This window comes from Globicephala melas, chromosome 4 (genome assembly GCF_963455315.2).
Source record: "Globicephala melas chromosome 4, mGloMel1.2, whole genome shotgun sequence".
Classification (NCBI taxonomy): Eukaryota; Metazoa; Chordata; class Mammalia; order Artiodactyla; family Delphinidae; genus Globicephala; species Globicephala melas.
In genome coordinates, this window is record NC_083317.1 from 58410978 (window position 1) to 58699335 (window position 288358).

A 288358-nucleotide genomic window follows, 5' to 3' on the forward strand; every position below is an offset into this window, starting at 1 on the left:
TTGCTATATGTCTGAGTGCTCTGCTGACATCAACTCTATAAATCGGGCAACAACTCCCTTAGGGGGGTACTAACATTATGTCAGCTTTCCAGATGACGAAACTGGGCACAGAAAGATGAAAGTCCAAGGTCTCGCAGTTAGGAACCCTGTGAGAGGGGATTAATCTGGGCAGCCTGGTTCCTGAGCCTGCTGTTCCCTCCACCACTCACTACGGTGTCTTTGCCTGACTCTGGACTCGTAAGAGGAAGGAGTGTATTCGTATTATGCACCTTCATTGGCTCAGAACCTCGCACGATGCCTGGCACGCAGGAGATAGTTATATGTTCATAGTTATATGTTGATTAAATGAATGAAATTTTGCTAGACAGCGAAAACTGGGGCAAGCCCGTGCAACAGACAGCTCCTCGAGGAGGGTGGAATGTCCATCCATGCCACAGCCCGACGCCCAATCAGGCCCTCGGCTCAGCTTCTGCTTTGTATATGTACAAATAGCAAAAGGCAGAGCAAGCAGCGCCCTGAACAAACCAGAAAAACAGCCCTCTTCCGCTGTGTTCCGGAGCTCACAGCAGCCCAAGGCTGCGGCACCTGGCGGGAGCTAGGGGCGCTTCCCGGGAGTCAAAGCCCGCCTCCAACCCCCCACGCCCCACCAGGCCCCGCCCACCGCCCGAGAGCTCCCCGCCCCGCCCACCGGGGGCGTAGGGCAAGCCACGCTCGAGGCCACTTCGCACCCTCGGGTGTACGCGTCCTGCTTTCTGGCGGGCTGTTTAATCCTCCTCTCCCCGTCCATGGAGGGGGCCGGGCCCCCATCGCCAGGAGATGACCTGGAGCTCTCGGTGATCCAGGGGCAGCCAGACGAGCAGACGCCTCTCAGTGGAGCCGTCCAGGGCATCTTTCCTCTGGAGGAGGAGCCCTGCCCAGTTCAGGTAAGGCCGTCTTCGCTCTGGCAGCGTTATCCGACGGGCTCTGAGCCAGGCTGCCGGCCAGGACCCGGGCCTGGCACCGCAGTTTCCGGTTTCCAGCCAGCTTTCTGGGCGCAGCAGACCCCAAGCGCCGGTGGTGCGCGCTGGAATATTCTGAATGGAGCAGACACAACAATGCCCTCCACCTTGAGCCTGCCCGAGGCCCCTCGGATCCCTCCGGCTCCAAGGAACTTGAGGAATCTTATCCCGGAGGTGTGCGGCTCCTCTCTTCAGAGAGAGAATCCCCAGAGGTAGAGGTGGTTTTAAAAAGTTCATTAACTTTTAACTTGGTTTTTCTGTTTCCAGTAGGGTGAGCCAGCGATAACTGGTGTCTCCTTTTCTTGAGAATTCTTTGTCTTCCTTTCCTATACGACCTTGCGACTTGCCCTCACCCTCCACCCTCCCCCAGCCTTCACCCACCGCCCACCATCCCCCATCCCGGCTCGCCATCCCCCATCCCGGCTCACCATCCCCCATCCCGGCTCGCCATCCCCTGGGTCCACACTTTTTGTCTTCTCTCAGCCTGGCCATTTGATTTCACAGGAAGAGATGTAGGGGAGAAGGGAGAAAAGAGCAAGTACAGAAGGCCTGGGGGGTGAACTTGCCCTGCTCAACTAAGGGGAATAATTTACAAGTTCTTGTCTCAAAGAACTAGACCGCCTCATTCGCTTTGGCCTCATCTCAGTTTCTAAGTAAGTCCCTGGTGATGTTTAGGCTGAACTCTTCTGATTCAGCTCTAACAGGGGCAGGAAAATTATTCATTCTGATCAAATGCTTGTAACACAGCAGAGACTTTGAATTCTACCTTCTGATTAACCCTTCTAACTGGCTTGATGTTTACTTGGTATATGGAACTCCACATATATACACATATGGTTCCAACCTGATTTTTCTAGGGCCCTCTCCTCTACTGCCATCCCTTTGGCAGCTCAACTGCTGATTTCGGGGATACGCAGGAAACTCAGAAGTTGAAAGCATTGCTTTTGCTTCCTCCTTGATTCCTAGTAATACTGTAAAGTCTGCTTTTATAGGTACCCTGGAGAGTAATTTGCTACCTTATATTTGAATGAAAGATGAATACCATAGAAAAATGAAAGTTGGAGGAAGATGATTTGATCTCTGTGCAAGTGGCTGCAACTGTGGACTTGCCGTATGGATCCTCCAAGGCGATGTCTAGGAATGGGAATTGGGAGTACTTGCCTCATGTCAGATAGACCCAGGACACCCCACGGACTCCATGGTTTGGGACTGAATCCAGAGATCTGAATTCTGGTGACAACTTCCCCACTAAAAGGTGTGTCCCAAGGCAAGGCACTAAGGTCTATGTTTTCCCAGCTGTCAACTGATGGTAATGTAATGTGGCCAGCCAGTCTTCTTTGTGAGGCCTGGGAATGCATGTTGAATACAGTGGAGGAGTAGACTGTGCAGGACACATACAGGGTGTCAGTATTTTATTATCATTTAACCTACCTGGTAGAGATTGCTTTTTCATGTTTTAATTACTTCCTTGTTAGCCAGGTGTATACAGATATCTGAGACTTCCTTGTGAACCAGCTTTGTAGGAAATACAAAGCTGTGTAGGAAATAGGAAAGCTGTGTGAGGGACAGAATGGCGTGAAGATGAAGGGTTACATCAGCACTTGGAGAACATTCTAGAAATGCTTGAAGAGGAATAATTTTTAAAAAGAGGAAAAAAAAATCCTCATCTAATGTGTAAATCATTCTCTTTGGTTCCATAGAATCAGCTGAAGTGTATTTTAACTTGAAAAGTCAACTAATGTAGCCACAAGCGCAAGATCCAGACTCTTAAGACTTTTGTGTGTAGGTCTCTTTAAACTATATGTTAAGATTTCCAACTTTGAAATGTAGCATTAAGTCCATGTGTTTTTATTAAACATATATTTTGTACCTATCATGTGCCAAACACTTCTGCTACATAAATGCATTTAATGAGCACAACAAACTTCAGAGGAAGGGGGTGGCATTCTGATTTGACAGAAGAAGAAACTGAGTGAAGAACTTGAGACTCAGGCGGAGTTACCAAAATACTCAAGTTCACCCAGTGGTGGCTCTGAGACTGAACTCAGGCTGTTTTTCAAACCTATGCTGCTTTTGTTGATTTATTTTATATGTCTATATATATGTACATAATTTGAATATATAAACGTATATAACTTATATTTATTTATGTATAATTGCCTGTTATATATTATTACTAATTTCTGTAAGTTATGGAACGTAGGTGAAACATGAGGAATTGAGTAGCGTATCTGGCATGATGAGGGAGATGTGAGCAGACGGGTAGATGCGTGACGAGCAGGGAAGAGTTTGAGAATCATCGGGAAGAAGACATCCCATATCATGGGTATCTTCCTACTTGGAAGGGCTCATCTGGGAGGGTTTTCAAAGGCAGTAGAAAGAACTTTGTGTTTCTTAATTTGGGTTTGGGGCTTGAGGGAAAAAGATTGTAAGCCAGTAAACTTCACTTTGCCTGCCATCACTGTAAACATGGCAATATAGTTGGGTCAAAACTGGAAAAGGCATTAGGGATAATTGAGTAAGACTACTTTTCTTTTATGGCTCATTTCACGGACTCGGACCTCAGTTTTCAGGTAGAAGTCCCAGAGGCATTTTAAGGGATGGCAGCATCATTTTGATAATAGCAGTAATAATCCATGGGTAGTTTTGAGGCAGGCAATACATATATGAATGGGCTAGCTAAAAATTAGCCCATTGACATGTGTTGTTCGGAATTGAGGACAAGACTCGGCTGGCTCTTTTGTGCTTGAGTCAACAAGTGGATTAAATCCCACAATGAAGATTACAAAATATAGATTTTACTGTGTGCTAAGAAAAATTTCCCCTGATCTCTATAATACCTTTTCCTAATTGAGCCAAAGAGAAGAAAAGCTTTTTGTATCCAAGAGATACGTAGTCCTGCCATTGTTTCAGGACCTTATGTCATGTATTTGGACCTTATTTGAAGAGGGATGTGAATATATCTGGGGGAATAGTCAGAGGAAAGTCACAGAAATTCTTGGGCCATATGCTGCCATCATAGAGTGTAAGATGCAGTTTGCAAAAATCTTCAGAAGCCACTCTGGAGAAGAACCTGCCTGTGGCCTCTCCTCATGGCCTAGAATTTGGGCAAGAAATGCCAAAGAAGGCAGTGAAGGAGGCATTGTGTTTCCATGGCCCAGTGTGCGTGGGTAGCACGCATCTGCTGGATCAGAGGCTCTCTCAAGGCAGGGTGGACTCTCCTGGGGGCAGTTCGAAAAACTAGGATTCCTGTGTTGATTCTGGTGTGCAGACCGCTGAGCAGCGCTGTACTCTGTTGATGGGTTGGGTGTGTCTGACAGACCACTTTACGATGACTTAAAATATGTGAAGATTAGTCATTCAAAGGATAGTGGTCTCTGCCTTCGGGCTGACAGCAGGAGAAGGGGCCGGCCTGTAGGATGGCAGTGATGGGCTGGACAGGAAGAGGCATTTCCTACAGAAGAGGGCTATATAATTCTGAGCTGAGTTCCCCCAGGAAGTCAGAATATTGGTCTCCTCACACCACCAGCGTCCTAGTTTGTGGTCTCTAAGGGATAGCATAGGTGAAGGCACAAAGGGCCAAAGAGGTGCATCGACCCTCTTTCATGGGCTCATTTGAGACTCCAGACCATTTCATTTGGCACGAATCTTTATGGTTCCTGCTGTGTCTTGTACAAGGACTGAAAATGGCATGTGTCTCAGGAGCTCTGTAAATAGGAAGATATGTTTCTGTCCCCTGAGAAGTTCAAGGCTTCTTATACTGGGACTCCTCTTTCTTGTGTGCCTTGTTGAGCCGCTAGCTTTGGTGACCTTGGAGCAATGCTCAGTCTGTGGGTAGGGGTGAGCGGTGGTGCCGTCCCTGGACTCCACACCCACTTACCTCAAGAGGGTTTCCCTCTGTCCAGATATTGACGGGGCCTTTACTGTACCCCTCATACCCCACCTGAAGGGCATGCAGGGGCTCCAAAGTGTGACCTCTACTCTAGAGCTTCTCAAAGTGCATTCTCAAAATTTTGGGCGCCCACTATAACTAAGCAACACACGTCTATTAAGTGCCTGTTACTTTTATGAGGCAGAGGTATGGGATATAAGAGTGGGGAATTTTAAGAGCCACCCTTCCTTCTATGTGGTTTCACTTTCCCTAGGAAGATAGGCCAGTATCTGTTTATATTCGGACCTGATACCAGACAAGGCAGGCAGTGGCAGCGGCAGACGAGCTGTGTGTACTGGGAGATCTCTCCACGGGTGGGCTGGTAGGGAGGCCTCCACGAAAGGAGAGATTTGACCAGGTTCCTGAAGAGCAGGGAGGCTCCAGACCAGGGGTCCACCTCTCGTAAAGCAGCTGATTTACCTTGGGAAGTCTACATTGACAAACTGGGTCTGCTCCCCCCTTCCCTGCAATCTGATCCCCTGGGTCCGGGTAGGGCCTGGGTGTTGTTTAAATTCCCCTTCACGTGATTCTGATATGCAGGCTTGGACCCTCTCCTTGAGAAAGATTAAACTGTAGTCCTTGCGTGGACAGTTTCCTTTTCTGATAGCTGCCACTAAAATCACGACGGAAGAGAAAGTTAACGAGGCGCGGATTCAGGAAGTGCCCTGCTGCCGCTTGGCGAGGCAGGTGAATACTCCACGTAACCACTGGCTCCTGTGTGTTGAGACTGGCGAGGCAGGTGAATACTCCACGTAACCACTGGCTCCAGTGTCAAGGGTGCTCAGGGGCTCCGGAGTGTGACCTCCGCTCTACCCTTGTTTAGCAAGTGCTTCATGTGCGTGATCTCTAGTTTTTATAACAGGCCCGTGAGCTAGATTTATTACTTGTGTGTTTTACAGGTGAGGACCTTGGGGCTGGTGAGTTTCAGTAAGGAGTTTGCTGATAGTCCCCCTGCCTTTAAGTGCTATAGCTGGGATTGGGATCCTGATAGAGAAACACATTTTTTCTGCGTCATATTCCATTGTTTCCCATGGTCTCCATGTAGGAAGTAGGAGGAGAGGAATGGAACCTTTTAGGGGCAGGTGGCAGTACTGAGCGTGGAGGTGGCCGGGCGCACTCTTAACCTGGAGCCCCACACAGTGCCTGGGGGACCCTGTAGACCAATGGGAGAGCGAGTGAGCGGGGCAGTGTCACGCAGCAGGGGTTAGCCCTGGCTAATCTCTCCCAACTGCATCTTTGAAATGGGTTAATACCTCCCTTGCAGGGGTGTTCAGATGAAGTGAAACGGTGTTGATGTTCAGCAGACCAGAGTGGTTGAAATTATTTACTTTAACCCCACCCTCTGCCTCACTACACACATTGCAGCTTATTTTCTGGTATCTCTCCCGTCCTTGTCCTCCCTTTCATTCCCTTTCCAGGCCCTTATTACATAGAGTCTGGGCCCCAGCAGAAGGTTCTCTTGGTCTAAACTATACATCATTCTCTTAATCTTCTCCTCAGCTTTTGTGTGCCAGAAACCTTCAACGAGTTCCCAGTACACGCCAATTTAAGTCCAAACTGCTCTGGCAGCATTTAAGACCCTCTCAGATATGCTTCAACCTTTCACTCCCTCTAATCTTAACTCTCATTACTTGCCTCTGAAACCCACATTCCTATCAGATGCATCTCTTGGCCAATTTCATTGTGAGTCGACACGGAGGATATTCTTTCCTGGGTTTGCAATGCCTTTCTCTGTCCATCCTTCAAAATCCTGCCTGTCCTTCCCACCTCAGAGTCCCCAGAGCATTTTCTTGCTAACTTCTTTGTGAGGTTCCATTCTGTCCTTTTGTAAACTTGACTCAGTAGGGTGGAGCCCCTCGGGGTCAGGATCCTGCTGCCTTCATTTCAGTGTCACTGGCCCATAGTGAGCATTAAAAAATGTTTGTTGAAACCAAATGCCTGCCTCTAAGTCTCCCTCTGCTTTCCAGGCTGACAAGGAAAGCCCTTGGAAATCCTGTAATAAGAACTTGGTTGGAAAGTGCAAACTGTGGATGGTCCTCGCCTCTGTTTTCCTCGGTCTCGTTGTAGTCATCATCATAAGCTTATGTCTGATTGGAGGTAAGAGGTTTTAAACATGACTAAATTGATGCATTTTGAGAACTCATATAATGCTTATGACACTTAAACGCTGAAATCAAAGACATACTCACTGCTACTTCATCGTTTATAATATGAATTTAAAACTGGTTTGCGATATGTTGAATAGATGGGAGATATACACGATTTTTGCTTTTCTTTTTTATTTTTTTTTTTGTGTGTTTTATAAACTCTGGAAAAAGTATGGGGGTCATTGTTTTACTTTAAACTCTACCCATTGGATGTTGAAGATTTCTTAACTTTTTAATTTCCATAAACACTATGTTTTATTGTACCTTACCCATGCGTGTTTGAAAAGTTTTTAAAATAATTTGTTTAGTAAAGATAATTATTGTAAAAAGGTAATTATTGTATAACGATAACTTTATCTGATATACCTAGTATATTATTGTAATGGTAAAATGATGAATAATGTATTTGGAAGCATTTAAAAAACTTCATAGAACCATGCATCTGTAAGCTGTCATTATTTTAACTTATTTTAGAAATCACTGTTATATTTGTGTTGTATGCGGTACAAAACAAAAACTCACATGGTGCTAAATATATATTTTACATGCATTATCTCATTTTATTTTTTATTATGAATATGAACATAGTACATGTTCAGTTACCCATAAATCCCATCCACATTATTAATATTTTGTTATATTTTTCTCTAGTCTTTTTCTTACTTGCATTTTAAAAATGATTTGCGATCAGATTGTTTTTTATCATTCTGTGGCTCACCTTCCAGATTTTAATGTTACATTGAGATCATTTTGCCAATTCATTAAAAATTATTTGTGAACATTTTTTTTTATAACTGCATGATGTACTCTTCCACATTTTTTTTTTTTTTTTTTTTGCGGTACGCGGGCCTCTCACTGTTGTGGCCTCTCCCGTTGCAGAGCACAGGCTCCGGACGCGCAGGCTCAGCGGCCACGGCTCATGGGCCCAGCCGCTCCGCGGCATGTGGGATCTTCCCTGACCGGGGCACGAACCCGTGTCCCCTGCATCGGCAGGCGGACTCTCAACCACTGCGCCACCAGCGAAGCCCTTCCACATCTTTTTAAAACCTTTTAGGTAGTTGCTAATTTTTTTATGATTATCAGTATTAAGGTTTTTATGATGCATAAATATAGCGGCCCCCCCCCCGCCCCCAGTGGGCAATATTTCAATTTCAAAATAGGAAAGAAGAAAAGTGCTTTCATTTCTATGTGTGGGTGATTGTAGGGTACAGGGGTGTGAGGGGGCCTCTTCTGGAACTGGGATACTTGTGAGGGTGATCCGATCATCACAAGATAAGGGTTGAGCTGGATTCTCCATAGCAAACCAAGTTACAGGATGAGAGCAAGCATGGCAGCCCCTGAGTTTCTCCAGAGGGGGCCCTGGGAATTCTCCTAAGGAATTGCATTTGTCATTCACCTCCTGTTCCTCCTTGTCCCAACACTTTCATCTCCTGTCTCAAAGTTTTACAGTACCTGAAGAAATAGGAAAACTCTGCTGAGGTGTGCCAACCTCTAGCATGTGAGCTTCCCAGGCAGGCAGCATGTTTGCTTAGTTACTTAAGGCAGTGTTGAGGTGGAATGGCTGTGTCTTTGAGGCAGGGAGAAGTTGATAAGAGGTGCTGCCCCTCCTTCATCACACTGAGGACAATCGCTTTGGTATGAGTGTTGATACTCCCTCTTCCCATCATCTCCCACATGTGGATATTGAAACTGAACTTGAGTCACACAGCCTTGTCCTATCACAACCAGCCAGTGCTGTCCTAAAAGTTGGCTGAACCATCGGCTGGCATCTGGGGCCTATAACAAAGGATGATGCCACAGATTTGGTTGGTTTGATATTGAGGATTCTAAAGCTCAAGACCCAGGGATTTCCCTGGCGTCCATTGGTTAAGACTCCATGCTTCCACTGCAGGGGGCACGGGTTCGATCCCTGGTTGGGGAACTAAGATCCTGCAAGCTGAGTGGCCAAAAAAAAAAAAAAAAAAAAAAAACTCAAGATCCAAGAGCTGTCTTCCATTTTCATTCTCAGAAAGTCATTTGACCTCTTCAGATCACGAAGAGCAACCTGCAGAAGAAGGGATTCCATTTTCCTCCACAGTTTCTCAGGGGGACGTGAGAGTTCACAGGATCAGATTCAGGGAAGAGTTTTTTAACACTTGCGTTGCAAACTTTGTTTTCAGTCTGGTTATAAAATTGTGTTTAAAATATGTTAATGCCGTAAGAGAGATTTTCAAACTTTTACTTTTTTTAAATCAGGGAAATACTTTTATTTTACTTGGCATCTCAACTTTCAAGAGTTTGGGCTTGTGGAGAGGGTCATAGTAGGCAGTGGCGGGTTTAATGGGTAAAAAGGAGCAGGGACAGGACTCCCTCCATGACAGTCCCAGCCTCACCCAGAGCAGCTCCACGGGCACTTCTGGGATGACAGTCTGCAAAAATCAGCCATTGTCCAATTGTCAAGCCCGTTGATATGAATCGAGTATTGGTAGAACTTCTGGGCACTGTGTAGAAAATGCTGCTGTCTGGGAAAAGGGCAGGTGGGAGAGTCGAAGGCTGTGCATTCGTTAATGAATGTGGGAGGGGCGATATGTGGGTAGGGGAGAAAGAAATCCAGACTATTAGGTATATTGTACAGCACGGGGAATATGACCAGTATTTTACAATGACTGTAAATGGAGTATAACCTTTAAAAATTGTGAATCACTACATTGTACACCTGTAACTTATATAACATTGTACAGCAACTATACTTCAATTAAAAAAAAAAAGAATGAGTGTACATTCTTTAAGAAGTGATGCTGTCTGGTTCATTAAGAAGTGAAGTTTCTCAGCACCTCCATTTGCCATGCCCCTCCTCCTTCCCTTTCTCCCCACTCCTTACTCTCCTGTCTCGGGGCTCTGTAGTCTCCAGACTGAGGCTCAGAGGTGGAGGTGATAATAAATGTGGAGCTGGAGTGGACCCAGAGGGTACACTAAATACATCCCAGTACAGAAAGATATCCCATCTGGGGAGGGGCCAATAGGGTACCAGAAGGAGGTGCCCAGTGGGGAGCTGTAGCTTGTCACTGATATTGATAGGAATGGCCATGATGTGGTGATAATACAAGCAGACCAACCTGTGGTCAGGTTTATTATTATTAATTCTCTACAGACTGTGCACCCCTTCTTGCCTACACCTGGAGTGGGCTCTCCCCCGACTCTGCCCGTGGTCCACCACTGAAGTGATGGCAAATTCAGGATCACGGCTCGGCTTAAGGCATTGAGCCTGGGCTGTGTCCACAGTGTGGAGGAGAGGCTAGCACTCCGCCAGGCTCACAAGAGACAATGAAACCTTCTTAAAATGGACAATTTGGGGTTGGCAGGGGGGCGCGGGCAGAGCTCAGGGAATCCTTCCCGTTAAATCTAGAGGCCTGGTTTTGTCCCAGATCTTTAGGAAAAAAGTATTAATGGATTTTTCTCTTTCTCCCTAAGGAATTATAAATTCCTTGGTGTGAAGGGTAAAGGAAAAAAAAAAAGCTTTCCTCTCTCTCAAAGTCATTTCCTGTCTGGATAATTTGGAGAATCAGATAAACATCCTCAAGGATTCTGCTTTCTTTACTAACGTGTCCGAACAGTGAGGGGAGAGACCCTAGGAATGCCTTAACTGGTGAAACCTTTCCTTGGTTTGGGCAAAATATTTTAAATGTTACAGAAACCAAACTGTGACAAGTAGGTGGATGCTTAGAAACATGAGTTAAAGGTGACCAGTTTTAACAGTCTAGGAACCCTTATGTGATGTCCCCCAGCTCTCTTACCATAAGGGCTTTTCTATGAGTAGGGGAGGCTCTGGTACTGAGATGCAGGCAGGGACTTCCTACGTGATGCTGTATTGGATGGGTTTGTTTTGCCTTGAGTTGGGAATAAGCATCACATCTTATGACATCACATGGTCCTGGCAGACAAGCAAGTTGCACAGGTTGCTCCCTGGTATAGGGTGACTCATGGGAAAATCCTAGGCAGACAGCAAGCCCGGTATCTTGGAATTTCTTTGCATTTTCACCTGCTTCTCTTTCCCTCACATCTCATATGTTCTCCTGCCTTCCCAAGACTGACCTCTTCACCTGTGTTCTCCGTAGAATCCTCTCCAGCTTCTTCTGACCCGTGGACCTTCAGATAGCGCCCTTTCTTTCTAAGCATCCTCTCGGGCCTCTTCAAATGTGCTCACATGGTCTCTCCTTCAGAGCAGTCTTCCATCAGCATCTTGCTACTTCATTTATATATTTGTCTCTCCCTCTTTTTTCACTGGCAAACTTCTAGAAAGAGAGGTCTGTGATCTTATCTCCTGCTCACTCCTAAACCACTGTATCCATTGGTCCCAAATTGTTCTTCCAAAGGTCAACAAAAAGTGTCTGATCATAAAACCCAATGGCCTTTCTCCCTTCCCCTGCCCTGTTTGCAGCCTTCAGCTCTGTCCACTGTATTGTACTCGTCCAGGCCTTCAGAACTCTGGACTTCAGGACTTTATTTCTGCCTTTGGCCCCATGTTGTGATTGCAGGAGGCATGTCTTCAGCCTTCTCACTCTTCTCATTCTTCATTCTTTCCCTTGAGAAGCTCATTTAGTCCCAAGGCAGCAGTCATCCCCTCTCGGAGGTGCCCCCTGGAACACTTTCCCTGAGTTTTAGTCATGCACTTTGCTGTAGTTCTCTACCTGGAAATAACTGTCATCGTCTTTATCATTTTCCATGTGAAACTACTAGTCATGTGTATCCCCTTCTCCACTGAGCTCACCTTTTATAGTTTCATGGTGAGTCATGAGGCCAGGTTTATATCATCCAATTGTGTAACTTTAGGCAAATTCTTCAACGCTCCTTGCCTCAGTTTCCACATTTGTAAAATATAAATGATTTCTGGATCTGTGTCTATAAATGTACCTTGACCCTCCTACTTACTAGCTCGATTGACTGACCTAAGCAAATTATGCATTTCTTCTAAGCCTCAATGTCTTCATTTTAAAATAAAAACATTAATATTTAATTAATAGGGTTGATTTGAGGATTACATGAGGTAAATACAAGTGCATACATGTGCGTAATGCTTCATACAGTAGCTGTTATTCTTCCTGTTACCTAGGCTTGATACTTTGGAACATTTTTGATTTCTTCTTCTTTCCTATAGCTAGATAATGACCAGGTCTTATCAATCATTCCTTGGTAGTGTCTTGATAGAAACTTTCAACATTGACTACCTGCCTACGGCAAGGCTCTGTGCTGTATACTTTATATATGGTGGTTCTTATCTTTACCGTCACCTACCGTGTAGGCATTTCTGTTGAGGAAACTGCTTCAGAGATTTAAGTGACTTGCTCAAGTAACATGGCTAATGACTAACTGAGCTGGAATTCAAACTAAGTCTGGCTGCCTTTACAGCCAGCTCTGTTTCCACCATCCTGGTCTTTCTTCTCCCTCCCTTCCTTCCTTCCTCTTCCCACTGCTGTCAGTCGAAATCTGTCTCTCCCATTCTTGTCCAGTGGCCTCTCTGCCTCCAATCTCCCCCAGTTCCATTTCATCCCATCTGTCACCAGCAGATTTACCCTCATCTCCTTCCTGGGAGGCATTTAACAACCTCCATTATCTCTTGAAGACATCTGGCATTGAAGACCTACCTCTCCAGCCTCATTTCTTATATTCCTGCCTAAGAGCTGTTTTTGTGTGCCTCCAGTGTCCTCTGTGTATGTACTACAATTTTTTAAAGACGTTTTCTCTACATGGAAATACTGACTAGGTTAAATCCCATTAAAAACATGAAAATTCTGCTGACTGGGTAAGCCTATTTTTTTTTGCTGTTGTTGTTATTTTAACAAGCACGACTATTTAGCCAGGTCGGGTACAGATTCATTCAGATAATACAAGTTAAGTATATGTCATTAGAGCTATTATTGGAGACCTCTTTTCGAACTTGGCATTTCTTTCTTCCTTTTTTTTTTTTTTAAATTATCATTTATTTATTTATTTATTTTGGTTGTGCTGGCTCCTTAGCTGTGGCACGCAGGCTCTTTAGTTGCGGCAGGCAAGCTCCTTAGTTGCAGCATGCATGTGGGACCTAGTTCCCTGACGAGGGATCGAACCCGGGCCCCCTGCATTGGGAGTACAGAGCCTTAACCACTGGACTACCAGGGAAGTCCTGAACTTGGCATTTCTTAATAAAAGGGATCCAAATTGGAAAAGAAGTAAAACTGTCACTGTTTGCAGATGACATGATACTGTACATAGAAAATCTTAAAGACACTACCAGAAAACTACTGGAGCTCATCAATGAATTTGGTAAAGTTGCAGGATACAAAATGAATACACAGAAATCTCCTACTTTCCTACACACTAACAATGAAAGATCAGAAAGAGAAATTAAGAAAACAATCTCATTTACCGTCGCATCAAAAAGAATAAAATACCTAGGAATAACCTACCTAAGGAGGCAAAAGACCTGTACTACGAAAACTATAAGACACTGATGAAAGAAACCAAATAAGACACAAACAGATGGAAAGATATACTGCGTTCTTGGATTGGAAGAATCAATATTTTCAAAATGACCATACTACCCAAGGCAATCTACAGATTCACTGCAATACCTATCAAATTACCAATGACATTTTTCACAGAACTAGAACAAAAAAATCTTAAAATTTGTATGGAAACACAAAAGACCCTGAATAGCTACAACAATCTTGGGAAAGAGAAACAGAGCTGGAGGAATCAGGCTCCCTGACTTCAGACTATACTTCAAAGCTACAGTCATCAAAACAGTATGGTACTGGCACAAAAACAGAGATGCAGATCAACGGAACAGGATAGAGAGCCCAGAAGTAAACCCATGCGCTTATGGTCAATCAGTCTGTGGCAAAGGAGGCAAGAATATACAATGGCAAACCTGGCATTTCTTAGTGCCCTTGAGTTCAGCAGTTCTGTGACTCCTGTATCCATTCTCTGGCATCCTTATTCCTTTCTGAGGCAATGATATCTACTCTGGAAATGTATGTGGTGGGTGTAGAGCTCAAAGATACCCATTGCAGCAGCATTTATAAATTGGAAAGATAAAAACACTAAATGGTTTTAGAACATTAGTGCAGCCATTAAATAATCTTTGCAAGGAATTTTAAACACATGGGGAATGGCTTTTGATATGTAAACAGCAACGAAAGAATCAAGACAGAGAGGAAATGATGACAACAAACAACAAAAAGCAGTATACAAATTACCTTCTCATTAAGACCTCAAATATATAATATAAAATATGGGGGGGACCTTTTGATTAAAGAATTATTAGTAATTTTTTTCTTGCTTTGCTGCAATTTCCTATACTTTGCAAGTTTTCTGCTTTGAGGGCATAACTTTTATTCTCAGACAAAAATAACATGATGACTTACAACAAATAAGGATGCAGGGATCATTCCCTGTGTTGGGGTCCCCAAGATCACCCCCAGATTCAGTGATTTGCTGGTAAGACTCATAGGACTCAGCCTGTAGTCATAAAGATGACTGATTTATTACAGCTAAAGGATATAAAGGAAAATATGGAGGCAACCAGGTGCAAGCTTCCAAGAGTCTTTGCCCAGTGCAGTCACACAGAGTGCACTTAATTCCTCCAGCAATGAGTTGTGACAACACGTGTGAAATGTTGTCCACCAGGGAAGCTCATTAGAGATTCAGGTTTTATTGGAGTTGGTCTCATAGGCAGGCTCTGCCCGGTACCTACCAAAACTCCAGACTCCCAGAAGGAAAGGAGAGGCTCAGCACAAGGAACACTGTTTCTGCAAACAGTTGAGGCACAGCCAGCCACTCTTTACCAGGAAACGTGGGAACACTCCAGATTCCAGCCAGGGGCCAACATTGCGCTGGACTTGCGAAGGCTGGCAGCCTCCGGCGCGCTCTGTTAATTCTCCTGCACATTCCCTTGCTTCTCATGCCTCACACTTCAGACTTCCTTAGGGAATAAGTACCAGGACTCTTTCTTCCATCATAAACCCAGAATTGATGCCACTGTGGCCTTTTCAGAATCCAGTAAAAGAGGCTGATAATGTTATGTTTGAGGTGTGGGATTACAGAAAAAAATTCACAACAAACACCTGGTTCCAGTCATCCACGCCTTTCTCAGGGCCGGAGAGGTTGTCCCCCGAGTGACCCCGGCAGGAAGCCAGGGGAGCATAATTAGTGCCAGCATGCCAGCTTTGAACTCCTGTCTCCGACTTTGTGTGTTTTTCCTTTGGCTCTAACTGCTTAAGAAATCAATTAACTCATAGTCCTTAGAACAAAGCAGCCAACTGTTGTCCCAGGAATGTAAGTCCTGTGAGCCCTGGGGCTCTGAGTGCAAACAGAGTGTGTCAACATCCCCGCCGTGGGACATCCTGGAGAGCGATGACTTCATGCTCACGCTCTCAGATTCTAATCCCCAAGCTGTTCTGCTGGAGGATGGACACTTCCTCAGCATGTGTACAGAACCGAAGAGGATTCAGCAAAGTTCCTTGCTCTACTCCTTGTCCCCCATCCCCCATTGTTTTTTGGCCCCTCCAGAACGTCTCCAGCGTCTGCCTTGACACCTGTGCATGTAGCTAAGCTACAGGGTCAGTTTAACAGAGGAGTTCACGTTCTTCCCGCTTCCTCCCACCGCCCTTCTCCCAGTCTGTGTTCAGTGGAATCTGAGCCCCCCGTGGTGTCAAATAAAACAACAAAATTTGTATCATGATAGACGTGAGCCCTTGTCTTTATTCAGCCTTACTGAGAAGAGAAAACATTTCTGCTTATTCTTGCTTACTGTGTCCAGGCTTTATCCCTGATGAATATTCGTTGTTTGTTTTTTAAGTATAGCAGCCAATGGAGTAAATAAGTTTATTATTTTATGCATGTGTTTACTTTTACTTTTTATACCCCCCCCCCATTCTCTTTAGTAACCTATGTCGATGAGGATGAAAATGAAATACTTGAATTGTCGTCTAATAAAACATTCTTGGTCACGCTAAAGATTCCAGAGGAGTGTGTTACTGAAGAGAAATTGCCTGACCTGCTCACGAAAAGGGTAGGATACCTTATGCATTGTTACTGAGTTCTTAGCATTAGAGTCTGAATTCTCCTGGAACAGTTGGCTTAGAGCTAGCCGGTAGGTAGCTTCAAGCTTGGATTCTTTGTCTGGGTAGTGGCAGAAACCGGTGCTTAGAAATGGATTTTCTGTAGTGCAAAGCCAGAGGGAGGAGCCCTGGCCTCCAGCTAAATGCATCCCAGAGGAGAGTGTTCTGTTTCTCATTCCGGTCTTATACTTGATTCAACCTGAAGTTTCATTGAGGGTCTGCGATGTGCTCAACAACATGCCCGGTGCTAGGGTCACAAAGTCTGAGCGCTCAGTGGGAGCTCACGGTCCAAGTAGAGGAAGCAATTAAATAGTTATAAACAGTGTGATATGTTCCATCACTGAGATACGTACAGTGTGTTTTATATAAACATGGAGGTGGGGATGGAGGCACGCAGGGCCTCCTGGAGGAGGTGACACTCAGGAAGAATCTTGAAATATGAAGTAGGGGTGTTTCAGATTAGAGAGCAGGGAATACTGGAGGATGTGCTAGGTCCCCTGCATACTGTGTAGCGGACTTGCAGAGGTGAGGCTGAACAGGAGGGGACGGGTCAGCTCGTGAAGGTTTCTGTGTTCTTTGACGAGGCCCTGAAAGGTTTTAATCTGCAGGCTGACATGGTCAGCTTCTGATTTCAGTTGTTCTGTGTGATGATGGAAAAACACTGGAAGTAGAGCGCTTAGTTAGAGGGTGTTGTAATAAGTTGGGTGACAAATGAGAGAGCCTTGAACTAGGGCAATGTCAGGGGGAGTAATTAAGGTTCAAGTGAGATTTCAGAGGTCTTCTCCCTCAGTAGGACTTCATGGCTGGTTGGATGTGGGTCTGAGGGAGAGCATGGCTCCAGGCTCCTGGTTGGGTGGCCACGTGGGTGGACGGTGACATCATTCACGGAGCAGGAAATGAAGGAGAATGAGCCTCTGTGCAATATGGGGGCTCTGCAGCCAGACCACGAGGGTTGGTGGGCAGCCCTTGTCACCTTGTCAAAGACAGGGTGGTTCACGGCCAGACCCAGAAAAGTTTTTGATAAGAAAACCTAAGCAAGACTAGCCTGCCGTCTGTTACCCTCTTCCCTGCAGTTGATAGTTTGAACGGAGTGAGCCCTCTTTATTTGGCTTCCATCTGATTCCATCTAGGTCACCCCAGAGTCAGTTTCTGGGCAGCCAGGTGCATACCGTTTGATTGCCCCTTTGATCACAGGAGTTTGTACCTTGCGAGGATTATTCCAGGTTTCTCTTCCTCCTTCGTTTCCTTGTTTATATCTTATCTGCAGTTCCCTTTTCCTCCTTTCCTGCCACCTGCTTCCAGAGCAAGCTGCTGAGTGAATAGCCTATTGCTACTTTCCTCTTGGTTGCCTTTTTTTTTTTTTTTTTTTTTTTTAAATTGTTTGGCCACACCGTGTGGCATGCAGGATCCTAGTTCCCCTACCGGGGATCGAACCCACACCCCCTGCAGTGGAAGCTCGGAGTCTTAACCACTGGACCACTAGGGAAGTAAGTCCATTGGGTGCTTTTTTGATTGAGGGGTTTTGCACTGGCTGAGCAGAAACCAAGTGAGTCAGCGTCCACATGTGTCACGTGTTACAGACTGGACACTCTACGTCCAGGGGAACTGGATATTAATCACTCACTTTAAAGCCATATCTCTTTTGCACAGAAGCAGGCGTGAGCAGATTCTACAGGTGTTTTTAACTCATCACCGTGTAGTGGCTGAGGAACAGGGACTGGCAGATCTCTGGGGCAAGTTCACAGGCCTCTTTGAGCTTGTTCCTGCTCTGGTAAATGGAGATCACTGCACTTTCCCTGTATACCCACAGGTGCATATGAGGTGCCTATACAGAACTTTGTAAAACATTGTTTTTTCTTTTCTTTTTTTTTGTGGTATGCGGGCCTCTCACTGTTGTGACCTCTCCCGTTGCGGAGCACAGGCTCCGGACGCGCAGGCTCAGCAGCCATGGCTCACGGGCCCAGCCGCTCCGAGGCATGTGGGATCCTCCCTGACCAGGGCACGAACCCGTGTCCCCTGCATCGGCAGGCCGACTCTCAACCACTGCGCCACCAGGGAAGCCCTGTAAAACATTTTTAAAAAGAATTATCTGACTTGCAGATGATAAACGTAAGGTGCAGTGAGCTGAAATGACTCCTGCCCCTGGCTTCCCAATCAAATATGTTCAGGAACAAAACTGAGAGATATTACTATCTAATTACTATCTAATTATCAGGTCAAGAACCCCTTTCTTCCACTTAGGCCAGTTTCCAGAAGCTTCTGGACATGGAAGGTAAATGGGAGTCGATATTGAAACACTGCCCTCTCTTTTGCTTTACTGTCTTGCTTTTCTAAGCACAGTTTTCCTGGCCCCTCTCATATCTGACTGCCAGTTTCCTTCTCTTAGGGTTGGGGCCGATACTCTGCTTAAGGCAGCCCGTTAGCTCTGTGGTGTCGTAGCTCAGTCCACGTGCTTGTTGCCGAATTAGCGTTGGCCCCTCTGATGATGCAGGGAAGGCATCCCTCTTCCTCTGGAAGCTGTTTTCTTTTCTTTCTTTTTTTTTTAACACTATCACTTTTTAAAAGGTTGAGGTATAGTTGATATACAGTATTATAAGTTTCAGGTGTACAACATAGTGATTCACAGTTTTTAAGGTCACACTCCAATTATAGTTATTATAAACTATTGGCTATATTCCCTGTGTGTGTACAATACATCCTTTTAGCTTATTTATTTTATACATAGTAGTTTGTACGTCTTAATCCCCTACCCCCATCTTGCCTGTCCCCGCTTCCTTCTCCCCACTGGTAACCACTAGTTTGTTCTCTGTATCTGTGAGTCTGTTTCTTTTTTGTTATATTCACTAGTTTGTTTTATTTTTTACATTCCACATATAATTGTTATCTTACAGCATTTGTCTTTCTCTGTCTGACTTATTTCACTTATTTCATAATACCCTCGAAGTCCATCCGTGTTGCTGCAAATGGCAATATCGTATTCTTTTTTAGGGCTGAGTAGTATTCCATTGTCTCTATGAACCACATCTTCTTTATCCATTCATCTGTTGATGGGCTCTTAGGTTGCTTCCATGTCTTGGCTATTGTAAATAATTGGAAGCGGTTTTTGATGAGCCACTGCACCTGACTCTGGTGATCCGCTCACCGGGCTCTGAGCTCAGTCTGTACCCAGCCTCATAGGCATAGTGTGAGAGACACCAGAGCAAGGGGTGAGGAGCCCCTCTTTTCACTTTTTTGGTCCCAAAGTGGGTAGTGTGATTAACAGCTCCTAAATATGTCCTAATTATAGCCGGGGACCATGCCGCCAAAAAGAACGTTAGAGTGGACACTGAAAGTGATCTAGTATACCACTCCATCTCTTAACATAAAATTTTAACTTAACATTTCTTCTGAGTACCTACTATGTGCAAAACACAGTGATTAGGGCCCTAAGGATTAATAAAGGAAGGATGAGAGGGAGGGAAAAAAGAAGGAAGGACAAACATAACTCCTGACATAAGAAGCTCAATCTTAAAGGAAGAGAGTGGCATTATTGTTGTTATTATTGCTATTATTTTCAGCTCTTGAAAAATAATCCCGTCTGTAGCATCATCATCTTCTTCCCTCTCCTTCTGAGCAGCCCTGGGAGAGCCACTTTCCAACCTCCCGGGTTTTCTAAATGACTGTCGGCCTGTTGGCAATATTCTTTTCTCTGGGCTCAAGAACTATAAGATGACCCAGTCGTTTTCCCCCAAAGTTCTTAACACTTAATGCTACTTTCCTCCTTGATATTCAGAAGGATCCACTTTCCTCCTTGCTCCATCTCCACTGCGTGGTGTGATAAAACATGAGGAAGCTGGCCTTAGTGTCTGTAACATCTAGGATTGAATCCCTTACTAGCAGAGTGGCCTGGGCCATGTTCTGTAACCTCCCCGAATGCCTGGAATTTTTTTTTCTTTTTTGATCAGTGAGAAAGGGAGAGATAGCAGAGATAGCAATGCCTCTTATGTCAAGATTCCTATGCAGATCACAGCAACAGTGACAGGATTAGAGGAGGTGGTCTAATCTCATCTGCTCTACCTGGGAGAGAATGAATTGTCACCAGTGAGTTAAGTGGGAGCGAAATATGGATGCAGCCTGCATGAGATTCCGCTTGGGATGCGGGGGAGACAGGTGGGCACGTTTTCCTCGGGGGTAGTTCTGCTGCTTGCTGCAGGATAAAACTGTGAGGCACTGAGCTGTGATAGGTGCTGCAGGGCGTGCCAGGCTCAGCATGGGGGAAACCGTAGGTGTGGAATTTCTAGAACAACGTCAGGGCTGAGGCTTTAGGCCGGCAGGAGTGTCTCTGGCCGGGCTCTCAGAGGCCTGGCCGTGGGCTTGCTTCCAGCCTCAGAGCTGGGTCCATGCTGGGGGGTGTACCCAGATCCCAGCACTGTCCTCCTGCCTGCTAAGAGCAAGGCGTTTAACCTTCAAAGTAAATTTTAAAGAGATGCAACGTAAATACATTCAGGCACAAGTTCTCGGGTACCATAGGTGAGAATTCACATCTCTGAAGCATGAAGAAAAGACTAATCAAAGACTGGGAGAAGATATTTATGACACAAAACCAACAGCTAGTGTCCAGAATGTAACACCAATCAGTTTGGATAAGACAACTCAAGAGAAAGACAGGGCCCTAATAGGCAATTCAAAGGTGAGAAATCCCAGAGTTAATAAACACACAAAAAGATACTCAACCTCACTAGAAAGCGAGACATTGCCAATGAAAATGATGTAAAACACGATGTTATGCTAATCAGATTGGCAGAAATGGAAAAATCTGGTAACATTAAATGCTGGCAAGGCTGTGGGAAATAGAGCATTTATACATTGCTGGGAGGGGAGTGAAATGGAGAGCAATTCAGAAAGACTTAGTTAAGGTAGAGATGTGCTAACTCTTGGACCCAAGTCCATCTCTTGGTATATGGCCCAGGGAAACTCTTACCTGTGTAAGAAGAGAGGCTCAGAGAGGTTCAGGCAGGATCACCTCAGCATAGTTTGTAGCAGGAGAAAATCGGAAACAAAGCCCATGGCCACCAGTAGGGGAAGGGATGAAGTGGAGCGATCATTTCATGGAATCTCTGCAGAGTTAGGAGTCACACTGAATGACCTCCCTCCAGATGTACCATTATGGGTAAACCTCACATGTGATTTTGAGTGGAAAAAAAAGCAAGTCAGAGAAGATTATGTAGAATATGGTATGTTTTATTTGAATAAAAATGTGCATTAAATTTATGTATAGTTATGATTACACAGGGGAGTGTTAGGTTTATAAAAACATGCATGGAAAGGATACATGCCAGCTTCAGGACAGTGGTTAGTAGTGGGGAGGGAGGGAGGAAAAACAGAATAGTGTGTAGGAATAGCTTTAGCTGTGCTGGGTTTCTTCACGTAAAGGGCTCAACTAAATATGGTAAAATGTGAGGGCATGAAACCTGGGTAGTTGCGAACACAGATGTCATTATTTTTTATGGTTGCAACATTTCATGGATAAAATAAGAACTCCGAATCTTTGCCATTGTTCCCCCCTTGGTCCCATTATCCAGAAACAGCATGGCTGTTTCTCCTTGGAGTGAAGCTCTGGAGAAAAGAGAGAAGAGGCCCTTGTTTGGTTATAAACGGGGCCCTGAGCGGCCTGTTTTGCAGTCTTCCTAGCCCCGCGGGAGTTCCCTCCTTCCCATGGTGCTTCGGGTCTGTGTGGGCTCAGGCTGCCGACCAGTAAGGCCACAGGTCTCAGCGCAACATACGAGATGTTGAAAATCCCAGGCTGGTCACTTGATCCTTACAAATGAGATCCCTTGAAATGAATGCTAACTTGAATTTTGGTTGGTGAGGGGCCCACCCCTTCCTGTTTCTTCATCCAGAGCCTCTAGGTAAGTTAATTCCTCCCTAGAGTTGGATCTCCTTTGCTTAGGAGTAGTTTTGCTTTGTCAGGTGATAGATATGCAGTATGACCTGGCAGTAATGTGTGTGGTTGTTAATTTGGCCCTGTTTGTTTTAGCTCACAGATGTGTACAGTTCATCACCAGCTCTGAGCCGTTACTTTACTTCAGTTGAAATCGTAGACTGCAGGTAAGAATGTGGAGCATTACGTGCTGGTGTCTCTCTGGAAATCGACACTCATCGCTAGTCACCAAAAAGGACTTCCCTAATCCGAAAGCACGGAGGGGACCAACGGAAGATAGAACCATAGTGTCAGTGCCGGGAGGGTCTTTGGAGGCCAACTAGCTCAATGCCCTTATTTTACGAAGGAAAAAAATGAAATCCAGATAAATCATATGACTCAACACAGTAACAGGGAATAGAGCAAAAGCCCAGACAAACCATTTCTGTTTCCCAGCAGATGCTCGAATAAGCTAAGAGTAGAAATAGAAATAGATCTCAGATAGTGCTGGATTATGTACTGGCTTTTGCTTTTGAGGAACACAAGTCATATACAAGTTCACGCTCCTTGTATAATATTAAAAAATAAAGATACATGCTACCAGCAAAGTACACATCCCGCCTTCCCCTGCCCCACTACCCCTGGACACTTCCTGTGCCAATCAATTCCGCAGTGAATTCCAGTCCCTTCTACAAAATGAACAACAATCACTGGTCTGTGTGATTTCTTCTGTGCATGTATTTACCATATATACTTTGTGTATTATATATGTGTAACATATACGCACGCATATGTATTGTTTCCTTTCCTCCTAATCTCTTATGTTTTTATATATGTCTATAGACACTTAGGTAAAAGTGTGTATGTATGTAGAAGAGTCATTTGATTATCCTTTTATATAGTTAGGACAAGATTTACAAGGCAAAGCTTTATTACCTGCTGTGCCTAAGATAGCCCTGGAATGTGACCATCAAAGGCAATTTTACATTGAGGTTCCTCCACTCAAACCATAAATTTCCCAAACCTGGGAGGGGAAGCACCAGTGCACAGTGGGGTAAAACCAAAGGGATTTGGAGTCTGAAAACACAGTGGCAGGTTGCCTTGTCAACAGCACTATTCCTCCTTCTTTATGGACCGCCAGTGTGCATGCTACCTTATGGTGACACTTTTGACCTAGCCTATTTTATTCATAAATTACTGGTATTAAAACGCCAATAGAAAAGGGAGAAATGCATAATCAGACCCAACTTTCCTCTTAGTGCGCTTGCCCTAACTTACAATTCAAAGACAGGTGAGAGAGGAAGGATATTCAGAGCGTAAAGGGTCTTACCAAGAATCCAGCCCATATTACGGGTCTAGAGGAGGTGGGATTGCATAATGGGTTGGGGTAAGCACTGAGAAAACCCATCAGAAAACTGAGTAAAACAAAATCTGAAGAGTAATGTGAGAGAATCTATTTTTAAAAGTTATTTGAAAGAAAAACCCAGGGGTTTTAGGATTTTCGGATAAAGAAATTCTGCTGGGAAACATTTTTGTTTCATTTTTTAAAGTCCAGACAGAGTTTCAACAGTGTCGAACTGAGAAACAAACGCATTGCCTCCAAAGCCTGCGCATCAGTCCGAGTATTGGTGTATGTGACCTCTGGCCACAAGAGGGAGCTCTTTGCCAGTCGTTGGCAGGGACAGTGTTCTGATTCACTCCTGGGACTGGCTTGTCTGCAAAACTTGCCCTTGTGTAAAATAGATAGCTAGTGGGAAGCAGCCGCATAGCACAAGGAGATCAGCTCTGTGCTTTGTGACCACCTAGAGGGGTGGGATAGGGAGGGTGGGAGGGAGGGACATGCAAGAGGGAAGAGATATGGGAATATATGTATATGTATAACTGATTCACTTTGTTATAAAGCAGAAACTAACACACCATTGTAAAGCAATTATACTCCAATAAAGATGTTAAAAAACAAAAACAAAAAAAACCCAAACTTGCCCTTGGGTGAGGGTCTCAGATGTGGCCACTCTTAAATATTTTATTGCTGGCTCTTAATCTGGACCTTTTTAAAAAATCTAGGCCTTCTTGAACCAAAGGATATCTGTTGAGAAATCTAAATGTTAAGGTAGCATTTAACAAGCTGTATAGACTGTTGATTAGCTGAGGATAGCCTCATGATTATTTTTATTTTAGAAATGGGAAAGTATGTTCTAAGAAGATGAAAACTCCCTTTCCTTAGGTCCCCTTACTGAGAGTTGCAAAACCTTAGGAAGTGGAAATGGGACAGAAAAAGTTTCTCACTTTGGGGACAAACCAGGGAGGTATGATCTGCTGCTGGTACCCAGGGTCATCTGTGAGAGATTAGGAGTCTGCATCCAGCTGATGGCAGGGAGCTTTGGGCCCTACCTTGAACATTTTATAGGTTAAGTAATGAACTAGTTAAACTGAGTAGCTCTGACACATACTTGTTGGGGCAGGGAGAGGCTGTGGTGTGAGAACAGGGAGAAAAAGGGGTTCCCTGGCCTGCCTCAGGGGTAAAGCCTGGTGTTGGGCAGCTCTTGGAGCCTCGTTGACAATAGCCGAGTCAGTATCTCCCCTGCATGGCCTCTCCTGGCGGACTCCAAGGGGATGGGTTCTAGGTGGAAGGAGGAGGTTAGGACCACCTCAACTTTGTGTGATGAATGCATTGATGAGGGGGCTTCTAGGGCAGTACACTCTTTGCCCTTTTGTCCTGGGAGGGAATGCAGAACTAAAAAGATGTTTTTCCTAAAATCAGTTTCATGAGTTGCAGTGTGATTCTGTTGATTTTTAATTTTTTTTTTTAGCGGTACGCGGGCCTCTCACTGTTGTGGCCTCTCCCGTCGCGGAGCACAGGCTCCAGACGCACAGGCTCAGTGACCATAGCTCACGGGTCCGGCCGCTCCGCGACATGTGGGATCTTCCCGGACCGGGGCACAAACCCGTGTCCCCTGCATCGGCAGGCGGACTCCCAACCACTGCGCCACCAGGGAAGCCCTCTGTTGATATTTTTAACTGTCTCTGTTTGGTTTGCCTTTCAGTGGTGAAAACGCCACAATAACCTACCACCTGCACTTTGGGTTTCCGTCAGAAGACCACAACTTTATGAAGTATGTGATGAGTGAAGAGCTGGTGCTGGGCGTTTTGCAGCAGGATTTCCATGATCAGAACGTGTCCGGTTGTGAGACTCTGGGGCTTGACCCAGCGTCCCTCTGGTTCTCTGGTAAGTCGAGCACATCAGAAGGCAGAGCTGTGATGATAAACAAGTGAACCAGACAGGGCAGATGGCTCGATTTGCTTTCTGAGCAGGTGATGCTCCACGCTCCGTGGAGGTCACCCAGTCCCTGCCCTCTGTGAGCAGACAGAGCAACTGGAAATAATGTTACGGAAACAACTAAACTATAAACATGAGGGTTGCTATGTGTTTCCTTGCTGTGGTTCACCCACCTTCTAAGCCCCATATCCCACATCAGAATATCATTAGAAACTTTCATGGAAACACTGTGGTCTCACAGAGAAGCAAGTGCTGAAGAGTTTGAAGTAAACAATATAGTTAAATTGTTGAAAGATGACCTCAGTATGGGGAATCTATCTCTTTTTCTATTGAAGGCCACTGAGTCCATTAAGACAGGGGTCCCCAACCCCCCGGGCTGTGGACCGGTACCGGTCCGTGGCCTGTTAGGAGGCGGGCCGCGTAGTAGGAGGTGAGTGACGGGCGAGCGAGTGAAGCTTCATCTGCCACCCCCAGCTCTCCCCCTCGCTCCCCATTGCTCGCATTACCGCCTGAAACACCCCCCCGACTCCCACCTCCACCCCCAGTCTGTGGAAAAGTCGTCTTCCGTGAAACCGGTCCCTCGTGCCAAAAAGTTGGGGACTGCTGCATTAAGATATTAATAGAGGGACATAAAAAGACAAGTTCGTCTCTTTCCATAGAGGATTGTAATACATTTACTCATCTACTTTTAAAACTAAGAAAAGGATGGGGAAATGGATATGTTTTTTAACAAGGATAGAAGATACCCGACTTGTCAGAATCTGAGAATGTTGTACAAAACCTGCCAGAAAGGAAGGTGGAAAGGTGAGATGACCACCAGCCTTCGAGACCTCCTTCCCTCACGTGTGTCTGCACTGAGCTTTGGCCTTACTTCCCATTCTTCTCATTTCCCACTTCTGATTCCTCACTTGGTTTTAGCTCTTGTTTAATGCCAACAGTCTTGGATGGTTTTTCAGCCACAACCCATCAGAAACACTGCACATCAGCAGTGGTAAATACTAGTGGAAAGAATGAAAAAGGTGAACGAGAAGGAGGTGTGGTGAGTGGCAGGCACGGGGCCAGCAGCCGAGGGTCAGGAGAGTGCAACAGATTATAAAGCGCACGCGTTACCACACGCTGTGAGAAGAGGCGTTTATTGTGATGACGCTTGATTCTTGGGAACGGAAAGTGGAAGTGGACTGATCTCGGCCTGGGAAGGCAGAGAGTTTTATAAAGCAGTTCTTAAAGCTCTCTTTTTCCCAAATGAATAAAAGGAATGACTTTCAGAGGGCCAACTTATAGCTCACTGGGAAAGTCACATAAATGAATAGTTTCTTCACTGAGCATCTAAATAAATGAAGTGTGTCTCTGGGCCAGGCAGATAACATACTGTGTGGAGTGAAGAGGTTCTGCCCCCTGTACAGGAATTTTAGAAAGAAAGAAGGGGGTGAGGGAGAGGGAGAGAAGGAAGGAAGGAAGGAAGGACCTTTCAGCCCACTCCTGTGCACGGCAGAGAGAGGGGAGGCCCACCCTGCCTGCTGTGTGGTGACTGACCTTGACTTCCTGAGCCTCCTCTTTGAAGCTGTGGTCCCCAGCACTTTCTAAATGAAGACCATGCGGTGGGAGGAGGGTGAGACAAGGTTGAGGAGGATTATGAGGCCGGCAGGTGGCTTATGAGGTCTGACAGAAGACCTGGAACTGAACATCAGACTCTGCATCAGGGATGCAGGCCTGAGCGACACTGTTTCGGCTCCTCAGGAGATGGTACTCTTTCTCTCAGGCATTTTTCCTGGGGATGGGGATTTCTGTGACCACCCCCCAACCCACCTTGCAGAGCATGAGCAGTGTTTGATATTTTCAGGAGTATGAGTATCAGTCCCTTCTCAAATAGAAGGGTAGACTGTGACCATTTGGGAAGCGAGGAAGGAAGAAGAGAGATGCAGAGAAGGCAGGGAGGCAGAGGGAGGGGCAGCTCAGTACCAAGTCCAGAGGGAGGGAAGAGAGGGGTGTGAGGCCTCTGGGAGGGACCAGTGAGGCCCGGGGGTACCGACGCCAGCTCCCTGTGTTCGTAGGCACGGTGGGCTTGGCGAGGTATCCCCCCGCTCCTGTCAGGAGCTGGGCAGGCACCGTCCCACAAAGATGATGTTCTGATTCTTCACAGAGAAAAGTTCTTTTTTTTTTTTGAAGAAGAAGATGTTGGGGGTAGGAGTTTATTAATTAATTAATTTATTTTTGCTGTGTTGGGTCTTCGTTTCTGTGCGAGGGCTTTCTCTAGTTGTGGCAAGCGGGGTCCACTCTTCATTGCGGTGCACGGGCCTCTCACTATTGCGGCCTCTCTTGTTGCGGAGCACAGGCCCCAGACGCGCAGGCTCAGTAGTTGTGGCTCATGGGCCTAGTTGCTCTGCGGCATGTGGGATCCTCCCAGACCAGGGCTCGAACCCGTGTCCCCTGCATTAGCAGGCAGATTCTCAACCACTGCGCCACCAGGGAAGCCCTGTTTTGTTTTTTAACGTTTTCCTCCTTTTTAAAAAAATTTATTTTATTGAAGTATAGTCGATTTACAATGTTGTGTTAATTTCTGCTGTACAGCAAAGTGATTCAATTATACATATATATACCTTCTTTTTCATATTCTTTTCCGTTATGGTTTATCGCAAGATATTGAAGACAGTTCCCTGTGTTATACAGCAGGACTTTGTTTATCCATCTTATATGTAATAGTTTGCACCTGCTAATCCCGTACTTCCTGTCTATGCCTCCACCACCCCCATCCCCCTTGGCAACCACAATTCTGTTCTACAAAGAGCAAAGATTCTTAAAATTCTTTGGCTCATATGCCCCTTAGAGAATTTGGAGACAGCCATGTACCTTCTCCCAGGAAAAAATGCACACACTCTTCCCCCTAGACAGAATTTTACAATTTCAGGAATTCCAAGGATTCCCTGGAGCCGGGTTGCAGTTCCTCTGGGGTTCCTATGTGTGTGCCAAAGAGTCAGAACCTTAAATTAGCTTGTAATTTGGATTCCTAAGGGATTTTGTGTGTAGTTCTCATTCTCTAATTTGGACATACGACAACTCTTTGGCCTAACTGCAGGCATATTGATGCCTTCTACAAATAAAAACTTCCCTTAATATTATAGTCATAAGTGCATTTTTTTTTTTTTTTTTTTTTTGCGGTACGCGGGCTTCTCACTGTTGTGACCTCTCGTTGCGGAGCACAGGCTCCGGACGCGCAGGCTCAGCGGCCATGGCTCACGGGCCCAGCCGCTCCGCGGCATGTGGGATCTTCCCGGACCGGGGCACGAACCCATGTGCCCTGCATCGGCAGGCGGACTCTCAACCACTGCGCCACCAGGGAAGCCCATAAGTGAATTTTTAAATTTATATTTTCTTACAACTTTATTGAGAGATAATTAACCGATAGCACTGTGTTAGTTTAAGGGATACAGCATAATGACTTGACACACGTATTAGGAAATGACTGCTGTGATAAGTGTAGTTAACGGCCATCATCATCACCTCGTATAGTTACAAAAGTTTCTTTTCCCTCATTACAAGAACTTTAGGGATCTGCTCTCTTAGCAGCTTTCAAAGGTACCGTGCAGCAGTGTTAGTGATAGTCACCATGCTGTACACTGCATCCCCAGGACTGATTTATGTTGTAATAATAGGAAGTTTGTGCCTTTTGACCACCTTCATCCAATTCCCCCTCCTCCACACCCCACCCCTGGCAACCACCAATCTGATCTCTTTTTCTGTGAATTTGTTTTTTTAAGATTCCACATATAAGTGAGATCCTGCAGTATCTGTCTTTCTCTGCCTGACTTATTTCACTTGGCACAATGTCCTCAAGGTTAAGGGAATTTTTTTATTGGATCACTGCCCCCACCTCCCTTCTACCTTTGAGCTTCTTCACCGAGTGGAGGGAGGGGTCCAGAGACAAGGAGGGGAAATCTGTTTTACAATGTAAAACAGCTGTATGAGTTATTTTGGACGTGGGGTAAGTTATTTTGTCGTGTTTTCTGACATGTGAAGGAGTTAACCAGTAGACTGAGTAAGGAACAAAAGCAAAAACTGATTCATGTGAGAGAGAAGAGGAAAAAGCTCTAGGCAATGAGAAGAGTGAATCTTGTTTGCACAGATTTGGGGTAAATGGATGGGCTGGCTGCTGGCAGAGAGGCCAGTGTATGCATTCTGCCCTTGAAAGGACTGCCTGGGGTGTCAAGGGAAAACATTTAGGTTGTTGGTAGATTCCCCGGGAAACACAGAGTTTAGCCAAAGGGCCCTGCTTCTCAGCCAGGACAGTTTTGCCCGCTCCGAGGTATTTGGCAAAGTCCAGAGACGTTTTAGTTGTCACAATTGGGGGTGTTGGTGGGAAACTAGCATCTAGTGGGAAGAGGCCAGAAGGATTTTTCTAAACCTCTTACAATGCACAGGACAGCTCCTGATGGCAAAGAAATCCCCAACATCAACGGCCAGAACCCTGCTGTGGCGCACGTGGGTCCCCTGTGTCCTGTCCCGAGTCGTTGCCTGGGTACCTCTGCTTTAGTCAGGCCAGCTGTGCGCCATTTCCCTCATCAGAATGTCTCATTGAATATTGCGCTGTATTAAAAATGAAAATGTAGAGGTATTTTTATGGTTAGATTATGCAAAAAGACTGTTAAAATGTCCTCTGCATCCGAAGGTCCTCGTCAAAATGTTATTTATCATGAATTATACCGAAGCAAATAAGCAGACAATGTCATTTGCCTTTTGAAAGGAGTTCAGAGTTGTGTGCCTCTGCATGCATGCTTGTGTGTGTGTTTGCGCACGCGTGCCTCTGTGTGCGTGTGTGCGCCTCTGCATGTGTGCCTCTGTGTGTGTGTGCACGTGTGCACGTGCATGCGTGTGTGTGTGTGTTGCCTGAAGAGTAAACCTCCTCTGTTAGGAATTTACAGATATCCACTTTTACATTAGAGTTTATAATCAAACCCAATGAAATAAAATAAAAACATCAATGTTTAGAATAACCATGCTTTTTAAAAAATGGTGACTTTGCATTTTCTTTTCAGAATGAAGCGGTCGAGGTCGATCTGTGTCTGAAAGCAGCACTCCACTGAACTCTGGGATGAGGAGAATTCATTCCGTTTTACAGAAGAGATCCTGTGAATTAACGTAGAAGGACGCACAGTGACTCCAGGGCTGGAGACGGCCCTTTTTCTCCTGATTCTGCAGAGTCTGGCACTACGTCCAGCAAAACAGCACCCAGGGCTGCCCCAGCTGGGTCCACATGGGGCGGGGTGACCAGGCGGCGGGTGGACCTGCAGGGCCAGGTCGCTGCTGTTCTTGAAGCACTCTCTGCCTCCACCCACACGTGGACACGCTCTCTTCAGGGTAAGGGTGGCCTTTGAGGCAGGATCCCGCCAGCCTGAGCCCCTGGCGAGAGAACGGGGAGAGGCGAGGTGAGGGAGAGCTGAGCCAGTCGCTCCCTGAAATCCTCCGTCCCACCCCGATGTCTGATCTACCTCCAAGCAAGGCTGTGAGGAAAAGGCAGGCATCTCACCAGATGTAAGCAGCATCGTCTGTGTCTCCTTCCATAGCCGCATATCTCAGCAAACTAGCCTTGGCACTCCATGCAATGTTATGTAGAGCTACAGAAATGAGGTGTGTGTTTCTTATTTCCCTCCTGTGCATAGTTCCTGCGACTGCTGAACACCTCTTATGGAAACACGGGTCCATGTTAGTTTTGAACACACGACTCTCATTTTGGATAGTTTCTCCATTTATATTTTCATCAACTTTCAACAGAGAATCATTAATACTGCTTACCATCTGCTCTAGGTAGTACACGTTGGTTTTTGTTGTCCAGAGTCACTAGCCTTCCTGTAGGATTCAGTGTCTTCAGGCACTGATTATGTATCTTATTGAAGATGGTTGTGAAACAGGAAGAACCACGCTCGGAAATAAACTGCTGGAAGTTCAACGTCAGATCCTTTTGGAGGGGTGAGGGTGGAGTGAACAAGAGTGACTCTATTGGTCCTCTACAGATATAGAATTACCTGTCACGAGGGAACAAAGTGTCTTGTTAGGAAAATGGCTTTGCTGGAAATTTCCAGGAGAGTTTTGTGGTCATGTAATGAGAGTTTCTCAGCCTCAGTATCTCAGTTAAATTGGCCCTGGGTGGACAGTCAGGCTGGGGGCAGCTGCGTTCCGGGATGTGTTGGAGTACGAGTCTCAGGCTAGATTTGCCTGGGGCTCTTTATGACCCAGGACTCTGCATAATGTGAATGTGCTTTGTTATTTAACTAAAAGGTAACATTTATCATAAGTCGGTGTTTCATTTTGAGGATAGTTCCTCCAACTAGTGAAACAGGTGAATTTCCCTTCTTCCTCTTATTTTATACGTCAAACCTAAACCTTCATGTTTGTACTTTTAAGAAAATAATGAAGAACTTTATTTTTGCCTCCGCATTGCCACGTTGACCTTTGCTGCGTAGGGGTTGACTCTCCAGGGCCAGGATTTGGGTTGGCATGTTCTCACAGTAAATGGTATTGGAAGTGACCTTTTCATTTCCCCAAGGGCAGCTTCCCCTTCTGAGTGAATAAGATTGAACTGGGCTGGCCTGTGTCTTCCTCTCCCTGTTCCTGTTGCCTGGGGAGTAGGGCAGCCGTCTCTCCTCTCCACCCCCCCCACCCGCCCCCGGGGCCCCTCAGGCAGGACCAGGTGTCTGAAGAGCCTGGGACTGGAAGGAAGGGCTGTTTCCTGTCTGGAGGCAGGACCCGGTTTGGTTCTGATCTTCCCTTCTCTTTTGGAAACCACCAAGGTGCAGGCACCTTGTCTTGGGTTCTGACCACTTGAAAGTCATAGAGAGGATTTTCCGTTAGTTTTGACTCTTCTGCCCAAATGGTGTGGAAAGAACTGAACTTTGTGACTAAAGCATTTTGAGGTGTTTGGGGGGAAAATGGCACTTATATACTGTGGTGCTATAGGGGATGAATTGATTGGCCATCACACATCTTCATGACGAGCATAATGAAGGTACATAAGAAGGTTTCAACGAATATCTGTGGTATCACTGAAAGGCTTTTTTTGTTTGTTTTGTTTTGTTCTGTTTTGTTTTGTTTTTTTGGCCACGCGGCTTGTGGGATCCTAGTTCCCCGACCAGGGATCTAACCCAGGCCCTCGGCAGTGGAAGAGCAGAGTCTCAACCACTGGACCATCAGGGAAGTCCCTCACTGAAGGATTTGAGGAAAAAAAACTGGTCTTTTCTGGGAGTCACTGAGGTACAGGCAGAAAGGATACAGCCAGATCAGTGGAACCTGCCCCTCCTCCTATTACTGACAAAAATTCTAGCCACGTGTCCTATTCTTTTCTCCCTTTCAATTTAACTTAGTTCTGCAGATTTTTTAATGATCTGTGTTGCAAAAGGCTGTAGAATATTCCAATGAAGAAGAGGATGATAAGGAAAAAAGCCACTGATTTTATTAGGGAGTCAGGCTCTGCACAGATGAAACAGGAAACAGCAGGAAAAAATAGGTGTTAAAAATAAATAAAGACAAACTGCAGGGCTGCAAAAGGGTGAAAAGTATAGTTTAATTGGAGAAGGCTTTGCCTAGGAAGTAGGACTGGCGCTGAACCTTGAAGCAATGGTGGGATTTGAATAAACAGATTTGCTTTCCTTTATACATGTTTGTGTCTTAGGATGAGCTGCATGTTTTCTCCTTTCCCCTTTAGATGTGGACTCTAGACATGGATTCTGCCCTATTCAGAGTCTGATTAGTGGTGAGAAAAATGGGAGAAATCTCTATGTCTTCCCTTCTCTGCTCCCATTACTGTTTCATTGTTTTAAAATAAGCTAATTCACACTATTACTGCATTGCTAGCAGCAATCTTTCCTTTATGATTAAAGTTCATTATCCTCTTAGTAACAGAAGGCAGCCCTCTCATCTTATAGTTAGGAAACCAGAGTCTGGAGAGGTGGAAGGACCAGCCCAGAATTCCACAGTGTTGGGGAGCAAAGTCCAGTCTAGTGGGCAACCACACATGATCAATGGCCTCCAACTGGTGGGCACCCCAGGGTCATGCTCAGTTCAGGCTGGGCTACCATCTGGGAATCCATGAGGAGCACAGGTGGTGAGGGGAAGGGATGGGTTGAGAGCTGTGATTATCAGACTGTACAAGACTCTCTGGGGTGATAACGACCACTCAACGCTTCACCCAGTGCCTCGCAAAGGAACCCTCTGTTAGGAAAGGGGGAGAGACTTACACAGATCCATTTAACTGTTGACAGAACCGAGGCACACTCAGATCAAGTGGCTTTCTGAACTCAATAGGTTGGCTTGGAAAAGAACAGAGTCAGATAAATGTAAACAGAATCTCCTTTTTCTCGGAAGGCTCCTGTGGAATCTTGGGGACTCGACTTTCCTGTTCTACCCATGCCTTTCCATTCCTGAGCATATTGGAAGCATCTGTCACCCAAGGTTGTCTTAAAAACGTGAGCATTTGAATTTATTTGTTGTCAACGGTAGGATTTCCTGACCTATCTTTGTCTTTTTCTTGTACCTCTCTTCTGTTCTGTGTAAGAATTTATTCACAGACTAAGATTATTTATAGCTACTAGTATGAACTTAAAGCGGAAACCACAAAGCCTGCACATACTGCATAAAATATGCCTCTGTGAACTTAGGCTGTGTATAGTTTTACGATCAACATCAGGGAGGGGAATTTTCTGATTATATATGTGACTTAAGGGACCAATTTAAATCCTCAGTCTCTTATCAAGAACAGAAATTCTTTAACTTAGGGGTTGCATCCCCAACCCCTTGAAATTGTATACAGATATGTGTGTGTGTGTGTGTGTGTGTGTGTGTGTGTGTGTGTGTGTGTGAATGTACATTTTCTGTAAAGAGGGTACCCTGCTTTCATCAGAAATCCTGAAATCTATGGAAAATAGATCAGCATTATATACAGCCCTAGTAGGTATTTCAAAGCACTCCCAAAGGGTTCTCCCGCTCAAAAATAATTCCCTTTCAGAATCCCTCTACATTTCATTATAAGAACAATTTTCTTTGTTTAAGCATTTATACTTAACGTGTTCCCTAGAAAACATATTTGGGACAAGTAATTCTTTCATGGGGTAAGACTCAAACAGCTACAACTTATCATGTTGTACTAAGAATATTTAAACCAATCAACTTCCACAGGGGTCCAATGTCCAAGTGAAAAATCCCAGTGTAAACCCCAGCAATTTTGTGTTTCTGCCTCTCTGGAAGACTGCCAGGTGGCCCTGCATCACCAGGCCCATCAGCACATGTTTTTCTATAGACATCATAGAGAGTTTTGTATTCCTTTACTCTTGATATCATTTGTTCAGAATCTGTGACAGATGGTGTACGTACATTGAATATAATCCTCCTGCTTATGGGTGATGGAACTGAGCCTCCAATCTACATGCTCAAGTTCTCAGAGGGAGGAAGAACAGGAATCAGGATTCGAATCATTGATTATCTGACTCCAGTATCCGCATTCTTTGCCCTAAGCCATGTTACGTCTTGTACTGTATTCCCTGCTATCATGCATGTCTCCTTTTGAACTTGAGTGAATCCTGGCCAAAGGTCAAAGTTAGGATTCCATGTGGAAGGATTTTGCTAAAAATAGGAAGTTAGTGGAGTATAAGATATTAAGATGTGATTGGCTCTTAGATCAAGACCATCAACTGGCTGAAGTCTCAGCAAACCTGTGTTGACACATCCAACCTTAAGCCACTGGATTTATCCCTGCTGGGCCCCTAGCACACTTTAAATAGCAAAATTATTTAACTTTGGTTCGGTTGGGGAACAAAACAGTAATTAAACTCATAATGCATCTACTGCTTATCTCAACAAACTTTTTACTATTTTAACACCCCTAAAAATTAGGACAATAGCTATGGGTTAAATAAAACAGGAAGTTGAGAACGCAGGTGTGCATATAGAAATAGTCTAATTTGCTAATTATTCTTGCTCTCACCCTAATTTTTGGTTTAATATTTCCATACCATTTTATTGGTACTAGCTCTTACAGGTTACACCAATACCCAAACACACTTTTGTCTAGTTTATCTATAGTTATGATTATTTAAGGAAGGGGTCTGCAAACTTATTTTCTGAAAAGGGCCCCCAAATAAATATTTTTGGTTTTGCAGGACCTACAGTGTGCATCACAACCTTTCAACTCTCCTGAGGTTGAGAAGCCACAGACAAATGAGCCATAGACAAATGAGCGGGCTGTGGGCCAGTGACGTTTTATTTACCAAAACAGCGAGTCGGCCACATTTGGCCTGTGGGCCATAGTGTGCTGACCCCTGTTTTAGGGGATAGGCATAATTGTAGAAACACTAAAAGAAAGATAAGGGAAAATAAATAATTGGGGCGTAGGGAGAAATGCTCATTAGAGAAGAGGGGTGTGTGTGTGCGTGTGATTTTTCCAGTGTGGACACTATTCATAGTTTATACGTGGCATATTATTTAACACATACATATACCCTGTAGTAGAGGCCCTTCTATGTAGTATGTTGGAAGAGCACTGAATTGGAAGCCAGGAAATCAGGCTCTAGGTAAAGTTCTGCCACTCACTTGAAATGTTGCATTGAGCTAGTTATCCTCTTTGAGCCAGAAAAAATAATGGGATTAAAGGATCTCCAATGATCTACCCTATCCTTCTCTGATGCTATGATTTTCCTAAGATTTCTAGGGAGAAATACAAAGTTAAAAAATATGGATTAAAAATATATAAAAACTTGGCCTGGAACTTACTAATTCAACACATGTAACCAACCACACCACCAGAGCCAATGAGTCAAAGAACGCTCTGCGAAGGACACTGCTTAGAGGTGTGGAGTAAGAGGAACGCCACAGGTGCCCACCCGGAAGGCTATGAGTGAGGAGCTGGGTCTACACACATGTGTGGAATGAGGACTCCCCTTTGGGTGCACTTACTATGATGGGTGAAGCTTCCCTGTGACTTCAGAGGACAGTCGTGTGGACATTTTATAGGAAGAACCTGAACAGAGGAGCAGGGGACGAGGGAGTTCTTCCCACCACTGAGTAGAATGGCCCATTTCTTAAAGCCACTTAGAACCAAAGATGGTCACTTCCTTCTCAAAGAGTGGGTGTTTGGGATAGTTGGTTGATGTTTGGATGTTGGACATTGAGAAGGATCTAGGAGGCCCTGAGGCTTGCAAGCTACATTCTCCAGTGACCCCTATAGAAAGGGCCGTTGTGTGTGTGTTGAGGGGCAGATAAGCTGAAAGGGCTTTGTGCCCCATGCCTGCTTCAACCAGAGCTCCCCAACCCTGGCTTTTATTTGCTGGTATTAAGTGCTGATCCAATCACTTCATTAGAAATGAGAAGATTGAGCCTGAGAAGGGGGCGTAAGTGGATGTGGCTATATCAGGGAGTCAGAGAAGATTCTACTGGGCATGAGAAGTTTATATTCATCTTCTGGGGAGGACGGACGCCTAGGGGCGGAAGGCACACGAAGAAGCGAATACTCAGTCCCGTCTCCGCCCAGCGACTCTCTGGGTCTCTCAGCCTTGAAGGAAACGTTCTCATAGCACTCCTCAGCAGCGTTCCCTGATGGCCTTTTCCCGAGGACGCTGTGGTTGATGAGGGTGTAGCACAGATCCTCCGAGGAGCCCTGGTCAGCATTCTCCTGCTGGTCAAAGGACAGCCATCATCAAGACCTGGCCTCTTGCCATTCCCTTTATACTTCGTCTCAACAGAGGTTCAGCCTGGGGCAAAATCTGTCGTACACGGCCGCTTCCCTTCCATCTCTTGTGTCTGGTTTTCCTAAGTGGCTGCCCCAGCCCAACCACTAGCCCAAGCTGCCAGAGTTCTCATGCTGCTCAGAGAACTCAGCCTACTCAGGCATGCATTCTCTGCCCCACGTCCCAGAGTGACCCCAGAGCACACTATGTAATTCCCAAAGTCTCAGGACCCTGAGGCTGCTCATTCTTATATAAGAGAACAATCTGAAGACACCTTAAAGTGCTTGGGTTATGGTGTTTAACCACCCATTCTAGAGATATCTGCATTATTAAAAAGACTCATTCAGTGAAATCTCAGGAGATAAAAAGCAAAACAGCAAGGTACAGGAGAAAGACCATGGATTTGGCAGTGAGACTTGTTTTTGAATCATGCCCCCGCCATCTTGTCGGCTGTCCGGCTTTGAGGGAACATCACTTAATGTCTCAGTTTTCTCATCTGTAAAATGGGTAGGAAAATGATAGTACAAATCTTACAGGGTTGTTGTGACAGTTACATGAGCTGATGCATGTGAAGCGCTCAGCCCACTGCATGGCATGAACCAAGTACTCAAAAAATATTAGTTCCTTTCAATAAATTGTGCAACAGAGATGACTGTTGCTTCTGCCATCAGGCTCTGCATATGTCCCTGGGCTCACAAGCACTGGTGTCTAAAGAATCCAATATTAAGGTCAGAAGGGGTGTTGGAGGTCTTCTCCTGCTATCTGAGGGGTCTGCATTTCTACTGTTATCTCAGAAAAAGTCTCAGAAATGTTTGCATTACCTGGATGGGAGCAGATGATGTTTCTTCATCTGGAGAAAGAAAACACACTTAATGAATTTCAGGTCATGGGGAGATTTCTGGGAGGGGAGGAGAGGAACACTGAAAGAGAAGCAACCAGAGAATCAAGGAACAGCAGGGGTAGTCTTCCTCAGGCTAGCCTGATCTTCAGCTCCCTGGGGAGTGACAGGGCCATCCAGACAAGAAACAGCCAGAGCTGTGCTGAGACGCTGAGTGGACGGAAACACATTCAGTGGGTCTTTGGGTAGGAAATCACACTTCCCTCCCTTCCTCACTCCTTTCCTTCTCTGTCCTTCCTTCCCTAAAATTTGTTGCATGTCTACCCTGTACCAGGAACTGAAGAGACAAAGAAGAATCAGACAGTCCCTGTCCTCAAGGGGCTCACAGGCAAGCATAGGAGGCAGACAAGGACCTAAGAGAGATCCACAACGCAGAGGAAAGCTGTCGTTTCTACTGTAGGTGACAGGGGATGATGACAGTGTGGAAGCTGGTGCTCAGGGAAAGCTTTACAGAGAAAGAAACTCTTAAACTGAACATTCCCAGTTTTGAGACTGCTGGCAGAAACAAACATAAGCAGACCAATTTTTCAAAAGCCAGTGTACTTAAAACCAGCTGGCTCTGGCCACTCAGCAAAGAGGCAAACACACTAGCTGAATAAGAAAACATGAGAATTCACAAAGAAGCCTCAGGATATCACCCTACGTGGGAGGTGGTTGTGCTGCTGCAGGCCACCTTGCTGTGTAAAGATTTATAGTCCCTCAGTACTGACATTCCAGATTCTCACATCTCTGTAAATTCCCCTGGCTATCTAGGACTTCCGTGACTATCACTGCAAGAAAAGGGTCTGTGGGGATCCAAGATGGTGGCTTAGGAAGACCCTACAATCAGCACCTCCCATGGACACACCAAATCTACACCTACATATAAAGCAATTCTTTCTGAAGAAGAACTGAGGGCTGACTCAACAGCTTTGCACAATAAATGACAGAAGGACCAAACAAAGATGGATAGGAGAGATGGTATGGACAGGAACCCCGTCCTTGATACAGCAACCTGCGGGGGGGGGGGGCCCATGTGTACATTTGCCTCCACCCCCGGGGGGGCACAGCCATAAGAATAGTGGTTTTAAAGGCACCTAGACTCTATGTGAAGAAATCCATTTACTACCCCTAGAGCATCTACCTAATGGGCAGGCAACTACTGGAATACTCCTCAGGTTCAAAGGCACTGGAGAGCACCATTTTTTGCATTCTTCCTTCACCTTGATAGCACAGATGGGAACATAGTCCAGGTGCTTCAGCCAGGCTGCCAAGATTGCCCCTGCAGGCTCCAGGCCCACAGAAGCTCCAGCCATCCCCCAAAAGCAACACCATGGGGGTGCACTCTGGCTCTCCACCCCCAACTCCTACCCCAGCTCTAGCCATCCCACCAAAGCTGCCCAGCACATACAGTCTACACAGAGCCTACTCCTGCACAAGGCCATGACTGCAAGACTGGAAGAGGTAGCTGTTTTGACTAATTCATAAAAACAAACACAGGAAATCAAACAAAATGAGGAGACAGAGGAATGTTCCAAATGATAGAACAAAATCACCCCCCAGATACAAACCCTAATGAAATGAAGATAAGTCATTTACCTGATAGAGTTCAAAATAATGATCATAAAGATGCTGACCAAACTCAGGAGAAGAATGGAGGAACACAGTGAAAACCTCCACAGGGAATTAGAAAAGGTAAGAAAGAAAACCAATTGGAGATGAAGAATACTATGACTGGAATGAAAAATACACTAGAGGGAATCAACAACAGATTAGATGATACAGAGGAAAGGATCAGTGATCGGAAGACAGAAGAGTGGAAATCACCCAATCAGAACAGCAACAGGGAAAAAGAATTTTTTTAAATGAGGATAGTTTTAAGGAATCTCTGGGAAAAACATCAAGCAAACTAACATTCACATTATAGGGGTCCCTGAAGGAGAAGAGTGAGAGAAAGAGGCAGAAAATGTATTTAAAGAAATAATGGCTGAAAACTTCCCTAATCTGGGGAAGGAAACAGATATCCATGTCCAGGAAGCAACAAGATGAACCCAAAGAGATCCACACCAAGACATATCATAATTAAAATGGCAAAAGTTAAAGATAAAGAGATAAAAGGCAGCAAGAAAAAAACAAGTCATATCAAGGGAGCTCTTATAAGACTATGAGCTGATTTTTTAGCAGAAACTTTGCAGGCCAGAGGGGAGTGGCATGATATATTTAAAGTGCTGAAAGGAAAAACCTTAACAACCCAAGAAAACTCTACCCAGCAAGGTTATTATTCAGAATTGAAGGAGAGGTAAAATTTCCCAGACAAGCAAAAACTAAAGGAGTTTATCACCACTAGACTGGCCTTACAGGAAATGTTTAAGAGTCTTCTTTAAGCAGAAAAGAAAAGATTATAACTAAAAATAAGACACTATACGAAAGAAAATATCTCACTGGTAAAGGCAAATATATACTAAAGCCAGTGGAACAGCCGCTTAAGAAGCTAGTATGAAGGTTAAAAGACCAAAGTAGTAAAATCGACTGTAACTACAATAAAGAAGTTAAGGGATACACAGAATAAAAATGTGAAATATAATGACAATAACATAAACATAGGTGGGGAGCAGTAAAAATGTAGTGCTTTTAGGATGCATTCAAACAAGTAACTATCAGCTTAAAACTAACAAGATATATATATATATATATATATATATAGAGAGAGAGAGAGAGAGAGAGAGAGAGAGAGAGAGAGACACAAACAATCACAAGAGACAACTACAAGTAAGCCAACAAACTGGACAATCTAGAAGAGATGGATAATTCCTAGAAACATCCAATTTTCCAAGACTGATTCAGAAAGAAATAGAAAAAATGAACAGACCAATTACTAGTATCAGTAGAATCAGTAATCAAAAAACTCCCAACAAACAAAAGGTTGGGGTGAAACGGCTTCACAGGTGAATTCTACCAAACATTTAAAGAAGAGTTAATACCTAGTCTTCTCAAACTCTTCTAAAATATTGAATGCTTCCACGCTCATTTTACAAGGCCTGCATTACCCTGATACCAAAACCAGACAGACACTACAGAAAAAAAAAGGTACAGGCCAATATCCCTGATGAACTGAGATGCAAAAATCCTCAACAAAATATTAACAAACCAAATTCAACAATACATCAAAAGGATCATACACTGTGGTCAAGTGGAATTTATTCCAGGGATGCAAGGATAATTCAATATCCACAAATCAATCAATGTGATAGACCACATTAACAAAATGAAGGATAAAAATCATATGATCACCTCAATAGATGCAGACAAAGCATTTGACAAAATTTAACATCTATTTATGATAAAAACTCTCAGCAAACTGAATATGGAGGGAATATACCTCAGCATAAAGGCCATATACATCAAGCTCACAGCAACATCATGCTTGATGATGAGAAGCTGAAATCTTTTCCTTTAAGATCAGAAACAAGACAAGTATGCCCAACACTTACCACTTTTATTCAACATAATATTGGAAGTCTAGCCCCAGCAACCAGACAAGAAAAAGAGATAAAGGTCATGCAAATTAGAAGGGAAAAAGTAAAACTATCACTCTTTGCAGATGATATAATACTATATATAGAAAACCCTAGGGCTTCCCTGGTGGCGCAGTGGTTGAGAGTCCGCCTGCCGATGCAGGGGACACGGGTTCGTGCCCCGGTCCGGGAAGGTCCCACATGCCGTGGAGCGGCTGGGCCCATGAGCCATGGCCGCTGAGCCTGTGCGTCCGGAGCCTGTGCTCTGCAGCGGGAGAGGCCGCAGTGGTGAGAGGCCCGCGTACCGCAAAAAAAAAAAAAAAAAAAAACTATTAGAACTAATAAATTCAGTAAAGTTGCAGGATACAAAATTAACATACAGAAATCTGTTGCATTTCTATATATTAGTAACAAACTATCAGAAAGAGAAATTAAGAAAACAATCCTATTTACAATTGTATCAAGAAGAATAAAATACCTAGAATAAATCTAACCCAGGAGGTAAAAGACTTGTACTCTGAAAACTATAAGACATAGATGAAAGAAATTGAAGACCATGCACAAAAAATGAAAAGATATACTGTGCTCATGGATTGGAAAAACTAATACTGTTTTTCACAGAACTTGAATAAATGATCCTAAAGTTTGTATGAAACCTTAAAAGATGCAGAAGAGCTGAGCAGTCTTGAGAAAAGAAAAGCAAAGCTGGAGGTATCATGCTTGGTGATTTCAAACTATATTATACTACTGTAGTACGCTATTACTATAGTAGTACTATGGTACAAATACTCTACTACTATACTGGATATTATTAAAAAGACAACAAATAACAACTGTTGTCAAGGATGTGGAGAAATGGGAATTTTTTGCACTGTTGGTGGGATTGTAAATTGCTGCAACCTCTATGGAAAACAGTATGGCGTTTCCTCAAAAAATTAAATATACAACTACCATACGATCCAGCAATTCCACCTCTGAGTATTGATCTGAAGAAAACAAAAGAACGAATTTGAAAAGATATATGCACCCCAATGTTCATTGCAGCATTACTTACAACAGCCAAGACAGGGAAGCAACCTAAGTGTCCCTCAGTAGATGAATGGATAAAGAAGATGTGGTATATATATATACAATGAAATATTACTCAGCCATAAAGAGAATGAAATCTTGCCATTTGCAGCAACATGGATGAATCTAGAGGGTATTATGCTGAGTGAAATAAGTCAGACAGAGAAAGAAAAATATAGTATGATTTCACTTATATGTAGAATCTAAAAAACAAAACAAATGAACAAACATAACAAAATAGAAACAGACTCATAGATACTGAGGACAAACTGGTGGTTACCAGAGGGGAAGGGGCAGGGGTGTGAGTTAATAGTTGACGGAGATTAAGAGGTACAAACATCCAGTTATAAAATAAATAAGTCATGAGAACATAATATGCAGTATAGGGAATATTGTGAATAGTACTATAATAATTTTGTATGGTGATGGTATATTATATATATTTGATATATATGGTATATATATCAAATCACTACGTTGTGCACCTGAAACTAGTGTAACGTTATACGTCAATAACTTCAATAAAATTTAAAAAAAAACTAAAAGGGTCTGTGAGTTTCAGCATTAGAGGTCTTATTTCTACCATTAGAGGTCTATTTCTATTTCTGTTTCGCTGTGATGCAGATTGGGGTTTCCTGCGCCCACAATTCTCCTGGGTGAAAAGACTAGGGGTGGGAGGGCTGTATGATATTTTTACACACCAGTAGGGCTCGTTTTTCAGAGTCAGAGTGAATGAACCAGGCTCTCCTCTTTAAACCCAGGAAGGCAAAGGCAAAACTCATTTGTTTTTCTTCTTTAGAAACGTTGTGGCCTGTCCTCAGGCCTGTACTTCCTTTGCTTCCCCCCTTACACGTGACACTCTTCGCCACCCTCTCCTTCAAATGCTTTTCTTTCCTTAACTTTAGCCCTGTTCGGTCACCAGAGACTGTTGCATCAGCCTCCCAAGTGGTCTTCCAGCATCCGCTCTTGTCACTCCTTCCTACAATCTGTTCTCTGCACAGTAAACTGGGTGATGTCTTTAATGCAAATGTGGTCATACTTGGCCCTTGTTTAAAGCCTTTCAGTGCCTCCTGTAGCTCTCAAGACAAAAACCCTAACCCTAAACTTGACCCCAAGGCCCTGCCCCTCCTCTGTGCTCTCTGTGCCCACACTGGCCTCACTGCAGTTCCTTACATGTGCCTCACACCTCCACCTTTTGCTTTTGTTGTTCCCTTTTAACTCCTTCAGCCTGCAGACCTTGGGAAATAACAGAAGGCTATGGAGTTCGATAAGCCCATTCTTGTCTCAATGAGCTCCCAATTTAGTGGAGAAAGAGAGACACACAATTGAACAAATTGCAGCAAATGTGTGAGTGTTATACTAGAAATATGCCCAAGGAGCTTTGGGAGCAGAGGGAAGGGGCAGCTTGGAAACCTAAGTCTGTCAAAAGTAAAAATGATGTGAAAGCAATGACTTACTTTGCTTTGGGGAGTCTTGTCTCACTTTAAAAATGTGCATTTTTTTCCTATAAAAGAAAAGGAAAAGAAATCGGTTGTTTTAATATTCAGAAACTCTCAAAGGGAGTTACACTCAACTATGAAAACTTATGCTTAACTCATTTGTTAAAGTTATAAGCCTCTTATAATACCGCCTTCAGCCAGAGAAATAAGAGGATAGGAAAAAGAAAAAAGCAAAGATAAGATCGAATAGAAATCTACTCCTTTGCATTTCTCTCTCTCCCTTTTTCTCCTTCCTCCTCCTTTTTCTGAGGCTGGTATGGAACTGATTTATAGATGGAGAACTATGGTTATGTTATATATAATTGGGTTTTTTTTTATTGGCTGCTTTGGGTCTTCGTTGCTGTGCGCGGGCTTTCTCTAGTTGCGGTGAGCACCGGCTACTCTTCGTTGCAGTGCGCGGGCTTCTCACTGCGATGGCTTCTCTTGTTGCGGAGCATGGGCTCTAGAGCGCAGGCTCAGTAGTTGTGGCGCACGGGCTTAGTTGCTCTACGGCATGTGGAGTCTTCCAGGACCAGGGCTTGAACCCGTGTCCCCTGCATTGGCAGGCGGATTCTTAACCACTGCGCCACCAGGGCAGTCCCCTCTACATAACTTTTTGGAGAGTTTTTTTTCTGACAAAATTTCAATTTCTTTTATATCAAGGAGCCATTGTTATATCCAATCCCAACCCCAATCCCAATCTATGATATCCAAACAAACAAGCAAGCGAGCAATCAAACACCTCCCGTGTGAGCACAGAGGTGACTGCACTGTACTGATGACCCCTGGAAAAACACATTCTAAATATAATGGCAGCCAGTTATCATCACAGGAGACAAGGACAGCATCTGCTCTAAGGAGAATGACCATATGTCCTGGTTTACACAGACAGTTTAGTTAATGTTGTTATCAATCATTTAGTGACACTTGACTATTTTTAGCCTCCTTTTCACTCGCAAAAGTTTCCCAGTTTGGACAATGAATTATATGGTCACCCTGGCTATACGTTCTCTGTGCAAGGGACGGAAATGCATGCTTCTGTCCCAGGTAGACGCTGGGATTTGCAGTGTGATTAAGGGGGCTTTCTCTACATTGATGGCCAGTTTCATCCTTGCTTCTGAGGCTTTCCCGTTTGAAGAGTGTGTAACCACCCATGAGGCTATTGTTCCTGTTTCTCACCAAACTCGAAGCATCACTTCCCTGACTGACTCTCAGATGATGGTGCCTGGGCTAGTGCCCAGCTTCCACTGTGGCCACAGACAGTGGGTAATTCACAGGTAACTTACAGCAAATACCACATTGAAACTACACTTATAGGGAAATAACCCCTGAAAACAGTTCTCCACTCACCACGGAAGGCAGAAACACCCGTCAGCGATGTGGCAGTCCCAGCATCTAAAATACCCAAGAGATGACACAAATCACAAGTTTAGTTTCTGCAACTTTGTTAGGGTGACTCTCTTTCCTTTGTCATTTCTGTAAAAACCCCTTTTTTTTTTCTCCCCCAAGAGAATATTCATTCTAGGTGACTTGGACACATCTGTCATACTAGAATGGCTTCGTCCTCCCAGGACATTAACTGGACCTTTGGAAATATGACATTATCAACTCCTAATCAGAGAAGGAACTTTCTGCTGTGTTCCCAGAAAAGAAAAATAGGCTTGCTTATCTCCAATTCCAGCGATTTATGTGGCCTCTTGTGATGAAGGACACACAGAGTTATCTCCAGGAGATCAAAGTAAAAGTGTGTGGACATTTGAGAAATTTCTTCTAGGCACCGATTAGGCAATATTTACATAGGATCCCGCTGCACTCTGAATTTCTCCTATTTCCACTCTATTATAATTTTCTGCTCATTTGTCTATATCCTACACTAGAAGGCGAGTTTCACAAGATTGGGGACCATATTTGTCTGTTCATCGTGGTATAGATTACCAGCATATGCCACAGTGTCTGGCACATAGTAAATATATTTTCAATAAGTATTTGATAAATGAAGGAGTGGCTAAGAACAGAGCAACTCTAACTGGCTCAGATCATCAGATCTGCCTTATTGACCTCAAGGTATAGCTATATAAACAGGACTTGTTATCTCTTTAATGGCAGAAAGGCTCAGGGTCTCTCTGCAGTCAGACATTGAGGCTAAGTCTGGGCATCTTTCTGAACTGAGGCATGGTTAACTACCTACACGGTTGACTGGGAAAGGCCTTTATGAAGTACTGCATGTACCAGTAACACTATGCAAAAATGTTTGGAAAACACAAAAATATCTCCCCCAGTGAGATTTTTCATGGAGTTCTCTTGGAAAGGGCAGTGGAAGAGAGGCTGCTGCACTTGAGCTTGGCTGTGGGCACCAGCGTGCTGAGTCTTCTGACAGCTTCTGGGGTCTGTGTACCATTAGAGCCTTTGGGGCTGAGAGGTATGGCTATAGTTCTTCCTCCTTTTCAGGCTTCGTTCAGGGTTCTTTAGCCCATTTGCTTATATCTCCTATTTCTGCCATTAAAGAAACACCGGAAGGAAACCACTAAATCACACTCACGCTAAGAAATCAGGTTCGCTGAGGAGATATGGGAGTGAGATGAAAGGAGATGATTAATTTTGCATTACTGGATCAATATCTCTGGACACCCTGAGCCACAGTTTCTTTATGTATAAAATGAGGATACTTATACCGCTTACTTCATGGAGTTGTAAGGGTCACATAAAGTTAAATATGCACAAAAGCTATTTTCAAACTAATTCCCCCAGTCAACTTTTCTGCAATATATTCTTGCATTTCAGTTTGGAGTTTTGGTCTGGGGTAGGTTCAGGCTATGTGCCAGCAATTCCAGGTTCCTGTCTCTTACACAAAGCTTCCCTGGCTCCAGTCTGCCCAGTGCTCTCCCTTCTTCTAATGCCCATGGCCCTTCCAGTCTGTTTCATCCTTTGGACTGTATACTTTAACCTACACACCAAATATTTGATCCTTAATTTGCACTGAAGAAAAGCACCCTGTTGGGGGGATGCCTGTGTAGCCTTTGGCTGTGTAGCTGCTTTTTAACTGATACTCTTTCAAAAACTTCTCCTGAAACCATGGGGAAAGTGTAGATAACTCTTCAAGCCACGGAACAACTGACTTTGCCACACTTCGGGATTCTTGGATTCAGGGACGCTCGTTCCATATTTTAGCGATTCCCTGACACTCGAAAGGCCTGGTCAGAAAGGATTGATGAGGAAGACTTTGTTTAAGAGCATCGGGGTAATCACAAGTGTCTCTCTGCACAGCCCTTTCAACAATTGTAGCCGTGTGGAGGATGTGGTTACCTCAGAAATAGAAACTCAGAGCTTAAAGTGAAATGGCCAGGATGGAGCTGGAGCAGAAAGGTACATGAAATCGACAGACAAAGAGACTACAGGAAATAAGGGTCTTCTTTCCAGCTGCCAGGAGTTACACTAGATTCCTAGCAAAATGGCACATCTTCTGTCCAAGGTTTCAGAGTGTTTCTGTCTTGTCTTCACGTTTACTATCATTACAACTGCTGCTGCGTCTAAGCAGGGTCCTCTGTTGGGGCGTATGTGAAGTCCAGGACCTGACAGACTTCATTCCTCGCAGGCAAAGCCTGGGAGAAGTTTTGTTGGATTTGCTGTCACCTGGATGTTCTCTGTTTGGGGCTTTGATTTCTCAGATTCCAGGGTGTCTCATGAGAGATCTGCTGCCACCCAAACCTCAACATATCAAGAATGAGCTAAGTCTTTCCTTTCCAGGCTTCCCACCTTGCTTGATACTTTTTCCAGCTTTCTTCATTTCTGCTATTTGTGTGTAACCCCAGAATTGCCTCGGCTTCCTCTTGTTGCCCTCCCATCTGTTAATACGCCCTTCTAAAGCATATACCTCAGTCTGTCCTTGATTTGACCTCCCCTCCATTGCCATAGAACAGCCCTCGCAACGTTCTCCAGCAACTGCCGTACACCACCAGGCCCCAATCATTTGTTCCCAAATGTCCAGACAGCCTCATGACAACTGCAAGAATATCAGTGTACAGAGAGGCTTATCTGCTCTATGCAGTTTCAGGGACTGTCCACAGGAACCGAGAAGGGCACTGGCCTTGTCTCATGTAAATTGCAATTTTCACAGAAAGCACCAAGGCAGAGAACATGGGATAAAAGGGAAGGAAAGAATTAAATAAAGAAAATAAATTGGCTCATTGTTTGGGTTTCTGTATAACTATCTTTTTATTTGTGGGGAGTTCAGGGTATAGAGAAAAAGAAACTAAAAATTAAACACAATTTACTATGTGCTTACTATATATATATATATACACATATATATATGCACACACACTATAAATGCTACTTACTATTATATATATATTACTTACTATACATACTACTTCCTAAATGTAAATAACATATACATTTTCTATGTTATATTTCACTTAATCCCAGAATAAATCCATGAGGTAGGTATTATGGTTCTATGTCTTACCCATGAAGAAATTGAGGTTAAAAAATTTATGCAACTTGTCTGAGGACAAGTGGGAATAAGTGGGAGAAGCTGAGTTTGCTTCTGGCAGATTCATCCTCTGAAACTCTGAGCTCCTCTCATGAAGGGAATCGGTGCCGTTCTGCCTGATGGTGGGAATTTCCCTGCTTTTAGTAACAAATTTGATCTGGAGAGACATGATGGAGTGTGCTGACTGGATGATAACCAGGTGATAAAGGTGAAGTTGAAAATAAGATCCAAGTAAATATAAGACTTTTGAGTATAGTAAGGAAGACATTTTAAGTCAGCATAGAAATGAAGATGCTGGGCCAACTGAGTAATTATGTAGAAAAATATGTATTTCTATCTGACACCATATAATGAATGTACGATGCTAAATGTAAAGCAATAAAACTATGAAAATTATACTGTGGATTTGTCTTATTTGGGGATGGGGAAATAATTTTAAGCATAAATGATAAATGAAGGAGAAACCAAAAAGCTTTCTAGATTTAATTCAATTATGTTTAATTATATAAGAAAAACATAAAAATTCTGTATGGGACAAGACACTCAGATTGGACAAAAATCTTTTTGGTAATATTTATGAGAAAGGGCTAATTTCTTCAAAATAAAAATAACTTTTACAATAAATAAAACAAAGTAGACCGAAATCCAAAACAAAAGCGGGCAAAAGGCATATTAGCTCTTCACAGATGAAAAAATAGACATCTCTGATATAGACAGTAAAATAAAAATAATGCTTCTAATGTTATAAGTAGTTATAACTGTGACTTCCCAGTTTATTTTCTTATTTATACTTTATTTATTCTCCAATTTCTTTTACAACTAACATGTATTAATGTCACAATCCTTCACTGCCTCACTAAAGTTCTAAAATACAAAATTACAAATGTAACATCAATCATAACTTTCTCAGTCACATCATACCTGTATTTTGTTTTATTTTTCTTTTCAAGACAGTATTTATTTAGGTTTCCAGTCATTCATTTGGTGTTTATTGAGTGCCTACTATATGCCAGAAACAATGTTAGGAAACAGAAATTCAAAGATGAATAAGAAACAGTCTCTACTTTTGAGGACCTCACATCTAGACATAAAAATAGGGACTTATAATCTGATAGAAGAATGCTAGAGTTTCAGAATGAAGGCTGTGAGGATCTGAGGAGGAGAAGTCCCAGACAACACTGACCCTCAGGGAGGGTCGGGAGACATTCCTCGGGTTCACCAAGCCTCCTTTTGGCAGGTGGCTTTTTAGATTCTATGTTCTAGCTCTCAATGGCATGAACTGAGCTCTGGGACACCAAACACAATCCTGTAAAGACCACCCCCCAACTCCCCAGCTAGCTCATTTTCTCCAAACCACCTCACTTTGTACCATAAGGATTCCCTTTTTTGGGTGGTACTAATTTTTACAATGGCTGCTTTGACATTAATGAAGATGATGGTCCAAAAAAAGAATATCTTCTAATTATTGAACCCTACTCTGTATCAGGTACTATGCTAACATCACACACTAGAACCCTCCAGCATAGGTATTGTGTTATTATTTCCAGTTATCATGAGGAAACTGAGGCCCAGAAAAGTTAAGTCAAGTTCTCTACCAATTTCAATGACCTCTGCTTACCTGTTGCAGGGAATGTGCACCAGGTAAGGTCTTATGCTATCAGGAAGCTTGCTGTTTATTTCGAACTTCAATAGTGACTAAAAGGGTGGTGGTGTCTTTAACCTCAGAAGAGCATACCTCCGGGCCCCCAGAAAGTTGTTCCATTTCTTAGGGGGTAGTCTATGGCACAGAACTTCCTTGATAAAGTCTTGCCTTTCAGCTGTCCTCCACCAGCTGCTCACTGTGATTCTGGGGAGAAGGCCAACCTATAAGGAATTGAATGTGTTCTCTGGTACATAGTAGGCACTTCATTCTTGTCAGTCCCTCATCCAATTGCTTTCTCCCCAAGAGTAGACCTCTTTTTCTCTTTCCGGCTACATTGCCCAGACCCATCTCCTCTGCTCCCCATTAGGGAGTCTGGGCTCACCTGTTTTCCCTCAGCAGAGAGTTCCCCATCCTCTCAGTCCTCTTGGTGCCTTCCCCTCGGCTTGCCCTGTGTTCTGACAAGCGCTGCTCCTGACTTAGAGACAGGGTTGCGTTGCTCAGCCACCAGGGCAGAGAGAGCTGAGAGGAGAGTATCCCTTTGCAGAGGAGAGGAGGAGCCTGGGGGGAGGAGATTCAGAAGTGCACACATGCACAACTTCCTAAAATGTCAGAGGCTGAACCAACTGGGTTATTGCCCTTAACCAGAAGTCGTTAGTCAATGAGAGTGTTGAACAAATGGGGAAGTCCCATCTGCAATTGTAAACAGGCCATGGGGGTTTTTCACCTCAGATGCCTGAACTTACTAAAGCACTTTGTAGTCCAAGAAACATCAGATGGGGGGAACTTTGTTTTAAAACAAAAAAGCTTAAAAATCAAGCCATAGACCAGTAGAAAATATTAGCAAAACACACATCTGGTAAAAAATTTTTATCCAAAGTGTGTAAAGAACTCTCAAAACTTACTAAGAATAGAACAAACATCAAATAACAAAATAGGCAAAATATTTGAACAGACATTTCATCAAAGAAAATATGCAGATGGCAAACAAATTCATGAAAAGATGCTCAACACCATAGTCATTAGGGGTGTAATAATATAAATCAAAACTACAACGCAATACTTTTGCACATCTATTAGAATGGATAACATTGAAAACAAAAACAAAAACTGATGGGCTTCCCTGGTGGCGCAGTGGTTGAGAATCTGCCTGCTAATGCAAGGGGACACGCGTTCGAGCCCTGCTCTGGGAGGATCCCACATGCCGCGGAGCGGCTGGGCCCATGAGCCACAACTACTGAGCCTGCGCATCTGGAGCCTGTGCTCTGCAACAAGAGAGGCCGTGATAGTGAGAGGCCCGTGCACCGCGATGAAGAGTGGCCCCGGCTTGCCACAACTGGAGAAAGCCCTTGCACAGAAACGAAGACCCAACAAAGCAAAACTAAATAAACTAATTAATAAACTCCTACCCCTAACATCTTCTTAAAACAAATAAATAAATAAAAATAATAAAAAAATAAAAACAAAATCTGATAATACCAAGTGCTGACAAGGGAAGCGGAGCATCTAGAAGTCTCATATACTGCTGATGGGAATGCAATATGGTTTAGCCTCTTTGGAAAAGAGTATGGCAGTTTCTTACAAAGTTAAACATAGCCTTACCACACAACCTAGCAACCCCACTCTTAGGCATTTACCCAAGAGAAATAAAAAATTAAGATCTCTAAGAACCTGCATGTGTATGTTTATAGCTGCTTTACTCATCATTGCCAAAAAGCCCCCGAAACAAAACAGAAAAAAATCCCTGGAAATAATTCCCAGATAATCTCAAGTAGTGAATGGCTAAACAAATTATGTCACATCCACACGATGGGATTCTGCCTAGTAATAAAAAGGAATGGACTACTAATATATACAACAACATAGATGATTCTCAAATGCATTATGCTGAATGGAAGAATCCAGATTTAATATCTACCTTTTGTGACATTCAGGATGAGGCAAAACTGTAGGGACAGAAAACACATCAGTGGTGGCCAGAGAAGGGGTAGGGGAAGGTTTGATCTTCAAGGATCAGGAGGGAATTTTTTTGTTATTGTTCTGTATCTTGTGGTGGTGGTGACATACATGACTGTATGCATTTCTCATAATTCATAGAGCTGTATATCAAAAAGCATACATTCTACCATGTGTAAATTATCTCAATAGAAAGAAAGGTTAAATATGAAAGAAATTAACTTGGGGACAGGAATTACAGAATTTTAAAATTATTCTTATAGTTGATGGTTGGTTCAAGTTTGGCCACTCATTTGTTCCTTCATTCCTTCAACAAGTATATGCTGAGCACCTACTGTATGCTGGGCACTGTGGGTTTAGCGGTGAATGAAGCAGATACAGGCCTGCCCTCATGGAGCTCCTTGAAATGAAATGAAACAAAGTGCAAAAGACGTTACTGCTTGTCCTAGAGTAATGGAGAGGTCATACCTGCAACAGGCAGGGCAGCATGGGGAAGCAGCTTAGAAGAAACCATGTTAGAGAAGCTGGGGTACTCGTTGTGCAACACCAGACCCATCACACATCACTCATGCCCCCGTTGCTGCTCTCCATACATCAGGCTGTCTATGTGGGGGGTTTCCAGGAGCACTTTATGACAAATGGGCTGAGAGGTGGACAACACTTGCCTAGGAGGACAAAGTATTCTGGAGTGAGTAGGGCTTGTGAGAGGGAAAGGAGGGTTATGCCAGTCTAGGAGGGCTCAATGCATGAAGTAAAATATATTATGATTGATAACATTTTAGTCCTGCAAGGGAAAATACAAATGAAAGATAAGAGCCTAATTCTCTCTGTTGAAAATAAGGGCAGAGACTTTTTCCCCTCCCTTTTTTTAGAGCATTTATTTTAGAAAACTTGTAAGTTCTTTCTCTCCATCTTTCAAATACATGTAAATCTTTTAAAAATTGAATAAACAATCCGGAACATTTCCCCCGGAACCTGGGACCCATCTTTTTGAAATGTAATCACAAGGAAGATAAGGCCCTTATGTCCCAATTTTCCTGGGAGAATAGGAGCCAGACTTCAGCTGACCCCTGGCTCCAAATTTCAAACTTACCTACAGGCAAAAGGATAAGAGGAAAATTTCTCTTTCAAGGACAATCAGCAAACATATTACCAAATGCATTTAGGGTGAATAATGTGTGACAAATAATGCAGTCAAGTCCTCTTATTTGAGGACTAGACATTGTTTATCTTGAAAAAGTGTATACAATGGATTGTATCTGTTTGGCTACAGAAAAGGGCAAGATTTCTTTGTTTCTGTAATCTCCTTAGCGGATTGCCTATGATTCTCATTACATTCTGGTTTAATGCTTATTCAATAATAAAACTTTCTCTTCCTTCTACTTTTGTGGAGAGATTTTCTGGGGCAGCAGGAGATTGTGCGTTTTTAATTATATTTCTCCAACAGAACCTCCATTCAATTTTTCATTAATCCCTTGGGTAATTTATCCTAGGAAAGATATTAAGATAGCAAATTTTCTTATCTTGGGAATATCTGAAATTCAGGAAACCTTCTCCTCAGTAAGTTAGTTGAACAGTGAAGAAAGAAAATTCTTAACAAAGCATATATAAAAATTAGGGATGTCTACTGCATACAGATCTAAGAAATCTGGGGCTGCCCTAATCTGTTTCTTCCATTCTCCTGTGTCAAAACCACTTCCTTTCCCAAGTTGAATAATTACAATAAATTTTAAGGAATTTCTTCCAAGTTATCTAAAGCTTTCTATTCTGTTGTGGGGAGAAAAAAAACTAAACTAAACTAAACTTCCTCTACCCTTCTAGGTTCTTCTGGCTCGTCTGAGAATTAGATCCACAGGAGACAGATTAACAGGAAAAAAACCAAATTTAATTATATACTTACGGGGGTTCCATAAGAATATGAGGCCCAAGGACAAGTTAGGCAGTTGAGGCTAATATGGCTTCTGAGAGCAGAAGAAGGGGGTAGGGACCTGAGACTTCAAAGGGGAGGAAGGCAATTCACATGGAGATGAAGATGTAAATGTTGGATAACAAATGTTTGCTGGGCCATGCAGAGACAACGGGACACAGACAGGAATTTGGTTTCCAGGCTCTGCTGAGCTCCCCATACCACACGTAGCCCGAATTCTTTGTAGGTATCTCTGGTGGTAGTGCTCTTCCTGGACCAGGCTCTTTGTCTAAATTCTTTTAGGCAGTTAAGGAGGAGGTGGGTAAAAAGAAAGCGTTCTTGAGCCTTTTGCTTTTTTAAAAAAATCTCCAATCCAAATAATTCTCAAGCTAAAGGGATAGTCTAGGGTGGCAAGTTTTGTTCCCCTACACCATATATAGGGAATCTGAGATAACAGCCAATGGTCTGCCATTTTGTGTGTGAAGAAAGTGGTGTGTGTGTGTGTGTGTGTATGTGTGAGAGAGAGAGTATGAAGGTGTCTTGACACACTGTTATAATAACCTTTCTCTTCCCTATTACTTTCAGGAAAAAATTAAAAATTTACTTTAAAGTCCCTCTCCTCAGTGGCCTCTCTACGTGTTGTACCACCTAGAGGTCAGAAGCAGGGAACCAGAGTTTTTCAGCATCATGGAGGAAAGAAAAAATGGACAAGGGAGTTAGCCAGTGAGTAGGGCAATTGTTGACTCCTCACCAGTATAAATTAAGTTATCCTAGACGTTGGGTAGGGCAGCTTGAGCAAACAGCCTGGACGCTGCCCCAAGGGTGGCTTAATTAGTTCCAGTGTTGAGCAAAGCCTTCTTTGCGTTCAGAGAGTCAACACCATAGGGGTGAGTGTTGGAAATCAACCTTCCATTATAATTTAAGAAAAGGCTGGGGATGGCTCCCTAACTTTCAACTTTGAGTTTTACTCAGGCCATTAGATGGAGAAGCTGAGCTGTGGAAGCGTTAGCTACTGATCATGAAAATTTCTTATGATTGTGTAAGGTAGCAGGAAGGAGCAGGACACGTATAATATGCACATTTATTGCTGTGAAAACAACTCTGGACTAAATAATCTACCTCTGCTCCACCAATGAAAGTCCAGAAATATACACACCCACACAAAGAAGCCAAAATAACAAATCTTTGAATCATACGTTCTCTGTCCTTCTTGGTGCTTACTCCAGTGCCTAATACATATGAGAAATTATATGAATTAAATTCTAAATAAAAGCCTGAATGTTTGTAAGCAGATGACTGTGAAATCAGAGGAAGGTTCAATTGGAATCTTTAAATTAACTTTCCTATCCTTAGGCATTACTGTAAGAGAGTTAATTACTAATGCAAAGCCTGTTTTGCTATATCTCTAAGATCATAGGATAGTATAATCAGAATAATCATTTTTTGAGAGCTTTCTATAATCTACGTACTGCGTTAAATGTTTTAGGTATAATTTCTTATTAGTTCATGCAAGAATTCTATGGGATAAATACCATTTCCTCTGTATTATGGATGAGGACACTAGGCTTACAGAAGTCAAGGGACTTGCTCAAGACACCCCAGTAGTAATCTAGGATATAAGTGCAAACAGGCCATGCAGTTTATTCATTTTCCTATTCAATGAGTACTTGTAGAAAGATGGCCTTGACTTTGAACTTAGGTCTGTATCACTGCAATGTGTCCAGAAAGGCTGAAACATATTTACATGTCTTGAGTGTGTCATGGCTTCCCAGTTCTTGTGTGGCTTTTGTCAACTAAAAAAAAAAAACAACAACAAAAAAAACACAACATGAGAGCTGTGAGTTTAGTTTTATTTGGAGATTTATTGAGGACTATAGCCTGGGGATAGCTCTGAGGAGCTGCTCTGGAGATGTAAGGAGGGAGGTCAGTACATATGTGATTTTTGGAGAAGGGGTACATGCAGTCAAGCACACATCTCAGTAGAAGGTTGCTGCTAGTCACAAAGAACAGATATCTCTGTTAATGATTTTTCTAAGTACAGGAAGATACAAGAAATTAGGTTTATAAAATTTTCTCCTGAAAATATATGCCAATTTTCCCAAAGCACAGAGTGTCTCATTTCTTATCTCCACCCTGAGCTCCTTTCAGGGTGTGTTGAAAGTCAGCGACTGCAGTGGCTAATGACTCAATCCTTGTAGAACCAGATGGTGAGTGACATTTAGTTGGCACTTTCAACTTCAGACTGACTTCAGCTGCCAAGGCTGGTTAGAGGTCTTCTGGATAAGAGTGATTCTTTGAACTTTTTCAGTCTCAAAAAAACAGATGGTATAAATCAAGCCCTAGGTAGTCCTTTTTAGACTTTTGTGATTAGAGATGGGAGCTGGGAGAGCTATTTATGCTAAGGAAAATCATTTTGGAGCATTTTATGACAGGAAAAGAACTGGTTTATTCAAGAATTCTTGTAGAGTCAGGAATATAATGGCTTAGTTAAGACATCACCATTCTGCCTTCCCTGCAAAAAGTCTCAAAGAGAGGGTGAAGGCTGCATGATGGGATAATATTGAGAGGTCTTCCTGAGTATAATTTTCTAACTACTTACTTTTTGGTACATAATATGAGTTGATTAGGAATCCTGCCTAATGTCAAAGAGTTATGTGTTTGAAAACTATGACTGTTAATTGCTGATATTCCTCATTAAGGAGTATTTGGTTTTATTTTTTTTAATTGTATTGAAATATAGTTGATTTAAAGTGTTATGTTAATTTCTATACAGCAAAGTGACTCAGTTATACACATATATATTCTTTTTCATATTCTTTTCCATTATGGTTTATCACAGGATATTGACTATATTTCCCTGTGCTATATAGTAAGACTTTGTTGTTTACCCATCCTATATATATAATAGTTTGCATCTGCTAATCCCAAATTCCCAATACTTCTCCCCTGCCCTGCAACCACAAGTCTGTCCTCTATGTCTGTGAGTCTGTTTCTGTTTCATAGATATGTTCATTTGTATCATATTTTACATTCCACATATAAGTGATATCACATGGTATTTGTCTTTCTCTTTCTGACTTACTTTGCTTAGTATCTCTAGGTCCATCCATGTTCTTCAAATGGCATTATTTCATGATTTTTAATGGCTGAGTAATATTCCATTACATATATACACCACATCTTCTTTATCCATTCATCTGTCGATGGACATTTAGGTTGTTTCCATGTCTTGGTTATTATAAATAGTGCTGTTATGAACATAGGGGTGCATATATTTTTTCAAATTGCAGTTTTGTATGGGTATATGCCCAAGAGTGGAGTTGCTGGATCATATGGCAATCCTATTTTTAGTTTTTTGAGGAGTCTCCATACTGTTCTCCATAGTGGCTGCACCAGTTTACATTCCCACCAACAGTGTAAGAGGGTTCTCTTTTCTCCACACTCTTTCCAACATTTATCATTTGTAGACTTTTTAATGATGGCCATTCTGATCAGTGTGAGATGGTACCTCATTGTAGTTTTGATTTGCATTTCTCTAATAATCAGCGATGAAGAGCATTTTTCATGTACCTCTTGGCCATCTGTATGTCTTCTCTGGAGAAATTTCTATTTAGGTCTTCTGCCCATTTTTTGATTGGATTGTTTGTGGTTTTTTTGTTATTGAATTGTGTGAGTTGTTTGTATATTTTGGAAATTAAGCCCTTATTGGTTGCATTATTTGCAAATATTTTCTCCCAGTGTGTAGGTTGTCTTTTCATTATTTTATGGTTTCCTTTGCTGTGCAAAAGCTTATAAGCTTGATTAGGTCCCATTCATTTATTTTTGCTTTTATTTCTATTGCCTTGGGAGACTGACCTAAGAAAACATTGGCATGATTTATGTCAGAGAATGTTTTGCCTATGGTCTCTTCTAGGAGTTTTATGGTGCCTTGTCTTATGTTTAAGCCTTTAAGCCATTTTGAGTTTATTTTTGTGCATGGTATGAGGGTGTGTTCTAGCTTCATTGACTTACATGAGGCTATCCAACTTTCCCAACACCACTTGCTAAAGAGACTGTCTTTTCTCCATTGTATATTATTGTTTCCTTTGTCAAAGATTAATTGTCCATAGATGTGTGGTTTTATTTCTGGGCTCTCTATTCTGTTCCATTGATCTGTCTGTTTTTGTGCCAATACCACACAGTTTTGGTAACCGTAGCTTTGCAGTATGTCTGAAGTCTGGGAGGGTTATGCCTCCTGCTTTGTTCTTTTTCCTCAGGATTTCTTTGGCAATTCTGGGTCTTTTATGGTTCCATATAAATTTTAAGATTATCTGTTCTAGTTCTGTAAAAAATGTCATGGGTGATCTGATAGGGATCACATTAAATCTGTAGATTGCTTTGGGTAGTATGGCCATTTTAACAATATTAATTCTCCTAATCCAGAAGCATGGAATATCTTTCCATTTCTTTGAATCATCTTCAGTCTCCTTTATTAATGTTTTGTATTTCTCAGCATATAAGTCTTTCACTTCCTTGGTGAGGTTTGTCCCTAAGTATTTAATTAATTAATTTATTTTGATGCAATTTTAAAAAGGATCGTTTGTTTATATAAGGAGTATTTGGTTTCAAAAAGTAGGTAGGAACACATCTCCAATACCTCTCTAAGTGAGCTTTGTGGGAGGGATGTTAGCATATGACTTGCTGGGGGCAATAATAAAACAGAAGATTATTTTTAATGGTAAGGGGACTATTTGAAACAAAATGGGAGTTTGTTCAGCTCACTGAGAGGGCTCCTACAATGTACCCAGGCAGGTGGATTGTACAGCACTCTTCCCTGTCATTTCTTGGACTACTGTTTCAGAATGAATGACCCTTGGGAAGAATATTCCTTCATCAGCAAAGTTTTCTGTTTTTAATTAGTAAGACTAACATAGACTATAGAAGGTTAAGTTATGTATCTGGAGGGAAAAAAAATAATACAAACTAGGTTTAAACACTGTAACAGTTAAAAGCTAAGTTAAAAATAAAGTTCCAAGGGTCGAAAGACCAAGTAAAGCCCTTATCTAAAAATATTAAAAGCAGACAATATTCTGGGCCTTGTAAGCAATTAAGTGGGCTTCCCCCGAGGAGTCAAATGGAAATGAGCTCTAAGCACCCTTCTCAGGCCAAAATCGGCATTACATTCTTTCTGGTGAAGGAGGAGTCCTGGGCACACAATTACCATACCCTGATGAGGAGGGTGGGTATACACCTTGCAAGGTGCTGCAATTATTTCATATCTCGGTGCCTTGTTCAGGCTTCTTTCCCCACGTGGAAATGTTTACCGTCAAGCACACGGACCTAGTCAGACACTGACAATGACTAATATTTTTTGGAGTGTATCCTTCTCTTCTCCATTGGCTCAGATTTCCACCCCCTCCCCCCCCACCAGAAAAAATCTAGAGAACTTAAAAAGCATTGTAAATTATTCTGAATGTATTTGGGCGATTTGAGTACCAGTGTCATCATGTCTAGCTGTGACTTTGAGCAATTCTCTGAATTCTTTAAGCTCCATTACTTTCTCTTTAAAATGGGATGATGATAGTACCTACCACCTAAAGTGTAGTGATGGCTCAAGCTGAAATGAGGGCAAGACCCGCAGAAGAGTGCCTGGTGCACACTAAGCTCGCTGTCAGTGATGGCTACTGGTGGAGAGCACTTCTTCCCTCTCCTGATTTCTGGTTCCAGATTGAGGGCTTCACTCTCCATTGCCTTAACACTCCTGGCCTGTCACCATACCTCCTCATTCATTCTGCTGAGGTGCAGTGCCTTATCAGGTTAATGAATTTGGAAGCAGAGTCTGGATGTTCTTTGTCCAGTCCCTTCTTCCTGATTCCTTTTGGGGGTGAACTTGCCCTTAGAAATCTTATTTTCTACTGTTCTCAGCTATGCAGTAAGCTTAATGGTAAATGTCTAAAGTGGTAAATCTGTCCAAATCTGGGAGTCAAAAGGCAACCATGTATTCCATGTCAGCTCAGTCACTAATAAAGGTGTGTGTGTTGGTGTGGGGAGAGTGGGATGTGTGTGTTTTAGGTTCTAAGTGCCTTAATCCTCCGTCTTAATTTTCACTTGGTTCGGAACTCAGGAGAGGAAGGGTACTCATTAATAAGATCTCTCAGATATTATGCTAAATGAAATAAGTCAGACAGAGAAAGACAAATACATATCACTTACATTTGGAATCTAAAAATTGAAACAGACTAGTGACTATAACAAAAAGGAAACAGACTCACAGGTAGAGAGAACAAAGTAGTAGTTATCAGTGGGGAGGGGGAGAGGGGCAATATAGGGATAGGGGATTAAGAGGTACAAACTGTTATGTGTAAAATAAATCTGCTACAAGGATATATTGTACAATACAGGGAATATATCCAATATTTTATAATAACTAAAAATGAAGTATAACCTTAAAAATTGTGAATCTCTATGTTGTACACCTGTAACTTGTATAGTATTGTACATCAACTACATCTCAGTAATAAAAAATAATGTCCCTTCAGACATTAAAAGAGCTGTCATGTAACTATCACTGGAAAAGAACTGGTTGAGTTTAGTTTTGGAGAGAAGTGATAGCAGTTTGATTTGACTTTCCCAACAGCAACAAACCAAACTGTCTTCTCCACAAGCGCATTTTGTGAATGGAGTCTCTACACTTGGCTTCTGAAAACTGTGCCTCCCACCAGTTGTAGCAAGAAAAAAGTTTGGAATAACATTTCCCAACCCCTGGGTGGAAGCATGATCCTAAAGACATATATTTAAATTTTTATAAATTCTTCAGATACTTATTTAAGACTTACCATACTGGAGGTATATATGGTAAAATAGCTAATCACAGGCTTGTTTTCAACTCTCTGCTCTGCCTCTTACTAGCTGGGAGGTTTTTGGCAAATTGCTCACACTCACTCTTTCAATTTACTCATTTGTAAATTGGAAATAATAGTACCTACCTTACGTGGTTGTTGTGAAGATTATGTAAGTTCATAACTGTACAGCATTTGTCATATACCAGCATACAGAAAGCACACAATATCTATTCACTGTTAAGATTATCCTTTAAAATTATGTGCTGGGTGTTGTGGTCACTATTGTAAATATAATGATGAACAAAATGGACACTGGCAGTTTCGCTTAGGACTGAGTTACATGGTTCAGTCTAAATCAATTTCCATGCTTTGCTATTTTAATTCACTGAGTGCTTCCAAGATGAGTGAAGTGTAATGAATGAAAAAAATCAATACTTGGTTCAAGAGCAACATTTAAAATACATTTTAATAGCATTTAATTTTCATAAAGTGAAGCAAACCATTTTTGCTTTAAGAGTAATATGCAAATTATTGAAGCGGCATAAGCTTATTTTCTGGCTCTAAAACTAAAACTCACTCTAAAATTTCTGGGGTGTTTTACATATTTTAAATAATAGATATTTTAAATCAAGGAAATTTTGCAAAAAAGTATTTTAAACGGAACAGTTGCAAGGTCCAAACTTCTTTCCTTGTGACACCAAGAACATTTGCACAGGATCCAACTCGAAGTTGCTCCCTCTTGAGGTAGGGAAATGCATTTCAAAAACAGGAGGCATCTCATGACAGCAGTACTAATGCATGTGTCAGTCTTCAAAACAGCCTTGTCAACCATTTCTAAAAAAACGGAAAGGAAAGAAAACAAAGGCAAAAGAACTTTGGAATCTTTCAACATTGACCCACAACCTGGGATAGGATGTATTGGAGGGTCATTTTCATTCTCACAAGAAACATCTGGTCATTATTGATGAGGCCAAGGAAGGAAGTTGAGCAAGGAAGTGCGAATCATTCATCCTCATAAAGGGGTGGCAGCGTGATTTAAACTGGGAGTCTGAATCCAGGTAGCCCTTGGCGTCTGCCGAACCGGACAGGGGTATTTTATGCATTGTCAGGAGGAGGGTTTTCCATTGTGGGAATAACTTCACTGGAGTCATTTCTGAGTCACTCACTGAGTTTCAGCTCTGGCTATTACCACTCCATTTCCTAACACTATGGATTGCTGAGTGTAAACGGTGGTAAAAAAGAAAAGACAACTTTAAAGTAATTTATATTTGAATAATGCTTGATAGTTTTACAATCATATTTTTCGTTATAAGGGTAATAAAACTGCATAAAATAAAAAAGGTAAATAAGGCCATCCCTACTCTCACCTTTCCACTTAATTACATCATTTGGATTTATCTTTTCTGGCCTTGTTTTATGCTAAACAAGGTATAAGTACAGTTTCGCCTTCAGCTTTTATATTTTACATTGGACGACTCAACCAGTCTTTTTCATGGTTTTATGATAGTCCGTGTATAGATGTTCTGCAGTGAAATTATACACTTTCTCATTGTTGAACACTTAGGCTCTTAAATTTTTTGCCCCTAGAAATAGTAGTGTGCTAGACATGTTGTACATATGTCTACTTGAATACTTCGGATTTCTCTCTTTGGATTGATTTTTACTCTCTTAGGATTTCAATTTTCAGACTGATTTTTTCAAAAAACACTGAGCCCAAGTGTGTAAGCATTTTTATGACTTTTGTTAACAAATTACTTTTACTTATCCACCAGCTAAATATGAGAAAACAAGTATCACTCTATTTTCAGTTATTTCAAAGGCAATAATTCTACCATTGAATAAAAATTGTTCATTTAAAAAAACAAATGTTAATACTTCATTGTTGTTTAGTTTTGCATTTTTTATTTTCTCTATATTCTGGGTATTGTCTTTTCCCTGAACTGGCTGTTCATAAGTTTGCCTGTTGGAATCATAGTGTTTTCCTCATCATTTTGTATAAATTTTTCCCATGTGTCGCAAATAATTCTTGCAAACACCTTTTCGATGGTGTATTGTTAGCTTTTAAATCTATTTTTAAATATGATCTTTGTCATAGGAAGTGGTATGCAAGAGCTAACGTTTTTTAAATGGAGATAAGATTTATCTGAAGGTCACTTTTAACCCAGTGATATTCTTAATGTAACATAGAGTCATATAAAGCACTTATGAACACATATTTCCCCAGAGATACCACATTTTGAATGGTCAACAGTCAGGCTGGTCTACTCATTTTTCCCCCAAAGTCTTGCTCTCTTGTGTCTTCTATTCTGAGCGTCCGCTTCATTTCTCTACAAAGACTTTGTTTATGCTCAGTAGCTACTTTTCCTCTTTTGAATTCATTTAGCTTCAGTTGACACTGTCCATGGTGTATCTCGTATTGTTATTTTAATTGCCTTCTGTGTGGTATGTTTTGTCTCCTTAACTAGAACATAAACTTTTGAACATGAAGTCATAGCTTATTGCCTGTTTACATCTTCCACAGTGCATGGCTGCCTGAAAAATGACCTGCCAAATAGGGAGCAACCAGTGTTGCATGTGAGACTAAATAGCAGAATATAGAGAGGGAACCACGAGACTACAAAGTTTTCAGAAATCCAGATAAAGGAATCTTATTTTAAAATTAATTTTCCAAATTAGAATTTAGAGCTAGTGCCATTAGAAGCATCTCTGGCTAGTGGAAGGTAGTATAATCATACTATCACACAAAGGCAAATAAACTGGCTTCCTTCTACATCTCTGGGGACAGGTGTGCTCCTGATCATGTTGGAGAAACTGAGGCAGCTTACCAGACTTTCATTTAGGCTTGTTATAGGCATCCTCATAGAAGTTCTTATCCTCCGTGGTCTTAACAATTGATTCTGTAGGCTGTTGATTCTAAAAATGGAGATAGGAGTCAAAGTCTGAGACTGTTAATAAGGGTCAGATTTATAAAGCAGAGCTGGTGTCAGATCTGGTCTGTAGATCAGGGGACCTAGAACTGGGACTTCTGCCAGTGACAGCACTGTGTGGGGACCAAAACATTTTGTAAGGAGCCACTTTATGTTGTGTCAGCCTTTTTCATTATGTAAAGGTAAAGCTACAGTTCTGGGGTGGTAGTAGTAGGGCAAAGGTTTGAGGGGAGTAGGAAGGGAGCTGGCTCAGAAACATAGCCAAGATCTGACATCAGGGAGAAAAAAGAATTTACTACATAACACACTTTGTTGATCTCTGTATGTCTCAGTAGCTGATGTTTCTACCATTTAATGGACTGTCTCTCACTTTAACACTACTTCCTCTATGTTAGCAACCATCATGCAATCCTTTTTTTTAATTAAGGAAAAGCAGCATTTTGGGGCAAAGTGTACCGGGAGAGCACTAGCTTCCCTGGCTCTTCCCTCCATCCCCTCAAATATGCTATTAAGATGAATCCTACAGGCTTGTCAGCCTGCCAGGGCTAAGGAGAAAGATGGCTTAATCGGTAAGCTAGATGAAGCCATCTAATATTTTATCTTAAGTGTCTTACTCCTCTTTTTTTGTTTTTTAATTGTAATTTCCCTTTGCTATTTCCTAGTCTTCAGCAGCAACTGTGTTTGCGAGAATTAGAGGAGGTGACTGTGTCCATATTTTTTTTTTTAGAAAATTAATATGGGGAGAGCAAAAGAGGTTTGGAGACGTAGTTTACAATGTTAAGAAGGGGTTAAAAAGAATAATAGACATTCTGTGTATGTATTGCTTGTTATATGTCAAATACTATGCAGTGTACTTCCCATTTCTTTAATCCCCATGTGGTCGCACTATATGAAATAGGCATTGTTATTATCCCTGTTTTATAGACAGGGAAAAAGTGATGCTCAGGCAGGTTGAGAAACTTGTCCAAGGTCACATGGCTAATATATGATGGAACCAGGAGACAAACCAGAGAATTTCATGCTAGAGCCCATACTCTTAGCCCCAAAGCTATTGGGTCAGGAGTTCTAGGTAACAAGCAACAACCAGGGAAGGTTTGAGGAAAAGCTTCCCCAGGAAGACTCCAAAATACTTAGGGAGAAAGTGAACTTCCTGCTTTTATGCAGAATGAGAACATTTGTGTTAAAGAAGAGTATTGGCCTCTTGAAAATCTGAGAACTTGGACACATTTGAGTTTAAGATGGACATGAGAAAAACACCTTCAACGTCCCCCAAGGAACCTATAATTAACTTTCATTCAACATACACTCATGAGGAGAGTTTCGGGGGAAAGGGAGCATGTATTTTGAGTTTGATGCCTACTGCTAATACAGCAAACAGACTTAACTGATGTAAAACATTTTTAACAATCAAATATACAATTTTCTGATGTATTTGTAGTAGATATTTCTCAGATTCTGGGCATGATAATCAACATCTCCTGGAAAAATACAACCAGCTTGGAAAAGACAAGAATTAAAAATAAATTCTCCCCGAAACTAATATGTCAAATATGCCTCAATTGGGCTTTCCTGGTGGCGCAGTGGTTAAGAATCTGCCTGCCAATGCAGGAGACATGGGTTCGAGCCCTGGTCTGGGAAGATCCCACATGCCGCGGAACAAATAAGCTCGTGTGCCACAACTACTGAGCCTGCACTGTAGAGCCCATGTGCCATAACTACTGAGCCTGTGTGCCACAACTACTGAACCTGTGTGCCTAAAGCCTGTGCTCCCAACAAGAGAAGCCACCACAATGAGAAGCCTGCACACCACAACGAAGAGTAGCCCCCGCTTGCTGCAACCAGACAAAAGCCCACGTGCAGCAATGAAGACCCAACACAGCCAAAAATAAAATAAATAAATTTAAAAAATATGCCTCAATTTTAAAAAATAAAATTTATTAAATAAATAAATAAACTCTCTACCCCACCTGGAACTCCCTAAAATCCAGTCTACAGGTAGACTGGTGTAGATCTAGTGAGGTAGAGTCGTCCCTAGGTATTGGCAGGGGATTGGTCCCAGGACCACATTCCCTCTTCCCACAAGTACCAAAATCCATGGATGCTTAAGTCTCTTATATAAAGTGGCATAGTACAGTATGCGCCCAGTATCCATGGGTTCCGTGTTCTAGGATATGGAGGGCTGACTGTACTTTCACTCTATTTCTCAGTTTACCTGAGTACTTGTCTCTTCTTGAGGGTGTTCTTCATTTGTTCTGCTTGCAGCTGCTTCAAAAAAGACTGTGTTAGTTCAAGCACTGAAACAAAGGACTGTATCAAATAGTACGACTCTCAAAGTCAACCATGTTCAAGTCACTTACACCCAGGACATGTGATCTGAAATTGGTGGTAATTTTGACTGGTAGCAAGTGGGGTCACTTTTCAAAAAAGGGATTAAAAGTCCTCTATTATAAAGATTGTGTAACAATTGTGCAGAAGGTTTGGAAAGTAGAGAGACAAAATCATCTATTGTCCCACCATCCCCAAAATACTTTTATATTAATATCTATTGAGCATGCCAGGCCCATTGGTAAGCAATGGGGATACATAAGAAAACAAACGAGTTATGATCCGTGCCCTCTTGGAGCAGATGGGTCAGCAAAAAAAAATACAAAATGGGAAAATAGGATTGTCTGCATAGCGGGCTATGGGAGCACACAGGAGAGTGAAGTGTTGTGAATTTGGAATGTATCAGTGATGCTGAGATTTGAAGAATAAGAAGTTAGCTCCGTGGAATGGGGAGATGTGGGGAGAGGCATGTTTAGAAGTTCCAGGCAGAAGGAAAAGAAGGAATGTGCAAAAGTTCAGGAATGAGAAAACATGAGGTCTCCCAGATTATGTGAACCATTAGCTGTTTGGTATGGCTACGTTTTAGAGAGTGGGGAGGGGAGATGGCTGAAAAAAGAGAAGATGGTGAAGGTTTCAATACCATGTCCCATTTCTGCTTAATCTAAAGATGAGAGGAGACTCATGTGATGACAGTATTGTGTGTCCACATGGATTCAAAGGTATATAATTGTAACATAATAAAGATAAAATTTGTTTAATGTTAGCAACACAATGTTGTATCATTGGTATTTTTACTTGACATGTATCATTGGTCTTTTCCAAGTTACTACATGGGAAATTAATTGGTTAATGGTTATTTAGCATTTAATCATGTTGACTAATGTGTTAATTTAATTAACCATTCATTTATCATTAGTCATTTTGATAACTTCTACTTTTTATTTTTATAAATAATGCTCAATTACCCTTATCACATTTTTTGATTTATTTCTTTACAATAAATGTCTAGAAATTATATTATTAATTAATTTTTTATTGAGGTATAATTGACATATATAAAAATTATATTATTTAGGCAAAGGATATAAAAACCTTTACGGCTTTTGGAATCTTGTGATAAATTTATTTCATCAATTAGTGCTGGTATCAAGGTAAGAATGTATATCAGATTCACAACATTTTTTTTGAGCATTAGACATTATAATTCTTTAAAAATCTCACTAATTAAACAGAGCAATATTTAATTTCTGTTTCTATAAATGTTAGTAGTGTTGAACTCTTTTACATTTTGTTTTCAATGTAACTTTTCTTCCATGAATTGTCCTTTGCTGACCTCTTGATTGGTAATATTTTTATTGACACAGAATTTTAAAATTAATTTCTATATTTCTAAATTTAGAACTATGTCTCTTTCAGTGAAATGATAAATATTAAATTATATTGCTATTTATTCAATAATTTAATCATTTACCAGTTAATTTTTAAATCTACCTCAAACTCATTTTCTAAATTTGAATCAATGACTTAATAGTATTTATTAAATAATCATTTATGTTCTGATTCAACTTTATTCATGCAAAATTTGTATGAATAGGCTTTATACTAAGGTTATTTATTGGGTCCCTGAACCAAGATGACAGAGTAGAAGGGCGTGCTCTCACTCCCTCTTGCGAGAACACCAGAATCACAACTAGCTGCTGGAAAATCATTGATAGGAAGACATTGGAACTCACCAAAAAAGATACCCCCACATCCAAAGACAAAGGAGAAGCCACAATGAGAGGGTAGGAGGGGCACAATCACAGTAAAATCAAATCCCATAACTGCTGGGTGGGTGACTCACAGACTGGAGAACACTTATACCACAGAAGTCCACCCACTGGAGTGAAGGTTTTGAGCCCCATGTCAAGCTTTCCAACCTTGGGGTCCGGCAACAGGAGGAGGAATTCCTACAGAATCACACTTTGAAGGCTAGTGGAATTTCATTGCAGGACTTCAACACGACTAGGGGAAACAGAAACTCCACACTTGGAGGGCACACACAAAGTAGTGTGCACATCGGGACCCAGGGGAAGGAGCAGTAACCTTAGAGGAGACTGAACCAGACCTACCTGCTAGTGTTGGAGGGTCTCCTGCAGAGGTGGGAGGTGGCTTCGTTTCACGTGGGGACAAGGACACTGGCAGCAGAAGCTCTGGGAAGTACTCCTTGGTGTGAGCCCTCCCAGAGTCCGCCATTAGCACCACCAAAGACCCCAGGTAGGCTTCAGTGTTGGGTTGCCTCAGGCCAAACAACCAACAGGGAGGGAACCCAGCCCCACCCATCAGCAGACAAGTGGATTAAAGTTTTACTGAGCTCTGCCCACCAGATCAACAGTCAGCTCTATCCACCACCAGTCCCTCCCATCAGGAAACTTGCACAAGCCTCTTAGATAGGCTCATGTACCACAGGGCAGACAGCAGAAGCAAAAAGAACTACAATCCTGCAGCCTGCGAAACAAAAACCACATTCACAGAAAGATACACAAGATGAAAAGGCAGAGAGCTATGTACCAGATGAAGGAACAAGAGAAAACCCCAGAAAAACAACTAAATGAAGTAGAGATAGGCAACCTTCCAGAAAAAGAATTCAGAATAATCATAGTGAAGATGATCCAGGACCTCTGAAAAAGAACGGAGGCAAACATCAAGAAGATGCAAGAAATGTTTAACAAAGAGTTAGAAGAATTAAAAAACAAACAAACAGAGAAGAACAATGAAATAAATGAAATGAAAACTACACTAAAAGGAATCAATAGCAGAATAACTGAGGCAGAAGAACGGATAAGTGACCTGGAAGACAGAATGGTGGAATTCACTGTCGTGGAACAGGATAAAGAAAAAAGAATGGAAAGAAATGAAGACAGCTTAAGAGACCTCTGATACAACATTAAATGCAACAACATTCGCATTATAGGGGTCCCAGAAGGAGAAGAGACAGAGAAAGGACCCAAAAAAATATTTGAAGAGATTATAGTCGAAAACTTCCCTAACATGGGAAAGGAAATAGCCACCCAAGTCTAGGAAGTGCAGTGAGTCCCATACAAGATAAACCCAAGGAGAAACACGCCAAGACACATAGTAATCAAATTGGAAAAAATCAAAGACAAAGAAAAGTTATTGAAAGCAACAAGAGAAAAATGACAAATAACATACAAGGTAACTCCAATAAGGTTAACAGCTGATAACTCAGCAGAAACTCTACAAGCCAGAAGGGAGTGGCATGATATACTTAAAGAGATGAAAGGGAAGAACCTACAACCAAGATCACTATACCCAGCAAGGATCTCTTTCAGATTTGATGGAGAAATCAAAAGCTTTACAGAAAAGCAAAAACTAAGTGAATTCAGCACCACAAAATCAGCTCTAAAACAAATGCTAAAGGAACTTCTCTAAGTGGGAAACACAAGAGGAGAAAAGGACCCACAAAACAAACCCCAAACAATTAACAAAATGGTCATAGGAACATACATGTTGATAATTACCCTAAACATGAATGGATTAAATGCTCCAACCAAAAGACACAGGCTTCCTGAATGGATACAAAACCAAGACCCATCTATATGCTCTCTACAAGAGACACACTTCAGACCTAGGGACACATACAGACTGAACGTGAGGGGATGGAAAAAGATATTCCATGCATATGGAAATCAAAAGAAAGCTGGAGTAGCAATACACGTATCAGATAAAATAGATTTTAAAATAAAGAATGTTACAAGAGACAATGAAGGACACTACATAATGATCAAGGGATCAATCCAAGAAGAAGATATAGCAATTATAAATATATATGCACCTAACATAGGAGCACCTCAGTACATAAGGCAACTGTTAACAGCTACAAAAGAGGAAATTGACAGTAACACAATAATAGTGGGGGACTTTAACACCTCACTTACACCAATGGACAGGTCACCCAAACAGAAAATTAATAAGGAAACACAAGCTTTACATCACACAATAGACCAGATAGATTTAATCGATATTTATAGAACATTCCATCGAAAAACAGCAGATTACACTTTCTTCTCAAGTGCTCATGGAATCTTCTCCAGGATAGATCATATCTTGGGTAACAAATCAAGCCTTGTAAATTTAAGAAAATTGAAATTGTATCGAGTGTCTTTTATGACCACAACACTATAAGACTAGATATCAATTACAGCGAAAGAAATGTAAAAAACAGAAACACATGATTAAATGAGGCTAAACAATATGTTACTAAATAACCAAGAGATCACTGAAGACATCAAAGAGGAAACCAAAAAATACCTAGAGACAAATGACAAAGAAAACACAATGATCCAAAACCTATGGGATGCAGCAAAAGCAGTTCTAAGAGGGAAGTTTATAGCTATACAAGCCTACCTGAAGAAACAAGAAAAATCTCAAATAAACAATCTAACCTTACACCTAAGGAACGAGAGAAAGAAGAACAAACAAAACCCAATGTTAGCAGAAGGAGAGAAATCATAAAGATCAGAGCAGAAATCAATGAAATAGAAACAAAGAAAACAACAGCAAAGATCAATAAAACTAAAAGCTGGTTCTTTGAGAAGATAAACAAAATTTGTAAACCATTAGCCCGACTCATCAAGAAAAAGAGGGAGAGGACTCAAATCAATAAAATTAGAAAGGAGAAGTTACAACAGACATTGCAGAAATACAAAGCATCCTAAGAGACTACTGCAAGCAACTCTATGCCAATAAAATGGACAACCTGGAAGAAATAGACAAATTTTTAGAAAGGTATAACCTTCCAAGACTGAACTAGGAAGAAATAGAAAATATGAACACAGCAATCACAAGTAATGAAATTGAAACTGTTATTAAAAATCTTCCAACAGGCCTTCCCTGGTGGCGCAGGGTTGAGAGTCCGCCTGCCGATGCAGGGGACACGGGTTCGTGCTCTGGTCCAGGAGGATCCCACATGCCGCGGAGCGGCTGGGCCCGTGAGCCATGGCCGCTGGGCCTGCGTGTCCGGAGCCTGTGCTCCGCAACAGGAGAGGCCACAACAGTGAGAGGCCCGCGTACCGCAAAAAAAAAAAAAAAAAAAAAAAAAAATCTTCCAACAAACAAAATTCCAGGACCAGATGGCTTCACAGGTGAATTCTATCAAACATTTAGACAAGCGCTAACACCCATCCTTCTCAACTCTTCCAAAAAATTGCAGCAGAAGAAACACTCCCAAACTCATTCTATGAGGCCACCATCACCCTGATACCAAAACCAGACAAAGATACTACAAAAAAAGAAAATTACAGACAAATATCACTGATGAATATAGATGTAACAATACTCAACAAAATACTAGCAAACAGAATACAACAACACATTAAAGGGATCATACACCATGATCAAGTGGGATTTATCCCAGGGATGCAAGGATTCTTCAATATATGCAAATCTATCAATGTGATACACCATATTAACAAATTGAAGAATAAAAACCATTTGATCATCTCAATAGATGCAGAAAAAGCTTTTGACAAAATTCAACACCAATTTATGATAAAAACTCTCCAGAAAGTGGGCATACAGGGAACCTACCTCAACATAATAAAGGCCATATACGACAAACCCACAGCAAACATCATTCTCAATGGCGAAATTCTGAAAGCATTTCCTCTAAGATCAGGAATAAGGCAAGGATGTCCACTCTCACCATTATTATTCAACATAGTTTTGGAAGTCTTAGCCACGGAAATCAGAGAAGAAAAAGAAATAAAATAATACAAGTTGGAAAAGAAGAAGTAAAACTGTCACTGTTTGCAGATGATATGACACTATACGTAGAGAATCCTAAAGATTCCACCAGAAACCTACTAGAGCTAATCAATGAATTTGGTAAAGTTGCAGGATACAAAATTAATGCACAGAAATCTCTTCCATTCCTATACACTAATGATGAAAATTTGAAAGAGAAACTAAGGAAACACTCTCATTTACCACTGCAACAAAAAGAATAAAATACTTAGGAGTAAACCTGCATAGGGAGACAAAAGACCTGTATGCAGAAAGGTATAAGACACTGATGAAAGAAATTAAAGATGATACCAACAGATGGAGAGATATACCGTGTTCTTGGATTGGAACAATCAATATTGGGAAGATGACTATACTACCCAAAGCAATTTACAGATTCAATGCAATCCCTATCAAATTACCAATGGCATTTTTTATAGAACTAGAACAAAAAATCTTAAAATTTGTATGGAGACACAAAAGACCCCGATTAGCCAAAGCCGTCTTGAGGAACAAAAATGTAGCTGGAGGAATCAGACTCCCTGACTTCAGACTATACTAGAAAGCTGCAGTAATCAAGACAATATGGTACTGGCATGAAAACAGAAATATAGATCTATGGAACAAGATAGAAAGCTCAGAGATAAACCCACACACCTATGGTTAACTAATCTATGACAAAGGAGGCAAGGATATACAATGGAGAAAAGACAGTCTCTTCAGTAAGTGGTGATGGGAAAACTAGACAGCTACATGTAAAAGAATGAAATGAGAACACTCCCTAACACCATATACAAAATAAACTCAAAATGGATTAGAGACCTAAATGTAGGACCAGACACTATAAAACTCTTAGAGGAAAACATAGGAAGAACACTCTTTGACATAAATCACAGCAAGATCTTTTTTGATCCACCTCCTAGAGTAATGGAAATAAAAACAAAAATAAACAAATGGGACCTAATGAAACTTAAAAGCTTTTGCACAGCAAAGGAAACTACAAACAAGACCAAAAGACAACCCTCACGATGGAAGAAAATATTTGCAAATGAATCAATGGACAAAGGATCAATCTCCAAAATATATAAACAGCTCATGCAGCTCAATATTAAAAAAACAAACAACCCAATCCAAAAATGGGCAGAAGACCTAAATAGACATTTCTCCAAAGAAGACATACAGATGGCCAAGAAGCACATGAAAAGCTGCTCAACATCACTAATCATTAGAGAAATGCAAATCAAAACTACAATGAGGTGTCACCTCACACCAGTTAGAATGGGCATCATCAGAAAATCTGCAAACAACAAATGCTGGAGAGAGTGTGGAGAAAAGGGAACTCTCTTGTAATGTTGGTGGGAATGTAAATTGATACAGCCACTATGCAGAACAGTATGGAGTTTCCTTAAAAAGCTAAAAATAGAATTACCATATGATCCATCAACCTCACTACTGGGCATATACCCAGAGAAAACCATGATTCAAAAAGACATCTGCAGCCCAATGTTCATTTCAGCACTATTTACAATAGCCAGGTCATGGAAGCAACCTAAATGCCCATCGACAGCTGAATTGATAAAGAACATGTGGTACATATATACAACGGAATATTACTCAGCCATAAAAAGGAATGAAATTGGGTCATTTGTGGAGACATGGATGGATCTAGAGACTGTCATACAGACTGAAGTAAGTCAGAAAGAGAAAAACAAATATCGTATATTAACGCATATATGTGGAACCTAGAAAAATGGTACAGATGAACCAGTTTGCAGGGCAGAAATAGACACACAGATGTAGAGAATAAATGTATGGACACCAAGGGGGGAAAGCTGTGTGGGGTTGGGGGGGGGTGTGATGAATTGGGCGATTGGGATGGACATGTATACACTGATGTGTATAAAACGGATGACTAATAAGAACCTGTTGTATAAAAAATTAAAAAAAATTTTTAAAAATAATAAAGTTATTCATTTAGTCACATGATTTATATCTCTGTTGTTCAGACAGTGCAACAATATTTTCACTATTACTGCTATATAAAATATTTTAACTTTTGGGATGAATTAGGAATTCCCTCATTAATTACTTTTATACACAAATAATGTGTATAATATATAATACTATTATGTGTGTTTGTTTTTATAGATTAAATATTAAAATTTCTAATAACTTAGATGTTCTCAGTTTTAATTCACACATTGGATATCAAATATGACAGTTAAAAGGATTCCTCAGGGTTCTACACTCTAGGTAGAATGCATACAAGTTTCCAAATACATATAGGAGTATTTTACAAAAGGAAAGTAAGTTCCCAATTGCTCAAAGAAATCTAACATACCTGATGCTACAGGATGAGCACGTTTACGTGAAGTTATATACTTTCTAGTGTTCCACCTGAATTTTTTTGAATCAATCGCAGTTCGAACAATTGTTACCTTTGTGAAATCTTCAGTGCCTTGTATCTGAAAGTTGACAGATTACAAGCTATATCATACAGTTGAATGTTTCTGTTAGGCTACTATCTCAGACCCTCGCTAAATATCTGGGCCTGAAAATTGACAGTAGCAATAGATATTAGATATCTTTAAATACCTGGATATGTTAGTTTTGTGAGAGTCAATATTCTACATACTTTCACTGATTTTTAATTATTTTGCTCATTTTTATTACAAATGAGAAAAATAATCGAGTTAATCATCAATGACCCTTTAAAATATCACCCAGAAAGTTTTTCTATGTGGCAGGAAGGAAGTTTGAAAATCAATGGATTTCAAGAAATCTTCCAACCTTGTGACTGTCTTCAATATGCTTTGAATAACATTGGTGCCCAAATCCACAGTGAGCAGAGTTTTATGCCTAGGAGAGTAGACAGAGTTGGGCAGGTTTGGGCTGCCTTGAGAATCTCTTACTTGGTCATCTAAATTCCCAACCAGCACCCCCCAACTAAGCTCTATTGTTATGTATTCAAGAATAGAGTTGGGGAGCACCATAGTTAAGAATAATGTTTTACTTCCTCTCACTTGGCATCAAATTGATGCTAGTGGCATCCACGTAGAAAATTTTCTTGTGACTGTTTCTCAGCTTAGAATTCCTCTTATTCCCACCTCAGTTTTTTCCTTGTGTCCCAAATCTACCTTTTAAGCACTTCTACCATAGCTGTAAATGTTTATTAATCTATTTATATATGTTTCTTTTCGCTTGGTTGAGAGATCTCTTGAGGGCAAGCTTAAAGTCTCATTCATCTTGACCACTTTAGCATCTAGCACTGTTTCTGTCATAGTTGCTTTTAAAAAGTACCTGATTTAATTGACTCTAGGTCCCTCTTTCAAGTTACTTTCTTTAGCTGTATTTTATGTGTCCTCTGATTCCTCCTGACATGTGCCTCTCTTACTCTACACACACACAGACACACACATAATACAGTCTTACTTCTTTCTTTCTTCTCATGGCACAGCTTCTCATTTTAATTGGAAGGGTAACCCAACAGCTTAAATATGAGAAGTCCTTCATTTCTACATTCACTTTGAAAGTATCTGGGGAAATACCACTGGTACTCACTTCAGCATGGGACTGACAGAACATTTTTAGAGCACTGCTGTTACAGTCCAGAGAGAGTAGTCCTTCTGCAATATGTACATGAACTTAATAGGTCCTCTTTTGCTATTTACATTTGCACCAAAATCTAACTGTGGTTAAAATGTATAGCTTGGCCCAATTCATTGACAGTGAATAGGAATAGCTTGGTGTTTGGGCTACCCAGTGCAAAAGCAATCAATTAATTTGGTGTGTGGTGTGTGTGTGGGGGGGGGGGTATGGAGGTGGTGGGGGAAAGGGAGAGAATGGGAAGGTGGAAAAGTGACAATTTTTCTAACATTAACACATTGGACAAATGGCATATTGACCTGAAGATTTGAATCAATATTTCTTTACCTGATGGCATGTTATAGGAATTAAGAAAGGAGCCTTATAAGCTTTTCGTAACTGACAATCTTCCACAGCTCCATGAATGAGGATGACATAAATTACAGTTTCACCATAGATATCAGTTTTGGTGTTCTTTGGTATATTTTTTACATAAACGTTACAGAGTTTTAACTGCATCTTGTAATTCCAATCCTATAAGAAAAACACAATTTCATAGTCTATTGTTTATAAAGTTTAATATAAATTCCTAAATAGTTAATTTCTAACAAAACTTTAGGGCTATTTCACTCAGAGAGAAATACAATTTTATATAAACACCTCTTACCTCATAAGATAAATGTTCCCTGATTTTTTTGGCAGTAATAGAAAGTCCAAGTTTTAGCCACATTTTATATTCAATGTGAGGACAGAATTGTTCAAAAGCTTCATACAAGTGATGTTTGGGAATAAAGTATGCCTGGAAAGAAGAGGATATCAATTTTTTTTAAGTCTTTTGTTGAATTTGTTCCAATATTGCTTGTTTTATGTTTTGGTTTTTTGGCCACGAGGCATGTGGGATCTTAGTTTCCCAACCTGGGATGGAACCCACACTCCCTGCATTGGGAGACGAAGTCTTAACCACCTGACTGCCAGGGAAGTCCCAGAGGATATCAGTTTAACATTTCATCCTGTGCACCCATGATTTAATGAAATGAGGTTTTCCCATTTATATATGTAACATTAAAGCTAATAATTTCAATTATATAGATTCATGTTATTTCCTGGAAACCTAATAAAATGTATCTATTTAGTAAATATTTGTGCAATCTTGTCATACACTAAGCACTAAAAGACTACATGATCCAATGAGAGGTTCTTTATTATTCTTACAGATTCTGAAAAAAATAGAAAACCAAGTATCAAAGATCATTTAACCTTTTCTAAAGACATAAGTATTTCTAAAAACACATTATTTGAGGGGAGCGAGTGTTTTGGTCAATAATAAAATGCGGATACTAACAATGAACAGACTATTGGCTATTAGGAATAAGCTGCTATGAATACAGAAGACATTGTGTATGTTGGTTTTAATTTCTCTTAGTAAGTATCTATGAGTGGGGTTGCTGGGTAATAGGGTAAGTGTGTATTTAACCTTATGAGAAACTGCCAAACTGTTTTCAGATGAAGTTGTAACATTTTACCCTTTAACTAGCCATGTATGAGAATTTCAGTTGCTTCACATCCTTGCTAATACACTGTTCAGTTTTTTTATTTTTAGCCAATGTAGTAGGTGTGTAGTGATAACTTATCATGATTTTAATTTGCATTTCTCTGAGAGCTAATGATATTGATTATTTTCTTCATGCGTTTATGGGCAATTTGTATATTCTTTTGTGAAGTATCTGTTCAAATCCTTTGCCCAATTTTTAAAATTAAAGCATAGTTGATCTACAATATTATACTAGTTTCAGGTGTACAACATAGTGATCCAATATTATTATAGATTATACTCCATTTAAAGTTATTACAAAGTATTGACTCTATTCCCTGTACTGTGCAATATATTTTTGTAGCTTATTTATTTTATACATAGTAGTTTGTACCTCTTAATCCTCTACCCTTATTTTGTCCCAACCCCTTCCCTCTCCCTATTGGTAACCACTAATTTGTTTCCTGTATCTGTGAGTCCATTTCTGTTTTGTCATATTAATTTGTTTGTTTTCTTTTTTTAGATTCCACATATAAGTGATAACTTATAGTATTTGTCTTTCTCTGACTTATTTCACTAAACGTTAATACCCTCCAGGTCCAACCATGTTGTTGCAAATGGCAGAATTTCATTCTTTTTTTATGGCTTAGTAATATTACCATATATATGTATATAATATATATATATATTACCACTTAGGTTGCTTCCATGTTTTGGCTGTTATAAATAATACTGCTGTGAACACTGGGGTACATGTATCTTTTCGAATTAATGTTTTCATTTTCTTCATATACCTATCCAAGAGCAGAATTCCTGGATTATATGGTAGCTCTATTTTTAGTTTTTAGGAACCTCCATACTGTTTTCCATAGTGGCACAAATTTACATTCCCACAAACAGTGTACTAGGCATCCCTTTATCCACATCCTCACCAACATTTGTTATTTGCAGACTTTTTTTTTTTCACTTTTTGACCACACCTTGCAGTATGTGGAATCTTAGTTCCCCAACCAGGGATCAAACCTGGGGCCCCTATGGTGGAAGCACAGAGTCTTAAACACTGGACTGGCAGGGAAGTCTCATTGTTATTTGTAGACTTTTTGATGATAGACATTCTGACAGAGGTTTTATTACTTCATTAGGGATGGCAAAATGGAGATATTCTAATTCTGTCATTCTATATTTGTTAGCTGGAATTCTTCTACACAGAAGAATTTTTCATCATTTTTTTTTTCTTTTTAGCTTCCTTGAAAGAGTTCATAGAGGAAAGGCAAGATAAATGTTTAATTTTTTCTTTTTTAAAAGAAGCAATCCAGAATTCCCTGGTGGTCCAGTGGTTAGGACTCCGGGCTTCCACTGCCAGGGGTCCGGGTTTGACCCTTGGTTGGGGAACTAATATCCCGCAAGCTGTGTAGCATGGCCAAATATATATATATATATATATATATATATATATATATATAGTAAAAAAAATAATAAATAAAACACGGTCCTTTAAAAAAAAAGAAGCAATCCATTTTCAGAGACATAAATTGATATCCTAGCAACCTTTATGGAATAAAAAAATAGGTGTCATTATCGACTTATGGGTTTTTATATATTTTGGAGGTTCAATTATTTACAGTCATTATTTTTTCTGAGTTCACATTAGGCCAGTGGAAGTCTCTGCTGCTTTGAGGATTTTGTCCTCAATTGTGTGTCAGGAAACTTCCGTCCACTTTGCTCAACTTTTCTAGTAATAAACCCCAGCTCTTTGACTTGTTCCCTTCCTTACCCTCCAAATTATGGTATTGATAGTTAACATATCCCATCTAATTTTCCCATGAGAGATCTCATATAACCAGTTTTTCTGGTTAAATCCTTGTTTCAATATGGTAGGTTAACTTTTACAAACCATTTTGTTAGGACATTATAGTGTGTTCATAAAATTTTATAACAAGTTTTATTTCTTTATCATCCTTATTTTTTAAAAAATTGTCGCTAGACTGTAAACATATACAAGTACAAAAATAACCTTAAATTTTGTACTAGATATTTAACAAAGTACAACAGTAAGACATTAGGTGATGTTTTCTGACCTCCACTACAGTTTTGCAGGTGGCAGAATATTTCATAGGTTCATTAGTCAAGCAGTTTAGCTCTCCTATTATTGCCCCACTGATCACAAAGTCTGTGTAAGTTATTTGGTAATCTTTCTCCTCTGACTCCCAGATTATTTGGTCAATTCCCAAACCTGGCTTTGATCTTTGAAGCTGTTCAGGAACAAAGAAAGAAAAAAAATACATAGGCCAGTTAATTTACCAAAACTATTTAATTTATGGCTTTTTCCCCCTTTGGTTTTAACAGTTTTAATATTTATATATTGTTTGAGAACACGTATTACTCATAACTTTTAAAGTGAATTTATTAAATTAGCAATGACTTGGAAAAAAAGCATTCTTAAATACTCTGATCTTTCTGATCCCACCTACTCACTCAACCTATACCTGTCTTAGAATGGCTAAAAGCCCAACTCAAATATAAGATAAATAACAATGTATATTATAATTTTCCATCTTAATGCTGATCCTTTGAGGTTTCTTGTTATCAATAGCAACGTATGACTTAAAGGTGATGGCTGGTATTATCATTGTGTCTGAGGAAGAAAATTGTTGTTTGGATAACAGCTGCTGTCCAAAAAAAGGAATAATGGAGTTCTTAACATTGAAAGGTATTTATTCTGTATTATGTAACTTTTTAACTAGTGCTCACAAGGGCATTTATAAATGTCTCTGCCTTACCTTTACCATGCCTGAAATAATTACATAAATTCCTTGGGGCTCATCACCTTCTTCAAATATATCATTTCCACAATCAAATGTTACAACTCTGGATCTTTCCTAAAAAATATCACCAAATACATAAGCCATAAATAATATTTTAGTGGTGATTGGAGTTTACATTTTTTAAAAAGTTGTACATTTTTAAAGTAAATGTTACTTTAAAATATCTGAAATTTTGTGTTAGTAATAAATTTGTAAGAGAAAATAGGAATTATGGCTAACAGAAGAAGGTGGATATTCACAGGTGTATGTAATTTCAGATGGGGTGTTCATACGTAGATTAAAAAACAATCTAATCTAGGAATAAGAATGTAGTAGAAGGATGAAAATATTTCATTTGGATGAAAGATAGGACAGATAGAAACTAATGGCACATATGTGTCTTATACATACTCGTGCTCTAAACAGCTGATGAAGTAATAAAAAAATTCATTCATTCAAAATATTTTAAGCAGGTGAAAAAATATAATTTGTCTTTTGTTACTTATTTGATATAGAAAAAGATGTTAATAGAACAGGTTAAATCTCTTTATTTGTTCATCCCACAAACACTTACTGAACACCCGCTATGTGAGATGCTACATGGTAGGAGTTGAGTGTTCAAAAGCTGGATGAGGTAAAAATTATAGTAGGGGAGAGAGATGTAAAGATAATAATTGTAATACAATGTAATGATGCTATAATAAAGATATACAGTAACAGTGGTGATTCCTTTGGTCTTCCAAACTCTGGATGGACCATAGGATGTTCTTCTACTGGTGGGGTATTTGACTCTAAAGCCTGCTTTTCAGAGTACCTGTGGTGGGGGTGTTTCCAGAGAAGCAATAAGCAGAGGAGGTTTTGGGGGAAAAAATGAAAGCAAAGAGCATTTCAAGATAAGTAAATAGCACTCACAGAGGAATGGACTTAAAGAACAGTATAAAGTTCTTGGGGTACCATGAGTGGTTCAGTATAAATAGAGTATGGGGTATATGACACATGGGTAACAGAAAGTAAAGATGGAGAGGTAGGCAGGAGGCAGATTGTGGGAGAACTTTGCATGTCATTCAAAGAGATTTTGATTTTATCCTACAGGTAATCAATGACATTTAGGTAATTTAAAACTGAAGAGTATCATGGTTAAATCTTTACCTTTTAAAATATCATTTGCTGATACGTTAGAGATAGTATTACTAGCAAATACAAATATTACCTGAATAAAGCTTATATAGTCTTGGTCTTTATCTAGCCATGGAATATGATAGAGTGCTTTGTCAACAGTAAGAGGTTTGTACATAGGTTGAAGATCAAGTATCTCTCTTTTTCTGGCCATTATTAACTAAAACCACAAAAGTTAAGAAAGGAGATGAACAAAATTGGTGTTCACAGAATGTTTAAAACAATTATGGTTTTATACTATTTCCTTTTCTTGCTTTTCTGAGATTTTTGTTCTTCCATGGAAACCTTCAACCTCTCCCGTTATAGCATTTTTCTATGTTATCATTATTCTGAAGTCACAGATTACTTTTAAAAGTAAATCTTATATGTCCATGCCACTCTCTCACTTCGTCCCAGCTACCAAATGTAAAATAGATAGCTAGGGGAAGCAGCCGCATAGCACAGGGAGATCAGCTCGGTGCTTTGAGACCACCTAGAGAGGTGGGATAAGGAGGATGGGAGGGAGATGCAAGAGGGAGGAGATATGGGGATATATGTATATGTATAGCTGATTCACTTTGTTATAAAGCAGAAACTAAGAAAAATAAATAAATCTTTTACCGAAGTATAGCACATATGCAAAAAGTGCACAAATCATAATGTCCATCAAAGAACATTTACCACATGAAAATATCTGCGTAACCAGCACCCAGATTAAAAAATAAAACATTTATTGAACCCTAGAATCCTCCCTTATGTTCTCTTCTAGTCATTACTTCTACCCCAAATTAATCACTCTTTTTCTATTACCATAGTTTAGCTTTGTCTGGTTTTGAACTTTATCTGCATGAAATCAACGAGTATGTACTTAGTTGTGTCTGGTTTCATCTGCTCAACATTATGTTTCTGAGATTCATCTATAATGTTGCAAGGAGTAAACATTCATTCATTTCATTTTCACTGTTGTGTAGTATTATATTTTATGAATATACCACAGCTTTATTTATCTGTTGTTGATTGACATTTGGGCTGTTCCAGTTTTGGACTTTTGAAATGCTGCAGTGAATACTTGTTTGCTGTACATATGTACTCATTTCTGTTGTATATATGGTTATATAATCTAATTTCTGGGTCTTAAGATATGTATATGTCCAAATTTAGTAGATTCTGCCAAATAATTTTCCAAAGTGATTGCATCAGTTTATATTCCCACTCTAATGTTCCAGTTGCCGACACTTGGTATTGCCAGTATTTTTGTTTTTATTTTAATTTTAAGTATTCTGATGGTTGTGTATTTGTATTTACTTTTGGGTTTAATTTGCATTAAGCTTATGATGATGATATTTGGCATCTTTTCTTATGTTTATTGGCCTCTAGAATATTCTCTGTTAGGAAGTGCCTGTTCATATCATTTGCTGATTTTTTTTTAAAAAATGAATTTTCTGTCCTGTTCTTATTGATTTGTAAGATATTTTTATATATTCTGAACATGAGCACTTTTTTGGATATATTTATTTTGAAAATTTCCTCTACCTTTTTGTGGATCATCTTTTCATTATCTTGTATCCTTTTTTGTCTCTCATTTTCTGCATTACTCTCTTCTTTTGTATTTAGTTGATTTTCTGTAGTGAAACACTTAAAACTCCTTTCTCATTTATTTATATGTAATTCTTTAGTTATTTTCTTTTCTATTACCACAGGGGTTACATTTAGCATCCTAGAATATAACACTCTAATTTGAATTTATAACAGTTTAACTTCCATAACATACAAAACTCTGCTCCTTTAACAGCTTCATCCCCACCCCTTGCAGTTGATGTCATAATATTACATCTTTATGTGTTGTCTGTCCAAAACACAAACTAAATATTTTTAAAAATGCATTCATCTCTTAAATATGACATTACAAGCCAAAGCTGTAATAATTCTAGCTTTTAGACTAATAATTACTTTAAAAATATATTACTCTCTTAAATCATGTAGAAAACAAAAAAAATGGAGTCAGATACAATTATTACAATAATACTAGCTTTAATAATTGCCCATGTATTTACCTTTACTGAGATTTTTATTTCTTCCTATGGGTTTGAGTTATTGTCCAGTGTCCTTTCATTTCAATCTTCATGACATGTTTTAGAATTTCTTTCAGGGCAGGTATAGTGGTAATGAACTCCCTCAGATTTTGTTTGTCTGAAAGTGTCTTAATTTCCCTCTCACTTCTAAGGACATTTTTGCTGGATATAGGATTCTTAGTTGACTATTTTTTCTTTTAGTACTTTGTATATATCAGCCCATTTTCTTCTGGTCTCCAAAGTTTCTGATGAGAAATCTGTTGATAATCTTATTGAGGATCCTTTGTATGTGATGAATTTTTTCTCTATTGCTGATTTCAAAATTCTCTCTTTATCTTTCAGCAATTTGATTACAATGTGCCTTGATGTGGGTCTATTTGAGTTCACCCTACTTGAAGTTCACTGAGCTTCCTGGATGTTAATATTCATGCCTTACATCAAATTTAGAAAGTTTTCAGCCAATATTTCTTTAAATTTCCTGTCTGTTCCTTTCTCTCTCTCTTGTCTTCTTGGGACATATACATCGCATGTGTTGGTCCACTTGATGGTATCTCACAGGTCCCTTAGACTCTGCTCACTTTTCTTCTATCTTTTACTTTCTATTCCTCAGATGCTATAATTTCCATGGTCCTGTTTTCAAGGAGACTTATTTTTTTTTATGCCTTTTAGTTCTTGCCATGTGGTGTTATACATATTTTACCTTAGGTTCATTCTTAAGGATTTAGAGTTTTTAATTGCTATTGTGAATACAATATTTTTCCACATTTTCTTTAGTTGTGGAATAATTTTGAAAGTTGATCTTGTTTCTGGAAACCTTATTGAATTATTTTATTGATCCTATATTATCAATTTTAAGTTAATTCTCTAGGGTTTTAGATTAAACAATCAATAGGAAATAACAGTTTTATTCTTTTTCCAAAACTTCCATCTCTCAAGTTCCTTTTATTTTTCTTCTTGATCTGGCTAAGACTTACAAGCACAGCATTCACTACCTGGAATGGTACTGTTCTGACTTTAATGGGAATAATTCTAAATGTTTTGCCATCTAATACAATGTTTGCTTCAGATTTTTAACAGATACTTTTTATCCAGTTAAGGATGTTACTTCTTTTATTAGCCTTTGAACATTCTGAATGAGAGTTGGATTTTATCAGATGACTTTTCTTCTTTGATCTCTTAATAAGTGAGTTATATAGCTATTTTGGGAGACAAAACCTTCTTAGTCATAGTGTATTATGCCAGATTCAACTAGCTACTATTGTGTTAAAAAGTTTTATATATGTATTCACAAGTATAATAACTTTTTTCCCCTTATACTATTCTCGATTTGGAGAATAAATTTTATACTTACAGAATGAGTTGGGACCCTCTCTAACTTTTTACATGTCACAGTACCATTTAAATAACTTAGAGAAAGGAAATGTAATTATTTTTTACCCTATAATTGAGTGTTCTTATAAATCATAGTTTTTATGGAAAAAGTTGTTTGAGTGTCACAGGTAACTCCCAGGAACATATTGATACCCAGTTTAGCCTAGGATGAGGAATAGTTTCATTATACCTTTAGTCTGGGTGCAAAGCGTAGAAAGAAGTTGTCCCTCACTATGGCAAGAAAGGAAAGGGAAGTTGACCTATAGAACTGCAGGAAGGAAACTCTCTCTGATAGGTGCTTTTCTTTAGACAACTATTTTAAGTTATATATTTATATTGCAGGAATGGCCTATATTGGAAAGAGCCAAAAGTAGGTTTGATGATCATAAATAACTATATATCAAGTAAGTATATTTGTTTTGAAAATATTCTACCATACCTTATTAATTTCAAAACCTTCAATTTTATGAAGAATTCCTTTTAACCTGAAAACTTTAACAATTTCTCTAGCCAAACTGAGCATGACATTAATCTCTTCCTTTGTTTTCATAGTGACAGCGATTTCTGGGTGGTCATACTCTAAGTAGCCTGAAAAATAACAAAATATTTTCAGAGGAAATAGGACATTGCTTAAATATTTCATGTGGACAGTAAGCTAATATTTCTTCTTTAAACTCATGGAGTATAACCCTCACCACAGGGAAATGTATCTCTCCCTGAAGAGGTCTCTACAATCAATCAAAATTCACCAGTAGTTACAGAATTCTGCCTGACATTTTCTTGTTGGCAGCCCATACCTGTGTCTAAGCCCGTGAAGGACAGACAGCCCTAGTCCTAGGATCAAAATTATACTGAAGCACCTATGCTGGACACTGAGAGGCTCTCCTGGGCTCTAGGTCTGGAGTTCATGACCCAATTTTTCATTCTGTTTAAATGAAGATTTCTGACTACAGACTGTGCTTAAATATGGCTTCTGATCAAGTTCTCTCACTCCTCCTGGGTCATTTCCACCTGTCCTGCCTGGGCATCTAGATCACTCATCTATGTTCTCCTGCCTGTCTGATGTGGATTCCTGGATGCCCATGAGAGTTTCATCCACTTAGGACTTTTTCTTGGTCATGACCTCTTGTCTGGCTTGACAACCATCTGCCATGCAAGATCTCTCATGCTTGGCCTCATTCCCAGGCTTGCTGTGTTCTTTTGTTGTCCACCATCTGGTACCAAACCCCCTTCTTCTCCATACATGTAAACACTGTGCTATAGGGATGTGTCTGTCTCACTCCCAGGATTTGTGCTGCACTAGGACCATGAATTGGTGTGATTCAGAGAACAGGCTGTTGTCACGTTTGGGCACTGAGTCTCCTAGCAGTCACATCAGCGATCTGTGAGGCTCTGTTCCGATTTCAACTCGTTTTAAAGCCTAAATTGTCAGATGGCAACTCTGTGGCAAACGGAGGAAAAAATAGCTTCTTTCCTTGTGTTGCTCAGGAAGGTATGTTTGGAAGAAAACAGAATTTATAAGGTGATAAAGACATGCATAACCATGGCATGCAAATGTGTTTTCTTTAAACAGAAATTAAAAGTCCTTCACTGTGGTATAAGGCAGAGAGAACAAATGTGGAGGGGTAATATTACACTATTCTCATCCAGCCAAAGATACGATCATGTTGATTGTTGAAGTTATTCATTTTATTATTGATAGTAAGTAGGTCTCCTCAAAGATCAGTTTCGTTATCAAAACCATTGCCTCTCTGAAGAAACGATGATAAGAGATGGTCATGTTAGATCTTTAGGGTGAGAGGTACCTACCTAGCTCTTCCATAGCATGTCCTGTATTCTTCGTTATCCTCCTTAATAACATCTACGGAACAAAAGAAATGTTTTGGGAAAAAACTGTTATAAAATGTCTTTACATTTGCAACTGATGAATTTTTAACCTAAATTAATAACTTTAGGGCTTCCCTGGTGGTGCAATGGTTAAGAATCCGCCTGCCAATGCCGGGGACATGGGTTCAAGCCCTGGTCTGGGAAGATCCCACATGCTGTGGAGCAATTAAGCCCATGCTCCACAACTACTGAGCCTGCGTGCCACAACAACTGAAGACTGTGTGCCAAGAGCCTGTACTCCGCAACAAGAGAAGCCACTGCGATGAGAAGCCTGCGCACTGCAACGAAGAGTAGCCCCCACTCACTGCAACTAGGGAAAGCCTGCAAGCAGCAATGTAGACCCAACGCAGCCAAAAATAAATAAATAAACTGAATTAAAAAAATAACTTTAAAGAAAAATATGATGGGGAACTTTTCAGGAATTAGAATTGAATTTTGTGCAATGAATTTTATTTTACTCTAGCAAGAGTGGTGGAGAGGATAAGAAGCGGCATTACCTAGGCTAATTTTGAGAAGCCTAAAGGTAAGTCATATATTTTTTCTTAAAATAACTTACTTTAGGATATTATTGATTCTGAAAACTGCAGGCATGCTAGTACTCTCCCATTCAATTTTTGATAGCCTCCAAATTTCGGAAACAGGTGTGGCTTTCAACCTTAAATGAGATAGAAGTTTTAACCAAACTATGTGGGAGCAGAAATGAGGACTGAAACTGGCCAATATCTTAGAGATTCAAGTCCTTCTGTATTTTCTACTGTGTATCCTCAATATGAGTGGTTATAAAGGTAATAAAATGCAGCAAAATAGTTTTATAGTTACAGGTGGTGAAGAGAGAAAAGATACAGCTCTTTGTATTCAACTACATATTGAGTGTCAATGTTCTCAACTACAAAGCTTTGGACATATAGCATATAGAATATAGCATTCAGGGCTTCCCTGGTGGCGCAGCGGTTGAGAGTCCGCTTGCCGATGTAGGGGACACGGGTTCGTGCCCCGGTCCGGGAAGATCTCACATGCCGCGGAGCAGCTGGGCCCGTGAGCCATGGCCTTTGAGCCTGCACGTCCGGAGCCTGTGCCCCGCAACGGGAGAGGCCTCTCCCCACAGTGAGAGGCCCGCGTACCGCAAAAAAAAAAAAAAAAAAAAAAAGACTATAGCATTCAAATGTTCTAAATTATCTTGAAAGGTGACTGCTTAATTCCACATAGCTGGCAAATTTGTGGGGACATATAATCTGCCTAATTGAGAAAATGAAAAATAAGGTCTAGAACTTAGGCCCTAGCATTCTCTTTGCTGTTTATTAGCTATGTGTGTGACTTTGGCATAATCATTTAACCTCTCTTGGCTTCATTTTTCTCATCTGTATAATGAGAGAATTAGATGTGATTTCCCTCTAAGTAAGTTATTGGTACTCCTTTCCATTTGCCATATCCCCATCCTTTACTTCTTTCATTATTTACTGTGGGAAAATCAGGGATATAGAGAAATAGAAGGAGCCTTTGGGAATTATGAGGAAGGTCCGTTGGCTCAACCCTGCCATCACTTATCGTCCTCCAATATTTCCTATTTAATGCATCTGTAGCCTGACAGATCCTGGAACTTGCATTGAGAGAAGCTGACCGCTGCACACAGGTTTCATGACAGCTCCACAAGGACAAAAGGATGTGCTCCAAGAGCCTCATAACTTGTTAATATGGCATAGACACTTCAGTAAGGAGCCTTTTGAGTAATCTAAATGTTGATCAGTTTCAGTTTTTACAGACAATTCTTAGCAAACCAGGAATCAAAGGTCATATATAGACAGAAGACATGATGGGTGAGGGAGACTGAGGGGTGAGGAACATAAACCATTTTCTTAGTATTTAAAGTTTTCCTCACCTGTTTAATCTGTTTAGAACTTGCAATCTTATCAATTATAGTCATTATGTCTGCTTCACCTTGGATATATCCTTTTAGTATAGCATACTTAAAGGACAGCTGATGACTCATCTTTTTATCTAATATCTGCAGCAACTTTGGTGTTACGAGCTAAAAAACAGGACCACTATTTAATATAAATTGTACAAATTATAGTTGATTTTATGTTGGTTAGTTTAAAATAGGTATTAATAAAAAATGACATGCTCTCAATGGTAACTATAGTAACTTGTCAAGATTCTTGGTTATTTTATTCATAGTATCTCTATAATTTCATGGCTAGAGCTATTTCCCCGTAACTAATAATATTAGATGTCTCTGTGAGGTTAAGACTTTATTCTTTACTTATTTCCCTTAGAGAGAATTGCATGCTATTTTCAACTGGTTTAAATTCTTGGAAAACAATGTGATTAATCTTCTGGGCTTAGGCCATAAAATGACCGTCTATAAAGTACTGTCACTTTTACCTGCTAAACCTCCCACTAAACTGTTCACTAGATGGTTCATTTGAGTGAGAGTCCACCACAACTATACTCCCTGTTTGGCCCCACAATTAACTTTTCATTGTTTCTTTGCTGAGGGTTTAAGTCCCCAGGTTATCTGTTACCCTTGTACAGTCTCCTAACTTCAGCAGAGTTGGCTGATCCCTAAGTCCATGCTCCATAATCTCCACACTCATATAGAAATAAATAACTACTCATTATACTTGTTATAGGAAGACATTAATTAGACAGTCAAAGGTCATTTTTGATGCTGTGATTTTATAATATTATGAGTTTATATAACACAGAATGTGTATTTTTCGGTTTCTTAATTTGTATGAATGTATACTATTTGCTTTGTCGCTACATGGTTTGTTTTGTTGATTTCCATCATTTATTTCAGGTATTCATAAGAATAAACATTACTTTGGAGTTTTCATGTGCTCTCTATTCAAAGGAGAAGCTGTGATGAGTATTTCTGTACTTTCATGTGCTAAACAAATTTCTAATATAACTTGGATATTCATAATATAATCTGTTATAAAATTTAATTTGTCAAAGGGATCTAAAATATAAACATCAGCCCAACAGAAAGTGGAAACCATAACACTAGTAAACTGATTTTAGTCCATATTTCATGAAGCAGTCAGGAGCAGTTCGAAACTGCATGATTTAATAGTTCTTTACCTTCAAAATGCGTAGAACGCGAAGAAATCGAACAACTTTTATAAAGGCCACTGTTTGAATCAAATCAAAAGTATGATAATTAATGGAATTTGTCTCAATAAGCATTACATCTATGATGCCAATTAATGTAATTGTTAACTCAAATAGATTCCAGGCATGTAAAAAATATTCCTTCTTCATTGCTGCTATCTGTCGATTTAAAAAGAAATTATATTATCTTATTTGTTTTTGCTTTTACTACACCATTTTCCATAATAACTGAAACATTACTAGTTAGGTTTTTCTCTGATCTACCTTAAGATTCTACTTGTCTAAAATACTAGGAAGTGATCATATCAACTTGAAATTAAATGGTTAAAATATTGAAATATCTATTCCAAGAGATAAAATATTCAAAATACCTACTAACTTATTAATTCATTCTTTATTTATTTAAAAAATTTTTATTGAAAACCTACTATAACTAAGAGAGTAGGAGCGGTCAAAAATGATTGTGGAATCCAGCCTGGGAAATTAGGTTTCCAGGGGAATTTTGAAGCAAGAGTAGGTTTAGAGATGATACATTTGTTTTGAATACGCTGTTTGAGATGTTTGCACAGTATTTTATTGAAGAGATCCAGTCATCAGTTGTCTATATGATCTGAGGCTCGGAATAAAATCTGAGCTGGAGACATGAGTTTGGGAATCATTAGACTATGAATGGTAGTTGATGCCAGGGAAGTGGTTGAGATAGCCTGACCCATGAGGCCCTTTATTATTTAATTCACGTCTGTGTCTCCTGTCTCATTTTCCATATCCTCCTCACAGATTTAACATCTCTCCAATCTGCATCGTGACCAACCCATCCCTAAGCTCCTGTCATTAGGAATATTGTTCCTTGTATGTGTCACATTGTTGCTTCTAAGTTTTCCTTTATTCTTGTTGTCCACTCATATACTCCCTACTTTGACTCCTATTCATTATTCAGAATTCAACTCAAGCATCTCCTTTCCTTAATAGCCTTCCTTCTCTAAACCTACTATTCTGTGTAAGGAACTCCATTTTTTTCCCATAGCACCCTGTGTAGGTCTCTATCATAACACTTAAGATACTGATTTGTAAATTTGATTAATTTGTCTTTTTTAGCAGCCTGATCCCCCTACTCACTATGATTCAGAGACTGTAGGAGACAGACCTATTTACGCCAGGGAAAGTGTAAGCTCGATTACAAATTAGGAAACTGTCATGCTTGTTTGTAAACAGACTGTTGTGTGTTTAGTGGTAGAGAGTCATTTCCCTTGAGTCTGCTCACATTTGGCGGGGCTGAGGAAATTCAGTGTCTGAATCTAGGGAGCAGAAGACCAGATCCTGGTCTTGTGAGGTCCTGCTCAAGGCACCATTCAGCTACTGTAGATGTCTCATTTCCTTCTTATTGAAACAGAATATAGGTTAGATCATTCTCTTAGGAACTTGAAAGAACTGGTATCAACAGTAAGACTTTATCCAGATGCCCAGTATTTGGAAACGTGAAGGAGTTTTTTGGAGGTCAATAGAATACAGCCACAGGAGAGGAAGAGCTTGGTATAAAAGGATAGTGTAGGCTTCAAAGGAAGAGGGTTTGTTAAATATAAGGTTGTTAAAGAATGGTTAGAAATTCAGGTAATGGAAGCCTCCAGCACTCAGATATAGAAGAGTGATTACTCTTCCTCTGAGAAAGTTTCAAAAGATCCATTACTCTAATAGGTTGAGGAGTGTTTTGGGAAAAGTTTGAAAATACAAGAAGGAAAGTTTAAGGTAGAATTGTGTATTAGAAAGAACACACACTTTGAGGGGTTGGATCCAAACTCTACTATCATTAGCTATGTGACCTTAAACAGCTTCTCAGAGACTCAGGTCCCTCATCTGTAAAATGCAAGTCATAATATATATCTACATTAAAGGGCTAACTTAAGGATTTGAAATGTTATAATTGCAATGATACCTGGTACCTTAGTGATCATTTATTATTGTTGTTATTAACATAATGAATTTTTAATAGGCATAGTACAAAGGGGGCAGAACTGAACTTGTGTAGAAAAGACAGCAAAGAAAATAAGTGAAGGCAAGCTTGTAAATCGGGCAGTGAAGATGAATCCTGAGTTAAATAGAAGGGAGAGACAAGAACAGAGTTGCACATTTGGGAGTACCCTCTTAGCTATGAAGTGTAGCGAAGTCTCTGCAGTCCTTTTCTGCTCTCTTAAGTGGACCTGACTGAAGGAGCTATGGCTATGCACAGTTGTGACAGAAGCTTAAACTTGGCAAAGTACAAAGACCACAGAGCTGGAGGGATCATTTCCTCTCATTTAGGCCAATCCTGATATCTTACAGAAGAAGAAACTAAGGTTGGGAAAAGTTTAGTGACTTGGTGAACAGCTAACTGTCTGTCAGAGAAAACCAAAACCAGAGCCAAGTCTGCTGCATCCCAGCTCGGTGTTCTTTCCACTATAGTACATATTAAGTGATTTTAGGGAATCCTTTACTCACACTCACCCTGGTACTAACCCTAACCCTAATTGCTTTATTTCTTCTTAATTAAGTGACATCCCCTATGGTCGTTCCAACTAATTGGAATTTATTACATACAATGTGATTGAATGTGAAGCCATTCCCCTCTCCCCACCAATCACAGCTCTGCAGTAGCATTTTAATTTTCCAGTAACGATGCGAGATTTCATCCACTTTGTTTGAATATCATATATAATTCTTCTATTTAAATCGTCTGGCTAAAAATATTTTATATTACAACTTGATCCATATGACACAATACTATTATCAGTTTGTGCACCCATCAATACATTTCCATCATTTAACAGCTACCTTTATACTGGATTTAACAAATCAAATTATGAAATGTTTTTCAAGTATAAATGAATTTCTATCAATCTACTTATCCATCTGTTTATCTATCTAGTATAAAAACAATAAAATGGGACTTCCCTAGTGGCGCAGTGGTTAAGAATCCACCTGCCAATTCAGGGGACATGGGTTCAAGCCCTGGTCCGGGAAGGTCCCACATGCCGTGGAGCAACTAAGCCCATGTGCCACAACACTGAGCCCACATGCCACAAGTACTGAAGCCTGCACACCTAGAGCCTGTGCTCTGTAACAAGAGAAGCCATTGCAATGAGAAGGCCTCGCACTGCAACGAAGAGTAGCCCCGGCGTGCCACAACTAGAGAAAGCCGGTGCGCAGCAACAAAGACCCAAAGCAGCCAAAAATAAGGAAAGAAAGAAAGAAAGAAAGAAAGAAAGAAAGAAAGAAAGAAAGAAAGAAAGAAAGAAAGAAAAAATCTTCCATTAAAAAAAAATAATAAAATGAACATCCAGGTGCTCACCTCTCTGCTAAGTTAAAGAACTTTGCCAATACCTTTTTAACTCACTCTGCATCTCTTTGACACACACTAATTAAAAATTTGCAAATACAAAATCAATCCTTAAAGTATGAATATTTTCTATTGTCACCCTAAAATCACCTTTAAAAAATAAATTTGTTTGAGGAGTGAGGGAGAATTTTATACACTCCTTTGGAAAACTGTCTGTAGCTAGTGTTGAAAAATGAAATTAGGAAATCTCCCTGTTAGACATATCACACACACACACACAAACACACACACAAAATCACATTTTAGCTTACCTTAAGTAGTGCTTCCATGATATAAAATGCAAGAAAAGAGTAGTTAGCATATGCTAATTCAAGCTCATAGATATCGTTTAACACAGATATCCAAGAAATTATAATAGGAAATATATTCATTAGTATCACAAGATATCCGACATACTCAAATTCATCAGTAAATACTATTTTATGACATACACGAAGAAAGCAATGGCTGTTAAAAAAAAAAAGATAGTTTTATCTGATAAAATAATTACACTGAATTAATTTCAATATATGCTCAGTTCTGTCCTAATCATCAACAGCTACAAAGCCCAGCTTAATTCTGAGAAGTAGCTGTCAATACCATACACTTTCTGGCATCCTACTTCATATACTTTCCTTTAATTTCTTCCTCTGCTAAATATCTTCAGGCTGGTTTCCCCTCTTTCTCACTTTCCTCACCTCTCATTCATTTTTACTTATACTTTTAGTAGAAATACTTCAGATCATAAGACAGGGATAATTCAAATTGGAAATATTAAAAAAAAAACAAAGCAAATCTCTCCCACCTTCTAATAATTTCACTTCTCAGAGATGGCTACTATTACCAGTTTGAATATTTTTCCAATATTTTTGTTTATATAATCATATTTATAAACACAAAAGGAATTATATCATACATATTGTTCTATAACCTGTTTTTTCTCTTAGCAATGGATCATGAGCATTTTTCCTTGTCAAGGCATATAATCTGGAACAAATCCCAGCATGTGTCGTAGTGGAACAGGTTAGGTCATATTTTATCAAAAACTTTAAATTAACATACATGCTTTGAAAAATTATTTTTATACTGAGTATGCTAGACAGAATTGTGGGTGAGAGGAATTACTTAATGTATTTTTAATCTTATTTTTAAATTATTCAACTAGTATAATAATGCATTATTATTGCTAAAACTCAAATGAAATTATTAATCAATTATTGATTGAAGAGTGGGTAAGTGCTGGATTATTTCTCTATTCTTAGAGGTAGATCCGTGTTACGCAGGACCTGAAATTTTTACAATTTGGACCCCTGTTTAAGGAAAAGAAGATGAAATTATGAATACATATATGATGCTGTCATCAAATTGCAAAAATCCTCCAAGGCCTCAGGCAGTGCCAGTGTGAGGGAGGAGCCATAGAGTGTAAGCTTTGTTAAGTTTATGGTAACACTGCCTTTGCCCTTCTCAGCCCTCTCTCCAGACTGTTTTCCTTTTCTATTTTTTTAAAAATTCAGCCATATTGAGGTATAACTGGCATAAAAAATTGTAGATATTGAAAGTGTACATCATATATACATGTATATATACAATACAATGTATATACATATACATTGTGACAGGATTCCCCCCATCTAGTTGATTAACACACCCATCACCTCACATAACTCTTTTTTGGGGGTGTGACCATTTAAGTTCTACTCTCTAGCAAATTTCAGTTATAAAGTACAGTGTTCTCAATTATAGTCACCATGTCTTACATTAGATCTTCAGGCATTATTCACCTTATAGCTGAAAGTTTGTAACCTTCTACCAATCCCTATTTCCACAAACCCTCAGCTCTGGTTTCTACTCTCTGTTTCTATGAGTTGACTATTTTTTTTTAATGAATGAATTAATTTATTTATTTTTGGCTGTGTTGGGTCTTTGTTGCTGTGCACAGGCTTTCTCTAGTTGTGGCGAGGAGGGGTTACTCTTTGTTGCGGTGCACGGGCTTCTTATTGTGGTGGCTTCTCTTGTTGTGGAGCATGGGGTCTAGGCACGCAGGCTTCAGTAGTTGCAGCACGCAGGCTCAGTAGTTGTGGCACACGGGCTTAGTTGCTCCACAGCATGTGGGATCTTCCTGGACCACGGCTTGAACCCATGTTCCCTGCACTGGCAGACGGATTCTTAACCACTGCACCACCAGGGAAGTCCCTATGAGTTGACTTTTTAAAATCTATTATTTTATTTCATTTTTTTCATTTTACTTATTTTTAGAGTTAACATATAAGTGATACCATGCAGTATTTGTCTTTCTCAGTCTGGTTTATACTTAGCATAATGCTCTCAAGATCCAACCATGTTGTCACAAATGCAGGAATTCCTTCTTTCTCATGGTTGAATAATACTCTATTGTATTTTCTTTATCCATTCATCCATTGATGGACACTTACGTTATTTTTGTATATTAACTATTGTGAATAATGCTACTGTGAAATGGGAGTGCAAATATCTCTTTGATATCTTGTTTTTATTTCTTTTGGATATATACTCGGAAGTGGGATTGCTAGATCATGTGGTAGTTCCATTTTTAATTTTTTGAGGAGTCTCCACAGTGTTTTCCACAGTGGCTGCATCAATTTAAGAGATAAGAGAATGTGAAATGAACAAAGAACTATATAAAGTAGCAAGAAAACAATTATCAAATGGCAATAGTAAATCCATACCTATCTACTGATGATTTTCAGTAGTGGTATGCTTAGATTCCTTTCTCTTTATCTTTTGTGTATCTACTATTGTTTTCTGCTTTGTGGTTACCATGAGGTTTACATAAAACATGTTTATATTTATAACAGTCTATTTTAAGATAAACTTAACTTTGAATACATACTAAAATCTTTACATTTTTACTCCTCCTCTCCACATTTTATGTTTTTGATGTTACAATTTACATCTTTTTACTTTGTGTATCCATTAACAAATTATTGTAGTTATTTTTAGTACTTCTGCCTTTTAACCTTCATACTAGATTTATAAGTGACTTACTCACCATTATTACAACATTAGAGTACTCTGAATTTTACTATATATTTATTTACTTATGAAATTTATACTTTGATATGTTTTCCTGTTATTAAAAAATTCCCGTTCATTTTACCTTGAAAGGGACTTTAGTCCATTTTAACATTTCTTGTAAGGCTGGTCTTGAGGGTGCTGAATTCCTCAGCTTTTTCTTGCCTGGAAAAACTCATTATCTCTTCTTCAATTCTGAACAGTTTTGTTGGGTAGGGAATTCTTGGTTGGTAGTTTTTTCTTTTTTTATTCTTTCAGTACTTTGAGTATATCATGCTATTCTCTTCTGACCTACAAAGCTTCTGCTGAAAAATATGCTGATAGCCTTATTGGTGTGTGTGTGTCCCTTGTATACAACAAATTGTTTTTCTCTTGCTGCTTTTAATATTCTCTCCTTGTCTTTAACTTTTGACAATTTAATTACCTAATGTGTCTTGGTGTGGGTCTCTTTGGATTAATCATATTTGGAAATTACTGAGTTTCCTGGATCTGGATGTCTGTTTCTTTCCCTATGTAAAGAAAGTTTCCTGCCATTAGTTTTTTGAATAAGTTTGCTGCCCCTTTCTTTCTCTCTTCTTCTGGGACCCCTATAATGTAAATACTGGTCCACCTGATGGTGTCCCATGAGTCATTTAAGCTATCTTCACTCTTTTTCATTCTTTTTTTTCCTCCTCTGATTGGATGAATTCTGCTGCCTTGTCTTTGAGTTTGCTTATCCTTTTTTCTGCTTGATTTCGTCTGCTGTTAAACCCCTCTATTGAATGTTTCAGCTCAGTTATTCTTCAGCTCTGTGATTTCTGTTTGGGACATTTTTATATTGTTTATCTCTTTGTTAAATTTTTCCCTTTGTTTATACATTCTTCTTCTGACCCTAGTGAGCATCTTTGATCTCTCTAACAGATAAATCACTCTAATAGATCTCTTTAAGAGATAAATCACTTATCTAAATTTCATTAAGTTGTTTCTGGAGTTTTATTCTGTTTTTTTGTTTGGAACATATTCCTCTCTTTCTTCATTTTCCTTCATGCTCTGTGTTGGTTTCTGCATATTAGATAAAACAGCCACCTCTTTCAGTCTTGATGGACTGGTCTTGTGTAGATAAACCTTATCATTCAGCCTAGCCTGAGCTCTTGGTTGTCTCTCAGACCTTCGTGATTGTCCAAGCTGCCTTATTTGCTCTTAGTGGCTCCCAGTAGTTGAGGATGTGCCAAGACCTGTTTGTGTCCTGTTGTGGAGAGTATCATTCATCACCTAGATGCAAGCTGATTGGAAACTGGACTCCTCAGGTAGCAGCTTTTGAGGTATGTAAATAGACTTCTTTCAGGGAAAGACTGGGAGATGGGTATTTCTATCTGCTCCATCTGCACTGAATCCTGGAGGTGTAGTCCATTAAGAAGTGTTTCTTTGTTTGCTACAGTCCTGTGGGTCCTAAAATACAAGCCCCCTTGGCCACTAGAGCCAGGCAATCAAGAGGTGTGTCCTTTGTGTGGCAGCCACAAAATCCAGGGTGCCAAATTTTACACAAGCTCCTTCCAAGGAGACAACATCCTCATGAACCCATTAAGAACTGTTTCTTTGTCTGCTCTAGTCTTGTGTATTTTGTGGTTATAAGCCTCATTAGATTTCAGAACTAAGTATTTTGAGGGCCCATCCCCTAGGGTGAAGTCTTAAAAGTTGGGGTACTAGATATTGGCTCAAGCCCTTTGCTTCTTGGGAGAGACTGGGAGCTGTGTGTTCCCTTCCAATTGTATGTCTGTGCTAGGGGGTGAGTTTTATGGTGAAAGTGTGTCTCAGCCTTTCCTACCTGTTTCAAAGTAGGTATTTTCTCATTAGCTTGATGTGTAGGAGTTGCTCAGATAGTTTCTCGATTTCTTTCAAGGAGAATTCATACATGTTTAGCTGTAGGTTTGGTGTGTCCATGGAAGGAATTGAGTTCAGGAGTCTCAATGCCACCATCTTGGTTGAGAGAACAGACTGCTTTTTAAAATTTCTTCCAGCAATAAAATCACATCTGGCACAGCATTACACTTGAGGTTACCTTTTGCTTAAATTGATAATTGACTATAATCTGATTTGTTTATGTCAGATAGATAAATTAAAGGGGATATGATGGGAATTACTTACAATTCCTTTAAATCTTTAATGTTGGTGTTAGTTTTTAAACTCCTCCTGGAATGCTATATTGCTTCTCATTACTATTTTGGCCAAGGGTTCCACTTGGCCATTTCTGCCATGATTCTTACAATATAGGTCAACAAGGCGATGTTTGTGTTCAGCTAGACACTAAGTATATTCATCCCAATTATACACTTAGGGACTTAGGGAAATAACCACACAGTGGACCTGGTGGACTTCTATGAGACAGACTGGGTCAGAAACTCCATAAATTATCTGGCCTAAAAGCTCCCAGTTTAACTTGAGGAACACAATAGTATTTCAAGCCTTTGATATCAGTATCATTTAAAATGCCATAACCCAAAGTCCTAACAGAGTCTGAGTATTTTCTTTTCCCAATGCACAGGAACTCTGGTAAAATGATTAAATGTCCATTTGAGAGAAGATTGAGGAAATATTTATCCTACATATTTGTGGTGCTTCAGTTCTTTCTCAAGGACTCTGGTTCTGAGAATTGACTTAGCTATCTTGCAGTAATTGACTTCATCCCTTTGCTCAACAGCTCTCACTTTTTATCTTTAGAAAAGTCAAGTAATAACATAGTTAATTGTTTGTCTATATTGTCTTTTAATATACAATATTTGTTACCCATCCTTAGGTCAAACACTCTGACTGCTACTCCAGGTTTGCTGTCCACAAAATAAAGTATGCCCACCTTGCCTCTGACATTTAAGTGTTGCCATCTGTCTTCTGCCATTCCCATTTCCTTTTGATACTAGAGAGGCCAGTTCCACAGCAGACTTAATGATGGTTAACCATGTCCTGCAGAGGACATCTATCATTGAGTTTCTCACTGTTGCCTTGGTGAAGGGAAATATCCTCTGTTCTTTCGCAGGGAACAAGATCATGAGGTTGGTTCTTCATTCTAATATAATAAATCTGGTTAAATATTCCAATTTTATCATCTGCACTTCATTTATTGTAGGTTATTGGCCTGGTCAAGCTTCAAAGAACCATCTCAGGAATATAATAGCACCAGCTCCAAGTGTCCTAGATAGAATGTTGAATCCTGAATTATCATGGATAAGACCTCTGTGCCAATAAATTTCTCCCCAATCTGGCCTTATGTTGCAGCCCTCTGGTCCCATATCCTCAAGACCCATCCCCTTATATGTTCTACTAGTATTTGCTGATGTCAGGTCCTGTAATTCCGTCAGCTGACAAGTTGTAGTCTCCTGAAGCAGCCACTATATTTTCCCCTCCAACTGTGTTGAGACCTGACCTGGGTAAATACCTTGGAAGCAATGAAAAGGTGGTAGAAACTATTATATATATTTTTTCCATGTTATATAATTTATATATAAATTATATATTTTTTCATTTTCATTATATAAATCTTCTTTTGGTGATTGGCCTTGTTCATGTTTGTGATTCCATCACTTACTAACATCAACATTTCATTAATACTTATAGTCCATATTGGATAATTTTAATAACTGAAGCCTTAGGGATATAAATCTGCCGTTATTTCTGCTGATTCACTCTCATGATTATTTGTTTCCTTGTGTCTTTGTTCATCTTTGATAGTGACTTCATCCACTGATTAGAGAACTCAATTTTTATTTAGCACAATAATAAATGCTAACATTTAAGTGCTTACTTAGTGCTAGTCTCTGGACTAAGTGCTTCTACACACACTATTTATGTAATCTTTACAACAATCCCATAATGAAGGCAGAGGTGAACCCAACTAGCATATACTAGTACCTACTATATGCCAGTTATTTTGCCAAATGCTTTACATATATCAGTCTCCAGAATATGACATCGATATTACTTTATCCGTTTTTCAAATGAGAAAACTGAGACCTGTAAAACTTATCCAGCTAATAAATGATAAAGACTAGGATTCTAAACTAAGCCATCTGACTCCAGAATCTGTACTACCTACTCTGAGATGAGTGATACATAAGAGACAGCCTAAAAGGTAGACGACTATAAATCCTAGTTTTTCAAATCTCCATTTCTTTGTTACATCAACAGAAGTAAGTACTTAGAAAGTTGTAGCCTAAGTCACTATTGAAGGTTTTAAAAGAACCATAGTACAGAAATATCCATTTGGTATTTACTGATACTCCTATTGAGAAGAGAGAGACCTCTCTTGAATCTAAGAAAAGAAATAAAAGACATCCCAGTTGGAAAGGAAAAAGTAAAATTATCTCTATCCCTAGGTGATATGCTCTTAAATACAGAAAGTCCTAGAGAATTCACAAAAAACAACTAGAGCTAATAAATGAATCCAGCAAAGCTTCAAGATACAAGATCAATATACAGAAATATCTTGTATTTCTATACACTAGAAATAAACACTACAAAAATGAAATCAGGAGCACAATTTTATTTGAAATAGCATAAAAGTATTTAGGATTAAATTTTACCAAAGACATGTACACTGAAAACTTTAAGACTTTCCTAACAGGAATTAAAGATCTAAATAAATGAAAAGACATCCCATGTTCATGAATCAGAAAGTTTAATATTTTAAGATGGTAATACTACTCAAAGCAATTTACAAACTAAATGTAATCCCTAAGAAAATCTCAATGACATTTTTTATGTGCATAAATAGACAAGCTAATCCTAAAATTCATATGGAATTGCAAGGAACCCTGAATAGCTATACCAATCTTGAACAAGAAAACAAAGTGGATGGACTCACATTTCCTGATTTCATAATTATCTAGCAGATGTGGAGAACAATTTGGTGTTTCCTCAAGAAATTAAATAAATTAATTAAATTAAATAAATGTTATTTTCATATGATCCAGCAGTTTTACTCCTAGGTGCATACCCAAAAGATGGAAAGCAGAAATTCAAACAAATACATGTACAAAAATGTTCATAGCAGCACTGTTTACAATAACCAAAAGCTGAGAACAACTCAAATACTCATCAACCGTTGAATGGATACAGAAAATACAGCACGTCTGTACAATGGACTATTATTCAGCCATTAGAAGAAATAAAGTATTCATACATGCTACAAAGTAGATGAACCTTATGCTACAGATACATGCTACAATGTGGAAGAAACATTATGCTGAGTGAAAGAATCCAGAAACCGACTTACTTCACCCTGTATGACAGACTCTAGGTCCATCCACCTCACTACAAATAACTCAATTTCGTTTCCTTTTATGGCTGAGTAATATTTCATTGTATATATGTGCCACATCTTCTTTATCCATTCATCTGTCGATGGACACTTAGGTTGCTTCCAGGGTGGGATAGGGAGGGTGGCAGGGAGGGAGACGCAAGAGGGAAGAGATATGGGGATATACGTATATGTATAGCTGATTCACTTCTTTATAAAGCAGAAACTAACGCACCATTGTAAAGCAATTATACTCCAATAAAGATGTTAAAAAAAAGAATCCATAAACCGAAGGCTATATGTTATATGATTCTATCTATATAATACATTTGGAATAGGTAAATTCATAGAGACAGAAAGCAGACTAGTGCTATCCAGGAGCTGGGGGGGGGGGGAAAGAGAGAATGGGGAGTGACTGCTTAATGGGTACTGGATTTACATTTGGGGCAATGAAAATGCTGTGGAATTTGACAGAGGAGTTGGTTGCCCAACGTGAATATACTAAATAACCCTGAATGGTACACTTAAAAATCGTTAATGTTTAATCTTGTATGAAATTTACCTCTATAATAAAAGTTATTACACTATATCTTTTTTTCTTTAAGTAACTTTTTGTATGTATATAAGTAATTTCGTTGTAAACCACCTCAAAATATTTTACAAAGTATTCAGGATATAAATTTTTAAAAATAAATAAAAGGAAATTTCAAATGATTATAATAACATTTCTAGTAAGGTTTAAAAGCACTTACCTTGATGGGATCCCTTTTTCCTTTTTCGTATTATACACCCAGTTGAGCAATACTTTTCTAGTAAAGACAAGAATTTTTTTGCTTTCAGAATAATTCTTTATTGTCTCTGCACTCATATATCTAAAAAAAAGAAAAAAGAAGAAGAACCTTTAAATATGCTTTAAAATTTTTGAGATAAGTTTAATGCAGTATTGCCAGGAGGCAGGAAAACTATTTTGTCCAGTGACGACAGGAAATGAGACACTTTCATGGGCATAGGTCCAAGTCATGAAGATGTAGATGAAGGTGGATATATAATTATGAAGTTAGATTGTGGGACTCATCATTAAACAGAGAGTAAAAAAAAAAAAAAAATGGAGATAAATGTTTCAAAATAGAGAAGTCAAGTTTCAGGGAGAGAAAGCATACCATGATTCAAATATTTGGGATTCAAATATATGTGGGTTTTTGTGTTTGATCCTCCATTATCTGGGTGGCAGTGAACAAATTACCTCATTAACCTGTTTGCTCTCAGAATGGAAGTAAAAATACTTATGTCAGCCTGGGAAACTTAAATGAGAAAGCATATATGAGGCATCCAGCCCAACTCACACATTCACCCATCTCTCTTCTTGCACCTTCTGGGCAAGTAATCAGGGAGTTTATGGGGAAAATACAAGTGGAGAAGTGAAAGAGTAAAAATGGTTACTTGGAGAAGTTGGTGCTCATAAACCGCCAAAAGACATTTGCCCCAGGTTGCCTGTAGGTTTCTTCTGGGTTTTTTGTTGAGACAGTTCAGATCTATATGTTATCATTTGGTCTTGCTCAGCAAATTCCCTTGGTTTCATGAGGAACTTACCTGCTGCTGACCAGATACTTACATTGTCTTCATAAGAAGGAGGATGGGGCTCCATCCCTGGATCTGAGGCCCTACCTTAAAATGCAGCTTAATGGAAAGGCATTGGTGACTTAAGTACAAAGGTGGACCTTGTTCTTCCTATGGATTATGATGTTCTCAGCCTAAAATTTGGGCAATTTCTCTGTTACAGGGATACTGATATAATTAAAAAGAAGGAAGTTATTCCGTTCTCTGTGATTCAATATAATCATGTGGTAATTACATGGAAAATCATGAATGTATATATGACTTGATTCATTTCTGATTTTTAAAATATTTGATTGAGCACCTTTTATGCTTGATAAATGCATGGAATAAACCATTAATACTGGTCTCTGCCCTCAAGAATCCAGAAGACTAGTGGAGTAAAACATGCAAACAACAGTTGCAGTTAAGTGTAGTAAGCGTTCTGCAGAGACAATAAGAGGACACTCTGGACCCACAAAGGAGGGTGTTGAATATAGTCTTGGGGAATCAGGAAACCTTCCTGAAGGAATTAATGTCTAAGCTAAGATTTGATCATTTCACAAGTTCCTATGAATCCTAAAATTCTGTGATATCAATGTGTGTGATATTTTACAGGCCAAATTACTGTGTTTTTCAGGCTCCTGAGTTCCTATTTTATATCAACATGTTCACTGTTTAGACCTGATTTAGGAAAAGAGTATGATCTCTCTAACTGGATAGTGAGGTAGGATAGCTTTGAACCCGTGCTCTGTAATTCATTAGTTAAATAACCCTGGGTAAATTATTTAATCTCTCTGTGCCCCACTTTCCCCATCTGCAAAATAAAGATAATAATAGCACTTATAGGATTTTTATGACATTGAATGGGTAATACATGTAATATGTTTAAAACTGTATCTGACACAAGACAATAAATATAAGCTCTATTCAAAGTATTGCTTCTTAGGCAATTACGCAGGCACTTAGCACAGGTCCTGGTACCTCTATTTAACCCCCTACTGTTTTTATCTTTAGACTTGTTTTCTTGCCACAGGGTACCCCAACAGGTGGGGCTATGGATAGGAATGATCAGCAGATGGTGAAATCAACTCCAAAGCAACACAGCAAAGCAGTTATCACTGAACACAAGTGTAATTAAGAGAAAGTTCTCTGATATGAACACCATTTCACTGATCTTGATATTCCCCAGTGCTGGCATATAGTTTTGCACCCATTAGTATTCAATATTTATCTCTTGCATGTATAAATGAAAATGTAATAAATGTTTCAAAATTTGCCTTTGTTGCCCACTACGAGTCCTTTCACACCTTAACCCCATTTACTCTGGGTCCTCAGAGGCATATGTTGCTTCTGCCTTCGTGGATTTTAAGAGGAAAAATCAAGGTGGTGGGCTGAATTGCTCTATATAGGTACTGTTTTATATGTATTCTACATATGTTAACCTCTCCTGGACAATGCAGTGATACTACTTTTCAGCATGCCATTTGTTCATTCATTTAAAAACTTCCACTGTACATAGTGCATCTGTCTTTAAAGTATGAATCATATAGTTTAAAACTGATCACATCGGCCCAGCCTTCTCCCTCTACTTCACTAACATCGCTCAGGTTCCCTAAGCATTTGAGGGCCCTAGAGCAAAAGGGCAGGTGGAGGACTTGCACCATATATGGAAAGATAATGTCATAATGATTTACATGGCTAGGCTTGAAATTAAAACTCTTAGACTCTTTGAAAATCTGTACTCACACTGCAGTGAGAGCATGCTCTAGTGTCTGGCTGTTTCTCTTCCCACACACAGCTTTATCTCTCACTGTACCTCAAGCCGGTGCATGTGAGTGGACACCAGGCTGGCACATGTCTTAGGTTTTGAGGGGTGCACACCAAGGGCCCAGTTTGCTTGTAAGATCATGACATAAGGGAAAAGGCCCAAGCGATCCTAGAAATAAGCTTAGGACCACTTGAGCAGGAAATTTTGGTGTCCGCAGTACCAGAAGTGAGATCTAGAACAAGAAGGTATGTCTGGGTTTTGGGTGGTCACTGTCGCAACTGCATTGCAGTTTAACTCATCCTCTGCCCAATCATACATCCTTCATCCTTCCACTCCACAGGGGATGATCTGAGGGTACTCCCTAACATGCTGACTTTGAGGAACTCATTGTCGACTCTGGAGGCTTGCATCTAAGGAAATCATTATGAGTATATCAGGAGAGGTTGTGCATTGGGAAGATGTGCCTGGAAGAACTAAGGAAGTCTTTGACCTCAGTGAGGTATCTGAGTAGCCTAGAAGGAGGAGTGGTTTACCACAGCTTAGCTTTGCAGGGGTGGGCAAAAGGAGAAAGGGAAGAGCATCTCAGTCAGAAGCAGCAGCTGGTTCAAATGCACAGAGGTGTGAATGAGTGGAGCAAGTTTGGGAAACTGGAAGCAGGTGATTTGGTCTGGTTGTGGGGTGGAGAGCAGGCAGTGGCTTGCACGCATAATACTGGATGATCTCAAGTTACCGGACAAAAGCGGGAAACTCATTTGCACAATTTCCTAAATGCAGTGGCTTAGGCTGGAAGCTTTCTCCTGAAAATATACTTACTCTCCTTTCTCACCAAAGCTTCCTGCTGCACCTACCAGCACCTGGACTGCACTCTGGGACAGAGTCTCATTCCTGTATTGTCTCTGGTAGCTTGCCTAAAAGAAATGTTGAATCAAATCATTCTATAATATGGGTAACAGGGACAATATATTATTTTCTTTATGGAAAAATAATCTGTGAGAAAGAAGTCAAAATCCCCAAATAATCTGGTATCTTTATATAAAAAAAGTTTTTTCTCCTATGGAGTCCAGACCATGAGGTCAGTGCAGAAGGTAGGTCTGAGTTTTGGGTGGAATGAAAATGGTTATGCAGGAAACTAGGTTCCTCTAGATGTTAATTAGGTTTTCAAAAATAAGTGGAGTTCTGTGGCCAAATAAGTGTGGGAACTGTTGCAAACTATCCCCATCTTAAAAGTTTATAATGCATATTAGAATATTAAAAACTCTGAGAAATTCTACAGTAAGGAATTCTGATTTATAGCTTTATTTAATTCCACTTCCCCCAATATTTTGACAACAGAACTCTCTTGTCTCCAATCGATTCCCAGCATGAAATGAGCTGCTCCTGTGGTGCAGAACACAGACATTCATTCATTCAATCCATATACTGAGAGCCCACTCGACTTCTGTGTGCTGAACATTGTTGAGAATCAACTTCCTAAATTGGGATGTGTGATATGACTAAAGATTCCTGGTTCCATAGAAGACACTCTGTCTGCACAATTATTTACAGACATTGAAACATGGTTTTGCTCTTGGGGGATCCTAGAAAGGGACAGAACTAAATTTAAGGATGAATGGTCAAAAGGTTATTTGTCAGTAATGAAAGGAATTCTATAGAGTATCATTTTCTCCTTAAACTTCATTAAAATATTTGCAAAATAATGTAGCATTAAAATATTTTCAGTATCCTCAAAGATAAACACTGTAGTTTGTGGGGAAAATAAGAAAGCTGAAAGTCATATGGAGCTCACGAAAGCTTAGTGACATAAGTGACAAAGCAGTTAGATACTAGAAAAATGTTAACTCTTAAGTGATCCTTCATACCAAAATGTAAGAAGAATTTAGAGAATGGTTGATTCCTAACAATAACTGCCATCTCTGAGCTCTCTGTTATACTATTGAATTAACATAATTATGTTTTACAGAAAATTATTTAATTCTTGCAACAGCTTTATGAGGAAGGTATACGAATCTGCATAGATGAGAAAGATGAGCCTCCTCAGGGAGTTGAGCAGTTTTCTCAAGATCACATTGGAAACTCAGTTCTTTCTGAATTTAAAGCCTGCCTCTCTTTTCCCCCATTATGTTGTGCTGCTCTCCTGTGCCACTGTCTTACCATGCTGTGCTTCCTCTTCTTTCTTTTTTTAATTAGTTAATTAATTTATTTGTCTTCTCTGGGTCTTAGTTGCCGCACACAGAATCATCGTTGCCTTGTGTGGGTTCTTCCTTGTGGCATGTGGGATCTTTAGTTGCGGCATGCATGCGGGATCTAGTTCCCTGACCAGGGATCAAACCTGGGACCCCTGCATCGGGAGCGTGGAGTCTTAACCACTGGACCACCAGGGAAGTCCCCCTCTTCTAACATACAGTAGTGGAGGAGATATTGCTCCCGTTAACAAGAGCTGGCTGAGATTTAAATAAAAACTCTCAGAGCTTTGAAAACTGCAATAACCAATTAATACTGTTGAGAACAGTGAACATTAGTATTGAGATTGCAGAAATCAAATCAACAAGCTAAGATACACATGAAAATATGTCTAGAACAAAGAAAGACTAAAAATATATGAGGTGAGATGAAGATCTGGAGAATAGAACAGAGAGATCCAATATACTTTGAAAAATAGGATTTCTGGATTAAGACCTAACACACAGCACAAAATCAATGAAGATATAATAGTAGAAAAAAAAAGTTTAAGACAATAAATCAAAAAGGTACAGGAAGTATATATTGCAGAAAACAGGCTATCATGAGTGGAAGGAATCTAAGAGGTCATTCAGGTAGCATAATTTCCCCTTTTACAGATGGGGAGAATAATAACTTAAAAGAATATGTTCTGAGTCACATATCATATTAATAATAAAAGCAAGACTCAAAATGGAGTCTCCTGCATTGATTTTAAGGGTTCCTGAATACTATGTTTTCCTGAAATAAATTAAAAATCTGGAAGTGACTCAAAGACATGATCTCATAAAATCTGCTGGTGGAACAAAGCATGATATGGGCATAAATTCACCCTTCATGGCACTGCCTCAATTGCTTAAAGAAGTTATTTGGGTCCTTGGAAAGCTGTCTTTGAGACTCAGCTTGTCTGCCAGGACTACTGCTGAGGAGGGAATAATCATACCCTAAAGATCTTCCATTTCCCAAGTTAGACTGAGCAAGCAGAATCCTATATGCATGGAACAGAAGAGAAATGCATGACAGTTCCACAGGCAGTGAGGAAGGCCCAACATGAACATTTTGAGAGGATGAGTCATGGCAACTGGTCAAGATTCTGACCTGGATAGAAAATGGTAACTGGGCTGTTAGCATTTCCTCACAGAGTCCTATATGCTGCTGTGCTACAGAATTTCTTTAATTTTTACCCAAGATTTGATATGAAAACATACTAATGGTGGTATTCTTTCGGGAAAAACTGGTTCGGTCCAGAGATAGGCAGTGTCATGGAACTGACTGCATAACGCATCTGGTGGTAGAGCTCAGCTGTAATTCCTGCCATTGGGATCTGTGAAATTCCAAGTTCCTCAAAATAAAACACCTTCTACTTAAACTAATTTGAGTGGATTTCTTTTTCTTTTTGTCCTTTTCTTTTTTCTCTTTGCACTCAAGCAGATTCCTAAGACAATGCCAAACTTCCCTTTGCCTTTGTAAGCAATCTATTAAGCTGTGCAGGTGAGAATAACCAAGATGTCTTAAGCAAGGGAGAAACTTTTCAGTATAATTTCAGCCAATAATTTAATTTTTTAAATTTAATTTTTTTTAGTATAGTACTGGCACAAAAACAGACATGTAGATCAATGGGACAGGATAGAGACCCCAGAAATAAAACCATGCACCTATGGTCAATTAATCTATGACAAAGGAGGCAAGAATTTACAATGGAAAAAGACAGTCTCTTTAATGAGAGGTGCTGGGAAAGCTGTGCAGCTACATGTAGGAGAATGAGATTACAACATTTTCTCACAACACAAACCAAAATAAATTCAGAATTAAAGACCTAAATGTAAGACTGGAAATCACAAAACTCCTAGAAGAAAACATAGGCAGAACACTCTTTGACATAAATCGTAGCAATATTTTTTGGGATCTGTCTCCTAAGGCAAAGGAAACAAAGCAAAAATGAACAAATGGGCCCTAAGTAAACTTAGCAAAGGAGACCATTGACAAAATGAAAAGACAACCTACTGAATGGTAAAATAATATTTGCAAATGATATAAATGATAGGACAAAAATTTAAAAAGCGTATAATAAAATACTAACTATTTGTGCTGACAGGAGACGCCTCTTGGCCAGCTCCATTGCTTCAATATTAAGGGTCTCATCTATTTCCTTGTTACAGTGTATACATTTCACTTTTTGATGTTCTGCTTTTTCTTCTTGGCCCAACTAAATAAAACACAAATCAAAACCAAAAAATAATACATGAACATTAACATATTGTTTAGCATAAACCTCAAGCAATTCACATACCATTTTTGTTTAAAAAAGTATAGAAATTTTGCTAGATACAGAAAAATGTTCAGATGAGTTTTCTCATCGTTTGCACAGTCATCTAGAAGGTAACATAATTGCCAGTTTTGGGGGGAAGGAGTTATATCATATTTTTACCTTTGCATGTCATTGGTAAAAGTTTATAAAAGCTACTACATTGCTGATCACACTTTAAACCACTGGTTCTGAAAGTGTGGTTCCCCAGCACCAGCAGCATCACCTGGGTATTGTTAAAAATGCACATTCTCAAACCCCACCATAGACCTGCTGAATCAGAGACTGTGGGGAGATGGGACAGCAGTCTGTGTTTTTACAAACCCATTCCATGATTCTGCTACAGCTAAAGTGTGACAACCACTGCTTTAAACTAATCACTTAAGGTAGAATAAAAAGTGAACATGGCTGTTAGGAAATGGGTATATGGATAACTCCATTTTATAGATGAAAAAAGTTGAAGCTTAGATAAAATAAAAGGTTTATATAAAGATCACAAAGCATCTATTAAGTGATAAATCTAGGATATGAACCCAGATTTTCTGAGTCTAAAGCCAATGTTCTATCTATAACACTAGAATATCCCTCATGTCAGCATCATAAAGAGGAGAATGTAGTTGTTTAATTATCTGCCTTCTGAAACAGATCAAATACCAGAGTGGTGACCTCAACCCTGACTTTGCATTAGAATTAGCTGGGTAAATGGATTAAAAATATATATTCCTGGGACCCTCCTCAGACCATCTGCATCAGAATCTCCTGGGTAGAGGCTGGGAAATCAATCCGTATTTTTTAATAAGCTTTCCCAGTGATTCTGATGCAGCCAGATTAACAAAAGGCCACAATCAGATATTGGGAGCTACTATAAAAAATCCTTAGATTTGACTTGGTACTTTTCTTATCCAGAAATCCTGGCAATATTCCTGCAGACACAAGGCTTGATTCTGAGCCCCCATCTGGAGCTTCAAGCACCTGTTAGAGAATTTAAAATGGAGTTTTAGAAATCCTATTTCATAGCAACCAATTATCTTATGTCTACAGTCATAGAAGTTGGCCCCTCATATTGTTTGATGCAGAAAAACATTGCAATGAAAATTGGACTTAATGTAGGAGATGGCAACCCAGAAGAAGCATTGAGCAGATACCAGGACAACTTTTATTATTTCTCCTTGTGGCATTCATGAGAGCTAATGAATTATGAACTCATATATGAATTAGAAGTCTGACCATGGAGATTCTAAAGCATATCTCAGAAGCAGGAGGTGACATTTCACGACATCTAATCGTATGACACTGGCTTTGAATTCTATTTTATATTACAAAGTAATATATATATAGATATATGTATAATTTTTTTTTTTTTTTTTGCAGTACGCGGGCCTCTCACTGTTATGGCCTCTCCCGTTGCGGAGCACAGGCTCCGGACGCGCAGGCTCAGCGGCCATGGCTCACGGGCCCAGTCGCTTCACGGCATGTGGGATCCTCCCGGACCAGGGCACGAACCCGTGTACCGTGAATCAGCAGGCGGACTCTCAACCACTGCGCCACCGGGGAAGCCCTACGCTGTCTTTTAATGGCAGCTCCAATACACTAGTCCTTCTTTTGAATTTACAATACATACTTGCTATACTCAAAGGGGTTGTCAGTTCTACTTTGCCCCATAGTGGTCACAAAAATCCCGAAGAATTGTGAATTAATATTTATAACATTTATACTTATTTAAGGGCAATCATATCCACTTTGAAGGAATAAACAAAAGATATTACTTGCTTACTGCATATGGGTTTTGCAGCATAATTGCTTTCTCAACCATGTTCCAATCTGCGTTAGCAAGATCTTTGTCAAATTTGAGTGCAGAGGCTACAGATATGGTTAGTTCTTGAAAGTGTTGAAATGTATAATACAGTGATTTATACTTTGTTGATGTGACATCATGAAGACCTTTGATACAAAGAACACATTTTATAAATAGTAGACATCATCATTTTAATGATATATATAAAATATACATATATACATATAGATGTGTAGGAGATATATGCAGGAGGTATAGATATACATATACATATATGTACTCAGTGTATGTGTAGATACATACATATATTTCCCACCTATACATAAGGTCATATATATAAGTATTTATGATATATATTTATTTATCTCCAGATGTATACATTTGACCCTTGAACAATATGGGAGTCAGGGGTGCCAACCCTCCACGCATATAACTTTATAGTTGGCCATTCATATCCATGGTTGTGCATCCTCAGATTCAATAAGCAGGTTTGTGTTATACTGAAGTATATATTAAAATTTTTTTTAATTAAAAAAAATTCATATCCACTTATAAGTGGATTGGTGTAGTTTAAATTCATGTTGATCAAGGATTAACTGTGTGTGTGTGTGTGTGTGTGTGTATGTATATATATCTCCAGACCTCAATGTTTGAAGGAATCTTACTACCAGACACAAATTCCCTTTTTCTGAGCCATAGAAGTTTCTTTGGAAAGCAATAATGTTCCATGAGCAAATGTTCACTGCTCTCAGTGCAAGTAAACAGATGCTCCACAATAAGAATTTTAGGTTTATTTAGCTACTAAGTAGAACATCTGATAAATTGAAAATTTTTACCTCTTTAATCTGTTTTTTCCATTTTACTATGTTAAGGCTCAGAAAATAAAAAAAGTAAATGAAAGGAAAGATTTTGTTGCAAATATGAGGATGAAGGTGCAATATTATCCATAAACATGGAATTTAAGATTGGTTACAAAATGCCATATGAATGAAAACTCTGCGTGTAACAAGAAAGGGTGATAAAGCAGTTAAGAATACAATGGATTAAAAACATTAGAGCAATTTGTTTTTAGTTCTTTAACTGTCATTATCAAGCCATGTGACCTTAGACGAGAACTTTTAACTCTTTAGATTTCAATTTATCAATTGTTAAAAAGTAGGGGATTGAAACAGTCATATTGTATAATGCAGTTGCCTCCTAAAACTAGTATTTCTGCTTCTATTCTCTTCATAGCTCCCAATCAGCTATCCACAGAACGAGAGTTGTCTTTTTAAGGACCTTATTCATAAAATTACACTTAGTTGCTTAAAACCAACCAAGAAATCCATTTATCCCTTAGAATAAAATCTTAAAATTTAAGGTCCTTCATTATCTAACTCTTTCCCTACCTCTCCCATCTGAACTTCCTTCACTATTGGCATTGTTCTCGAAGGTCCCAGCACCTTACCTTCTTTCTTTGAACACACTCATTTTCTAATTTCCTCAGGAATCTATTACCTGTTGTGTTTTCTATTTTATTTATATGTGGTTTGTTGATTTTTATACAAAAATGACTCTCTGATATTACCTTATTTGACTTGTTTACTGCCTGTTTCTCCTCTCTCCATCAACTCAGAAATCTTTTTTGTCTTCATAATGCATCACTATCAGTTAGAATAATGACTGGCATATAAGAGGCTCTTAACAAAAAGTTTGTCAAATAACTGAATAAACTTATTGTATAATTTTACTTAAACTGGACTAATGTAAATAAGTAATCTTTTTTTTTAATTGGAGTAAAATTGCTTTACAATGTTATGCTAGTTTCTGCTGTACAATGAAGTGAATCAGCTATATATATACCTATATCCCCTCCCTCTTGGACCTCCCTCCCACCCTGCCCCCCATCCCACCCATCTAGGTCATCACAGAGCATGGAGCTGAGCTCCCTGTGCTATACAGCATGTTCCCACTAGCTATCTATTTTACACATGGTAGTGTATTTATGTCAAACCTAATCTCCCAATTCGTTGTACCCCTCCCTTCCCCCTGTGTGTCCACATGTCCGTTCTCTATGTCTACATCTCTATTCCTGCCCTACAAATAGGTTCATCTGTACCATTTTTCTAGATTTCACATATACGTGTTAATAATATACGATATTTGTTTTTCTCTTTCTGGCTCTTTCTCTTTCTGGCTCTGTATGACAGACTCTACATCCATCCACATCTCTACAAATGACCCAATTTCATTCCTTTTTTATGACTGAGCAATATTCCATTGTATATATGTACCACATCTTCTTTATTTATTCATCTATCGTTGGACATTTAGGTTGTTTCCATGTCCTGGCTATTGTAAATAGTGCTGCAATGAACACTGGGGTACAAGATTATTGCTTATTGGCCTAACAAGCTTATTGGCCTAAACAATTCATATGACTTTACATAGAGATCCAATTTCCTCTTCAATTAGACACCATTGATTTGTATTTATATGGCTTCTTTCTTCATTATTAACAATTCTTTAGCATGTTTGGAATATTTTTCTCTTCACTCAGAATATGAATTTGCAGGGCTTACCGAGTTTAGTAACTGCCATTGGCAAAATAAATCTATTGACAATCAGGCTAATTAAGGATACTGACACTCCATGAAATAATATCTGGAATAGAAAAAAAAAAAGTAAGTTTTCATCACAATGTCATATAATATACTCTATATTTACCAATGTAAATTAAGCTAGGATGTACTATGTCGATAGATACTCATGGCAGAGGAGAATTTGGATGTCAGACATGATGAAAGTACTCTGGGGATTCTCTATCTTCTTGCATGTGCTTCATTCACATTTTGGAACCAAACCAAAAATCAGGACACATGGTTTGACAAATATTTATGTACATATGAAGACATTAGGGGAAAATACTTGTTCTTAAATTCTATTACTGCACTTCTTGAGCTCTGGAAATATACTTGTGCTTCACCAATTCTCATCCACCATACACACCTCCATGTACACAGCCACACAGTTCTCTGCTCAACATTATCAGCACATCTGTATGAAATAATTCTCTCCACTTAGGAAAAGAGGACAACTCAGAGGTCTTGGTATGTTTGCTCCACCTCATACTTTGCCTCTCTGGCATCTCATTGCCAGCAGGGAGGAGCAATTGATGTCTTTGGTGCCACCTGTTTCTTTTCTCCATTTATATCCCAAGTTAATCTCCATGGACAGATGAAGCGACACTTTTCAATTTGATACTACATACTTCCATCGTTTTATGGAATTCTAACTTCCAGAACTTATTTTAAACTCTTAGCCAGTCCTCTATTCTTTGGCTACAAAGAAAGGTTAGAGACAGAGCATGAAACCACACCAGAGGCCTTCAAGTTTGCACACTAGGATCACCAGAGAAACTTTAAAATATTGGTGCCCAGGATGGTGCCACTGAATATTCTGATTTAATTCTTCAAGGGTGCAGCCCAAACACTGGTAATTAGAAAAACCAAGGTATAATCTACACACATTGAAATGTACTTATGTATCATTTGATAAGTTTTGACAGTGCATACACCCATATAACCCTCAGTCCTATCAAGATGCAGAATATTCTCATATCCCTCCAAATTTCTCCAGTGCTGCTCCAATCAATCCCCACCTGACACGAGGCAACTACTCTTCCTATTTCTATTTCTATAGGTGAGATTTGCCAGTTCTAAAACCTTCATTTAAATTGAATATTATGTTTCTCATTGTAGTTTTAATTTGCATTCCCCTAGAGTAATGATGTTAAGCATTTTAATGTGCTTAGTGGTATATATCTTTCTTTTTGAAACATTTGTTCAACTCTTTTGCCTATTTTTTATTTTTATTTTTATTGCAGTACACGGACCTCTCACTGTTGTGGCCTCTCCCATTGCAGAGCACAGGCTCCAGACACTCAGGCTCAGTGGCCATGGCTCACGGGCCCAGCCGCTCCACGGCATGTGGGATCCTTCCAGACCGGGGCACGAACCCGTGTCTCCTGCATCAGCAGGCGGACTCTCAACCACTGCACCACCAGGGAAGCCCCTTGCCTATTTTTTAAATTGGGTCATTTTTCTTTTATTATAAAATTGTAGAAATTTTGAAAAATATATTCTGGATAAAAGTGCATTCTCATACAGATTACCAACAGGCACATGAACAGAAGTTCAATATCACTAATTATTAGAGAAATGCAAATCAAAACTACAATGAGGTATCACCTCACACCAGTCAGAAGGGCCATCATTAAAAAGTCTACAAATAACAAATACTGGAGAGGGTGTGGAGAAAAAGGAGCCCAGCTACACTGTTGGTGGGAATGTAAATTGATACAGCCACTATGGAGAACAGTATGGAGGTTCCTTAAAAAACTGAAAATAGAGTTACCATATGATCCTACTCCTGGGCATATATCTGGAGAAAACTCTAATGTGAAAAGATACATGTGCAGCAATCTTCACTGCAGCACTATTTACAATACATGGAAGCAATCTAAATGTTCATCCACAGATGAATGGATAAAGAAGTTATATATATATACAATGGAATATTACTCAGCCATGAGAAAGAGTGAAATAGTGCTATTTGCGGCAACTTGGATGGGCCTAGAGATTATCATACTAAGTGAAGTAAATCAGACAGAGAAAGACAAATATCATAGGATACACTTATGTATGGAATCTAAAAAATGATACAAATAAACTTATTTACAAAACAGAAATAGACTCACAGACAGGAAGCAAACCCCTGGTTACCAATGGGTTTAGCAGTGGTGGGGGGAGATAAATTAGGAGCTTGGGATTAACATATGCACACTACTATATATAAAATAGGTAAGTAACAGGACCTGCTGTATAGCACGTGGAACTATATTCAATATCTTGTAATAAACTATAATGGAAAAGAATCTGGAAAAGAGTATCATTTTTCTGTATACCTGAAACTAACACAACATTATGAATTAGCTATATTTCACTAGAAAAATACAGAAAAATGTGCATTATCAGATATATGTGTTATGGATATTTCTTCTCAGTTTGTGACTTACATTATCCATTTATGTAAAGCTATCTTTTGGTAAGCAAACATTTTTAATGTTGAGAACTCCAATTACTATTGTTTTTTTGATCTGAAAACCCTTTGTCTATTCCAAGGTTGCAAAGGTATTCTCTTATGTTTTCTTCTGAAGTTTTAGGGCTTTTGATTTTATATTTATGTTTATGATGCATCTCTAAGCACTTTTACATATGGTGTGAGGTAAAAATGAAGGTTTTACTTTCTTTGGCAACTTATTTACCTTATAACTGGGAGTCTGTACTTTTAGGTTGCCTTCATCCATTTCCTCCATCTCCTCTCACCACCTCTGGCCATCACCAATATGTTCTCTGTTTCTATGAGCTCAGTTTTTTTAGATTCCACAAATAGTTTCTTGAATGTTAAACTAATATTTCTGGACATATTTTTTGGATAGTCTATTTGATCATAATGTCATACTTTTTATATATTTAAAATTAATTGGCTACATATTTTCTAAGAATTTTTGCATCATGTTTACTTAATGGTTTTGTTTGTAATTATCTTTGTTGGGGTTTAGTATCAGAGTGGGCTGGCCACATAAAATTAGGAAGTGTTCCATCATTTTCTATTTTATGAGAGAGTTTATGTAGAATTGTTATCATTTATTCCTTAAATGTTTGGCAGAATTTTCTAGTCAAGCCATCTGGGCTTCTAGTTTGTGAGACAGTTTTAATTTATATACCCAATTTCTTTAGCAGATATAGGGCTATTCAGATTTTCTATTTTCTTTTGTGTCACTTTGGGTAAGTTGTGTTTTTGAGGAGTTTAACCATTTTCATCTAAGGTATTGAATTATTCTGACAAAAAGTTATGCGTAATTTCTATTTATTACTATTTTAATAACTGTATAACTTGTAGGCATGTTTTCTTTTTAATTATGGATATCAGTAATTTGTTCCCTATCTCTTTCTGTCTGTCTCTGTCTCCCTTTCTTGCTCTTTTTTAAAGTTTATCATTTTATTTATTTTATTTTTTTAACATCTTCATTAGAGTAAAATTGCTTCACTGTGTTGTGTTAGCTTCTGCTGTATAACAAAGTGAATCAGCTATACGTATACACATATCCACATATCCCCTCCCTCTTGCATCTTATCCCACGTGTCCAGGTGGTTAAAAAGCACCGAGCTGATCTCCCTGTGCTATGCAGCTGCTTTCCACTAGCTATCTATTTTACATTTGGTAGTGTCTATATGTCCGTGCCACTCTCTCACTTCGTCCCAGCTTACACTTCCACCTCCCTGTGTCCTCAAGTCCATTCTCTATGTCTGCGTCTTTATTCCTGTCCTGCACCTAGGTTCTTCAGAACCATTTTTTTTATTCCATATATATACATTAGAATACAGTATTTGTTTTTCTCTTTCTGACTTACTTCACTCTGTATGACAGACTCTAGGTCTATTCACCTCACTACAAATGACTCAATTTAGTTTCTTTTTATGGCTGAGTAATATTCCATTGTATATATGTGCCACATCTTCTTTATCCATTCATCTATCAATGGACACTTAGGCTGCTTCCATATCCTGGCTATTGTAAATAGAGCTGCAAAGAACATTGTGGTACATGACTCTTTTTGAATTATGGTTTTCTCAGGGTATATGTCCAGTAGTGAGATTGCTGGGTCATATGGTAGTTCTATTTTTAGTTTTTACAGGAACTTCCATACTGTTCTCCATAGTGGCTGTACCAATTTACATTCCCACCAACAGTGCAAGAGGGTTCCTTTTTCTCCGCAGCCTCTCCAGCATTTATTGTTTGTAGCTATTTTGATGATGGCCATTCTGACTGGTGTGAGATGATATCTCATTGTAGTTTTGATTTACATTTCTCCAATGATTAATGATGTTGTGCATCCTTTCATGTGTTTGTTGGCAATCTGTATATCTTCTTTGGAGAAATGTCTATTTAAGTCTTCTGCCCATTTTTGGATTGGGTTTTTCTTTTTTTTTGATATTGAGCTGCATGAGCTCCTTGTATATTTTGGAGATTAATCCTTTGTCAGTTGCTTCATTTGCAAATATTTTCTCCCATTCTGAGGGTTGTCTTTTGGTCTTGTTTATGGTTTCCTTTGCTGTGCAAAAGCTTTTATGTTTAATTAGGTCCCATTTGTTTATTTTTGTTTTTATTTCCATTTCTCTAGGAGGTGGGTCAAAAAGGATCTTGCTGTGATTTATGTCATAGAGTGTTCTTCCTATGTTTTCTTCTAAGAGTTTTATAGTGTCTGGCCTTATAAGAGGTCTTTAATACATTTTGAGTTTATTTTTGTATATGGTGTTAGGGAGTGTTCTCATTTCATTCTTTTACATATACCTGTCCAGTTTTCCCAGCAGCACTTATTGAAGAGACTGTCTTTTCTCCATTGTATATTCATGCCTCCTTTATCAAAGATAAGGTGATCATATGTGTGTGGGTTTATCTCTGGGCTTTCTATCCTGTTCCATTGATCTATAATTCTGTCTTTGTACCAGTATTATACTGTCTTGATTACTGTAGCTTTGTAGTATAGTCTGAAGTTAGGGAGCCTGATACCTCCAGCTTCATTTTTCTTTCTCAAGATTGCTTTGGCTATTCGGGTTCTTTTGTGTTTCCATACAAGTTGTGAAATTTTTTGTTCTAGTTCTGTGAAAAATGTCATTGAGAGTTTGATAAGGATTGCATTGAATCTGTAGATTGCTTTGCGTAGTATAATCATTTTCACAATGTTGATTCTTTCAATCCAGAAACATGGACTATCTCACCGTTTGTTTGTATCATCTTTAATTACTTTCAACAGTGTCTTATTGTTTCCTGCTTACAGGTCTTTTGTCTCCTTAGGTAGGTTTATTCCTAGGTATTTTGTTCTTTATGTTACAATGGTAAATGGGAGTGTTTCCTTAATTTATCTTTCAGATTTTTCATCATTAGTATATAGGAATGCCAGAGATTTCCGTGCATTAATTTTGTATCCTGCTACTTTACTAAATTCATTGATTAGCTCTAGCAGTTTTCTGGTAGCATATTTGGGATTCTCTATGTATAGTATCATGTCATCTGTAAACAGTGACAGCTTTACTTCCTCTTTTCTGATTTAGATTCCTTTTATTTCTTTTTCATCTCTTATAGCTGTGGCAAAAACTTCCAAAACTATGTTGAATAATAGTGGTGAGAGTGGGCAACCTTGTCTTTTTCCTGATCTTACTGGAAATGGTTTCAACTTTTCACCATTGAAGACGATGTTGGCTGTGGGTTTGTCATATATGGCCTTTATTATGTTGAGGAAAGTTCCCTCTATGCCTACCTTCTGCAGGGTTTTTATCATAAATGGGTGTTGAATTTTGTCAAAAGCTTTCTCTGCATCTATTGAGATGATCATATGGTTTTTCTCCTTCAATTTGTTAATATGGTGTGTCACATTGATTGATTTGCGTATATTGAAGAATCCTTGCATTCCTGGAATAAACCCCACTTGATCATGGTGTATGATCCTTTTAATGTGCTGTTGGATTCTGTATGCTAGTATTTTGTTGAGGATTTTTGCATCTATGTTCATCAGTGATATCGGCCTGTAGTTTTCTTTCTTTGTGACATCTTTGTCTGGTTTTGGTATCAGGGTGATGGTGGCCTCATAGAATGAGTTTGGGAGTGTTCCTCTCTCTGCTCTATTTTGGAAGAGTTTGAGAAGGATAGGTGTTAGCTCTTCTCTAAATGTTTGATAGAATTCACCTGTGAAGCCATCTGGTCCTGGGCTTTTGTTTGTTGGAAGATTTTTAACCACAATCTTAATTTCAGTGCTTATGATTGGTCTGTTTATATTTTCTATCTCATCCTGCTTCAGTCTCAGAAGGTTGTGGTTTTCTAAGAATTTGTCCATTTCTTCCAGGTTGTCCATTTTACTGGCATATAGTTGGTTGTAGTAAACTCTCATGATCTTTTGTATTTTTGCAGTCTCAGTTGTTACTTCTCCTTCCTCATTTCTAATTCTATTGATTTGAGTCTTCTCCCTTTTTTTCTTGATGAGTCTGACTAATGGTTTATCTGTTTTCTTTATCTTCTCAAAGAACCAGCTTTTAGTTTTATTGATCTTTGCTCTTGTTTCCTTCATTTCTTTTTCATTTATTTCTGATCGGATCTTTTTGTTTTCTCTCCTTCTGCTAACTGGGGTTTTTGTTTTTCTTTCTCTAACTGCCTTAGGTGTAAGGTTAGGTTGTTTATTTGAGATGTTTCTTGTTTCTTGAGGTAGGATTGTATTTTGTCATAAATTTCCTTCTTAGAACTGCTCTTGCTGCATCCCATAGGTTTTGGGTCGTTGTGTTTTCATTGTCAATTGTTTCTAGGTATTTTTTGATTTCTTCAGTGATCTCTTGGTTATATAGTAGCGTATTGTCTAGCCTCCATGTGTTTGTAGTTTATACAGATTTTTTCCTGTAATTGATATCTAGTCTCATAATGCTGTGGTCGGAAAAGATACTTGATATGATTTCAATTTTCTTAAATTCACCAAGGCTTGATTTGTTACCCAAGATATGATCTATCCTGGAAAATATTCCATGAGCACTTGAGAAGAAAGTATATTCTGTTGTTTTTAGATGGTATGTTTTGGATGGTAAGTCCATCTTACTTATTGTATCATTTAAAGCTTGCATTTCCTTATTTATTTTCATTTTGGATGATCTATCCATTGGTGAAAGTGGGGTGTTATAATCCCCTACTATGATTGTGTTACTGTCAATTTCCCCTTTTATGGCTGTTAGCAATTGCCTTATGTACTGAGGTGCTCCTATATTGGGTGCATAAATAATTACAGTTGTTATATCTTCTTCTTGGATTGAACCCTTGATCATTATATAGTGTCCTTCTTTGTCTCTTGTAATAGTCTTTATTTTAAAGTCTATTTTGTCTTATACAAGAATTGCTACTCCAACTTTCTTCTGATTTCCATTTGTGTGGAATATCTTTTTCCATCCCCTCACTTTCAGACTATATGTGTCTCTAGGTCTGAAGTGGGTCTTTTGTAAACAGCATATATATGGGTCTTGTTTTTGTATCCATTCAGCCAGTCTATGTCTTTTGGTTATAGCATTTATCCATTTACATTTAAGGTAATTATCGATGTGTATGTTGCTATTACAATTTTCTTAATTGCTTTGGGTTTGTTATTGCAGGTTTTTCCCTTCTCTGTGTTTCCTACCTAGAGAAGGTCCTTTATTATTTGTTGTAAAGCTGGTTTGGTGGTGCTGAATTCTCTTAGCTTTTGCTTGTCTGTAAGGGTTTTAATTTCTCTGTTAAATCTGAATGAGCTCCTCACTGAGTAGAGTAATCTTGGTTGTAAGTTTTTCCCTTTCATCACTTTAAATATGTCCTGCCAGTCCCTACAGGCTTGCAGAATTTCTGCTGAAAGATCAGCTGTTAACCTTATGGGGATTCCCTTGTATGTTAATCATTGCTTTTCTCTTGCTGCTTTTAATATTTTTTCTTTGTATTTAATTTTTGATAGTTTGATTAGTATGTGTCTTGGCATGTTTCTCCTTGGTTTTATCCTGTATGGAACTCTGCGTTTCCTGGAGTTGGTTGACTATTTCCTTTCCCATATTAGGGAAGTTTTCAACTATAATCTTTTCAAATATTTTCTCAGTCTCTTTATTTTTCTCTTCTTCTGGGACCCTTATAATTCGAATGTTGCTGCATTTAATGTTATCCCAGAAGTCTCTGAGACTGTCCTCAATCCTTTTCATTGTTTTTTCTTTCTTCTGCTGTGCAGTAATTATTTCCACTATTTTATCTTCCAGGTCACTTATCTGTTCTTCTGCCTCAGTTATTCTGTTATTGATTCCTTCTAGAGAATGTTTAATTTCATTTATCGTGTTGTTCATCATTGTTCATTTGCTCTTTAATTCTTCTAGGTCCTTTTTAAACATTTCTTGTATTTTCTCCATTCTATTTACAATATTTTGGATCATCTTTACTATCATTACTTTGAATTCTTTTTCAGGTAGACTGCCTATTTCCTCTTCATTTGTTTGGTCTGGTGGGTTTTTACCTTGCTCCTTCATCTGCTGTGTATTTCTCTGTCTTCTCATTTTGCTTAACTTACTGTGTTTGGTGTCTCCTTTTTGCAGGCTGCGGGTTAGTAGTTCCCATTGATTTTGGTGTCTGCCCCCAGTGGGTAAGGTTGATTCAGTGGGTTGTGTGTAGGCTTCCTGGTGGAGGGGAGTAGTGCCTGTGTTCTGGTGGATGAGGCTGGATGTTGTCTTCCTGGTGCGCAGGACTATGTCCGGTGGTGTGTTTTGGGGTGTCTGTGGACTTATGATTTTAAGCAGCCTCTCTGCTAATTGGTAGGGTTGTGTTCCTGTTTTGTAAGCTGTTTGGCATGGGGTGTCCAGCACTGGAGCTGGCTGGTCGTTGAGTTGAGCTGAGTCTTAGCATTGAGACGGATATCTCTGGGAGAGGTCTTGCCGATTGATATTATGAGGAGTTGAGAGTTCTCTGGTGGACCAATGTCCTGAACTTGGCTCTCCCACCTCAGAGGCTCAGGGCTGACACCCAGCTGGAGAACCAAGACCCTGTCAGCCACACGGCTCTAGTCCTACCCTTAGCACTCTGTGACATAATCAGGAGAAATCTCTGAGTTCCTGGGTTCTCGCTGGACTGGACCCCCAGCCCCTGTTGTGGGTGTCCCTGATGGTGTTCAAAGAAGAAAATGGTTCCTGATGGAGGAGGCTGAATGGAGGAGGCAGCTTCACCAGGCTGCTGTCAGATGGGCTGGTTCAGAAACAGAGCGTAGTGCTCTGAAGCTGCCCTTAAGGCAAATGTTTAAGGGACAGGCACAGTTTGTCTTCTGGCACGAATTTTTGATACCTCCAAGCTCCCAGCAATAACTGCTTGACTTGAGGATAGTGGAAAGTCTTGTTGAGTTGCTGTAGCCTTGACCTTGACAGACTTAGCATTGGGAGCTCTATGTGTCCGGGCCAGAAGCACCCATGCTACCCCAGGCCCTTTGGGTCCCTTCCTTTGCGTATGTAATTTTTTTTTTTTAAGTAACTGCCAAATTCTTTTCCAGAGTGACTGTACTATTTGATATTCCTACTAGTAATGTATGAGTGGTCCAGGTTCTTTGCATCCTCACCAACATTTAGTTTCATCACCATATTTCATTTTAGCCCTTCTAATAGAGAGATATCTTTTTTGTGGTCTCAATTTGCATGTCCCCAGTGGCTAATCATGTTGACCATCTTTTTATGCTTATTTGTCATGTGTATATCCTGTTCTGTGGAATGTCTCTTCCTGTATTCTGCCCATTGGACTGTTAAAAGTTTTTGATTTTGATGAAGTATAATTTCTTCTTTTTTTTTTCTTTTATGGATTATGCTTTTGGTGTCCTTGCCTTATGCTAGGTCCCAAAGATTTTATTCCAAGTTAAAAAAGAGTTTTCTAGGTTTACATTTTGTATTTAATTCTGTGACCCACTATAATTAATTTTTGTAAAAGATGTGAGACTTAGAGTCAATGTTCTTTTTTTTTGCCTATGAATGACCCATTCTTCAGCACCATTTGTAAGACATCCTCTATTGAATTGCTTTTGCACCTTTATCAAAAAATAGTTGGGGGGCTTCCCTGGTGGCACAGTGGTTGAGAGTCCGCCTGCCAATGCAGGGGACGTGGGTTCGTGCTCCGGTCCAGGAGGATCCCACGTGCCGTGGAGCAGCTGGGCCCGTGAGCCATGGCAGCTGAGCCTGCGTGTCCAGAGCCTGTGCTCCGCAACGGGAGAGGTCACAACAGTGAGAGGCCCATGTACCGCAAAAAAAAAAAAAAAAAAAAAATAGTTGGGGATGTTTGTGTGGATCTATTTCTGGGTTCTCTGTTCTGTTCCACGTGTCTCTCTCTCTCTCTGACAATACTATCTAATCTCCATGACTATAACTGTAATAATGCCTTAAAATTGGGTATAGTGATTTTTCTCATTTTTTCTTCTCTTTCAAACTTGTTTTCGTTATTTTAGTTCCTTTGCTTTTTTTTTTTTTTTTTTTTGCGGTACGCGGGCCTCTCACTGTTGTGGCCTCTCCCGTTGCGGAGCACAGGCTCTGGACACGCAGGCTCAGCAGCCATGGCTCACGGGCCCAGCCGCTCCGCATCATGTGGGATCTTCCTGGAGGGGCACGAACCCGTGTCCCCTGCATCGGCAGGCGGACTCTCAACAACCGCGCCACCAGGGAAGCCCTTCCTTTGCTTTTTATTTCTTGAATGATTGTATGTGGAATTGTATCTTTAATTTTCATTTACTTGTATCAATTGGTAGTATATAGAAATACTTGATTTTTTATACTTATCTTGTATCCTGAGACCATGCTGAACTCACTTATTAGTTCTAGTAGAGCTTTTTTTTCTCTTCTTTTTGAAGACCCTTGGAATTTTCTATATAGATAATATTATCTGCAAATAAGGATAGTTTATTTCTCCCTTTTCAATATTCATGTGTTTTTTTTCATTAATTTTATTTTATTTTTTTGTCTTATGAAGCAAGCTAGAACTTCCATCATGATGTTTAATAAAAAAAGTAAGAATAGACATTCTTGGATTTTTCCCAATTATAGGGTGAAAATGTCTTTCACTATTAATTATAATGCCACCTGTAAATTTTTTTGTAGCTGTTCTTTATCAACATTAGGAAATTCCCTTCTATTTCTATTTTTTGAGAGATTTTGTCATAAATGGGTATTAATTTTTGTTAAGTGCTTTTTCTGTATCAGTTGATATGATTCTATAAATGTCAATTAGATCCTGTTGGTTGATGGTGTTGCTTAGTTTTTCCATATCCTTGCTGATTTTTTTACTAGTTCTACACTTTGTTGAACAAATTATAAAAAGGAGTGTTAAAGTCTCCAAATATAGTTTGTCTATTTTTCCTCTTAGTTCTCAGTTTTGGCTTCACATATTTTTATGTACTTGTTTGGAACATATTCAGTTCAGTCATTGAACTTGTGAGTAGTAGAGAGAGGATTAAGTTAAAATTTTAAGCTTTCATTGTAGTGCCTCTTTGTGAGTATTAATAAATTAGCTGTAAGATTCAGCTAAATTAAATTAAGTAAGGAGTGCTACTTTCTTCTCAACTAGTTAACTACTACTGAGACATCTCTCAAATGATTTTATCTACCAAAGTTTTATTTGAAAGCAAGTCTACATGGCATCATCATCATCATCATCATCATAGCTCAGATTTATTGTACATTTACTATATGCTAAACAATGTGTTAAGCATTTTAGGTATATTTTCAATTTATCATAATAACCCTTTGAGACAGTGGAGATAGTGATATAGCCAGATAGACCTGGCTCATACAAGTTTGTGAGAGCTGATCATTACATTTTCAGGAAGTTTATGAGCAGATTGATATTCCTGTTGGTGCCAGTGATTACACAACAGAAACTGGCAAACACTACAACTTAGGGTCTCCCCCTCTCTGAGAAAGTTACTTGTTAAATATTTATTAGCAAACGATTGGTATTATTAGTAAATCTGTTTTGGAGTGAGGAAACTGACACCTTGGGTGAGGTGGTGGGAATTAAATAACTTGTGGATGGTCACACAGTAAATAGCAACCAACTAAAAATTTCGGAACCCATATCCACGTGCAACGTTCACCATTATACTGGTCAGGATGTATGATGATGCCGCTGATTTTTATTCAGGCAGGTGGAGATAGGTTAAAAAGAAGGAGGAGGTCATGTAATATTAGATACTTTGGTTTAGAAAGCAGTGTTTGAATATTTAGTTTTTTAATGTTTGGATTATACATAATAATGGCCTTTGTACTGTTCCCTTTACTCTTGGAATTTATGTAAAAAGAAAAGCCACGATGGAAGTATTAGATGTGTTGTGATGTCTGCATAGAAAATTTCTTAAAGAGCTCCTTGAAATTATCTTATTTTGAGATGAGGTAGAGGGAGAGTCATACCCATTATGTTCTGTTAGGCAGAGTTTGGGGGTTCTATCTTAGAGATAACTTCCGTTAATAAACAAAATGTTTCGGTTCCTAGCATTACTAAATGTGGCCTCATAAAGTTACAGAAGGCAATAGAGCCAATTATAAGTAGGTTTCTGCTTTTCTTGAGTAGGTGTTAGAAGTAAATAAAAATAGAAACATTTATTAAGTGCATACTCTGTATCAGGTAATATTTTAAATGACTTATAAATTTTAATTCTCTTAACTTGTACAATAAACCTATCTTTTAGGAGTGTGATGAAGGGATTTAGGAATCCTTAAGCTAGAATGGAGAAGAGGAAAGTTGCCAGTTGTTTTTCCCCTCCCCAGTTTTACCATCATAGCTAAATCACTCCCACATTCCAAGTGGGGTTGAGCGATCTCACTACAAAAGCATATTTTAGTACACAGAAACAGTTTTCATAAAATATTCTAATAAAAAACCACATCTTTCTTTACTTGAGATTTCTCCCTCTCAGATCCAAGAGAATATTCAGAGTAGGCAAGCAGAAGAGCCATGTTTATATTAGGAATCCCTTTCATTTCACTCCAGACCATAATGAATGCCCAGCGCCAGCTGAAACCATGACCAAGTCGAGACAAAAGAGGGCTCAATAATAGAAAGACCAGAAGTCTAAAAGACAAAACAGATTTTAAAAAGTTATTTTTGTTATAGAAATTTCTTTCCATCCCATTCTATGCTATTCCAATCTATTCCCTGTGGAACTGCCAACTCTCAGACCAATGAACCATCTTTCACACTCTGTTGGCATGGCACGAAAGGAAGGCAGAAGGGCATTCCATACCAAGAGAATGGTATTATTCTTTTTCTTTCTTTCTCTTAGGAAAGTAGTGGAGTAATTCCACATCACCTTTGAGTGGTGCTTCTCCAGGTGGAAAAAAAGTGTTAGAGACATTTTGTAGATATACTCTATTCTAGATCTCAAAAACAAATAAAAGCAAATCTAATAAATACGAGAGAAAATAATGTCCTCTCTTTCTTTTTCTTTGTAGATTTTAATCTTACTGAATCTGCCCAGTATCAGTTAATTCATTTCTATTTCTTCTTTTAATAACAGATCATTCTTATATTTTACACTAACTGTATCTGACAATTTGGGGCTAATTTCCATTTACTTGGCACTGGCTGACTTGATGTTGAGTCCCAACTAATCTTCCTAGATGGAAGTAGAATGTTAACAATTTTGGTGATGGAGATTAAAGAATTGTTATGGTGGTTTTCCTCTTCTATGTTATCTCCTTTTCAGTTACATAAGCAGATTGTTTTCTGCCTTTTAACACTGGAAAGGGGGCTACAAAAATTATTTAGGTAAAAAAAGACATTTACAAGGAGAACTTCCATATGATTTTTATTTATTTATTAGACATGTGATCATTTAATTTATTTTTAATTTTTTTGAATCAAAGCTAGAAAAATGTAACCTAAAAGTAACTAAACATAACATCACATAACATAACGTAACATGGCAGAATGCCAGAATCGTCAGAACACCGAACAGAGCAGATATCAAATAATAGTGAATAATAATTTAGGAGGAAAGAAAGGTTATCTTTCTTTTTTAAAAAATTTTATTGGAGTAGAGTTGATTTACAATGCTGTATTAGTTTCAGGTGTATAGCAAAATGAATCAGTTATACATATGCATACATCCACTCTTTTTTAGATTCTTTTCCTATATAAGCCATTACAGAGCATTGAGTAGAGTTCCTTGTGCTGTACAGTAGGTCCTTATTAGTTATCTATTTTATTCATAGTAGCATGTATATATCAATCCCAGTCTTCCAATTTGTCCCTCCCTGATTTTTAAAAAGCAATTTCCAACTATACTTTATTAAGAGTAAGTTATTTGTTATATAATATATATATTATATTAACACATAATATTAAGCGAACAAAGCAAGATAACATTTTTATTTATGATAGGTGTTTAACTTCATGAAACCTCATAGAATAAAAAACAATAAAAAACACTGGAGGAAATATACGAAATGTTAATAGTGGTTGCTTCTAGGTAGTAAGATTATGAGAAGTTTTTTTCTTTTTTCTAATTTTCAAAAATTTTACAACATGTTTGCATTGCTTTGAAATGTAGTTAAAAATTGAATAAAACACTGAGTGCTAACTTGCTGATGATTCCTTGGAAAGTTTGAGTGAATTTTTCATTCTAAGGTATGAAACATCTCTGTCATTTAAAGAATGTCTTCAGGCTTAGTCAATGTCTTATAAATAGAAATATTCAAATGACTTTCTTACCTGAAAACAACAAGTGTTAAGCAGATATTTAATGAATAATATATATCAGAAAATGATATATATAAATATGTATGTGCAGGAATTAGAAGTCCAATGAAAGTGAACACCATAAGAAAAGCAACAAATGATAGACAACTCCAGAATCTGCATTTTTAGAAAAAAATTTAAATATAATTAATTAATCTAACATGTTCAATGCAAGACTTACCTATGTAAGGCATTGTGCGGCATTATAAAGAAAATAAAGATGAATAAGGCATTCACCAACACTCAAGGGGCTTATAATTTAACTGGGGAGTAAGGAGCACTAAGGCAAGTAAACAAATACTTCTAAAGCAATTTTAACCAGTTTACACTGAATGTCAATTAGTGTCTTTCTATTTGGGTTGACTTTGAAAGATATGTTAGGTTGTAGCTATACTATTTGACAGAACTCATTCAGGCACTATGGTTCAAGTAGCTGGAAAATACTGATTGTGAAGTCCTTGTATCATTAGGAAGATCTAAAATGGTTTATTTTAAAAGGAAATACTGAACTACTAGTCTGATTTACATAGTGATAGAATTAAGCCTTTGCCCAAAATCTAGCTAGCACTTAGAATATGTGAATGAATCTTTTATTCACATGAATGCCCTTTGTAGATTCTCCTTTTGTGATTTCTGAGTCTGTACTTATTCAAGTACTCCAGAGTCCAGGAAAACTCTGCATCATTCCCAAAGCTCACGTTCTCATCAGCTGCAGGCAAAGCAGTTTGAAAAAGTACACTCAGGCACGAGTATTTGTCATTTTTGGGTGTTGGGACCATAGCTATTTAAAACTTCATGTTATCTTTCTGTATATTTCATGTCTTTAAGGTTGACATTATATGTGTAGCAAAATAAATGGAAAAGATTAAAAGGGCACATGAACACCATTTTATGAGAGGAAAAAGAGCTTGGTTTTACCCATATGCTGCCAGACTCTGTCCCTGAAACACAAATACCTAGGCATTACCAGAGAAAATTTCAACATGAAACGCTGTGGGAAAATGTCTCCAAATATCAAAAATCTCAGTCTTGTTGAGATTAGCACAAAATGTAATCAAATCAATTAAGTGACATATATTGAAGAGTTATCAAGACTCTTTCATATATGGTAGAAATTAACGGGAGAAATCTTATGAGGAGGAAACCAGATTCTGTAAGGAATCAATGCCCACCAAATTCAGAGTGGATATGAGCTGAATAACCAAGCTCCAAATCCATCTAATAGACGTGCGCATGTACGTGTGTGTGTTCAATCAGTCAGGCACACAGAAAAAAGCTTCTGAATTTTTTTTTAAAGTCTGTTTCCTTTATTTGGTGATCATGAGTTATCCTAACAAATCTAGACCTTTTACAGGAGCAAAGGGTCACAACCCTTTCTGTATATAAGTATCATCTTGGAAGAGTTTTTTAAAATCAGATATCCCATGCTCTCACCCTCATAGATTTTAATACTATAGATCTAGGCATCTGTATCATTTTTATATCTCAATGTTGCACAGCCCTTAGCCTAGAGGAATGATAAGACCTTATGGCCTGGACATTTTAGGGACATCAATTTGCCAAGAATAAAATATTATACAGGTTGGCACTTCCCTGGTGGCACAGTGGTTAAGAATCCACCTGTCAATGCAGAGGACATGGGTTCGATCCCTGGTCCGGGAAGATCCCACATGCTGCAGAGCAACTAAGCCCGAGCGCCACAACTGAGCCTGCACTCTAGAGTCTGTGAGCCACAACTACTGAGCCCGTGTGCCACAACTACTGAAGCCTACGTGCCTAGAACCTGTGCTCAGCAACAAGAGAAGCCACTGCAATGAGAAGCCCTCGCATCGCAATGAAGAGTATCTCCCACTCGCGGCAACTAGAGAAAGCCCGCACACGGCAGCGAAGACCCAATGCAACCAAAAATAAACAAAATTAAAATAAAATTTAAAAAATAAAAATAAACCAAGTAGTACTATATGACTTAAGAAGAATTATATGGGTTGACAAGGAAGTATCTCTTATTTGGGGAATTTCTTTCTAACAAGGTGATGTATGAATAGAAGCATGAAATAGAAGCATGAAATTGGCAGCTACTTATGCCAATATGTAAAGGAAGCACATTTCAAGAGCAGAAGCACAAGAACACAAGCCCAAACAGGAAGCCTGTTTGGTATATTTGAGGAATAACAAGTGTGGCTAGAGCAGGGTGAGTGAGGGTGAGGGTGGTAGAAATGAATCACAGAAGTAACAGGGGGACAAATACATCATTTGTTTGCCAGTGAAACAACTTTGACTTGTAGCCAAATGAGAAGTTATTAGATGGTTTTAAAGAAAAGAAATGATCTGGGTAAGGAGGAAATGAGGTGGGTGAGGGTCAGAAAACATCATAGGTTCAATGCGTTATATTCTCAGTGTGACAACAGAATTGTTAGAATTGGGGTCCTAGGGGGTTAAGCTGAAAAGATGGGAGATGGTGCGCCTCCTCTCTTAGAGAGTAGCATGGACCTGCTGTAGACTCTTATAGGATTTACCATTATTATCTTAGATTTCTACTGTCTCAGAGAGTAGGAGCTGCCACATATTATATTTTAGATAGTAAGATTCTTGAAATTGAGATTATGAAGTTATTATTTTTATGAGCATAAAGTGGGTGGCTGAAGCGGAGTGATAGATGTGCTCACAGGAGGAGATGAAGTCTTGGAATTGAAAGGTGAGGGAATAGTCGGATCAACTGTGTGAATATTGATTGATGCCACTAAGGATGGTGATAGCATGATGTTGGAGAGAGTCGCAGTGAGACAGCGGCCAAGATCTTCACAAAATGGAGAGTGTGACTCAGAGTTCTAGAGATAACTACAACCAAGAGGGTGGCCGATGGTATAATCTGATGGCATGAGCTTCAAAACTGGGCTCCTCTGGGGAAGAATAAGAAAAATAATATAGAAATGACTGAGGTACAGAAAAATCACCCACCTCAACCCTAGTCTTATAGCACCAGGGATGCAGGTGAGAAAGACACTATAACCTTTAAGGAACACGAGGGAAATAATGTCTTCAGGGGAGATCCAGCTTTCAGTTACAGCAAGAATGAAGGGAGCCTTCAGAATCACTTCCCATAGATATAAATACATGCATAACATTTTAAATTCTTCTTACAATGGTGGCCCAATTAATGCTGCCTAGCTGCTAGTACAACTGGCTTCCTTTGTAATTGACAGGAAATTTTAGTGACGTGCTCTCAAATCCTATAAAATCCTATACTTTTCAGCTTCTGACTTCTGAACTTACTTCATCTTCCATAATGATCTCCCAAAAGCCAAAAAATCATTGATTATGTTCAGGGCCTCTGTTAACACATATTAATATGTTGCCATTGTGTGATTTAGGCCAAGTTCCCATCCCATGTATTGGAACATTACAGAAAGTACCCCTTCTTCAAGACTGACACAGATTCCACTCACCCCCTCAGCTGGGTGCCCTTGAGCAAGGCACAATTTGTACTCTTCTATTTTCTTTTTTAACACTGCCAATTGTATTTAAATGCCCCAGCTTAATCTTTTAATTGGCTTTGCATGGCCTCTCTTCACTGTCCTTAAAATATTGGTCTTCCATTCTAGTGGCAGTGCCAAACTGACCCATATTGGAGCCTGAGGCAAAAGGAATTGTTAGTAATACTGATCTTTCTTTTAAAATTTTGTATTTTCACCATGGATTTTTTGTATTAATTTCAATTTTAAAATATTGCATTAAAATATTTGCTTTGATTACTGAGTGTTTTGGCACCCTCTTAAATTTTGTGCCTGAGATGAAGGCCTCAGTTGCCTTACCTTAATCCTAGCCCCTGTCTAGGGGATTAGACTGAACATTACTGAGTAATATGGTCAGACTTAAGGGAATTAGTGGTGAAATAGAGTCAACATGAACTCAAAGTGAGGTTACAAAGTTTGCTTAAAGATGGAGGTTTAGAGGACATAGGCAACAGAGTTTTTAGAACGGGTTTTTAGTTAGCTAGTTTTCAAGTCAGTGTCTTATTTTGACTATGTAGACGTAGATGTAGTTACTATTACAATATTATAACTTCTAATGTACGAAACAAAGTGAAAATATGCTAGCCACTCACTCAAGAAGAAGTGCTTCAACTCCTGGTTTAAAACTTGTAGAATTTAAAAAAAGTCCCATAACGACGATGGTAAATATTCCAGACATTCCAACTAGCTTACCTATGTTTTTAAAGAAACAAATATAAAATATTAATTTTACATCAACAGTGGCACAAATTTTGCCAGAGATGAAAACATCAGATATCTGATAGCAGTGACTTCATATAGAGAGGCTATCCCCCTTGGTTTCAACTGGATAATATCACAAATTATTATCACCACCCATTGTCCTTCTTCCTCCTTAGATTCATACCCAACTGTGCAGAAAAGTCTGTAATGAACATCCTTGCACTGCTTTGGCTTCTGATAATTGGCAACAATGTGGAGTTCACAAATCTCTTCATGTGCCCTAGTGAGGCTAGAGCACCCTTCACAGGTCTAATTTTTTCAGAGGGGCTCTGGATGAATTAAATAGAAGTGAGCTGATGAGCTCTCTATGGACTAGCTCACTTCACATACTTTTTCTTAGAAGACAGTAGGAGATAGAAATGGTTTGATCTTGTGACAAGACTAAGGGAGTGGAGCCAATAGAAACCTAATATGGATCTACTCCCCCAGTTTAATTTTGGTTTGGTGAATTTACTGTCAGGGACTGAAAAGTGTACAAAACTGTGGAATATTCTTAAACATTCTCATAGCTTTCATGAGCTAGAGGGAAAAATAATTTTGAAAGTAGCTTATAAAAGTGATATATTATCATTGTGAAAAATTCAAATAATATGATACAGTATAGAGATTATATTTTTTAGAAAAAGGGAATACCCATAATTCCACTGCCAGGACTTCAGGTATAGTTTTAAAGAACATTTTGTTTGTTTGTTTGTTTCCTCTTTTTTTTTTTTTACATCTTTACTGGAGTATAATTGCTTTACAGTGGTGTGTTAGTTTCTGCCCCATAACAAAGTGAATCAGTTATACATATACATATGTTCCCATATCTCTTCCCTCTTGCGTCCCCCTCCCTCCCACCCTCCCCATTCCACCCCTCCAGGCAGTCACAAAGCATGGACATATATACGCTACCAAATGTAAGGTAGATAGCTAGTGGGAAGCAGCCGCATAGTAAAGAACATTTTGATTGAAATTTCTATTGAAGAGAGGACTATATTTGCCTAGAAAAAAATCATAAGATAAGCTACTTGAAAGTACAGAATGAGACACCCAGAAGGCAACTCCAAGCATTAAAGGCTGCTTGCTGAATTTCTATACTGGAGACAAGTGGTAAAAATTAAGCGGGAAACATGGAAAAGTGAGGAGATATGGGTAGCTGTTAGATCTCATAGAGTTGTGAACTACACAACGTAATTTTCCTTGTGAGCTCCCCTTGTCTCCATCTTCACTAGAGTTTACCAAGAAGAAGAAATTGCTATATATTTATGAGGAGGCAGCAGAGATTATGAGGAAGAAAACTCCAGAAATTTTCAGAAATTATGAGGAGATATCTTTGGGTTTTCATAGACTATAGAATTGGAAGCTTAAGATAATTGGATTAAGATCTTAGAGAGGAGTGGAGTACCCTGTGAACACTCACAGAGGCTTGCTTCTAACATACATATATACAGTCACACATTAAGAAAAACTACAGAGGGATTATACAGCAATACAGTTCTGTAATGGGCTTATTTTTTTTCTCTTAATTTTTTTTCCTCTGAACTAGACATTGTTCTAGTTAACAAGTACAAATTAAAATTTTTGTTTTAATATTGAAGAATATTATGGATATGCCACTTTGACCATTATTGCCATGTTTATCAAATTGTCATACATGGATCTGTTTTGTGCCCCTTCTGTTTCTTTGGTTTACTTTGTATTTCTCTGTTAATAGCAGTTGTATTTTAATTACTATAGGCTTTTTAAATGTTTAATACTTACCTAATTGTAAAATTCTTCACTTTAAAAAAGTTGTCATGCATAGTCTCACAGTTTGTTTCCAGATGAATTTTTAAAATTATTCTGTAAAATTTCACCTCCCTCCAAAATTCTATCATTATTTGATTCAGATTGTGATAATCTTAATTTGATGAAATGTACAACATTATCACACTATTGAGTCTTCCTTTCTAGAGATGAAAAATTACAAGTTTTATATTCTTTATTTTAGTTCTGGCTAGGAATGATACCTAAGCCAGAAATGAACACTTTACTTAGTCAGTTTTGAATCGTGAAGGAAGAGGAAACTGTGGATGCATGTGCTTTGAGATCAAATCCTGGACTACTCTTTATAACTTGTTAAGTAATGGTAAAATTTGGAAAATATTTATGATGACTACCTTGAAGATATTAATATAAACAATAAGCTAGGTCAGGGTAAAAGTTATTTTACATTAGATTTATATTTACTCATTATCTGTTTTCATGAAATTCTGTCCTAAGATTTTTTTTTTTGCTAAAATGTTTATTGAGACATCTTGACTCTAAAAATTTAAAATAATTTTCTTGGAGATAGGGTAGGGGATTATGAGATACAAATTATCATGTATAAAATAAATACACAACAAGGATCTACTGTACAGTGCAAGGAAATATAGCCATTATTTTGTAATAACTTAGAATGGAGTATAATCTATAAAAATACTGAATCACTATGTTGTACACCTGAAACTAATATAATATTGTAAATCAATGATAATTCAATTTTTAAAATTAAAATAGATAAAATTATTTCCTTGAGTGTAACTCTTAATCTTGAGGCTATGCTTACTTAATGATGTTAGAGGAAATTATGTTTGCTGGAATATAAATTTTGTAGCATTAGGAATACACCATTAAAGTAGTATGTAACGAATGTACTTGTACTGACTCATTATTCTCTCACTGTCTATTAATTCATTAACGATTGTGCAACCTCACTAGATTATAATTGGTTTAAATCCAGATTAGTTAGGAAACCTCACATCCCTATGTTCTGCCTTTCCTTCCTCAGACATGAAAGTAGTGAATCCTGTTACTCTAGCATTTCTAAAAAGAAGCTTTTCTTTGTGTCTATTTAAATTTTATATTTCTCAGAAGTATAAAATGTGTAGCTTTCTGTTTAAGTCCAAACTTCTTGTTAAGTTTATTCCTTGATATTTTATAACTTTTTGCTAATGTAAAGAGAATCAATTTTCATTATATTTTATAACTAGTTACTGCTGCTTTATAAGAATGCTATTTGACTTATTAATTTTTGTATATTTGCCTTATATCAAACTATTAAAGAACCTTGTTTTCTTAGTTTATTAATTAATTCTCTTGGGTGTTTCTATATAATCTAAAATGTTTTGTCTTAGTTTATTAATTAATTCTCTTGGGTGTTTCTATATAATCTAAAATGCTGTGACTAATGTAACCATTTTCTCCTTTAAAATGTATAAACGTCTTTCTTTTTTTCTTATTATATTAGCTAGAGCTTCCAGAACTTTTTTTTTTTTAACCTCTTTATTGGAGTATAATTGCTTTACAATGCTGTGTTAGTTTCTGCTTTATAACAAAGTGAATCAGCTACACGTATACTTATATCCCCATATCTCCTCCCTCTTGTGTCTCCCCCTCCCACCCTCCCTATCACACCCCTCTAGGTGGTCACAAAGCACCCAGCTTATCTCCCTGTGCTATGCAGCTGCTTCCCACTAGCTATCTATTTTACATTTGGTAGTATATATAAGTCCGTGCACTCTCTCACTTTGTCCCAGCTTCCCCTTCCCCTTCCCCACGTCCTCAAGTCCATTCTCTACATCTGTGTTTAATCACGAATATGAGGCTAGGCAACACTCTTATTCCTAAGTGTAATGGAAAGACATAGTGTAATTTGGGAAGTAAGTATTATCACACATGCCAACTCCAAATCATTTGTGGAGCTGTCTAAAGGGCTGGGTTGAAAGTGATTCTGAGGCTCTGTCAGGGAACAGTGATACGGCTAATTATCATTGCCTGCCATACTTCTTTGAGAAGGGAGTTGTGGTAAATGGATTAGTAATGTTGATAGAGTTTCTAATGTTTAGCCTTCCTTGATCTGTAACTTCTATTTTTATTTCCTTTTTGATTGAAGAGTTACCAAGAAAAGTTTTTTTAAATTTCAGGCAGTTAGAATGTTTATTTTTAAAGATCCTCCTTTTGAAGTTAACATTTAATTGCATTGTGGTTGAGCAATGTTTGAAATTTTATTGTAATGTTCTTCTAGTCTAGTTTATTTCTGTTAATGTCTATATGTCTATGTAAAGGATAAGTATTCTGTTTTGGAAGATAAAACTCTTTATATATCTTGTGAGCCAAGCATTTGAGTTTTTATTTAAATCTTTTTATAGCCATAGTCATTTTTTTGTCCCCTTGGTTATGAAATTATCTAGGAAAGGCATGTTAAAGTATCTCATTGTAATGATTTTGTCAAATTTCTCTTGTCATTTATAATTGTCTTTATATATCTTGGCACATTGTTTTCCATTGTATACATATTAATATTTTTAATCTCCTTTGATACATTGTTTTCAAAAATATTCCTTCTAGATCAGTTGAATGTTCTTTTTTGGCCTAAATATTTCCCATATCTTTATTTTCAATTTTTCTACATCATTTAATTTTAGGCATATCCCTCTTACTTACAAATATAAAAGATGAGGTATAGAATTGAAAGGTTGAGACTTATATGATTCACATCATCTCCAAAAACAGTAGACAACCACAATTGTACCAGTTTTGAAGTTAAAATTCCAAACAAGAGACTTTCTATACAATATGACCAAATTTTATCCATGATGCTATGAGCTGTAAGAAAGGGGAGTAAACAGGAAATAATTAATAGAACTTACTTGCTCTTAATTTTAAGTGATAATCTGGGTCAACTTTTCTTTTTGTCATTCTCTTTAAAAATAGCTCATAGTTTTTGGGGTAGATGTAGGGTATTTTCTTATTCCTAAATTGAAAGAGTTTCTTTTCAAATGTTAAAAGTCAGACACAAATTTGTAAAATTTGATCAGTTTAGTTTAAGAGCTTTTTTCAGTCCCCATTAGGGAATATATATTTATTCAGTGCCAAAATTGTAATACATTTTGGAAAAACAGTAATGAACAAGAAGTAGAAAGTCTCTAAACCCATGGAACTTATTTTCCAGGTCTAACATAATACACACAAAGAAATACAAAACAAGGAATGCCTCTGAGTCCCAGCTGAGTGAATTTCCTGTATTGTCTTGGCCTGCCAAACCGATCCAATTGGTTCCTTATTGTTGGGCATTTCATTGTTTCCAGTTTTTTCCCTGATAAGCAATGTTGCAGTGTGTATTTCTGTACATAATTATTTTGTAATTCTCTGATTACTTCCTTAGTCCCCAGAAGTGGAATTACTACACTAAAGGATAGTTGATCCTTTATCGATATTATTATATCTTGCCAAATTGCTTTCTACAGTCGTTATGATGCCCTCCCCAGGAAAACAGGAGACCTAAGCCCTTGATAGCCTTGATTGCCGGAATCAGGCATTTTCAGTGGGTGAGGAAGTCCTTCCCACCTTTACAGGGTGAGGAACAGAGGAGCAAAGTTTGAATTACAGATGAGAGTGGGTCTTGGGGTCAGGAAAGCCTGAAGGGTCAACTTCAACAGAATATGTGAAGAGCAAGAACAAAATCGAAACAAAGAATGGCCAACAGAAAACAGCAACAGCAACCACATCGAAAAACAAGGCTAAATTTGGGGAAGTAAATCCTAGAACTATGCTCTTAGATAGTAAAATGAAGGAGAAAGAATCCATTTATGAATCCTCAATCATGTCCACTGGTGGAGAGGGCACTGTTAAGAGTACTGAGGCTATTTAGATTCCTTCTCTACCTAGTCTCATTCCTATGGCTGAAAGGGAGCCACGGTTTCTAGATATGCCAAGCAGAAAGATTTAACATCCGTAGGGATAGTGTGAACTTGGGAGGAGAATTTCATGAATGACCCTCTAAGTCACATCCATTCTAGGTATGGAGTTGACCATGATGATAATTTTGGGAATCCAGCACCTCCTGTAAATGAAACATAGGCTGGAGGCCAACTCTGGTTTCAGAAAAATGCAGGGAACTGGAGTTAAAAGACCCAGTTTAAAAGTTGCTTTCCCCTTTAAGAAAGAAAAATAGCTCTTAATGAGTACAATATATGCTGAATGGATTTATTAGGTTAGGAAAAGCCTCAAAGCAAATCCATTATTTCTTATAATGTTCTTAAACTTCTAATATACAAATAGGAAAAGGTAAGAACCTCTGAGTGCAGTAACTTCTTGGTTTTCCCTATTATGAAATATGTGTTCACTTCAAAGATAGAGCACTACTGTTTAAATAATTACATGTTGTAAAATAATGATTACTATGAAAATTACTGTTTCACAGCTGTGTTAACTGATATAAATGAAATACCAGTAAAACTTATCAAGAACCTTTCTTAGGGGAAATTCTCCTATTAAAAATTCAGAGAAAGTCCTGATGTCGAAGAAAATAAGTTCACTTTTCTCTTCTTTCTACAGCAGACATTTGTAATAAAATGTTGTTACTATTATCATTTTAACAGTGATTACTTAAAAGTTTGTACTCCTCTGAAATCTAATCAAAAACAAAATTCTATTCCATTGATTATAGTCAAAATTTTGAGGCAAGCTCCACAAAAGCAAGGACTATTATGTTCATGGCTGAATCACCAGGGCCTAGAATAGGAGCTATCACATAGTACATATCAACAAGTAACTGTTGGATTAATGAATGAATTAACTTCTAAATCAGTACTCTTCTTTTTATTTTTCTTTTTTTTTTTTTTTTTGCTTCTCAGTGAATATCAAGAAAGTTCTTTTGATTAGATTGTAGATGTTGCCTCTGATAAAGTTCCCTGAAATTCTGTGATCAGTATTTACTATCTTAAATGGGACCTGGTAGAATACTAGATCAGGTATAGGGGCTGGGCTTGGATCCTTCTGACCAGCATGTATGACTACATTTTACATTTTTCAGTTTCCCCCAAGGGTGGCTCTTGAGTTTTTAAGATGCTTCTGAATATAAACATTTCTTTTTTGTTCACCTTATTCATCTTCAGGAAGCCCTTATCTGCAGCAAGTTTTATGGTAAAAACTCTCTAAGTGCTGTATGGTGTCACCTCGTTTTGTATTCTGGATTTTGGAAAAGGTTGTATGTAGGTAGTTGGTTTGGTTTTCTTATACACCACAGATGGCATATATGAAGAATTTAAAGAGAATGTACCTTCCTGTGCTAAACTGGGGTTCCAGTTGATGTTCCAAGCTGCCATGGCCTGGGTAAAATAATTGGATACAGAACAATGCTGAAAGCAAGTGCTTCTTATGCACAAGTAGGGTAATTAATTGTCCACCACTTGAACCAGCTCCCTAGAGGAAGACATGAGAGGGGTGATTCTTTTTGGAAAAGAATAGTCAGTAATCAAAACAGTATGGTATATACCAGTACTGTACCATTTTGATTACTGTAGCTTTGTAGTATAGTCTGAGGTCAGGGAGCCTGATTCCTCCAGCTCTGTTTTTCTTTCTCAAGTTTGCTTTTGAGTCTTTTGTGTTTCCATACAAATTAAAAAATTTTTTGTTCTAGTTCTGTGAAAAATGCTATTGGTAATTTGATAGGAATTGCCTTGACTCCGTAGATTGCCTTTTGGTAGTATAGTCATTTTGACAATATTTATTCTTCCAATCCAAGAACATGTATATCTTTCCATCTGTTTGTGTCATCTTTGATTTCTTTCATCAGCGTCTTACAGTTTTCAGAGCACAGGTCTTTTGTCACCGTAGGTAGGTTTATTCCTAGGTATTTTATCTTTTTTGATGTGGTGGTAAATGAGATTGTTTCCTTAATTTCCCTTTTTGATCTTTCATTGTTAGTGTATAGAAATTCAACAGATTTCTGTGTATTAGCTTTGTATCCTGCAACTTTACCAAATTCATTGATGAGCTCTAGTAGTTTTATGGTAGTGTCTTTAGGATTTTCTGTGTATAGTATCATGTCATCTGTGAACAGTGACAGTTTTACTTCTTCTTTTCCAATTTGGATCCCTTTTAATTCTTTTTTTTTTTTTTTTTGTCCTCTGATTTCTGTGTCTAGGGCTTCCAAAACCATGATGAATAAAAATGGGGACAGCAGACATCCTTGTCTTGTTCCTGATCACAGAGGAAATGCTTTCAGTTTTTCACTATTGAATGTGATGTTAGCTGTGTGTTTGTCATATATGGCCTTTATTATATTGAGGTAGGTTCCCTCTACACTCACTTTCTGGAAAGATTTTATCATAAATGGATGTTGAATTTTATCAAAAGCTTTTTCTACATCTATTGAGATGATCATATGGATTTTATTCTTCAATTTGTTAATGTGGTGTATCACATGGATTGGTTTGCAGATACTGAAAAATCCTTGCAACCCTGGAATAAATCCCACTTGATCATGGGGTATGATCCTTTTAATGTATTGCTGGATTTGGATTGCTAGTGTTTTGTGGAGGATTTTTGCATCTATGTTCATCAGTGATATTGAGTGATATTGGCCTGTAATTTTCTTTCTTTTTTTTTTGTATCTTTGTCTGGTTTTGGTATGAGAGTGATGGTGACCTCATAGAATGAGTTTGGAAGTGTTCTTTCCTCTGCAATTTTTTGGAATAGTTTCAGAAGAATAGGTATTAATTCTTCTCTAAATGTTTGGTAGAATTCCCCTGTGAAGCCATCTGGTCCTGGTCCTTTGTTTGTTGGGAGTTTTTGAAATCACAGATTCAATTTCAGTGCTTGTAATTAGTCTGTTCATATTTTCTATTTCTTCCTGGTTTGGTCTTGGGAGATTGTACCTTTCTAAAAAATTGTCCATTTCTTCTAGGGGTCCATTTTAGTGGCATATAGTTGCCTATAGTAGTCTCCTATGGTCCTTTGTATTTCTGTGGTGTTGATTGTAACTTCTCCTTTTTAATTTCTAATTTTATTGAGACTACACTCTGAGCACCACTGAAAGTATGGGGAAGGGACATATAAGATGCTCATGGGAGTGCTGGTAACTGTATTTCTGGTCCTGAGTGATAATTACTCATCTGTATACTTTATGAATACTTTATAATCACTCATTATAGTGTGCATATATCATTTATTTCATACACACAAATGCACACATACACATATGATAGAGGAAATAAAATACTTATTGTTCAGGGCTATCTGAATGTGGTAAATGAGCTTCCAGGCATATTACAGTCTCTTTGCTTACAAGCACTGCGCTCAGGCCTTGTAGATGGCTGTATAACTCACATTTCCTCCCTGAGCTGACAGCTTTCTGTATTGCCTGCAGGGAGATAGTCCCAGGGCGAAGGGAAGGGAAGCCACCTCCTCTCGCCACTGGTGGATGCACTACTTGGCTTATCTTTTGAGTTCATCTTCAACGCATAAAAAACAACATCCCTCATTCTTGTTATCAAGCATTCTGATTCAGCCTAGGCCTGTGGAATGTTGCTTCTATATGCATCCTCGTGAAAAGTCCCAACTCAGCCTCACAACAAAACTACAACGGATATTAAATAAGGGATGTGTGGTAGTGCTTTGTAAAGAGTAAATCATTATACTAATACAATTATGTTTGTATAAGCATAACTTATGGTAAGGTGTTACAAAATCCATGTAAACTTTCAGAAAATACAGGATTCTAATTTTAAGAAATTAAGAAAAAAATAAGTCCTTACCTAAGGAATAGTTTACTTTTTTTTGCAAGCCAAAGTTAATATCCATAATACTAGTAAACACTATTAAAGACACTATAGAGGTCATCAGACTTTCTCCATTAATTAAATTGACGAGGCCTCTAGAAAGACCTGCAGAAGGAAAAATATTTTTTTAAGGCGGGAAAAACTTCATCAATGTTGAAGAATAAAATTTTATCAACAATTAGAAGGATATTCAGCTATGTATTTATATCACATACTTTTCCTACATACTTAAGTATACTTTAGTCATGTTTGTAAACTCCCTTCAAGGAAATTTCATTATGTATCAACTACAAGTTAAGTCTAGATCACCGTGATTAGTTACCAAATTAATTGTGGTTGATTATAGTTTATGTAAGTAAGATAATCAACTAGAGCTCTCATTCCTTGTTTCAAAGCACAGATGAAAACATAAAATTTATTACTTTTAATTCTGAGACTTGGCTTATATAAATACATACATCATGCATTTAAGACAAGAAAAACTGATGGTGGAGGAATAAAGTATATTTATAAACTAAGGCTTTATACCACGGTACCCAATCAAAGTATTAAGGCAATTGTCCTGATAATCACACTATAATTAGACATTGTCTGACTTTCTCATACATCACTTTCGATGGTTTTAGAAATCAAGCTCCATTAATGGAGAGCACCCTGATATAATCTACTTCCATCCTCATCCTCCTCTATTTATGATGATATTCTAAGTTTAGATATCCATCAATTATCATTTTTCTTTGCTATTCAATGTGCCTGTAGGGGAAAACTATAACTTTGAGCACCTTTAATGGTTTTCAAAATGTCCATAGAAAGGAAATATTATTAAGGAAATGGTAAAAGCCCTCCCTGTGAACCAACCACTCTATAGTTGTGATCACAATCTAATACAGTAAGTATGCTGTTGGAAGAGAAGAAAAGCCAAGGCAGTCTGTTCCTGTGGAAGTTCAATTGCCTTGATGGTCCAATTCTTCACCTCTCCCTTCATCCAGGCCCTCTGCTGTAAGAAGTTGCAGTTTCTCTCACCAAAGAGTTCTGATTTTTAAATTTAAAAAAAATATTATTTTTTAATGAGACTTGATGAAAGCAGAGGCTTGAGGAAGATTTCTGCTTCCTCTCTCTTGGATCCCTGCCACCACCATGGCAGCATTCCCTGGCTACCCTTCTGGAGGAATGTGAGAAATACATGGAAGAAAGGTGAATCTTCCTAGTTGAGGCCATCCTAGATCACTTAGTCCCCAAATGACCCTCCAGCTGACTGGAGATTCATTAGTAAGCCTAGCCACAATCAGTGGAGCCCAGCCTATGCCATCAGGGAGAGTGGGAGGGAAGGAGACGCAAGAGGGAAGAGATATGGGAACATATGTATATGTATAACTGATTCACTTTGTTATAAAGCAGAAACTAACACACCATTGTAAAGCAATTATACTCCAATAAAGATGTTTAAAAATATATATATATATATATAATTGTAGTTTTAAGCCACTATGTTTTGGTGGTGGCTTTTTAGTCAAAAACAAAGACAAAGACAAACCCTAACTGACACTGTTGTATAACTATTCCATTTTAGAAAATGGGGCTATAACAAAATGTGAGTATTTAGAAATAAATAACAGACAAGGAACATAAGAGAAGTCAGTGGACCCTAAAAAGCTCAAAACAATGTGAATGTATTCATGTACTCCAGACATTGGCCTGGGCAGATTTTATTTTTGAGAATAAAGTAAAAAATATATAAAAGTCTTGCTTTGAAAACTCAGACAAAAATGTTGCCAAGAGAAAGATACTTCATTTAAAAAAATTTTTTTTAAGATGCAAATTGAGGAGAAAAATAAAATTCCAAAAGTAACGACAAGATGGCCAAAGTTTATGAGAACAACCTTGTAACTCAACCCAAAGAAATTATTTAAATTCAACAATGGTAAGCCAGGAAGTCAGTGGAATAAGTAACTAGATTCCAATTAAGAGGAGTATGGAATTCTCTCAGGTAGCATAGAACTCTTCCAAATCTTTTGAGTAGGAAAGGGCCTGACATTGACAGAGTCTCATAGAAGCAGGGTTGAGGGACAGACAAATCTCCTTGTCTTAAAGATATGGCTTATCTTTATTCACATAGGTACAATTGAGGTTTCTGCACTACTCTGTTTCTACTTGCCTCAGAGAGCTCTTTCCTTTTCAAGTGGCCATAAAAAGTATGTGTGTGTGTATGTGCATGTATGTGCCATATTAAAATTATACTTTAATTCTACTTTAAAGCAAATGTTTTTGTTCTCATTACTAAAAAATAGCTGAGGGAATACAAATTAGGTAATTTTTTTTTTGAATGAGGCTCTTGGATTTTTTTCTGGATTACATTGACTTGATATTTTATACTTCTAAATATAGATTTCTTTCTCCTAAAATAGTACACACTGTATCATTAATGATTTTATTGTTTTTGACTTTTTAGGCTTTTGGTCTTAATGGTGACAAACACTCCAACGACTTTTTCTTTCTTTTTTTTTTTTTTTTTTTACCAATAGCATTATCTTAATGACAGTGTTTTCAACAGAAAAGGGGTTTTGGGCAATAGAAATGTCACCGCAATGTACATGCAATATTGTGATTCTCCCAGAACTACCCTGTTGGCTCAGGATAGAAGCATGTATAAAGTCAAGGATTACAAATAATCCCCTGCCCTATTCCACAACTGAATGTAAGACTTAAAATACTAAGTAAGCCCATCACTGGCATTTCCTTCTTTTCTAAGCATCACCACCTGAATCTCTATGCTCAATCCCCAATGTCCCAGCACCCCACTTCACATAGTGAAAAGCTATAGTGAACAAAAGATCTTAAAACTAGACAGTTTAAGCATGGAATATATTTTAAATATAGGAAAAGAGAAAAATATACTTACCCAGGTCTTTTATAGAAGATGAAGTCAGCATAGGATCTGAACTCACAAGGATAGCTGAAAATAATAACCATGTGGTGGTTTTCAAAACTAATTTATTCACAGATGCCAAATACCAAAGAATTAAGGTATAATTAATCAAAAAGCCAGGAATTGTAATTAAAAGTATCTGCAAAGAAATTTTACAGATAGAAAAATCAGATGGCATTTGTATTCCATTTTTAAATGCAGATAATCAGGATACTGGAGATGTAGAATCACATGCAATCCATTAAAGGGAAATTTTAAATTATCTTATTTAACAACTATGTGATTGCAACTCTGGAAATAAGGAACAAATATTGCAATGAGATTCTTAGGACCTAAGAAATACCAGTTACAGGAAATACCACATTATAGTTAAAAAGGAACTTTTATACAATCTACTACATATAAAATAGATAAACAACAAGGTCCTACTCTAAAGCACAGGGAACTATATTCAATATCCTGTAATAAACCATAATGGAAAAAAAATGAACTTTTAATTTTCTTGATAAGGCCACTGAATATAGATGTATATGTGTGAAGGTATATACATACATACCATATATATATATATAATATATATATATATATACACATTTAACAATGCATAAAAACTGAGACATAGCCTATTAACATAGAAAAAAGAACACAAATTTAGAAAGAAGTTACAAAAGAGGGGAAAAAAGAGAAAACAAAATAATAGAAGGAATGTATAGAAAGGGCAGAGGACCAGAAAAAAGATGGGAAGGGGCATTCTGTTATTCTACAACTGGATCCTGGCCTTCTGCCTTCCCACCATTGTCTTCTACTTTCTCCTATTCTACCTGTGGTGGTTATCTAGCAAGATTTTATTACCAAATGCACTTGGGAAAATGTGGTGATTGTGCCTTAAAGTACCTATGAGAATTCACAACTACACCCTCATGTTCACTGTAGCATTATTTACAATAGCCAAAACATGGAAGCAAGCTAAATGTCCATCTATGGATGAATGGATAAGGAAAATGTGGTATCTATATAGAATATTATTCAGCCATAAGAAAAAGAAAGAAATCTTGCCATTTGCCACAATGTGGGTGGATCTTGAGGGCATATACTAAGTGAAATAAGTCATACAGAGAAAGACAAATATCATATGATCTCACTTACTTATATGTGGAATCTAAAAAAACAAAAAACTAAATTCATAGATATGGAGAACAGAGGCGGGCAGTGGGGTGGGGTGGGGGGTTGGAGGTGTGAAATGGGTAAAAGGGGTCAAAAGATACCAATTTCCAGTTATAAAACAAATGAAGCATAGGGATGCAATATACAGTATGGTGACTATAGTTAACAACAATAGTGTATTTCATATTCGAAATTTGCTAAGAAGGTAGGTCTTAAAAGTTCTTATCACAAGAAAAATGATTTGTAACTATGTGCGGTGATGGATGTTAACTAGACTTATTTTGGTGAGCATTCTGAAATATATACAAATATCAAATCATTATGTTGCACACCTGAAACTAAATAATGTTATATGTCAATTATATTTCAATTTAAAAATAAAATGAAATAAAAATGGATAACTAAGAATTTCATAATGATGTTGAAAAATGCTCTTACTGCCAATATAAAATTAAAAACAGCAATATCATACATCCTTAATTATATCCTTAGAATTTCAATGAGTAAAATTAAAGACATGCATCATTTTGGAACTTTCCATAGAGATTACTAATATATCCTCCAAAAAGTTTTACCAACAAACACAGCCACCAGCAGTGTACTAATCATTCCCATTTAAAACAATTCGCCAGAGAAGTAAAATCAAATAAAATCCCCAGGTTCCTGTCTCAACTTTTGCTACATCAAGAAAAATGAAAAAGCACAAGTTCTTACCCCCTTATTTATTACACATTTATTCACTACCTACTATGCAATGAGGCATTGCAATAGGCACTGGAGAAAGACATACCTAATGCAGTTAATGAAAAAGAGAATTCAGAAGAGCTAAAATATTAAAAGCTATCTTCCTTCTGATTATTTTAGTCTTTTGTCTGTACAGGGACATTCTTGCGGAGAGTTAGGGTCCAGTTGGGAAATAACTGGACTCTGACTCAGGAGGCCCGGGTGCTAGTCCTGAGTGATTTTGGTTGTCACTTAATCAGACATTTCTAACCCAATCTTAAAATTGACAGAACAATGACAGAGTGCTTATACGGCATTACTGAGGCCTGACACTATTGAGAAGGAGTCTTTGGTAGATAAAGCTTGATAACAGCATCAGAATGGTGAAAGAAAATCAAGGTCCCCTAGGTAATTTACCTCTAGGGTGGCTGAATTCTCAATTTAAGGTTATGGTGGTCAAGGGAGTTGTATTACTAACTCCTGTTCAAAGGAACAAATTAAAATGAGGCTTTGAGACAAGAGGATTGAGGGTCAGGATATCCAAATCTTTGTTCTTCCACCAAATAGCTGTTGATACCTCAATAAATCACATGGTATATTGTTTGCAAAAATGGCTGCAGTAATTCTGCTCCCTGAATCCACACCATTGGGTAGCTATCTTCCATACTGACTGAACAGGAGCAAACCTGATGTAACTAGAGACTTAAAAAGTGGGGAGAGGGAAGTGTGGAGGGGCAATATAGGGGTAGAAGATTAAAAGATACAAACTATTATGCATAAAATAAGCTACAATGATATATCGTACAACACAGGGAATATAGCCAATATTTTATAATAACTATAAATGGAGTATAACTTTAAAAAGTTGGGAATCACCATATTGTACACCAGTAACTTAGAAAATGTTATACACCAACTATACTTCAATAAAAATTTTCTCTTAAAAAGCACTAGTAAATTCAAGTTTGCCCTCTCCCACTGATGTTTGAGACTCTGAAATCACCATGTGAAGAAGCCTGGAATAATTGCCTGGATAATGAGATACATGTACAGTGACACTCATTGCCTATAGCCAATATTAACAGTACCAACCAAAAGACATATGAGCAGAGCCATCTAGCTCATCCTACCTCAGCTGACCCCCCAGTTGAACAGAGACTCAGGAGATGGCTTGACAGGGAACACTAGAACCAGCTCAAACTAGTATTATATCTCTATTCTTTTCAATTTCATTTTTTTATAATTTGTCTGAATTTAATTTGCCTGGACTCTGTTTCAAGTGTAAGTTATTTTAATAGTTTTGATTCTAATGTATTTTAGGTAACAGCTTTATACTTGCAAAACTGTATTGATTACTTTGAAAGAAATGCACATCCTGCTTATAATCTAGAGTATTTTTTCTCAAGGTCTTTCCTGGAGGGGTTCAAATATCACATGATTAGAAAATAATCATAATAGCTTGTGAATTAGGATTATTGCTGTTTCTGTGAGTAGTCTTCTCTGTGCTGTTCTTTTATGTGTGTGTGTGGGAAATTTTAGAAGGTGGGTATTTAAAACACAACTTTTATCAGTAATTTCCTTTTACTGGACCTAGTATATTTAATAATAGCTTTCTTATAGTATCAGAGTTAAAATCATAAGTGGCGTTAAGTTTTGCCAGTCAGATTTTTTTGTTAATTTTTTCCTCCATAATTTCTTTCTTGAGTCTTCAACATGCTAGACAATTGAAAAGATATAGTTTATTCACTAAAATGTAGAGCTGAATTTACTTTTCCCACACTTTATACTTTTTCCTTGTTTACTTTGTTTTACAATTTGGAGCAAAGTTTTAAAATTTTTGAATATAGAGGGCAGTGGCAAAGACGTGGGGGGCGCGGTGCATAAAAGACCTCGAGCTTACCTTCTCCCACTGGCACATCAAAATTACAACTATTTACAGAGTAGCTTTTGTTGAGAAAGACCAGAAGACTAGCAGAAATGATCTTCTACAACTAACTATATAAAGAACAAACCATGACAACCCAAGTGCCCATCAACAGGTAAATGGATAAAGAAGATGTGGTATATGTATTCCATAGACTATTACTCAGCCATAAAAAGAATGGAAGGCACCTATGCTCACCACTATACAACCAATGCAAAAAAGAATGAAATTCTGCCATTTGCAGCAATGTGGATGGACTTAGAAAATATTATGCTTAGTGAAATAAGCCAGACAAAGACCAATACTGTCTGATATCATTTATATGGGGAATCTAAAAAAATTAATACAAATGAATGTATATGCAAAACAGAAACAGACTCATAGACATAGAAAACAAATTAGTGGTTACCAAAGGGAGAAGGGACAAATTAAGTATATGGGATTAACAGACACAAACTAGCATGTATAAAATAGTATAGTACAAGGAATTATAGTCATTATCTTATAATAACTTATAATGGAGTATGTTCTCCAAAAATACTGAATCACACTACATTGTAAACCTGAAACTAATATAATATTTTAAATATTTTAAATCAGCTATACTTCAAAAAAAAAAAAAACACAAAAAAACAAACCATGAGATGTGTAGAAGGGCCAGAGACACGGTATAGTCAAAATCCATACCCACAGTGAGTGAGCCTCAACTAGGAGGATGATAATTACAATTGCAGAGACTCTCCCTAAGGAGCAAGGGGTCCAGGCCCTGCATCAGCCTCCCCAGCCTGGGGGTACTGCACCATGAAGATGATTCCTCTAGAACATTTGGCTTTGAAGGCCAGCAGGGCTTTCTTTTGGGAGAGCCAGATGGCTGTGGGAAATAGATACTCCCCTCTTACAGGGCACACCCAAAATCTCAGATGCTCTGGGACCCAGGGCAGAGGGAGTGATCTGAAAGGAGTCTGGGTCAGACCCACCTGCTGATCTCGGAGCGCCTCTCAGAAAGGAAGGATGCAACCGGAGCTCACCTTGGGAAAGTACTGGGACGCCTCAGGCCAAGCAGCTACCTGGGTGAGAATATAGCCCCACCCACCAGCAGGCCAATTGCCTTAACATTCTCTGAGTGTACAACTATCCTGGGACACAGCCCTGTCCATCAAAAGGCCTAGGATCCAACCCCACACACCAATGCACTGGCACTAGTCCTGGGATCCCCTGCATATCCACAGCCATCTGTAAGGACCTGGCTCTGCCCACCATCAAGCTGGCACTAGCCCCTGGACAAGCCACACCCACCGACGGGCTGGCACTAGCCCCAGGACAACTCAGGCCCCAGCTCTGCCCACCAGCAGGCCAACACACCAATTCCAGGACCCTCAGGGCCCTGCAGCCAGAGAACCTAGGCCACAGCTCCACTCACCAGTGGGCTGGCACTAGCCCCAGGACTCATCCTCATCCACCAGTGGGTGGACATGAGCCCAGGGGCCACCAGAGCACCAAAGCCATCCAGATCAGCAGGACAGCACTTGCTCCAGGACCCCCTAGACCATGGCCCTGCCCATCAGTAGGCCAACACCAGTTCTGGGACCCAACCACCAAGCCCGTCAGCAAGCTGACACCAGCTCTGAGATATCTTTGACCCCTCAGCTCCCCACCCCTGGGTTCAGCCCTACTCACCAACAGGCCAACATGAACTCTGGGGTACTCCAGACTCTGTAATCAGCTGTGTCAGGAACTGGGCCCACCCACCAGCAGCAGACACTAGACCCAGGATACCAGGTCCCAAAACCACCCACTCCAGAACCCAGCTCTGCCCACCAGTGGGCCAACCCTAGCCCCAGGACCACCCAGGGCTCTCCAGGCAGCTGCCTGGCCCTGCCCACCAGCAGCTGACAGCACCCACACAAGGCAGAACCTGGCAACCAACTGGACTGGGTGTCAGCCACATCTACCAGAATGCACACAGTGGTCATCCTCCTTCAACAGAAGGACCCACAAAGCCCACATAGGAAGAACTCCTAGAGGATACAACTCTGGTGATGAGAGGAGAGTATGTTGCTGGGTCACAGAGGACTTCTAAAAAAGACCACTTCTCCAAGGTTGGACAATGTAACTAACTTACCAGATACATATAAATAAAACAGCAAATTAGGCAGAATGAAGCAGCAGAGGAATATGTTCCAAATGAAGGAAGAAGATAAAACCCCAGAAGAACTAAGTGAAGTGGAGATAAGCAACCTACCTGATAAAGAGTTCAAGGTAATGATCATAAAGTTAAAGCAAGAATATTAAAAGCAGCAAGGGAGGGGCTTCCCTGGTGGCGCAGTGGTTGAGAGTCCGCCTGCCGATGCAGGGGACACGGGTTCGTGTCCCGGTCCGGGAAGATCCCACATGCCGCGGAGCGGCTAGGCCCGTGAGCCATGGCCACTGAGCCTGCGCGTCCAGAGCCTGTGCTCCGCAACGGGAAAGGCCACAACAGTGAGAGGCCTGCGTACAAGGAAATTCCCAAAAGACAGTCAGCAGACTTTTCAGCAGAAACTCTGCAGGCCAGAAAGGAGTGGCATGATATATTTAAAGTGATAAGAGAGAAAAACCTAGAAACAAGACTACTCTACCCAGCAAGGCTTTAATTAAAGTTTGATGGAGAGATGAAAAGTTTTATAGAAAAGCAAAAGCTAAAAAAGTCCAGCACCACCAAACCAGCTTTACAAGGAATGTTAAATGTACTTCTCTAAGTGAAAAGGAAAAGGCTACAACTAGAAATATGAAAATTATGAAAGGAAAAATCTCATTGGTAAAGGCAAATATACAGTAAAGGTAGTAGATCAACCACTTAAAAGCTGGTAGGAAGGTAGAAAGACCAAAGTAGTAAAATCATCTATATCAACAATAAGCAGTAAAGGGGTACATAAAGCAAAAATATGTAAAATATGATGTCAAAAACAGTAAATGTGAGGGGGGGAATAAAAATGCAGGGTTGTTGAAATGCATCTGAGCTTAAGAGATCAGCAACATGCATCAATGGAACAGAATGGAAAGCCCAGAAATGAACCCACACTTATATAGGCAATTAATCTACGACAAAGGAGGGAGAAATATACAATTTGGGAAAGGCAGCCTCTTCAAAAAATGGTGTTGAGAAAACTGAATAGCTACATGCAAAATAATTAAACTGTACTACTCTCTCACATCCTGCACAAAAATAAATTCAAAATGGATTAAAGACTTAAATGTAAGACCTGAAAAACTTCTAGAAGAAAACATAGGTAGTAAGATCTTTGTTATCAGTCTTAGTAACGTTTTTTTTGGCTATGTCTCTTTGGGCAAGGGAAACAAAAGCAAAAATAAATAAATGGGACTACATGAAACTAGAAAGCTTTTGCATAGTGAAGGAAAGAAACTCTCAACAAAACAAAAAGATCACCTACTGAATGGGAGAAGATATTTGCAAACAATATATTGAATAAGGGGTTAAGATCCAAAATGTACAAAGAGATCATAATACTTAACATCAAAAACAAACAAACAAACCTATTAAGTAATGGGCAGAGGATCTGAATAGAACATTCTTTGAACATTTTTCCAAAGAAAACAGAAAAATGGCCAATAGGCATATGAAAATGTGTTCAACATCACTAATCATCAGGGAAATGCAAATCCCTGATTTCGACAATGAGATATCGCCTCACGTCTGTCAGAATGGCTATTATCAAAAAGACAACAAATAAGTTTTAGAGAGGATGTAGAGAAAAGGGAAACCTCATGCACCATTCATGGGAATGTAAATTGGTGCAGTCACTATGGAAAACGGTATGGAGATTCCTCAAAAAATTAAAAATAGAACTACCTATCATCTGGCAATTCCACTTTTGGGTATTTACACAAAGCAAATGAAAATGCTCATTCAAAAATATATGTGCACTCTATGTTCATTGCAGCATTATTTACAATAGCCAAGGTATGGAAGCAACCTAAATGTTCATCGATAGATGGATAAAGAAGATGCGGTTTATATATGTGTGTGTGTATATATATATATATATATATATACACACAAACAACACACAGACACACAATGGAATATTACTCAACCACAAAAGAATGGAATCTTGCCATCTGTGGCAAGAACTAACTGAACAAATGTAACAAAACAGAAACAGATTTATATAGATATAGAGAACAAACAGGTAGCCACCTGGAGAGGGGTTGGGAGAAGGAAAGAAATAGGTGAGGGAGATTAAGACGTACAAACTTCCAGTTGCAAAATAAATGATTCACAGGTATGAAATGTACAGTGTGGGTAATATAGGCAATAACTAGTTAACATCTTTGTACGGTGGCATATTGTAACTAGACATTGTGATGATCATTTTGAAAAGTATATAAATATCAAACTACTGTGTTGTGTAACAGGAACTAACACAGTGGTATAGGTCAATTATACTTCAAAAATAAACAAACAAGCAACCAAACTCATAGAAAAGGAGATCAGATTTGTGGTTACCAGAGGCAGGGTGGGAGGGGGTGTGAGAGGGAGAATTGGATGAAGGCAGTCCAGAGGTACAAAACTTTCAATTATAAAATAAATAAGTAGTAGGGATGTGATGTACAACAATATGATGAATATAATGAACACTGCTGTATGTTACACACAAAAGTTGTCAAGAGAGTAAATCCTAAGTGTTCTCATTACAGAGAAAAATATTTTTTTCTATTTCTTTAATTTTGTATCTGTGAGATGATGGATGTTCACTAAATTTATTATGATAATCATTTCATGATGTATACAAGTCAAATCATGATGTACCCCTTAAACTTATATGGTGCTCTACATTGATTATATCTCAATAAAACTGGAAGAAGAAAAATGATTTTGTAAAAATTGAATGTCCATATGAAAAAAAATGAAACAGAACACCCAACTCACATCATATAAAACAATTAACTCAAATTGGATCTTAGACCTAAATGTGAAATCTAAAACTATTAAACTTCTAGAAGAAAACATAGCAAAAGATCTTAGTGACCTTAGAATAGGCAAATAATTTTTAATAGGACATAAAAACACAAATTCTAAAAGAAAAATTGATGAACTTCATCAAAAGTAAAAATTTTTGGAAAAAAGAAAACTACAGTGGTATCAAAGTGGAGACTTATTTTTGATTGTGAATCTAAGTCATACATGGAAGACAATGACACTGTTATGTAAATCTTGAAGAACCTGCTAAAAACAATATGTAATGGATTTTTTAATCAATTTAATTGAATATAATTTATCTTGCTTAGGAATGACTTTTGAAAATAATGCCTGTAATAGTCACTATGTAAATTTTTTCACCTGGCATCTATTTGAGACTTTAATAATAAGGCTATAGAAATGATTTCCTACTTTTCTCTTTGAATTAATATTCAAAAGAAATATACTATATAGAAATGACAAGTAATGAGAAAGTTAGTCTTTGCACTTGTACCCCATGACCTTGCAAATGACTATCTGTACCAAAAATTACATAATATTTGGACAGAATTTCTAAGGTAAATCAAATGAAATTGAATCATTAAAAAAGAGAAAGTTGGATCAGTACTTACCTCTCTGAGGCATTGATGAGGGATTGACTTCAAAGAAGTCTGAGGGAATTTTCTAGGATAATGGAAATTTCTATATCTTGATAGGTTGATATTTGTCAAAACTCATCAAACTGTACTCTCAAAATGTATGCATACTATTGCATATAAATTATACCTAAATATAGTTGATTTTTAAAACGGTAAAAAAATCTGAACACAGATAACATGTAGTAGTTCATGAGTGAATAATATTATTGAAAATAACACTTCTTACCTGCCAGAATAACTTGTGGAGCAGGTAAACATCCATGTCAAATGCAACATTAAAGAGAATTATTGGTGTAAATATATCAAAAAATAAATGTGGATCCATCCACTGTATGGCATCTGCATAGTTTTGGACCTAATAATATAAAAATGTTATTTTCTCATTTATCTGTTGGTCTATTAGCATGGAATACATGCCAGGCACTCCTATGCCTAGCACAAGATAGAAAGATTAATCACAACATAGTAAGTGCTGAAGTCTTAACTCTTGGATTTTCATAATTTTGCATCAGATCATTACCAACTACAGCAAAAGGTTAATGAACATCTCTATGCTTCTTTTTCTTTTTTTTTTTAAGAATAGATATAGGAAACAGTTTGACAAAAGTACTAAAGGGTATGTAGCAGATTTTCAGGCATACAAGAGAAAGAAAGAGATTTCAGGTAGACGGATCATCATGCACAAAATCCACAAAGGAGTAAACAATCGTATCAATTTCCAGAAACTACGTAATTAGCCATGGATTATACAGAAGATGTGTATGGAAGAATAGCAGGGATAGAGACTGGGAAGGTAATGCAGATTATGAAATAACCAATTAATGGTGTTTATCATAAAATATTTAGTTGATAGTTTTAAATCCTATATGGGCATCTGTAACCAAGCAGGACCCTATGGGGCCTTCCCCAGAGAGATGTCTCCCTTATATCCTCTGCTTTAGGTCCTCTCTGAAGTACCTAGATAATAGTATCTCATGCACATTTCCTGAGTTGTTTTACAGATGCAACCCCCCCCCCCCAGCCGCACCAAATGAAAGAAATTAACACATCCCTTCAGGAGTCTGGCTGGAACCAGGAAATATTTGCAACAATTTTTGATCTTTCTACTTTACCTCACCATCAACCAGTCAGAGAATTGTGCATGAGCTCATCATATACCCTGGGACTCCCTTCCTTTGCCTTGCTTTTAAAAATGCTTTGCTGAAACCCATCGGGGAGTTCAGGCTTTTTGAGCACTAGCTGTCCCATATTCCTTGTACGGCACCTTACAATAAACGCTGCACTTTCCTTCACCACAACCCACTGTCAGTAGATTGGCTTTACTGCCCGTGGGCAAGCAGACCCAGTTTGGTTCGTTAACACATCCATTCAACATTCACTCATTAAGGAAACACTGAGTACCTACTGTGTTAGGCTCTCTCCTTGCATTTGGGAAATGATTCTTCATGGGTCTCTTGTGTTTCTCTGTATGCTATGGATGGGGGCACTGACTGCTTTTCTTCCAGGAATATTTTCTTTCAAGAATATTTGTATGGCTAACAGCTTTGGAAGATAAAGCAAGTGTCTCCCTCCAGAGAAAAAGGCAGGTTTACTATACTGTCCAGTGTTATAAAGATATTATCTCTCTCTGGAGCAAGAGGGCAGATGAGCTCACTGCCCATCATAACATATTCAAGTTCTCTAAGCTCAGATTTCTTCTCCTATAATGCAACCCATTGTGTATGCAGGTTTCACCTTGCCCTCTTTACTTCTCCCTGTGGGGCTCATGGAACAGGGGCAAGAAAATGCGGAGACTCTGGCTTCTGTTATTGCTATGAGTAATAAAGTCCTTTGTTTCTAGCCCAGGAGTCCCGTGTCTTTTGCCAGGACGATGAAACTGTGGCAAGCAAAATTATTAGATTGAAAGTTGAGTAAAATCTTAGACCGTTCACAGTTCTCAACATATGGTCTCTTCCTTTAAAGAGTTGTTGACAAATAGTAAAGTTTATAGAAGTACTTAAAATTGCACTTATGTCAAAAATCAGATGATTATAAAACCTGTTCATGACAAATGAAGGAGTAATCTGCTTCTGGTTCTGGCATGGATACATGGTTTCCATTATGGTTTTTAACATCACTGGTTAAATTTGTTTGGGAAAGTCAATCATTTTCACACACGTTCGTGTTTATATACTGATTAACTAGGGCAAGTGTTGGCAAACTATGGGCCCTGGGAACAAATCTGGCTCAATGCCTGTTTTCATAAATAAAGTATTATTGGAATACAGCCATACCAATTTACTTATGTATTGTCTATGGCTGCTTTTAAACTACAATGGCAGAGTTGAGTAGTTGTGACAGAGATCATATGGCCTTCATAGTCTAAAATATGTACTATATGGCCTTTTACAGAAAACACTTTGCCGCCAACCCCTGGGCTAGAGGACTATTTAATGTGTCAATAATGCATTCTATATTCCTTGTAGTAAGCATATTGTCTCTCCTTTACCTGACTCCGGCTGTTCCCAACTATTTAGTAATACTGTATATGCCTTGACTATATACTTTGTCTTGTTCCTCACTTCCAGCTCCATGTAAGAGGCTCAGTGTATGTTTCTTGAAATATTCTAAGGCAGGTGCACTTAGAGAGTAGCCTCTATTCTAATGGGAACACTATGAAACATTCCCAAGGCAATAGATTTGTTCAATGTCAGAATTCTCTTGCCACTAGAGTCCTGTATCAGTAGCTCAAAGTCTCTCTGGGCTTCTATCTTGTTTACCAATTTCTTGTCTAAGGTTTTGAATTATGATTAAATACTCAGCTACTCACATTCTTAGCAGCTGTACATGTACTCATTCTGAATTGCCTACCTAGTTTCAGACCTAGGCTCTGTTTTGACTATGTTACCTGGATTTCAGCTCTTTCATGCCTGGTTCCTTCTTCTACACAGCTGATATGATGTTATCCACATCATAAGCCTCTATCAACTGGCACAGCAGTGAAGAAATATGTTTACAAATTTTCTTAAGCCATCTTTGTATTTATATGAATCTTAGATATAGTCAGATATATAAAATATTTACTATATTTACTCATATTTACTATACACACCTGGTCAGATGTAAAACTGAACATTTCAAAACTGCATCCAAATAAAAATAATATCACAGGGAGAGGAATTGGAAAGTCTTTCAAGTGTAGGTTCAAAAATGCTGCAAAAAAATATGTCTATTGAAAGGCAGTGAAATACCACATTTATAGAACTTTAATTGGACATGACTTCTTAATACTGAGGACAATGAAATACTGCACCACTCCTTACTTGCTATATTCCTGTAACTGAAACCCTCCCTCACACTTAAGCATATAGAATCAGTATAATTGGTCATCCACTAAATTCATGCTTTACTTCTTTTACAAAGTCTATCATTTTCTTAGAATCTTTATTAAATATTGCTAGTAATCGTTCGTTCTTGTGTTCCTACTAAAATATTTACAGCAGTTTATGTACATGCTATAAATCAGATATTCATTTCTTTAGCAATCCTGCAATGAGGGATTAATAAATTACTAACCTTAAATGAAATATCCTGGCTGATTCCCAAGATAGCAATGAGGAATTAGTATAATAATTTAATAATGAGAAAAACTAGCTACCTATTACTAATTACCTACTACCCATTAGAAAGCCTATAAAATGAATATTTAACTTTGTTTATAATTTTTTTCAAGGTGCAATAAGTAGTATCACAGCATTTCCTTCAGTTTAATGTTTCTAATTCTTTGTAATACAATTCCTAATCAGGTCAAAAGCACATGCAAAAAATGTGCTTTCTTTTGATTTCTACAGTGTTCTTTTCTTCTCATAAAAGCTGGGCATAATTTACCATTTGGACAAAACCTAAGGGAACACCTACCAAGGGGTTAAAAAGTAACTGAATCATTCAGAAGACCTATCACTTTGAAAATTCTTTTTCCAAGTGAAGAAATCTGTGGGACACCTAATTTTAAAATATGAATGAAACTCTAGTTTATGATGATGCAGGTAACAATAAAATCCCTAACCTTTGATTTTCTGCTTATCTGGTTCAATTCTCCACATCACTTAAATCTAACCATGACCTAGCAAGTAAGAAGGTATGAATACTCTGAACTCAATAGAGGTGAAGAATGTGGATCAGATCTACATGGTCTCTCCTCAGGGGCAGATTACCGTTGGATTCATTTGATTGAAAATCTTGGTATAGAGGTATGAATTTAGAAAAAAAAATCTAATTTCCTATTATTGCTACTTTTCTTAATTCTCTATGGTGACATTTACAAAATACAAGCACAAAACACACTTAAATAAAAAGAATTACACCTACCTCCAATTGTACAGATCAAAGACAATATTAGAATGATATCAGGGAGGTCCTGAGAAGTTTTCGTGAATGTTGTCCTAAAAATATCCAGCCATATGTTGGTAAATCCTTTGTTAAGAAAAGTGAAATTAGAAACAGGGCCACTCATCCTGTGGTTTCTCATAGGCCGTCTGAATCCAACTCTTAGGACTCTGCAAAACTCACCTAGGACCAAAAGAACATAAGATTTTCCTTCTTGGTGGCCTTCTACAGCTTTTCTTAAAAAATAAATAAAAAGCCTATATTTCTCTTTAGTTATTTCTAGTGATTTCTTAAGGTGTGCCCAAATTAGGGATGCCTCCCTCTTCTATGATGTTTTCAATTTAGATGATAGAAGAATTACAACCCCAAGTGATAGAGACGAGCCAGTGTCATCCTGTGTTCTTATGATGCCAAGCGCTACTCAGCTATTTTCGTCCTGTATCTATCCAGCTGAAAAGAGGATTTTTCATCTAACCAGTCACCAGGACCACAAGCTGGTGCAGGTTACTTAGTTCTGAGGATGGACAACCAGGGTTCTGCTCTCAGCTTATCTGAGCCTCTGGAAGCATGTTCCGGCAGCTATTCCAAAGTAAGAAGTGGTGGTGGTGAGAATATTCTGATCTCTTTTGTTGTTCTATCCAGACAGAAATGAATAGACTATGATGATGTTTAATAACAGCCTTCTTTTATCTCCTCTGAGACATTGATAGGCCATGTTTTCTCTAACTTTTAAATATTTTTATAGCAACCAAGGACCTAAGAAAAATATTGAAAACAAGATGATTTAAAACAAGGGAGTTGTTACATGTTTCTATTGTTACTTCTTGGAAAAGGAACAAAGGCCATGGTGTGTCTTGGTTTGAAGAAATAGGTAATAGCTGCAGTCTGCCAATCCCACTTGTTTCCCATGGTGAGGAAAGTTTTACGTCGGGGTCTTAAACTTCATGCAGGGAACTCTTCCAATTCTCTCATAGTATTAGCTTAACCTTTTCTCATGTCTATTAGCATCTCATCTGGCTGCCCCGCTAAGCAATCACTTATTACTAAACTTCCTCTCACAATCCAGCAATGTCTTTTTCAGTTTCATATTTCACATACATATGTTTTATAATATGCTCTTTACTGACTATAAAAACAACCTTTTGAAAGAAAATTAAATGAGTACATGCTTATTGTGAATATTTTTGAAATAAATATGTAAAGAAGCATTTCAAAAACAAAAAAAATATGCACAGTCATGTCATCTAGTGGCTTTTATATATTTTATTTATATAGTTCTGTTCATCCTTATATAATTATACCTTCTACTTCTTTCCACATGGTATTGTAACACCAGCATCAAAGGGCCTTGTGAACACTGTTTACAAACGTTGTACCATATTAGCACCAATGTAAAAGTGTCGATTCTCTGGTCAGATTGCGACTCTCTGCACGCAAAGATCTGATGGGCTGCTGCTTGCAGGGTAAAAGACTCTGAGCAACTTGCTGTTGGCCTCAGTTTTCTGATCTGTATAGTTTCCCAGTCTATGTAATTCCTCTCCCTGTATTTATAATTTTATTTGAAATCACCTGGGGAGCTATAACGATACTATTGCCTGAGTCTTATCCTCAGCGATTCCTATTTAAATCAGTCTAGGTGGCAGCTTGGGCTCCCCAGGCAATTTTAATGTGTAGCCAATGGTAGTAACCACTGTGATTCACCCAATTCAAAGGCAACATTGCTCAGTTTTCAGTCTCAAAGCCAGCTTATTTTCAATATTCTTGAGTCAGATATTTTGAGAAAGGGTATCAATGCCCTTCTGGTGAAGACCCCAGAAACACAACTGTAGTTGACAAGTTTGGTTTATAATGTGTCTCAGTGAGGGAGGTCATTCACCCTGGGGAACTGTTGGGAGGTTCAGTAAAAGGATGTTAGAAAGAACTAATTGTGGATCTGGGTAATTTTGGAGAAGGTCTAAGGAAGTGAAAGTTTACTATAACTTGGGTGCTGTCAGAAAGCTAGGACAGGGCTTCCCTGGTGGCGCAGTGGTTGGGAGTCCGCCTGCCGATGCAGGGGATACGGGTTCGTGCCCCGGTCCGGGAAGATCCCACGTGCCGCGGAGCGGCTGGGCCCGTGAGCCATGGCCGCTGAGTCTGCGCGTCCATAGCCTGTGCTCCGCAACGGGAGAGGCCACAACAGTGAGAAGCCGCATACCGCAAAAAAAAAAAAGCAAGGACAATTCTGTGATTGGGTATCTCAATAAATCTTATGTATAGAGAAAGTAGACTAGAATGGGGATAAAGCTGTGATGAGTACAGAAGCAGCAGCCACTCATTTTAGATGAGGGAGGGGATGTTTGGTACTGTATGGGTTGCATGGTGACTTCTTTTTGTCCAACTTTATTTACGGTCTCCTAGTGAACTCATCTGATTTTGATGTTCTGTGAGATTATATGTCCGGTAGGAGAACAGCATGGACTAGCTGTGAGCATCAGACCAGCTTGTAGTAATACTAGGTGACACCTAGCTCTGGGTGTCAGACCAGTTCCCTGATGTTTGGGGCTGCTTATTTTTGATTTGTTTCATTTTTCCTCAAAGGATTTCTAAATTCCTTAACCTCACTTTAACATGTTAAGAACTGAAAGTAGACCAAGGTACCTTGATAGTAATTTAAGTGATAGAGGAGAGCAAGCTCAGTTATCCCTCTAAGACAGAGATTTTCAACCTTGACTGCATATTGGAATCAGAGAGTTTTAAAAATACAGATACCTGGGTGGTACCACAGAGGTTAATTTAATTGGTCTAAGGTGCAACCTGAGTATTGGAACCTAAAAACTTCCCAGTGATTCTAATAATCAGCCATTATTTAGAAGCACTGCTCTAGGAGAAATCTGTGCCATTAGGGAAGAACATTGTGATAGACTGATGGTATTTGCTCCCAGCATCAAACTATTTAGGAAAACATTGTCAATTTCACCTATTAATTTTCTCACTGTTACTCCTGGACTAAATATTCTGGAGCAAATGGGTTTGACCAAAAAAGGAAAACTATTTTCTGCATCATAGTTATACATTCCTATAGGCTCTCAGAATTTAATACAGTTAAGGAAATTATTGTTTTCCAAACTAAAAGCAGGGACACATGTTCCCATAAGCATTTTCTCATTTCTAAAATTGTTTATTTGAAACCTTAATAGCCATGACTCAAAAAGACACATGTACCCCAATGTTCATTGTGGCCCTATTTACAATAGCCAGGTCATGGAAGCAACCTAAATGCCCATTGACATATGAATTGATAAAGAAGATGTGGTACATACATATAATGGAATATTACTCAGCCATAAAAAGGAATGAAATGGGGTCATTTGTAGAGATGTGGATGGACCTAGAGGCTGTCATACAGAGTGAAGTAAGTCAGAAAGAGAAAAACAAATATCATATATTATTAACGCATATATGTGGAATCTAGGAAAACGGTACAGATGAACCTGTTTGCAAGGCAGAAATAGAGACACAGGCATAGAGAACAAATGTATGGACACCAAAAGGGGAAAGGGGGTGTGGGATGAATTGGGAGATTGGGATTGACATATATACACTAATATGTAAAAAATAGATTACTAATGAGAACCTACTGTATAGCACAGGGAACTCCACTTCACTGTACAGTAGAATCTAACACAGCATTGTAAAACAACTATACCCCAATAAAAAAATAAATTAAAAAAGAAAACCTTAATAAGTGTTTATACATTCAATCCTAATAAATCTCTTTCATAAAAGAATAAAATTACTGCAAATCTTAATTATTCTTGAACTTTAGGGACATATATGATCAAGTTCAACAGAATTTCCCTGTTTGGCTGTAAATACTCAATTTGGCTTCTTCAACCTCTACTCCAAATTCTCCTAACAAACCTTTCCCCTGACCAAAATGATCTCATGTTAAGTTAGCATGTAAATGCTAATATCATTCTAGTTTGATACTTTAAAGGATATGGGTAAAGAAGTAGCAGTTTAGATTAAACAGATTTTCAATGTAATTAAAACTCCTCTTCAGCTTAAATTGACTTTTGACAATTTTGAATAAGTTTGTGAGTTAATGCCTCATTAGGTAAAAAATATTGATTTGCCTTGAAATTGCCACATAGGTTTCCTATAGTAACTTATCAATAAATTAAATAATGCCTCAAATCTCTTTCTGTGTGGAGTTAATAACTGTCCTCTCAAAAATGGCATATGGATTTGTCCTGAACATCACTTAGCCTTGAGAAATTCTCTCTCATGGAGTGGAAATCGTACTGATTCACTCTGTACTTGAAAATGGGAAATCTTTCTTCCTTTTAATCACCACATTTTGCAGGAATTTGGTGACAAAATTATCCTGAAAAGAGAGCTGTGGGATCCCAGTAATCTTCATTAGCTGTAAAGCTCTCATTGATTTATGGCAGATACAGAACTGGGGTTGGATTGTCTCTTCAGAAGACTCTCCACACAATACAGCGGGGCCTTACTCACAGACTCCGAAGGTGGGCAGTCTGTTGCCCTCCTAAGGCTTCTTCACTCAGAACGAGCCCCTCCTCCCTCTCAGCTCTGCTGCATACACCTGAGGAGATTCACCACGGCATCAGTGTGCTTTCCTCTTGGTGCTCATAAGGCAAAAGGGAACAATCACCAGGCAGGTGAACCACAGTCTGGAAAGTTGATATGGGAAGTGTAATGGAGGAGGGGCAGGGGCTAAGGGACAGAAATTCACACTGAAAGGCTGGTTGATCTTCGGAAAAGTGTTTGATTGGCTGCCATAGGAAAGTTGGAAACTACAAGAGGGAGTGGCTGGCTGAATCTGTAGCTGGAATACTGTGGGAGCATTTGTTCTTCTTTGCGGAAGAAAGTACCCAAGGAGAACGGCAACTTCCTGAAGGGGAAGCCAAGGGAGGACTCACCATCTAGAGCCTCAGGAGGAGTATCGTGTGGTATGTAGGTGAGAAGTGGAGGCTACCTAATCCGTTCACCCTAGAACAGCCGCAACTAACTGCTATCTCACTGACAGTTACTTGCTGTAAGCCCCGCCCCTGGTCTGAACCCATTGGCTTCAGCTTCACAACCCCTGACTTGATTGGCTGATGAAATACAGTCCTAGAAGGTGCTACACGGCATCATTGCCCCTGCACATCTACGGCAACCCTTGAAGCCTTAAGGACGTTTAAATAAATAAATAAATAAATAAACAAGGATGAAAAGGAACCTCCAGAAATTGTATTGCTCTATTAATTTAAAACTTAGGAACAGTGGATTTCTGGCAAAGAGCCAATAGACACTGTTTTCCCAGAATTCTGGTGGGAATGAGACTCCTACATAAGATAGAGTGATAGAGATTTTGAAATATGAGGATGCAGGTTGCTGGGTTAGGAAACAAAAAAGAGACAGAGGGAGACAATGGCTATTCTAACCATGTAGGAGAATGTAATCAAGACAGGCAAGATAGATTGTATCTTCTGAGTCCTTTATCTAGGGAAATTTTTTGGAATAATGATAGACTCATTTCTTTTTTCTAAACATAATGTGAAAAGGATATTTTCATTGAAATTACTTAGTGATACTACCATAGAGCCAATTTTCATGTTCCCACTCTCATCATAAAATGTTTGGGAAGGAATTCTATAATGATTTTGAAATCTAGGTTCTTATTTGGCTCTATGCTCTAGAGGTGCTCCCTATTTTGCCTATATGGGTCCTTCTGGCCTCTGGTTTGGGTGGTTGCCATGCCTTGCCTTGCAAGGAGGCTCCCAGCCACTGGAAGACAGGCTCAGGTCACCTGCTGGCCACATGGCCTCAGGAGGTCCTGGTGTAGTTCTGGTCTACTGGTGGGCAGAGATGTGTGCTGCAGTGGGTGAATGTGGGGCTGGCAGCCTCAGATCTAGAGTTGGCTTGCTGGTGGGTAGGACTGGTTTTTGACATGGCTCGCTGTTGGGTTTGGGCTGTCCCAAAGCTGGTGTTGGCCCACTGGTGAGTGGGGTAGATCCCATGGTGGCTGGCTGAGGTGTCCAAGTTGTTTCAGATCTGGTATTTACCTTCCGTTCAGTGATAGTGCCAGAGGACCCCTGGGTCCAGGGTCCTCTGGTGGACAGGGCCAGGTCCTGAGGCAGGTGCGGGCTGTGCGGTATTAAGGCAGCAAGCCTACTGGTGGGTACAGCTGTGTCTCCACTCAGCTCATTGCTTGTCCTAAGGCGTCCCAGCCCACAGGCTGATGGATGGGGCTGAGTCCTGGCACTTATAAGCTAGAGGCAGGACTCCAAAATGGGTCATGCCAGCACCCGGGCCACATGGCAGAATGAGCTCCCCAAATGGCTGCCACCAGTGTCTATGTCCCTGGGGCAAGCCCCCTGCTGCCTTCTGCCTCTCCAGGAGGCTCTCCAAGATCAGCATGTTGCTCTGATCCAGGCTTCTTTCAAATGACTGCTTCTGCCCTGGTTCCCGAAGCATGTGAGATTCTGTGTGTGCCCTTTATCTCCTATAGCCCTCTGGCTCTCCTGAAAGCAAGCCCTGCCTGCCTTCAAAGCCAAATGTTCTGGAGGAACCATCTTCCTGGTGCAGTACCTCCAGGCTGGGGAGCCCAATTTGGGTCTCGAACCCCTTGCTTCTTTGGGAGAACCTCTGCAATTGTAATTATCCTCACATTTGTGGGTTACCCACCCAGGGGTACCACATTGACTGTACCACATTTCCACCTCTCCTATACGTCTCATTGTGGCTCCTTCTTTATATCTTTAGTTGTGCAAGATATTTTCTGCTAGTCTTCCAGTTTTTTCTCATCAATAATTTATGTGTGAATAATTGTAATTTTGGTGTACCCATGAGAGAAGGTGAGCTCAGGGTCTTCATAGTCCTCCATCTTGGCCACTCCTCTTAGCACTTTTTCATCTTAATTGGGGTATCGTTGTTTTACAATGTTGTGTTAGTTTCTACTGTACAACAAATTGAAGTAGGGTTCCCTGTGCTCTAACAGCAGGTTCTCAGTAGTTATCTATTTTATACATATTGGTGTATATATGTCAATCCCAATCTCCCAATTCATCCCACCCCTGGCTTTCCCCCCTTGGTGTCCATATGTTTGTTCTCTACATCTGTGTCTCTATTTCTGCCTTGCAAAGGTTTTTGATAAAAATTAGCTGTTAATGTTATTGAAAATCCTTTTCTACTTTCAAGTTTGTCTTTGATTATGTTTGATTATGATGTGCCTTGGTGTGGATCTTTTTTTTTTTTGGCTGTGTTGGATCTTCATTTCTGGGCAAGGGCTTTCTCTAGTTGTGGCAAGAGAGGGCCACTCTTCATTGCGGTGCATGGACTTCTCACTATCGCGGCCTCTCTTATTGCGGAGCACAGACTCCAGACACGCAGGCTCAGTAGTTGTGGCTCACGGGCACAGTTGCTCTGCGGCATGTGGGATCTTCCCAGACTAGGGCTCCCCTGATTAGCAGGCTGATTCTCAACCACTGCGCCACCAGGGAAGCCCCGGTGTGGATCTTTCTGTATTTATTCTACAGAATAAATGTTCTTGGATATGTAGACTAATGATATTTTTAATCAAATCTGGAAAGTTTTCGGGTATTGTAAAAAATTTATTTATTTTATTTATTTATTTTTGGCTGCATTGGGTCTTCATTGCTGTGCGCAGGCTTTCTCTAGTTGAGGCGAGCGGGGGCTACTCTTCGTTGCGGTGCACAGGTTTCTCATTGCGGTGGCTGCTCTTGCTGCGGAGCATGGACTATAGGCACGCAGCTTCAGTAGTTGTGGTGCACAGGCTTAGTTGCTCCGTGGCAAGTGGGATCTTCCCGGACCAGGGCTTGAACCCGTGTTCCCTGCATTGGCAGGCAGATTCTTAACCACTGAGCCACCAGGGAAGTCCCATCTTTTCATCTTTTGTAACTGCATTTCCATAGCTTCCTTGTCAACAGGGCTCTTCTAACCATGTTCAGTAATTAATGTGCTTTGACCCAGTTTTCAGAAATTCAAGAAAGTACAGTTTCTTGCCCTCATTACATAGCCTTAAATAGTTTTTATAGAAATAGAGAAGAGCTCTTGGCTTATCTGCCAACTGGAGTTTCCATCTCTTCCTGCAGAAGATATCTACTGTAGGTGCTTAGTATTCAGATAGTAATGCTTCAAATCCTAGACTTTATGATGAGAGTGAAATATTTTCTTTCTCCAAAATACACATTGAGAAGGCAAGTCATTAGTTACAGATCATTTTAGAAATAAGACTAGAGTACCTCTGCATATCTTTTGCAGAAAGCACAATCTAATGACTTTTCCAGAATCTTATTTGATGGGACAGCTTGCAGTAGAACTTAGGGTATCTTAATTCCCAGTCTTATATTTTGACAGTTTTCATAAAATTGCTATGTTCAGAGTTGGTGAGAACATTAAGTAAGTCATGTTAGTCAGCCCACTTATCCTATTTTATTAAGATATCTTTAACTTATCCTATTTTATTAAGATATCTTTAAAGATATCTTTTATTAAGATATCTATACTTTTGGTTTTTATAAACTCAGGAAAACGATGAGAAGATTAAAGTATCTCCATAAGTTGTCACATTCATCCAAGAAACAAAAAGCATCACTAGCCTTCAGTGATGTTGAATCATAAATTTTGAATGAGTGAAGGAGACATCACGTCTTTTGGAAATATAACAGTTTTTGTACATAGCCAACTACAGGAGTATTGGAATGAGTAGTCTAGTAAGCAGTCCAGATGGGCTAAACATAACCTCATTTAGGAAATCTCATCAATCTCTGAATTAACCTCTGGGCTAATCTAAATAAAGCACAAAATGAAGGCTAGCACCAAATGAGATGGTTGTAAAACATAACACACTCAGACCACCAAAAACTACCCTCTTCTGTCATTTTCAGCCTCTCCAGGCTACACAACCTGGTTCAAGTAGAGTTCAAAACTCAGTGCTGTAGGGAAACTAGCAATTTCCCTGGTGACTCTGGTGGTCATGCTACCAGGCCACAGGATCTATCCTATGGTCTTAGAATGCTTTCACATGTGATTGATAGCTTGCTTGTTATACAACTTTAGTTTAATCATCCTTCTGCCCTCAGAACTTCTAGAGTATTTCTCCATTACCCTGACTATCTATTATTATTAATAAGAAGCCAAATGTCAATCTGATAATTGTAATAGTAAATATTACTTCTCAGTGGTAACATTGTATCTTCTCTTTATTATTAGAGTTTTGAAACTTCCTGGTGCTATTTTTAGTTGTCTTGTTTTTAATCCTTTAATGTGATGGGCATTTGGTGAGTTCATTCAATCTAGAGACTCAAATCCTTCAACTCTGACTATCTTCTCATTTCTTTGAGACTTTTCCCTTTGTTCATCTAACATACTCTTTTGATAAACTTTGATTAAGTGGTCACTAAAGTATTTAGATTGGATTTTATTTTATTTTTTCTTTAATATTCACATTTCTTTTTCTTTTTTTCAGACTATCTGAGTTTCTAAAATTTGTCTTCAAACTCTTTCATTAAATGTTTCCTTCTTTTGATAATCAGGTTTATAATTTTGAATTGCTTTTACAATTTAAAATTAATTTTACAATTTAAAATTGCTTTAATTCATACCCTTATCTTCTTATTTTAAGGAAAAAATATCCCCTCAAATCTATCTAGGAATAATAATTTAGAGGTGCTATAATTATCTTTAATTATCTTCACCAGTCCCTGCCTCACCTCCGCTACCATCATTTTAATTTTATATTTCTTTTACTCAGTATTTTTCACTTTGATTACAGGCTTTCTTCAAAGTCTAGTGAGCCTTCACTGGGAGTTTAAAGAATCCTTATTTGGTTTATTGCATCTTGTGAAGAGACAAACTTTTTTTTGTAGAGAGTAGGTAGCAATTAGCCAGGAGAGTCTAAAAGCTGGAATGCAGAGGCCTTTACTCTGGTGCTCTGACCCCCTCTACCCTGGTTATTTTGTATGTTTAATAAATTACTTGAACTACCACCTCATGTTTTTTGCCTGAGTGGTTGGCAAAAGCACTTGGCTGTCCAAAGTTGTGCTTTGGGTTATGGAAGTGGATGCTTATTTATTTATTTATTGAATTTTATTTTATTTATTCATTTTTTAAATACAGCAGGTTCTTATTAGTTACCTATTTTATATGTATTAATGTATACATGTCAATCCCAATCTTCCAATTCATCCCACCACCACTACCTGCTCCCCCCCAGTGGTGTCCATATGTTTGTTCCCTACAACTGTGTCTCTATTTCTGCCTTGCAAACCGGTTCATCTGTACCATTTTTCTAGATTCCACATATATATGTTAATATAAGATATTTGTTTTTCTCTTTCTGACCTACTTCAGTCTGTATGACAGTTTCTATGTCCATGGAAGTGGATGCTTTTGACTCTTTTATTCTGTGATTCAGAATATTCCTTCCTTTGTTGTCTGAATCCTGAGCCTCTCCAGGTTCTGCAGGGCTCTCTCTGCAGAAATAGTCTGCTTTGTACATAAATGAACCTTCAGCTTCTTTCATCCAGCACCTTCATAGGCCATTCTTCTAACCTTTTTACACCTTTCATAAGTTTGTTTAAACTTCTTGCTAATGAAGGTCTCTCTTCTGTCTACTTGTTATTTTTCATTTAATCATTTTATTTTTGTTACTGTTACTTTAATGGAGTTTCAGGAAAGAATAGAGGTAAGTATTTCTGTTACATGTATCTCTTTTTTTTTTTTTTTGCGATACGCGGGCCTCTCACTGTTGTGGCCTCTCCCGTTGCGGAGCACAGGCTCCGGACGCACAGCCTCAGCGGCCATGGCTCACGGGCCCAGCCACTCCGTGGCATGTGGGATCTTCTCGGACCGGGGCACAGACCCGTGTCCCCTGCATCGGCAGGTGGACTCTCAACCACTGCGCCACCAGGGAAGCCCACATGTATCTCTTAAAACGAAAGTTAATCAGCTTTTTTCCCCTGGTAAGTTTCCCCAAATCATGAGATTGAATTATGGCAATTGAATAGTATATGTGGGTCCTCTCAATCTATTGGGTAGATTATTATGGTTAATTTCACTTATCACTGAGATACAAACGTCTGTAAAGAAGTAACATCAATTCAAAAGAGGATTCTTCCTTGCTTAGCTTCATAACAAGTATTTGGGATATAAATCCCTGATTTTGCTGAAATCTTATATAGAGCTCCCTCCCTCCTCCCTTTTTCTGTTGCCATTGACTTCACGGCTGTGTTCACATTTTTGTGCCAAATTCTTCCCATTCAACTTCCTCCACACATTTTGAATGAGCTATGTAATATCTCGTTGAAAAAGAACATAGTTAAAAGTAGAAACTGAGGCAAAGTGATACCTGAACAGTCAAAAATAAATAGCACAAAGTTTTTCAGTTAAATATGGACTTTCTAATAGTATCTCAGGGAAGAAGTAATTGCTAACAAGAATTTATCTTTTTCTTCAATGATAATGGAAAATTAAAGCAGCAAATTAAAAAGGAAAAAGAGGTTACAGTGAGCAGACAAATGACATCAATCTGACAATCAGAAAGAGGACAAAAACAACCATTCATGAGAAGACCTAAGAATACAAAATGCACAGTAGTTCATGCCACTTAATATAAGTGCAAATTTCCTTAAGGTCCATCCACAAGGTATAGGTTCACTTTTATGTTACACCTAAGAACTATCATTGATAATCATAATGATGGCCATTTTTTGAATTGAAGTTGCAATGTAAAATATAAATTATATTCAGAAGACTATGTAGAAAGAAGTGACATTTATAGTACAATTTAAGTACACTGTGGTCATAATACCTGCTGTAAAAAGTGTTAATATTAAAAAAATTTTTTTTGAATTTTATTTTATTTATTTTTTTCTACAGAAGGTTCTTCTTTGGAGAAATGTCTCTTTAGGTCTTCTGCCCATTTTTTGATTGGGTTTTTGTTTTTATAATATTGAGATGCATGAGCTGTTTATATATTTTGGACATTAATCCTTTGTCTGTTGATTCGTTGGCAAATATTTTCTCCCATTCTGAGGGTTGTCTTTTCGTCTAGTTTGTAGTTTCCTTTGTTTTGCAAAAGCTTTTAAGTTTCATTTGGTCCCATTTGTTTATTTTTATTTCCGTTACTCAGGGAGGTGGATCAAAAAAGATTTTGCTGTGATTTATGTCAAACAGTGTTCTTCCTATGTTTTCCTCTAAGAGGGTTTTTTTTTTTTTTTTTTTTTTTGCGATACACGGGCCTCTCACTGTTGTGGCCTCTCCTGTTGTGGAGCACAGGCTCCAGACGTGCAGGTTCAGCGGCCATGGCTCACGGGCCCAGCCGCTCAGCGGCATGTGAGATCTTCCCGGACCAGGGCACGAACCCGTGTCCCCTGCATCGGCAGGTGGACTCTCAACCACTGTGCCACCAGGGAAGCCCCTCCAATAAGAGTTTTATAGTGTCTGGTCTTACATTTCAGTCTCTAATCAATTTTGAATTTATTTTTGTGTATGGTGTTAGGGAGTGTTCTCATTTCATTCTTTTACATGTAGCTGTCCAGTTTTCCCAGCAACACTTATTGAAGAGACTGTCTTTTCTCCACTGATATCTTTGCCTCCTTTTTCATAGATTAGTTGTCCATAGGTACGTGGGTTTACCTCTGGGCTTTCTATCCTGTTCCATTAATCTATATTTCTGTTTTGTGCCAGTACCATATTGTCTTGATTACTGTAGCTTTGTATTATAGTCTGAAGCCAGGGAGTCTGATTCCTCCAGCTCCATTTTTTCCCTCAAGTCTGCTTTGTTTATTTGGGGTCTTTTGTGTCTCCATACAAATTTTAAGATTTTTTGTTCTACTTCTGTATTAAATGCCATTGGTAATTTGATAGGGATTGCATTGAATCTGTAGATGGCTTTGGGTAGTATAGTCATTTTCACAATATTGATTGTTCCAATCCAAGAACATGGTATATCTCTTCATCTGTTGGTATCATCTTTCATTTCTTTCATTAGTATCTTATAGTTTTCTGCATACAGGTCTTTTTTCTCCCTAGGTAGGTTTATTCCTAGGTATTTTATTCTTTTTGTTGCATTGGTAAATGGGAGTGTTTCCTTAATTTCTCTTTCAGATTTTTCATCATTAGTGTATGGGAATGCAAGAGATATCTGTGCATTAATTTTGTATCCTGAAACTTTACCAAATTCATTGATTAGCCCTAGAAGTTTTCTAGTGGCGTCTTTAGGATTCTCTATGTATAGTATCATGTCATCTAAAAAGAGTGACAGTTTTACTTCTTCTTTTCCAATTTGTATTCCTTTTATTTCTTTTTCTTCTCTGATTGCTGTGGCTAGGACTTCCAAAACTATGTTGAATAATAGTGGCAGGAGTGGACATCCTTGTCTTCTTCCTGATCTTACTGGAAATGGTTTCAGTTTTTCACCATTGAGAATGTTGTTTGCTGTGGGTTTTTCATATATGGCCTTTTTTATGTTGAGGTAGGTTCCCTCTATGCCCACTTTCTGGAGAGTTTTTATCATAAATGTTCATATTTTCTATTTCTTCCTGGTTCAGTCTTGGAAGGCTATACCTTTCTAAGAACTTGTCCATTTATTCCAGTTTGTCCATTTTATTGGCATAGAGTTGCTTGTAGTAGCTTCATAGGATGCTTTGTATTTCTGTGGTGTCTGTTGTAACTTCTCCTTCTTCATTTCTAATTTTATTGATTTCAGTCCTTGCCCTCTTTTTCTTGATGAGTCTGTCTAAAGGTTTATCAATTTTATTTATCTGCTCAAAAAACAAGCTTTTAGTTTTATTGATCTTTGCTATTGATTTCTTTGTTTCTATTTCATTTATTTCTACTCTGATCTTTATGATTTCTTTCCTTCTGCAAACTTTGCAGTTTGTTTGTTCTTCTTTCTCTAGTTCCTGTAGGTGTAGGGTTAGATTTTTTATTTGAGATTTTTCTTGTTTCTTCAGGTAGGCTTGTATAGCTATAAACTTCCTTCTTAGAACTGCCTTTGCTGCATCCCATAGGTTTTGGATTGTCGTGTTTTAATTGTCATTTTTCTCTAGGTATTTTTTGATTTCTTCAGTGATCTCTTGGTTATTTAGTAACATATTGTTTAGCCTCCATGTGTTTTTTTTTTTAACATTTTTTCCCCTGTAATTCATTTCTAATCTCATAGTGCTGTGGTCAGAAAAGATGCTTGATATGATTTCAATTTTCTTAAATTTACTGAGGCTTGATTTGTTACCCAAGATGTGATCTATCCTGGAGAATATTCCATGTGCACTTGAGAAGAAAGTGTAATCTTCTGTTTTTGGATGGAATGTCCTATAACTAGGACTAACTAAATAACTAACTAAATCTAAAGCAGCAAATTAACTAACTAACTAAATCTCTCTGGTCTATTGTGTCATTTAAAGCTTGTGTTTCCTTGTTAATTTTCTGTTTGGTTGATCTGTCCACTGGTTTAAGTGAGGTGTTAAGGTCTCCCACTATTACTCTGTTACTGTCGATTTCCCCTTTTATAGCTGTTAGCAGTTGCCTTATGGATGGAGGTGCTCCTATTTGGAATGCATATATATTTATAATTGTTATATCTTCTTCTTGGATTGATCCCTTGATCATTATGTAGTGTCCTTCCTTGTATCTTGTAATATTCTTTATTTTAAAGTCTATTTTATCTAATATGAGTATTGTTACTCCAGCTTTCTTTTGATTTTCATTTGCATGGAATATCTTTTTCCATCCCCTCACTTTCAGTCTGAATGTGTCCCTAGGTCTGAAGTGGGTGTCTTGTAGACAGCATATAGATGGGTCTTGTTTTTGTATCCATTCAGTCAGTCTATGTCGTTTGGTTGGAGCATTCAATCCCTTCACATTTAAGGTAATTATTGATATGCATGTTCCTATGACCATTTTCTTAATTGTTTTCAGTTTGTTTTTTAGGTTCTTTTCTTCTCTTGTGTTTCCCACTTAGACAAGTTCCTTTAACATTTGCTGTAGAGCTGGTTTGGTAGTGCTGAATTCTCTTAGCTTTTGCTTGTCTGTAATGCTTTTGATTTCTCCATCTAATCTGAATGAGATCCTTGCCGGGTAGAATAATCTCAGTTGTAGGTTCTTTCTTTTCATCACTTTAAGTATATTATGCCACTCCCTTCTGGCTTGTAGAGTTTCTGCTGAGAAATCAGCTGGTAACCTTATGGGAGTTCCCTTGTATATTATTTGTCATTTTCCCCTTGCTGCTTTCAATAATTTTTCTTTGTCTTTAATTTTTGCCAATTTCATTGCTATGTGTCTTGGCATGTTTCTCCTTGGGTTTATGCTGTATTGGACTCTCTGCACTTCCTGGACTTGGGTGGCTATTTCATTTCCCATGTTAGGGAAGTTTTCAACTATAATCTCTTCAAATATTTTCTTGGATCCTTTCTCTCTCTCTTCTCCTTCTGGGACCCCTATAATGTGAATGTTGTTGCATTTAATGCTGTCCCAGTTGTCTCTTAGACTCTCTTCATTTCTTTTCATTCTTTTTTCTTTATTCTGTTCTGCAGCAGTGAATTCCACCATTCTGTCTTCCAGGTCACTTATCCGTTCTTCTCCCTAGTTATTCTTCTATTTATTCCTTCTCGTGTATTTTTCATTTCAGTTATTGTGTTGTTCATGTCTTTTTGTTTGTTCTGTAATTCTTCTAGATCTTTGTTAAATATTTCTTCCATCTACTCGTTCTTTGCTTCCATTCTTTTTCCAAGGTCCTGGATCATCTTCACTATCATTATTCCGAATTCTTTTTGTGGTAGGTTGTCTATCTCCACTTCATTTAGTTGTTTTTCTGCGGTTTTATCTTGTTCCTTCCTCTCGTACATAGCCCTCTGCCTTTCATTTTGTCTTTCTGTGAATGTGATTTTTGTTCCACAAGCTGCAGGATTGTACTTCTCCCTGCTTCTGCTGTCTGCTCTCTGTGTCTTCTCAGCATGTTACTATCCTGTTCTGATCCACTTCCACTTCTTGCCTGGATTATGCAGCAGGCTTCTCACTGACCTCCTGCCTCCAGCCTGGAGATCTGTTTTTCATTGTTATTAAAAATTTTACCATTTGTGTTTTTCTTAAGAGTGCAGGCCCTGGATTCAGACAGAACTGCACTTGCTTCCAAGTTTTGCCAACAAAACACCATATAGTTTTGGGCAATTTTCTTACATCTCAGAGCCCCCATTTTCCATCTCATAACAAATAATTGTGCTCACCTAGTTGATGTAAATAATTATAGGGGTGGAAAATTTGTCCCTTCTTCCCTTTTAGGTTGATTGGTTAGTCTAATAATTAAAATGGTATGACAGATTAACAGGAGAAAAACAAGCAAAAGTTTAATATATGTATACATGGGAGAGACCCACGAAAACTGAATCTTTAAAAATATTGAAGCCATCACCTTAAGTACCATCATCAGCTTTTTAAAGAAAGAAGATGTTAGGGGTGGAGAGTCAGTTACGGGAGGTTACCAGAAAAAGCACAGTAAACAAGGGTAAGGTTGTTATGCAGATTTAAGTTGTTGTTTTCTCAATTGATAAGAGTTTCTAGAGATTTAGAGTCATCTCCCTCTTCCTGGTACAAATGGAGATCTCTCTTATACATGAACATGTCTCTTATAAAAGGGTAATTCCACTTGGTTTTCAATGTTTCTCCTGTGTTTGCAGCTTCTTAAAAAAATCAGCCTGAAATAATCCTTAGGTGAAAGAGATATATTTTGATGTGGCAAATACTGCTCCCCTACATAAGCCTTATAAAAAGTTTATCACATTACTTAGAACATTAATCTTAAATACTAATTATTTTTGTTTTCTAAGGTTATTACAGGCTCTTTGGAAATTCCATTTAGTAATTGGATAATATTTCATCAAGTGACTATATTATAGTTTGGTTAATCACTTTTAAGTGATTATATATAAGTGGATATTTAGGTGGCTATACTTTTTTAAATTCCTGAGAGTAGCAGGATGAAAATAAATATTGTCTGTCTTCAATTTTAATATATATTAGTATATTATTTTACAAAATGAAATGTGACAAATAATCTTACCGTATCAATTTGCATGTCAACAAAGCAATGGTAAATCAAAAGAGCATTACAGATTAAAGGTGCCAAAATGTCAGTACAGTGTACATAAAGAAGTATAGTCCCAAAGAACATGTTTCTGATTTGTGTTTTTTAGGTACTGCTGGTTTTTCTTATAATTGGCTGTGTATAGTTGGTGCATTCATTACTGTTCCATGTATGTTATTTATCATCATCTGTATTGTTCAGAGAAAGAAAAAGTAAGTTGTATTACTACCTGCTTTGATAGAAAAGATGGATTAAACACATATAGTTTCAAATCTGAAAAATAAAAACCACAGAAAAATTCCAAGGGCTCTGGAAGAATTCATCATGGAAAAAATCATCATGGAAAACTCCTTTGTATATCCCTGGTAATTTTTGCACTCAAGGGTTTATTCTTATTAAAATGATATGCTACTTGGGATTGTTATAGAGGTAGGCTATTAGTAATCATTCATGCTTATGATAAATTGAGTTTAAGATTCTTTCTTGAGGACAGATTTTGATAGGAGAGAGCATATGGACTTCAGACAACTGGTGGGAGGCTGACCTCTGGGTGGTAAAAAAAGGTTGAGATTGGGGCTTCCCTGGTGGCACAGTGGTTGAGAGTCCACCTGCCGATGCAGGGGACATGGGTTTGTGCCCCGGTCTGAGAAGATCCCACATGCTGTGGAGCGGCTGGGCCCATGAACCATGGGCACTGAGCCTGCACGTCTGGAGCCTGTGCTCCACAATGAGAGAGGCCACAACAGTGAGAGGCCCACGTACCACACACACACACACACACAAAAAGGTTGAGATTGGGAACTTGAGATAAATGTACCTGACAAAGCCACAGTAAGATGACAGTGGTCTTACTTTACAAGACTAATATAATAAAATATTGATTCAGTTATTCAACAAATACTTCCTGAATGCCTATACATTGCTATGCATTGTTCTCAGTGTGGGAGACAGAGTCACAACTAAAACCGACAAGTTCTTTGCCTTCAGAAACTTATGTCCCAGTGGGGAGAGGCAATCAAGGAAAGATACAAGGAAATGAGAAAATACTGGGTAGTGATAAGTACTATTTGGAAAATAAAGTAGAATGATATAATTGAAAGAGATGATGGGGCCAATTTATGTTGAGTGGTCTCTTTGAGGAGGTGAATTTTAAAATGAGAAATGGGTAAAAAAAAAGTTGTGAGTAAAGTTCTTGACAAAGAGTAGTCCAGACAAAAAGGAAGAGTTACTATAAGTCCCAAGGTGGGAATGAGCTTGGTGTGTCCAAAGAAAAATGAGAAAGTCAACATGAGTAGAACAATAATTTTGAGATTGCAGTGAGGGCCAGAACAGGTAAGGCCCATAGGCCTGGAAAGACATTTGGGCTTTTAAGTGTCTGCAATATCAATCCATTGAAGTAATTAAAGCAAGGGAGTAGAAGGATCCAGATTTATGAATCTGTAATTTACAGAGCAGATAAGGACCAGAGGTATCAACTTGGGAATACAGAGGGGATTTTCTCCAAGGAGACAAATCATATCAAAATATTATTAAAGGCCATTGATCAAAAATATTATTGAAAAGATATTTTGAGCAGAAGCAAGAAGAACTACAATCCTGCAGCCTGCGGAACAAAAACCACATTCACAGAAAGATAGATAAGATGAAAAGGCAGAGGGCTATGTACCAGATGAAGGAACAAGATAAACCCCCAGAAAAATAACTCAATGAAGTGGAGATAGGCAACCTTCCAGAAAAAGAATTCAGAATAATGATACTGAAGATGATGCAGGATCTCGGAAAAAGAATGGAGGCAAAGATGGAGAAGATGCAAGAAATGTTTAACAAAGACCTAGAAGAATTAAAGAACAAACAGAGATGAACAATACAATAAATGAAATGAAAACTACGCTAGACGGAATCACTAGCAGAATAACTGAGGCAGAAAAACGGGTAAGTGACGTGGAAAGGAGAATGGTGGAATTCACTGCTGTGGAAGAGAATAAAGAAAAAAGAATGAAAAGAAATGAAAACAGTCTAAGAGACTTCTGGGACATTAAACGCAACAACATTCACATTATAGGGGTCCCAGAAGGAGAAGAGAGAGAGAAATGACCTGAGAAAATATTTGAAGAGATTATAGTTGAAAACTTCCCTAAAATGGGAAAGGAAATAGCCACCCAAGTCAAGGAAGCACAGAGAGTCCCATACAGGAAAACCCAAGGAGAAACATGCCAAAACACATAGTAATCAAACTGACAAAAATTAAAGACAAAGAAAAATTATTGAAAGCAGCAAGGGGAAAATGACAAATAATATACAAGGGAACACCCATAAGGTTACCAGCTGATTTCTCAGCAGAAACTCTACAAGCCAGAAGGGAGTGGCATAATATACTTAAAGTGATGAAAGGGAGGAAGCTACAACCAAGATTACTGTACCCAGCAAGGATCTCATTCAGATTCTATGGAGAAATCAAAAGCTTTACAGACAAGCAAAAGCTAAGAGAATTCAGTACCACCAAACCAGCTCTACAACAAATGTTAAAGGAACTTCTATAAGTGGGAAACACAAGAGAAGAAAAGGACCTACAAAAACAAACCCCAAACAATTAACAAAATGGTCACAGGAACACGCATATCAATAATTACCTTAAACGTGAATGGATTAAATGCTCCAACCAAAAAACACAGGCTTACTGAATGGATACAAAAACAAGACCCATCTATATGCTGTCTACAAGACACCCACTTCAGACCTAGGGACATATTCAGACTGAAAGTGAGGGGATGGAAAAAGATATTCCATGCAAATGAAAATCAAAAGAAAGCTGGAGTAACAATACTCATATTAGATAAAATAGACTTTAAAATAAAGAACATTACAAGAGACAAGGAAAGACACTACATAATGATCAAGGGATCAATCGAAGAAGAAGATATAACAATTATAAATATATATCCACCACACATAGGGGCACCTCCATCCATAAGGCAACTGCTAACAGCTATAAAAGAGGAAATCGACAATAACAAAATAATGGTGGGGAATATTAACACCTCACTTACACCATGGACAGATCATCCAAAATGAAAATTAATGAGGAAACACAAGCTTTAAATGACACAATAGACCACATAGATTTATTTGGTATTTATAGGACATTCCACCCAGAAACAGCAGATTACACTTTCTTCTGAAGTGCGCACAGACCATTCTCCAGGATAGATCACATCTTGGGTCACAAATCAAGCCTCAGTAAACTTAAGAAAATTGAAATCATATCAAGCATCTTTTCTGACCACAACACTATGAGATTAGAAATGAATTACAGGGAAAAAATGTAAAAAACACAAACACATGAAGGCTAAACAATATGTTACTAAATAACCAAGAGATCACTGAAGAAATGAAAGAGGGAATCAAAAAATACCTAGAGACAAAGGACAATGAAAACAGGACAATCCAAAACCTATGGGATGCAACAAAAGCTGTTCTAAGAGGGAAGTTTATAGCTATACAAGCCTACCTGAAGAAACAAGAAAAATCTCAAATAAAAAATCTAACCGTACACCTAAAGGAACTAGGGAAAGAAGAACAAAAAAAACCTAAAGTTAGCAGAAGGAAAGAAATCATAAAGATCAGAGCAGAAACAAATGAAATAGAAACAAAGAAAACAATAGCAAGGATCAATAAAACTAAAAGCTGGTTCTTTGAGAAGATAAACAAAATAAATAAATCATTAGCCAGATTCATCAAGAAAAAGAGGGAGCCCTTCACAGGCAGAGACTGCGGGTGGCAGAGGGGGGAAGCTTCGGAGCCACAGAGGAGAGCGCAGCAACTGTGGTGCGGAGGGCAAAGCGGAGAGATTCCCGCACCGAGGATCGGTGCCAACAAGCACTCACCAACCCGAGAGGCTTGTCGGCTCACCCACCAGGGCGGCCGGAGCAGGGAGCTGAGGCTTTGGGCTTCAGTCAGAGCGCAGGGAAAGGGCTGGGGTTGGCGACGTAAACACAGCCTACGGGGGTTAGTGCACCACGGCTAGCCGGGAGGGAGTCCAGAGAAAAGACTGGACCTGCTGAAGAGGCAAGAGAGTTTTTCTTCCCTCTTTGCTTTCTGGTGCACGAGGAGAGGGGATTATGAGAGCTGCTTAAAGGAGCTCCAGAGATGGGCGTGAGCCGCAGCTAACAGCGCGGACCCCAGAGACGGGAATGAGACACTAAGGCTGCTGCTGTCGCCACCAAGAAACCTGTGTGCGAGCACAGGTCACTATCCACACCTCCCTTCTGGGGAGCCTGTGCAGCCCGCCACTGCCAGGGTCCCAGGATCCAGCGACAACTTCCGAAGGAGAACGTACGGTGAGCCTCAGGCTGGTGCAACGTCCTGCCGGCCTCTGCCGCCGCAGGCTCACACCGCATCCGCACCCCTCCCTCCCCCCGGCCTGAGTGAGCCAGAGCCCCCGAATCAGCTGCTACTTTAACCCTGTCCTGTCTGAGCGAAGAACAGATGCCCTCTGGAGACCTACATACAGAGGCGGGGCCAAATCCAAAGCTGAGCCCCGGGAGCTGTGTGAATAAAGAAGAGAAAGGGAAATCTCTCCCAGCAGCCTCAGAAGCAGTGGATTAAAGCTTCACAATAAACTTGATGTACCCTGCATCTGTGGAATACATGAATAGACAATGAATCATCCCAAATTGAGGAGGTGGACTTTGAGAGCAAGATGTATTATTTTTTTCCCCTTTGCTTCTTTTTGTGAGTGTGTATGTGTATGCTTCTGTGTGTGATTTTCTCTGTATACCTTTGCTTTCACCATTTGTCCTAGGGTTCTATCCGTCCAATTTTTTTTTCTTTCTTTTAAAAAAATTTTTTTTCTTAATAATTATTTTTTATTTTAATAACTTTATTTTATTTTATCTTACTTTGTTTTATTTTATCTTCTTTCTTTCCTTCTTTCTTTCTATTTTTTCATCCTTTTATTCAGATCCGTGTGGGTGAAACGTTCTTGGTGCTGCAGCCAGGAGTCAGTGCTGTGCCTCTGATGTGGGAGCACCAACATAAGGACACTGGTCCACAAGAGACCTCCCAGCTCCACATAGTATCAAACGGCAAATATCTCCCAGATATCTCCATCTCAACACCAGCACCCAGCTTCACTCAACGTCCAGCAAGCTACAGTGCTGTACACCATATGCCAAACAACTAGCAAGAGAGGAACACAACCCCATCCATTAGCAGAGAGGCTGCCTAAAATCATAATAAGTCCACAGACACCCCAAAACACATCACCAGACGTGGACCTGCCCACCAGAAAGACAAGATCCAGCTTCATCCACCAGAACAGTCACTAGTCCCCTCCACCAGGAACCCTACACAACCCAGTGAACCAACTTTAACCACTGGGGACAGACACCAAAAATAATGGGAACTACGAACCTACAGCCAGCAGAAAGGAGACCCCAAACACAGTAAGGTAAGCAGCATGAGAAGACAGAAAAACACACAGCAGATGAAGGAAGAAGATAAAAACCCACCAGATCTAACAAATGAAGAGGAAATAGGCAGTCTACCTGAAAAATAATTCAGAATAATGATAGTAAAGATGATCCAAAATCTTAGAAATAGAATAGACAACATGCAAGAAACATTTAACCAGGACCTAGAAGAACTAAAGATGAAGCAAGCAACGATGAACAACACAATAAATGAAATTAAAAATACTCTACATGGGATCAATAGCAGAATAACTGAGGCAGAAGAACAGATAAGTGACCTGGAAGATAAAATAGTGGAAATAACTACTGTAGAGCAGAATAAAGAGAAAAGAATGAAAAGAACTGAGGACAGTCTCAGAGACCACTGGGACAATGTTAAACGCACCAATATTTGAATTATATGGGTTCCAGAAGAAGAAGAGAAAAAGAAAGTGACTGAGAAAATATTTGAAGAGATTATAGTTGAAAACTTCCCTAATATGGAAAAGGAAATAGTTAACCAAGTCCAGGAATCACAGAGAGTCCCATACAGGATAAATCCAAGAAGAAATACGCCAAGACACATATTAATCAAACTGTCAAAAATTAAATACAAAGAAAACATATTAAAAGCAGCAAGGGAAAAACAACAAATAACACACAAGGGAATCCCCATAAGATTAACAGCTGATCTTTCAGCAGAAACCCTGCAAGCCAGCAGGGACTGGCAGGACATATTTAAAGTGATGAAGGAGAGAAACCTACAACCAAGATTACTTTACCAAGCCAGGATCTCATTCAGATTTGATGGAGAAATTAAAACCTTTACAGACAAGCAAAAGCTGAGAGAGTTCAGCACCACCAAACCAGCTTTACAACAAATGCTAAAGGAACTTCTCTAGGCAAGAAACACAAAAGAAGGAAAAGACCTACAATAACAAACCCCGAACAATTAAGAAAATGGGAATAAGAGCATACATATCAGTAATTACCTTAAAAGTATATGGATTAAATGCTCCCACCAAAAGACACAGACTGGCTGAATGGATACAAAAAGAAGACCCATATATATTCTGTTTACAAGAGACCCACTTCAGACCTAGAGACACATACAGACTGAAAGTAAGGGGGTGGAAAAAGATATTCCATGCAAATGGAAACCAAAAGAAAGATGGAGTAGCACTTCTCATATCAGACAAAATAGACTTTAAAATAAAGACTATTAGAAGAGACAAAGAAGGACACTACATAATGATCAAGGGATTGATCCAAGAAGAACATATAACAATTGTAAATATTTATGCACCCAACATAGGAGCACCTCAACACATAAAGCAAATACTAACAGCCATAAAAGGGGATATCGACAGTAACACATTCATAGTAGGGGACTTTAACACCTCACATTCACCAATGAGCAGATCATCCAAAATGAAAATAAATAAGACAACACAAGCTTTAAGTGATAGCTTAAACAAGACTTAATTGATATTTATAGGATATTCCATCCAAAAACAACAAAATACACATTCTTCTCAAGTGCTCATGGAACATTCTCCAGGATAGATCATATCTTGGGTCATAAATCAAGCCTTGGTGAATTTCAGAAAATTGAAATTGTATCAAGTACCTTTTCTGACCACAATGCTATGAGACTAGATATCAACTACAGGAAAACGTCTGTAAAAAATACAAACACATGGAGGCTAAACAATGCACTACTTAATAATGAAGTGATCACTGAAGAAATCAAAGAGGAAATAAAAAAAAAATACCTAGAAACAAATGACAATGGAGACACGACGACCCAAAACCTATGGGATGCAGAAAAAGAAGTTCTAAGAGGGAAGTTTACAGCAATACAATCCTACCTTAAGAAACAGGGAACATCTCGAACAAACAACCTAAACTTACACCTAAAGCAATTAGAGAAAGAACAAAAAAACCCCAAAGGTAGCAGAAGGAAAGAAATCATAAATATCAGATCAGAAATAAATGAAAAAGAAATGAAAGCAAACATCAATAAATCTAAAAGCTGGTTCTTTGAGAAGATAAACAAAATTGATAAACCATTAGCCAGAGTCATCAAGAAAAAAAGGGAGAAGACTCAAATCAATAGAATTAGAAATGGAAAAGGAGAAGTAAAAACTGACACTGCAGAAATACTAAAGATCATGAGAGATTACTACAAGCAACTCTATGCCAATAACATGGACAACCTGGAAGAAATGGACAAATTCTTAGAAATGCACAACATGCCATGACTAAATCAGGAAGAAATAGAAAATATGAACAGACCAATCACAAACACTGAAATCGAAACTGTGATTCAAAATCTTCCAACAAACAAAAGCCCAGGACCAGATGGCTTCACAGGCGAATTCTATCAAACATTTAGAGAATAGCTAACACCTATCCGTCTCAAACTCTTCCAAAATAGAGCAGAGGGAGGAACACTCCCAAACTCATTCTACGAGGCCACCATCACCCTGATACCAAAACCAGACAAGGATGTCACAGAGAAAGAAAACCATAAGCCAATATCACTGATGAACAATAGATGCAAAAATCCTCAACAAAATACTAGCAAACAGAATCCAACAGCACATTAAAAGGATCATTCACCATGATCAAGTGGGGTTCATTCCAGAATGCAAGGATTCTTCAATATATGCAAATCAATCAACGTGACACACCATATTAACAAATTGAAGGAGAAAAACCATATGATGATCTCAATAGATGCAGAGAAAGCTTTTGACAAAATTCAACACCCATTTATGATAAAAACCCTCAAGAAAGTAGGCATACAGGGAATTTTCCTCAACATAATAAAGGCCATATATGACAAACCCACAGCCAACATCATCCTCAATGGTGAAAAACTGAAAGCATTTCCACTAAGATCAGGAACAAGACAAGGTTGCCCACTCTCACGACTCTTATTCAACATAGTTTTGGAAGTTTTACCCACAGCAATCAGAGAAGAAAAGGAAATAAAAGGGATCCAAATCAGAAAAGAAGAAGTAAAGTTGTCAGTGTTTGCAGATGACATGATACTATACATAGAGAATCCTAAAGATGCTACCAGAAAACTACTAGAGCTAATCAATGAATTTGGTAAAGTAGCAGGATACAAAATTAATGCACAGAAATCTTTTGCATTCCTATACAATAATGATGAAAAATCTGAAAGTGAAATCAAAAAAACACTCCCATTTACCACTGCAACAAAAAGAATAAAATATCTAGGAATAAACCTACCTAAGGAGACAAAAGACCTGTATGCAGAAAATTATAAGACACTGAATAAAGAAATTAAAGATGAAACAAACAGATGGAGAAATATACCATGTTCTTGGATTGGAAGAATCAACATTGTGAAAATGACTCTACTACCCAAAGCGATCTACAGATTCAATGCAATCCCTATCAAACTACCACTGGCATTTTTCACAGAACTAGAACAAAAAATTTCAGAATATGTATGGAAACACAAAAGACTCCGAATAGTCAAAGCAATCTGGAGAAAGAAAAACGGAGCTGGAGGAATCAGTCTCCCTGACTTCAGACTGTACTACAAAGCTACAGTAATCAAGAGAGTATGGTACTGGCACAGAAACAGAAATATAGATCAATGCAACAGGATAGAAAGCCCAGAGATAAACCCACACACATACGATCACCTTATCTTTCATAAAGGAGACAGGAATGTACAGTGCAGAAAGGACAGCCTCTTCAATAAGTGGTGCTGGTAAAACTGGACAGGTATATGTAAAAGTATGAGATTAGAACACTCCGTAACACCATACACAAAAATAAGCTCAAAATGGATTAAAGACCTAAATGTAAGGCCAGAAACTATCAAACTCTTAGAGGAAAACATAGGCAGAACACTCTATAACATAAATCACAGCAAGATCCTTTTTGACCCACCTCCTAGAGAAATGGAAATAAAAACAAAAATAAACAAATGGGACCTAATGAAACTTCAAACTTTTGCACAGCAAAGGAAACCATAAACAAGACCAAAAGTCAACCCTCACATTGGGAGAAAATATTTGCAAATGAGGCAACTGACAAAGGATTAATCTCCAAAATTATAAGCAGCTCATGCAGCTCAATAACAAAAAACAAACAACCCAATGCAAAAGTGGGCAGAAGACCTGAATAGAAATTTCTCCAAAGATGACATACCGATTGTCAACAAACACATGAAAGAATGCTCAACATCATTAATCATTAGAGAAATGCACATCAAAACTACAATGAGATATCATCTCACACCTGTCAGAATGGCCATCATCAAAAAATCTAGAAACAATAAATGCTGGAGAGGGTGTGGAGAAAAGGGAAAACTCTTGCACTGCTGGTGGGAATGTGAATTGGTACAGCCACTATGGAGAACAGTATGGAGGTTCCTTAAAAAACTACAAATAGAACTACCATATGACCCAGCAATCCCACTACTGGTCATATACCCTGAGAAAACCATAATTCAAAAGGAGTCATGTATCAAAATGTTTACTGCAGCTCTATTTACAATAACCAGGAGATGGAAACAACCTAAGTGTCCATCATCGGATGAATGGATAAAGAAGATGTGGCACATATATACAATGGAATATTACTCAGCCATAAAAGGAAATGAAATTGAGTAATTTGTAGTGAGGTGGATGGACATAGAGTCTGTCATGCAGAGTGAAGTAAGTCAGAAGGAGAAAGACAAATACCATGTGCTAACATATATATATGGAATATAAGAAAAAAAATGTCATGAAGAACCTAGGGGTAAGACGGGAATAAAGACACAGACCTACTAGAGAACAGACTTGAGGATATGGGGAGGGGGAAGGGTAAGCTGTGACAAAGTGAGAGAGTGGCATGGACATATATACACTACCAAACGTAAAATAGATAGCTAGTCGGAAGCAGCCACATAGCACAGGAAGATCAGCTCGGTGCTTTGTGACCACCTGGATGGGTGGGAGGGTGGGAGACGCAAGAGGGAGGAGATATGGGAACATATGTATATGTATAACTGATTCACTTTGTTATAAATCAGAAAGTAACACACCATTGTAAAGAAATTATACTCCAATAAAGATGTAAAAAAAAAGAAAAAAGAAAAAGCGGGAGAGGACTGAAATCAATAAAATTAGAAATGGAAAAGGAGAAGTTACAACAGACACCGTAGAAATACAAAGCATCCTAAGAAGCTACTACAAGCAACTCTATGCCAATAAAATGGACAACCTGGAAGAAATGGAGAAGTTCTTAGAAAGATATAACATTCCAAGACTGAACCATGAAAAAATAGAAAAGATGAACAGACCAATCACAAGTAATGAAATTGAAACTGTGATTAAAATTCTTCCAACAAACAAAAGTCCAGGACCATTTGGTTTCACAGGTGAATTCTATCAAACATTTAGAGAAGAGCTAACACTCATCCTTCTGAAACTCTTCCAAAAATTTGTGGAGGAAGGAACACTCCCAAACTCATTCTATGAGTCCACCATCACCCTCATACCAAAACCAGACAAAGATAATACAAAAAAAAAGAAAATTACAGACCAATATCACTGATGAACATAGATGCAACAATCCTCAGCAAAATACTAGCAAACAGAATCCAACAACACATTAAAAGGATCATACACCATGATCAAGTGGAATTTATCCCACGGATGTAAGGATTCTTCAATATACATAAATCAATCAATGTGATACACCATATTAACAAATTGAAGAATAAAAACCATAGTGATCATCTCAATAGATGCAGAGAAAGCTTTTGACAAAATTCAACGCCCATTTATGATAAAAACTCCCCAGAGAGTGGGCATAGAGGGAAACAACCTCAACATAATAAAGCCAATATACGACAAACAGAGAGCAAACATCATTCTCAATGGTGAAAAACTGAAAGCATTTCTTCTAAGATCAGGAAGAAGACAAGGTTGTCCACTCTCACCACTATTATTCAACATAGCTTTGGAAGTCCTAGCTACGGCAAACAGAGAAGAAAAAGAAATAAAAGGAATACAGATTGGAAAAGAAGAAGGAAAACTAGTTTGGAAGTCCTAGTCATGACAATCAGAGAAGAAAAAGAAATAAAAGGAATACAAATTGGAAAAGAAGAAGGAAAACTCTCACTGTTTGCAGATGGCATGATACTATACATAGAGAATCCTAAAGATGCCACCAGAAAACTACTAGAGCTAATCAATGAATTTGGTAAAGTTGCAGGATACAAAATTAATGCACAGAAATCTCTTGCATTCCTATACACCAGTGATGAAAAATCTGAAAGAGAAATTAAGGAAACACTCCCATTTACCATTACAAGGAAAAGGATAAAATACCTAGGAATAAACCTACCTAAGGAGACAAAAGACCTGTATGCAGAAAACTATAAGACACTGATGAAAGAAATTAAAGGTGATACCAACAGATGGAGAGATATACCCTGTTCTTGGATTGGAAGAATCAATATTGTGAAAATGACTATACTACCCAAAGCAATCTACAGATTCAATGCAATCCCTATCAACTTACCAATGGCATTTTTTACAGAACTAAAACAAAATATCTTAAAATTTGTTTGGAGACACAGAAGACCCCGAATAGCCAAAGCAGTCTTGAGGGAAAAAAACAGAGCTGGAGGAATCAGTCTCCCTGACTTCAGACTGTACTACAAAGCTGCAGTAATCAAGACAATATGGTACTGGCACATAAACAGAAACATGGATCTATGGAACAAGATAGAAAGCCCAGAGATTAACCCATGCACCTATTGTCAACTAATCTATGACAAAAGAGGCAAGGATACACAATGGAGAAAAGACAGTCTCTTCAATAAGTGTTGCTGGGAAAACTGGACAACTACATGTAAAAGAATGAAATGAAAACACTCCTTCACACCATACAAAAAAATAAATTCAAAATGGATTCTCTAATGTAAGACCAGACACGATAAACCTCTTAGAGGAAAACATAGGAAGAACATTCTTTGACATAAATCACAGCAAGATCTTTTATGACACACCTCCTAGAGTAATGGAAATAAAACAAAAAAGAAATAAATGGGACCTAATGAAACTTAAAAGCTTTTTCACAGCAAAGGAAACCATAAACAAGACGAAAAGACAGCCCTCAGAATGGGAGAAAATATTTGCAAATGAATCAACGGACAAAGGATTAATCTCCAAAATTTACAAGCAGCTCATGCAGCTCAATATTAAAAAAACAAACAACCCAATCCAAAATTGGGCAGAAGACCTAAATAGACATTTCTCTAAAGAAGACATAGAGATGGCCAAGAAGCACATGAAAAGCTGCTCAACTTCACTAATTATTAGAGAAATGCAAATCAAAACTACAATGAGGTATCACCTCACACCAGTTAGAATGGCCATCATCAGAAAATCTACAAACAACAAATCCTGGAGAGGGTGTGGAGAAAAGGGAACCCTCTTGCACTGTTGGTGGGAACGTAAATTGATACAGCCACTATGGAGAACAGTATGGAGGTTCCTTAAAAAACTAAAAATTGAATTACCATATGATCCATCCATCCCACTACTGGGCATATACCCAGAGAAAACCATAATTCAAGAAGACACATGCACCCCAATGTTCATTGCAGCATTATTTACAATAGCTATGCCATGGAAGCAACCTACAAGCCCATCAACAGACGAATGGTTAAAGAACATGTGGTACATATATAGAATGGAATATTACTCAGCCATAAAAAGGACCAAATTGGGTCATTTATAGAGACATGGATGGATCTAGAGACTGTCATATAGAGTGAAGTAAGTCAGAAAGAGAAAAACAAATATCATATGTTAGTGTATATATGTGGAACCTAGAAAAATGGTACAGATGAACTGGTTTGCAGGGCAAAAATTGAGACACAGATGTAGAGAACAAACGTATGGACACCAAGGGGGGAAAGTGGTGGGGAGGTGGGGGTGGTGGTATAATGATTTGGGAGATTGGGATTGACATGTATAGACTGATGTGTATAAAATTGATGACTAATAAGGACCTGCTGTATAAAAAAATAAATTAAATAAAATTCAAAAAAGAAAAACTATTTTGATCTGTCAAGAGAGTTTTAATCTCCCAATTTTTTATTGATAGCATGCTCTTACAATATACTGCCATTAGGGGGAGTGTTTGGGTTGTATTCATCTTATGTATAATCTCAGTCTTTATATCTCTAGGTCTGAGAATGTGCTTGAAAGCACACCCCAGCTGAGACAGCCTGGCATGGACACCCTAATGAACCACACACCTTAATGAACACAGGTAATTGGCAGATGTGTGATTTTTGCTGTCATTGTGTATACTTCAAACTTAAGACTTACCCTTCCATATTAAATCGTCCATTTGGTAGCAGCAATTATCATTTTAAAAATAAGTGGAAAAAATTTGTTTATATATCCAATTTCATGAATTAGTAATTTCAATTGAGGTTATATTAATATTACTGTCTTGGAATGTTTCTATTCATTCACTGTCTATTCACCCCTCCCACTGTCACCAGTTGAATGGCTACTCTGATTTGGGGTGTACTTTTTCTGATTATTAATAAGTATGAGCCTGTTTTGTTATGCACTCCCCTTCTGTGAAGTTCTTGTCTACATCTTCATGTGACTTCGGGTAGGTGGACTGTATTTGTAGAAATTGTAGAATATCATAGATTCTGTAAATACCAGATATTTATTACTTCTCCCTATTTGGCCTCACTCCATTAAATTTCTCAGTTATATAATTAAAAGAACAGGGGTCTTTAATGCTTTAATGTTGTTAACTCCATCACTTTTTTACCTACTTTTGAGTTTGGGGTCTTATTTAAGAAGTCCTCATCCACCTAAATTCACAAAAATACAATCATATTTATTTTTCTATTTTTCTATTTTATATTTAGGTCTCTAAACCTTTATACATAATGTAGACTTGATAATATAGTGCTAATTTTCATCATATAATGATCCAGATTTCCTAACATCAGCTACTATACGATATATCCTTTCCTTACTGATGAGTTCTGTTTCCAGCTCTCTCAGGTGGAACTTTTGTCCCATTGTTTAATTTTTTTTTTCATGGATACATAGTTTTTATTACTGTGGTCTGTGTTAGGTGTTAAAATGTGGTAGGGAGAGGTTTCCTTTTTTTCTTTTCTAACTTGATATTTCAATTCAGGGATACAAAAACATACACATGTATCAAGAAATAAGTTTATTAAGTTCTTAAAAAAATACAGCTGGAATTTTGCTTAGTCCTATGTTGAATTTATAGATTAATTTTGGAAGTTTTGTATCTTTAGTGTAATTTACTCCACCTATAAATATGTTATCCGTTTATTCAAGTCTTTCTGAATGTCTTTTAGGAAAGTTTAAAAATTTTCTCTCTGTAGGTTTTGTGGAACTTTTGCTAAGTTAATTCTTTGGTACTTTTTATTTGTGTGCTATAATTAATGGTATCTTATTTTTTAAATGAAATCTTCTAACTTGTTATTAGTGGTTTAGAAACTGTTATGGATTTTGTGACTTAACCTGTAGCTGGAAACCTTGCTAAACTCTTTATTAACTCAAAGTTTTTCTGTTGATCTAATGATTTTCCACATAGATAACCATCTCCCTTGCACATAATGACATTTTTGCTTTAAAACACTTCTAAATTTAAAAACTATGTCTAAAATTTCTCTAAGTATGATATTTCCTGCAGTGTTTGGTCTTTAAGCATATTATCAAGTTTAGGAGATGTTTCATTATTTCCAGTCTCTGTGGTTTTAACATATATAGGTTGTTGAACTTAAGAAGTAATGTTTTTGTACCTGTTGAGATAGTGACATGAACTTTCCAAAGTGGTTCACTAACATCATAAATTACATTGACAGATTTGCAAATGCTAAACCATTCTGGGAATTTTTGCTTCTTTATAAGTAAAACAGGACTATACTTTGATTTTTTTAAAATCATCTTTCCTTGCTTTGAAATAAAAGTTTCAAATTAAGGTTTTGAAATTAACACTCAAAGAAAGAGCTTAGTCATACAGTATTTCTCTTTTTAGAAACATATATAAGATAGAGATTTCTATTCCTTGATAGCCATCCGGATCTATGGATTTTTTGGCAGGGGAATTCTTTGATTTCATTTATTTCCTTTCAAAATTATTGGATTATTCCATTTTAAATTTCTTATAATTTGTATAATATTATTTCTCTTTTTAACATTTTATTTTATTGTGGTAAGAACATTTAATATGACATTACCCTCTTAATAAAAATCTTAAGCCTACAATATAATATTGTTGATTATTGGTACAATGTTGTAGAGCAGATCTCTAGAACTAATTCATGTTGCTTAACTTACACCCACTGACTAGTAACTCTCTACTTCTCTCTCTCCCTAGCCCTTGGCAACCACCATTTCACTCTCTGATTCTATGAATTTGACTATTTTAGATACCTCACATAAGTGGAACTGTGCAGGATCTGTCTTTTGTGACTGGTTTATTTCCCTTAGCATAATGCCCATGAGGTTCATCTATGTTGTCACATATTTCAGAATTTCTTTCTTTTTAAGGCTGAATAGTATTCCACCACATACACCATATTGTCATTATCCATTCATCTGCAGATGAATATTTAGGTTGTTTCTACCACATTTTCATTATCCATTAATCTGCAGGTGAATATTTAGGTTGTTTCTACACCTTGGCTAATGTGCATAGTGCTGCAATGAATACAGGAGTGCTAATATCTCTTTGAGATCCGTATTTCCATTCTTTTGGATAAATAGCAGAAGTGAGACTAGGTCATATGTGGTTATATTTAAACATTTTTAAGAAACCTCTGTACTGTTTTCCATAGTAGCTGCACCATTTTGCATTCCCACCAATAACAAGCAAGGGTTGTCACTTCACCACATCCTCATCAACACTTGTTGTCTTTTGTTTTTTAATAATAGCCATCCTGACAGATGTCAGGTGATATCTCACTGTGGATTGATTTATATTTCCTTGATGATTAGTGACATTGACTACCTCTTGGGTGTTTGTATATTTGGAGAAATATCTGTTCAAATTCTCAGCCTATTTGTTCATTGGATTATTAGGGTTTTTTATTGTTGTTGTTGTGTGTATATATTTTTTTGCTATGAGTTATAGGAGCTCTTTATATGTATATGTTTTGGAGAGTAACCTCATCAGATATATGGTCTGCAAATTTTTTTCCCAGGGTCATGTTATCTTTTATTACTAGCACTGATTAATTTAAAAACACATCTGGAAACATGCTCTAAATAAAATGAAAACTACTTTTAGAAACTCATTAGGTCAGATAATGTGACTATAATTGGAAGAAATTAGGTGCAGAGGCTCAGGACAGTTTCTCGTGCAAGCACTTTGGGGCTGAAGAAAGACCTCCAAGATTCACATGGAGGACAAACCCTGACAGTGACCAAATGTTGTTGCCTATCCTGGAGCTACTTGTCTGTGTAACTGAGTAATTGTTTCCTGTTCCATATCTGGAACACACATGAATAAGTTATGGGTTAACTGTCATTAATGACACTGAGAAACCAATATTTGCATGCTTGTGATGGTTTTATGACTCTTAACGACTCCTGGAAATATTTCTCATATTCTTTAGGTTGCCCTTTCATGCTGTCATTGTTTCCTTTGTTGTGAAGAAGCTTTTTAGCTTGATATAATTCCATCTGTATATTTTTGCTTTTGTGGCCTGTGTTTTTGGTGTCACATCCATGAAATCATGCCAAGACGAATGTCACGAAGTTTTTCCTCTATGTTTTCTTCTAGGAGTTTAACAATTTCAAGTCTTACATTTAAGTCTTTAATTCATTTTGAGTTGATTTTTCTGTATGGTGTAAAATAAGGGTCTAATTTCAGTCTTTTGCATGTGGATATCCAGTTTTCACAACATCATTTGTTCAAGAAACAATCCTTTCCCCATCATGTGTTCTTGGACCCTCCCTTGTCAAGCACCCTTGTCAAAGATCAGTCAACTGTATACATTTGGATTTATTTCTGAGTTCTCTCTTCTATTCCATTGATCCATATGTCTGTCATTACCCCAGTTCCATACTGTTTTGATTAATGTAGCTTTGTACTATATTCTGAAATCAGGAAGTGTTATACCTCCAGCTTCATTATTCTTTCTCAAGATTGATTTAGCTATTGATGGGTTTTTGTGTTTGATATGAATCATAGTTGTTTTTTTCTATTTATGTAAAAAAATGCTATGGGAATTTTGATAGGCATTGCATAAAAAACCCTAATTCTACTCCTTAGAGATCTAGAAAAAGAAGAAAAAACTGAGCACAAAGTTAGCAGAAGGAAGGAAGTTACAAAGATTAAATGAAATAGAAAATAAAAAAATAATAGAAAAAAATCAACAAAACTAAAAGTTGGTTTTTGAAAAGATAAAAAAATGACAAACCATTAGCTAGACTAAGAAGAAAAGAAAGAACACTCAAATAAATAAAATCAGAAATGAAACAAGAGACATTCGGATTGATGCACAGAAATAAAAAGTATCATAAGAGACTACTGTGATATATTATATATCAAAAAACTAGATAACCTAGAAGAAATTGATAAATTCTTAGAAACATACAACTTATCAAAACTAAATTATGAAGAAATAGAAAGTCTGAATAGACTGATAACTAGTATGCAGATTGAATCAGTAACCAAAAACCTTCCAATAAAGAAAAGTCCAGGACTAGATGGCTTCATCACTGAATTCTACCAAACATTTAAACAGGATTTAATGCCAATGCTTCACAAACTCTTTCAAGAAATTGAAAGGGAGGGAACAGTTCCAAACTCATTTTATTAAGCTAGATTTACCTTGTTACCAAAATCAGACAAAGACAGCACAAGAACAGAAAAACTACTGGACAATAGCTGCAACAAATATGTATGCAAAAGTCCTCAACAAGATGCCAGGAAACTGAATTCAGTGGCACATTAAAAGGCTCATATAGGCTTGGACTTGGCCAAGATGGTAGAGGAGGAAGACTCTGAGCTCACCTCCTCCCATAAGCACACTAAAATTACAACCATTTTAAGAGCAAATATCAATGAGGACAACCCAAAAACTAACAGAAAAGATCTTCTACAACTAAAGATATAAAGATGGAACCACAACAAGATGGATGGGGGAATGGAGACTCAGTATAGTCAAGACCCACACTGCCTGGTAGGAGACCAGCAAACAGGAGGATAATCACAATTGCAGAGCTTCAGGAGTGAGGGGTCCAAGTTCCATATTGAACAACCCAGCCTGGAGGTCCTGCACCAGGAAGATGAGCACCTAGAAAATCTGGATTTGAAGGCCAGTGGGGTGTGCTTTCAGGAGAGCCAGAGGGCTCTAGGAAGTAGAGACTTCACTGCTAAAGGGTGCACACAAAAATCTCACACAACAGAGACCCAGGGCAGAAGCAGTAATTTAAAAGGGCCTGAGTCAGACCCACTTGCTGATCTTGGAGAGCTTCATGAAGAGGCAGGAGGCAACTTGGTCTCACCCTGGGGATATAGATGCTGGTGGAATCTGGCCTCAGCTGCACCAGGACATGGTCCTGCCCACCAGCAGGCCAGCACCAGTCCTGGGACTTGGCCTCACCCAACAGTGGGCAGGTACCAGCCCTGGGATTCCTAGGCCACCACAGTCAATCATACCAGAACCCAGCCCTACCCACAAGTAAGCAAGGAGCAGCCCACCAACTCTGGGGTGCAGCAGTGGACAGACACCATCCGCAGCACCCCATGGGCTCCAGTCTGGCACACCAGTGGGCTAGCACCAGCCTCAGGACCCCCTGAGCCCAACAGCCAGCTGCAACAAGATTGAGACCCAAAAATCAGTGAGCTGGCACCAGCCCTGGGACTTAGCTCCACCCACCAGTGGCCAGCAACTTCTGTACTAGGCAGGGCCTGACAACCAACCATGCTAAGGACTAGCCATGCTCATCAGAGACCCACAGTAGTCAGTCCCACAACAACAGAAGGGCCTATGCAGTCCACACAGGGGAACCCCTAGAGCATATACCTCTGCTGAACAGAGAGGACTGTGCTTCAGGGCTCCATAGGACATCTTCCTCATAAGGCCACTTCTCCAAGATCTGAAAATGTAACCACCTACCTAACATTAGGTTTACCTAATACATAGAAATAAAAGCAGAGTATCAGGCAAAATGAAATAACTCAAGAATAGTTTCAAAATAAAGGAAGAGGTTACAACCTTAGAAGAAGAGGTGGAAGATGGAGATAAGCAATCTACCTAATAAAGAGTTCAAGGTAATAGTCATAAAGATGATCAGTGAACTTGGAAGAAGAATGGATGAACACAGTGAGAAGTTTGACAAAGAATTAGAAAATATAAAGAAGAACCAAACAAAGTTGAAGAATACAATAAATGAAATTAAAAAAAATACACTAGAAGGAATCAACAGTAGATTAGATGATACAAAGAATGGGTCAGAGAACTCGAAGACAGAGTGTGGAAATCACTCAAGCTGAACAGAAAAAAAGAAAAAAGAATTTTAAAAATGAGGACAGTTTAAGAGACTTCTGGGACAACATCAAGTGCACTAACGTTGTCATTATAAGGGGTCCTGAAAGAGAAGAGAGAAAAAGAGACAGAGAACGTATATGAAGATATATTAGCTGAAAACTTCCCTAAGTTGAGAAAGGAAACAGACATCCAGGTCCAAGAAGAACAGAGAGTCCCAAATAGGATCAACCCAAAGAGGAACACACCAAGACACATTGTAATTAAAATGGCAAAAATTAAAGATAAAGAGAGAATTTTAAAAGCAGCAAGGGAAAAGTAACAAGTTATGTGCAAGGGAACTCCCATAAGACTGTCAGCTGACTTTTCAGCAGAAACTTAGCAGGCCAGAAGGGAGTGGCACAATATATTTAAAGTGATGAAAGCAAAAAAACCTACAAACAAGGATACTCTATTCAGCAAGACCTTCATTCAGATTTAATGGAGAGATCAAAAGTTTTATAGACAAGCAAAAGCTAAAAGAGTTCACCACCAAACCAGCTTCATAAGAAATGTAAAAGGAATTTCTCTAAGCAGAAAAGAAAAGAACAAAAACTAGAGGTATGAAAATTATGAAAGGAATAATCTCATTGGTAAAGGCAAGTATACAATAAAGGTAGTAAGTCAACAAATAAACTTAGTAGGAAGGTTAAAAGCCAAAGGTACTAAAATCAACTATATTCACAATAAGTAGTGAAGGGATACACAAAAGAAAAAGATGAATAATATAATGTCAAAACAGTAAACTTAGAGGGAGGAGTAAAAATGTAAGGCTGTTGAAAAGAGTTTGAACTTAAGAGATCAGCAACTTAAAATAATCATGCATATATAAATAATCTATATATAGATTGCTATATATAAACCTCATGGTAACCACAAACCAAAAATTATGATATATACACACACAAAATGGAGAAAGAAATCCAAAAATAAAACTAAAAATAGTCACCATATAACAAAAGAAGAGAGCAAAAGAAGGAACAAAAAAGGACTATAAAACAACCTGAAAACAATTAACAAAATGGCAATAAGTACATACCTATCAATAATTACGTTAAATGTAAATAGACTAAATGTGCAAATCAAAAGATATAGAGTGACAGAATGAATAAAAAAACAAGACCCATATATATGCTCTTTACAAGAGATTCACTACAGATCCAAAGATACACTAGCCTGAAAGTAAGGGGATGGAGAAAAGTATTTTTCACAGAACTAGGACAAATAATTCTAAAACTTGTATGGAAACACAAAAGACCCCAAACAGCCAAATCCATCTTGAAAAAGTAGAACAAAGCTGGAGGTATCACACTGCCTTATTTCAAACAGTACTATGAAGCTACAGTCATGAATGCAATATGGTACTAGCACAGAAACAGGTACATAGATTAATGGAACAGAATCAGAGCCCAGAAATGAGCCCACACTTATATGGTCAGTTAATCTATGATATAGGAGGCAAGAATATACAATAGGGAAAAGACAGACTCTTCAATAATTACGTTGGGGAAAGCTGGACAGCTATGTTCAAAAGAATCAAACTAGACTACTTTCTCACACCATATACAAAAATAAACTCAAAATGGATTAAAGATGTAAATGTAAAACTTGAAACCATAAAACTGCTAGAAGAAAACATTGGCAGTAAGCTCTTTGTCATCAGTCTTAGCAATATTTTTTTGGCTCTGTCGCTTCAAGCAAGAGAAACAAACAAATGAACAAATGGAACTACATCAAACTAAAATTGGATATTGTAAATAATGTTGCAATGAACACAGGGGGAACTAACAAAATGGAAAGGCCATCTACTGTTTGGGAGAAGATATTTTCAAACAATATGTCTGATAAGGTGTTAATATCCAAAACATACAAAGAAGTCATATAACTCACCATCAAAAAACAAACAAGCCAATTAAAAAATGGGCATAGGACCAGAATAGACATTTTTTTCCAAAGAAGACATACAGATGGCCAACAGGCACATGACGTCAGGATTAACATCACTAATCATCAGGGAAATGCAACTCAAGACCACAATAAAATATCACCTCACACTTGTTAGGATGACTGTTATCAAAAAGACAACAAATAACAAGTGTTGGCAAGGATGTAGAGAAAAGAGAACCCTTGTGGAAATGTAAATTGGTGCAGCCACTATGGAAAATAGTATGTAAGTTCCTCAAAAAATGGAAAATAGAACTACCATATGATTCATAAATTCTACTCCTGGTTATTTATCCAAAGAAAATGAAAACACTAATTTGAAAAGATATATGCACCCCTGTGTTCATTGCAGCATTATTTACAATAGCCAAGATAAGGAAGCAACCTAAGGTCCCACTGATAGATGAATGGATAAAGTAGGTTTTGTATATATATACAATGGAATACTACTCAACCATAAAACAGAATGAAATCTTGCCATTTGTGACAACATAGATGAACTTAGATGGTATTATGCTAAATGAAATGTCAGACAGAGAAATATAAATACCATATGATTTCACTTATATGTGGAATCTAAAAAACAAAACAAAGGAACAAACATAGCAAAATAGAAAAAGTCTTAGATACAGAGAACAGATGGTTGCCAGAGGGGATAGAGTGGGTGGATGAGAGAAATAGATGAGGAAAATTAGGAGGTACAGATTTCCAGTTGCATAATAAATGAGTCACAGGTATGAAAGGTGTAGTGTAGAGAATATAGTCAATAACTGTGTAATATCTTTTTATGGTCTAGGAGGTAACTAGACTTATTGTGGTGACCATTTTGTAATGTATAGAAATATTGAATCACTATGTTGTGCACTGGGAACAAACATAGTGTTGTAGGTCTATTTTACTTCAAAAACAAACAAACAAGTTCATAGTAAAAGAGATCAGATTTGTGGTTACCACAGGCAGTGAATGGGGGGAGGGGGAATTGGATGAAGCTGGTCAAGAGGTACAAACTTCCAGTTATAAGATAAATAAGTACTAGGGATGTCATGCACACCATGATAAATATAATTAACACTGCTCTATGTTATATATGGAAGTTGTTAAGAGAGTAAATCCTAAGAGTTCTCATCATGAGGAGAACAATTTTTCCTTTTTATTTTATTGTATCTACATGAGATGATGGATCTTCACTAAATTTATTGTAGTAATTATTTCATGATGTATGTAAGTCAAATCATTATTCTGTACACCGTAAACTTATACATGCTGTATTCTATTATATCTCAAGAAAACAGGAATAAATAAATAAATATATAAATAAACAAAACAAAAATAAATAAGTAAAATGCTCATACATCATCTACTATACAACACAGGGAACCATATTCAGTAACTTGTAATAACCTATAATGAAAAAGAATCTGAAAAAGAATATATATATATATGTATGTATAAATGAATCACTTTGCTGTATACCTGAAACTAACACAACATTGTAAATTAATTATACTTCAATTTTTTTTAAAAAATTTATTGGCGTATAGATGATTTACAATGTTGTGTTAATTTCTGCTGTACAGCAAAGTGATACATATACATATATGTTATGTTATACATATACATATATACATACATATATACATATATGTATATGTTATACATATACATATATCCACTCTTTTTTAGATTATTTTCCCATATAGATCATTACAGAGTATTGAATAGAGTTCCCTGTGCTATACAGTAAGTCCTAATTAGTTCAATTTTTAAAAAATGTTAAAAAAAGAATTGTAAAGTGAAAACTATAAAATATTAATGAAAGAAATTAGAGAATGGAATGGAATGGAATGACATTCCATAGAAATGGAATGACATTCCATGTTCATGAATTGGAAGATTTTATGTTGTTAAAATGTCAATTAAAATGGTAAAAATTCTTATGCTCAATCCATCACTTTCAGAATTTTTTAATTGATATGATTGTTTATAATACTGTCTTGTTATTTTTTCTATTTGTTATACCAGTATTATTTCTAACTTTCATTCTATATTGTTTCTTTTTATTTTCTATTTTTCTTAGTAAATTTTGCCATAGGTTTGTTCAATCAATCTCTAGGAAAAAAATCCTTTTATATATATTCAATTTTGTTCCTTTTTATTGATTTTTACCTGTAGTTTTATTGTATCTGTCCTTATTTTGTTGAGTTCAGTGTTTGCTTCTTTTGCTCAACATTGGTATCTGATATATATATTTCAGGTGATAAATTAGCTCTGAGTGCTCCTTTAAATTTGTCCAAGAATTTTAAACATCATTTTTTCCTTTCTTGCAAAGTGTTAAATTATATAAGCACATTTCTTATTTTCCAAAGAATTTTTAAACAATGTTTATGCTCCATGATGGCAGGGATTTTTTTTCCCCTCTTTTGTTCACTCTTCTGCATCCCAAGTCTCTATCTTTTGTGTTTTTAACTTACTTGTATATGTCATAAATACTAATATAATAGAACATTTTGTCCATTTTATTTTTGACTTTCACATTTCATACTGGTAACATTTTTCTCTTTTCTCCTATACTGTCTTTCACTAGGTTAAATATTCTTTTGCTAGTTTGAATCATATTTTATGCTATTCTTCTGGTGTTTTGCCTTAACTTACTAAGAGCTTACATTTTTATTTCTTAAACATACACATCTTGGCATAATTCTCACCTACCTGTCATAATCTTATTATCTAACCTCTTACCCCCTTCCATGCACGTTTGAATTATTGAATTATGAGCATACAATTTTGGGAATCTTGCTTTTCTAGGCAGTTATAAGTTTTGATGAGTTTATTTACCCTTTCTGCATATCTTTCTATGTAGCATACTCCTGGATTAATTTTTCTTTTTTCTAGAATACTTCTTTTGAAAATATTTTCAAGGAGAGTCTTGATGTAATAAATTTTCTGAGATTTATATGCTTAACAAAATCTTTTTTTTATCCTGTCATTTTATAATATTTTGCTAATAAAATTTAGGACAGAGTCTTTAAGTAGATTTTTTTTAAATGTCAAAATATCATCTGCAAAATATCATCTATATACTTGGGGGGGAAAACAATAGAGAAAATTTTAAAGTAAAGTGATAGAAAAAGATAAAACTGGCAAAAACAAAAAATAATCTAACAGCATGGTGTACATGTGTTTAGGAAAAGCCATGTATAAGAATGTTTATAACACCACTATTAAAAATAACCCCAAAACGGAAACAAACAAATGTCTAGTAACAGCAGAATAGATAAATAAATGTGGCATTTAAAGAATGGGATAGTATACAGCAGTGAGAATGAATGAACCACAACTGCATGCAATAACATGGATGAATTTTTCAAATCTGTTGAGTGAAAGAACCCAGATACAAATGAGGACATACTCTATGATGCCGTTTATACAGTTTACGAACAGGCAAGTCTAGTCTATGATGTTGAAAGTAAGAGTGGTGGGAAGGTGGCAGTGACAGAAAGGGTAGGCAAAGAGAGTAGAACAGTTTCTGGTGAGCTGGGAATAGTCAGATTTTTATCTGCTTCTGGCTATGCAAGTATGTTTACTCTATGACGATTCATACTGGGTAGTTATGATGTATGCACTTTCCTCTATGAATAACACATTTAATCAAAAAATTAAATGTATTTTTAAAATATACCTCTGTAGCAATATTTATAAAAGACAAAGTAGAATTCAAAGTTATTTTTCTTCAATATTTTGAAAGTTAACTCATTGCCTTCTTGCATCCAGCACTGCCTTGTGACATTTAAAGTCACTTTGGGGGGCTTCCCTGGTGGCACAGTGGTTGAGAGTCTGTCTGCCGATGCAGGGGACACGGGTTCGTGCCCCGGTCCGGGAAGATCTCACATGCCGCGGAGCGGCTGGGCCCGTGAGCCATGGCCGCTGAGCCTGTGCGTCCAGAGCCTGTGCTCTGCAACGGGAGGGGCCACAGCAGTGAGAGGCCCGCGTACTGCAAAAAAAAAAAAAAAAAAAAAGTCACGTTTGGGACTTCCCTGGTTGCACAGTGGTTGAGAATCCACCTGCCAATGCAGGGGACACGGGTTCGATCCCTGGTCTGGGAAGATCCCACATGCTGCGGAGCAACTAAGCCCGTGCACCACAACTACTGAGCCTGTGCTCTAGAGCCCGCGTGCTGCAACTACTGAGCCCACGCACCACAACTACTGAAGCCCGCACGCCTAGAGCCCGTGCTCCGCAAGAGAAGCCACTGCAATGAGAAGCCCGCACACCACAACGAAGAGTAGACCCCGCTCACGGCAACTAGAGAAATCCTGCGTGCAGTGAAGACACAATGCAGCTAAAAATAAAAATAATTAATTAAATAAATAAAACACAGCTGTTTAAAAAAATAAAGTCACTTTGATTCTCTTTCTTGGTGTCTCTACTTGTCATTTTTGAAGCTTTAAGAATTTTCTTTCAATTTCTTTCATTTGATCTTAATTCCACTATGTCTATAAGTTGGCTTTCTTTTGTTTCCTGTTTGCCACTCCATGAATATTTTAGTCCTTTCAATGTGTTTGTGTTTTTCTGAAAATCAGTCATTATTTTCGTTACCGCCTTGGAATTTACAGCCCCATGGATCCTTAGGTAAAAGCTCTGTCCCAGCACCTTGTCATAGGGGTGGTGTTAGGAAAACAGAAAAGGCTTTAGGAATTGAACACTTCATTGATTTGTTTGTCTTTCTTTGTTTGTTTAAGAGCCAAGAACTCTGGAACTTGTAAAAAATAAAAAAATAAAATGAGAAGAATCCTCATCATCAGTACAAATGAAAGAAAACTCCACACATAGAGAAAAAAACCCAGTCACATCGTGAGAGGAGAGATCATTACAGCATTGATAGCTTCAATATATAATTTGGTTCTGGATAAAAATAAATATACATTTGTTTTGTAAAGTGTCTACTGTTTAAATTCAGCTTCAAAATATTTGGATTTTCCGAGGTGGTAATTGTGGAAACTGTGTAACGTTGCTCAAAAATCATTTCGCACTTGCCAGCTGCACAGTGTAGATTGCCATTCCTCCAAGCGCCAACGCAGGGAACAATTCATGTCTTCCCACCTCTCCCTGTTTCCTTTCTGTCTGTACAATGAAAATGGAAACGGTGTATATTTTTTCAAACATTTTCTGTTTCCCCAGTTGCCACCTCTGAAAACTGCGAATCGTTTTGAAGATAGGAAAAGAGGAGTACTATTTATTTTATTTTATCCCCTACAAGTAAACTGGAAAAAACTGGCCTTCACGCCTCTGCTTGGGGGGCGGGGCGGGGGTGGGGAGGAAGGGTATTTGTGTCGGAGGAGGAGTGAGGCAGCTCTCCTCAGGCGCTGGCGGGGCGCATCCTTGCTCCATAGAACTGAAGGAGCTCAGTCTGGTCCGGTGTGAGATCCCTCCGGGCTTCCCAGCTGAAGCCAAACACCCCGCGCGGCCAGGAGCGAGGATGGAGTGGCTGGTGAGCCGGGCCAGGCGTGGGAAAGGGGGCGCAGGATGGGCGACATCGCTCCGGCGGCCCTGGGGCGGTGGCGGGCTGAGAGCGCCGGGCTGCGGCTCTCCCCAGTCTGGTTCGGAGGTGGGATTTCTGCTAGCGCTTTCCCCTCAGCTCTTAACCTTGCTGAGAAGCGGATTTTGCCTTCCAAAGGGTGGTTTACAGGCCGTTCCTGGCGTTCTGGTACTCCGTCCCAGTGCGCTGGAAAAAGGATGCTGCCAGGCGCAGGCTCCGGAGACGCTTCTCCGAAGATCCTTGACATCCTCAGACAGGAACTGGGCTGGGAGGCGGGCGCTGGCGGCAGGGATAGAGGGTGCTGTATTGGCTCCGTTTGGGCCCTGAAACCTGGGGTGGGGTTGCAGAATTTCAGGCTCAGGCTGTCCAGGAGAGCTGGCGCCCTCTGTGATGCTCCAGCCTCTTTCTGCATCCTCTGGGTCTTTGCCTTGGGAAGCCATAAAGGATTGGATAAATCAGGGTTAAAACCCTGAGTATCCACGAGAGACAGACATTTTGTTTATTCAGGACCTGTGTATATGACAAAATGAAGGAAGGAGAGGATTTTCATTTACATTGGTAATTGATAAAAATAATAAAAATTAAAATCTAAATACAAGTAATGCCTGGAGGTAGGTTGTTTTTTTTTTTTTTGTATATAGTTTATTGGCAGGATCACACAGCCAATTATTTCACTGTTTTCCTTAATAAAGGAGAATGGTGGCCTTAGAGCTAGTGTTTACTGAGTGCCAGGTGCTCTTAATCTTCACCGCTATCCTTCAAAGGAGGAGTTATTATCCAATTTTACAAATAGAGAAACAGGCAGAGAGGTTAAGCTTTCCAAGTCCATGTGACTGTATGTGGCAGGATCAGGATTTGGACCTAGAAATTTTCAGGGAAGAGGTATGTATAGGGGCAAAGTAGATGGGCAGCTGTCAGGTAAGACCCAGGCCTCTGAACCCTGGCCCTCTTGACAAAGGTTATAAATGGACTTCTCTATTTCCATTATTGTGTGATCTGATTAATGAATTTTTTTAAGTTACCTAATATATATTGGCTTTTACCATACCTTAGGCACTGTATTAAGTACTTTAAATGCTTAATTAATTCTCATAGTAACCCAAAGAGATAACAGCAACATTGATTTAGTGCGTATTTGTATCAGTCACTGTTCTAGGAGCTTTACATATACTATCTCATTTAGTGTTTTTAACAGAGAGAAGGTTGGTACTATTATTTTTTTCTGCATTTCAGAGAGGTAAAATGATTTGTCCTAGCTTACACATCTAATATTGGTGCTAGCCTGAACTCAAGTCAGCCAGAGGAAATGTGTATATAATTAATAGCAAAGCTTTCTTTCTAATTCCCTTTGCCTCAATCACTGTGCTTCTGTTTCTTAAACATTGCTGGCCCCCAGTTCGTACATCTTGTGTTTTGGTGTGTGTCTGCTTTCTCTCTTATCCTAAAAGACAGATTTTTACTCGGAAAGCCAAACTATTTGCATTCCTCATCGCAGCCTTTGCTAGAGCCTGGATTTCCAAGTGGCATGATGGTGTGGAATTCGAATGCCAAAGAAAACTTTTTAGTTTCAGAAGCCAAAGTTTTTTTTTTTTTTTAACATCTTAATTGGAGTGTAATTGCTTTACAATGTTGTGTTAGTTTCTGCTTTATAACAAAGTGAATCAGCTATACATATACACATATCCCCATATCTCTTCCTTCTTGCGTCTCCCTCCCTCCCACCCTCCCTATCCCACCCCTCTAGGTGGTCACAAAGCACTGAGCTGATCTCCCTGTGCTATGCGGCTGCTTCCCACTAGCTATCTATTTTACGCATTTGGTAGTGTATATATGTCCATGCCACTCTCTCACTTTGTCCCAGCTTACCCTTCCCCCTCCCCATATCCTCAGTCCATTCTCTAGTAGGTCTGTGTCTTTATTCCCATCTTGCCCCTAGGTTCTTCATGACCATTTTTTTTTTTTTTAGATTCCGTATATATGTGTTAGCATACGGTATTTGTTTTTCTCTTTCTGACTTACTTCACTCTGTATGACAGACTCTAGGTCCATCCACCTCACTACAAATAACTCAGTTTCATTTCTTTTTATGGCTGAGTAATATTCCATTGTATATCTTCTTTATCCATTCACATCTTCTTTATCCATTCATCTGTTGATGGACACTCAGAAGCCAAAGTTTTGAAATAGCAAAAGCCTAAGCATTTGAGTTTTAAAAGCCTAAATGCTGAAAGGCCAAGGACAGGCCTTCATCCCAGAAAAAGTTGATGGGACGAATACAAGGTGATGGAGGAAGCAGCTTCTTTAACCCTAGGCTGGGAGAGCAAAGAGGGACTGACTAGTGTCGGTTTGTGTCCTGAAAAGGATGCTCTGTGCCTGGCCCCTGGGAGTAGGGAGTCCAAGAGGGTGGTGAATAGAACTTACAGGTAGGTGTTGAAATCAAAGAACAGAAAACACCTGTGCCTTGCTTTCTTGTGGGGAACTGTGGGAAGAGGCAAGCCTGCCCATCATGACGAGGGAACTGTAAAACAGAGAGGGACAGATACATGGGAGTCTAGTCAGAGAGCCTTGCAGAATTCTCCTTTGTTCAGCACAGAAGAATCCAGGAGCACAGAATCTGGAGAATCGGGAAACATGAGAGAACATCCTGTAAGCACAAGATTTAATTGCACAAACCGATGATCAGGATGACTTGAGGGGAACATAGTGCCAGCATGGATAGATGGTTGTAACCAAGGGTTAATGGTCCTGTCCCACGGCTTGGCATTCCCAGGACTGTGGATGAAGTGCCAGAGCTTGGGACAATTGTGAAGTGTTGGTGGGCTAAACTGACAGAGATTATGTGATATTGACTGAAATTAAGTCTCTACCTCTAGTTGGAATGGCAACATGAAATAAAGTTCAAGTTAAAGAAAAATACAGAGAAACCTATATTTCTTACATACTTCAATTATAGAAAAATATAGAATATAGGAAAAAATATAGGGAAAATTTACATTCCTTGCTTATACCCCCTTACGGTGAACACACTAATGTAGACCAAAGCCAGCCATGGGGCTGCTGCAGAGTAAAGTTATTCTGTCTCCATTCCGCTCTCTCATTTTATAGCAAAATTATACCCAGAATAATAGTCCCTTAAATACCACCATGATTTGTAAAAAGGCCAAGGATTTCTGCCAGACACATGAACATAAAGCAATGAAGAAAAAATAAAGCCATTACTGGTTTTGAAAAGGTAAAATTTACATAAACTGTGCAAAATTTGCAGAAAAATCTACCTCAGCAGTCACATATGCTGCCAAGTGGTTACAACCTGAGTTACATTTTTAATATAAACAGATGTGGATTATCTGGGGAGAGAATGTTCTTCAGCATTTGCCGTCTCTATGTTTTCTGAGTATACTTATGGCAGTTGGTTTTCCCAGCAGTGGTGGCTTTGGAAGCAAGGCCTCAAATTGCTTATTGATGGCCATAATGAAGGAACCACACTGCTGCTTTTCCCTTCCCATATCCTGAGCACCCTCTGTTATTTCTTCCATTTATAGTCTCTGGTTCTGCTTCCACAAAACCAAAGGTTTCCGGTGGTTAAAACTTTAGCTGCAGCATTTCCTGAAACAGCGATTAGATTGAAGCTTCCTTAGCTTTGTCCACATCCAAATGCCCACTTCTGTACTTTGCTTTCTGTCTTCAGGTGTTGAGGAGGCTCTTCTGTCATCTGTCTACCTTCCAACTGATTTGGTTCTTGGCTGCCATGATGTTTTGCAGGGCACAAGGTAAAGATACTCAATTCCCCTGCGTGGAATCCAGGAAACACAGTTTTTGGAGTGGAAACGTTTGGCCACTCTTGTTTGTGCTGTGTTAGTTCATCTGTCTGCATGAATTAGTTAAGTGTGTAATTCGTTTGGAGGACTGGTTCTTTCTGCTTTCCACATTTTTTCCAATGTTTTCAAAGAATTTAATATTAAGAAACTTTTCCTAGATAAAACCAGACATGAAAAAATTCTTCCTAAATTAAGATATCATTTTTCACCTATCAAATTGAATAATGTTTAAAATAATAATTCCCTATGTTTGTAAAGATATGGGAATGCCTAAGGGAGTGTGAATGAATATGGCCTTTTGGGAAGGTAGTCTGGTAATAAGCCTTAAATTTGGGTGTGTCCCTCTCACAGAAAAATACTAAAAATAATGAAATATGGAAGTTACATAGGTTCACATAGTCTATCATATAAAACATACACCTATGCTCTCCACTCATCTGCTGAATTTCCTACTTGTGCCAGTCCCTTCTCCTCGGTTCCATAGGAGAACACACCTCACTTTGCTGCTGGCCTTTTATCACCTTCTGCGTGATGTTGTACTACATCAGCCTTCACAGGGGTAGGAAAGGGAAGTTTCATACCATGTACAACATAGGATTTACCAACCCTAAATGGAGTTTCATATATGCAGCGAAGAGTTATAAACCTTCCACTAAATTATTAGTCAGAGAGAAAAGTTACCCAAGAAGTTAAAACTCTAGTTTTGATCCCTTTTCTACTCTCTATTCTAAAAGCAGCAATTTCTTCAGATCTCTGCTCTGCAAAATCCCAACAAACCTTTTGGAAACCCCAGTCCTAACAACTGGTATTCCCCCCAGAACTTTTCACATCTACCAAGAGTACACCTCACTAAAATTGGAATTATGCAACACTTGTGGGTTCCAATTTGTATTTGTTGCTATGCCCGTCTTTTCATGCTTGATGTTGTTGAGTGGATATTGTTTGTTTGTTTATGCTGCCTTCTTTTTTTCTAATTACTCTAACAATTTATCTGTGTTATTAGTCTTAAAAAAAATAACAGATTTGGTGTTTTAAGTCAAAATTTTGTGTACCATTTTATTAATTTGTGCCTTCAACTTTATTAATTCACTCCTTTTATCATTTCTTGGGTGGGGTGGGAATTTTGGATATCTGTGCGTATTCATTTTCTTCAGTCTTTCTTGTTTCCCAGTAAATTAAGTTAGGATTAAATATTTCCCTCTGAGAACTGCTTTGTAAATTTCTACAGATTTTAATATATGATATTCTTATTGTCATTCATAGTGATTTATAATTCTTGTTATGATTTCTGGTGTAATTAAGGAGTTAAAAGAAGCATGTAAATTTCTCATTTTATTGCATTATGGACAGAGTTCAAGGTCATTTTTTTGTACGCTATTTCAAGTTCAATTTGAGGGTATGTTCCGTATGTTGTTTGAAAAGATTGTATGTTTTCTTTTGGGTAAAAGTTTACAAATACATGCTCATATGCACATACTACACATACATATATAATAAGTTATATATAAAAATTTGTTTTTCAAATGTTCTATATCCTTATATTTGATTTTATTGCTTTACTTACTTTTTTTAACATCTTTATTGGAGTATAATTGCTTTACAATGGTGTGTTAGTTTCTGCTTTATAACAAAGTGAATCAGTTATACATATACATATGTTCCCATATCTCTTCCCTCTTGCGTCTCCCTCCCTCCCACCCTCCCTATCCCACCCCTCTAGGTGGTCACAAAGCACCGAGCTGATCTCCCTGTGCTATGCGGCTTACTTATTTTTTTAATATGTGGAAGTGAAAATTCCAAGAGAACAATGAAAAACTCTCTCATTATGATTATGGATTTATGGATTTTTCTTTGTAGTTCTATTAGGTTTTTATGTATTTCAGAGTTATGTTGTTAGGTGCATGAAGATTCATGATTAGTATGTCTTATTTTAGATTCCTCCTTTTATCATTTTGAAAAATATATTTTTGTTCCTTACAGTGTTTTTGTCTTCTATTCTCCCCTTTCTCTCCTTTTAAAATGCTTACTGGACTCATGCTGAAACATTCTAGTCTTTGAATTTTTCTTTAATCCTTTCTATATCTTTATCCCTTTGTGTTACATTCTGGAAAAATTCTATGACCTGGTCTTCCTACTTACTAATTTACTCTTCAGTGATATTCATTCTGCTAAGTCTGTTAAGAGTTTACATTTCTCATTTTCTGCATCTATAGTTTCTACTATTTACAGTGCTGGTTCCTTTTCACTCTTAAGATATCACATTTAGTCACATCAAAATTTATTTATGATAATAAATAAATATATTTATTTATGATAACAATTCAATTTATTTATGATATTTTTATTCATTTGGTGAGTTCTTGGGTTTGTAGAGTTTATTATTCCTCTATCATTGTGTTAACTTTCTCAAATGTTTGGCTATTTGTTTTATTGAGATCTCCCATTGAGTCATCTATCATATCAATATGACTAGGCAGCATTGGAGGGGGAAGAAATTATTGCCATACCTTATGTTCTGCACTGCATACAGTAAAAATAGGGGAATGTGTAGATTGTCATTTGGTGGTCAAATCTCTCTGGTACTATCAGCCTCCTGGAGCACTGTCCTGTATATCTCTCTATCTTGTGTTCCTATACTCACCACTGCTTCCTGAAGGCAGACATCACTACTGCTGCTCCTTCCTTTGCAGGTATGTGTGTGGAATGTCCAGAGCTGCTATACCTTCTTCACTTAAACTAATCACTCTGCCTATTGTCCGTTGGCCCTTTCTTATTCCTGTTACTGCTCCAGGCATAAACTCACTTGGTGATGCTTCTATCCTATTTGGCACTTTCCATCTTCAACCTCACTTCACCTAATTTCCAGCCTACAGGGATTCTTCATGTAATTTCTGGTCACTGGGATTTTGCTTTCTTATTTTTCTCCTCTGCTACTCTTAAAGACTGAACAAATATTTGAACTTATATTTCTCTAGCAACATCAGGAAGGTAGGTAAACGTTTTCTTTTTTTTGCATTTTTCTGTATCTTTTCTAAATTTGACTTTGAACGTGCATTGTTTTTAATCAAAAAAATGTATATTTGTGTATGTATTAAAATTTAAATGTTTTTTATGATTCCATGATGAAAGTGGAGACCCAAGATGTAAGAGAGTTGCTGAACACACCTGCTTCTTTAAGATGCTCTCTGCAAAATCCCCAGGAAGTTTTGATTGTGACATGGCAAAAAATCAAGGCTGTAAGCCCAGAAAACATGATCACCTTTAGCCCGAACCATGGGGTTGTAGTCCAGCCTGCCTATAAGGACAAGATAAACATCACCCAGCTGGGACTCATGAACTCAACCATTACCTTCTGGAATACCACCTTGGAAGATGAAGGGTGTTACAAGTGCCTCTTCAATACCTTTGGTTCTGGGAAGATCTCAGGAATAGCCTGCCTCACTCTCTTTGGTGAGAGTCTCTGAGAATACATTGTCTCTGGCTTGAAATGTTATTTTGCAGAATGTTTGGAATGTAGTGGTAGTGCCTAGTTTTTCAGGATCCTAACCCCAGAATGGCTCATGAGAGGACACTTGGCCTTTCATGTCTACTGTAACTGTGGTTACTGTTATTTGGAGAGTTCAAAGGACTATGTTGAATCTCTGCCTGGAGTTATCTTTGCCCTGACAAATACTGTTGTCAACAAGAGTAAATTAAGGACCATAGTGAGGATAAGTTCTCTATAAGCACTGATGTGGTTCAGACCTGGCTTTGCAATTAGCAGTCATGTGACCCTAGAAGAATCCTGTCCACTCTGTACCAGAGTTTATTTATCTGCACCAGAAGTGTGAAGTAGATCATTTCTAGGGTCTCTAACAGCTTTAGTATTTTTGGATCTAAGGACAAAGCCAGCTTGGGCTAAGCTGGAGCCAGTTATAGGGGTCCCTCTAATTTTGTTTCAGTTTAGCTGTATCAGGATTGATAAGGAGACATGCATCAGAGGCTCTTCATTCCTGATGCCTACTAGGGATTTAACTGAATAATAAGCATTCTTTTAAAATCCAAGAGGCTTAGTTTGATAAGATTCCTTTCTTCTTAACTGATGCTTAGCTGAGATCAAGAATTCAGAATTAGGAATAAGGGGTAACTTTGGAGGATGGCACACTTGGTGGTAGTTTTAGAAGGGAAACGACAAACTTAGACGGGGTTATTAGGAATGTTAAAATGAGAGTTCGTGCACACCAAGAATATTGGACATGGGATAAGAAGAGGCTCAATAAATAAGAATGCAAGGGAGGTAAGACAACACCAAATACAAGTTTCTTTCACTTATTTTGCCTGTAATGAGTCCTCTCTGCAGGATCTTGCATCAGGCTTTCTTCTTGATTTCTATTTCTTTCATTCCTCTTTCTCCCTCTGTCTCCCTGTCTTTCTCTCTCTCTCCCCTCCTCCAATCCTTCCTTCCTCTTTCGTTTCCTTTTTTCCTCCCTTGCTCTTTTTTCTTCCCTCCCTCCCTCTCCTTTCCTTCCTTCCTTCTTTCCACCATTTTTCTTCCTTTTCCTTCTTGTGTCATATTTTTCTCATTTCTGTCTGTTTCCTTTTCTTTTTCTTTTTTGTTCATCTTTCTTTCTCCTACTCCCCCTTCTTTACTCAGAATCTTTGTATTATTTTTTTGCCCAAAAAGCAGACTCTCCTGCATCTTCTAGCGAGTAATTCTGTAGTCCTTTTCCACACTGATCCTTTCCAGCCACAACTTATAGCTTTCATCTAAGTCATTCTTTGATACACCAGAGAACCCTGCTGCCAATCTGGCCACGTCAACCATACTCATCTTCCTTTACCTTATGTCTCTTCCTCCAGGGCTTATTGATGTTAGTAATCTGGGCACTCTGGACAGAGCCACCGTCCTATAGGCTCATTTTCTCCAGCCTACTGCCACCCACCCACTTCTTGAACTTCTGAGCACAGACAAGCTTTCATTTAGCATTGCCCTTTAATTATCTTGTGGGCTCCAAAGCCAACCACAGAAAGGCAAGCTTACATTTGCTCAGCAGAGATAAACTGTATATTTCAAAGAAAATGAACTCATTAATCAAGGGACTTTTGAAAGGGAACAGGGTACAGCTGACCTAAAAATAATGTCCTTTTTTCATAAGCTAGTTATTTTCTGTTAACTCCATAAGGTGATCTCCACGGTCCTTACAACTGTCATTCTGTGATTTTCTGACTACTGACTATGAATTTCTAATTGACGTTTTGTATAGATATTTCAAGCAGGGACTTGCCAAGTCTGCTCCATGCATCTTGCTCCCTGGCCCACTTCCAAACAGAAAAAGGCTTTCTCTAAGCAGCAGCCCCCCCTACGGGCTCTCTGTTCTGAAACTGCCCTCGTGCTTCTGAGAAGTGCAGACTACTTGTGTGGAGGTGCCGATGGGTGGTCATTGTCAAACAATTTGAGAGGGGTACCCAGAAGAAGGCAGAGAGCTTACATTGCCCATGGAAGAGAAAAGAATAATTAGGCTCTGCACTGTTTGGGGGAGAAGGTACCTTCTGTCCATCCAGCTAATTCTCCTAGAGGCAAACTACAGGGAGAATCGTACTTGTCACAGGGTTGTACTAGGCCAGCCTCCATCCTGCAATTCAGAGAATTAGACACAGAAAGAACCCGGAAGGCCGCAGTTTGGATTGGATGTGCTACCTTATCTTTCTAGCCTCCACTGTCTTTCTGTAAAGATCTTTTTCTCATCTCTCTGAGGAGAGTGTAGCACTCACACCATGCTTGACTGATGGCAGATCATTTTTTTTGTCCCAGTACAGCCCACAGTATTCCTTCACTATAAACTATCTGAAGACCACCTAAATATCACTTGCTCTGCCAATGCTCGCCCAGCCCCTATGATCTCCTGGAAGGTCTCTGGGTCAGAGATTGAGAACAGTACTGAGATTCTCTCACACCCCAATGGGACAACGTCTGTCACCAGCATCCTCCAGATCAAAGACCCCAAGAGTCAGGTGGGGAAGGAGGTGATCTGCCAGGTACTGCACCTGGGGACTGTGACCGACTACAGGGAAACTGTGAACAAAGGTAAGAGAGAGAGGGCAAGATTTACCGTGGTCACATTTGTGGACACACACCTGCAAGGTGGCGAATGCTCTGCAGAGCCTCTTGGCCTTTAGCAAAGGAGCTGATAAGGGAGAGAATGGGATAAGTAGGGAAAGAAAAACAGAGTTGAGGAAGCCAATAAAGCCGATTTTACCTTGGCAAATGTGGTATGTTGCCCACATACTGAACGCTTTTGCTGAGATCCATCCATTGATTTATTCTTCCGTGCTACTTACTGAGCATTTGTTATGCCAGAAACGCAACAGTGAGGACTCAGTCCCTTCACACAGGGAGCTTCTAGTCTAGGAGGGAATGCAAAAGGAGCTGGGCAATTGTAAAACTTCATGATAAATGCTTCAATAAGAAAGCTATAGTAGGAGTTCGTGTTTTTCAGCATGAGCCACCTGTTCTTCTTTGGCCCTGCAATAAACCTTTCTCTACTTAAAAAAAAAAAAAGACAGCTGTGGTACACCATGGGAGGACTGAGAGAGGGGAAAAGGAGCATCAGCTCAATCTGGAGGGATTAGGATGTTTTCCTGGAAGAAGCCACATCCAGGATGAACCTTTGCATAATCTACGCTGTGGGAAAGGGGCTTTTAGGAAGGGGGCCAATCTGAGATGTTTTCCTCACCCCCTTTTAAAATAAACTGCCTCCTGTTCAGGACCTCTTTTGCTCTCCTGCGTTTCTATCTAAACTGCTGTCTCTGGGCCTCATCAATACAAGAGGTAAAGATTATGGGAGAGAGAATAAAGAAAGCGGTGGTTTTAGAGACAGGACACTTTAGTGATGACAGCCACAGTTTTCTTTCTCTATGCAGTTTTGAAGCACTAACTCTGGATGAGGCACTCAGCAATAAGCCTCCTATAAAAAGATATTGCTGCTTTTTTTCTGGGCGCATTGTAAACAATAAAAGCTGGAAAAGTTTAGACCTCGTTGGTATGGTGGCCTCTAGTGAACATATCCTGTAGTCATTTCTGGGGTCCTTGAAAAAGCAGACTAATCAAAAAGTAAACGTTTAGGTAAATTTGCTCAAGAGGTTTGCAGTATTAGCTTTGGACATTTGTGAAGAGATCCTCAGATTCAGCCACGGTGAAGGGTAAATTTCCCTGAAAAACAAAAATCTGAAAAGGAACATGTCTTTCCAAGAGTGCCAAAATTGACATATCATTTATAATGTTTACGCATCCTTTGTATAATGTTTGTTCATTCTGCGAACACTTACTAAAAATCGTTCATGCTTAAAGCATTATGTCGAGCACTAGAACTAGTGAAATTAGACAAATCTGAAGGTGCTCAGTTAAAGTATGATGTGACAAATTCCATGATAAAGGTATGGAGAAGATGCTGGAGACTCGCAAATCAGGGAGTGTTTCTTCTGCCTTTGTATTACACAGTGACACTGAGGGGCTGACATTCAGGCTAAGTTGCATCTATTGACTATTGGAAAGAGATTTAATAACAAAGGCATAGATTAGAAGCAACACAATAAAAACATTGAGATGAGTTATTCCTGGGGGTTGGAATCACGAGATTCATTATTCTTTTCCTTTATATTTCTCTGTATTTTTCAACAATTCCTCAATAAACATATTACTTAATGGACAGTATGGCAAAGAATATGTGCTTTGAAGGCAAACAGACCTCTGAGCAAGCCTTGTTCTACCACTTACTACACTGATTTTGGGCTTACGTAACTTCTCTGAGTCTCAGTTGTTTGTTTTTTTAATCTGTTAGATAATTATAATAAGACCTAACTCTTGGGCTATTTAGAGGATTAAATGAGGTAACACATTCAAAGCTCCTACAACTTAGTAACTACATAAAACATGTTAGTGATTATTATTATTTAAATGTTATTAAAATAATGTGAGGTCATGAATATAGACTTCAGTATATATATATATATATATATATATATATTTAAGAATAATTTTCATCGAAAGCTCAGCTCTAGTAAAAACTCATCACAACTGTCTCTTTTTCGCTTTTTGCCTCTACAGCTTCCACTTATGACTTGTTTTTCCTTTTCTCCCTTCAATATCCACAGGCTTTTGGTTTTCAGTTCCACTACTGTTAAGTATTGTTTCCTTGGTAATTCTTCTGGTCTTAATTTCAATCCTACTATACTGGAAACATCGTCGGAACCAAGACCGAGGTGAGTTCCCATGAGAAGTACAAAGAAGGAAAAAAATGATTGTTTAATGACAATTTGGGGGTAAAATGAAGATATAAGTAAAGGGGTGACAACCATGTGTTTGGTTTGGTGTTTCCAGAATACATAAATGTTGATGGTATTTTAAAACACTTCAGTGTCATTTTCTTGCAATTGGACATTAGTTTCTGCATTTCATTTGCCAAGATGGTTTAAAGGCCAATTATTTTATAAATTCAGAGTAAGGATTGATGAGAGGACATGTGGAAAATGTTTATTCAATCACTATGGAATCATCTAATGGCAAAAGCAGGGAAGTCTTGGCACCCAGGCTGTGTTCATTCTACCCAGGACAATCTCTTCTCTTTTTACAGCATTCCACAGGTCAGCTACCCCACTTAAGAGACTGTGAACTTGTCTGATATGATCACTAATTGAGTAGTGCTTTCTATGTTATACCCTCACTATGGCTCAGACACTCTAGGCAAACATACAGGTGATCCATACTTATAATAACTGCATCATGTCATTCTGCCCTTATACACTGTTAATTTCTCTCCAGCCCCTACAACAACTATCACAGTGCCTTATGTATACCAGGTGGTCAATAAATGTTCATTAAAAGATGAATGAGTGAATGAATGGAAGGGTAGATTTTCAAAGGGATTTGTTCAATTCCATTTTTTTTTTAATTGCAAATTCAGTACCTCATAGATGCTGAGTCTTAAACACTGTGAGACAATATAAAACAAGAGATGGTATCAAACAAGAGGTGTCAGCCAGCTGGGAAGAATTAAATTTCTTTAGTTTCTGAAGACAGTGCATAATTTATGAAAGCTAATGCAAAGCTGCGGTTTATGTTGTATGTAATGGGAATTTCCCAAGATGAAGGGGTGGTGTGGGAGTTTTCTCCAGCTCACATGACTGACAGAGAGGAAAGAAAAAAATGTTGGCTTTGAGTGTTATTTTACATTTCTATTAAAAATCTCACTCAGGGCTTCCCTGGTGGCGCAGTGGTTGAGAGTCCACCTGCCGATGCAGGGGACACGGGTTCGTGCCCCGGTCCGGGAAGATCCCACATGCCGTGGAGCGGCTGGGCCCGTGAGCCATGGCCACTGAGCCTGTGCGTCCGGAGCCTGTGCTCCACAACGGGAGAGGTCACAGCAGTGAGAGGCCCGCGTACCACCAAAAAAAAAAAAAAAAAAAAAAAAAAAAACTCACTCAAATGCTACCTTTTTTCCTTTTTATTTTATGTCTCATAGACGAATATCTTTCACCTTCTAAGTTTTTTGAACATTTAATTTTGCATAAGCCTTATATAAACACCTGATTAATTCTTGTGACTTTATAAGAAAAGCAACAAATCACCAGTGTCAATGACCCTTTTGCAAAAGTAGATAAAGGGATTTGTTCTGTATGGGACAGGAGATTGCAAATCAGATAATCTTATTGCACATAAACCTAAACCCATAGAACTCCTTAGCACTCTGCAAAATGTCAAAGGCAGAAGGCCGTTTGATTCCACTTTTTCCAAACATTTCACTTTTCCAGTTAGGAGCTGAAGTTGACTTCCTTCCCTAAGGTCACACAGTTAGTTAACAGCAGGCCTAGGATTAGAATCCTGGTCTCCTGACCTCTGCCGGAATGTTCTTTCAGTTATAGTTTCCTGACTTGAAAGGTGCTGTTGTTAGTTGCATTTATTTCTGTCTGTGCTTGCTGATATTACTGTGTTCTTCTGTAAAGTACAAGCAGAAAAGTATGAAGTGTTTAAATTCATTTTAAAAATCCCCTTGGACAAGAATCTTATAATACAACCTATTCAAGCCCAAGGTAAATTTCAGTAGAAAGGGGCATTTGAAAATAATTGTCCTTTGTTCATTAAGTCTTGTATTTTCTGGGAAATATGTTTGTTCAATGCCTTATTCAGTTGCTGAAGTGAAGCGAGTCAGCTTAAGATTATTTGGTTCCATATACTTAAATAGCTAGTAAAATCAAATGTCAATTATGCTGGAGACAAACCCTCAAGGCTGAGGGAATACTGGTTTGTTAAGACCAAAACTTAAGTAATACAAAAAGCTGGGAGAAAGGGAAGAAAATCATCAAAGATAGAGACATTTTTTATTTCTTCAAGTAACAAATTTTGATTGTCAATTTGTGATGAAAGTGAATAGTGCTACCACATTTGCTTTCCGTCTTTCTTTTTTTTTAATTTTTATTTTATATTGGAGTATAGTTGACTTACAATGTTGTGTTAGTTTCAGGTGTGAAGCAAAGTGATTCAGTTATACATATACATATATCTATTTTTTTCCAAATTCTTTTCCCATTTAGGTTATTACAGAATATCTTTCTTTACCCTTACTTTGTGTTTTTTTGCTTTCTCTCTCTCTTTTACTTTCTATTATCTTCTGAAACATAAAACTTTTGGATGGGTGGGGAAACATGATCAGTCAAAAATGACACCAAGATTCTGGACCTGGTGACCTGAAAAAATGGTGATATGAACAGAAATAGAAGTGGAGAGGGGGAACTGAGTGTGAGAGAGTGTGTGTGTGTGTGTGTGTGTGTGTTCAGAGTTTGTGGGGAGAGAAAGAGTAGAGATGAATTAGTTCTTGAGCTTATTGAATATGAGTAGACAAAGAGTTATCTCCTTGGAGCTGCCCAATAGTAAGACAAATCTGGTAAGTAAGAAAAGTCTGTTAAGTAAAGTTCAACTCTTTGTTAGATAAATGACAAAAAAAGTTTATTTTAGATTAAAATCACTAATTTCTTGCTCACAAAAACATAAGCAAATTTATAGTTTGTGGACAGAGGGGTAATCTCTAATGACCGATGTTATTTTCATAGAGAAGTCAGGCTCCCTGTAGTTTTCCTGTGATTCTGTATAATGCCAGAGAGTGTGATGTTGGGTTTTTCAACTGTAAAGCTGTACTAGTGATGAGCGAGAGGTGACTTCTCTTTGCACCATTCCTAATGGAATCATCACAATGACTTCCCATGAGACTACAGCAATACAATAATAGGTTAATAGGTTTTCAAAGAACATTCTTTTTTCCTTTGATGAATCAGTACTTTATTACTAAATAGAAAATGGGAAGAAATTAAAATTTCCTAGGGAAATTTTCCATCATTTCATGATAGTTCTTTCTGTTAAAGCCAGTTGTTGCCCCTTCCACACATACTACAGTGAAGTAAAATTTGAGGTTGAGGATAATCTTTTATTTCTCATTAGCCAACCCACCAATGATCACAAGCTTCTCAGAAACAACAACTTCACTTTGGGGCAGATCATCATAGATGATCACCTAATTTTTAGAAATCTTTATTTTGAGTAGCAGTCTTCTTGTGTTTGATTGGGTCAAGGCTGATTTGGAAACCAATAGAAGATTTAGACAATCATATGAAATGCATATTCCAAACCTCACTTTTCTTCAAGTATCTAACTATTTCAGGTAAAAGTGGGTTTTTTTAAGCCCACATTATCTATATAATTGCCTTGATTTTTTTCAGTTCGCTTCACAATAATCTAACCTTATAAATAGGTTCTTTGCAATGCTAATAATGATAATGTTGGTAAACACTATATCTTGGGTGGAATCATGTCACTTTCTCCTATTAATTTTTTTTAACATCTTTATTGGAGTATTATTGCTTTACAATGGTGTGTTATTTTCCACTGTATAACAAAGTGAATCAGCCATACATATACATATGTCCCCATATCTCTTCCCTCTTGCGTCTCCCTCCCACCCTTGCTATCCCACCCCTCTAGGTGGTCACAAAGCACCAAGCTGATCTCCCTGTGCTATGCGGCTGCTTCCCACTAGCTATCTATTTTACATTTGGTAGTGTATATATGTCCATGCCACTCTCTCACTTCGTCCCAGCTTACCCTTCCCCCTCCCCGTGTCCTCGAGTCCATTCTCTATGTCTGCGTCTTTATTCCTGTCCTGCCTCTAGGTTCTTCAGAACCTTTTTTTTTAGATTCCATATATATGTGTTAGCATACGGTATTTGTTTTTCTCTTTCTGATTTACTTCACATACAGATTGCCAACAAACACATGAAAGGATGCTCAACATCACTAATCGTTAGAGAAATGCAAATCAAAACTACAATGAGGTATCACCTCACACCAGTCAGAATGGCCATCATCAAAAAATCTACAAACAATAAATGCTGGAGAGGGTGTGGAGAAAAGGGAACCCTCTTGCACTGTTGGTGGGAATGTAAATTGATACAGCCACTATGGAGAACAGTATGGAGGTTCCTTAAAAAACTAAAAATAGAACTACCATACGACCCAGCAATCCCACTACTGAGCATATACTCTGAAAAAACCATAATTCAAAAAGAGTCATGTACCACAATGTTCATTGCAGCTCTTTTTACAATAGCCAGGACATGGAAGCAACCTAAGTGTCCATCGACAGATGAATGGATAAAGAAGATGTGGCACATATATACAATGGAATATTATTCAGCCATAAAAATAAATGAAATTTAGTTACTTGTAGTGCAGTGGATGGACTTTCTCCTATTTTAAGCTTAGTACTACATCAAATAACAGAGGTGCTCAGTAAATAATTTGTGTTGCGGAAATTGGTGATTAGTTGGAAAGATAATACAAAAGATATATGTTTCCAAAAAAAATGAGAATCCTTGCTTTGCCAAATAATTGTACTTACACTTTCCAGATGAAGGCTGGGTGAGTGGTAACCTTCACCTCTATCCCAGTGTCCTCCTAGTTCCAAGCAGAAGAAAGGGTGCTTTATATGAGAAAAGTGTGAAGCAATCTTTATTGAACCGACTAGGTTAGAATTGCTTGGAGGAATCTTGCATTCCAAGGCTACTTGTCTACAAAATTTCACCCTTGAATGGGTGCAAATGCCACCCATCATATCAAAATGTCATAACAAAATCCAATCACAAAGTAGGTGGCTAACAGACCCATAAGCCTGGGCATTCTTGCCTGAGCTGTTCTGTCTTTCACGGCTGAACAGATCACTGATACTGGAAATGTTGGCACAGTTAAAACATGCAGAACTTTGCAGTTTCTGGTAAAGAATTACTTCAGATTACATGGAGAGTGAGATGTGGAACCAAGATGATATCCGAGGTCTTTTACTTCACTGTTTACATGCCTTGTAGAGAGGCTCACATGCTCCAAGTTTAAGTGCTAGAAAGCTAATAACCTTGAAAGGACCTCTATCTGTCTACTTTGTGACCATTCCCAACCCGATCTCCAGTAAGTGAGTATCCACAGGAAACAAAGCCCAAGGTTTTATAAATAAAATACATGTAGATCATTTGGAATTCTTGAACGTGTTCTTTTTCTTGTAGTCTTAAGTGTATTACTGAGCAAGTACAGTCTTACTTAGGAATAGCAAACTATTATTTCCTAGAATTACTCAGGTCCTTTTAAAGAGAGTCACAGTTGCCTCACATCATGTTGGGTCAGGAATGTCTACTTCCTTCTCTTGGCTGATGAAATATACACAGGAGAATTCTGTGTTTATTGATCCTTCTGTTATTTATCTTCTTAAAATCTATTAGAATAGAAATTATAAATGTTCAAAGTTAATATCATGATCTTTCTTTTACCCAGAGCCATAGAGGAGTCACACAGAACCCTGAAAGTTATTCCCTGGTCTACTTGAATCTGACTCAGGAGGCAAGCAGGAGGAAGAGGGTCATTCTTCAAGGAACCTAAAAGAGCAAAAGAAATTGGAGTCAAAGGCGTAAGAATTTCAAGACTTTCTACTGCCATCTAGGCTACCCAATGCTTCTGTGAGTTCCAAGAGGAAGTCATTTTACCTCTCAGGTCTGTTGTAGGACTTGATTTTGTAAAACAATGCCATGTTGTGCTGTTGAAAGGGTACTGGACTTAGAATCAGGAGCCACTGCTCAGAGACTGACTTTGACTCCGACTGGTGGCAACTCCATGTTAATCACTATCTCAATGAGCTTCCACGTTTGCATACAGAAAATTAAGGATTTGGACCAAATAATTTGCCATTCTGCTCCAAAAATGGCTGTAATTCCAGGAAAAAAAAAAAGGAATAAACAAAGAGAAAAGAAATGAAAAAGAGAGAGAAGAATACAGGAAGGTAGGGACCAAAGAACTTTTCTGAGACTACCTTTTGCCTTTCTGTGGCTATTCCACCTCTTCTTCCCTTCTTCTTTGGCCCGTTAAGTCTATTTCCTCATCACTTGGTATCTAGTCCACCACCTGCTTACTGTTTTGCTAATAACTGGTCTTTCTAGAACCCTCAGTTTCACTGCTATTCTTCATGTACTTCTGTGATATTAACCACAGTGGAAGCGGAACTGAATTTATTGTGAAGTAACGTTGGCAACCTTAACTTTACTTATCTGTTTTTATAGCAGACTAAATATTATTAGTCTCAGCAGCTCATATTTTTAAAAAGGCATGCATTTCTCATCCATTTGTTTCATAATATAACCCAGCCCTATTTTAGTCATTCTAAATTCAGCCTAGTATAATGAAGACATATTTAGAAAATACGGCATTTAGAAAGTTCCCTGAATAGCAGTCAGCTAATTCAAATGCTTTGTCTCTCCCAGCTTCTTTTCTCATGAGTTAACTTCTCACAATAGCAGAGGAAGCATGTATGGGTGTACAAATCCCTTTGTTGTAAACATATGGTTCTAACTAGTGGAACAATTTTGAACTCTTAAATAATCATACGACCAAGTCGGTGACTTTTTCAGTATCTTTTGCCTTCTTGTCTCTATCCAGTGACCTAGGAACTAAAAACTAAAACTTAAGTTGTTTTCACTGTTGAATTGAATATTTATATATTTAGTAAGGTTTTCGTATGTTATTTAATTCTGTATTATTTCGTATATTTGTATTAATATACTGAATAATTAAAAGTGTCAACTCTAAATATTTGGTTCATGATATTCTCATAGGGAATGTGGAAAATGTGGGCATTAATGATAATCTGTATATTTTTGCTCTGTGTGTGAAATCCTCCCATCTCTTACCCCCTAAAAGATGCTGTTGGCATTTATGATTTGTCACAACGTCACAGATCAGATGTTCTTGATCTGACCAGTGAAAGCTGCTTCATGTTGGTGCCTGTGTCCTTTTGATATGACCCGGTCAATTTTGGAGTACTTCCTTATATGTGCTGTTTTGATTTTGCTTTTTTGTTTGTTTGTTTGGGGATATTTTAAAATTTAATTTAATTTATTTATTTTTATACAGCAGGCTCTTATTAGTTATCTATTTTATACATATTAGTATATAGATGTCAATCTGATTTTGCTTTTAGATACCAACCTTTGCAAATGGATTAGCTCACACAGTTTTGAATTTAGTAGGAATTATCATCCTGCTTCTGGTTTTGCTGCTTTTTCTGGTGTCTCAGCTGCCAGATCAGACAGGGTAAATTAAAGCAGCAGTTCTCAAACATTTAAAGGTCTCAGGACCCCTTTACACACGTAAAAACATTATTGAGGACCCCAAAGAGCTTTCTTGTAAAGCGAATTATGTCTGTTGATATTTACCATATTTGAGATTAAAACTGATAAACTTTAAAAACAAAAATCTACAAACATGCATTTCATTAGTCATCAGAGTGATAACAACATCACACATCAGGTAGCTTCTGGAAAGCTCCGCAGCACACTTGTGAGACAATGAAAATAAGGAATTGATGTGATTATGACAGTAGTTTTGACTTGAACCCTGGAAATGGTCTCAAGGACAATTTTGAGGACTGCTCACTTAACGTATAGGCAAAGAAGAAGACCATCTTATGAGATTTCATGAGTCTCTCCCAAAGGCTCTCCTTTATGAAACAGCTATCTTCACAGTGCCTAAGCATTCCACCATTCCACCATAATTTTAGTTAGGCCATTATCTTTCTGGGAGTTCCGCTTAAAGTGCAGAGAGGCCTAGGTCTACTCCTTCTTCCTCACTAGCAATTCAACTTAAATTGGCTTATTAAATGGCTTATCAGTTACCTTGCAGGGTATTGAGAGACTTGGACTTAGAATAGGTAGGTTTTGATGGGAAAGACTTGGGAGGGTCATAGAGAGCAAAGAGAGGAGGTGGAAGGTGTGACTCAGAGCACATGGCTCTGTCTGACAAGGCAGATCCCCGGGTAGCACCAGTCTTGCCTTGTGACTCCTGCCCTCTCACCCCTGGGAGGGTCTCACCAACTGCCCCTTACTCATCCTGAACCTTTCAATTAGGAGAGTTTCTTCCGAATCTATGAATTGGAAAGAGACAGTTTGGGCTTTGTATGCTTCAGCAAGGTTGGGAAAGTTGTAAATATTTGAGTCACTTTGAATAACTCAATCACAAAGTTTTCTTGGCAGTAAAAATTTAGAAACTTCCCAGGGTGGTGGTAAATGAGCTCAGAGATAAGGGAAACCAAAAGAAGTTTTTTGTGCTTAAATAGAACCAAAACTGAAGGTGAAGATTTGGGGGGAGCGGTTGGAATTTATTAACCACCAACTAGGTAACATTTCATAAATACAAGTTCAAAGAGTACAAAATCCCATAGTATGACTACGGATTATGAGGCTTTGGTTAAAATAGTTCTCTTGGACCAACTTTCTTCTATGGTTATTTAGCTCGTCAAGAAAGAGATTTAACTTTCTAAAAATAAAGCTTCCTAAAGTAATTCTTCACAACTGTAATGTTTTTGTTTTTTATATTTGCTCTTAAAATGTTCCAGATAGGACTTCAGTCTCCCTACCACAGTCACTTAGGCTAAGAAACTTGGACAGGGTCACAGAGAGCTGTGATTCAATTGTAAGCAAGCCAACTTTTGCATAGACATCATATTCATTTGAGCTTTGTGAGGTCAGGAAGGTTTTTAAGCCCATCTTTATAGGTGTGAAAAATGAAGCCTTAAGCTTTTCAGTGACTTTCTTTGGGTAACACTGAAAGCATGACATGGGACTAAAACTCCAATTCAGAATCCCAGACTTCCTGCCCAGTGCTCTCTCTGTTCCCTCCACTCTTACTGTCATTCATCCCAAATCCTACTTGTCAGTATATCCTATTTGCTCTATCAATATATTTAGAATCCAACTCTTACCCCCAATCTTACCACCTGGCCCAAACCATCATTATCTTTCTCCCAGATTGTTGACATAGTTTTCTAATTAATCTCCCTGCTTCTGCTTTCTCCCCTTTTTAGTCTCTTCTCACATCTGTTTTAAAATATAGGTCAAGACAAAAAAAAAAAAAAAAAAAAATATAGGTCAAGACAAATCGTGTCATTCTTTTTCACAAAATCTCCAAGTGCTTCCTATCTTATTTAGAGGAGAAGCCAAGGTCTTTACATGGGCTGTATGGCTGTACATGATTGGGCTCCCTGATACTCTCTGAAATCACTTCCTGCTGCTCTTTCTCCTGTTCATGCTCTGCCAGCCACACTAGCCTCCTTGCTGTTTCACTAACATTCAGACAGGTTTCCACCACAGGACCTTGGCACTTACTTTTCTCTTTGCCTGGAATGTTCTTCCCAAAGGTGGCCACATAAGCCTTTTCCCCAACAAACCCTTTCTGTCTCCCTCTCCTTCTTCATTTTTCTCCCTTGCATCCATCAAAATCTAGCGTGCTACATACTTTACTTGTTTATTTTATTATCTGTCTCTTTCCAATAGATTGTAAGCTTCATGAGGGCAGAGGTTTTTAAATCTGTTGGCTTGCTTGCTTGCTTTTTCCTAGCATCTAGTATAAGCAGTCAAGCAGTATTTCTTGAACAAATCAATTTTATGCCAATACATTATGGGAGGGAGGAGTAGTTCAAACAGCTTTGTACTGGAGCATCTCTCCTTCCCTGTGGGAGAGTATGATTGAACTAGAGAGTAGAAAAGGACTTTTAGAAATTGTTGGTCATAAGGCATAGAGACAAGCATAATGGATTTAGAACCAAAAGAATGGGGTTTAAGTTCCATCCCTGATATTTAGTAATGTGTTGACCTTGGACCAGTCATTTAATCTCTCTGAATTTATATGTCCTCAATTTTAAATTGCGTGTGCACCAAGTCTGTCTTCTGTAAAGGTTCAGGTATGAAGGGGTATAGCTCCCAACATGCGCAAGTTTATGTGCTGAGGCGTGTCTGCCCTGTGACCTCAAAACCCCCACTGAAACAACACAGGCCTCTTGTCCTTCCCAATTCCTTCTCACAGTCAGCCCCACCCTTGTCCAGAAGTGGATGTGGGGTTGAGGTGGAGATAGGAGTGCTGGCAGTGGGAGCTTCCTTCTGGATGAACAGAGAGAAAACCTACTGGTCTTTGTATTAGGGACCCTAATACATCATCCAGGATGATTTGGCCTTTCCTGTGCTGAGGATAGGACCAAAAGAATAAAACACACAAAAGTTAGCAAGAAGGTGCTGTCTGCAAACCAGGAAGAGAGACCTTCCAGAATCCGACCATGCCAGCACCCTATAAAAACAAAACCCAAACCAAAAAAATCCCACAAAAGTTAAAGTCCTTTCTATTGAGCATCAGCTTCTGAATACAGTTTTGCCACCTTGCTCCAGAGTATTAACAGCCACCACCTGCCGTAAGAGATGGCATAGAGCTCTCCAAACACTTAAAGAGGATGCAAAAATTGATACCGCTGAAAGCTCTCCCTAGAATTATGTTGCTTTACCAGATTTGATAATATGTCATGATAGAAGGACCTTACCAGAATTTGAAAGGTTCCAGAGAATTCAACAGATACTTAGGTACTTTTCACCTAAATCATATTAGCCTAGAGAGTGGAGCACTCAACTCAAAGAGTTGGAACTCAAAAGGAGAGTTGTGTTTTTCTGGAAGTAGCTTTCACTTTCTAGTCCAACAGCAAAAGGCACTGAAGACCAGCTGCTCAGATGATGCATTTCAAATACCACATGATTCTGGATCTGTCATTGCTGTTTAGCTTTGTATATAATTCCCTTAACTTGTACACACATTGTTTTCCCTTTTTATAAATCAAAGACAATATTGTAAATATCTCATATAAAAATAAGTCAGATGATGTCTTTAATTAAATGCTCTTTTGTAATGTATTGATTAGTAAACCCGGTGGTTCTTACTTAAGAAACATGAGGAAGCACTAAAATTTCAGCAACAGTGACCAGTTGGATGGAAGCACACTGATACCGTCAGTGGTGGGTAGCCCTGGCCTAGACCAGTGTTTGTGAAATATAGCTCAAAGATAGCTTAGAATTTTATTCCCCTTTTTCAGTTGTCCCAGTGAGTTTCTGGGAGACCAAGCTAGTTCTGCAGCTGCCCATGCCTGGCTGGAACCACTTGGGGAAAGGAGATGCTTTTCTCCACTTTGTCTTAGAGCCTACTTTAATTTACAAATCGCTTGGAAAGAGAGAATATATTCTCTGAGGGAACTCTAGGCCTACCAAGTTGTATTTGATTTGACTGGGTCCTACCCTCAAAGTGTCATCAGAAGCCACCGTCTTATGTAAATAAAGATCATCAACAATTCCTGACACTTCAGGAGCTGACTGACACTTATGCCCCTGGGTAAGCTGATATTTCCTGTTGCATGCCAAGAGGCAGTGAAAGAGACTGAGTTAGAATCATAGAAAGTCAGAATGAAGAGATTTCAGAGACAAGAAAACAGGCCTCAGAATGCCAAGTGACTCACTAAAATCACACAGGACTTTACCAGGACAGAGGAAAAAACCAGGCAGCAGAAATTCCCAATGTAGTTACAGACAAAAGACTTACACGGCCTGCCGTAATCTGGTTAGCCAAGAAAAACCGTTTCCTAAGTTTAAATATATCTGCAGGCCCACAGGGCTTACGGGAACCCCAAACTTTCCTGAACTGCCTCCTTCTGCATGAGGTTCAAAGCTGTTCCCGTCACTGGTTTTTGATGTACCTCCAGCTTCTCTGGCAGCGAACAGGTAAACATCTGGTTTGATAGATAATATGTAGTTTTGACTTGATGCTTAAATTCTGGAAAATTCTTTCCCTTGACTGGAATAGTTTTGATTGTTTTCAGCAAAGGTAATTTTGAGGGTGGGTGGGTGGATCTTGATGCAAGAGAGAGAGAGAGAGAGAAAGAGAGAGAGAGCAAGCACATTCTTGGTTAGGGAGGAGAAAGTTTCCAGAGATATCAGATTAAAAACAAATATTTAAAAAGCCCCAAGAATCACTTATAAAGCTAACACTTATAAAGTCAGACTTGAATGAATTTCCACTCATCAGGTTTCAAAAGCAAAACATATTAAAGGGAACATTACAAAAATCGTGAAAAGATGAAGAGAAAGAAAAAAAGTGATTTCACAGGTTTGGGGTTTGTATTTGACTTGGTTTCTTGAATAAAAAGATGGAATAGAGGTGATAATGTCATTAGATGAAGTTTGTGATAATTGGCTTTTATACCAATTAAATATATAATAATTTCTAACCATATAGCTGTTAGAGAGCAACATTGCATTTATCTTTGCTATTTTATCAATATTCTGTTAGCTTTGTTTACGGTGATCAGAACAGCAGCATGTATCTTGCAGTGGATAGCATTTATGAAGCACTGTTTCAACCACCCAACTGTCCTGGGTCCTGAGAGAGAGTTGCAGAGGGAGGCATGGAAAAAAATTCTTTTCCTGGAGAAATTTAAAACTTAAGGACAGACAAAATAAACCTACCTGCATGTATTTAAAAACAGCTTGTGAAATTACATGAAGTACTGTCATGAATGGGAAATAAAAGTTACAAATGTATTTATTATAATTCAATTTATACTTTGATTCCACATCATTACATGTGTAACGATATGATATCTTGGATATGGATGATAGAGAATAAGATTGGCCAAATGTTGATCACTGTTGAAACTGAGGTTCTTTATACTCTACTCTCTACTTTTGTATATGTTTGAAAATCTCATAAATCAAATTAAAAAAAAAAGAACTGTGTTCCAACTTTGCTACTAATGGGCTACTCGAGCGAAGACTTTCCTCTGAGCAAGAATACGATTATCAGCTCTATTTTCACAGTCTATTCATCTCTGCTGCATTTTCATCTGGCTTCCAAATAAAATCTTTCCTCAGTCAACAACCTTGAATTCCATTACTCTAGATCTTTATCAATGGAAATATAATCCCAAATTCTCTGCGCTCAATCTCCCATCAAAGCTCAAGTGTTAAAATGATTTTACAATCACTCTCTTGACAAAGGTCATAATAGGAAAGAGTTGACAGGAAGATCAGGCACTGACAATTTGGGTAATCAGGCAGGATTTACTTTTGGATTCAAAAGAAAATCAGCATGATCAGGATACGTGGCAGAGAGCTTTGCAATAGTTTCTTTGACCAGTCGAGATGACTCTCTTGACCTCCAGTGCTTTATCAAAGGGTGCACTGTTGCAGATGATACAGTTGGAGTGATATTTACTTCACACCTTCTGGTAGTGTCACTGTCTTCCTCAGTGACTAGAGTGTTCCTACTCTTAGTTTAAAGTGGCTACAGGCTAAGGGCCACCCATCTAGACCAGGTATTCCATCATTTCTGGAGTTATACTATACACAATATTATTGCAAAACTTTAAACACATATTTATCATCCCCAGATACTCCAAGCAGTTATAGCCAGCTCTGAGCACATTTTCAAACTCAGTGCTGATGAACCAGATCCAGGAGTGATGCCTTTCTACTCACTCTTGGGCTCACTTCACAGTGATCTTTAGGAGTAATTGTCTAAGGACCACATAATCTTAGTCCATTGCAGAATCACATACACCTTCTGCTTTTTCTGATCAACGCTGCAAGAAGCATCTGGGGGCATTGTCAATGTATTTGCTGAGAAATTATGCTGAGTTCAAAGTACATTATACTGATTAGTATTGAAAGTAAAAACAATACTAGAAAAACTTATTTTCCTGAAGGAATTGACACACTCGCTTCTTTCTGATTTTACTATATAAGTATAGTAAAACTTTTTTTTTTGCGGTACACGGACCTCTCACTGTTGTGGCCTCTCCCGTTTGTGGAGCACAGGCTCTGGACGCGCAGGCTCAGCAGCCATGGCTCACGGGCCCAGCCGCTCCGCGGCACGTGGGATCTTCCCGGACCGGGGCACGAACCCGTGTCCCCTGCATCAGCAGGTGGACCTCTCAACCACTGCACCACCAGGGAAGCCCCTAAGTGACTGACTTTTTCCCCTCTTCCCTTGACTATCAAGAAGGTAACATTTAGTTAAGTAGCTTCTTTCTGATTACGAAAATAATAAATAGATACATGTTCATTATAGAAAAATTATAAAGTACGGAAGAGTAAAAACAGGGGAAGGAGAGACATAAAAAAATTAACCCATTATTCCACCATCCAGAAGAGCCAGAGCCACTGCTAACATTCTTGTAAGAGACAAATATGACACTCAATTGATGGAATTGAATCTACCATTATGGTTGATATGAATACTTACCTTTCACTTGGTTGATTTTCCAAATTTACTGCTTTTTAAGTATATATTTATATATATACACATATATATTTTGAAACTGCTTCAAGTCACTTTGGGGAAGAGAAGGGACAAATAAAAATTATCTTTAAACTAACATTGGGGTAATATCTTGCTGAGTCTAGGTCTCCTGACATAATACCTACTCAACTGTGGGATTATAAGTATTAAATTAGATGAATCACTGGTTACACATTAAAAACTTCAAAGTACTATAAAAGAATAATAATAACAACGAACATTTATTGAGCAGTGTGATATTTTGGCAGGCATAGTGCTGATTGCTCTTCATATATTATGTCATTTAATATATTCACAACAACCCTGTGAAAGGGTATCATTATCCTACTTGATAACAACAACAACAAAAACAACCATTACAGCTACAACAAAAATCCTGGAGGCTTGGGAAGGCTAAGTAATTTTTCCAGTTATAAACTGGCAAAACGACATAATTAGATGAAAAAAATGTGATGTGATATAAATTTTTGAAGTGGTTTTGATCAAAACTTGGAGAATTTCTCCAGGAATTAATACTTAAAATCCAGCCTTTGGTGCTACGAAACAGTCCACTTCACTCTTCTGTAAGATAATGAGGTCCACATCTTAGTCCCTAGAACCTAAGAATGTGATATTATTTGAAAATTGGTCTGCACAGGCATAATTTAAGATAAGGACCTTGAGATGAGATCATCTCGGATTATCTCAGCATGCCCTAAATCTAATGAAAAGTGTCTTAATAAGACACATATAGAGGAGAGGAGAAGGCAGTGTGACCATGGAAGCAGAGATCAGAGTAATGTGGCAATAAACCAAGGAATGCCTGGAGCCACCAAAAGCTAGAATAGGCAAATAACAGACTGCCCACAAAGGCTTTGGAGTAAGTGTAGCCCTGTGGGCAACCTTGATTTTGGACTTCTAACCTCCAGAACTGTGAGAGAATCAATTATGTGGTTTTAAGCTACAAAATTTATGGTAATTTGTTATAACAGCTCCAGGAAAATAATATAAAGATCCAGAGAACAGAAATAGAACCAACTGGGAGAAAGTGAAAGGATGAACTTTCTAATTATTAGAATTGCTCAAGAGTGTGAGGGACAGAATTATAAAATTCCTGGCCTCTGGCAATTGGAGTAATGGTTCAGCCGTTGAAGGGTCAGGAGGGAGAGAGTCCATTGCATGGAATCGGGAGTCAGATTTACATATTTCTGACTATAGTTTTCTGGGATCACTTCTCAGGAATACCCAGGTTTTATTCAAATCATCGTCCATTATCTCTGTTTGGGTTAAGAATAATACAGTTAAGTCCAAAGAGGAAGATTTGTTTCCAGGGCAGGAGGAAGCCAATGTTGACCGTGCTTGGAAAATAGATTGGGAATACCTGGCAGAGCGTCATATCTGTGCAACCATTTCCCTGAAGTTGATTTCATCTGATGCTTTCTACACTTGGAGAGGCACAGACTTTCTTACAGGCAAATATGCCTTCTTTATATTACTATGACCTCTTTCTTTGGGTCACTAGCCTACCTGAAGACACAAAACTCACATAATTGCAGTTGGTCTTAAAGTCAACTAAAACATTTCCCCTGTCTTTGAGATAGTAAAGAATTAATACTTTGCATCCAATTAGGTTGTCTGATTAGATGGCTTTTAGGAAGACACAGGTAGGAGTTTTTAACCTGGGTTTCAGGGGTATGTGATGGGATACCTCTACCATCCTCTTGAAATTGTTAGCAAAGTTTTGCTTTTTGGAAGGATTCTGGTGACCTCCATATCACTACATTCAAGGAATATTTCTTACCTCTTCTCACAGTATCTCACATTAGACTCTCTTTCTTTAAACTCTCTCTTCCATTATCATCTGTGATATTAAGTGCTCTTGATTTTCCTCTTTATCTTTCCAGCCCATCCTCCTGTACCTAACCTTTTAATTTTGCAGTTCTTGAAAGCTTGGATATAGAACCTGTCATTTTCTCACTCTGTACTCTTTCCCTGTATGACCTCATCCATGTTCATGGCTTCAACTATGATCAATACACTAACAGCTCCAAAATTACTACTTTTAACCCAGACCTCTCCTCTGAGCTTCAGATGAATGTATGCAACTGCTTACCAACATCTCTACCTTACAGGAGACTCAAATAGAACAGGTCCACAACTGAACTCTGGTCTTTCCCAGACCTACCTCATCCTCCTCCAGCTTCCCCTATCACAATAGATAGTATCATCCATCCAGGCATATTAACCAGAATCTGGCAGGCATGCTTGACACTTCTCTCTTCATCTGTCCCCATATCCAATTACTCAAAGTTCTATTACTGTTACATCCTAAAAATAAAATATACATCTCTGCATCTCCACCACTACTACCTTTATTCTAGACATTATCATCACTTGTCTGAAATATTGCCAATCCATTCCCTACAAATGTACCCAAGGAGTCTTTCTAGATTCTGATTATGACATCCCTCTGATTTACATATTCCAATGGCTCTCTATGGCTCTTCGAATATAACCTAAGATCTATAATAGGATCAGCACTTATTGTACCATTTTCCCCGACTCTCTTTGGCCAAAAGGACTGTGCCAGATATCTAATGCCATGATTATGTTGCAAACCACTGTCAAATATCAGAGTGTATGACCATTTTGTATGGCTCATGGATTCATCATGGTTGGCTGGACAGCTTTACAGTTCTTGGCTAGGCTTGCTCACATGTCTGAGAGTCAGTTGGCAGTCACCCAGGAAACCTTGGTTCTACTCCATATATCTCTCATCCTCCAGCAGGCTGTCTTGGGCATGTTCCTGTAGCAATTAGAGAAGGTACAAGAAAAAGCAAACGGAAGTGCACAGGCCTAGGCTTGGAACTGGCACATGCCGTTTCCACCACATTCTATTGATTGAAGCAGATTCAAGGAGTGTGAAAATAGAAGGGTTGGTCACCGGGAAAATGATTTAGTTGACTTTAAGCCTAAGTGCAATTATGTGAGTTTTGTGTCTTCAGGCAGGCTAGCGACCCAAAGAAGGAGGCCATAATAATATAAAGAAGGCATATTTGCCTGTAAGAAAGTCTGTGCCTCTCCAAGTGTAGAAAGCATCAGATGAAATCAACTTCAGGGAAATGGTTGCACAGATATGACGCTCTGCCAGGTATTCCCAATCTATTTTTTAGTAAAAGGAACTTCAAACCGATTGAGCAAAGGAGAAGATAAAGGGTGAAGAGAAGACTCAGGATCATCATTACACTCTTTCATCTTTCATTTTTTTGCTTTTGTCTTAGGGCCTTGATACATGCTCTTCAATCTGCTCTTCAATGAGTTTTCCCCATCTTAACATCACCACTCCAATTGACTGGCTAAATTCTACTGAATCTTCAGCTATCAACTGATAAAATTTCCTTTAAAAACCTTCCAGAACTGCCCCCTCCAAACTAGTTCAGATATTCACACCTCTTCACTGTGCCCCATATATATACTCCTTGAACGAGTATTTCAACCAAAGTGAATAATTAATTGTATAAGCTGCTATTTAATGTCTGACCACCCTTCTAGAACATAAGCTCTGTGAGTGCAAGAAAGGGTATCTGTATTGTGTAATATTGTGTCTCTAGCCCTGAACATAGTGCTTTTCACAGATTGAGTTTTCTGTAAATACCTTTCAAACATGTGATTGAATGCTGACATCTGAGAAAAAGTTCCATAGCTTTCATTAGAATCCCAAATGGGTTTGTGATCCTCTAAAAAGTTAAGAGCCCCTACCTGAAGGTGATATGACACAGACTATGGGCAGATATATTTGGGGCATGGAAGCCTGAGGGCTTGGAGAAGTTAGGGTCTGAGTTGAGTGCTCCACTGATGGCCCAGAGTCCAACATATAGCATAAGAATATCTAGGGTCTTTTTGAGGCTTTGGAGGTGAAGGGTTGGTCACAAAATGCAAACTTCTTCTATTTCATGTTTTTGCTCCCCTCCTGGTCCCTTTTTGAGCCACTTTGACAGAACTATTCTGGTAATTCCTTTGGAGTTGCCATCACCATAAAGAGATCATAGAATCAAATTATAGAAGATAATGCAAAATATAACAGGTATTTTTTGAGGGGGGTGAGTGTTCCATTCTATATTTACTCAAAGACTTCATGCCTTTCTAAAACTACTATTTCTTTCTAAGATACTGAAACTTATTTTTCAGTACCTAAGCCATGAGAGAGACTTAGAAGCCCAGGATTAATTCCTAGAAGAGTACTCATTCCTTTAGACACAAAATCTTTATAAGGTGCTGTGAATTCCCTTCCCTGACCATGCCTCCTACCAATCCCCAACTCCTAAAATCCTTCAACTCTGTTCCCTGGAATATATGACCAGTCATCAGCAAACTCCCCTACATCTTCAACCTTTTTCTAAAGGTTTCCTTTTTATCTCCTGCACTAACTGAACCTGGTGCCCTTTTGAGAACAGTGTTCCCCTGAAGTCCTCTGCCTTGGTTTTGCTTTCCTTGTACCACTGGACTGGGCTATGGTGTGGGGAGGTATCTTTTTTGCTCCTTGTTGCCACTTCTAGGTCATTTTCCTTTCTGATTCCATGAAAAGCCCCTTCGTTAGGTTTCAAATCAGCAGATAATTTACTAAGCTCTCCTCCTTCTTACAGTTATTACCTTTCCCAGGTCACTACCCCTCATTCCTTGAAGATTTTAATTCTTGTCTGTCACTGGCTCCAAAACTACTTCTGTCGTAATTATTGATTATGTCAATATGTACGTAGATGATTCTTTCATTCCCTGGCTTCTTCCCCTACACTAATCTAGTTCTCACCCTTCTTCAGGCATTCATTCCTATGCTCATATCCTAATCTCTGTTATTACAAAACTGCTACCCTTCATGACCTCCTTTTCACATTTCACACTTCCCACTGCCATAAGAGATCCTCCTATTTTTCCTGTTTTTATCCTCAAGTACTCCAACTCCAGCTATCCTTTATCTGTGGTTTTCTTTAGCCTTTATCTCTAGTTCTCAAATGAGGGCAATTTTGACCTCTAACCTCCAACCCCCAGGAGACATTGGAAATGTCTGGAAACATTTATGGTTGTCACAACTAAGAGGGTGCTTCTGGAATCCACCAGGTAGAGGTCGTCTGCTAAACATCAGACAATGCACATGACAGCCCTCCACAGCAAAGGATTATCCAGTCCAAGCTGTCAATAGTGCCAAGATTGAGAAACTCTGCTTCACATGACCAGGATCTACAATCCATTGATTCTACATGGTGTTATAGATTGAATTGTGTCTTCCAAAAAAAAGATATATTGAAGTCCTAACCCCTGGTTCTTCAGAATGTGAATTTACACAGAAATAGAGTCATTGAAGATACAACTAGTTAAGTTAAGATGGGGTCATGCTGAGGTAGTGTGGGCCTCTAATTTAATATGATTAATATCCTTATAAAAAGAATACCATGTGAAGAAACAGAGACACAGGGAGAACTCCACATGAAGACAAAGGATTAGAGTGATGCATCTGTAAGTCATGGAATGCCAAAGATTACTAGCAAGTCATCAGAAGCTAGGAAAAGAAGGGTCAAAAAAGAATTCTTCCCTACAGGTGTCAGAGACAGCATGGCCTTGTTGGCACCTTGATTTTGGACTTCTAACCTCCAGAATTGCGAGAGAATAAGCAATTCAGTTTGTGGTACTTATTACAGTAGTTGTAGGAAGCTAATATGCATAGTTTCATTAAACTTTACTCCATTTATGTCTTCATTTCTTGCTTTGCCCAACTTAAATAATGGTGGTTGTTAAAGCAATAAAATATACAATATTTCACAACTGTATTTATTCCCATCAGAAAGCAAAGAGATTGAAATCTGGGTATGTGTTACAGTACTCATCTAAATCATGTAATAAAATGTTGTAAGTAAATATGATAAAATTTGGGTAAGGGTGATACTGAAAAGAGGGCCAGGACTTACATGATGCACTAAATTGATATACTAGTGGGTTCTCCACTGACATAGCAGAATCCTTGAAGAGACTTACCCTGTAAACCTGAGCTGAATCTTCTTGGGATGTGTTTTGTGCTGGTTTACATCTTCCAAGTTTTAATTCCTTGACCAATGACCAATAACCCCCAATCCATAGCATTGGTATCAAATCTCTGACCGAGGACTCTGAGTAAATAATTTCAGCTACTATGGTGGGCCTGAAATCATGATTCTGTTCTACTCAGCTAAGTAAATGACTTTGCAGACCTAAGACTGTACAAAAAATAAATACATAGATGTTGAAAAACTAAATATGATGTTTTCTGCAAAAATTTATTTTAATGCAAATATATCAAGTTTAAAAAAATCATTTTACTGCTTTGTATATGCTTTATATTAAAGATACTTAGGAGAAACTAACATAGTAGACAAATGATTTTTACTGAAACACTTAAGAGATTTTACCCATTTATGTTTGTAGTCAATTTTCAATACTTAAGATAATCTGATTTACTAAATTTATGAGTTTAAGCTTTAAGATGTTGAAATGCTTATGAGAATCATGTAAATGTACAGTTGACTACTGAACAACAAAGGATTAGGGGAGCTGCCCACCTCCCCTACCTCTCTTTATCCACAGTTCTGCATTCATGGGTTCAACAAGCCATGTAGTACTGTAGTGTGTATTTACTGGAAAAAGCATCCACATATAAGTGGACTCATGCAGTTCAAACCCGTGTTGTTCAAGGATCATCTGTATAAGTTTTTGCTATTATTAGCTTTATTATAGCTGCTTATGTGTTTAGGAAGGTTTTGTTTATGGGGTTTGCATGTCTGCTTTCTTAGTGGCTTGCAATTTCTGAGGAAATCCATTATATGAAATGTTTTTTGCAGTTGTGTTTAACAGTTTAAGAAGAGCAGGGTTTTCAATTTATAACTGTAGAAGATGCAACATCACTGATAACACAGGCTACTGTAAGTATTGTTTCCTACACACAAAAGCTTCTATGAGATTAAAAAAAAATGCCAACTAATGTCACTCTGGGATGGATCCAAAAATTTTTTTGATAAAAGTGACTCTGAGGCTGAAAATAAGGAATTTGAAGGAAGGCCAGAACAGAAAGAGCCTGAGCAGGAGAGAGAAACAACAGTGTTCAGAGGACTATAGAATTTCATTCTCAGTGGAGCAGAGAGAATGTATTAGGGATCCCTAGGAAGGTAGATGCCAAAACCCCTTAACTGGAAAACTGTGCAAGGGGCAGCTAAAAATCCCTCTCCAAATGGCTCCCACTTCCAAAACACACACACATACTTGATATGGTAAAAATGAATCTGACTGGTTCCTTCCAGAACTCTTCGCCCTGAAGAAGTTTTGGTGGGCAGTGCCTGGTTGGAAAACAAGGCTGTGATTTGTGCCTTTTCAGCAGAGCCTGGTGCCTGTTCTGTGACTCAGGAAACAGAGCTCAATTGTCCCTCCCTCCCCTTGCCTCATTTTTCAACATAATAAACTTTCCTGGCAGGCAGTGCTACCAAGCCAGACCTCCTCCGCTTGTAGGTGCCGGATCTCCATCTGCACTGAGGTCAACACGTGGGCGTGAATGGGCAGAAACAGACAGGAAAGCAGATCAGGAGAAACATGTTTGGATGCAATAAAATGTAAACCCGGTAGACGTCTGCCCTGTTGCTGACCCTCCCAGGCTGCCCCAAACTCCTCCTCCTGCCAGCGCCTTCTCTTACAGTGACTTCACACAGCTTCACCACAGTTGAACCACACGGAGCTTGGCTGCTGGCAGGCATCTGCTGGGTTTCAGCTCAGGGGTTTTATCCGTATTTGCTGTTTCCTCTACCTCAAATATGAACCTTCTCTCTCTTGTCCACTCCTATACTTCCAGTGTCTAGAATCGTATCTTCACATAACAGCCACTCGGAGAACATGCGTGGACGCCTGAGTGGAGAACAGGAAATGCAAGAATGCGCTTTCAATGGCTTCTTCAGCATTTTCCGCTTTAGTTCACCCAAGGGGCAGAGAAGACCCTTCAGGTTTTGCTTTCCACCTTCTGCACAAGAAAGAGGCCTTTTGCCATTGTCCTTAGGGGCTCAAAAGAGAGGAACAGGCAGCTTTCTGGAAAACTCATAAAGCAAAGCTTTTTAAAGGCACAGATAAGGACTTCCCTGGTGGTCCAGTGGGTAAGACTCCGTGCTCCCAACGCAGGGGGCCTGGGTTCGATTCTTGGTCAGGGAACTAGATCCTGCATGCATGCAGCAACTAAGAGTCCACACGTCACAACTAGGAAGTCTGCATGCTGCAACTAAAAAAAAAGTTACCGCATGCCACAACTAAAGATCCCGCGTGCCGCAACTAAGAACTGGCACAGCCAAAATAAATTTATAAATAAATAAATAAATAAAATAAAGGCACAGATGGACTCTGTACTCAGTCCCTTTTTTTCATACTGGTGTCCTAGGTCCTGCTCGATCCCACAGAAGAGAACGCCAGGTTGGTATGCAAGAGCCTTGGATTGGCTCTGTCTCTTCTATTTACTAGCTCTGTGACCTCAAGCAACTCACTGATCTTTATACATCTTTTTCCTTATAAGTAAAAGGAGTTAAAGATAATACTTGGCCCATAAGTTTGCAACGAGGAACAAAGAAGATAATGTTTGCAAAGATTTAGTTAATTTTCTCAAGAGGTGTGTGCTCAATCTATGTTAACTATATTACGGTTATTGATGATATTATTATTTATCAAATCAAGGAAAATCTCACTTGGTGTGTTTCAGATGACTGGAGGTTTCTTAGAGGTGCTTCAGGTTCAGCAACTGTTTAATTCTATTTTTTAATAGACTTTACGTTTTACTGTTTTTTAAAAAATAGACTTTAGTTTTAGGTTCACAGTAAAATTGAGCAGAGTAAAAATGAAGTTTCCCAATACTCCTTGCACACTGCCCAGTTACAGCCTCTCCGAGTATCAACATCCTGCACCAGAATGGTACATTTGTTACAATCAAAGAACCTACATTATTACCCAAAGTCCATACTACACATTAGGGTTCACTCTTGGTGTTGTACCTTCTATGGGTTTCAACAAATGTACAATGACGTGTATCCACTATTATAGTATCATATAGAATAGTTTCATGCCCTAAAAATCCTATGTACTCTGCCAGTTCATCCCTTCTTTCCCCCCAAGCCCTGGCAATCACTAGTCCTTTATTCTCTTCAAAGATTTGCCTTTCCAGAATGTCATATAGTTTAAATCATACAATGTGTTACCTTTTCATATTGACTTCTTTTACTTGGCAACATACATTTAATTTCATCTATGTTTTTTTGTGGCTTGATAGCTCATTTCTTTCTAGCATTGCATGATATTCCATCTGGATGGACCACGGTTTGTTTTTTCATTCACCAAGGACATCATGGTTACTTCCAAGTTTTGTCAATTATAAATAAAGCTGCTATAAGCATCCCTGTGCAAGGTTTTTGTGCAGACATAAGTTTTCAGTTCTTTTGGGTAAATACGAAGGAGTGCAACTGCGAATCATATGATTAACAGAGTGTTCAGTTTTGTAAGGAACTGCAAAACTGTCTTCCAAAGTGGCTGTAGCATTTTACATTCGCACCAGAAATGAATGAGAGTTCCTGTTGCTCTGTGTCCATGCCAGGACTAGTATTGTTAGTGTTTGGATTCTGGCCATTCTAATAAGTGTACAGTGGTAGCTCATTGTTTACACATGTGCTTATTTGCCACCTGTGTATCTTCTTTGGTGAGTTGTCTGTTCAGGTCTTTGGCCTTTTAAAAAACTGGGTTGTAGCCTGATTGTTGAGTTTTAAGAGTTCATTTTATATTTTGGATAACAGTCCTTTATCAGACATACATTTTGCAAATATTTTCTCCCAGTCTGTGACTTGTCCTCTCATTCTCTTGACTGTGTCCTATGAAGAGCAGAGACTTTTTATTTTAATGAAGACCAGCTTATCAATTCTTTCTTCAGTGTATCATGCCTTTGATGTATCTAAAAAGTCATCACCATGCTCAAGATCACCGAAATTTTTCTCTTATGTTATTTTCTTGGGCTTTTCATAGTTTTGCATTTTATATTTAAATTCAATATCCATTTTGAGTTCATTTCTGTGAAGGGTATAAGATCTGTGTCTCTATTCTTTGCCCCATTGTGTTGCCTTTGCTCCTTTGCCAAAGATGAGTTGACTATATTTATGGGGCCTATTTTGGGGATCTCTATTCTGTTCCATTGTTCTATTTGTCTATTCTTTCACCAGTACCACACTGTATTGATTCCTGTAGCTTTATAGTTAAGTCTTGAAGTTGGGTAATGTTGGTCTTCTGACTTTGTTCTTCTCCTTCAATATTGTCTGGACTATTCTGGGTCTTTTGCCAATAAAGTTCAGAAACCATTTTTTGCTGCCCACAAAATAAATTGCTGGGATTTTAATTAAGATTATGTTGAATCTATAGATTAAGTTGAGAAGCACAAACATCTTGACAATAATAAGTCTATCCATGTACATGGAATATCTCTCCATTTATTTAGTTCTTAGATTTCTTTCATCAGAGTTTTGTGGTTTTCCCCATATAGATCTTGTACATATTTTGTTAGATTTATATGTAAGTATTTCATTTTGGGAGGTAATAATGGAAATGGCATTGTGTTATTCATTCAAATTCCAGTGGTTCATTGCTGGTATATAGGAAAGTGATTGACTTTTTTATATTAATCTTTACCTGCAACCTTGTTATAATCACTTCTTAGACCCAGGAATATTTTTGCCAATTCTGTCGAATTGTCCACATATGTCATCTGCTAACAAAAATAGTTTTATTTCTTCTCTCTCTCTCTCTCTCTCTCTCTCTCTATATATATATATATATATATATAGTCTTTCTGCATTAGCTAGGACTTCCAGTAAAATCTTGAAAAAGAGTGATGAGAGGGGACATTCTTGCTTTGTTCCTGATCTTAGCAGGAAAACTTCTAGTTTCTCACCATTAAGTATTATGTTAGCTGAATTCTGTTTTTAAGAATATATTTAAGCTATTATAAATTTAAATTAAAAATAACTTTCAAGTATGTTTGCATGCCTAATTTTCAATAAGTGTGAACAATTAAGGCACTATATTTTTCTTCCAGGGTGACTTCTGGGCAGTCTTGGAATGAAGGCCACTTCTGCATCCCTGAAATTCTTTTAAATTTGTCATTGATTCGGAACATTTTAGGTCTGGAGTAGTTTTTTATTCCTTGGAAGACAATGCTCAGCTTCCTCATCATTCCTTCTAGAGAAAGTGCCAGCAGATTAATGGACTATAGCTGACTCAGTCAAACTCTGATCAAACTATAGGATATTTTGACATGGAACTCAGATCTAGTTCACTAATAGCTGGTTTAAAGGTTGAGAAAAGATCATTTCCTTACTGTAGACTCTGTGCTTCCCAGTACTGAATTAATGGCAGATATAAGTTGGGTTAAAGTGACTCCATAATAACTTCTGTAGAGTCATATTAGTGTCTTGGGTCCTAAGGGGCATTCAAAAAAAGTATTTTATCATATGTTCAGACTGTTTTACAAAACTTCATTATGGATAGAAAAACAGAGAAGTGAGCTGGTTAGTAAAATCCTCCCAGATGCCAGCAGAATGGACTCCATGACACTCCTAGACCTTCCCCATAGGAGGGTTTTTAGAGGTTTGTCTGCTCACTCCTTGCCAGCTTCAGCTTCAGCTTCAATTCCTCCCTGACACTACAGACCCTACACTTTGGCAGGGGACAAAATAATGAGATTTGTTTTGTTAGTTCATAAAATTTGTTTTTATTTATTTAAAACTAATTTATTAAGAAAGGCTTTATAAGGAATAAAGAGTAATATAATAAATATGAAATCCACTGACATGAAATTTAAGGAATAGATCATTGTCAACTACCAATGTTGTTTAAACACTTAGGAGGGCAATCTTAGTATTTATTTCTTTTTCTAGATTGTTAGAGTTTTGCAATCTTAGTATTTATTTCTTTTTCTAGATTGTTAGAGTTTTGCAATCTTAGTATTTATTTCTTTTTCTAGATTGTTAGAGTTTTGTTTTTTCTTCATACCTTTTGGAAATAATGGAATTTGATGTGGGAACCAGATGTCCATTTTTTGTGCCATCAAATGTTATACTTACTGCCAAACAAGGACAACTGTTATACGTGCCATAATGACTCTGATTCATTTATTCATCCATTCAATAAATGTTTATTGAGCTTCTACTATATGAGAAGTGCTTGTGTTTTGCTTGGCATCCAGTGACGGTGCTTTTTAATTTTAAGTGAGATGATTCCTATAGCTTATTCCTTGGGCCATATTGTTAGTCTTATGGTTCTTTCAATACCATCTCTGAGGGAAGCTTGATGCAACTCTGTTCTCTGAGGTAAATGGATCCTTCTCATTTTTGCCTAAACCTACATATTATACTTACATTATACTTATAGCTGTCTGTTCTGGATTTTCAAGAGGAGTTCTGTGTTCAAATTTTTGCCTTAATTTTTGGCTCATAAATGTATATGTAAATGGTTTCTTTGCACTTGTCTTTGTTGAGAACATACCCTGTATATTCATCATATAGGGAAACTTTTCTGTAAATATTTGTTGAGTAGATTGATAAATATGTTTTAATTGGAGACAGAATTTATCAGAAGGAAAAAATTATATATTGCACTTACTTTTCATCTAGATTGGAGTATTTTTTTTTTTTTGCTGTACGCGGGCCTCTCACTGTTGCAGCCTCTGCCGTTGCGGAGCACAGGCTCCAGACGCTCAGGCTCAGTGGCCATGGCTCTCCGGCCTAGCCGCTCTGCGGCATGTGGGATTTTCCCAGACCGGGGCACGAACCCGTGTCCCCTGCATCAGCAGGCGGACTCTCAACCACTGCGCCACCAGGAAAGCCCCAAGATTGGAGTATTTTTAAAGGGAAAATAAGATCCTTATCACCTAAAGCTTCTATGTTTGCCCATCTCTGACTCAAAAACCTCTGTTACAACATTTCACATTGCTGTGTTTGTGTTCATATGCACACTTTTCTCTGACAAGGCAAACTGTCCCTCCACTTCTACTCCCCTTTGTAAATTTTCCCCATCCCTCAAAGGCAATTCCCCCAGGAAATTCCCCCAGGACCAGTCTCTATGTTCCTTGACTAGACATGTAAAGTCTTTGGATAAAAAGAGAAAAATTCAAGTTGTTTTCTCTAGGCTTTTGTTCTTTTGCTTCCCAACTTCTTCAAAAGAAAAACAAGAGTATGAGGGCAAGGGGACTCCTTTCCTCCAGAGTTTTTCAATAAGACAAGTATATATTTTAAGTATAACAGACTGAATTGTTTGAATAAACAACTCAGGTGTTGCATAATAGACTTTCACGCCTCCAAACAACATGATTTTAGATTTGCCAGTTATAAAAGGAAAAGAAAAAAGTTCTGTATATTTCCCCTTTTTAAAATGTCAGTCATTTCTAACTTCACTCTCCTAACTTACAGTTTTTGACGCACATTTGGAAATTAATCATGTACTGACTCATGTGATGATATATATCATGTTACTTAATGTCTGTAGAGTTGTCTAATAGTTTATTGGTTTAGAAACATGATAAGCGTTCCAAGAAGATACCCCAGGAATATTGGAAGAAGGAGAAGAATTATTTGGGGGTTAATTGAAGTGTTGGGGCACTGGAATTGAGATTCCTAAGTGAAAAGGAAAGGTGTGGGAGCAAAGTTTGTTTATGCCTCTAGAGTGGGAACATAACCCCAGATGCCTGCCTACAGGAGTCAGCAGAGATAAATGAAAATAGTTTAAGAAGAACAGGGAGTTGCAGGATATGAGTCAGACTTGAACTCAACTACTAGATAGTGGGAAATAGAATGGCTAGGAAGGTGGAGAACTGCCCCTGTGGCACTGAGATAATGGTTTGTGGTAGATTGAAAATTAATATTTTTAAGTGTAAGTCCTGGCCGTATTGTTCAAATGTCCCAAAATGTCCTTTGACTGAGCCCAGGGTAATTTTTCCCAAATTTCTCAATGGAGTATCCAACCTGACTTGAAGCTCCATCCTCTCCATCTCACTTGGAATTGTTATTCTCAAGTGAAGAGTAAGGGGATTATAATGAATATTGTGCCCCCTGGAATATTTTAAAGGTTCTTATCTCTACCTTGGATGCCTCAATAAAATTCCTCAAGCTCTGTCTTTGTAGGCACTTTTTTTAAAATTAATTAATTTATTTATTATTTTTGGCTGTGTTGGGTCTTCGTTTCCGTGCGAGGGCTTTCTCCAGTTGCGGCGAGCGGGGGCCACTCTTCATCGCGGTGTGTAGGCCTCTCACTGTCACGGCCTCTCTTGTTGCAGAGCACAAGCTCCAGATGCACAGGCTCAGTAGTTGTTGCTCACGGGCCTAGTTGCTCCGTGGCACGTGGGATCCTCCCAGACCAGGGCTCGAACCCGTGTCCCCTGAATTGGCAGGCAGATTCTCAACCACTGAGCCACCAGGGAAGCCCTGTAGGCACTTTTAAGCTAGCCCTTGCCTTTCTCCTCACCATTGTCCTGGCCTCTTGGCCTTGCATCTGATTCTCTCCCATGAAACACACTCTCACCCTATTTAAAGAATTCTTTGTTTGGACTGCTCGACTCACAACTTCACTTTCTGCAAGATTCTGTTTTGTTTCCCCTTTGCTTGACAATCTTTTCCTTTGTGAAGCCGCATGTTCTTATCAGACTCAGTGCCAGCCTTCAGAAACCCAACCAAGAGCAAAGCCCTCAGGTCCCTACATACTAAGGAAAGGAACTTAGACATGGATAATGTCACAAGGAAACTAAGGGAATTGAGAGAAAAAGTTACCCAAGAACAGCAAGAGCTCCGATAAAGGTGAATGAGTGGAGAAAGAGCCTTCCCCACTTTGGCAATGATAGCAGCCATTGGGATTGGTTTTTGCAACAGTTAGGCTCAGCTGCTCTCCAGTTAGCAACAAGGTTTCTGCAGCCACACACCTTCACTGGAAAATAGAAAGGAAATGGGAGAGGACAACTCTTGAAATCCTTAGGGGAAGGAAACCAGTGTTAAAGATCACTGGGATTTTTGTTGTCCTTCCTCTGAAGGTCTGCTCCCCAGGAAGAAAAGCTACAGATGTTTCCTCAACAGAACACTTTGAACATAGTAGAACAGTGCAGCTATTCTAGACTTGGAGTCAGAAAACCAAGGTTCACATTCTGTCACAAACGTCATTGTTCCATCTGCCACAAGTCAGTTACCCCTCTAAACCTTGACTTCCCCATTTAAAACAAAAGATTCATCTTGTACTATTGCACAAGAGGTAATGTATATAAAAGAACTATCAAATACTAAAGTACCTCATTAATTTGAAGTTGCATTGTGACTTAATACTTTAGCACTTATGATATTCATACTACGTATTTGTGATTTAAATGATACAAATTTGAAAGGAAATTTGGATTTTCAGTCCAAAACAGTGTGAGTACTAAAAGAGACCCCCAGCAGGATAGAAATAAGTAGTATAATAGTATGATGGGGTTTGGAGTCAAACCTCAGTGCAAATCCAAGGTCTGCTATATACTAACTACGTAATAATAAATCTGACAATTTTATGCCCACATGTCCTCATCAGTGACTAATTCTTGGCATTGTTTTCAATGGGATTAAGTGAGAAAGCAGAGCAGAGCATAATGTTAGTTTTCTTTCTTTTTGCATTGACGAGGAGCAATAACAGGGAAGTTCTGACTGGTTGGACATGAAAAAAGAGGAAGCTGAGGACACAGAAATTGCAATGTCGTGTATAATAATACTTTTGTGATCAAAAAATAAAATAAAATTGGACACAGACTGCAAATAAATTCTCAGAAAAATCTCTCCTAAAGGGCCAATCAATCAAATCTTAGCATAAGTTTGAGAGGACACACACAGGGAGAAAAAAAAACAAACCAAAAATGTGAGTTTAGTGATAACAGTGAAAGAATATCTCATTTTATGTGTACTTTTCCCCTTTTATGAGAAGATAAAATTATAGATTATAACTGGTTTTACTTAATTATATAGGCACAGTGAAACGGTTCTGATCAATAATTATCAGTTAAAAAAAAAGACTTAGGCAGAGAGAATATCTGCCTTAAATGTTGCTCCTTTGACTAGTCACTCACACCTACCTGGTATGTTAATAAAAAATTATTGCAAAAGAACGGAGCAGAGACTGAATATAGCTAACCTCTTCTCTTTAGCTATACCTCAACCTGGACTTACAAGTGACAGACACTTGTTAGAGTCATTTGATGGTAAAGTTAGGTGAATAAGTATATTCAGGAGATTGGTTGTTGGAAATTCTAGATAGGATTAGACAGAAGTAAGTCTGGGTCTTCAGGAGGCTGTTGTAAGCAAATTCAGCAAGTGTGTTTTGCAGTAACCACTCTTATTTAGAATTCCATCTACTGCAGCTTACTTCCTCATTTCATGATAACAACCCTGAGCGTGCAGTATTTCTGAAATAATGCAAGACCCAAAACATAATAATTCTTTCTTACATGATTAATGATATCCTTATATCAAAGCACTTTCATAAATTTTACTACATTTATTGTCATTTTACATATTAGGAAACTGAGGTTCAGAAATGTGATGGGATGGACTCAGTCTCATAGCTAGCTCGTGGCAAAGCCAGGACTCAAATCCCCTTCTCCCAACACCAAGGACAGTGCCCTTTCCAGTGTACCTTGCCTGAAAGAGTATCAGATACATGAAAAAATTAAATTACATTTTCTTTCCCTTTAGTATGGGAGGGGACATCCTGACTCATTGACTGAATTGATAGAATAGAAAGTGATTAATCCAAGGCAAACAGACTGACCTGGGAGCCCAAACAGAGATGTCCTTCATTCCAGACCTCTTTCTACTGCTTTATCCTTGCTCATTTATTTGTCATCCATTCCAAAGATTAAGAAACGGAAAGAAACTATTACAATAGAAAGTTCAAAAGGGAACTATTTGTAAAACATGTGTCAAATATGATCAAATAACGTTAGATTATAAACCTGTCACTTCATCCATTTAAAGTTTTAAACTTGTGTCAAATTCACTTGACACTTGAAAACAAATAATTGAGTCTGTCATTTATCTTATTTGTATATAGTTTATTAGAAATTATGCCCTTAAACATAGTCATGAGCTATGTTTTTCATTCCCCAAACCGCCAATACTTAGAACAGAGCCTGGCACACACTTGATGCTTAAAAACTATTTGTCTAATGAATGAAAGTACAAATTGTGCAGTGGTAACGGGAGGCTGAGAAGGAATAATGAAAGGAAAGAGGAAAGAACTGTATATTACAGACATGACCCTTCTTCTATCTGCCTGGATGGTGACAATGAAAAATTACACAACTTTGGCAACAGTAGAAAGCTGATTAGGAAATTTTCTAAATAGGATGCTTCATATCCAAGGAAATCAGAGAACAAAATTCACTGAATTTAGTTTCCTTGTGCATTCAAGTGGTATTAGTAATAGAACTCATAAAGACATTTTTATCGTGTATCAACAGCAAGGAAATTATCAGCTTCTTAGACAACATTGTTCTTGGGTTATTCTAGTGCCTCTCAAACTTTTATGTGAACATGAGCCACCTGGAGAACTTAAGAAAATATAGCCCTTGTAGATTTGGTTGAATGAGTCTACAGTGAGGCCTGAGATTCTGCATGGCTAACAGCTCCCACACGCTGCCAACACTGCTGATCCATAGATTACACTATAAATAGTGTGTGTTTTGTTTAGTTTTGGGGGGATTCCCATATTTTCCTTCATCTTCACTAAAACCTTACCATTTCACTATAAATATAAACTCGATGTCAAATATAAAGGTCTGCGATGTGCCTTAGGTGAAATTTTGGATTGATCCTTCATCCTTGCTGTATCACCAGTATACTTAGGTCACCAAGTCAGACTATTGATGTGAGATATTCTGATTCGTAAATCTTATTATTATGACAATTTTCATCATTGAGAATGTCAAATTAACCACGTTAGGAAAACACTGACATCCCACCTGAAAATGATTGATCATAGTTTCTTTAACAGGTTATCCCGCCATCAAAAAATTCTCTTTAAAGAATTTCCTTTTTTTTTTTTTTCAGTTTATTGCTATTACCTGAGGCTATGAGCTGGGTCACACCTCTCTGAAAATTAAGGTTAAGCAACCATTTTCAATTATGGTCTCTGTAGGTTGTGAAATGTTTTGAAAGCAATTTTATGGTGAAATTGAATATCATAAAGTAGTGAAATTGGCAAAAGATTTACATTATTTAAAAACTATAGTCCAGGGGCTTCCCTGGTGGCGCAGTGGTTGAGAGTCCTCCTGCCGATGCGGGGGACATGGGTTCGGGCCCCGGTCCAGGAAGATCCCACATGCCGCGGAGCGGCTGGGCCCGTGAGCCATGGCCTCTGCGCCTGCGCGTCCGGAGCCTGTGCTCTGCAACGGGAGAGGCCACAGCAGTGAGAGGCCTGCGTACCGCAAAACAAAAACAAAAACAAAAACAAACTATAGTCCAGTCAAGGTAATATTTCTGCCAGTAGTTCTCAGACTTGAAAATCAAAGTCACTTGGAAGACTTCCTAAATCACAAATGCTGGGCCCTGCCCTCTGTTTCTGGGTGGGGCTTGATAATTTGTATTTCTAACAAATTCCAAGATGATATTCTATACCACAGTTTCTCAACCTCAGCACTATTGAAATTTTGGTATGAATAATTCCTTATTATCCAAAGGATAACAAACAAACCAAAGGAACCAAGGAAACAAAAAAAAGGACCTACTGTATAGCACAGGGAACTCTGCTCAATATTCTGTAATAACCTAAATGGGAAAAGAACTTGAAAAAGAAAGATACATGTATATGTATAACTGAATCACTTTGCTGTACACCTGAAACTAACACATTGTTAACCAAATATACTCCAATATAATTTTTTTTAAAGCAATCAAAGACTAAAATTGTCTTTGTGGTGTTATCCAGCAAGAGGCCAAAAGCCCCACACCTGCTCCAACTTCAGTCTCCTGGAGCCCTTCTTTAGCCATGCTCTGTTCATTTGGTATCCTCACCTTTCTCCAGGAGATTGTCCCTATTACTGGTGTATAGAATATGGGGAACTTGATCCCTTTCCTGAATGAAGAGATATGTTCCCAGAATCCAACGCTGTGAATTTGAATGCATTTTTATTGTGTCACAATCTTATTGGCTGGTAAGTCACTACTGTTGCAGAATTTCAGACATATCGAAGGTTAAATAGGTTGTTACTGATGTTTTAGGACACGACTGTCCTAACTAACATTGTTCCAAGACCTAAACAAAAGACTACAGATGGACATTGGAACACAGTCCATTCTTATGGCAGGGATTATCTCCTGATACCAAGTAGCTTGTCTAGAAAACACATGTGATTCATCCAAAATCACATCCTCTCTCTTTCTCTCTCTTCTATTTCTCACTTTGTCTCCTGTCACTGAACTGCACTCTCCCTGTGTTTGAACAGTATTTTTTTAAACTTTCCTTTGGATTCTCCATTAAAAATTTATTTTTGCATACAAGAAGTATTATGTAATCTTTGTAACTTCATTATGATTGTGTATTTCCTTCATTTAATTCATTGAGTCACTTTTCTGGGGAAAAATATTACAAGAGACTTATGAAAAATCCAATGAATAATGATGCTATTGATATCAATAAAAGGCAATTTCTTCCTGTTAAAGTTTAACTTTCATATTGACCCAGAATTCTTATTAAGGGAAATTTCTCAAAACATATTTTTCTTCATTTACCGAAAGAAGTCCATTAACACTGAATTCAAATTTCCATTGAAACATGAAAAACGGCTCTCTTTAGAAAATGTGATTCAAAGGCACAAAATGAATTCCAGAAGTCTCAAATAGTGAAGACTAATAGAGGGCTGAAGAAGAGAAGAGGGTAGATTTTCTTCAGACAAATTCTGCAGTTCCCTAGTCTCCTTCTCTATCTTCCTTTTGCTCTCCCTACCCCATCTTCACTAAAAAAAAAAAAAAAAAAAAAAAAAAAAGACTGAGAAAGGCCTGAGTAAGATGCCATCTGAAGTGGGAGGATCTCTTCTCTAAGGAAGGGGAGGTTTTAGAATATGGGCAGTACAAGGCTATAAGAAAGACAAGTAAAATTCCTGCAGAACAGGGCCAGGGCAGAGGAGAGCTCTGGGAGTTAAGCATAGGATGCTAATACTGATGCTCACAGGGAACAGCTACATCAGAGACAAAGCTCAGAAGATGCCCTGGGGCTAAAGGAATTGATGCTGAAGGAAGCAGCAGAGCTAGCAAGAATGGTAACTTACCTTCACTTATAAGTTTACATTTTATTTGATATTGTGTAATACATACATAAATTTTTGCATTTGAAATGTATTATATATTTAGCTTTGTGGGTTTTTAAAATTTTTATGAGTTCTGATCTCATTTTAAAATAAAACTCCTGGATATGGAAATAGTGAAACAAATCCCTAAATACTGGCATTGTAATTTTTCTCCAGTACAGTGCTCACTTATTCAACACGTCTGAAACTGAAGTGATACTTGACCTCCAAGCACTTCCTCTCCATCAGAATCCACAGTAAAAGGAATCTCCATTCCTGCCTAGGCATTCAAACCCTGGGTATTATCACTGATGCCTCCTTCTCACTCAGTCTCCAAATCCAACTTGCTACCAAGTCTCAAAATTTCTACCTGTTAAATATTTCTGGAATCCACCTCCACCTCTCCATTTTCTGCTGGCAACATTCTTGCTCACCTAGATGACTTTCAGAGGCTTAAGATTTGTCTCCCTCCACCCCTTCTTTTCCCCCCAGTTATTACCCATACACGAGCTAGTGATTTTCTGAAACTCATCTCAGGCTTTACATTATTGTTAGAATAGAATCCTCACATGAGGTGTACATTTTTGCTAGTTAGTTTGCTGGTCAGTCAGACTCCATTCCCTATCCGTCCCTGAAACATAACTCCAATTTTTATGTGTTTTTGAGGAAGGTGATCCCACCCATAATCTAAGTTGTCTTAAAGGGTGGGCCTTTGTTGGTTTCATCCAATCAGCACATAGCATTTGTCTTATTCAGGAAACACATAGCAACTTAAGAAAAAGAGACTGCAGGAGGTGTTTATGGGATTCTTAGGGAAAAGCAGCATTCTACTTTTCCAAGAGAGAATTGAGTGAGATTTCTTTTTGTTTTTTCATCTTTTCCTGATGTGAATAAAGAAACACAGAACCTCTAGGAAAACTGGCAGCTATCATATGCAAAAAATGGAACCATAGTTACATTAACACTGTAAGACATCTGCAGAAAGCAGAGAGGGTGACAAGTAATAAATTAGTTCCTTTTGTCCATATTTGAGTTGCTGGATATACCCTTGCCTGAAGCTAGTTTACCACTATTATGGAAGCCAGTGATTTTTTTCTTTTTTTATGACTTAAGCCCGTGTGAATTTCTTTCTGGCCTCTCCCAGCCTCTTTAGTCTCATTCTACCCCTCTAAATGAATCTCTCTGGGCCACATGGCCTTCTTTCAGCAGTTTGACCACATTGAGGGTTTATCAAAGAGTTTCCTATGTATTTTTCCTTCTTCCTGAAACATATTTTACCCCTGTGCCATTATCAATGTATTGCCTCTCAGCTCCAAATTCACCTTGTTGCCTGATCTGTAAAAATAGATCTGGGCCCTTTAAATATTTTCCTTTTGGCAGCTGACATGATGTTAAGCCTTATCAGTTGAGGGCACTGGAGAGATACTGTAAGAATAAGGCGTTTCCTTCCCTTTCCAGTGTCTCATTTGCCAGGCTCCTGGAGAGCATGGTTTCTTCTTCAGTTCTTGGACCATATAGTTTTCATCACTGTGAGATGCCTGAATGGCACAGCTTTCCCCAGCATTTGGCCATATGTTTTCTTTAATTCTTGACTAGAGCAGTGGCTCAGATAGTGTGGGCGTATTCCCTAGCTCAGGTCATTGTTTTTTATACTCTCAGCCCCATGTGCGCACATGCTGGCCCTGAGCTGCCCTAGCCTGAGCTGCACATGGGAGTGTACTGGGTTCATATAAAGGAATCCTCTCCATTCCAATGGTACCCTCAACTCCCACTGTGTGCCCCACCCTTTCTTCATGGCTGCCTACCAGTCTGCCTGCCTATTCCCTGCCCAGAGATTGTGAACCAGCTCTGGCTCAGGCCATCTGGCAATCTTCTCCACCCTCCAGTGTTCTACAACCACATCTCTTTCAGCAACCTCTTTCAATGAAAGCTGAACCTTCCTTGCAAATTTGTCCTTCCTTAGGTATGCTACCCAGCCCTAAGGTACCTTTTAGAGTTCTCTTTCCACGTACATAGTGAGTCTCTATCTTAGCTTGATAATTTTTATATTAAACTTCCCCTGTTTAAATTACTGTCACCTGATGGGACTCAAGATGATGCACCCCTTTTCCTATGGCCGCTTATATTCCTGATCTCATTTTCTCCAGCAAACTTCCCTTAACCTCCAGACTAAGTTAGATCCTCATATTAATTAGCTCTCATTGCATACCACAGATTTTTTTTTGGTTTATAATGCTTACAAACGTAATTAATGTTTGTGTGGTTATTTGTTTAATATCTTAATCACTATCCTGGAAAGTCAATGAAGAAAGGGAAAAGGTCTTTCTTGGATTCCTAACATCTAACACAATGCCTGGTACAACATAGCAGGTTTTCAGAATACTGATTTTTTTTTACCTTATATTATGTATGTATGTGAATTTTATGAAAAGCCCAAAGTAGCTATGAATGGGATAAACAGGGAGTATGAATTTAGGCAGGTGTCACTCTGTTAACCAAGTTCACTTTGGTAGGGCTAACAACATTTTGAGTGTTCAATAAATAGTTTATTGACTGATGGCAAAGAAAGTATGTTTCCTCCTACATTTGGACAGCACTCCCTTGTACCATGAAAGGAAAGAGCTTCAGAAAGTCATTTATATTCTATCAACCTCCTCAGACTAATGACTAAAGAGGGCCCTTTCTTTCCTGTCAGAATCTTGGTAGAGTGGAACATAGACAGCATATGTGGACCCTTAGAGTTCAGAGTGAACAAGTTCAAGATGAATAATTTTATCTGATCACTAGCTGACCCCCCAGGCGTTGCTATTCAGAATGTTAACAATTGTCAAATTAAATAAATTCTGTTGCTGCTTAGTCAGGAGATAGTTCTCTTAAGATGCAGCACAGTGATGGCTTAATACTGGAAAGCTGAAGCATCTGCTTTTATGATTTTTATTTTTAGCTCATACTGGAAGCCAGTGTTTTCTTTATTTGTTAACGGCCTTTTACCATGAATGGTCTTTCCAGATCAGCAGTTTATGGGCATCTTTCCAAACATCAATTTGATGTTTCCGGAAGAATGACTGCTTCTTTCTGGGAAGCCCCCGAAGTAACTTTTGTATGTACTACAGAGACTATATTGTATATCAGAACATCTATAATGGGCATTTGTTGGTCTTGCTACCAAAGTCAAGACTCTCATCCTGTGGGCACAGGATCCTGATTTGCTTTTGGGGAGTCACTTTCCCAAGCTTCTTTCCATATGTGTAGAGTGAAGTTGACCTTACACCTGGCTCTGGGGATGCCCTTGTGGCCAAATCCTAATTCAGACAATACATTTGTGCACCACAGTTTGGTCTGGTCACAGTTTGATTCATGAATGTGTATAGGGTCTAAGTCTGGACAACCAATCACTGAGATGCCGTTCTGAGGCTTCTCTCTGAGCTTCCTGAGACCAGGACTTTCTCTTTCCTGCTGCACTTGGAGTTCTAGAGCTGCTGCAGACAGAGCCTGACTGAGGGTTGATCCAAAATGGAGGTGAGCAGAACCAAAAGATGGACTAAAATATCCAGATTCTGATAGTTTTAATATAATCTTCTCATCAAGCTTCTCCGAAGATGAACTATTCTAGACTTTTCAATTATGTGGGCTTATAAATTCACTTACTGATGAATCAATTCACTGTGTTAAACACACCTTTTAATCTTGGTGAAAATCCATCTACCTGTTTTCAGATGTAAAGTGATGAGCTTGAATAGATGAGAGGCAGAAAATAAATTTTGGTCACATAGATTGGAAAAAATAAATAGTGATCAAGCACTGAGATAAGAAATGCTTTTATCAGTCATTTGTTTAGTACTTAAAATACGTTTTGCAAAATTCAAGAGATGGTAGAAGTGTCAAAATATAAGCTGGCCATAAAGTCGGCAAACAGGTGCATATCATAGAGCGTTTGTTGATATTACAACACAAAAGTGTAATTATGGATAACATTATTTGACGTAAACCCCTCTTAAAATCTACTTTTGTGTTTTAAGACTAATTAATAGACCATAATACTGAATAATACATGTGTCTAAGTTCTTTCATGATGCTGTAACAAAAATACTATAGTCTGGGTGGCTTAAACAACATTTATTTCTCACAGTTCTGAAGGCTGGAGTCCAAGTTCAAGGCACCTTCAGATTCGGTGTCTGGCTTCCTGTTTCATACACAGCTGTCTTCTTGTTGGGTCTTCATATGTTTTTATGTGGTGAAAGGGGTAAGGGAGTTCTCTGGGGTCTCTTTTCTTATTGTAGTTAACTTACAATGTTCTGTTAGTTTCAGGTGTACAGCAAAGTGATTCAGTTATATATATATATATATATATATATATATATATATATAATTTTTCAGATTCTTTTCCATTATAAGCTATTACAAGATATTAATATAGTTCCCTGTGTTATATAGTAGGTCTTTGTTGTTGATCTATTTTATGTATAGTAGTGTGTATATGTCAATCCCAACATCCTAAATTATATCTTCCCCACCCCGCCCCCCCACCGTGCTATCCCCTTTGGTAACCATAAGTTTATTTTATATGTCTGTTGAGTCTTTTTCTGTTTGTTTTTTAACATCTTTATTGCAGCATAATTGCTTTACAATGGTGTGTTAGTTTCTGCTTTATAACAAATTGAATCAGCTACACATATACATATATCCCAATATCTCCTCTCTCTTGCATCTCCCTCCCACCCTCCCTGTCCGACCCCTGTAGGTGGTCACAAGCACCGAGCTGATCTCCCTGTGCTATGTGGCTGCTTCCCACTAGCTAGCTATTTTACATTTGGTAGTGTATATATGTTGATGCCACTCTCTCACTTCGTCCCAGCTTACCCTTCCCGCTCCCTGTGTCCTCAAGTCCCTTCTCTACCACTGTGTCTTTATTCCTCTCCTGCCCCTCGGTTCTTCAGAACTATTATTTTTTCTTTTTAAATTCCATATATATGGGTTAGCATACGGTATTTGTTTTTATCTATCTGACTTACTTCACTCTGCATGACAGGCTCTAGGTCCATCTACCTCACTACAAATAACTCAATTTCATTTCTTTTTATAGCTGAGTAATATTCCATTGTATATGTGTGCCACATCTTCTTTATCCATTCATCTGTTGATGGACCCTTAGATTGCTCTATGTCCTAGCTATTGTAAATAGAGCTACAATGAACATTGTGGTACATGACTCTTTTTGAATCATGGTCTTTTTTTCAGGGTATATGCTCAGTAGTGGGATTGCTGGGTCGTATGGTAGTTCTATTTTTAGTTTTTTAAGGAACCTCCAAAGTGTTCTCCATAGTGGCTGTATCAATTTACATTCCCACCAACAGTACAAGAGGGTTCCCTTTTCTCCATACCTTCTCCAGCATTTATTGTTTGTAGATTATTTAATGATGGCCATTCTGACTGGTGTGAGGTGATACCTCATTGTAGTTTTTGTTTTTTTGTTGTTGTTTGTTTGTTTGTTTGTTTTTTGCGGGACATGGGCCTCTCACTGTTGTGGCCTCTCCCGCTGCGGAGCACAGGCTCCGGACGCGCAGGCTCAGCGGCCATGGCTCACGGGCCCAGCCGCTCCGCAGCAGGTGGGACCTTCCCAGAGCAGGGCACGAACCCGTGCCCCCTGCATTGGCAGGCAGACTCTCAAACACTGCGCCACCAGGGAAGCCCTCATTGTAATTTTGATATGAATTTCTCTAATGATTAGTGACGTTGAACATTCTTTCATGTGTTTGTTGGCAATCTGTATATCTTCTTAGGAAAACTGTCTATTTAGGTCTTCTGCTCATTTGGGATTGGGTTGTTTGTTTTTTTATATTGAGTTGCATGAGCTGCTTGTAAATTTTGGAGATTAATCCTTTGTCAGATGCTTCATTTGCAAATATTTTCTCCCATTCTGAGGGTTGTCTTTTGGTCTTGTTTATGGTTTCCTTTGCTGTACAAAAGCTTTGAAGTTTAATTAGGTCCCATTTGTTTATTTATTTTTTTAAATTCCATTTCTCTGGATGTGGGTCAAAAAGGATCTTGCTGTGATTTATGTCATAGAGTGTTCTGCCTATGTTTTCCTCTAAGAGTTTATAGTGTCTTGTCTTACATTTAGATCTTTAATCCATTTTGATTTTTTTTGTGTGTATGGTGTTAGGGAGTGTTCTAATTTCATTCTTTTACATGTAGCTGTCCAGTTTTCCCAGCACCACTTATTGAAGAGGCTATCTTTTCTCCATTGTATATTCTTGCCTCCTTTATCAAAAATAAGGTGACCATATGTGTGTGAGTTTATCTCTTGGCTTTCTATTCTGTTCCATCGAACTATATTTCTGTTTTTGTGCCAGTACCATACTGTCTTGATTACTGTAGCTTTGTAGTATAGTCTGAAGTCAGGGAGCCTGATCCCTCCAGCTCCATTTTACTTTCTCAAGATTGCTTTGGCTATTCGGGGTCTTTTGTGTTTCCATACAAATTGTGAAATTTTGTTTTAGTTCTGTGAAAAATGCCATTGGGGGTTTGACAGTGATTGCATTGAATCTGTAGATTGCTTTGCGTAGTATAGTCATTTTCACAATGTTCATTCTTCCAATCCAAGAACATGGTATATCACTCCATCTGTTTGTGTCATCTTTAATTTCTTTCATTAGCGTCCTATAGTTTTCTGCATACACGTCTTTTGTCTCCTTAGGTAGGTTTATTCCTAGGTATTTTATTCTTTGTGTTGCAGTGGTAAATGGGAGTGTTTCCTTAATTTCACTTTCAGATTTTTCATCATTAATGTATAGAAATGCAAGAGATTTCTGTGCATTAATTTTGTATCCTACTACTTTACCAAATTCATTGATTAGCTCTAGTAGTTTTCTGGTGGCATCTTTAGGATTCTCTGTGTATAGTATCATGTCATCTGCAAACAGTGACAGCTTTATTTCTTCTGTTCTGATTAGGATTCCTTTTACTTCTTTCTCTTCTCTGATTTTTGTGGCTAAAAATTCCAAAACTATGTTGAATAATAGTGGTGAGAGTCGACAACCTTGTGTTGATCCTGATCTTAGAGGAAACGGTTTCAGTTTTTCACCATTGAGAATGATGTTGGCAGTGGCTTTGTAATATAAGGTCTTTATTATGTTGAGGTAGATTCCCTCTATGCCTACTTTCCGGAGGGTTTTTATCATGAATGGGTGTTGAATTTTGTCAGACGCTTTTTTTGCATCTATTGAGATGATCATATGGTTTTTCTCCTTCAATTTGTTAATATGGTTTATCACGTTGATTGATTAGTGTATATTGAAGACTCCTTGCATTCCTGAGATAAGCCCCACTTGATCATGGTGTGTGATCCTTTTAATGTGCTGTTGGATTCTGTTTGCTAGTATTTTGATGAGGATTTTTGCACCTATGTTCATCAGTGGTATTGGCCTGTAGTTTTCTTTCTTTGTGACATCTTTGTCTGGTTTTGGTATCAGAGTGATGGTGGCCTCATAGAATGAGTTTGGGAGTGTTCCTCCCTCTTCTATATTTTGGAAGAGTTTGAGAAGGATAGGTGTTAGCCCTTCTCTAAATGTTTGATAGAATTTGCCTTTGAAGCCAACTGGTCCTGGGCTTTTGTTTGTTGGAAGATTTTTAATTGCAGCCTCAATTTCAGTGCTTATGATTGGTCTGTTTATATTTTCTATTTCTTTCTGCTTCAGTCTCAGAAGGTTGTGGTTTTCTGAGAATTTGTCTGTGTCTTTCAGGTTGTCCATTTTATTGGCATTAGTTGCTTGCCGTAATCTCTGATGATTCTTTGTATTTCTGCAGTGTCAGTTGTTACTTCTCCTTTTTCATTTATTTCTAATTCTATTGATTTGAGTCTTCTCGCTTTTCTTCTTGATGAGTCTGGCTAATGGTTTATCAATTTTGTTTAGCTTCTCAAAGAACCAGATTTTAGTTTTATTGATCTTTGCTATTGTTTCCTTCATTTCTTTTTCATTTATTCCTGATCTGATCTTAATGATTTCTTTCCTTCTGCTAACTTTGGGGGGTTTTGTTCTTCTTTCTCTTATTGCTTTAGGTATAAGGTTAGGTTGTTTAAGATGTTTCTTGTTTCTCGAGGTAGGTTGTATTGCTATAAACTTCCCTCTTAGAACTGCTTTTGCTGCATCCCATAGGTTTTGGGTCATTGTTTTTTCATTGTCATTTGTGTCTAGGTATTTTTTGATTTCCTCTTTGATTTTTTTCAGTGATCTCTTTGTTATTTAGTATTGTGTTGTTTAGCCTCCATATGTTTGTATTTTTTTACAGATTTTTTTTCCTGTAATTGATATCGATCTCATAGCATTGTGGTCGGAAAAGATACTTGATATAATTTCAATTTTCCAAGGCTTGATTTGTGGTCCAAGATATGATCTATCCTGGAGAATGTTCCATGAGCACTTGAGAAGAAAGTGTATTCTGTTGTTTTTGGATAGAATGTCCTATAAATATCAATTAAGTCCATTTTTTTTAACGTATCATTTAGAGCTTGTTTTTCCTTATTTACTTTCATTTTGGATGATCTATCCATTGGTGAAGGTGAGGTGTTAAAGTCCCCTACTATGATGGTGTAACTGTCAATTTCCCCTTTTATGGCTATTAGCATTTGCCTTATGTATTGAGATGCTCTTATGTTGGGCACATAAATATTTACAATTGTTATATCTTCTTCTTGGATTGAATCTTGATCATTATGTAGTGTCCTTCTTTGTGTCTTATGATAGTCTTTATTTTAAAGTCTATTTTGTCTGATATGAGAACTGCTACTCCAGCTTTCTTTTGATTTCCATTTGCATGGAATATCATTTTCCATCCCCTCACTTTCAGTCTGTATGTGTCCCTAGGTCTGAAGTGGGTCTCTTGTAGACAGCTAGTCTATGTCTTTTGGTTGGAGCATTTAATCCATTTACATTTAAGGTTGTTATCGATATGTATATTGCTATTACAATTTTCTTAATTGTTTTGGGTTTGTTACTGCAGGTCTTTTCCTTCTGTTGTGTTTCCTGACTAGAGAAGGTCCTTTAGCATTTGCTGTAAAGCTGGTTTGGTGGTGCTGAATTCTCTTAACTTTTGTTGTCAGTAAAGATTTTAATTTATCTGTCAAATCTGAATGAGATCCTTGCTGGGTAGAGTAATCTTGGTTGTAGGTTTTTCCCTTCCATCAATTTAAATATATCCTACCACTCCCTTCTGGCTTGCAGAGTTTCTGCTGAAAGATCAGCTGTAAACCTTATGGGGATCCCCTTGTACGTTATTTCTTGCTTTTCCTTTGCTGCTTCTAATATTTTTTCTTTGTATTTAATTTTTGATAGTTTGATTAATATGTGTCTTGGCATGTTTCTCCTTGGATTTTTCCTGTATGGGACTCTCTGTGCTTACTGGACTTGACTGACTATTTCTCATATTAGGGAAGTTTTCAACTATAATCTCTTCAAATATTTTCTCAGTCCATTTCTTTTTCTCTTCTTCTTCTAAGACCCCTATATTTCACGTGTTGGTGTGTTTAATGTTGTCCCAGAGGTCTCTGAGACTGTCCTCAGTTCTTTTCATTCTTTTTTCTTTATTCTTCATTCTTCTCTGTGGTAGTTATTTCCACTATCTTATCTTCCGGGTCACTTATCCGTTCTTCTGCCTCAGTTATTCTATCGATCCCTTCTAGAGAATTTTTAATTTCATTTATTGTGTTGTTCATCATTGTTTGTTTGCTCTTTAGTTCTTCTAGGTCCTTGTTAAACCTTTCTTGCATTTTCTCCATTCTATTTCCAAGATTTTTGGATCATGTTTACTACCATTACTCTGAATTCTTTTCCAGGTAGACTGCCTATTTCTTCTTCATTTGTTTGGTGTGGTGTGTTTTTACCTTGCTCCTTCATCTGCCCTGTGTTTCTCTGTCTTCTCATTTTGCTTAACTTACTGTGTTTGGGGTCTCCTTTTAGCAGGCTGCAGGTTTGTAGTTCCTGTTGGTTTTGGTGTCTGCCCCCAGTGGGTAAGTTTTGTTCAGTGGGTTGTGTAGGCTTCCTGGTGGAGGGGACTGGTGCCTGTGTTCTGGTGGATGAGGCTAGATCTTGTCTTTCTGGTGGGAAGGACCGCATCTGGTGGTGTGTTTTGGGGTGTCTGTGACCTTATTATGATTTTAGGCAGCCTCTGTGCTAATGGATGGGGTTTTGTTCCTGTCTTGCTAATTTTTTAGCATAGGACATCTAGCACTGTTGCTAGCTGGTCCTTGAGTGGAGCTGGGTCTTAGGGTTGAGATGGAGATCTCTGGGAGAGCTTTCACCGTTTGATATTATGTGAAGCCAGGAGGTCTCTGGTGAACCAATGTCCTGAACTCGGCTCTCCCACCTCAGCGGCACAGGCCTGACACCTGGCCAGAGCACCAAGACCCTGTCAGCCACACAGCTCAGAAGAAAAAGGAGAAAAAATATAAATAAATAAATGAAATAAAGTTATTAAAATAATTTTTTAATCATTAAAAATAAAAAATTTAAAAGTAATGAAAAACAAGAAAGAAAGAAAGAAGAGAGCAACCAAACGAAGAAACAAATCCACCAATGATAACAAGCTCTAAAATCTATACAAAAATATAAAAAGGACAGACAGAACCCTAGGACAAATGGTAAAAGCAAAGCTATACAGACAAAATCACAAAAAGTATACACATACACACTCACAAAAAGAGAAAAAGGAAAAAAATATATATATCTATATATAAGAAAAAAGGAAGAGAGCCACCAAATCAATAAACAAATTTACCAATAAAAAGAAACTCTAAATATTAAACTATGATAAACATAAAACCAGAAACAAATTAGATGCAGAAAGCAAACCCCAAGTCTACAGTTGCTCCCAAAGTCCACTACCTCAATTTTCAGATGATTCGTTGTCTATTCAGGTATTCCAGAGATTCAGGGTACATCAAGTTGACTGTGGGGATTTAATCCACTGCTCCTGAGGCTGCTGGGAGAAATTCCCCTTTCTCGTCTTTGTTCACACAGCTTGTGGGGTTCAGCTTTTGATTCGGCCCCGCTTCTGCGTGTATGTTGCTTGGGGGTGTCTGTTCTTTGCTCAGATAGGACGGGGTTAAAGTAGCAGCTGATTAAGGGGCTCTGGCTCACTCAGGCTGGGGGGGAGGGAGGGGTACGGAATGTGCGGCAAGCCTGCTGCGGCAGAGGCCGGTGTGATGTTGCACCAGCCTGAGGCGTGCCGTGTTTTCTCCTGGGGAAGTTGTCCTTGGATCACTGGACCCTTGCAGTGGTGGGCTGCACAGGCTCCCAGGAGGGGAGGTGTGGATAGTGACCTGTACTTGCACACAGTCTTCTTGTTCTTGCACACAGCCTTCTTAGCATTTCGTGCCCATCTCTGGTATCCACGCTGATAGCCGCGACTCGCGCCCATCTCTGTAACTCGATTAGGTGGTGCTCTGGATCCCCTCTCCTCGTGCACCCCGAAACAATGGTCTCTTGCCTCTTAAGCAGTTTCAGACTTTTCCCAGATTTTCTCCCGGCTAGCTGTGGCACAGTAGCCCCCTTCAGGATGTGTTCACATGGCCAACCCCAGTCCTCTCCCTGGGATCTGACCTCCAAAGCCAGAGCCTCAGCTCCCAGCCCCCACCTGCCCCAGGCGGGGAGCAGACAAGCTTCTCGGGCTGGTGAGTGCCAGTCGGCACCGATCCTCTGTGCGGGAATCTCTCCGCTTTGCCCCATGCACCCCTGTTGTTGTGCTCTCCTCTGTGGCTCCAAAGCTTCCCCCCCCAGTCACCCCCTGTTCCCACCAGTGAAGGAGCTTCCTAGTGTGCAGAAACTTTTCCTCCTTCACAGCTCCCTCCCAGAGGTGCAGGTCCTGTCCCTATCCTTTTGTCTCTGTTTTTTCTTTTTCCTTTTGCCCTACCCAGGTACGTGGAGAGTTTCTTGCCTTTTGGGAAGTCTGAGGTATTCTGCCAGCGTTCAGTAGGTGTTCTGTAGGAGCTGTTCCACATGTAGATGTATTTCTGATGTATTCGTGGGGAGGAAGGTGATCTCCATGTCTTATGCCTCTGCCATCTTGAAGGTCTCCTTAGATTACTGTTTTAAATGGTATCATAGTTCTTAGGCCTGATCGTAACAGAATGTAGTTTGTTGTTGTTGTTGTTCACTATAGGAAGAAAGGAAATCACATTTAAGAAAATTTCCGTACTTGAGGAACAAAACCTTAGCACCCAACACAATGATGCTTACTGATGCTTACTAAAATTTTAATACAAATTTATCAAGTTGAATTTATTTAGTTTTATTTAAAATCAGGCAACCTGGTGGAGAATGCTGAGGGCCATTTAATATTATATGTAGAACTATGGGCTATATCTGCCTCTGGCATTTCTGGAAATTTCAAGAAGTTTACTACATCTTTATTTCTACTCTTCTTAATGGAAACACACACACCCACATAAGTTCTTTTTGTAGTATCTCATTTATGACTATTTGTTTTTAGTCAGAGCTTCATAAAAATTTTTTTCAGAAATATGTTGCCTCATCTTGCATTCTGTTTTCAGTTCCAGTATTTACAGAACACTGAACCCAAAAGAAACACCTAAGTGTGTATTCCAAGAACTTGTGGGAAAACTTTGCACTACCTCCAAAACACCCTTTGCTTTGTCTGTGAAGTCTCTTCCCTAATGAGACCACAAACATTATGAGGGACTTTTGCATAGTAATCAGACCTGTGATCATGCTTCTTTATCTGCTGGTATGATTTATGAAGAAATCATACCTGATTTTATGAGGTTATTTATGATTCATTTTTTATTAACTCCCAGTTCCCTTCTGGAAACTCTTTAAGGCATTTTTGTGAGAACAAGTGAATAGCCTGAAGTCACATACCAGGCAGAGAACAGAGTCAAGGTTGTACAGTTCAGCCTCTGACTTTTCTGCTTAGGTTCTACACTGCCTTACATGCTCTTCCAAAGGACCACTTATTACGAGATTTGTTAATCCTGAAGCATCTTTGCTGCAGATGAAAGTAAATGTATTAAAATAAACACATTTTAAAAGTAAGTCAATATATGTAGCATTTAGAACAGTGCCTGGCACATGGCAAGTGTTACATAGACTCATTAAATTTTTAAAAATGTATAAATATTAGCATGGTATAACATAGACTGCATTTGTTTTAACAGATACATCAAACATACCAGGTTACTTTCCCTTCCTGTTATATCAGAAGCTTCATTTGTTCCCCTGGAATTCAAAAGGAGAAATAAGAAATCAAAAGGGGTAAAAAACAGAACAAAACAAAATTCTTCCTCAATTCCCTATAAGTTAGGGTCATTTAAGAATAGGGGCTCTGGAATCAGATTACTATCTGCAATCTGAGGATTGAAATATAAGGATTGAAATTCAGTCCTTAGAGCAGAGGTGGGATACCCCCTTACCCATGCTCACCCACTTGCATGCCATTGACAGCATCATTATTAGTTTGGGCTTGTTTATTTGCTATCTAGCATGGCACACACACATCTGTTTGTGAGAATTCATGCTGCCCATTTTGTTCATTGGTTCTTCACTTCTCACTCCAGAAAGGCATATCCAAGAGGAAGGGGCAGGACCTAGCACATCACTTTAAAAAGCCTGGGAATCCTTGTTCTGGGGACATTCTATACTTAATGCCATACACGCTGCTGTCCTGCCACCTACATAGTCAGGATCTCCTAGTTCACTTCAGATGGAGTAAATCAAAAGATTTACCCCTGACTTTTTTTTCTGAAGCTCCAGCTGCCAGAAGAAACGTGGCAAAAACTGGAGGGGGACCATGGAAAGAGCCTTTGAGTTGCAGATGTGGACTTGGAGTTACAGATGTGGACTTGAAGTTACAGAGGAGTCCCTCATTATCCTGAGAAGGTTCTGGGCTCTGGAAGTCCTTACCACAAAACAGCAGAAACACTTTTGCTCAGACAAAGCTTTCTCTCATGGCAGAAATAAGGATTGCTCTGTCCAGCTTAGTCTCTGTAGCTACACTGTGGCTGCTGCTGTTGTGGGGAAAGGGATTAGATAAGATGACAGAGGGGAAAAAGGAAAGAGAGAGAGGACTGAGTTGGTTTTGACCCGAGCTAGACCAGAAGTCGCCATACATCTCTCTCTTACTGTCTTTCAGTGTTTGCTAGTGACATGGAGCGAATTCTTACAAAAACAGAATTGTTTTCAAAATATCACACCTCTGCCATCATAGCCAAACCCACATTTTTCAAATGCATTATTGTTGGGTGGGGATACAGTTCAAGCATGTGCTTATGATGGCAACAGTAAGCACAGACATATGAATTGCCTCTGGGGACACTGGGTCTTCATTTAGACAGGGGTGTGGATGACTGGCATGATGTGATGTGGCTGTAAAACACAGGATGAGACAAACTAATTCAACAGACATGTTGATCCGAAAAATTATTTCAACCTCCCTTTCAACACCCTTAAAATTTAGAAGAGTTCCTCCTAAGATTGACACAAGTAAAATGAATAAGTCCCAACAATATGCCTTCCTCACCACAACCCTGACTGGAGCACTGTGCTGTGCTTAGCATGCCTCATCATGACTAGAGAAGACCTGGATTAATCCATTTGGCTTTCTGGTGGAAAGATGAGTTGTCCCCTAGGAAATCATTGTCCACAGTTTATAGCAGAATAGTGTGTAAAAAGCCAACAGAAACCAACTAAAAATCTATCAGCCCTTGTAACTGAACCCCAAATGTGTGACACAGAGCAGCAGAGAGAAGATGGAACTCACCTCGGTGCCGTCTAAGGCAGCAGAATAGGTAGAAACAGGTAATGAATAGAGATAAAGCCCCCAAAGGAAGCAAATTATAAAGGGTCCATTGTTGGTCCACCATCTCTTCTTTGGAGGGTGGTCCTGAGGCATTCCTTGTATCTGAAATGTTAGTCAGTACTAAAGACGGCTAGGAAATATGAGATACATTAGGTAACACCCTCTGAATTGTCAGAACTTGAATGGAGTTCCAGCTGATGCCTCTATTTCCCGTTCAAGAGGCTTCTCCCAAGAACCCCAGGACTCAGTACTCTCACCCACCTCTTGCTTTATTGCTGAGCATATGTGAATGACTCTAGGTTATAATTTATCTTTTGAAAAGTTTTTTATTCTGCTAGGGTTAATCCCCTGGAAAACAATATCCATAACAACTTTCAGAAAGCATTTTACCACACCCTTTCATTACATTGTCTTATTTAATTTTCATATTCACCACTTAAGAAAAGTAAGGAATATTTTTTATCCAGTCATTTGCCTTGAGAAGAGCAATTGTCCCAAGACTTGCCCAAAGTCTGATAGCTAGCAAATGGCAATTGGGACTCAAGCCAACATGCTTCTGAATCTAAATTGAAGTTCATTTAACACAGTGCCTTTTTGTTGTATCATAACCCTAATATCTCCAGATACTTTTATTATCTTCAGATACCTTTGGTATCTCCAGATATGCTTCTCTGGGCATACAGCTGGGTCCCATTGCTACTGATCAATGTTAATGTGCATTAAGGCCCTTTTTGTTCATGATAGGTTGCAACTTACTAGTGGGTTGTGGAACAATGTAACAGATAAAAAACAACTTCAAAAAATGAAACATAACAAAATAGAAAATATCAGAATTCATCGCATATCTTTCGATTTTGTACTTCTGTTAATATTTTTTTATGTAGGAAAGCTTTATTTCTAGATATATTAACATAGTTATATATTCCTTCCCCATATACTTGTTTTTGGGGTAAATGTGGTCACGGGCTACTGGATCTGGGCATGAAATGGTTTGGTAATTGAGCAGTAACAAATGCTGTATTGTTCATGCGGCAGCTATTGTTTAGGGTGGGCAAGCAGCCAAATCATTACCAAGAGTGACAAACTTGGCTCTCTGGGGGTGGGGAATGGATAAGAATAGGGACTAAGATTCCCACAACAGATATCCTAATACAGACAAATCCACTCAATTAAGAAGATGCAACTTGTATTACTTTCCAATCACTTAACAATCTACTTTCCTTAATTTTATTTGGCAAGTTTGATACTGACTTATAAGAGAGTGTTCTGAAGTATTTTGAGTCCATTTTGAAACAGAAAGACAAGATAATGAATTGAAATTGAAGGTGAAAACAGTGAGGATTATACTCAGGTGTGTCCAAAATCAGAGCTAGTCTCTGAGAAGACTCCTGCATTTACATACTAACAGATAATCCAATAATCCAGCTCAAAGACAGTTTGCAAAATTTGTAGATCATCACCTCAAGATCATGGACACAAAGTAAATCCCTGGGTTTATTTTGGATCTCAAACGCAGACTGTATAAATACAACACAATCTTCCTCTCTCTGCTTTGAATCCCTCTTTCCCACTCCTTAAGTATAAGGACACAATTCAGCCTATATGACACCATTTGGCATTGAATAACAAGATGAACATTCAGAAGGTGTCCCAAGTGAGTATAAAAGGCCACGAGGAAAGAAGGCTTTTGATGACATGGTGGGAACTAATTGTGAAATAAAGATTGTGCTTCTCCATGAAAAGCTGCTCAACATCACTAATTATTAGAGAGATGCAAATCAAAACTACAATGAGGTATCACCTCACACCAGTTAGAATGGGTGTCATCAGAAAATCTACAAACAACAAATGCTAGAGAGGGTGTGGAGAAAAGGGAACCCTCTTGCATTTTTGGTGGGAATGTAAGTTGATACAGCCACTATGGAGAACAGTTTGGAGTTTCCTTATAAAACTAAAAATAGAATTACCATATGACCCAGCAATCCCACTACTGGGCCTATACCCAGAGAAAACCATAATTCAAAAAGACACATGCACCCCAATGTTAATTGCAGCATTACTTACAGTAGCCAGGCCATGGAAGCAACCTAAATGCCCATTGACAGACAAATGGATAAAGAAGATGTGGTACATATATGCAATGGAATATTACTCAGCCATAAAAAGGAATGAAATCAGGTCACTTGTTGAGACATGGATGGATCTAGAGACTGTCATACAGAGTGAAGTAAATCAGAAAGAGAAAAACAAATATCGTATATTAACGCATACATGTGGAACCTAGAAAAATGGTACAGATGAACCGGTTTGCAGGGCAGAAATTGAGACACAGATGTAGAGAACAAACATATGGACACCAAGGGGGGAAAACGGCAGGGGGTGGGGGTGGTGGTGTGATGAATTGGGTGATTGGGATTGACATGTATACACTGATGTGTATAAAATTGATGACTAATAAGAACCTGCTGTATAGAAAAATAAAATTAAATTTAAAAATTCAAATAAAAAAAGAATGGATAAACAACAAGTTCTTACTGTATAGCACAGGGAACTATATTCAATATCTTGTGATATACCATAATGGAAAAAAATATGAAAAAAATAATGTATACATAGGTATAACTGAATCACCTTGCTGTATACCTGAAGCTAACACAACTATACATGAATAAAATAAAATTTTTTTAAAGTAAAAAAATAAAGATTGTGCTTCTCACCCTGCTCACTCATAAACCCCCACTTTCCTGCTAAGATGGCTAAGATGGTCAATCAGGGGTTGACCAAAGGCAGGTTGGAGAGGACAGAGTTGCAGGCCAGTGTGTGTTTCAGTGGCTGTTCTATTGACTTTCCCCCTGGGACTTTGCTCTGCAAAGTGCTTTGCTTCCTTCTGAGAGATAATTGCTTCCCCAACAGCATCCAAACGCCCACTCTGTCACAACCATGTTTTCACATGGACCAATTATTAACTTGAACATAAAAAGCAAAGCAGAGTTAGATATAAAAACAGGAAAATTCCCAATACCTCCTAAGAAAGATATTTCAAGGGGAAAAATGAAAGATTTTCTATCATACCTCCAAAATTTATTTACTAAAAGCATGGTCCTGAAATATAATTTCAGAGTATATATTTTTTAAAATAAATAAATTTATTTATTTTTGGTTGCATTGGGTCTTCATGGCTGTGTGTGGGCTTTCTCTATTTGCGGCAAGCAGGGGCTACTCTTCGTTGCAGTGCACAGGCCTCTCATTGTGGCGGCTTCTCTTGTTGCAGAGCACAGGCGCTAGGCACGCAGGCTTCAGTAGCTGTGGTTCATGGGCTCAGTAGTTGTGGCTTGCGGGCTCTAGAGTACGGGCTCAGTAGTTGTGGCGCACGGGCTTAGTTGCTCTGTGGCATGTGGGATCTTCCTGGTCCAGGGCTTGAACCCATGTCCCCTGCATTGGCAGGTGGATTCTTAACCACTGTGCCACCAGGGAAGTCCTCAGAGTATATTTTTCTCCTCACCTCATACTCAGTTCATTGAGTACTCCCTGGTACATAAAGAAAATAATTTTTCTTTAACACTCTTCCCATTATGTTTGTTTTCATCACTCCATGAAAGGAAAATCCACACCCAATGCAAAGACAATTTCTAAGTAATTCATTTGACTTTTGTGAAGGAAGCAAGAATGATCCAAATAAATATGACATAGTTCCTCCTTGCCAGTATATCATAACCCTTCATGGAATAAAAGACATTTCTCCACATTTCTACAATACAAAGAAATATGTGATAAATGAGAGACAAAAACCTTATTAAATGGCATAAAATTACTAGAAAATAGAAATCACTTCCTCTAGTGTAAACATAGAAGGCTTCATAAAGAATTAGGAAATGAGCTGGGCTTGAGAGAAGAGGTATAATTTTGATAGGTGGAGGCAGATTGGTGTGAGTCCAGTAGTGTAAGCACTGGGAATGTTCTTCACGGGACTCAATAAAAGAGTGGCTGTGGGGCTTCCCCGGTGGTGCAGTGGTTGAGAGTCCGCCTGCCGATGCAGGGGACACGGGTTCGTGCCCTGCTCCGGGAAGATCCCACGTACCGCGGAGCGGCTGGGTCCGTGAGCCATGGCCGCTGAGCCTGTGCGTCTGGAGCCTGTGCTCTGCAACAGGAGAGGCCACAACAGTGAGACGCCCGCGTACCGCAAAAAAAAAAAAAAAAAAAAAAAAGAGTGGCTTTATGGAATAAGTTTATTAGGCAAATTAAGCTTATTAGGAAGATTTTTGGCTGAAATGAGCCAAAAGTGGGAAAACTTTAAAGACAAGGAGTTCATAAAACTAATTGGAATTTTAGAAGGAAGATAGTGAACGTCTGAGATGATCATGAAGCTCCAGGAGGGAGCTTCCACAGAGTGGAAGGCTGTTGACAGGCAAGAGTAGAAGATCAAAGCAAAGTCCTGATAAATTCCTAATAGGCTCAGAAGCATTAATCATCAATGTGATAAGAAAGGGGGTGATAAGAAGGTGGAAGAGTAGAAAATTAGAAGAGTAGAAATCTTCAGAGAGAACTTAAAAGGCCCTTCATGTCTTCTACACTGCTCTTAGACTTCCCCTCTCACTACTTCATCCTTCACACTCTTTGTTCCAGTCATTCCCTAGAGGCATTGGGTTTAAGAGGGAATGCTGCCTCCCTTCCCTCTGAAGTTAGGCCCCCTCCTCCCCAAGGGAGACAGATTGTAGATCCCAATTTCATCTCTGATTTAGTTAACACTTACCCTTCCCAAACTATTCCAAAAAATTGCAGAGGAAGGAAAGCTTCTGGACTCGTTTTACAAGGCCAGTAATATCCTGATATCAAAACCAGACAAGAATACTACAAGAAAAGAATATTTTAGGACAATATTCCTAATGAACATAGATGCAAAAATCATGGTGTATGATCCTGTTACAAAAATAGACAAAGATATCAGAAAAAAAGGGAAAATTATGGCCAATATCAATGTTAAACTTAGATGGAAAAATCTTCACAAATATATTAGCAAACCAAATCCAACAATACATTAAAAGGATCATACACCATGATCAAGTGGGATTTTTCCCATGGATGCAAGGATGGTTCAATATCTGCAAATAAGTCAGCATGGTGCACCACATTAACAAACTGAAGAATAAAAACCACGTGATCATCTCTGAACAGATTCAGAAAAAGCTTGTGACAAAATTCAACATCCATTTTTAATAGAAATGCTTTACAAAGTAGGTATGGAGGGAACATACCTCAGCATCATAAAGGCCACATATAAGAAGTCCACAGCTAACAACATATTCAATGGCGAAAAGCTGAAAGCATTTCTTCTAAGGTCAGGAAAAAGACAAGGATACCCACTCTCTTCATTTTTATTCAACATAGTATTGGAAGTCCTAGTCACAGAAATCAGACAAGGAAAAGAAATAAAAGGAATCAAATTGGAAAGAAGTAAAACTGTCGCTGTTTGCAGATGATATGATACTATACTTAGAAAATCCTAAATACAATACCAAAAAACTGCTAGAGCTTACCAATGAATTTGGTAAAGTTGCAGGACACAAAATTAATATACAGAAATCTGTTGCATTTCTATACACTAAAAACAAACAAACAGAAAGAGAAATTAAGGGAAAATCACATTTACAATCTCATCAAAAAGAGTAAAATACCTAGGAATAAACCTACCTAAGGTGGTAAAAGACCTGTGCTCAGAAAATTATGACACTGATTAAAGAAATTGAAGATGACATAAACAGATGGAAAGATATACCATATTCTTGGATTGGAAGGATTAATATTGCTAAAATGACCATACATACCATACTATTCAATGCAATCCCTATCAAAATACCAATGGCATTTTTCACAGAACTAGAACAAATAATTTTAAAATTTGTATGGAAACACAAAAGACCCTGAATAGCCAAAACAATCTTGAGAGAGACCACAGCTGGAGGAATCAGGCTCCCTGACTTCAGACTACACCTCAAAGCTATAGTAATCAAAACAGTATAGTGGTGGCACAAAAACAGACACATAGATCAATGGAATAGAAATAAATGCATTCACTTATGGTCAATTAACCTATGACAAAGGAGGAAAAAAACTATACAGTGGGGAAAAGATAGCCTCTTCAATAAGTGATGCTGGGAAAACTGGACAGTTACATGTAAAAGAATGAAATTAGAACATTCTGTAACACCATATACAAAAAATAAACTCAAAATGTATTAAAGACCTAAATGTGAGGCCAAAACCCATAAAACTCTAGAAGAAAACATGTGCAGAACACTCTTTGATGTAAATTATAGCAAGTTTTTTTTTGGATTTGTCTCCTAAGTCAAAGGAAACAAAAGCAAAAATAAACAAATGGGAGCTACTTAAACTTCAAAGTTTTGCACAGCAAAGAAAACCATTGACAAAACAAAAAGACAACTTAATGAATAGGAGAAAATATTTGCAATGATATGACAGAGAAGGGGTTACTATCCAAAATATATAAAGAGCTCATACAGTTCCACATCAAAAAAACAAACAACCCAATTTAAAAATGAGCAGAAGATCTGAATGGACATTTTTCCAAAGAAGTCATAGAGATGGCCAACAGGCACATGAAAAGATGCTCAACATTACTAATCATCAGTGAAATGCAAATCAAAACCACAGTGAGTTATCACCTCACACCTGTCAGAATGGCTATCATCAAAGAGACCACAAATAACAAACGTTGGTGAGGATGTGAAGAAAAGAGAACCCTTGTACACTGTTGGTGGGAATGTAAATTTGTGCAGCTACTGTGGAAACCAGTATGGAGGTTCCTCAAAAATCTGAAAATAGAATTACCATATGACCTAGCAATTCCACCTCCATGTATATATCTGAAGAAAACAAAAACACTAATTTGAAAAATACATGCATCCCAAAGTTCATAGTCACATTATTTACAGTAGCCTAGATATAGACACAACCTAAGTGTTCATCACCAGATAAATGGATAAAGAAGATGTGGTATACAATGGAACACTACTCAGCTATAAAAAGAATGAAATTTTTCCATTTGCAACAATATAGCTAGACTTGGAGGATATTATGCTTAGTGAAATAAGTCATACAGAGAAAGACAAATACTGTATGTTATCACCTATATGTGTAATCTAAAAATAAACAACTGAATGTAACAAAACAGAAACAGACTCATAGATAATAGAGAACAAACTGGTGGTTAACAATGGGAAGAGTGAAGGAAGGAGGGGCAAAATAGGATAGGGAATTAAGAGGTACAAACAGCTATGTATAAAATAAATAAGCTACAAGGATATATTGTACAGCACAGAGAATATAACCAATATTTAAAATAATTATAAATGCTGTATAATCTATTACAATTTTGAATCATTCTGTTGAACACTTTATAAGAACATAACGTTGCAAATCAACTATATCTCAGTTTAAATAGTGCAACCATCACCACTATCTAGTTTCAGAATATTTTCATCACCCCAAAAGGAAAACACAATACCCATTAAATAGTCACTCCCCATTCTCCCTTTCTCTCAGCCCCTGGCAACCATCACACTTTCTGTCTCTATGGATGTTTCTATTCTAGGTATTTCATATAAAGAGAATCATACAATATGTAATCTTTTCTGTCTGGGGTCTTTTACTTAGGATATTGTTTTTGACGTTCATCTATGTTATATCCTGTACTAGCATTTTATTCCTTTTCATGGATGAATAATATTCCATTGTATGGATATATCACATTTCCTTTATCTATTTATCAGTTAAAGGACATTTGGGTTGTTTCTACTTTTAGGCTGTTGTGGACAGTGCTGCTATAAACATTTATGTACATGCTTTTTTGTGGATACGTATTTTCATTTCACTTGGGTATTTTCCTAGCAATGGAATTACTGGGGCTTATGGCAACTATGTTTAACCTTTTGAAGAACTGCCAGACTGTTTTCCAAAGCAGCTGCATTAGTTTGCATTCCCATCAGCAATGTATAAGGATTTCAGTAGTCCATATTCTTGCCAAAACTTGTTATTTTCCATGAAGAAAGAAATTCTAGTTTCCCCCGTGGGTGTGAAGTGATATTTCATTGTGGTTTTAATTTGCATCCCCATAATAACTAATTACATTGAGCATTATTTCCTATGTTTATTAACCATTTATATATCTTTTTTGAAGAAATGTCCATTCAACTATTTGCCCATTTTTTAATTGGGTTGCTTGTCTGTTTGTTTCTGAGCTGCAAGAATTCTTTATATTCTGGGTACTAGTCCCTCATCAGATATATGATTTTTTTTAACATCTTTATTGAAGTGTAATTCCTTTACAATGGTGTGTTAGTTTCTGCTTTATAACAAAGTGAATCAGTTATACATATACATATGTCCCCATATCTCTTCCCTCTTGCGTCTCCCTCCCTCACACCCTCCCTATCCTACCTCTCTAGGTGGTCACAAAGCACCGAGTTGATCTCCCTGTGTTATGCAGCTGCTTCCCACTAGCTATCTATTTTATATTTCATAGTGTATATATGTCCATGCCACTCTCTCACTTTGTCCCAGCTTACCCTTCTTCTTCCCCGTATCCTCAAGTCTATTCTCTAATAGGTCTGCATCTTTATTCCCATTTGCCCCTAGGTTCTTCATGACCTTTTTTTTTTAGATTCCATATATATGTGTTAGCATGCAGTATTTGTTTTTCTCTTTCTGACTTACTTCACTTTGTTTGACAGTCTCTAGGTCCATCCACCTCACTACAAATAACTCAGTTTCATTCCTTTTTATGGCTAACATTCCATTGTATATATGTGGCACATCTTCTTTATCCATTCATCTGTTGATGGACACTTCGGTTGCTTCCATGTCCTGGCTATTGTAAATAGAGCTGCAATGAAAGTTTTGGTACATGACTCTTTTTGAATTATGGTTTTCTCAGGGTATATGCCCAGTAGTGGGATTGCTGGGTCGTATGGTAGATATATATTTAATTTCTTAAGGAACATCCATACTGTTCTCCATAGTGGCTGTATCGATTTACATTCCCGCCAACAGTGCAAGAGAGTTCCCTTTTCTCCACACCCTCTCCAGCATTTATTGTTTCTAGATTTTTTGATGATGGCCATTCTGACTGGTGTAAGATGATATCACATTGTAGTTTTGATTTGCATTTCTCTAATGATTAATGATGTTGAGCATTCTTCCATATGTCTGTTGGCAATCTGTATATCTTCTTTGGAGAAATGTCTATTTAGGTCTTCTGCCCATTTTTGGATTGGGTTGTTTGATTTTTTTAATGTTGAGCTGCATGAGCTGCTTGTAAATATTGGAGGTTAATCCTTTGTCAGTTGCTTCATTTGCAAATATCTTCTCCCATTCTGAGGGTTGTCTTTTTATCTTGTTTATGGTTTCCTTTGCTGTGCAAAAGCTTTTAAGTTTCATTAGGTTCCATTTGTTTATTTTTGTTTTTATTTCCATTTCTCTAGGAGGTGGGTCAAAAAGGATCTTGCTGTGATTTATGTCATAGAGTGTTCTGCCTATATTTTCCTCTAAGACTTTGATGGTCTCTGGCCTCACATTTAGATCTTTAATCCATTTTGAGTTTATTTTTGTGTATGGCGTTAAGGAGTGTTCTCATTTCATTCTTTTACATGTCCATTTTTCCCAGCACCACTTATTGAAGAGGCTGTCTTTTCTCCACTGTATATTCTTGCATCCTTTATCAAAGATAAGGGGACCATATGTGCATGGGTTTATCTCTGGGCTTTCTATCCTGTTCCATTGATCTATATTTCTGTTTCTGTGCCAGTACCATACTGTCTTGATTACTGTAGCTTTGTAGTATAGTCTGAAGTCAGGGAGCCTGATCCCTCCAGCTCCGTTTTTCTTTCTCAAGATTGCTTTTCTATACGGGGTCTTTTGTGTTTCCATACAAATTGTGAAATTTTTTGTTCTAGTTCTGTGAAAAATGCCAGTGGTAGTTTGACAGGGATTGCATTGAATCTGTAGATTGCTTTGGGTAGTATAGTGATTTTCACAATGTTGATTCTTCCAATCCAAGAACATGGTATATCTCTCCAACTATTTGTATCATCTTTAATTTCTTTATTCAGTGTCCTATAATTTTCTGCATACAAGTCTTTGTCTCCTTAGGTAGGTTTATTCCTAGATATTTTATTCTTTGTGTTGCAATGGTAAATGGGAGTGTTTTCTTAATTTCATTTTCAGAATTTTCATTAGTGTATAGGAATGCAAGAGATTTCTGTGCATTAATTTTGTATCCTGCTACTTTACCAAGTTCATTGATTAGCTCTAGTAGTTTTCTGGTAGCATCTTTAGGATTCTCTATGTATAGTATCATGTCATCTGCAAACAGTGACAGCTTTACTTCTTCTTTTCCAATTTGGATTCCTTTTATTTCTTTTTCTTCTCTGATTGCTGTGGCTAAAACTTCCAAAACTATGTTGAATAAGAGTGGTGAGAGTGGGCAACTTTGTCTTTTTCCTGATCTTACTGGAAATGGTTTCAGTTTTTCACCATTGAGGACAACATTGGCAGGGGGTTTTCATACATGGCCTTTATTATGTTGAGGTACTTTCCCTCTATGCCCACTTTCTGGAGAGTTTTTATCATAAATAGTGTTGAATTTTGTCGAAAGCTTTCTCTGCATCTATTGAGATGATCAGATGGGTTTTCTACTTCAATTTATTAATATGGTGTATCATGTTGATTGATTTGCATATATTGAAGAATTCTTGCATTCCTGGGATAAACCCCACTTGATCAGAGTGTATGATCCTTTTAATGTGCTGTTAGATTCTGTTTGCTAGCATTTTGTTGAGGAGTTTTGCATCTATGTTCATCAGTGATATTGGCCTGTAGTTTTCTTTCTTTGTTATAACTTTGTCTGGTTTTGGTATCAGAGTGATGGTGGCCTCGTAGAATGAGTTTGGGAGTGTTCCTCCCTCTGCTATATTTTGGAAGAGTTTGAGAAAGATAGGTGTTAGCTTTTCTCTAAATGTTTGATAGAATTGGCCTGTGAAGCCATCTGGTCCTGGGCTTTTGTATGTTGGAAGAATTTTTTTTTTTTTTTTTTTTTTTTGCAGTACGTGGGCCTCTCACTGTTGTGGCCTCTCTCGTTGTGGAGCACAGGCTCCAGATGCGCAGGCTCGGCGGCCATGGCTCACGGGCCCAGCCGCTCCGCGGCATGTGGGACCTTCCCAGACCGGGGCACGAACCCGTGTCCCCTGCATCAGCAGGCGGACTCTCAACCACTGCGCCACCAGGGGAGCCCAGGCAAAGACCTTTTTGACCTCGAAGAGCTTACCATTTAATTGGTGAGGCAAGCTTAACTAACAAGACCACTTTTCTGTAATAAATTTACTATCTACCACTCTTTTTTCTCCTAGTTTAACTGAGCTGAAAGGAAGGCTCAGCGGGACCTTGTATATTAGTTAGTTATTAGGCAGTATAGGGAAAAATAAGATAAGGTACCTCCCTTGAAGGGGCTTGCCTTCTAATGGGAAATAGAGAGCTTGACAGATGGAAGAATGAAATAACACTATAAGAAGGTGCAGACGTTGCTTGGGTGTGCCGAGGATTAACTTTGCCTGGGACTATGGGGCAAGGCTGAATGGAAAGTTTGTATTTGAGCTGAACCTTAGTGAGTGAGTAGCTCTTTGATAATCAGAGCAGTGAATGGAACAGGGTGGGGGTACCTTAAGTCTGGGGAAATTGAAGGGCAAACGCAGACTGTTCAGGAATCTCACGGCAGATTCAGGGAATTGATATACACTTGGATTGTGGTTTTATGAAAATACTGATATGCAGACCACTAGTCGTTTCAGTATAAATGGAATAAGCATTAGGGGGGAGAAGTTTAAACTTTGCTTATCCACCATGAGAAAATACAGAGCCTGATTCTTTGGGGATATTTATAAAGTTCATGTAAATAGCTAAAAATGAGAATTTTCAGTTGAACAGAGTTGTTCAAATGCTAACAGATTGTGTGATGTTGAGATAGTCACCCAGCCTCACCAGCCCTCAATTTAAAAAAAATAAGATGAAAGGACTGGACTACAAAAACAGGAAAAGTCTTACCCACCATCCTTTCCTACACACAAACACATATACAACTTCACCTCCCTCAGTGTACAACTGATGCTATAAAACCACTTCTCTAAGTCTCTCTATTACAATATATTACCTTTCCATTTAGCCACTGGGCTGTCACCCAATGCTAATAGCACTGTTGAACATCCTGGTTAGTTCAAGGATTCCACGACTACATGCTTGGGAGGAGTGTACAAAGTGGGTTAGGAGGGGAGAAGAGCTAGCTGTTAGTCCTGATCACATCACTGACTTGCAGTGCGATAATAGAAACATCACTGTGGTTCTTGTGTGTTCTTATCAGCAGGATGAAGATCATTGGCTGTCACATTGACTAGCATAGGAATTTTTCTCGAGTGGAGGAAAGAATGGATGGAGGCTTGTGAACAGGCATTAAAAGTCATCAAGAGTGCTACCCCTTTGTACAAAGAAGATATTAACACTGCCTACCTGCGTGAAACTAAAACTGATGCTTGTAGTACAGGAACGATGCACTGAGGTAAATGATAGAATTCTAATTTTCCATCTGACAAGCATGTTGACACTTTTGTTGCTTGTCCCAAATTACGTATAATCATCTTATGACACTCAGGTTATCCAAAGCTGTCCCCAAGGGGTTTGTCTTGTCAAAGAAACATCTGAAAAGGAATGAAGATCACAGTTGCTTTTGGCTGGGATTTATCTGTCAACTTTAGTTTTGTTGTTCCTGCTGTTTTCTCAAACATTTATATCTAATGGTGGGGAATTTTCAATGCTAAAAATAATTAAAATAAATGCATGCAGTGAATGATGAAACCTCTACCATCTTCAGGCTGTCATACGATAAAGTATCCCTTTTTAAGTACTATAGGTTTAGGAAGCCTCTCCTTTTAAAAATTCTCAGGTTCCCCTGGTGGCACAGTAGTTAAGCATCTGCCTGCCAATGCAGGGGGACACGGGTTTGATCCCTGGTCCGGGAAGATCCCACATGCTGCAGAGCAGCTAAGCCTGTGAGCCACAACTAGTGAAGCCTACACGCCTAGAGCCCATGCTCTGCAACAAGAGAAGCCACCACAATGAGAAGCTTGCAAACCACAGCGAAGAGTAGCCCCCGCTCGCTGCAACTAGAGAAAACCTGTGCACAACAATGAAGACCCAATGCAGCCAAAAAATTTTTTTTAATTAAATAAATAAATAAATAAAATTCTCATGAAAACCACTGCTGCATTATTACAGAATGTATATTCCATGACTAGGGTGTACCTAGCATAGTTGATGCCCAGAGTGCATGATTTTTAACAACCATTTTTTCTATATGGAAAAATATTCAGAAATAATCATGAAATGAAACAAATAATAAAATGCTCAGGAAAGAAACATAGTGAATATTGTTTTCATTAAACTTCATGTATAAAATGGTGCAAGTTGGACTTCCCTGGTGGCGCAGTGGTTAAGAATTCGCCTGCCAATGCAGGGAACATGGGTTCAAGCCCTGGTCTGGGAAGATCCCACATGTCATGGAGCAACGTAAGCCTGTGTGCCACACTACTGAGCCTGCGCTCTAGAGCCCATGAGCCACAACTACTGAGCCCTCGTGCCACAACTACTGAAGCTCACACGCCTAGAGCCTGTACGCCGCAACAAAAGAAGCCCCACAATGAGAAGCCTGTGCACCACAACAAAGAGTAGCCCCTGCTCGCCGCAACTAGAGAAAGCCTGCGCACAGCAATGAAGACCCAACACAGCCCAAAATAAATAAATTTATAAAAAAAGAAAAGAAAAGAAAAATATAAAATGATGCAAGTTAAAAAATGTTTGAAAAATAATAATAGAATAGAAAAAGGGAAAAATGCACAGCTATTTATGTAATAATTTTATATCTATCTAAACAATGTGAACTTGGATCCTTTAGTTACAGCCTGATATTGTAGTTTATGTAAGTAATTTTCCAGTAATTAATAAGCAAATTTTATTAAAACTGAAATTCTATAGAAGACATAATTTAGACCATTACTGAAATGTATCACTAATGTAAAGTTTTATTTTCTTGATCCATTCTTTAATTTTAAAACAACACTTTAAAGATTATAAATTATAAAGATATTAATCAATAAAACAGTTCAGATATAAACTTTAGTTCATGCATGAGAAAACAATTGTATCTCACAGTTTGTATTCTGTTTCACTGTTTTAAATTTTAAACAAATAAATATTCAAAATGGTTGTATGGAATGAAAGAAATGAAACAACACACATTCTGTTCCTTTGTCTCTCTAATCACTGTGGTATTATTGTTATTTAAAATCTACTGTTTAAATGTAGAAATATGTAGTACCACAGGGGTTGGAGACACAAACTATGCCTAGAGCAAGCTCATGTGATTCTGAACATTTATGAATTTGCTCTTGAAGTGAACACATATAGCTGAATTTGAAGTTCTCTGAGTTAACTTTCAGGTAGATGCAATGTTTCTTAAAGGGGAAGTACTGAAAATGTGCTAATTTGAAACTTACATACATATTATTAAAATTTAGCAGTAACCATGGTCATTATTTAGAACTTAGACCAAAATATTTGGGGATGGGGAACATTTTATCACTGATATTTTTCAGAATTGCTGGTACATGGTGATCATTAAAAGTAGACCAACTTTTATTTGCTTTAAAACTCTGTACAGACAATATTCCCCCTTATTGCCCACACCCAGGGAGGGGGGTGGACATCCCACTGTTCATGACTATTTCGTTATGGGACAGATTCTAGTGCAAAGGGGATGCAGAAAGAGGCTCACTTGGCTCTTCAATTTTCCCATAAGATTTTTTTCTTTTTTAAAAGATTGAACAAGATACAATCTCTCAGAGTTGTCAAATCTCCAAGAGGGAGAGAGCCTTTCTGTCTGGGTTATCAGGAAATGCTTCAAGGAGGAGGTTGAATCTCCTACTGTCCCAAACCCCACTCCAGGGCAGATCTGGTCCTCCTCCCATTATCACAGTATAAAATACCATTATCTACCTAATCACATGGACCAGAACCTGGGTGCCATCTTTGTCTCTTACCCCACTCCATCAGCCACCACGTTAAGTTAATTCAGCATCCAAAATATCATTCAAGTTTGTTTTCATGCTACTGCCTTAATTTGGGTCTCATTCTACTTCATGAGGATTATTGTCACAGCTTACCAATCAGTCTTCTACATTACGAATTTGGCCTTGTTCCCCTCCTCGCACCCCAATTCATTCTCCACATCACTGTCACAGTTTACATTCTTTTTTTTTTAAGATTATTTTTTATTTTTATTTATTTTTGGCTGCTTTGGGTCTTCATTGCTGTGAGTGGGCTTTCTCTAGTTGCGGCAAGTGGGGGCTACTCTTTCGTTGTGGCGCCCAGGCTTCTCATTGCGGTGGCTTCTCTTGTTGCGGAGCACAGGCTCTAGGCACGCGGGCTTCATTAGTTGTGGTGCGTGGGCTCAGTAGTTGTGGCTTGCAGGCTCTAGAGCGCAGGCTCAATAGTATGGCCCATGGGCTTAGTTGCTCTGTGGCATGGGGGATCTTCCCGGACCAGGGCTCAAATCCGTGTCCCTTGCACTGACAGGCAGATTCCCAACCACTGAGCCACCAGGGAAGTCCCACAGTTTACATTCTTCAGACGAAAATCCAACTGCAAGACTTTTTTGCCTAAAATCCTTCAGAGATTCTTCAGTGCCTGCAGGAAAATGTCCAGACTTCATCAAATGGCATTTTGCCCCTGCCTCTTTATGCAAACTTGACAGTCCCCCCCCCCCACTCCAGCAACCCACATCCACTTGATGTTTCTCCTACCAAATGTCCCATGCTACTTTGTGTGACATGCAGCACTCTGTTATGAGTAAATATGTGTTTATGCATCTTTCTTCTGATCTTGTCTACGACCTTCTTGATGGGATGACAAAAGGAAATGGCCTTAGAAAAGGTATGAAAGTGAGAAAGCATGAGACTGAAAAGAGAGAGTTTCATGAAGAGAAAGATCTCCTTTTCACACTCTAATGCTCTCTGTGCACTAAGACACAGAGCAGACACAGCTGAGTCCTTAGGTATGTGGACTAAAGACATTGAGGTGAAGGATGTATGTATCTCAACATACCCTTTAGTGGTTATAACTTAACCACTAAAGAAAAACTAGACCTTACGAGTATGCAATGTATAAGGGCCTGATTTATGTCCATTCAGGGGTGATATTCAAAATATTTAAGAAGTGACACTCCATGGTCATCCAGATACCCAAATCCGCCAATCAGAAAGGTGTGCTGACCACAAAAAACTGCATGGTCCAGTACCTTCCAGCTTAACAAGTGTAGCTGCTGGTGTAAATAACATCAGGAGCTGAAGGGAGTAAGTAATTTGTGAAACTTACTAACTACTAAAAACCTAAAAGCCAATCGACAGACAAATGGACAAAGAAGATGTGGTACATATATACAATGGAATATTACCCAGCTATAAAAAGGAACAAAATTGGGTCATTTGTAGAGATGTGGATAGACCTAGAGACTGTCATACAGAGTGAAGTGGGTCAGAAAGGGAAAAATAAATATCGTATATTAACGCATGTGTGTGGAGTCTGGAAAAATTGTGCAGATGAACTGGTTTTCAGGGCAGAGGTAGAGACATAGGTGTGGAGAACAAACATGTGGACACCAAGAGGGGATAGTGGGGAGGGTGGTGGTGGTGGTGGGATGAATTGGGAGATTGGCATTGACATATGTGCACTAATATGTATAAAATAGATAACTAATAAGAATCTGCTGTATAAAAAAATTAATTTAATTTAATTTTTTTAGAAAAGAAAAAAACAAAGACCATGAAATGAATAGAGAGAATTTTCACATTCATCTTCTATCACTATTTTCTCTTTAAAATCTTCTAAAAATGGTATGTGAAACCTTTCTTTAATTTTGCTTTCACATGGTATTTATAGAGCACATTTTTTAAATAAATTTTTTTTTTTGGCTGCACCGCGTGGCATGAGGGGTCTTAGTTCCGTGACCAGGGATCGAACCCGTGCCCCCTGCAGTGGAAGTGCAAATTCTGAACCACTGGACCTCCAGGGAAGTCCCTTTAGAGCACATTTTAAAACAATTTCTTCTAGGGCTAGAATTTCTCATAATGTGATATGACTATTTTGGAGAATATTTTGAAGACTATCTATTTAATCCAGTAGTACTGAGCAATCTAAGACTTTAAGCCATATATCTCTGGCTTTTATATAGTCTGGGATAATTCTGAAATTTTTTTGTCTTGATATAGTCATTCTAGTATTTGCTATAGCTTTGTCTAACAGTTAGCAAAGCATCTAAATTACCTATGTCATTTCATTTCCTTGAGATATTAAAGAATAGTACAAGCAGAGAGCTTTAGTGATCATCAGGTCAGATAGTTTAAGTCACATTTGGAAGGTAACCTCCAGAATCACTGCTTCATATTGATTGCCACTTGCTCACAATTGCAGCATATTTCGCATTATCAGAGTACTGTAAACCCATCCTAGGTGCTCCCGACAGGAGGAAAATAGGGATATGACTAATATTTTTTGAATTCTTATTATGTGCTATGCACTTCTACGTACAATACATATATTGTTTCCTTTGATCTTCACAGCAGTTCTATCAGGTAGTTACTACTATTATCTTTATCTTAAGTGGGAGAAACCAAATATTAGAGAAGCTAAGCCACTTACTCAAGATCACCAGCTGGCTGGAGGCAGAGACAGGACCAGGACTTGAACCCAGGTCTGGTTACCAAACCACAAGTTCTTTTCTGGTAGAATAGTTGTGAAAGTGCATGGGAACACATAGGAAGAGTTGTTAGCACTGTGGTTCATTCACAACAAATAATAATAAATGCCAGGCATTACTATTTTTTGGATAGGGTGAATTTAGGGAAGCAACACAGCAGTTGAGTAATTGTCCAAGGGTGCAAGGCCTATGGGAGGCAGAGACAAGATGGAAACCCAGAAGGTCTGCCCCAAGTGCCTCTGCTCTGAACAGTTACTTCCAACTTCTTTTGGGGATGAGCAGTGATGTGATCATGGATCAGTGATGTGGTATATTCACCAGCCAAATGAATATAATAGAGATAGAAAAGGTGTTATATCCCACAGAAAAAAGTCCTTTTATATGAGACATGAAATTCTTGAGAATTATACTAATGAAGAAGGCTAGTCTTGGTCAAAGCTAGGAAGTAAAAATCCTTTGCTTTTTGGTACTTTCTCAAGCTTTCTCTGAGTACTTCTTCATTACATTTCCACCCAATGACAAATATCACCCTGCAGTTCTACCCTACTGGTCATGCCTTTGTCTCCTCAGACCAGAAGATTCACTCCAATCCTTCAGAGTTCTGCCTGTCCTATTTGATAAGGATGAGTTTCCGGTGGAGAGTTCGTTGGCCAATGTGTAATTATCTCTCTGGAATAGCAAAGGTTTTTACCCAGTTCAACAGACCCTAAAGAAAAATGATTCATGTTGACAATTTAGGGGATAGTTCTGGGTAGGGAAGACTGTCTGGTATAGGTGGGTCTGTCCTTCAGAGATGCTAGGCCTTCCACCTTCCTCACAGTGACTTTAGGAAGAAAATCAGGTCAAGAAAAGCCTAGAACATACCTTGGAAGCTGTGGACAGTAACATTCAAGAGAGCCTTTGGCATTTTATAAGAAACCAACATGAGTATTTCTAAATGTTGCCTTCAGTGTTTGAGTGGTTACATGTGATGCTCAGAGTAACCGTGGGTTATGTGTTGTTGGAAGGACACGAGGAAAGTCCATCTCTACTTCTTTTCCAGATACTTCCTCACCTTCCTAATCCATTCAACTACAGAGATCACACTGAGATTCATTGGCATTTTCAAAGCCCTAGAAGATACCTAACATTACCTATGTGGGCAGAAACTGCCAATTGTCCCCCAATATTAATTCTCCTAATACCCCAGAAGAAAAAGAAATGGGGCCATCACCACCCAGGTAGAATCTAAGTGTCCCAGCCTTCCTTATAGCCACTTCTGGACAATGGGCTGTTTGTGATACATGCAAGTTCCAGATTATGCTTATAAGATAAATGTAGTTATCAGGAAGGAGAAAAGGAGTTAAAGAGCTCTACCAGCTAAACCTAATGTTTCCCTATGACTGCCTAGATGGCCCCTCTATCACTCGCCTGGACTGTGTTCAAAGTGAACCTCACGTTGTACATGTTTAGATTCTGAGCATACTAACATGATTCCCTGCATGTGTACACACAGACACAGGCACACAAGTAATTTCTTCCATGGAGATAAGCATGGAGATCAGAGTCCATAACCATGAGAGGACACCGGAAAGGTGGAAAATACTGAGCTTATTTTAGGTAAGGGAGTGAAGAAAATTGGAAAAGTGAAGCAAATTGCTTATGATACAACAATTCACTGACACAAAGTAACTCAAGCCTCATGACTCCCAACTCTGTTCTCATTTCTTGGTGATGGGGGTGATGGGAGATAATGATATCAAGAGTTGTTTATAGACAACTTTTGTCAACCCCAAATGAGAGATGATCTCCCAATACTACTTTAAGGGGACTATCAAGTTAATTAAGTTTGGGACTAAAAGGGAAAAAAAACCTAAAACTTTATTAGCTAAACTTACACAGCACTTACTATGTAAGTTTAGCTAATAAACTTCAGTCACTGTCCTAAGAGTTTTACAGAATTAATTCACTCAATACTCACAACAACCCTATAAGTTCGATATCATTATTGTCCCCATTGTTTAGATGAGGAAAGAGAACCAGAGAGGCTATAGTCACAGAACCAGTAAATGGCAGCGATGGGAGAGTAATCTAGTAATCTAGAGTCCCTGATCTTATCTGCTCCACCACTGTGCCTCCAAGGAACAAAGAAAAATGTTGATTTCATTTTTGGACCTGATTACAAATGCCTGTGAACATTTTTCTTTCAAAAAATTCTGAACTCTAAGTAAAGGTGAAACTCACAAATGATGGAAATTAAGTAGGAAAGTCCCAGTGAATCAGGATAAACTGTTTAACTTCAACATTACAATAGAGGAAATTTTGATACTGGAACAGAGGAAGCAATAATTAACTAAAGACCTCAATGTTAGGAAAGTCTATTCAAGGCTGTGATCAACACAAGAACTGGTCTTTTCATACCTCAATCCAGGAAATCCTGTAGCTGCAGAATGTATTTCTAGACATTTACGTAAAAGGTAGTCATATCTTATGACAGGCATTTTTGTAATAACAATACACAGGCATTTGCCAGAAGCAGAGCTCTATCTCTGGCATACAATGTGCATATTTCAATAAGAACAAATAAGTAGAGCCAGAGAAATAAGCCTGATAAAGACACTGTGTTACAAAACCAGAATATGAAGGAATGAGAGACAGATTCAGAGCACTTTTGCCCCAGTGTTTCTTCTCTGACCCAAGGATATAGCCTGTTCATGGTGGAGAAACAGAATATGGGAGGAATGTGGAGTATGGATCCACGGATCACACTGAACTACCACCATAAAGGAGAAAGAGAACACACACAAGACCCACATGGAGACTTGGCCCCAACCACTGTGTTTTCAAAGGCACCAAACTGTCAGTGGCCTCTGGTACTAGACCAGATTAGGATGATTTTTTATTACAATAAGCAGTGATCAGAGATTTCCTCCTGCCTTTATTCAGGATCATATATAATCTCTGCTATAGCCAGAGATAACTGCAGTGCTCCTGGCTGCTTGAAGCTGGGATCCTTCGTTGATGCTCAGCTGAACAATGTCCCAGGACCTCTCAGCTGGAGCTGCTCATTGGGGATGAGGCAGGTGACGGACATGGGCCATCTCCACCTGCAGCCTAGTTCTTGCCAGAAGAATCTCTCCATGTGTAGGTGCTGAAACTTTTATTACTTTCATCCAGGCAGAAAGTATATGCTAGATACAAAGGGACAGAGTTCCCCCTAATTTTTTTTTGAGAAACACAAAAGGCAAGCAAGCGTAATTTCATTATAAAGAAAGACCTTAAGCTGGAAGTTTGTAGAGAACTTTACCATTTTTTACAACCTTATTACGGATGCAGCCTCATTCCTGGGAAGAGGCACACAGACTTCACATTGCTTTGAAGTGGAAAGGAAAAAAATCTTTAAAAATTATTTTTAAACAGTTCGTGCCAGTGTAAAGAATTCAGTAAGCAAATCACGGGAAATCTCACCAACCTCTCTTCCTAATTTAATTCAAGTAATGCTACAATCCAAAAACTGCTGGATAAGATACCTGGCCAGTACTTTATCTAAGGCATTCCGTTTCATTTTTCAAATAATTCATGTCACTATACTTTGGGCTAAATATATTGTACAATATATTTCATGTATTCATTTTATTTTAGCTTCAAAACCTCAACTATTTTAAATGATAATGTTAAAACTTGCTTCCCACTTAATTGAATATTGTGTGGGTTCCTTGGTGTAAAGAATATTAACAAAAATACCATTAATGTTTTTCAAGCTTTTATTATGTGCACTTACTATGCCAGGCACTTTATCGACTGTATTTGTAGTCTTCACAGAAGCCCCATAATTTAGGTACAATTATTATTATTTCTATTTTACAAAAGAGGAAACTAAGGATAAGAGAGGATAAGAAACTAAACCAAGGTCACACAGTAAGTGGCAGGGCCAGTCAATGAACCCAATTCTAACACCCAAGTCTGTTTTTGTAAAGCACATTGAGAGGAGGAACAGAGTTGTACCATACTCCCAGTGTGATGCAGCACTGCATGTTCTCTTACTTCATTTCACAGAGAATAGTTTATATATTCTTCAGACTGGTATGATTTCTGTTTAATAATATTTGACTTCAGTTCTAGCTAAAGTGAAAAATCCAGTCAGCCATCCTACACCTCATCAACATAATACCAAATACTTAGAAACATAAAAACGCTTAAATGAAGGGGATTTTTGTTTTGCACCTGGTTGCATGCCATCCTGGCATCACAAAGACATTCCAAACCACACAGCTTCAGAATTGAAGATGACATTTACAGGATTTCAGTGACCATATTTTCTGATTTGAAAAATTTAAGAGTATGTGTGCTTGTGGGGATAATAAGGCAAGGTATTTGAAACCAGGAAATCAGAAACTTCTGCTAGCTTTTTATAGCCCTTCCCCCTTTACAATATGCGGGCATCTGTGACCACGTAAGGGAGCAAGTGAACTCATCACTTTTTTGCCTGCATAAAGTCTTTGCAAAAGTGGCCAAACATTGTCTATGCAGAATCCAAGTTGTTTTCTATATCATGACACCCAAGTAGGAACATTCTTTTTCATCATACTAGAAGCTGAGACAGAATGTTCCGATCCCATATTTCTCAGCATTGTCTCATTCAGTATTCTCAAGGCATGTTCCCCATTGAAGCAAGTAGCGAGATTTTATTTAGCCACATTATTCCAGAGTAACCATGGAATCAGATATAATTCCAGTTATCTAACACCTAACCTACCCACCTGAGTACCTCAACACTCCTCTAGCTTCAGTTTGGAAAGAACAAGCTATTTATTCACCATCTGTATGACATCCAGAACATTTTTGCTAGTAGGAGGGATAAATTTCTACTGAACTATTTATAATGTTTGCACAATTCTCTTTTCTTACCATCTGTGTTTTTAAGAAAACCAGCCAAACTGTGACTTAAGTACTGTTTTCTAATTTGGTTTATGTCCTATAATGTCTTCAGTGAGCAAGTCTAACTACTTGGTTTCATCTACCATTATCCACTTGACATAAACACTACATCCTACTACAATCAGCAAGGGAAAGCATTGCCTCCAACCCCCGCTGATACTCCAGATGCCTACAAGTGGAATTAGAAAGAGGACCCAAAGCAATTTCCTGATTCCAGGCATGGTAGGTGATGTCTTCATTTCCTGTTTATATCACAGATACTCAAGTAGAAAGCTTCCCTTCCTCCCCTGAATTCTTCAGAGTTGGAGCAGGTTACCTACTCCAGTGACATCTATAAAATAAATAGAGAAGAGAGAGGAGGTGGGAGAGAACAGTAAGAAGAGCCCAAGTAGTCTATGAAACAAAATGAACAGAAAGACTAGGAGGTACTCTGTTGTGTGGGTTTTGCTTCTTGTCAAATTGGCTGTTCACTTTCAAATGCTCTGATCCATTAAGCAGCGCAGTCCTTAACTTCTCCTTCCATACCACCCTTTTTGCCCCACATTTAGGTTTTTCTCATTCAAACTTCAGTGAATGAACAACTAAACTCTAAAGAAATTTATATTGTTGAAATCTTTAGGTTGAGATTTTAATCAAATCAAGGTCAGGAAATTCATGGTA

At 38.5% G+C, this 288358-nt stretch overlaps 4 protein-coding genes across 5 annotated transcripts; 2 read left to right on the plus strand and 2 right to left on the minus strand.

Moving 5' to 3' along the window:
* Positions 1 to 696: 696 nt before the first annotated feature.
* On the plus strand, positions 697 to 31749 carry C4H3orf52 (chromosome 4 C3orf52 homolog). The gene is made up of 6 exons (XM_070045393.1): positions 697 to 923; positions 6897 to 7026; positions 15977 to 16104; positions 22170 to 22240; positions 25097 to 25278; positions 30360 to 31749. The coding sequence occupies exons 1-6, from the start codon at positions 786 to 788 to the stop codon at positions 30362 to 30364; spliced, it is 654 nt and encodes a 217-aa protein (XP_069901494.1). The 5' UTR covers positions 697 to 785; the 3' UTR covers positions 30365 to 31749.
* A 4963-nt stretch (positions 31750 to 36712) lies between these two features.
* On the minus strand, positions 36713 to 50517 carry GCSAM (germinal center associated signaling and motility). The gene is made up of 6 exons (XM_060297568.1): positions 50489 to 50517; positions 47603 to 47677; positions 45323 to 45367; positions 43952 to 43998; positions 37856 to 37884; positions 36713 to 36982 (listed from the first exon to the last, which is right to left on the minus strand). Exons 1-6 carry the CDS (start codon positions 50515 to 50517, stop codon positions 36713 to 36715), a joined length of 495 nt encoding a protein of 164 aa, XP_060153551.1.
* A 13101-nt stretch (positions 50518 to 63618) lies between these two features.
* On the minus strand, positions 63619 to 158722 carry SLC9C1 (solute carrier family 9 member C1). Its single transcript, XM_030836838.2, has 27 exons — positions 158578 to 158722; positions 157322 to 157422; positions 154457 to 154585; positions 144777 to 144942; positions 141854 to 141982; positions 136758 to 136919; positions 132140 to 132239; positions 128008 to 128151; positions 126192 to 126366; positions 113253 to 113334; positions 110671 to 110837; positions 108672 to 108797; positions 105188 to 105282; positions 101763 to 101882; positions 92963 to 93158; positions 89312 to 89500; positions 88104 to 88253; positions 86150 to 86201; positions 84780 to 84928; positions 80953 to 81078; positions 79719 to 79817; positions 79017 to 79190; positions 76075 to 76206; positions 75756 to 75941; positions 74164 to 74287; positions 65926 to 65990; positions 63619 to 63699 (listed from the first exon to the last, which is right to left on the minus strand). Exons 1-27 carry the CDS (start codon positions 158720 to 158722, stop codon positions 63619 to 63621), a joined length of 3564 nt encoding a protein of 1187 aa, XP_030692698.2.
* Positions 158723 to 202988: 44266 nt separating this feature from the next.
* Positions 202989 to 222174, plus strand: CD200 (CD200 molecule). 2 transcript variants are annotated; one of them, XM_030836774.3, is made up of 6 exons: positions 202989 to 203159; positions 206896 to 206977; positions 210155 to 210475; positions 212817 to 213089; positions 215156 to 215263; positions 220869 to 222174. In XM_030836774.3, the coding sequence occupies exons 1-6, from the start codon at positions 203148 to 203150 to the stop codon at positions 220874 to 220876; spliced, it is 804 nt and encodes a 267-aa protein (XP_030692634.1). In that variant the 5' UTR covers positions 202989 to 203147; the 3' UTR covers positions 220877 to 222174. The 2 variants fall into 2 exon arrangements, with proteins under 2 accessions (XP_030692634.1, XP_060154035.1); XM_060298052.1 differs by lacking the exons at positions 202989 to 203159; positions 206896 to 206977 and adding an exon at positions 206993 to 210013.
* Positions 222175 to 288358: the final 66184 nt, after the last annotated feature.

Coding starts and splice junctions, on each gene's coding strand:
- GCSAM (XM_060297568.1), bottom strand. CDS start 50,517: ATGGGGAACTCTCTGCTGAGGGAAAACAG. Junction 47,678..50,488: donor TCTCTGCTGAGGGAAAACAG/GTGAGCCCAGAC, acceptor TGATATGTTGAG/GTTTGGGTGGCAGCAGATCT. Junction 36,983..37,855: donor CATCATCTGCTCCCATCCAG/GTAATGCAAACA, acceptor TCCTTTGACCAG/CAGGAGAATGCTGACCAGGG.
- SLC9C1 (XM_030836838.2), bottom strand. CDS start 158,722: ATGAGTGGCCCTGTTTCTAATTTCACTTTTCTTAACAAAGGATTTACC. Junction 101,883..105,187: donor AGCTTTGGTGAGAAAGGAGA/GTAAGTATATTT, acceptor TCTTTTTTTTAG/ATATATGAGTGCAGAGACAA. Junction 65,991..74,163: donor TGCTCATCCTGTAGCATCAG/GTATGTTAGATT, acceptor GAACTAACACAG/TCTTTTTTGAAGCAGCTGCA.
- CD200 (XM_030836774.3), top strand. Junction 206,978..210,154: donor GATGTTTTGCAGGGCACAAG/GTAAAGATACTC, acceptor CCATGATGAAAG/TGGAGACCCAAGATGTAAGA. Junction 210,476..212,816: donor AGCCTGCCTCACTCTCTTTG/GTGAGAGTCTCT, acceptor TTTTTGTCCCAG/TACAGCCCACAGTATTCCTT.
- C4H3orf52 (XM_070045393.1), top strand. CDS start 786: ATGGAGGGGGCCGGGCCCCCATCGCCAGGAGATGACCTGGAGCTCTCG. Junction 7,027..15,976: donor AAGCTTATGTCTGATTGGAG/GTAAGAGGTTTT, acceptor CATTCTCTTTAG/TAACCTATGTCGATGAGGAT. Junction 22,241..25,096: donor GTTGAAATCGTAGACTGCAG/GTAAGAATGTGG, acceptor TTTGCCTTTCAG/TGGTGAAAACGCCACAATAA.